This window comes from Loxodonta africana, chromosome 24, assembly GCF_030014295.1.
Source record: "Loxodonta africana isolate mLoxAfr1 chromosome 24, mLoxAfr1.hap2, whole genome shotgun sequence".
Classification (NCBI taxonomy): Eukaryota; Metazoa; Chordata; class Mammalia; order Proboscidea; family Elephantidae; genus Loxodonta; species Loxodonta africana.
Window position 1 is genome coordinate 57,512,025 of NC_087365.1, and position 238,830 is coordinate 57,750,854.

Below are 238,830 nucleotides of genomic sequence, written 5' to 3' on the forward strand. Positions count from 1 at the left end.
TAGTGCTCATACAAGGCCCAGCTCCATGCCGACCCTATTGTGTATAATTAAAAAAAAAAAATCCCGTGTTTTGTTTTTATTTATCATTATTGCTAATTATACATGCAAACCCTTGTCACTTGAAAACCAAAAAACATCGAGTCGATTCTGACTCGTAGCAACCCTATAGGACAGAGTAGAACCACCACATATGGTTTTCAGGGAGTGGTTGGTGGATTTGAACTGCTTACTTTTTGGTTAGCAGCCATAGCTCTTAACCACTGTGCCATCAGGGCTCCTATGTCACTTAGGGAAGCATATAAATTGTATTTAAATCATTGCTGCGGAGCCGATTTCCCACACTTATATATGTTGTTGTTGTTAGGTGCCATCAAGTCGGTTCCAACTAAGAGTGACCCTATGTGCAGTAGAACGAAACACTGCCTGGTCCTGTGCCATCCTCACAATTGTTGCTATGTTTCAGCCTGTTGTTGCAGCCACTGTGTCAATCCATCTCATTGAAGGTCTTCCTTTTTTTCCCAGACCCTCTACTTTACCAAGCATGATATCCTTCTCCAGGGACTGGTCCCTTCTTGATAACATATCCAAAGTACATGACATGAAGTCTCTCCATTCTGGCTTCTAAGGAGCATTCTGGCTGTACTTCTTCCAAGACAGATTTGTTTATTCTCCTAGCAGTCCATGGTGTGTTCAATATTCTTTGCCAACACCATAATTCAAAGGCATCAATTCTTCTTCGGTCTTCCTTAGTCATTGTCCAGCTTTCACGTGCACAAGAGGCAATTTAAAATACCACGGCTTGGGCCAGATGCACCTTAGTACTCAAAGTGACATCTTTGCCTTTTAACCCTTTACAGAGGTCTTTTGCAGCAGATTTGCCCAATGCAATACATCCTTTCATTTCCTGACTGCTGTTTCCATGGCTGTTGATTGTGAATCCAAGTGAAATGAAATCCTTGATGACTTCAATCTTTTCTCCATTCATCGTGATGTTGCTTATTGGTCCAGTTGTGAGGATTTTTGTTTTCTTTATGCTGAGGTATAATCCATACTGAAAGCAGTTGTCTTTAGTCTTCAAAATAAGGGCTTGAAGCCTTCTTTGCTTTCAGCAACAAGGTTGTGTCATCTGCATATTGCAGGTTGATAATGAGTCTTCCTCCAATCCTGATGACCCGTACTTTTTCATATAGTCCAGCTTCTCAGATTATTTGCTTAGCACACAGAGTGAGTATGGTTAAAGGATACAACTCTGATGCACACCTTTCAGTATGGATTACACCTCAACATAAAGAAAACAAAAATCCTCACAACTGGACCAATAAGCAACATCATGATAAATGGAGAAAAGATTGAAGTTGTCAAGGATTTCATTTGTCTTGAATCCACAATCAACACTCATGTACACATACATACATATTTTAAACCAAGTGGTATCCCCTTGTTCTGTTCAAACAACTGCCTCTTGATCTATGTACAGGTCCCCCATGACCACAATTAAGTGTTCTGGAATTCCCATTCTTCGCAATGTTATCCATAATTTTTTATGATCCACACAGTCGAATGCCTTTGCATAGTCAATAAAACACAGGCCAACATCTCTCTGGTATTCTCTGCTTTCAGCCAGGATCCATCTGACATCAGCAATGATATCCCTGGCTCCTCTTGTGAATTCAGCTTGAATTTCTGTCAGTTCCCTGTTGATATACAGCTGCAATCGATTTCAAATGATCTTCAGCAAAATTTTACTTGTGTGTGATATTAATGATATTGTTCAATAATTTCTGCATTCTGTTGGGTATCCTGTCATTGGAATGGGCAGGAATATGGATCTCTTCCAGTCGGCTGGGCAGGTAGCTGTCTTCCAAATTTCTTGACATAGACGAGTGAGCACTTCCAGTGCTGTATCTCTTTGTTGAAACATCTCAATTGGTAATCCGTCAATTCTCGCGGCCTTGTTTTTCTCCAATGCCGTCAGTGTAGCTTGGACTTCTCCCTTCAGTACCATCAGTTCTTGATCATATGCTGCAACCTGCCCTCTGTCCGCTGCCCAAAGGAGGGAGATGACCCCAGGGAAGGTGGTGGAAAACTGACATACAGGCCCCCACCCCTCCCCAGCTCCCTGAAGCCCCAGGCACCCACGTCATCCAAATATGAGATGCGTCATAATTTCACGGGCTCAGCTGTAATTTCCTGTGATTTCTGGTGACAGGAGCTAACCCCACAGGGCTCCCCACCCAGGCGTGGTGGTTTATCATCTCTGCAGATGGAATTACAGCTTTATTGTGTATAATTGCCCATATATAATCCCATGTTTTGTTTTTTTATTTATCATTATTGCTAGTTATACGTGCAAATCCTTGTCACTTAGGGGAACATATAAATTATATCTAAATCATTTCTGCAGAGCTGATTTCCAAAGAAAAGTGTTGACAGGCCCATCCAGCTCAGGGGAGATTTTATATATATATATATACACATACACAAAAACATAGACACACACACATATATACATATATACACACACACATACACCCACGTACATACACGTATATGCACACATACATACATATACACACACATATTTTTATATATCTTTTTTTCCCACCATGACAAAGGACCCACTAACTGACTCCCCCCAGGCCCACCAGCAGGCTGTAGCACGTGTCGTCTCCACCTCTGGGGCTGTTGTTGGTGGGCGCCCTAGGACCCAAAGGGAATTGGTAACCTGCTGAATGAGTTGAATGAGTCAGAAGTATATAAAAACAAAGCACGTAAGAAAAAATGGTAGTTATTAATCCCGGTGAAAATAAAAAATTGGCAGGAATGAAAAAACGTCCTAGTTGACTACAGGACTCAGCTGTGGGTGCCATTTATGGAGTCAGAGTACTGGCCCCACCGATCGCTGGTCAGTGGGGAGGGGGAGGGCAGCGAGAACAAGAGCTAAATCCTTGTTTCCTAGTAGAGAGTTAACGGGTAATGCCTAAATGGACCAGATCAAGACGGAGCAAAGCAAATAGCTAGAAGAGGTGAACTGTCCACATAAAAGCGGTTGGAATTGCAAATGTCTTTTTATGTATATTTTATCACAATTTTAAAAAGAAAAGAAAAAGGAGCAAAGTGAGCATTTGGTTTCAACACAGAGAGGAAAACCCCCCAAATAATCAGGTGAAAGTAATGGAAGACATTGCCCTGGCGGGAGGAGGGCTGGTGGGGCCCTGGCGATGCAGTGGTTAAGCGCTTGGCTGCTAAAAAAAAGGATGGCAGTTCGAATCCACCAGCTGCTCCTTGGAAACCCTATGGGGCAGTTCTAGTCTGTCCTGCAGGGTCACTATGGGTCGGAATCAACTCAACGGCAACAGTTTTGTTTGTTTTTTGGGAGGGATGGTGGCCTCTTTTTCTTACAACCTTTGTGGGAATATCTGACCCTAAATGTATTAGTTACTTTGATAACAGTATAAATGAAAGAATAAGACTCAGGCCCATTAGTTTCTGAGCAGCCACCTCATTTGAGCAGTGTGAGCCCGCAATCATTGGTGGAGTAACTTCGTGGGTATTCACATGGACCTACCCTGAAAGCCAATGCTGGATGTGGGCCCCAGTGGAGTGGAGGGGAGGGGCACGGTCTGCTCGGTTCACCCCTCTCTGCTCCAGACTCCCCTTCTGGGCTGGTGCCAGGGAGGGTAGCGGGAGCAGCCCTTTCTCATGGTGGTCAGCTCCACGTCTGTTGTCTGATTCTCAGCTGGTAGCATCTTGCCCCATCCCCCTTGAACGCGTGCGTCTGTGCCCTACACTGAGGGGTCCTTGGTAGGGCTGATGTCCCCAAGTTTGTTTCCCTCCCAGAGCCCTGCTCGAGGGTGTGCAGGGTGAGGGGGCCATCTCCCATCCTCTCAGGAACATGGAAGGGAAGCTAGCTGCACCAGGCCCTTCTCCACCTCTTTCTCTCTTCCTCCCTCTTTCTTCTCTCTCTCCTCTCTTTCTTCCTCTCCTTCTCTCCCCTCTCCTTCTCTCTCTCTCTCTCTCTCTCTCTCTGTCTTAGGCGTCTAGTGCTACTGTAACAGAAACACCACAAGTGGATGGCTTTAACAAAGAAAATTTTATTCTCTCACTGTTTAGGAGTCTAGAAGTCTGAATTCAGGGTACGAGCTTCAAGAAAAGGCTTTCTCTCTCTGTTGGCTCTGGGGGAAGGTCCTTGTCATCAATCTTCCCCTGGTCTAGGAGCTTCTGCACACAGGAATCCTGGATCCAAAGGACATGCTCTGCTACCAGGCTGTTTTCTTGGTGGTATGAGGTCCCCTGTCTCTCTCCTCACTTATTTGGCAAAAAAGATTAGTTTAAGACACAACCTAGTCCTGTAGATTGAGTCCTGCCTCATTAACATAACTGTCTCTAATCCTGCCTTATTAACATCATAAAGGTTAGGATTTGCAACACGTAGGAAAATCGGGTCAGATGACAAAATGGAGGACAGTCACATAATGTTGGGAATCATGGCCTAGCCAAGTTGAAACACATTTTGGGGGACACGATTCAATCCGTAACTCTCTCTGTGTCTCTCTCCTGCTGGCCTTGAGAAAGCAAGTTGTGATGAAAATTCTACAGCCATGAGAAAAAAATTCTCCCAACAACCTGAGGGAGCTTGGGAGGGAATCCTTCCCTAGCCAAGCCTCCAGATGAGAACACAGCACAGCTGACACATTAATTTCCACTCTGTGAGATCTCCAGCAGAGAGTCCAGCGTAGCTGCACCCAGTGTCTCATCTACGAGGCCCCAGGGCCCAGCGAACATCCAACTGGGGAAGGAAGAGCCCAGCCCCCTTTTTTGCAGACACCCACAAACTCCCTTCATTCTCCTGAGCTGCCCCCTTTCTTTCCCTTTGAGAAAGAGAATTTACCAAGATGGAAATGCCTCTTCATAAACTGTTCACTCCCAAAGGAGATGCTCAAGGAATTCTCCATGTTTAAGTATAAGGCAAAAAAAAAAAATTCCCCAAAATTATTTGTCAGAGACGAGGGACTTGCCTGCTATTGGGACTCTACAAAGTTTCTCATATCATGGATGCATTTGCAAATATTTTATTTTTCACAGGAAAGCTGTATTCTACAGCCACAAGACGTATTATCTTAAAAAGGTGGGGGGGTGCGTTTCTCAGTAAATGCTTCTTTGGGAAGTTTACCTGTTATTAACGGCGAAGGAGGAAGAAGCCCATCATTGATTTAGTCATTATCTGGGGGACAAAGGTGCTCCTGGGAGCCGTTATCAGCGAGTGTGGGAAGCAGATGTCTAAGATGGTCCCGTGATACCCCCCACCGCCTTTGTGTAATTCTTTCCTGTTGAGTGTGGGCAGGACCTTTAACTTTTTTCTAACCAACAATACATGGCAAAAGTGATAGACTATCACTCTCGTGGTTATGTTAGGTTATATAGCACAGGTGAATGGATTTTGTGGGTATAATTAAGTCCCTAATCAGTTTCGTAAACGGAGATTATTATCCTTCTTGGGCCTAATCCAATCTGCTGAGCCCTTTAAAAGAAGATTCAGAGGCGAGAAACTCAAAGCAACATTCTCACCTCCCCACCCTCCCCCCTCCCCCTCCCCCGCCCGGGCTGGAAGAAGCAAGATGTCATAAAAATTCTACAACCACAAGAAATTCTACCAACAACCCAAGGGAGCTTGGGAGCAGATCCTTCCTTAGCTGAACCTTCAGATGAGAACACAACACAGCTGACACTTTAATCCATCCACCCTGTGAGACCCCGAGTGCAGAATCCAGCTGGACTGGGCCCAGTTTCTCGCCTACAGACAACTGTGAAGTAATAAATGGGTGTTAGATTTAGTCACCAAGTTTGTGGTAATTTGTTATGCAGCAAGAGAAAATTAACGTTGTTGGTGTTGGTTTCCATCCAACGAAACGGTACCTGGTCCCACACCATCCTTGAGATCATAGAAAATGAATACAATGAGCCTATTAAGATCACTTTAAAATGCAATCGAGTAAGAGGTTGCACTATAAGATCTTAACACCTACAGGACAAATGTTGAAAACTGTCCTAATATTATGCAAACGTGCCTTACAATATACAATGTTGAGTGACAGCCTCATAAAGGGGATTTGAAAAGCCCTGTGTCTCGTGTATCTCAGGTGGGAGGGCAGATGCCAAGCTCTGGAAAACGTTACTCACACTCTTGAAGGCCCCGGTAATGACAAAGACCCTGGAGAAAATCTACAGGAAGAAATGACAAAATTGCTTCATGGTTTTGAGAGGGAAAATGCCACATTTTCAAATTAATACCTCATGTCATATATTATGGGAGCCCTGGTGGCACAGGGGTTAGAAGCTTGGCTGCTAACCCAAAGGTCGGCAGTTCAAATTCACCAGCTACTCCTTGGAAACTCTGTGGTGCAGTTCTACTCTGTCCTACAGGGTTGCTATGAGTCGGAAATGACTGCATGGCAACAGGTTTCGTTCTCTTCGGTTTGATCATATATTGTGTGACTTTAAATACATATGTGTAACTAAATAAACACAAGAAGGCATTTGCTATTTCATCTCCTTGTCTGGGAATATGCTTTATTTTTAGATCCTATTAGAAAAGTGGGGAGGCTCTCCTTATGTTTGTTGTTGTTAGTTGCCATCAAGTCAGCTCCAGCTCACGGGCACCTTACGTACAGCAGAACAAAACATTGCTCAAAATGTTGGACCGTCTTCACAATCATTGATATGTTTGAGCCCATTATTGCAGCTATCATGTCAATCCACCTCACTGAGGGTTTCTCCTCATTTTTGCTGATCTTCTACTTTGTCAAGCATTATGTCCGTTTCTTCTACTTTGTCAGACATGATGTCCTTTTCTACGATTGGTCTTTCCTGACGACCTGTCCAAGGAAAGTGAGTCAACGTCTCTCCATCCTCTCTTCTAAGGAGCATTCCAGTTGTATTTCCTCGAAAAATGATATCTTTGTTCTCCTGGAAGCCCACGGAATATTCAGTATTCTTTGCCAACATCACAGTTCAAATGTTTCAATTTTGCTTCCATCTTATTTTTTCATTACTTATCTTTCACATGCATATGAGGTGATTGGAAAGACCATGGCTTGGGTCAGGCACACCTTAGTCATCAAAGTGATGTCTTTGCTGGAGTCCCCATATATTTAGGCATATGTGGTATTTGTTGTAAACGAATTCATGAGCATCTGTTTCCCAGATGTGGATTGAGTCAGAGCTTGGAAGTAGAGCAGCCAAGACACAAAACAATGACGTTCCATCCGAAGACCATCCTTTCACGACTACACTAGACAAATGTGGAGAGAAGAGAGTTTCTAGGCCCTCAGGAACTGGCAGGTGACCAGGACATGCAGAGGTAGCCCTGGGCATTGTGGAGGGCTGAGGAGTTGGCCAAGACCACTCCAGGTGGCCACAGGCAGCAAGGCCAAGGCCCCCCTCAACCTCCCACAAACTTCCCTCTTAAGGGGCTGGCACTCAGTGGCCGCCCGAAACTCTCTCACCTCCCAGAGATAGCAACTCAGCTTTCAGCACAATTTCAATTGTGTTAATGGAAAAAAAAAAATGTCCTTGAATAAGGTTTTAATGGCCATACACCTCTCATTTCCCAGGTTACGTGCACATAGATCTTGCCCATCTACTGTCCCCAGTGGTATTTGGGGTAATGTGTCCCAGGAACCTAACTCTCTGAACATAATAGCAGAGAAAGCCCATTTGGGGGCCACATTTTGAGTTAACAATACCTACTCATTTAGTATATGGACAGCTAAGAGCTAAAACGCAGCAGCAAGGAAATGCTGTCAAATGCTCTTCTTTTTTTTTTTTTTTAAGTTTCATATATCACAAGAGTTGTGAGAGTTTTCAAAGTTAGATAAAACAGACACATCATGAAAAATGAATAGAAAAAGAATGAAATGAATAGAAAAATATATTCTTTCTGATCAACATCCTTTCCTTCAGGAAAACCCCTTCCCCCACTCCAGTGGTCCCTGAGTATCTGGCAATTAGGTGTCAAATCATGATACTCTGCCCCCAACACTGTGTGCAGGGGTGGGCCATGAGCCAGGCTGGCCAGTTAGAATACTCTGTCCTTCTGGGTCACAGGGATTGGTTCCAAGATGGACATGTGACCCACCCAGGCCAATCAGGGACTTCCCTGAGGCTTAATGCTCCCAGAGAGTGTGTCTCCTTCTCTCTGGGGTCTTGAGCTATGAAGACTGCATAAGCTGGAGCTTCCTGCCACCATTGTTCCCATCTGCAGGAAATGAGAATGGGGCGAACATGTATGAAAACGTAGAGATTGATGGAGATGTGTGAGGGAGAGAAACACTGATGATACCATTTGAGTTCTGGGAGGCCCTAAACCCAGAGTACTCCTGAACTTTTCCATTTCATGAGCCAATAAAATGCTCTTTAGACTTAAGCCAATTTGGGTTGAATTTCTGTCAGTTTCACCCAAAAATGTCCAGACCGATTCAGAGAATTTCTGTCATTCATTCAAACAAGACAGACACAGTTCCTGACCCTCAGAGCTTTCGGTCAAGCAGAGGACACAATAGACAAATAATTCACCAGCTCGTTAGCCAATGACACTCTGTGGTAAATGCCACAGAGGCAAAACCAGAGTCTTCAGGGGGTGACAAAGGAGGGCCCAGCCCTGATGGGGGGCTCAGGGCATCTTCTCAAGAAAGTGACCTGTGATATTGAAAAATAGCTCCTAAACCTGCTGGTTTTGTTCGGGGGATTTTCTTCATGGAGGTCTAAAGTCATCATGATGCTACTCTGGGGAAAGAAGAAAGAAGGAAGGAAAAAGGAAGGGAGAGAGGGATGGAGGGAGGGAGGAAAGGAGAGAGGAAGAGGAAGGAAGGGAGAAAGTAGGGAGTGAGGGAGGAAGAAGGAAGGAAGATGTCTTAGTTACCTAGTGCTGCTATAACAGAAATACGAGTGGATAGCTTTAACAAACAGAAATTTATTCTTTCACAGTTTAGGAGGCTAAAAGTCTGAATTCAGGGCACCAGCTACAGGGGAAAGCTTTCTCTCTCTGTCAGCTCTGGGAGAAGGTCCTTGTCATCAATCTTCCTTTGGTCTAGGAGCTTCTCAGTGCAGGGAACCTGGATCCAAAGGATGTGCTCTGCTCCTGGTTCTTCTTGCTTGGTGGTACTGAGGTCCCCCTCCTCTGTTCACTTCTCTCTTTTAAATCTGAAAAGAAGCTGACTCAAGATACAACCTAATCCTGTAGATTGAGTCCTGCCTCATTAACATAACTGCCTCTAATCCTGGCTCAATAACATCATAGAGATTAGGATTTACAGCACATAGGAGAATTCCATCAGATCACAAAATGGAGGACAACCACACAATACTGGAAATCATGGCCTAGCCAAACTGACACACACTTTTGGGGGGACACAATTCAACCCATAACAGAAAGGAAGGAGGGAAGGAGGAAGGAGGGAAAGGAGAGAGGAGACTGATTTTAATTACACTTGCTGATCGTGATCGGCTGGCCCCAACCTGGGGTAACAGAACGAAGGCCTCTTTTTCCATGAACTCGACCTCACAGGCCTCTTCCTCCTGTGTCCTGGACCCCTCCCCTTGTCTGGAGAACAAGCTGTCTCACCACCCACACTTAGTGCGACTACTCAGCTCACATCTGCCTTCTCATTAAACTGTGAGCTCGCTGGAAGCATCAACTATTGTCTCAAGAGGGCGGCACCCCCATACGTGTGGGAAGAAGTGTGATCAGATGGAATCTGCCAGGACCCCGTCCCTTCCCAAGGTCTCCCAGCAACCACCCTGGACCAACATGGGGTTAAAGGACACCGAAGCCCAGGGCCTGGCACTCAGCCTCCCCAGAGCAGCACAGGATGGACAGGGTTAGCCGTGGTGATGAACAACAAGAAAAAAATATCAGGTCTGACCAGAAAGAGAACAAGAGATCGGTAAGGCAAAACCAGAAAAAGCACACTCCCTAAAAACTCAGCCAGCCTCGGGGCCCCACAGCCCTGCGGTGGATCCCTAACAGGTCCCAGGTCCCGGGATGGCTGGGCCTGAGCCCACCACGGCCACCTGGCCATGTGACCATGTGAGGGCTGTGCCAGGTGGCAGTGCCCAGGGACACCAGCAGAGGGCAGTGACAGCCAACAGACCAACCAGCTCATGAGCTCCTGTGGGACAACCAGGCCCTCCCAGAAAGACCTGGGGGAAGGGACAGCAGCTTTTCTGGGGTCCCAGGTGAGCAGGGACAGGGCAAGTCTCAGTGACACGAGAACTATCAGTGTGGCCCCATTTGTACCCACACAGGTGGGTGAGAAACAGCTCCAGTCCCCTCAGTAACGGTATCCCTATCTTCAGAAGAAAATGGACCTGAAGTACGGAGCCCTGGACATTGCAAACAGTTAAAGTGCTCTGCCGCTGACTGAAAGGCTGGAGATTTGTGTCCCTCCTCGGGGAGCCTCAGAAGAAAGGCCTGGCTATCTACTTCAGAAAAACCAGCCACTGAAAACCCTCTGAAGTACATTTCTACTCTGACACACATGGGGTCTTCATGAGTCGGGGTCTACTGGATGGCAGGTAACCGGTTTTTTAGAGAGTATAGGTTGGGAGAGGGACCCCCAGAACACAAGAGGGCACCCAGGAAAGGGCAGCGTTCGAGGCCTGCTGGGGTACAGAGCAGCCCAGAGCCATGGGAGAGCCGGAGGGTCCAGGAGCATGGGGCAGGCAAGGGGTGCAGCAAGGAGAATGGGCGGGCGGCCCTCCTCACGCTGAACGTGGTGTGAGTTCAGCCTGGGATGGGGGAGAGGAGGTGCATGGAGCTGGACGTGAGAGTCCTCCTGTGAGTTCCACTCACCTGGACGTTTGAACACCTGAGACCAGAGACTTAAGATCAGCCAAGACACCAGCGGGGCGGGGCCGGGCGGACCAAGGACTCGGCTGGCACAGGTGGGCAGCGGGAATTCACAGCACCGGCGCTTCCCACCGCACGGCCATATGCCTCCTCTGGGTTGTAAGCCAGACAAGCCAGCCTACAGTCCGCTCCTGGCCCGAGCCCTTGAACACCCCCAGGGGCCTACCCACGAGAAGTAGTGCCTATGGCAATTTTAGATTGCTGAATGGTCTCTCACAGCCAGCGATGGAAACTGCAATAGTCAGCAGACACTGCTGGTTGGCGCCCTTCTCAAGTGGCGCCCAGGACACGCACCCTGCCTGCCATGTCTTAGTTACTCCTCTGAATTGGTCCCCACCCCAGCTTCTGGACTGGCAGGAGCGGAGCTGAAACCCTGCCTCAGTGGTGAGTCTGGGATGGAACCTTGTCATGGCCAAAGAAGGCTGCTGGTCGGACCCCTCTCTGCTCCAAACAAGCCACCTGTGTGCCTGCTTCCTGGAGCACCACCCAGTCCCTCCTCCACCTGGACAGGATCTGCCCAGCCCTTACAGGTGAACTCAAGGACCCCTTCCTTTGAGGAGCCTTTCTGGGCTTCTCCTTCCCCTATGGCTGAACTGCTTCCTAGTAAGACTCAGAAATTCCAGTTCTCATTGCCTTTTCTGTTTTCTCCATCTTCACTGTTGGAGTTCCCCTGGGCTGCGGTTCAAACCACCAACCTTTTAGTTAGCAACCAAACGCTTAACCATTGCACCACCAGGGCTCCTTTCTGTAAAGATAATAGCCGTGAAAGCCCTATGGAGCAGTTCTACCCTGTAATACATCATTGGGACAGATAACCCAATGAGCAAGGTACACACAGACTGACTTGTGTTTACTTACTAACCTGAAGTGAACAATTTCATCTGATCTTGAAAGCCATGTGAAATTGCTCACTACAGATTAGTAAGGAAACACAAGTAAAGCCTTGCTTACTGGTTAATCCGCCCGTACATGGGGTTGCCAGGAGTCGGAACTGACTTGAGAACAATGGGTTAGGGGTCAGCTGCTTACAGCCGGGCCTGGCTGGGAGGCCCCCTCCTCATGTCTCTCTCCCCGTCTCCCTGGACTGCCAGAAAGGCCAGGGCATGGTCCTCTCCCAGCAACGGCAGAAACACAAGGACAGTGAGTGGAGACGGGCAAGCCTCTTACGGGCTGGGCTCAGAGCCTCTTCTGCCAGGACAAGCCACATGGCTGAGTCCACAGTCAAGGGGCTGGGGCGTGTACAGCCTCCTTTAGTGGGAGAAGCCGCAAAGCTTTGCATTGGAACATTTTCATCACCCCAAAAAGAAACTCCATACCAATTAGCAGTCATTGCCCATTCCCCACCCCAACAATCACACTGGACTCCTTTCTGTCTCTGCGGATTTGCCTTTTCTGGTCATTACATATAAATGGATTCATAGAATATGTGGTCTCTCTGAGTGGCTTCTTTCACTAGCACAAGGCTTCTGAGGCCCTGCCTTTTAGATGCCCCACGTGAAAACACAGTGTTAAACTAGATAAGACCTGCCCCTCTTTCAAGAAGCACTTCCCTGTCAGAGTTAGCCGGTGCCGCTGTAACACGAATACCACAAGTGAGTGGCTTTAAAGAACTCAAATGTTTATTTTTCCACAGTCTGGAGGCTGAAAGTCGGAATCAGGGTCCCGGCCACCTGGAATCCTTCCTTGTTGGCAGCCCCAGGTGTTCCTTGGATCCTTGGCGTACCTCAGCTTGTAGACATTCCCACACAGCGTCAGTCTTCCCCCACATGTGTCTTTGTGTCTGTTCTGATCTTTTATCGCTTTTTCTTTGTTTAATTGTGGTTTACGTGAAAGTTCACAGATCAGTTTAGTTTCTCATTAGATGATACACAGATTGTTTTGTGACATCGGTTGCCAGCTCCACGGTAAGATGCGTCAACACTTTCCCCTTCTCCACTCCGGGTTCCCTGATTCCATTTGTCCAGTTCTGGTTTTTTCTACAACTCAGAGGTGATTAGGTTTAGGGTCCACCCTACACTGATATGGTCTCATTAACACAACAAAAGAAAACCCTATTTCCAAACTCCACAGGTTCAGGGGCCAGGGCCCCAACACATACTTTATGGGGAGACACAATTCAATCCATAGCACCATCTGTGAAGGCAACAGAAGTGGTACGATCACTACGCCACGTGACTGACTGACTACAGCCGAGATAACAAGCAGTCGGAGGCACTCCAGGAGTAAACCCAGGGCAAACAAGGGGCGCAGCTCAGGAAATGTGAGGGAGAGGATGAGAGGAGGAGGAAGGGGGCAACCAGACAAGGGAGACGGGAAGAGCACCCCAGGCAGAGGGAACAGCATGTGTGAAAGGTCTAATGCAGGAAGGAAATCAACTAGAAGCTGGGAGCCTGCATCCAGAGGAGAAGGACAGGGCCAGAGTGAGCTCAGCAAAGAGATCAGTGGGGTCCGGAGGGCCATTGAAACTTTTATCCAGGGATTGGCATGATCACTTTTTCTTTTTTTTTTTTTTGAAAGACCACGGTGGCTGCTGGGTGGAGAGCGGGCAGCAGAGGGGAGACACTTAGGGTGCCCTGCAGAGTTGGCGAGAGACCACGGGGCAGGAGAAATGGGAAGATTTAGGACAGGCCTTGGAGGCATTTGGATGCAGAAGGCCCGACAGAGTGGAAGCTGTCCTGAATGGCGTCAGTGCTATTCTGAGATGGGACGGGCTGCAGGTGGGGGCCCAGGGCCTGGGCAGCCTCTGATCAGTATTCTGAACAATTTGGGGCCAGAGCCGCTGGTGACTTTGAGGCCCCTACCTTATTACTTAATGCCACTCGGCAACGCCATGGGCAGCCCACTCATCAGCCCCCGACTGCCTCCACCAGATAATTTAGAATGCACCTGGCCACTCCACCATGCGGCTACGCCGGCACTATTTCACGTCCTTCGCAAACTGGCGCCATGGTGAAATGATGCTCCGCTCACGGTCAACGCATTAAACTTAAATGTTTTCTATACTGGCGCTCCTCGTGCCCGCTTTAATTCCCAACTGATTTATCTACCCAATTTATTACCGAGGCTCAATTCAATCAATACTGGCTGGGATTCAGCCACAGAGGCGTCTGATTTATGCAAGCAGACACTTCTGGGGTGACTGGAGATGCAGCTCTCGCACCACCGTGCACCCCACACCACCCCTCGAAATTGATGGGCCTGCCCCGATGCAGGGGGAGCTAGCCTCAGTATCCAAATTGCCATGCAGAGACCTTCCGGGGCCCCTGGATGCCAAAGGCACCCACTGCGTCCCCAAAGGGGGCTGCAGCCCTTGCCCCCCGCCTGCCCTGGGCCAGCCCTGACCTCGGGGTTCTCAGGGAAAGAAGAGTTTGACAGAGTACGAAGGTTCTACGTCCATCTGGGCAGCGCTGGGCTCCGGGAAGGGGAAGGTGCATGTGCCCTGTGCGAATCATGCCTTTCTGTGCTGAGGTCACAGTCTAAATTAGAGCCTTATCTTTCACTCTCGACATATAAAAACAGGATGTTGGGGTTTCTTGTTCCCAAGGATTTAGCTAAGCTTTTGCTTAAGAAAATAATAATAATAATAGAAAAAGATGCCAGAGAGATTTTTCTTTCCTTCCAGGAGGAGGGTCATGGGGCCTACAAGTGGACATAGGAGGTGGAGGCCTTCCCTCTTGAACTTGCTCTGGCAAACGTTCAATGGAATCATATCCTCTGGCTCTAAATCTAAACTTCCTGGAGGAGGCTCTGCTCAATCTATAGCCTTTCTCAAAATAAATCACAGCAGCTCTTGGCAGCCGTCATCATTAAAATATTAAATGGCTTGGTGGCTCCAGGTTTTTCACATCCCCCTCCCTCTAGTCAGGAAAAAAAACTTTTAAACTTTTCAAAAGCCTAAACCATTCTTCTAGTACTGAATGCTTTCAGGGACCAGGTAAGTCAGGACAACGGGTGGCAGAGGCAATAGGGAGTCGTGTTATTGTTGTCGTCAGGTGCTGTTGAGTCGGTTCTGACTCATAGTGACCCTGTGTACGACAGAATGAAACGCTGCCCGGTCCCGCGCCATCTTCACAATCGTTGTGCGTGAGCCCACTGTTGCAGCCACTGTGTCAATCCATCTCCTTGAGGGTCTTCCTCTTTTTCACTGACCCTCTACTTTACCAAGCATGATTCCTTCTCCAGGGACTGGTCTCTCCTGATATATGTCCAAAGTACATGAGATGAAGTCTTGTCATTTTTGCTTCTAAGGAGCATTCTGGTTGTACTTCTTCCAAGACACATTTGCTCATTATTTTGGCAGTCCATGGTATATTCTTTGCCAACATCATAATTCAAAAGCATCAATTCTTCTTCAGTCTTCCTTATTCAGTGCCCAGCTTTCGCATGCATATAAGGTGGTTGAAAACATCATGGTTTGGGTCAGGCGCATCTTAGTCCTCAAAGTGACATCCTTGCTTTTCAATACTTTAAAGTGGTCTTTTGCAGCAGATTTGCCCAACGTAATACATTGTTTGATTTCTTGATGCTGCTTCCATGGGTATTGATTGTGGATCCAAGTAAAATGAAATCCTTGACAACTTCAACCTTTTTATCATGATGTGGCTTATTAGCCCAATTGTAAAAATTTTTTTTCTCTTTATGTTGAGGGGGTAATCCACACTGAAGGTTGTGCTCTTTGATCTTCATCAGTAAGTGCTTCAAGTCTTCTTCACTTTCAGCAAGCAAGTTTGTGTCATCTGCATATTGCAGGTTGTTAATGAGTCTTCCTCCAATTCTGATGCCCCATTATTCTTTATATAGTCTAGCTCCTCAGATTATTTGCTCAGCATAGAGATTAAATAGGTATGGTGAAAGGATACAACCCTGACGCACACCTTTCCTGACTTTAAGCTACTCAGTATCCCCTTGTTCTGTGCAAACAACTGCCTCTTGATCTACGTACAGGTTCCTCATAAGCAAAATTAAGTGTTGCAGAATTTCTGTTCTTCACATTTTATCCATAATTTGTTATGATCCACACAGTCGGATGCCTTTGCATAGTCAATAAAGCACAGGTAAACATCTTTCTGGTATTCTCTGCTTTCAGCCAGGACCCATCTGACATCAGCAGTGATATCCCTGGTTCCACGTCCTCATTTGAATCTGGCTTGAATTTCTGGCAGTTCCCTGTTGATGCACTGCTACAACCACTTTCGAATGATTTCAGCAAAATTTTGCTTGCTTGTGATATTTTGTGATATTAATGATATTGTTCAGTAATTTCTGCATTCGATTTGATCACCTTTCTTTGGAATAGACATAATATTTGATCTCTTCCAGTTGGTTGGCCAGGTAGATGTCTTCCAAATTTCTTGGCATAGATGATCGAGCACTTCCAGCATTGCATACATTTGTTGAAACATCTCAATTGGTATTCTGTCCACTCCTGGAGCCTTGTTTTTCACTAGTATCTTCAGTGCAGCTTGAACTTCTTCCTTGAGTACCATCAGCTCCTGATAATATGCTACCTTCTGAAATGATTGAACATCAACCAATCCTTTTTGATACAGTGACTCTCCGTATTCGTTCCATCTTCTTTTGATGCTTCCTGCATTGCTCAGTATATTGCCCATGGAATTCTTCAATATCACAACTTGAAGCTTTAATTTTTTCTTCAGTTCTTTCAGCTTGAGAAATGCCAAGCATATTCTTCCCTTTCAGTTTTCTAACTCCAGGTCTTTGCACATGTCATTATAAGAATTTACTTTGTCTTCTCGAGCCACCCTTTGGAATCTTCTGTTCAGTTCTTTTACTTCATCATTTCTTCCATTCATTTTAGCTACTCGACATTCAAGAGCAAGTTTCAGAGTCTCTTCTGACATCCATTTTGGTCTTTTCTTTCTTTCCTGTCTTTTTAATGACCTCTTGCTTTCTTCATGTATGATGTCCTTGATGTCATTCCACAACTGGTCTGATCTTTGGTCAGTAGTGTGGAGTGGTGTAGACTGGGGCAAATTTCAGAAGGGGGCAGCTGCTACTCTATCCCAGACAATCATTGCCTGGGAAGGGGGCTCCAGATACTCAGGCTCTTAGCCTTACCAAGGATGCCTATGACCCCTAAATGGGCACATACATCTTGGTGCCATCAGATCATGTGAGGACCAAGTATACCAGGACCACAGGTGTCTGGACATGTGATCAATGACTAAAATCCCACCCCCAGAGGGGCAGAGTCCCCAAGACTGACCAAAGCCCAGAGGGAGGAGGCTCCAAGTCAAAATTAAATTTGTACCAAAAGGCTGTGATAGTTTTCCTCCTTCTTTTTCCACCTGACCTTTCTCCTAATATGGAGGCCAAGCATTTGGTGCCATTGCCTCAGAGAAGGAATGATGCTCCCAGAAGTAGAGCAAACTAAGAGTTAGTTCTTGGCCTTTGAATTTCATAAGGCTGGAGGAGGGGCAAGAACTCCAGTCACAGAAAGAGCTGGGAACAAGTCTGCTCAAGAACAAAGCTCTCAGGAGAAGGAGACCCAGGATTCAGAGAAGGAACTGGACTTCAGGTCTAACTGCCTCCATGAACTACTGCCTCCTCTGCCATGAGACCAGAAGAACGGGATGGGTGCCTGGCTACCATTACTGAATGTACTGATCAAGGACCCAATAGATCGATCCTGATCAAAAGGAGGAAAATGCAGAACAGAAGGTCAAATTCTTATTGAAACCACAGTTGCTAGATCCACTGAGACTGGGGGAACCCCAAGTCTATTGTCCTGAAATAGCGTTTAAACCTTGAACCAAAGCAATCCCATAAAGTCATCTTTAAATCAAACAACAGTTTAGCTTAACTAATAAAGAATATCTGCACCCTTCCAAGAGTTCTTTACATGATCAAACTGACAACAGTAACTTTAAGGGACACAGAGGGTAAAAGTTAGTGGGGGTAAAGCAATACTGGCAGAGGTAGTGAGAACACATGCAATGTGAAGAATGTAGCCAGTGGCATTGATCTGTACATACAGAAATTGTTGAGTGGGAAAAAAGAGAGAGTACAGCTTCTTCCCAACACACCTGGGTACACTTTTTCCATGTGAGCTGGCGGCCAAGGAGAGACTAGAGGGGAAGTGGAAGTGAGAACGAAGTGGATGCAAAAAAAGACCAGACTTACTGGTCTGACAGAGACTGGCGGAACCCCAAGACTATGGCCCCCAGACACCCTGCTAGCTCAGAACTGAAGCCACTCCCAAAGTCCACCTTTCAGCCAAAGATTAGACAGGCCTACAAAACAAACAATAACATAAGGGAGGAACGTGCTTCCTAGCTCAATCAAATATACAAGAACAAATGGGCAACACCTGCCCAAAAGCAAAGAGGAGAAGGCAGGAAGCAACAGAAACTGGATGAATGGACGTGGGGAACCCAGGGTGGAAAGGGGGAGAGTGCTGACACATCGCGGGAATTGTAACCAATGTCACAAAACAATTTGTGTATAAATTTTTGAATGAGAAACTAATTTGCCCTGTAAACTTTCACCTAAAATACAATTAGAAAATGTAAACAAATAATTAAAAAAATTAAAAGTCAACCAAAATCCTTAGAAAAAAAAAAAAAGGAAGGAAGGAATGGGTAGACTTTGTCACAGTGAAGGTAGGCTCTGAGGGTAAGACTTATCTGGGCCTCATTTCCCAGGAAGAGCCTGTGGAAGGGGACCCCGAGAGGACAGGGCTGTAGCATGTCCAGGAATGCTGGGGTCCAGCAGGATGAAGGCATGCTGGGGCCCAGCTGGGGTCAGCTGTGGGTGGCTCGGGAGTAGCAACGGTAGCCTTGCAGTTTCCTGGGCCCACAAATGGCCTCCAGGGGTATGGGAGTGGCCCAGTCAGCCTGTGTCCTGAGAATAGATGTAAAGTGGCTGAGAGAATGCCACCAGGCAGGATCTTTCAGATGTCATGTGGGATGATTTAGTAACCATCTACATGGACCAAAGCTGGAGGTCAGACAGAGGCTACCTCCTTCCCCAGACACCCTTTGCTGTTGTTCCATCGAGTCAATTCTGACTCAGTGACCTTATAGGGCAGAGTAGAACTGTCCCATAGGGCTTGCTAGGCTGTAATCCTTATGGAAGTAGGCTGCCACATCTTTCTCCCACGGAGCCCCTGGGTGGGTTAGAACCACTGATCTTTCTGCTAGCAGCTGAGTGCTTAACCATTTCACCACCATGGCTCCTCATAGAAGAGACTGGTGAACACAAATCTATCAAGGGCAACCCCCTCACCCCCGCCATCTGTGGGTCCTTCCAGAAGGCTCTTCCCCTCCGACAGCCTTCCCTGGAGCATCACCAGGCTCCCCTCTGCTGGACCCTTCCCATCAACACAGAACCCAGCTCTCCTGCCTGCCATCTTTAAACTGACTGTCTCCCTTGGCTCCATGTTCCCATCCAACCAAACTTCTTGGAGAAGCTGTCCACGCCGGAATTTCCACTGCTTCAGGTTTGTCATTTGCTGTCAATCCCCACCACCCACTGAAACTGCCCCCACCCAAGAGTCCTGCCTGCCAGTGCAACGAGCCCCAGCCCAGCGCACAGAGGCTGGGTGACTGGGTGGAGGGAGGACAAGGAGGACCTAGGAGGTCGGCAGGAGGTCAGCAGAAGGTCAGTGGGAGGTCAGCGGGAGGTCAGCAGGAGGTCAGCAGAAGGTCAGTGGGAGGTCAGCGGGAGGTCAGCAGGAACAGCTGGGCAGGTGGAGAGGGTGGCATCCCCGCCCCACTCCACTGCCTCTCCAAGCCTAAGCCACCCTGAGCTGCGGTGGGGATGGGTACTAAATGAGAGGATGGGTGCAGTTTTATTTGGGCCTGGCCGTGGGTGGTACGGAAACCCTGGTGGTGTAGTGGTTAAGTGCTATGGCTGCTAACCAAGAGATCAGCAGTTCAAATCCACCAGGCACTGCTTGGAAACTCTATGGGGCACTTCTACTCTGTCCTATAGGGTCGCTATGAGTCAGAAGTGACTCAATGGCAGTGGGTTTTTTTTGTTTGTTTGTTTGGTGGGTGGTACTGAGGAGCCCTGGTGGTACAGTGGTTAAGCACTCAGCTGCTAACCAAAAGGTCAGCAGCTTGAGTCCACCAGCCACTTCTCAGGAGAAAGATGGGGCAGTCTCTTTCCATAAAGATTACAGCCTTGGAAACCCTACGGGGCAGTTCTAGCCTGTCCTATAGGGTCGCTATGTGTCATGATCGAATCGATAGCAACAGGTTTGGTTGGTGGATGGCATAAATGGTTTGGGCTCAGTTACTAACCTAAAGGTTGCAGAGCCATAAAGATGACCTCCAAAAAAGCCCTGGGGGACAGTTCTACTACACTGGAGCATACAGGGTCACCATGAGCCGGAATCTACTTAGGCGATAGGTTTTGTTTTTTGTTTTTGACTTTTTACCATCTAAAAAAGACGACTGTTTATTGGTACTGAAAATGGTGAGAAGTCTGTTGTTTATCCAGGGAAGGGGCGCCCACCTGCCAGGCGGGTGGCGTAGTGGTCAGTGGGGAGAAATAAACCAAACCATTTTCTGGCAGTGCCTGGGTGAGTAGCCGGCCCCAGAAGGGTTTCTAGCCTGGCGTTGTGCCATCAGTCAATTGACTCTTAGTGACACTATAGGACAGAGTAGAACTGCCCAAAGGAGCAGCCACTGGATTTGAACTGCCGACCTTTTGTTAAGCAGCAGAGCTCTTAACTACTACACCACCAGGGCTCCAGACAGAGTAGAACTGCCCCACAGGGTTCCCAAGGCTGTAATCTTTATGGAAGCAGACTGCCACATCTTTCTCCCATGGAACGGCTGGTGGGTTTGAACTGCTGACCTTTGAGTTAGCAGCCCAGCGCTTAACCACTGTGCCACCAGGGCTCCTTTCTGCCTGGGAGTGCGCAATAAATGTATGTATCGAATGGGCTGGTGGGTAGTGTGTTAGACGCCTCATGGCATTTCTATGGCATTTGTCTGTCTGTCGAAAATCCAGTCCCCCCATTTTTTGGTAGGGTGTGGATTTACTTCTTGTCAGAGGAAGCAACACTGGCTCTCTGAGCCTGTCTCTGCCCGTGGAATGGGGATAAACGTACCTTACAGTGTTGCTGAAAGAATCAAACGAGATGTTTTACCTTGTTGTTGTTAGGTGCCAGCGAGTCAGCTCCCACTCACTGTGACCCCCGTGTGTGACAGAATGAAACGTTGCCCGGTCCTGGGCCATTGCTGCAGCCACTGTGTATTCTGAGTGCCTTCCAACCTAGGGGCTCATCTTCTAGCATGATATTGGACAGTATTCTGTAGTCATCCATAGGGTTTTCACCGGTTGATTTTAGATCACCAGGCCTTTCTTCCTAGTCTGTCTTAGTCTGGAAGCTCTGCTGAAACCAGTCTACCATGGGTGACCCTCCTGGTATTCGAGATAGTGGCAGCCTGGCTTCCAGCATCACAGTACCACACAAGCCACTGCAGCATGACCACTGACAGACGGGTGGTGGGGAGGTGCTTTACGGCACTGGCAACACCATACCCGATCCATTTTCTTTTTCATTATTTAAATGTGATTTTTAAACAGTGTGTGGGATGAAGCAGGTGTGAAATATACTCTGAAGGATGGAGACAAATCATGACCTTCTTTGGAAGCATAATTTGGTAAAAATCGTCGATCCAATGAGTGCTGCTCGTTTTAAATCACAGCCTTCCCTAAATGCAGCGTTTCCATCTTTGCTCTCAAAGGGCAAGGGGTGGCAATAATGTTGAGGATGGTGAGTTTCAAAACATCTAAGCATAATTCCTTCTTGCTTTTCATGTACATCCCTCTTGGAGGAGACGTTAATTAAAATGTTTGCTTGAGCTGGAAGGAGTGTTGTTGAATTTTCCCTCCCTTTTTAGGGTTAGAAAAAAGAGTATATCTCTAAGGCTGGCTAGCTCTCGTTCCTGACCCCAAGACCATAACTCATGAGCCCCTGGAAGAAGAATCTTTGAATAGGAGGACCGTGTCCCTACCTAAATTCGCAAACTCTTTATTTCACATGAAAACACTAGGCTCATAATGTTGTCATTGTTCTCAAATCAGTTCCAGCTCATAGCGACCTGATGTACAACAGAACGAAACACTGCCTGGTCCTGCGCCATACTCACAATCGTTGTTACGTTTGAGCCCGCTGTTGTAGCCACTGTGTCAACCCACCTCGTTGAGGGTCTTCCTCTTTTTCGATGACCCTCTACTTTACCAAGCATGAAGTCCTTCTCCAGGGACTGGTCCCTCCTGATAATATGTCCAAAGTATTTGAGATGGAGTCTCGCCATCCTCACACATAAAGTTACATATTTTCCAAAAAATATTCTATATTCTACAAAGATTGGAAACCCTGATGAGGTGGTGGTTAAGAGCTATGCCTGCTAACCAAAGAATCGGGAGTTCGAATCCACCAGGTGCTCCTTGAAAACTCTATGGGGCGGCTATACTCTGTCCCATAGCGTCGCTATGAGTAGGAATGGGCTCCCCGGTACAAGTTTTTTTGATACAAAGATGAAAACTGCATAACAGAGTGAAGGGTGGAAAATCCTTGGGATTTGTCAGTCTAAAAGGAGAGGAGAAAGTAAATTAAAATAACAGGATGTACAATTTGGATTTGGGGCGTCCCCAAGCGGTGATCTAAGGACGTTTCCGGCTCCAGGAGCTGATCTGTAGTCTCGCTGCGCCACCTGGTGGCCGCCGCGTTCGCCCACCTGCGGACGCAGTGACACATAGCGCCCCCTGGCGGGAGCAACCGGACCGCGAAGAAGGGCGTCGGCTGAGCCCGGGGGGCCTGGGGTCGCCAATATGCGTCCGACGCTGAGCGCGGAAGAAAATGCCCAGGATACTCCCGGATCTGTCCTGAAGGTCGCGGGGTTTTGGTACGATTGCCCAGGAGGAGGCGTCCTTGGGGTTTGACTACCTGTTTGTCTGCCCTTCTCTTTGCACCGCCTGGGGGTGCCCACCCACGTGCTTGTCCTGCCCGGCTCTGGCTGGGGACACCCGGGGTCCCCTCATTTAATCCTCAAGCAGTGCCGTGAAATGTGAGCAGCGCCAGTATCTTCTGCATCTTACAAGGGGGAACAAGGGGACTTAGAAGTAACCAAGGTCACTGAGTTGCCCCCAAGGCAGAGGGGCTCTGGGATCTGACAAGCTCAGTGCTGTCCCGCAATTGTTAAAACCACGGCTTCAGGTCCGGACATCCTCACTTTGCCTCCTACATGCTGTGTGACCCTGGGCAAATGGCTGAGTTTCTCTGAGCCTCAGTTTCCTCCACAAGAAATGGCTATGGGTTACAGCTGGCTGGCTCCCTGTGGCTCAGCACCAGCATTCCTGGGCATCTATTAGGAATTCAGATCTGGGGCTCTTTCCCAAACGCACCGAACCCAGAAACTCTGGGAGGTGGGGCCCAGCAATCTGTGTTGAACAAGCCCCTCTGTGAAACCTCTGACTTCTGGCATCTTTTGGGAGGCTAAATGAGCTAAATATTAAAACATCTAAGATGCCAGGCACTTAAGAAAATTCAATAAACAAGAGCTGTAATTTTCTCCTAAGCAGCCGCTAGGTGGCGCAAACGGTTAAGTGCTTGGCTACTAGCTGAAGGTTGGAGGTTTGTTTACCTAGAGGTGATTCAGAAGAAAGGCCTGGCAGCCTGCTTCCAATAGGTCGCAGCCATGAAACTCCCACAAAGCATATTGCTACTCTGACACACGTGGGGTTGCCGTGAGTTTGAATTGACTCTACTAGCAACTGGTTTTCCTGGGATTTTTTTTCCCCTTTTGTATATAAACCAAAAAACCCAAACACATTGCTATCAAGTTGATTCTGACTCATAGTGATCCTATAGGACAGAGTAGAACTGCCCCCATAGGGTTTCCAAGGAGCAGCTGGTCGATTCGAATTGCCAACTTTTGGTTAGCAGCCAGATGCTTAACCACTGCACCACCAGGCCTCCAGCATGTATATGTATAATTTTCCTTAGACTTCAGAGAGCTTGGGCTGTGTTTCCTTCTCCTTTCCATTTCTTTTTTATATTAATTTGTTTTTTAATTACAAAAGCAAGATACGCTGGTTTTGACAACTCAGGCGTGTATAAAGTTAGCCCACCCCCCTGGAGTAAGCAGGCTGAGTCTGAGTGTACCTGTGACGTCATTCTTTATGCTTATATAAGCTGATGTACACATGTATTGGTTGGATTTTGTCTTCTTTTGTATTATATAAGATTTTGTTATCTTTTTTTTTTTTTTTATCCTGGACATCTTGCTGATTTTCACTTAAATAGCACATCGAAGACCACCCTCCCGGTCACCGCGAGGCATTTTCTGTTAGCCACGCAGTGAGCCACCATTATTCCCACCAGTGGGCATTTGGGGTGTTTCTGGCATTTGGCACCATAAACAGCTGTCACAAACATCTGCAAGCATGTCTCATTAGGAACCAGGGTTTTGTCTCCATGGGATGGGTTTATCAGAGTGGGGTGGCTGGTTGGCTCCTGGGCATCTTGAATACGTATTGTCAGATCTGCCTCCTGCAGGCTCCCCTGTGCAGGCTAAGAGACCCCAGCCCCAGACACACACACACACAGACACACGTCATGGTGCCAGCTGTTCTCAGCACTTATCATTTTTTTCAGTTACGAATTGATAAGGCACACCCAGCTGATGGCTCAGGGGGACGTTTTACTGATCTGTTGGTTCTGTTCCTTTGACACCTGGGGTGGCCCAGCCCCTTGCTATGGGCCAGGTTTCTGAACCTTGGGGAAGTTGAGGGTGGGGGGGTCCACAGACCCTTTCAGGATGTGTTGAGAACTATGAATCTGCCCCCTAGAAATGCACTCCCATGCCCTGTACCTTTTACAGACAATTTCAGGGGCTCACAGACACCCGGGGGGTGAGCTCAGCTCTGGCGTCTTCAGTGTGGCGCAGACTGCAGCATCCCTGACATTTCTGAGGAACACAAACAGTGGCGTTTGTCTAAATGTTAATGGCTTTCTGTGCCCTCTGCTGGCAGCTTCCGTGGGCAATGCGGCGCTGCGGAGGCAGAACCCAGCAACTGGAATTTTCCTCTGCGCAGAGCTTTTTTTCTCTCTCTGCCGCAGAGCTGGCCTGGACTTTCAGGTTCAGAACAAGTTGCTAGGGGAGTCTTTCCTTAACACCCAAATCAGCAAGTTCAAGGGAAATTATTTCTCTCCTACTTTGGGGAATTATTAGTTCTGGATGGAGACTGATTCTATGAGGCTTGCTAAAAACGTAGGAGGCTGTTTGGAATCTGAGAGTGTATTGATTCCCAGTGAGTCAACATTTTCAGCAAGTTAAGTGGTGGTAACAATAATAATAATAATAGTTACTGTTTCTCAAGCGTTTGTTTCTGTGCTGGGCATTTCAGCCCTCCAGCCATGTCACAGGGCAAGTTTTAGTACCCCAGTGTTCCAAATGAGGAAACTGAGGCTCTGGGACATGAAATCTCCTGGCCCAGTGCCACGCCCCAACAGCTGAGTAGAATTCTCTGAACCTGGTGGGCCTCTCCCCCCTGCACAGCGGGGTCATGCTGATGAGGCTGCACATCTTTGCAGCACAGTTCACATTTGTCCCTTCATTTCCCATCCTGACCGGGAGACGGACGGGAGCCAGGTGATAGACAAGAAAACTGAGGCTCCTGGGAGTTGACAAGTTTGTCCCAGGGCCACAGGACCAGTAAAGGGTAGAGAAGGGAATAGAATCCTAGCCCACAAATACACTGAAAACAAGACAATGTTATGAAACCCTAACAAATACTCCTGCCTATACAAGCCTGCTCTGAGTATTTGTAAAAGGGAGATTGGTGAGTGTAGGGACTTGTTTAAATCAAACAACCCCAGGCTGAGACTTTCTTCTTTAGTTAAAATGACTGAAAGAGGTTTCAAAAGCAAATAACTTTTGGTGTCACTTAATACAGTGTCAGCAGCCACCTAAAATTCCCTGAGGTGCAAGTCGCCCTTGAGAACCCACGGCTTGCATTACTACTTTTTTCTCTCTACAGCATTGACTCCCAGAAAGAATCTGAGGTAACTTACAATAAAGCACACACACAGGACAGCTGAAGTTTTAAAGAGAGATTATAACTCTTTCAGGGGACTAGACAAGGTGAAGGGGGACATGAGTTGGCTACTTATGATAGGTAGGCACTAACTTTGGCTCTGAGCTTCCTGGCAGCCAAGGCAAAATGGAAACACGGTTGCCAACAGGGCCATCATCATCTGCTTAAAGTGGGCATGTATGTCCATGTCTCCAGAGAGGCCAACTGTTTCCAAGGCCTGATTCTCAAGCTGATATAAGGTTCCCTGAGTAACTTAACAAGCAACATCCCTGAAGGTGATGAGGACATCATGAGAAACCATCCTTTGTGTGGCCTCCAAAAATTCCCAGGACATGCAACAGCATTTTCATGGGGGCACTGAGCCCAAAGAGCTAGGTCATCATTGTTTCCTGATGATCAGAACCCAGGTGTCTCAGTTACCTAGTGTTGCTATCACAGAAATAGCACAAGTAGACAGCTTTAACGAAAAGAAATTTATTCTCATAGTCTAGGAGGCTAAAAGTCCAAATTCAGGGTGCCAGCTCCAGGGGAAAGCTTTCTCTCCATGTCAGCTCTGGGGAAGGTCCTTGTCATCAATTTTCCCCTGGTCTAGGAGCTTCTCAAAGCAGGAACCCTGGGTTCAAAGGACGCGCTGTTTCCATCTCTGCTTGGTTGGTGGTACCAAAAAAAACCCAAACCTGTTGCCATGAAGTCGATTCTGACTCATAGCAACCCCATAGGACAGAGTAGAACTGCACCATAGGGTTTCCAAGGAGCTGCTGGGGGATTCCAGCAGCTGACCCCTTGGTTAGCTGTCATAGCTCTTAACCAGTATGCCACCAGGGCTCCTTCTTGGTGGTAGGCAGTCCCTGTACTCTCTGTTCGATTCTCTCTTTTATATCTCAAAAGAGATTGACTAAAGATACAACTTAATCCTGTAGATTGAGTCCTGCCTCATCAACATAACTGCCTCTAATCTTGCCTCATTAACATCATAGAGGTTAGGATTTACAACACACAGGAAAATCACATCAGATGACAAAATGGTAGACAACCACACAACACTGGGAATCATGGCCTCGCCAAGTGATACACATTTTTAGGGGACACAATTCAACCCATGATACCTGGGAAGGCACCAGAAGTTTCTCATGTCTTCCATAGCTCTCAAACATCAAAAATTTCACCCACTATTTCAGCAAGAGTTCCCAGCCAAGCTCTCAGACGATAGTAGCTAGCATACATTGAGTGCCTCCTGCCTCCTAGGTCCTCGCAACCACCGTAGGGACCAGATACCATGATTGGCCTCCATCCTTTATACAAGAGACTTGGCTTAGAGCAGCAGGTAAGTCATTCAAGGCCACAGGGCAGAGCCACAAGGTTGAGTCTGAGGTCTACATTGACCCTAAACCTTGAACCAGTGGGCAGAGAGCTGTTGTGGTGGTTGAGAGACCAGCCTCACATGAGGATCCCAGATAAGGGGAGGAGAGCTGGGTATTGAGACAGAACCCCCACGGTGCCATATTCTCTACCTGGCTTTCTCTCCTGCAGTGTTGTACTGCAAAATCGTTCTCTTTGCTGAGCTCCCCCACCCCAGCTTTGCATTCGAATCCTGCTTTTGCTTGGAGGTTATATGCAAACCCATTGCGCCTGCGCAGTATGACTAAGAATGTTGCTGACATAACTTGTATGAACTACCTACCTACTTGTCAACCCCTTTAAAAGTAACCTGCCTGTCCGCACTTGGTGAGCAGTCCTGGCAGCAATAAGCACAGGCTGTACAGTGAAATAAACGTGCCTTTCTTGTTCTCCCATCTCGGTCTCTCGTTCATTGGCCAATACGAGTCATGCGGATTAAGAATCTGGGGTTTCCACCTGGTAACACTGTTACAGCCCAGTAGGAAGCCTATCTCTTCCACACAAAGGTGATGCCAGAGATGGCTCACCATTGCCCAGGGCCCTGGGTTTACAAGGTCATCAGAGTCCTACAAAATTGCATGAGACAGACCTTCCCCTCCATAATTTTGTTTTTTTCCTGGCTCCAACGTACAAAAAAGAAAAACCTTCAAAATCAAAACGTTTAATGAAGTAAAAAATGTTACATGGTGCAACCAGTTGCAAGTCAACCCTTCCATGCTTCTGGACATGTTTTACCTGGCGTGTGATACAACTTCGTTTTAATACAACAGAACGGGTGTTAGGAGAGGGTTGTCTAAAATCAAGTCTCCAGGACCTCCAAGAGTATTCAAATCACCCAGCCACAGAGCAAGCCAAACGGCCCACAGAGAGTTCCGAACCTGCCCGGATGTCTGGCCAAGCACTGAATTGAATTGGGGCATGTGAAGTAGAGTGCTTGCCCCCAAAATTTTGGGGACATGTGTCAGGCAGTTGGCTTGCCTAACCACAAAGACAGCATAGCAAAGCTCCTGGCGAGCACACGACGTAGAGCAGCCCCACTTGTTCAGTTAAGAGAGCCCCTAGTGCCCCTCCCAGCACGCCCCATTAGCTAAATGAATTGACCTGGTGGACAGGGTAATTTAATAGCTGCCTATCGACTTTGGAGACTGTCTGCCAAAAACAAGATCCCAGTTTTGACGTAGTTGATGCTGAGCTATTTTTTCCCCCGACTATTATTTGTCAAACAGATTGCTGAGCTAGGTATGGCCACATCTACGGAGTGTAAAACCACATAATCAACATAGATCTTACTTGCTATGACAGCAGGAAATTCGGCCAATTAATTTTAAAAAGTGGAATCCAGTTATTGGGACACAAAGCGGAGAGAAGACAGCCAGGAGGCAGTGCCGTCCTCCATCACCCTAAACATGGAACGGCGCTGTTTAAGAGGCCACGGCTGCACATTCTGGTTCTGGCTGTTGTCTTAGGATCTAAATGGCCTCTGGGAGGTTTGGAGGGTGGACCATACGTATCACCTAGGAACAGCCATGGAATGTTCCAGTGAGTCTTCCGTTGTCTCCACCACTTTTCCCAGGAGTCCCTGGGTGGCACAAACAGTGAATCGTTGGTTCAAACCCACCCAGAGGTGCCTCGGAAGTAAGGCCTGGTGATCTGTTTCTGAACGGTCACAGCATTGAGAGCTCTATGGACCACCATTCAGCCCTGTACACGTGGGGTCACCATGAGTTGGAATTGACTCGATGGCAACTAACAGCAACCACCACGTTTCCCAGTGAAACAGATTTGAGTGTGACCAGAACCGGCAACCCCATAAGCATTCCACACATCTTCTCACTCCGGTTCACACCACTTTCTTCAAAAATTCAAGTCAATGTTCAAAAACCAGGAGTGGTCATGTAAAAAGCCAGATTTCTGGTTCTGGAAAGATCTAGCAGACTCTTCAGACAAGGGCATGTCCTTCAGTTCACCCTAGTCCTCACCGGTCCCTCTTGTCGCCCACAGCCAGCTCACTTTGGCACCCACATGGCAGGCAGGGCTCCTCAGGCACACCCACAAAGCCAAGAGCTATTGTAATGTGTACCCATTGCTGTTGAGTCGATCCAACTTGTAGTGACCCTGTAGGACAGGGTAGAACTGCCCCATAGGGTTTCCTAGGCTGTAAATCTTTGCAGAAGCAGACTGCCAGGCCTTTCTCCCAAGGAACAGGTGGTGAGTTCAAACTGCCAACCTTTCAGTTCGCAGCCGAGCACTTAACCACTGTGCCACCAGGGCTCCTTAAACAAATAACCAGACCTGTTGCTGTCGAGTCCATTCCGACTCGTAGTGACCCTATTGAACAGGGTAGAGCTGCCCCATAACGTTTCCCAGGCTGTAAATCCTTACAGAAGCAGTCTGCTACATCTTTCTGCCTCGGAATGGCTGATGGGTTCCAACTGCCGATTCTTCAGTAATAGGTGACCCGTTTGGAGAACCAAGCTCCCCTCTGCTCCTCATCGCTCCCACCACCAGCTTCCCTTCTGCCCCCCAACTCAAGAAGCAGACCCCTCAGACTTGGCTCCAGGAAACTTCTGGAACATTATTAGCTGTGGAAGCATCTCGTCCCCTGGGTCTGACGAACAGAAACGCAAGCCCCCAGTGCACAGGACCTTCTGACATCCACTGGCACTAGTTTTGTGCAGTAACAATGGTGCCATTATCATTACTGTTATTACTCCTATTATACAGATGCATTAGACGACCTCCAGAAGGGAAAGGAGGTAATTGGTTCCCATCACCCCAAACAGCGCTCCTGGATACAACACAGAAATAGCTTAGCATTAAGGGCCAGCATCAGAGCCGGTGAGGGCCGTAATGGATTACCAAATGACCACAAACTGGCCCACTGCATCAACACCCTCCTGGGGTCATTTGCAAACAGGACAGATCATTTCGTGCTTGATTCAGATGAATTGCCATGTTTTCCTGCTGTGCCGACGACCAAGGGCCACTGTGGAATTGAACTCGGCAAAGTTGCCCGAGTCCAGGCTGATGAGCAGACGTGCCCGGTGGGGGCTACATGCCCGATGGGGACTCGGTGCCCAATAGGGACTATGTTTGGGGCTTCTTGGAGCCCGGTGGGGACTTGGCTCGCTGGGACGGTTTCTTTGCGGCCTTGTCCGCGGAGCCCTTGGCTCCTGATTTGGCCACCCAGTGGATGAGGAACATCCGCCGCTCACTCTGCTTGCGGTTCAGACGGCGGGCGATGGAGATGGGGGTCTCCCCCCTGGCATCTTTGTCGTTGATGGAGGCGCCGTGCTCCAGGAGGAGGCTGATACAGTCCACCCGGCCCATGGCTGCGGCCACGTGCAGGGGGGTCCGGCCCACGGGTGATTTGCTCAAACAGTTGGCGCCTGTAAGACAAAAAAGCAGGCTGAGGGAGGGGTCCATCCTGGCCGTGGAATACACTTCAAGAACAGAAACCCAAGGAGGCCGAGGATGTGAAGGGAGTTCTTGGAAGAATTGAAACCTCACCCCTACCTGGAGGTCTCAGCACTTAGGGGACCCTGAGCCACCGTTCAGGGTGACCATATGATTTGGGGACAATTCAAGGTGATGGCTGAACAACGTGACGAATGTACTTAATGCCAGTGAACTGCGTGAGTGAAGACGGCTGAAATGTCAAACATCTCGTGACATACATATTGACCACAAAAAAAAATTTACATAAAAGCAATTATCCCCTGCCTGATTGTGCAGTGGTTAAGCACTCGGCTGCTAACTGAAAGGTCAGTGGTTCGAACCCACCAGCCTCTCCAAGGGAGGAAGATGTGGCAGTCTGCTTCCGTAAAGATTAACGCCTTGGAGGCCCTGTGGGGCAGTTCTGCCCTGTCCTGTAGGGTCGCTGTGGGTTGGAGTTGACTTGACCGCAACAGCACCACTTGTCTGAGCTGAGAATAATGGGGGGAGGCTTCCTTACCGTCAACCCACTGCCCATATTGAGCTCCTGCTCAAATCCCCTCCCTGGCTTCCCACTGTCCTTCGGGTAGCAGCCCAGGTTCTTACTGCTCTGTCTTACCCTACGGCCCCTCACAAGTCCAGCCTCACCCCTGAAGCCCCTCCACCTCATTCTGCGATCATGCCAGCCTTCTCTCTTTACTCCGTCAACAAATCCCAGCCCAGGCCCGTCACACTCACTGTTCCCTTTGCTGGCAACACACTCTCTCTCTCTCTCGCCCATTATTTTCCAGACTATTACCCTTCTTTAAATTTCATTCACTTCCTCAAGCAAACTGTCCTTAACCCTGCCCCCACGAGACCTCTGTCTGTGCTCAGTCGACTTCTTCCGAGCGCCCTGTACATGGTGGACTGTGGAAATGTTTGTCATAATTTGCTGGCTGCCCCTTATGGGCTCCAGTGGGGAAAGAACACACTTGTTTTGGTCTCGGCTACTTTCACCCCCAGCATGTAGAGCAATGCCTAGAAAAGACAGGCGCTTGGCAAATGACAGACGACGGGCAGCTGACTCATGGTCGGATCCCACTTCGATTGAATTCCTCACCGCCTGCTGCAGGTGGACAGGCTAATGACAGGTGGCCGATACAGACTTGTTGAATTGAATCAAATTCTGGGTAACAAATACCATGACACAGAAAACAAGGCAATTCAATTAAATCCAGCTGACATTTCGGGAGACAGTTTTTATGAGCTATGGCTGGTGGGTGAGGCAAAAGTTTTAAATAGGCCCTCGTAACACCAGCGTCGGCCATGGCGCCTCCGCTCAGCAGGCTATCTTCTGAGGACAGAAAACTTTGCAGGGCCAGCTGGAATTTTTTAACGGGTGCTTTCAAATACATCTCAGCTCCATCAGTGTAAAAAATGGCTTTTTATGAGCTTAAAGAACTGCTGGGCTGTGGAAAGCCCGTATTTCGTCTACCAACGAGGGGAGCACAGGATGGCATGGGAGGAAGAAAGGGAAAGGATACAGCTGGGGCAACTTTAACCAATGCAGAGGTCAGTGCGCCCAGCACATGGCCCCATCTCTCTCTGCCCAAGAGTCTTCCCACCATGCTTGGTAGAAGCAAAGGCTGAGTAGACAGAGGCTGAGTCAAGGGCACACACAGGTGCGAAAGAAGCAGGTCTAATCGGGAGGCAGGTTGATATGGGAGACCCTTGGGTAAGGCCCCCTGAGCCCCAAACCAGTGGCCAAATATCATGTAACACGTTCTTCCTTTTTCCCGAGAAGCAGGTGGGTGGGCGGTCTGCAACTATTGACTGATATTCTTATATAGTCTATGCCTCAGTCGGTGGGCGTCTCTCACCAAAAATTATACCACACCAAGGGAAGATGAAGTGTGCTCCCGCAGAGTTTCTCATGCCAGTCCCCTTAATTTAGAGACAATGCTGTCAAAAACTCTGTTTCTTCAGAGAAAGAAACTTGCCCTGTGGTGGAAGAGATGTTAACAGAGAGTTTGGACTAGATATCTCCAGAGGAAAATAATTGAATGTTTAGAGAAAGGAGACCGGCCAGCCTGCCAACCACCAACAGAGCAATGCCAGCTTGGGGTAAACACCTGTTGGACCATTGCAGGATCTCAACTCTAGGTGGGCCTGGAAATAATGCAGGCAACAAGGGAACATCCTTGGCAGTGTGTTGGGTCAGGAAGACCCAAGACACCATTTTGGCTGCCCCCTGTATCTTAATTGTCCTGAAACTTTCATCTCTCTGCAACGGAAAGAATCTTGTTGCAACAGGGCCATTAAAGGAAACACAGCCTCTACTTGGCACATCCTAAGAAATGTGCCCAAGCCAGAGTTCTCAATGGAGACCGTGACTGGTGATTGATAAGAAGTGGGGCCAGAAGACCAGCACTGAAGTGACCAGGCAGATAAACCACACCCTTCTCTCTACCCCAACAGACCCCAACCTTTGCACGTGCTAAGCTTTCTACGGAAATTACCATGTTCTAGAAGGTATTGTACGGCATCGAAGTGACCTCTGTGTGATGTAATATACAATGCCACGAAGGCTCTCTGAGATGTCCATTTCTTCCACTGCTTGCCTTTGAAATGTTCCGAATTTGTAGTTCGGTACAAAGAATCTTCGGTAATACCTAGACATGATAGCTGGGCAAGACATGGATTACCATACCCTGAATTCAAGTTTCTCTTGAGAAGTAGAGAAATATTTGCTAGATGGATGGCTGGACCTTCAGGAGAAGGTTCATTCAAATACCAGATTAAGACCCATGATGGAAACAGATAGGTGCAAACCCTAACTGAAAGGTTGGAAAACACCCAGGGAAGGGTTGGGGAAGACGTTGTCTAATGCTCTCCACATGTTCAGGAAATACTAATTTACCACCCGTCAGGCTTGGGAGGCAGGAAATTCTTCCTGTCAATGTTTTGAAGACAGAAAATAGCTTTTCTGGGTGTCCAGAGGAAGGTGATTCTGGCCATTAAGGAAGACACTAGCCTACGTGAAATGGCCTCCCCAGAGGGGAACAAAATTCTTTGGAGACTTGGTGGATTCTGACCTTCCGATCTATTTTTGTACCCATTGTCTCTGTTTAATTTTTGGAACACTCTGAACTCCACTCGCAGATGAATAATGGCCCCGTAAGATAATCATCTTTGGGCAAGGGAGGAAGACTATGGGTTCTATCAAGGAGGAACTCTGTGCCAGATGTTGGGGTCAGGTGTGCGGGCAGCGGAAGGAGCAGAATGTAGGAGGAGATAAGACAAGGGAGATGGCAGTTCTGACCCATGTCCGGGATGGACTCAACCACTGGTAGGAGAAGACTGGGGAGGGTGAAAAGGAGAGAAAGTGGGGAAAGAATGGAAAGAGTATGCAAACAGCTGACATGGGATCCTCCCTCCCTTCCAGACCCTCTTGCACACCAACAGCAACAGAGAGGTTGCTGCCATCCCAGCTCTCCTCCCCCATCACTCACCCAGCCACCCTTCCCAGACCTAACCCAACACCCCTCCTGCACTCTGCCTTCCCTGACCACTTTCCCAGCTGGAAGTAGACTCTGTCTCCTCTTCTCTACAACCTCATAGCTTTGCGTCTGAACCTTTTATAGAAAAATGTTTTACGCCACCTCTTATGGAAGTGAGTCATCCTCACGGTTGGGTAAATACTCAATGTTTTCTTTGCCACCACCCCCCACTCATCCCCTGAGCCCAGCTGAGAAGTGAGCAGGAGGCCTGGCAGTGCCTGCTGCCCGTTTACCTGGGATTCCCATCTCTTCACCGTCCTAGCCCTGCACATGAAGCCCAGCTTGGGGCCGTGCATTTCTGAGTTATCCGCATTTGCAGTTCTTCACTAAATGTTAAATTGAGCTTTCAACTTTACAAAACATACGCATGAATAGAAAATGCACTGCTGGGTTCCTTTGGGGTGGGTTATGAATCATAAATAAACCAACACGGTGAAACCACAAACAGACCGGTTGAATGGATTTGATCATTAGAACGCGAGTCCCTGTTATCTTTTTTCCCTACTCTGAAACTTTTATTTGCTCAGATAGTCACACGAAAGACTATGTGGGTCTCCTCCCCTCCCCAGCTTAAGTTGCTTCATAAAATATAATACCCTTTTAAAGAAGCATGAAAATACCTTACTGGGGTCCCCTTCCACAGACGCCAGAACCAGTTCTGTCCATCCATCATAATGCCAGATACATAATGAAATAATCCCGCCAGGAACAACATCATGGAACTTTAATGTAGCGTCATCCATCAAAACTCCTACGGGGATAATTTTTTTCTTAAAAAAAAAAAAAAGGGTATTAAAGATAAACCATTACACTGTTTAAGTTAAGAGGTTATCTGACCTTGGAAACCACAAAGATAATTTTAGAACCATGAACACCAATCTCATTTGATGTTTCCGCATGAGCCGGTGTGTTGTTGTTAATGCCTTTTACAATATTAATTTGGCTCAGCTCAAATAGAAGCCAAACAACAACAAAACAATGGCAATGATTTATAAAATTCTGTAATTATAACTTGTTCTGCTGAGAAAAAAATACATGAGTCGGGAAAGTCCTTTTATAAGGCAAACTCTACAAATAGAACTACTTAAACTTGAAGTAACTATATATTACAGATACAACACAATGTTGTTATACAAGTTATATACGTTGAACTAAAGTACTCACTATGCGCAATGTCGTCATTAGCTGGCTAAAAGGGTAACAATGACAAAAATTTGTTGGCTCTTCCGAATCCTAGCTACCATGTGGTTTCTCAACCTCCACACTGCTGACATTTGGAAATTGATAGTTTTTCGTGGCGGAGGGGGAGTCCTGCACACTGTAGGATGTTTAACAGCATCTCTGGTCTGTACCTACTAGATGCCAATAGCATCCCTTTCCCAGTCATGACGAACAAGAATGTCTGCAGACATTGACAAAATCATCCCAGCTGAGAATTTATGGCAATGTCAGAAGCTAATGTTGACCTTCACCATCATTGGAACTTGGGGTGTTCGAGCTCCTTTTGTCTACGACATAACCTTACTGGAAAAGGATAACGGATCTACTCAGACTTCATAAACTCCTACTCTGTGGGGAAGACCATCAGAATTAGTAGGAGGAAATTACAGAACATTTCAAGAAAGTATAACTGTATTTAGTTGACCTTTTTAAATACACACGCGTACACATTGTCTTACATGGCCACCTATAATCTTGCTTAAGAATAATGGTATAATTTGCTTTTTTCATAAGCAACGCCACAAGGATAAAGGTTCAGCTATGCCCAGGTTTAATGATCACATATTCCAAGTGAATGGAATTTATAAATCTCTTGGTTTCATGATTGAATTATTGCTCTCTGCTAAGTATTTTAGTACTTGTGCTAAGTACTTTAGCACTTATGCTAAGTACTTTAGCACTTGTGCTAAGCACTTTAGTACTTGTTCTAGGTACTTCAGTGCCTGCTACTAAGTACTTTACCTATGTTCTTAAGAAGTAGGTTTGTATCTCCATTTGCTGATGAGCAGCCTGAGGCTCCCGTGGCTAGGAAGTGGCTCTCACAGCTAGTAAGCTGGGATTGCACCCAGACCTGCCTCCCTGCAGCACCCCTCTTTTTTCATGTTCATCTCTTGGTTGGCACCACTGGGTTACCAGAGCTCATGAGGGTGGATGTAGACAGGGAACACTGACTCATAAACTCCTATCTGTGGTTCCAACATGAAGGATAATCAGTAATTAGTCTAAGTCAGACAATTTCACAGCCTAACCACTTTGAAAACATTGAGTAAAGCTATGTTTCCCCAAGAAACACAAGAGTTATTTCTTACAGAAATCAGAGCACATTCTCTTTGCACAGGCAGGCAGCAACTGCCTTCGGCTTAGACAAATACTAATTATCACCAGCTAAATAAATTATTAGTGTTAGCGAGAGACGTGTAAGGTTGACCCTCGTCTACGAATCTGCTAACCCCCTCTAGATTTGTCTGTCTCAAGGTTCTCACACACATTATCTCATCCGGTCCTCCCAGCAACCTTAGAGTGGGTAGTAGAGGCACTAGCTGATTATTTAGAGCAGTAGCCTAAATTTCTTCTAACAACATAGTAGTAGCACCTTCTCTCATTTGCCATCAACAGTAAGGATTGCAACAGCAGAGAGGGGTCCACCGTCTCACAGTTGCTGAGTGCTTGTTGAGTGGTAGGACTGTGACATCAGTGTTAAGTTGCCCCAGCTCCTAACTCCCTCTTAGTATTCCTGAATTTATTGCTCAGCACAGCTCATCCATGTAAATAAATTAGCAGAAGGGGTGCCAGACATCTGCAGTTCAGGATGCATAATTATCAAATTATTTGTTTTAGAACTCCTACTAAGTCTTTAAATAATTCACTTCATTTTTAACAGTTAAATACAGACTAGGCTCAGTATACAGTACATTTCTTTCCAAATGAAGCCTCAAAAATGCCCCGGTGCATCTTTCAAATACTCGTATAGGAAAAAAAGCATATCATTAAAAATACTTAGCCTATATCAAAGAGAGCAAGGGAAGGTATCTTGGCCTTCAATAGACATGTTTGTGTTTCTCAAGTCATCCCTATCTGCAGGGGGACTAGGACTGAGCATCCGCTCATGGAAAGGGCTCTGCTGTACAGATTAGGAAACTGAGCCCTGGAAGGCAATCTGGGCAAGGGCCGGGTGTGGAGACAGGCAGCTCTCAGATCTCGGTCTGTCTCCATTTCTTCCCGGCCCCTGCAGTACCACTGCAGTCTCTCTGCAATGTCAGCTGTTCACATTCTCTGTGCAGCAGCCCAGAGATTTTTTTTTTTTTTTTAATCTTCATTTTCTTGAAGTATTTTGTGTTGATTTCTACCGGGTAGGGAGATGATGGAGCCCAGGGGCTTTGCTCCTATTCTCATATCCTAAATATTGTAAGGAATGGGGACACGGACAGCCATAGTCCTCAGGCTAGGGAAGGAGACTGATGCAGAGACGGGCTCTAGGGTCCTTGACCTCCACTGGGCAGCTACCATGTGGGGTTTGTCTGCACAGGAAGCTTTGGGGTCCTGACTTAGCCATGGGGAGCCTTGGGTGCTGGGTTCTGATTCCGGATGGGCTAGCTCTCAGCTCCTGCTATGAACTAGAACACAGCTGGGGACCTGGATTTTGAGACTGACTGACTGACTTGAGGTTCAGACAGGAGACTTGGGGTCCTGATGAGGGCAGAGTTTGCTCTGGATTGGGGGTTCTGATGAAGGCAAGGTTTGCTTTGGGTTCGGGGGTACTGGTGTGGGGAGGGTTGGTTCTGGAATTTGGAGTCCTTTTGCGAGAAGGGCTTGTTTGGGGATTTGGGGTTCTGATATAGACATAGTGTGGTAACTGGGGGGCAAGAATAGGGCAAGTCTGCCTCGGGATTTGGGGTTCCTGATGGTGACAGGATTTTCTATGAGATTGGGGTCCTGATATAGGTAGGCTTTGCTCTGGAATTTGGAGTCCTGATATGAATAAGGTTGACTAAGGGATTTGAGTTTCAAATATGAGCGGTTTGCTTTGAGTTTGGGGGGGGGGGGTCCTCGTGTAGGCAAGGCTTATTTTGACCCTTGGCTTCTTCACATGAACAAAATTACCTTTAACTTTGGGGAGCTTATGTAGACAGGGTTTGTGCAGGGGTAAGGGATTCAGACATGGGTAGGTTCAGCTTGCGTTTTGGAGTCCTGATGTGGGCAGGATTTGTCTTATCTTTTGGAGTCCTTATGAAGGCACTTCTTTGGGGTTGGGCTTCTGGGGTAGTCATGGTGAGCTTGGGGAACTGGCTTTTAGATCTGGGCAGAGTTGGCTTTGAGTTTGGGGGTCCAGATGTGGGCGAGGTTCATTTGGTCCCGGTGCCCAAATAGTTTGGAGATTGGGGGCTCAGAACTGGGCACCACTGCCCTGGAATTTAGGATCATGGTGTGGGTAGAGTCGACTTCTACCCTGCAGCCAGGGGTAGCTTGGAGATTTGAGGTTCCAGTGTGGGCAGGTTTTGCTTAGAGATCTGGGGTCCTGAGGTGGGCTCTGATGGCCCTGTGTACACAGAGTTGCTGGCGGATCTGGGGTTCTAACATTCACATGGTTAGTCTGAGGACTGGGGAAGGATTTAAGCACTGGCGTCCCTATAAATTTGCTGAAGAATTCGGGGTTCAGAGGGATGCATGGTCAGTTTGGAGATTTGAGGTCCAGTCTGGGGCAGCTATGTTGTACGTTTTGGGGTCCTGAGGTGGGCGGGGTTTCAGACTTTGGCGTCCTTGTGTGGACAAAGGTGTAGGGGGACTTGGGGTTCAGAGGGACTCATGGTCAGCTTAGAGATTTGGGGTTCAGTCTGAGGGCAGGTATATTGTGGGTTTTGGGGTCCTGAGGTAGGCAAAGTTTATTTTAGGCTTTGGCGGCCTTGTGTGGACAAAGGTGCTGGAGAATTTGGGGTTCAGGGGGAGTCATGGTCAGCTTAGAAATGTGGGGTTCAGTCTGGGGCAGGTATGTTGTAGGTTTGGGGATCCTGAGATGGGCAGAATTTGTTTCAGGCCTTGGTGTCCTTGTATGGGAATGGCTGGCTGGAGGAGTTGGGGTTGTGATGTTCAATGTTCATCTTGGGGATATGAGATTTGTTTTGAGTTTGCGGTCCTGGCAGACAAGTTTGCCCTGGGTTTTGGGGCCCTGCTAAGAATAGGCTTTCTTTCCGGCTTTGCAGTCTGATGCAGACATGATTGGCTTTAGGACTTGGGGTCCTAATGAAGACATGGAGAGCATAAGATCTGAGGTTCAGGGGTCCTGCTGTGGTGGCCATCTTTGGGATTTGGGTCCTGTCCCAGGCAGCATTTGCTCAGTCAGGGGGGGCAGCTCTGATGGAGACAGTCTACCTTGTGACTGGGGTCCTGGTACTTGCAGGATTTCTTTCGTGGATTAGGATCCTGCTATGGACAGGGTTTGCCCTGAGATGTGGGGTCTAATGTGAACCGGGTTTGTGAGGGACTGGGACGATCCTACATGGCCAAGGGATCTGGGGATTTGAGAGGGAAGGAACACTAATTTTGAGATCAGAGTCCTAACTAAAGGGGTTTGGGAGTCCTCAAGTTGGCAGCTTCCCCTTGGGGCTTCCGGTTCGGATCTGGGCTGGGTGGCCCCTGGGTGGGAGGAGGGCTGTGGCAGGGGCAGGGTCCGGGCAGGGGCCACCTTGGTCCAGGTACTGGAGCCGCTGGAGGTTGAAGGGGACGCCGACCATGAGGTCCAGCTCCTCCTTGAGCTCCCGCACGGTCATGTCGCTGCGGCAGTTGGTCACACGGAACACCTCCCCGGTCTCCTCCAGCCGCACCCGCATGGAGAAGGCGTCGGGGGCCCGGTTGGGCGACGGGCTCGCGGCCCGCGGGTTGCGGGCGAGCTGTGCCTTCCAGCCGCGCGCCCGGGCCAGAGGCTGCGTGGGGCTAGGCGGCGGGCCGGCGAAGCCCGCTCCTGGCTTCCCGCGCCCTGCCGCCGGTGGTGCCCCGCTGCAGCCCGCGTCCTCCGCCGTCCGCCGCATGGCCCCCGCAGGGCCCGCAGAGCGTCAACCCGGGCCCTGTGCGGTGGCCCCGCGTCATCGCCACCCTGCCCGCGCGCCCCCGCCCAGCCGGCCTCCGACCCCGGCCCAGCCCGGCCGCCCCCACCGGGAGACACGGCGAGGCTCACGAGCCGTGTGGGCAGACGGACAGACGGCTCTCAAGGCCCAGCAGCCCCTTAACGCCCAGCGCCCGGGCGCCAACGCGTCCCCCGGGCGGCCCTGCAATGAACAGGACCGTGGACACTGGAGCCGGCGCCTGAATAACGGCAGAGGGCACGGACACGTCATAAAACAATCGGGAGATTTATTGAGAAACACAGAGGCAGTCGCCGAGGGGCCGCGCTCCGACGACCCGGGCCCGCCCGGCTCCAGCCTGGCGCCCCTGCGCAGGCCGAGCGCGCGTCCCCAACTCCTCGAACGGACGGACAATTGTTGCCGCTGTTAGGAAAACGTTACCTTTTTTCCCTGTTTAAAATACAATTTTTGCATAATTCGGAGCAAAACACCCAGAGGAACTATGCGCGAATAATGCTCTAAATCACCATCGCGTGCATTCTACCGAGAGTTGTGAAGTGCAGTCTTTAAAAAAAAAAAAAAAATTTTTTTTTTAGTCAGGCTTCAAAGTCCTATTTCCGGCAGGAATGAAGACACCACCATTTCAGAAATACGCCTCCTCACTCCAGCAAATCTGGGCAGCAGGCGGACGGTGAACGCCCGACACCGGGGCCACCCCGAGGCAGGGAGCGACACCGTCACGTCCGAGCCGAGAGCTGTATGGAAATCCATCACGTTTGAAAATGCTCTCGAACGTTTGCAGTGAGAAAGGGGGAAACGTCCACTGGGGAGAGGCTGCGGCTGTCCTGTTCATCGTTCAGGTGCTGTTCCAGCAGCTCTGTGGGTGGGAACCGCATCTGGGCTTTGCTATTCTTTCACCCAGAGGAGGACAAGAGTTGAAGTTAACAGGAAGCTTACACGGACGGTCGGACAACAAGCACACAAAAGCTCTACCTACCAGTGATGAGAAAGGAACGACACACAAAAGATAAAACCGTGGCGGGGGCTGGGGCGGAAAGATCTTCGAAAAATCTCAGTTGTTAACAAAAAACAGTAAAATGTAAGCCTTAAAAAAAGACTTTTTTTGTAAAGAAATGTGATTTAAAAAAAAAAAAACCTTTACATTGGCGCAGCGTTCATATGAAATTATAGAAAACCGCTAACGCATACACTGGAATTTGGGGTATTTTTACCATAAAAAAAAAAAAACTATTTTTACCATATAGTCCTGTTTTTGCCTACAAGCTCTAGGAGCCCGTTGTGATTCAGTGTACAGATTCCACACACGGCAACACAAACTGAAGCTAATTTTTTTTTCCTTATTGTAAAATTAAATTCTGCACGGAATACAAGATTCCAGTTGAATAATTCTGTTTGCTGCTAGCTCGACAGCTTTTAACAACTCGACAATCTCAATTTCTAGGCAATGAACAAAAGTAAAATGGCTTGTTACCAAAGCAAAACAGTATCTCCATCTCTTCACTTTTGGCAACTACTGAAATGAGATGGATGAATTTTCTTTTCTTTTCTTTTTTTAAATAGACAGCCTCCAGTTTATTAACTCCCTCTTTGTGAAGCTGCCCAAATGCTCCTGGGCTACAATTTGAAATTCTCACCCAGGGACCTTATTTTCTTTGGCACAGTATAGATTCCTTCCTTTCTTTTAAAAGAAAGAATGAGCTCAATGGAATTTGGGGGAGGGGAGATAACATCCTGTTTTCCGGGAAGTTCAATATATAGCTTCAGAAATATTATAAAAACAAAAAATAAGAAATAAAAGACAAGGGGACAAAAAACTAAGAGAAGAATGCAAATAGCTTCCATGCCCTTTGCAGCTAGCTCGTGAACCCCAAATGGCTTGTTCTTTTTCCTCCCTTGTCCCCACCTCTGAGAACATGGAAACAGAAATAAGCCAAGTAATCTGAGCACACATGTACGCAAAAATCAACCACATGTTTACAGAATCTTGAAGTAGTAATTAGTGACAAACCTGTTTAAATTCTAGAGCATCTTTCTCTTTGTCTAAAATTTAAAAGCAGAAAATAAGTTCCGTGCACTTAAGTCAATTTGAAGAGTATGATAATTTAACACCCCAGACCACTGGTGTTTGTGGAACAAGTAAGGGACTGATGGAGCTGCGGCTTCCTGTTTGTGTGAAGATTCTGAAGCAGGAGATGCAAAGTCAGTGCCCATGCATTTCCATTCATCAGTTTCCCTCTCAGACATACAATGTATCCATATGAAAGGGAAAAGCCTTTTGGCGGAAGCCTCTATCAAGAGCCCCTACATATGCTGTAGAAGAAGAGAGAAGAGGGAACGTGCTTGAAGTCCCAAGTACAGTTTATAATCAAAGCACAGTATCAGAAGGACTGCCATAAATCGCTCTGTAGTAGATTTAAAAAAAAATATTGCATTTTTCAAAATAAACAAATTGGGCTATAATTTCCAGCAACTCCAAGTAGAGCATAAATTTAAATGATGTATTTGTTCTGTTCACTGATACTGATAGGGGGCTAATATTACATTAATATATTTCTTCCTGTGCAGCGTTATTTACATATGTATGGTATTTCAGTTAAAGATAAAAGATAACACCATAAACCATATTTTATAGGGAAGCCGAATATGGATGTCTGTGAAAGGCTTTAAAGCTTATAATAAACTACTTTATTGAGGGGGAAGGCTTTAAATAAAACTTTATGTCATGGAGAAAGGCCGTTCGCTAGCAGACCATCTGATAACTTATGGCTCCCCACACACACCGAGCCACCTGGTGCTGTAACCTTTTCCCAGGCCATTCCAGATGAGACTTTCAGAGAGAGGGAGCCCAGAATAGGCCCAGGATCCCTGGGTCAGCCCCTGAGGCTGCAGACGGAGGAAAAAGGGTCATGTGAGTGCTTGTCAGGAAAGTTTAAGAAATCCGTTCTCTCTCAGCAGGTATGATACAATCATTAGTTCCCTTCAAGTTACGCTAAGCCGAACGTGTCCAGCACAAATGACCAGACTGCAGTTGACCAGAGTAGCTAATCCTGTTTTTCTAGCACAGTGGTGTCTATGATATTCCGCCGCTTTGGCTCGAGGGTGGCAAAAAAGGAAACGTCTTGGTCCCGATCTGACTGCAGAGCTAAGACGGTCTCTTCCACGACTTTAAGATGAGGGTTACCTACATTTCTAAAATATGCTGAAGAGAAAACACGAGCTTGAGTCACATGTGCCATGAACTGTGTTCTAAAACGTACTCTGTTTTTTTTTTCTTAAAACCACATCTCAGGGCAAGAAGTCACTATTCACGGAATAAGTGTGTGCCTAAGCCCCCTAAGATGATAAAACTACTTTAACCAAAGAGTATATCTTAAATTTTAGAGGTGGGCTCTCAAGAACAAGTATGCGTATCTTATAAAATTAGAGTAACTAAAAAAATTTTAAACCATTTTTTCTTCCCTTTTTTTTTTTATCATACAACAGGGCTGGCAACATGTGGACTCGAGGAGGAGTGGGCTGCTGGCAGGGTAGAGGGGGTGGGATGGCAGGAAATGTATTTCTAGGGCAGGTGGAAGGTGTTTTCCCAGGTACGTGGTGTAGAAATGAACTAGTCAAGGGAAACCGATCTCACACTAAGTCCTGTTCAGGTTTAAAATAACTGACTAGGTTGGGCTGTAAATGTTTTTTTGACTACAAAATAATACCATTAAAAAAGCTAATAGTAGTTAAGGCCAGAGTCTGCAACCTTTCCTAATCTCTCTTCCTGTCTGGTCACTTGGAATTTATAAAAGTTTCCCTCATTTCCAGAAGACTATGTCATATTTTGCCTTTCCACAAAGGATTATGAATGTCAACAGAGCTACGTCCATTTCTACAAGTCACTGTGCCTAAAACGTAACACAGTAATTGACGTTCATGTATCTTAGGTCTGCCATCACCCAGTCTGCCACAATACCCTTCGAAAGGGGAAAATCTAGCTGCTGCCTAACAAACGGGTAAAGTTTAAAACGTGTAAACTCAGGAACGGAGCCCACGTACCCTTTTCCAATAGTGTCTGCTTTAGGGCTTTGGCTAGCAAAACCCGTACGTTGGGCACAGGATCCGATGCTAGGCTCAGGAGGCTGGGGAGTAAGTGTTCAACAAATTGGTCCACAGGGACACACTCCTCACTCACCGCCGCCTGGGAGGAAAACCAGAGTCGACATTTTCAGTAGGGACTGGCACGGCCGTTCTAAATATCTTGCTGGGTGTCCTGGAGGCGATTCCGACTCATAGTGATCCCATGTGACAGAAGAGAGCTGCCCCACAGGCTTTTCTTTGTGGGAGCAGATCTCCAGGCCTTTCTGCCGCACAGCCACTCAGTAGTTCAACCGCCAACCTTTTGGTTAGCAGCCGAGCACTTAACCATTGCACCACCAGGCCTCCTTCTAAGAAATGTACATCTGTGTAATTCCAAAAAAGTAATTTCAGAATCTGTAGGTCTGGGGTATGTGTGCATGTATGTGTATGTACGTGTGTGAATTTAAAAATCTCAACAACTGAATTTGATTGGGGAATCATTACAGTTCCTTTCCAAGCACTGGGTGGGTTACACGTGGTTAACTCTCCATGGGGAAAGCAGAATCTTTGCAGCCAGACCGGTCTAGGTTCAAAGCCTACCTTGGTCACTTACAGCTAGGTTGCTTTGGGGAAGTGGTTTAGCCTTCCGAGCCTCGGTTTCCTCATCTGCACAATGGGGATTTTTTGAGGATGGCAGGTCATTTACCCAAAGCACCTGCCAGGAAGGGAAGAGCCCCGACCTCTGCTCCGAGGGTGGGGCTGTGCCTGTCAAGTGCCAGCCAGTCCTGGAGCCTAGTCCAGTGCCCTGAGGAGCCCTGGTGGCACACTGGTTAGGCACTCAGCTGCTAACCTAAAGGTCAGAGGCTCACACCCACCAGCCACTCCTTAGGAGAAAGACCTGGCAGTCTGCTTCCATAAAGACGACAGCCTTGAAAACCCTATGGGGCAGCTGTACTCTGCCTGTAGAGTCGCTATGAGTTGGAATCGACTCGACGGCAAGAAGGTAAGGGGCGACCCAGAGCCCAGTCCTTAGTAAGGAGCTGCTGAGTCCTGCCCCGCGACAGCCCCCAGCACCCGCACAAGGCTTCTCAGCTCACCGAGTTTTCATCCATCATCTCATTTAACTCTCACCCCCAAACTCAGAACAGAGCGAGCCCAGTCTTATGGGTGGGAAAATTCGAGTCCAGTGTGTTAGCGACCCAGAAGCCTCCTGACCAAGGGCAGCGGCAGACTGCAGCTGTGTGGCTTCTCCGTCCTGTGGGCCCTTCCGCTGAACGGTGACCTGCAGGCTGCAGCGGCGGATACCGTGGCAGGCACTGGGTGGGAACTCAGTCAGGTGTGTTTTCCCGTTAAAGCCGGGAGATGGCACTGCCAGGCAGGTGTGCACACTGTCACCCCACTGAGCGTCTGGACAATGAAACGCAGGCCAGGGGTTGAGGTGCTCCGGCCACTCATTGCGCAGAAGCAGTGGAGTCAGGTTTCAAGCCAGAGGTTTGACTGCAGCAGGCATCTGCCTTCTTCCCCGCCAGGTGAGGGCCCCTCCCTAGAGCTGCATTTAAATGACAATTAACAGGGCCCTTTAGGAAGTACCCCTGGTGGATACCACTTCCTTTTGTTTGTGTTAGCCTAGGTTTTCTAAATCTTTAATAATTAGTGAAAGCAAAAAAACAAAAAAAACTTTTACTTGCTTGAACAAAATTAGTTGGTGTCTTTTCCTTCTGCGTGTCTTACTGTGGGTTCTCTAAATTTCAGGTTTAGGAAAAACAAACATCATTTCATTTAGGCCTTCTCCACGCAGTGACCTGGGGCGCTGACTCTTTCCTTACTGAAGGGTGTGGCGTCAGGTCTGGGGTTGGCGAGTCAAATGATCCCTGTGGTGCCTCTCGAGCCCAACAGGGGGCGGTGGTGAGTCCTTTGTAGGGGTGGTTAGGTGGGAGAGGAAGAAGGCTTTGGGGCCTGGGGCGAGGTACGTCCGCCTCCACAGCACCGTACAACCGGCAAAGCTGGGAAATGGCTCCACAAAGACTCATTTAGTGTTCCCTCTACTTTCATACATGCTTGAGAATGTGAGCGGGATCAAAAGTTAAAACTTCAAAAGTAACACTTTAGCAGAAAAAAAGAATAATGGCTTTACACCTCCTGTGTGAGCTAGAGCACTTTACTCAGCCTCTCTGGGCTTCAAATGCTTCCTGTGACAAAAGCTGGTCCAAAGGTGAATGGCTGTGCCATGCTCGACACATGGTGGCTCTTAGTGTCGAGGGTGCCATGTGCGATGAGATCCCAGGCACTAAGGAGGCATTCAAGAAGTGGCAGCCACCGCTGCTGCCTTCATCCGCAGACGGAGTGGAGGCTGCTGGGCAGGCTACACCAACTCCTCATTCCCTTTAGCACAACAATTACTACTGGCTAGAAACCCGCCATTCCACACGTTTACAGACGTTAAGTCATCGCTGCCTGAAGTTATTGCTCTGTCCTTCACGCCCACCCCCTCCCTCCAAGGCAGCTGACTAAAGTGAGGGGCAGTGGGAGACACAGCCCTGGACTGGTCATCCCCTGACCAGACAGAAGGTGCTAGAAGACCAGGGCCTTGTCCACTCTCAGACTCTACCATCCAGAGCCCGTCTGCACACAGTAGGCGCTCAATCGCTGCTATGGAATGGATGACTGTGCCAGCTGGGTAACCTTGGGCAAGTCCCTTCAGCTCACTGGGTGGGTCACACTCTCCAGTAAGATAAGGAGGGTGGGCCCACTGATTCCCAGTTTCCGGCTAGTGCCCAAGGGCTGGGATTCTCTCTCTGGTGAACGTGACATCAGCACATGGCAGATGTACACCCAGGGGCCATGCTAACCTGACAGATGAAAGCGAAAGCTTGCCTTCCAACCCACTTAGGGCAGTGCCGGAACCTTACGATGAGTTCATTGATGAAATTTAACCCCAAGGCACTTTGGCTGTGGGAGTAGAATTTGTGCAGAATCGCCACGGCCTGTGAAAAGATCAGAAGAGCAGATGTGAAACACTGCCCTCTACTTGCATTACAAATACCACTCCACGTGGAAACCAGACATTGTCATGCACCCTTCCTCCTTTAAAATGGATTTATAAGGATGAGGGACACGCATTTCTGTCATGGTAATCATTAGAACACAGAGAAAAAAGATGCTTTGTATATGGCTACACACACAGGCACACACTTGCACGCACAGACCCCTTCATAAAAGTGAAATTTACAAAGGAATTGACACTGGAAAAATACATGACTAATATTAAGGTTCCAAATTTTAGAGCACGTCCCCTTGCAGAATAATCATCAACTTCCAGAACATGTCATTTTTATACAAGTTTAATAACATCAGAGTCCCTTGGCAAATCAATGTTTTCAAAAGGGATGTTTTTCTCTGTATTCAGTTGGGGTAAGCTCACATAAAACAGAATTGGGTTCTCTGTGCTGGAGTCTTTGCTCACTAAATACTTCTCTACAAAAACATGCTCAACAGCAAACCCAACCCATATTAAAAAAAAAAAAAAAAAGCCAGTATTTCAAGGGTTTCCCATTCAAAGTGATTGATCTATAATTTCCATCAATGAAGCATACAACTTAACAAAAAGCTGTTTTTCAAACTGATACAGCTACAATAAAGTTCTTCGTTTCGAAATTTAAAAGCTGGTTTCATAGGTAAAGCTGCCGAATTAAGCCCAGAAAAAATAAAGGAATGAAAATGGAAGATACATAAGCATTTCTATTTCCAAAAACCACAAAGAGAAAAAAGCCTTGATGCCTTACTAGTCTGAAGGAGATCCACCGAACTTCAGAAACTTTATCTGCACACAGCTTTAAAGCAATATGCGTTAGGTAATCATAAACATCCTGGGGGTTATAGAGTTCCAAAATCAGTATCAGCTGTCTGAAATGGAAATCAGAAATCATTCTTTTGGCAAAAACAACAACAAAAAACACCTTATTTATTTCTCATTATTCTCATTTCGTCTTACAGATAAAAACCACCAGGCTGGGGGTGGCTGGCACTGGGGCCCGGTGAGGCTGGCAATGGAAAAATACAAGAGCAGAAAGCTCCGTGGAAAGTACATGCCAGGAAGTATGGGAGAAAAGAAATCTTAACTCTCCCTCACCAAAAAATAAAAAGGAAATGAATTAAACTTCAAAAAACAGAGGCTGAGAAATTTATGTAGATGGACTTAATATTTCAATGTTAGGTTATCATCTTGAAAGCACATAAAACTGTTTAGAATCAGATAACATAAAAATAGCCAGGAGGCCGAGGCTCCCAAAGATTGGCTGATCAGGGAAAACTCAGATGAGATTTCTTTCACACCCTCTTGGAGTTCCTGAAACTGCAAATTAAATTTTTTGCTTCGGCTTGTCTGCTCAGAGCCCTGCACTAGGGTCTTCTGAAACCTGGCAAGTTCACCCAGAGACCTGCAGCCTTCCAAAAATACAAAGAAAAATTCATAAGCTAGCTGGGCGAGGCCACCTACCTCCGCAGCTTTTGCTGTTTGCTAAATGGGGCTGGGGGAGAAGGGGAGAAAAATAAATGGCATTATTTCCACACAGGCAACTAAAGGAAATGAAAAAGCTATCGGGAGGAAGTAAGAACCAGAAGCCAGGAGTGCCGGTGAATACTCTCATATCAAAAAGCACTGTTCTCAGAAAAATGATACCAATATTGTGGGCATGGGGACACGGAATTCATATCAGCAGCTTTGGTTTCAATAACCAGGCAGAGATGGGAGATAGGGCGCCCTCCGAGATAATGCCGGGATGGGCACCCTTCCTGGCCTCGCCAAGCACCAGGCGACTCGCCCGCGGTCCCGCAAGTGGCCACCAGAGGTCGCAAAGCTTTCATGGAACTCTCGGGCCTGTTTTTCTCTGTTCTTCTAGAACACTGAGCTGGGAACAGGGCACAATGACTGAAAACCTCAATCTCTCAGATTAAGCATAATGATTAAAGATCACTGCAAAGAAAAGATCTTTTAGTTTGCCCCTGGCATCGGCCAAATCACATCCTGAATAGCTGCAAAAGCCTGACGAATTTCTGCGGGGGAGATGACCATCTGAGAGAGAACAAAGATGTACGCGAAAAGGAGACAGAAATGAACCCCCACACGGTGAGAACCAAAACCCAAACCATCACCGCCGCACACACGGCCACGCAGCCTCCCAGAAAGCACCCTGTACACATCAGGGAGGAGAATTATTAGTTCAGTGATGTTTTTCATTCTTTTAGAAGCGGTGAAACCTTTGTCATTTCCTTTTTGCTGGCACAACAGGAGTTAAATAACTCCTTTACAGACACAATGATGTACAGATACGAGCCACCTTTGGGGACATTTTTATTTCATAATTGTCTGAGCTGGGTTAGATCTTTTCATACCACTGACGACAGCGTGATTTTCTTTAGGAGCTGAAGTGCGTAGACCACACTGTACCCTTCAGAGAGGACTGCACTCAGAATGTTCAAGAAAGCTCTGGCAAAAAACTGCTCTGATTAATAGGAAAATATTGAAGAGCAGGTGATTCATCTTGTATTTGGTTCAAATAAATTGCCTTCCAGAGCAGCAGAACACTCTGATTCAAAAGTGTCTCGAGCCCTGTCTTCGTCTGGAAATCAGTGTCTCCCCGGAGACCATGGTATTTGTTACATGAGTGTGGAATTCAGTTTATCCCTAAATAAAGGCATAGTCTCTTTTACCAAAAGAACACCATTACTCCTAGTTTAGAAATCAATTATTAGGTAGGAAAATTATTATTCGGTCTCATTTGCCTTCTCCTCTCCCCAAACAGGCTTTACTTACTCTGCTAGTTCATATCGAAACCTCCAATTCCTGTTGTTATCAGTCACTACAAATTCTTGAAGCTGATAAAGATATTCTCTCCTCTTGTCTGCATGAAGCAACTGTTTGAAAAACAGGTGTATGTAAATGAGCACGTGTACTCCCTCAAGACCCCGCAACTGCCCACTGTCACTGCATTTCTGATGAGACACTGGTCACTGGCAGGAACTCTGCATTTCCTAGGACCTCGTCGTCTGTCACCGGCGGCGTGGCTGTGAATCAACACAGCGTTAAATGAATACTTCCGCCCTTTTCCCCTGGCTAGCACAAGCATGTGCGTTTGAATTCCTAAATACCCCTAGGACCCTTTCTTTCATAATTTCCTGCCTAAATCAAACAAGCATGTGTATGCTCAGAAATCCTGCTGTGTCACGGGCAGAGGCTGCTTCCCAGATCGTCGGCGTGGCTATCACCCTCTGCACTGGGGACAAAGCCTGGACCAGTGCAGCCACACACCCGAGTCCTTCAAGGGCAGCTCTGGCTAGTGTGGATGCAACTCATTAGTTTCTCTAGGTCATTTTTAAACTCTTATTTTCAAACTCATTATTCCTTTAGAAGGAGGGGGGAAAAAAAAGGCAGCAAGAAGAGAACCAGCAGTGTCTTGCAGAAAAAGCCCTTCATGAGGAACTGAGATTGATTTGGCTGGGGCTTGTCCCCGGGTGCCCTCTGGGCACATCACGTCATTACCCCAGCCTCGGTTTCTCCTTTTTCACAGAGCACGCGAGGTTATGTAACTGGCATCTTCCCTAGAACTGAAACTCTCAAAGACAGGAAGATTAGGAGGAAAGACATAAAAATACTCAGCCTTCACTGGGGGAAGGGTAAGAGTTTAAGATTTGGGATGGTATGTTTTCATGAAGAAACCGAGACGCTGTATTTTTTTTTTTTTCATTCACACCTTACATATCCAGGGTTTTAAGAATGTGGGAAGACAAGAGGTTTCTGTTTTGCTTTTCACCCTCTTCCTACCTTTAGGAAATCGTACAGGTGTTTAAGGACCCCGATGCGCACTTCATCCAGGTCCTTTAAGAATCCATTGAAGATGGGCACCAAGTCGGCTGCCGTTAACTGGTCCCCGAGAATCACAGCCAGCTCATGAATGGAGAAGGCCAGGGTCCGACGCACCTTCCACTGTCAGCATGCGGCAGACAGACAGACAATCACAGAGACCAAGCTGAGGTCTGTGTTTATTGAGATCTTAAATGGCATTTCTAGAGCCCAACTAATACTGGCAGGTGTTGGCCACGTGAGGCTTGATTTCATCCGAGACCAGTCAATACCCAGTTTGTACCCACATAAAGCAGGGGGCAGTGACCCTGTGCCAGCTGCCCTTTCCTTCCCAGCGGGGGACCCACCCTACTTCTGGGTGCACCGCTGTGCAAGCCACTTTACCTGCACGTCAGAAGCCAGCGTTTCGTAGGTGTCTTTCAGGCAATGCCAGTTCTGCCGGCCCAGGGCAAGTGCCACCCCTGGGAGGCTGTAGGCACAATGCTTGGCTATGTCGGTGTCCACGGTCTGGGCACGAGCTGGGTCAGTCATGGACACATACTGGTCAAGGAGGGGCTGAGGGATGATGTCCTGGGCGATGGGAGAGACAGGAAAACCACCGTGCTGGTGGGAGAGAAGGCCAAAGAACAGGGGAGCACGAAGGTTCAAGGGGAAAACAACCAAGCAGAAACGTGTCGGCTACAAGGCCTTCCTAAAGCCACTTTCCCCTAAAGTGGTGAGCTGCTTACGGCCGTGGGGTCAGGGATGCAGGTGGGGTATAAACTTGGGATGAAGTTGAAGCAGTGCCCGCCACTCGCCTTTTTAGAATCAGTGTTTGGTATCTTTTAGGAAAGTCTAAAGAGCAATGTTTAGTCACACTAGTGCACACGGCTCTTGAGGATGGAGATAGTCTTCACTTTTCTTGTAACTGTCCCCAGAAGGCCCAAGACCCTAAACTGAGTCATCACTGCTTTTTCCCAATGATGGGACGCCTCCTTCATAAAACATCATCCCACTGATGTTTACCTCCATGAGGGCAATGGGATACAGCAATTACAAAGCATCCAAGAGGATGTACGTGGTTCAAGAAACCAATCCACAAGACAGAGCAAGGTCCGATGTTAACAAAAGAAGCTGTCAAAAACTTTTTGGAGAAGAAAAGGGTAAATAACTTGGGTGAACAGATGCTAAACATTCATGTATAGACACCAATTTTTTTCTCCTATTTGGTTTACTAGAATATCATTCTAGATTGTTCAGAAGACTTTAAACACATATTTTAGAACTTTTTTTTTTTCAAGTTGAGAGGTAATATTAGCAGCAGAGATTATAAACTAAGAGATGTAATTAATGATGGAAGGAAAGTACTTTGGTTCCAATGGCCATTCTTAAATGTAACTTTCAAGAGATGCAATGTTTTGAGCTGCTTTTCTTTCAACAAACATACATGATATTTTCACAAACCTGTAGTTTAGATTTATTCTCTTCATGTGGGGTTGGGTTGTGCCTCCGCTCAGCCTGCAGAGGGTCGCTGGTCCCATCGTGATCTTTGTCTGGACCCTGCAGAGTTAATCTGGCATGTTACCAACTTACTCCAAAAGTGGACGCTGCCCAGCTGCTCCCCCTTCAATGAGCCCTCTTTCAGTGCCAGCAGCAACTTCTGGCATTGACAACCTAGACCAGAGCTTCCCTGGAAGAAGTCAATGGTATCTTCCCAGATGCTAAAAAACCCATTTGCACAGCTATATATGATGCTGTATAACCAGTCATTGTAAAATGCCAAGGAAAACAGACATTGTATGTTTTAATTTCAAGACTGCTTAAGGCCCTTACAAAACCACAAAGGCACAATTGCTGAGTATCGTCCACTTCAGTCGGCATGTACTGTTTTGTAGTATACTGTTTTCTGAGGGTTAACTACTGCCCTCAAGTAACAGCCACATGTGTAAGGCACAGACAACCAACTCCAGAAGGAAGGATGGGGCTTGCAGAAATGGCGAGGCAAGCAGCTCCAGCCCTTCCCGGGAACCAGAGTTGGCAGCGGCGCTGGGCCAGGGAGAGGGGACGCAGGGGGAGAAGCCCATTTAATGTGAGGGAGAAGATGTGACTGGTGAAAAAGTATTCATTTGAAAAACTGTGGTCGACTTTCACATATACAAACACTACTAATACTTGCTGATAAACCTTTCTTTGCATTAGGTTAACAATTAAAATGAGCGGGAACATTCAATGGTAACATATTGGTCTCTGATCGTTGATTAACATTAACTGGCAAGGACCTGACCTTCTCCTTCAGCCATGACCTGGATTTCCTACTTGCACTTGAAATGTCATACTGTCTACCAGCTTAACAGGTTCCGACAAATCAGCTCAGTACATGACCCAGGAAAGTCGATTAATATACCGATAGACGCCTCGTCTGCCCGGAGGCATGCCACCAGACCCTTCCGTTACCAAGGATTTCAGTGAAACGTGCTGTTTAACAGAGCACGTGATAGAATGCCAAGATGTTGGTCTGAGGACCTCAGACCTCAATTCCTCCAACTTAACAGTAATTCACATATGCTAATAAACTGTGCCGCTGGAATCCGTTGTTATCCATTTTAGGAATTAATTTTATTTCCAAGTCTTCAGTGCAACTGTTAGGTATAATGCTCATTCCAGGAGCTAAACTAAGGCATAAGTAAGCCACTACAGGAACCCCTGGTGGCATAGCAATTAAGTGCTACAGCTGCTAACCAAAAGGTCGGCAGTTCGAATCCACCAGGCGCTCCCTGCAAACTCTATGGGGCAGTTCTCCTCCGTCCTACAGGGTCGCTATGAGTCAGAATAGACTCGACGGCAACCGGTATTTGGTTTTTAAGCCACAAGTCAAGGCAACCCCAAAAGGTATTGAGTTCATCTCCCCAGTAAATCCCCACCGTGGCGGCACTACCCTGACGCTGCGTCTCCTGTCTCTGACTGAATCCCGACTCCAGGCAGTGACTCACCCTGCCCACAGGGGCATGTTCTCTACCCAGCCTGCCATGCTGACCCCATAAGCACATGAGGCCAGCGATGAGGGGTGGGGGGAAGACTGGGAAGGGGCCTGAGACAGGGTGTGAAGTGTTTCTGGCCAAGGTTTTCCTTGTTCTTCAAAGGGACAAATGGGAAGAAATGGTCCCTCTCCTTCCACTGGGTATTTTCATGCCCACAGGAAACAGTCAGGACAAAATCAATATACCAGAGGTGGCCTGGGCTGGCCGGGGCGGGAGGGGGGTGATGGTGTCAACATGGAGCTGACCAGCCCTAGGCCTGCCAACCTCTTCCTTCTTCCTGTCTTCCACGTGAGGGGACACTTTCCTCAGTGTTTAAGCCTCTGTAAGTTTTTTTTGCTTCCTGTCCCTTCTTTCACAACTGGGAGCATCCTGACTGACACCACCAGAGCCCTGGCGGCAAACAGGCCAGCTCAGGAGCCCAGACTTCCTGCACCATGACACCAAGGCTCAACTGAACATGTCCTTTTATGACACGGAACTCAAAAGAGCGGCTCCATGGAACCTACTCTTCAGTTTCATGTCCGTTTATGATAAAGAGGCCCACATATTTAGCACATCCCTCACTGAGGTAAATGCACCCACACCTTTCTACCTCATATGTGGGACACTCCCATTCCAGCTCACGAGGACAACTTGAGTATTCTTGCCATTTTTTTCCAAAATAAAGAAGCAAAACAGGACATCGCTGCATTTTTTACTAGTCAATCTTAAAGAACTCTTAAATATTTTACTTTTGGGCTTTTTAAATATTTGTGTTGCTTTGCTTTATTGGAGCAAGCCTAGGGGGCAAGGAAGGTGATGAGTCAGTCCAATCACTATAATAAATTAAAGTTTGTACACGGATAAACAGCTGAGGTTCTGGCCCTGGAGACCCATGAGTTGGTAGGCATTAACCCTCACAGCACGTGGTGAGGTGAGGAACCAAGGAACTGAGAGCTTTCAGATCACGGCTGCCACTCGAACTTTAACTTCCTCTTCTTAACCCAAGGAGCCTTGGTGACGTGGCGGTTAAGCACTGGGGTGCTAACCAAAAGGTTGGCAGTTCAAACCCACCAGCCACCCTGCAGGAGAAAGATGTGGCAAATTTAATTTTATTCTTAAGGTCATGTTTTAGATAAAGATGACAGCCTTGGAAACCCTATGGGGCAGTTCTACTCTGTCACATGGAGTCACTAGGAGTTAGAATCAACTCGATAGCAGTGGGTTTTTTTGTTTTGTTTTGTTTCGTTTTCTTCTTAACCCTGACCCTCTCCCATCCCCGCCTCCACCGCCCCGTCATGAAAGGCCTCAGAGTGGCCAAGCAGACGCTTGGTAGGAATCAGGAAGGCACAGAAGCATCCAACCATGAAGGCACGAGAAAGCTTCTGGAGAAACTCCAAGTAAGAAAACAAGGCTCCCTCCTCACCCACTGCCAGGGCCTCAGTCACATAGGGCCCAGGTCTCACAGGGCCCAGGTTTCACAAGGCTCAGGTCTCACAGGGCCCAGGGCTCACAGGGCTGAGGTCTCACAGGGCCCTGATCTCACAGGGCCCAGCTCCACGCTGCAGAGGGAGAGATGGCGAGCTGGTTGGTAGTCATTGCTGGGTTTCAAACCCTTGTCTCTGAGAAGAAACGTGTGGTATCACCACTGGAGCAGCCATGTGTTAAAGAGCTCCATGAAATGAGGTGATCCATTGCAAAGCCTCTGTCAGCCTTAACTTCTACGAACTACATGCATTCACTCTCCACTATTAAGAGACGTAAACGTCTGCCAGCAGTGAAACAGAGCATTTATATGGTCAATCCGCCCAAAGAGCCCATTCTCGCCATCTTTGGAGAAGAGGGAAGGCACTTTTTGGTCTCCCCACTCTTCTTTCTGTGGAAGAGACTCAGGGTTATCAATCACCTGATTGATTGGTTGTCTAGTTATCCAAAACATGACCTTAAGAATAAAATTAAATTTGCCATTTATCATCTCTGCCAGGATATGTTAATAAAAGCAAGTGCAGCTTTGTGATTTCTGTCACATCCTCGGTGGCTGAGGCACCAGGCAGACACTCACTGTGCTTTGTAATATCCTGGCCGCGGCAAGCGTGTCCGGGGAGGAGGAGGCAGACAGCGCGATCTGATTTCCAGAGGCAGAGGGGGGGTCTGCTGCGGGCACTTCATTTAGATCTCCTGTCGGTTGGCTCTCTGACGCATTCTCGGAGTCAAGCTGGGCGGCTCTCAGAGCGGCTGATAAGACCTGAACTTGAGCTGGAGGGAGGGAAGTTTCCAGAATTTTAATAACTTTATTTGGTTTGGGGACTCACTTCAGAGACGTCTTTCTTCAAAATAGCGCAGTGTGCATGAAGCCACATGATGCAGGTGAGCCACACAGACACACACTCCGCACGTCTGCACCCGGCCTAGAAAAGGCAGAGATCGTGCTCTGGAGCCTCTGAACAAGCCCTCGGCAAGGTGGGGTACTTCCGGCTATTAGCGTTAACTGTCTCAGCCAGACACCTCGCACAGAGCATCAAACCTCAACTCTAGAAGCCTCAATTAGGAAAACCACGCTCCTTCTGTCACCTTTCACAGAAAGACGTGATGTTCCTGAACCACCAGGTCATCTGGGCAGTTCATGACTGGAGGAGGGGCGCTCTGCTCCCCCATTTATAAAGCAGGATGGCTACCTTCTCCACCAGCCACACACACGCACGTGTACGCGCACATGCCTGTGAACACACACACACGCACACTCCTGTAGTGTAAATCCACTTCTGCACAGATAGTAAAGGTCTCGCTCACCAAGCCCCGAGGACTATTCTTTCTTCCCATGCACAGTATCCTGACTGATGATCCTCCTAAAGAGTCAAGGTCACATATTTCACACCCCTTTCTGTAAAAATAAACCGGATGTTTCCACGCCTCCCACCTCCCATGCACGCTCGCACACACGTGCGCACGTACACACACATACACCATGCTCCCTGCATCCTGCTTTCTACCAGTTACATGCAGTAGGCCCCACGACTCATGATGACGTTCACAGCTTCTAGCTGGCCCCCCACTGGCAGCACACCCTCCCCATGGCCCAAGCGATGGTTTCAGCCACAACCGGCTCGCAAATACCCTCCAAGTCATTTATTTCTGAATCTTCTGGGTCACAGATCTCTCTGAGCTCTGATGAAAGCTGCAGACCCTTTCTTAAAAAAAAAAAATTATGTGTGCGCATACACACCAGATCTGACTGGCAATTACCTCAGGGAACAGACAGAACCTCTGAAGCTCACCGCCCCCCTCCTTCTCTAGCCAGCGGGTTACCAGTCACCCCCTAAACCATGTCAAATGTCACCCCCTCTGTGAGGTCCTCCCCAGACATCCATCCCCTCTGCTCCCAGGGACCACCAGCTTGCTGTCCTGAGCCTCCAGGGCGTGTCACAGCCACACTGTCACAGCCCTACCCACCCCTCTGGGTAGTTGTACACCCCTGGGTCAGTGCTGGGTTTGGGTCAGTGGTCTCAGCCCCCAGCACTGAGCCTGCGATGGCCTTGGGGGTCCGTGCATTTTAGAGACGTGTTTTCCAAAATCAGATCTTTGTCTGTAGCTCTTATAAGTGGCATGTTACGTGAGCTCGCCCCTTCAGCAAACATGTACCTAATATCCTTTATAAATTTAAGGACAAAGACTAATCAGAGGGTGAACTGGATTTCCACATCTCCTTCCCAAAAGCCTGACAAGACTCTGCCCAGCAACAGCGGCGCGTGTTGTTTTCCCCATCTCTCAGGCTCAAGGAAGAATACAAATATAGCACCACTCAGGGAACAAGAAGAGCCGTGACAGTGGATATGGATTGCAAGGTCTGTCCCCAGATGAGACACTCGGTGGGGGCACTAGTCAGAAAATGAAAAACACCCCAAAGGAGAAGTTGTAATTTTCCTTCTGTACCAAGACCAAAGCCTTAAAGTTTGCCTGAGGGCTGAGTTAACAGGGTCCAGAACAAGCTGCATCCTTGGCTGCTGGGAACTACAAAGGGCCTGATAACATGCGGAGCAACGAATGGTGCGCCAAGAGCTAGTGACACATCCACTGCAGCAGAGACGCCAGGGACTCCCCACTTCTGCCCACGGGCACGATGGCAGACAGGAGACAAGCTCCTCGTGCAGGTCCCTGCACAGAGACCTCTCTGTCCCAGGTGTGGTAAGACTGAACAGGTGTCTCCTCTTGAGACAACAAAAAAAATAAAAATAAATAGCTACATGGCTCACACGTAAGTGTTAACCCACATGCACACCTGGGCAAGTGAGAGTGGCGGCAGGCTGTACACAGCACAGACCAACCCACCTCTCTTTAGTCACAAAGGCGACGTTTACCTTGGATGTCTGGGTCGTTCATCATGTCCTCCTGCAAGCTATCAAGGACTTTCTGAATCTCACTACTGGGCACACAGCTGCTAGGCACCGTCTTGGAGCCACAGCAGATGTCTTCCTGCTGCCCAGCCTTGCCCAGAAGCAGCTCCAAGTCCTTGCTTATGTCAGGGAGAGGGGTCTGCCAGTACAGCAAGTTGCTGAATACATCCTCGGGACTGCCTGGGCAGGCTGAAGAACCTGGTCCAGGGTGGCTGTTGGCAGGGCGATCGCTCAAATCAGGGAGCTTGGAGAAGGCACTGGGCCCGGGGGAAAGCCTGGGCAACCTGTCTACAGCCACGGCACAGCCTTCCGTTGGGTCTTCTGTTGGGCCGTTAGGGGAGCGACTGACATGCGGGGAATGGCTGGTTTCCAAGAACGTCCCTTCCAGCGGCACATCTGGCTCTCTCTGCACAGGCTTCCTTGAACTAGGTGGAATCGGTGGAGGCAAACCTTGAGCACTGCGTAACAGACTGGGAAAAACATAGGACCCACATCCTCGCACCTCCGGGCCTCCTCCCCCACCCAGCCACCCGACCCGCCTTGCGTCTCCTAGTGCCAGCGGGCAGCGAGAGGAGCTTCCCGTCAGCCCCCTTCACTCCCCGGGGGTGTTCTGTGCCCTGAAAGCCCCACATGGAGGCTCGGCCAACCCCTCTACTATGCAGTTACTCAAGGGGAGCAGGAGCCCCATCTTCTGAAGACACACCCCCAGGTGCGAGATCCACTGCTGACCAACACATCCACCAGTGGGCAGGCATTAGGAAATAAAGGTGCAAACTGCCTACGAGTGGGCTACTTGTTAGCTACTGGGAAAGCCTCCGAGAAGGGAATGCTGCATGTGGGCCTGACACCGAGCGGGAACTCGGTACCTTCTCATGGGGGAAGGATCAGGAAGGATGGACTCGTCTTAAAAAGGATTTGTATCACCTGAGATGTCAAACTGTCCACTGCTACTCTCCTGACTAAGAGCAACAATGGAGAGATGCCCATAAAGTGCCTGGGGCTGGGATAAAAACTCCCACGTCAGTCACCACACTAGAAACACGGAGCAGAACCTACTAATGGTAGGTTAGGGCACAGAATATCCTACATCACAAAAGTGTGTTTGGGAGACCTGCCGACTTTCTTGTTGTAAATTATCCAAAGAACTTCATTAATTGAAAAGTGAGAGAAAATTCTCTTTACAGGTTATTTAATCACTGCTCTCAATGAATATTTTATCTAAATTTAGGAGACACAGTAGCTTCATTATTTATAACCCAGTAGTCACGTCTCAAAATCATTATTGCAATTACTTTTTGCTTCTTTACATAATTAAAGCGTTAATATCCCATCTTGCCCAGAAGGTCACTGTTACTAAACCTCGGGAGGAGATAACTGCTAGTGTTTGAGGTGGACGCTGGAGATGAAGCAGGGGTCCAGGTGCCCATGCTGGCGGGACCTTACCAGGCTGAGGAGGTGTCAGCACAGCTGCCTGGAGGAGGAGAACTTGAGCCTCGGGCCTGGGCTGGGGGTCGGATGCTCAGGATCCCATCTTCTCGGATATACAGGCCAGCCCGGGAGGGGTTTGCAAAGGTGGAAATGAAGGGGCCCAGGGACTGGAAGGCAGCCTGGCGCACCTGAAACCGGAGGGAGCAGCAGGCTGAGTATAGCATCGGCCCAGATGAGACGTCTAAGCATAACTCCTGCTTCCTAAGTCGTTTCCCGGACTTAAACAGAAAACGAGGGAGCGCCAGGCCCCACTCTATGTTTCTGATTCTTCCAGAATGTTAGTCCGCATCAGGTAACACCAGGCTTGGTAAAGTGTTTGAACAGATCTTATTAATCATGCCGAGGCAAATTCCTGACCATAACAGAAAAGGCAACAATCCACAACTGTGGTTCTTTCCTCCTGAGTTCCACTGGCCATGACCTCCATGCTCTAAGAGTGTGAAGGTCCACGGTGCTGTCTTAATATCCCCCAAAGCTTTTCAGATTCTTAGGAGCCCTAATTCTATACCAAGATCCCTGGTGGTGCAGTGGTTAAAGCGCTTGGCTCCTAACCAACAAGTTGGTAGTTCAAACTCACCAGCCACTCTGCAGGAGAAGGATGTGGCAGTCTGCTTCTGTAAAGACTACAGCCTTGGAAACTCTATGGGACAGTTCTGCTCTGTGCTACAGGGTTGCTATGAGTCAGAATGGACTTGACAGCAATGGGTTTAGTCCTACACCTAATGATGCCAATCTGTTACCGCATGCGCCAAGTCCATGGGCACACATGTGGACACCCACGTGAGGCCTGTGACCTTGCTATGGACTCACAGGTGCAATACACAGTCAAGTGCTGACTTACCCATCGACAGGGGTCACTGATGAGCCTGATAAAGAGCGGCGAGAGCCTGGCCCTCCGGACCTCAGGTGACGTGGTATAGGACACAGCCATGAAGCACTCCGCACAAGCTTTTCGCATCCCCCAAACATTATCTGAGCAGAGCTCAAAAAACTTTGGGATCTACCAAAGCAAATAAAATAGTGCTACTCAAGACCAGAGCCACAATAGGTGGATCCAGATAGAACAGGAGAAAAATGCAGAGCAGAACTCAAATTCTTTAAAAAATTCAGACGTACTGGACAGGCTGAGACTGAAGGACTCCCCAAGACTATTGCCCTGAGATACTCTTTAAGAAGCAAAACTACCCCGTGAGGTCGCCTTTTAGCTAAATAACAGACTGGCTCATAAAATAAATAATATTACCTGTGGTACTGTGTTCCTTTAAAATATCATCTATGTGAAACCAAATCATCAAAAATTAAAGCAAAAATGAGAAGGTAAGAGGACAGAGAAACTAGATTAAGGGAAACAGAACAACCAGAATGGAAATAATGAGAATGTTCAAGCATTTCAAAAAATGCAACCAATGTCACTGAACAATTTGTGTAGAAATTGTTGAATGGGAACCTAAACTACTATGTAAACCCTCACCAAAAACACAACAAAGTATTATTTAAAAAAAAAAATAGTGCTACTCAAAACTGGGTGGGGCCCGTCTCAATGCTGGAGTTAAGGCATATCCATGAATTAATAACAAAGAAGGGGGAAAATATAATGGTATAAAGGGAATCATTTGAAGCAAATGGAAATCAAGGTAAGTAAAAGAGATAAACATTCCTTTAAGATAATTTAGTAAACAGCTTGGTTAAATTTAATAGAATAATAGAGAAAACCCCCCAAAAAAGTCTGAATGATGGATCACTGTTACATGAAGTATAGAGAAAAACTTTAAAATTGAGTGGGTATCCCCACTAGCTCTCCCATTCAGGGTATCACTGTCTTTAGAGTACCTTACAACTCTGTAGTGATAGAAGGCAAGCTGTTACAAACTGAGAGTACTGCAAATAATCCCTGTCCACAGAAATGCAAACTGTGCTCGCGGGTACAGTTGATTATCACCCTCGATACTGACCAGTTTTGAATCCGTGTGTAAACCCACTTCAGCACCCTTGGTCTGACCATAAACGTGTGGTACAATCACTTCTCCATTAACGTAGCTGTGATATCTTAACTGGTTCTCTCATTAATAAACGAGTGAGGTCAAGTCTTTGGCAGGAGTTCATTTTCTGTCTGCATGCCAGTCATGATTATGTTCTCTTCTAAAATCTATCCTTGAATAGGATCTTTGTTTTTAACATCCTAACATAAAATAAGTAGACTAAAATGCTTCACACGTGGAAATATTACGTGATCATGAACATGTTCATCCATAGAAAGATTACCATGTGGGCCATTGCTGTTCCTCAGTAACTAGAAGGACATTCAGAGCACCAGCCCATTAAAAATTATTCTTGGGTTAGAAGTAGACTGACATGGTTTATAATAAAACGAGCTTCTAAACATAACCTTAAAAATCAACTTGAAGATTCCACTTTCTGAGGTTAACTTCCGATCAATAGGTAGTGTATCCTCTCAAATAAAAGTTACAAACATTTATGCAGCTCTCTAGGACTGGGCTAGACACTGGGGACAGAGATGAAAACAATGGGTCCTGTCCTGAGGAAGACCTCAAGTGAGGGTCCTGCCAGGTAGGGGTCCATTGAGGGAGAGGGCAGTAATGAGCAAGGTTACTTGAGGGGGCTGAAAAGTTACCTGATGTGGCTAGAGAAGTGGTTCGTCCAAATCATGAGGGACCTTATAAGAAACAGAGATGTCCGGGCCCTACCCTGACCTGCTGAATTAGAATCTGTAGCAATGGGGCCCCAGCCCTACCCATAATTCAGCTGTACAGCCAGAGGTGAGACTGGACCAGGCCGGGTTCAGAACTTAGGATGGTGAGGCGGGAAAGGGAGCTGAGAAAATGCACTAAGGGTCTGTATTTTAACCTACAGACTGAGGAAAAATCCCAAACGTTTTTGAGCCCTGGAGTGAGGTGGTAGAGCAGTGTTCCAGAAAGAGCAGTCAAAAGGGGCTTGACCATGAAAAGAGAATCGGGGAGAGTGACCAGCGAGGGGGCAACAGCAAAAGTCCACAGGGAAGACCTTCCACTCCACAGACCAGCTGCCTAATGAAAAATGTTAACTTCAGGAGTCACAGAATTTCAATCAGAGAAACGCAAAATTGAGCTAGCATTTCAAAGCAACAGAATTGTAAAGGTAAGACTTTACAACTGACTTTGAAACTCCGCTAAGACGCGAGTCAGCAATTACAACTTGCAAAACTTCACATACCAAAAACTTCTCAGTGGCTTCTTGTCCAACGGCACAACAAATATCACCAAAATTTGTAGCACACACCTTAAAAAGGCAAAAGGCATACCCATTAGTCTTAGTTGTCTTTTTGTCTTAACAAATTATGAAAATGAGTAAGCCGCGTGACAGTCGTCACACCACTAACCAGCAGCCAGACCGCTAACGAGCACTTGCTGTGCCCGCCACCCACACGGCACCACGCCAGGTGCTGCTAGTGCATCCAGAACAGGAGATTTACAAGAGGGTAACCAGATTCGAGATCTTTCTTGTTCCAAATTGATCTTGATACATAATACATTCAGTTAGCAATAGGGCAAAAGAGACCTTAATGTTCTCCGGGCTGTAAATGAGATCAATCGTCTTGCCTATGAGTCATGATGAGACATCAGGGGGAGTCGGACAGTCAAGCCACAAAGAGCAAGCTGGAAGATGAGGCCGCTAAGGGAGGGAAGGCCATGGCCTTCGAAAGGAAGAGCTCAACTCCGAGTGGCCAGTGACCAAAAGGGATGCAGGATTGGGACTGCAAAGATAAGAGAGGCCCCTGGGGCAAATCACCCCACTAATGACTCTCAAGGTCAGTTGCCGAGGTGGCTAACAACAAGCCAGCAGCGGTCCCATGACTCATCCGCCTGTGCCTAAAAGCAACAGGTTGACTCAGGCAGACTCCTCCCCGCAGGTCTCTGCATTCCCCAGCAGTGAAAACTGACAACATACTTCAGATGTTTTCCTGACGTGGTTCACCCAGGCCACATTTTTCCCTCCAGACTGTTTCTACTGAAACAGAAACTTTAGAGGAATCAATTTTTATGTTTTTGTTCCTGTTTTTTTAACTTAAGAATTTTGAAGCTAAATGATCCAACCTTCCGGACTTGAAAGAGCTTCCTGTCACCACACAGCTCACAGAATCGAGGCAGCAGCAGGCGTACAACTGTGCTCTTGCTCAGCATTGGAGCCATTTTGCAGATTATCTAAAATAAAAAGACAGTGAGAATCATGTGAGGGCATATGAGTCTCAGGTAACACTAACAAGGAATATTCAAAAAGCAGACATTCAACATGCTGGCAAAACATGCAGTAAGTACAAATACAGAACACCTTCTTCTGAGCTTTTTGTTAAGTTATATAATCAATGCAAGGCCAGATATTTCTCAACTTTTACTCAGATAAGAGTTTTCTTGATGCTCAAGAGTCACTGCTTGCCAGGTGCCCACCGTGAGCCCGGTACAACTAGCATGTGTCAGCTGATTTTACCTTCCCACAAATCTTATGACATGGGTATTATTTATCCTCATTTTCCAGATGAGGCATCTCAGGCTCAAAGAGGTTGAGTGATGTGACCAAAAACAAATAGTGCTGAGGTGGGACATGCAGTAAGAGCAGAGAAGGGTGTACTGCCCTTAAACAAATACCAATTATACATGGTAGCAAAGTCTAAACAATGATTTGTGGGCACTAGAGAGAATCTGGAGCCCTGGTGACACAGTGGTTAAGAGCTGGAATGCTAACCAAAAGGTCAGCAGTTCGAATCCACCAGCTGCTCCCTGGAAATCCTATGGGCAGGTCTACTCTGTCCTGTAGGGTCACTATGAGTTGGAATCAACTTGACGGCATCAGGTGGCAATGGGGGAGAGGATTTAAAGCAGGCAGAAACTAAAGGAGGGAGTTTCTCCTTCAAAGAAGGGTAAAGTTTGCATTTATGCTGCTTTTTGCCTGAGGTCACTTCCATTCTGCATGGCTGTCAGTGTAACTAGACCTCAACAAGAGCTACAGTTTAATTGCCTTGAGAAGTCAGAGGAGAGAGTTTAGGCCACAAGAGCAGCTGGAGAGTGAGGGTGGAAGAAAGAAAAGCAATAGCTTGAAGGCAGAAAGAACTGTGTAGTTTCCACTGCTCTCCACTGCAGGGAAACAGAAGCTGAAGTTTGAACCTGGCCAAGTTAACCGCTTGCCAGATCAAAACCAACACTCTTCAGGAGAAACTAACAGAATCCAGAGTTTCTACAACGCTCATCAGCAAGGTCCAACAGACAATTAAAAATCCACAGACATGAGAAGAAACAGAAAAATGTGACCTATACTCAAGAAAAATACAATCAGTAGAAACAAACCACAGAAGACCCAGGTGTTATAATCAGCACACTTCAAAAGGACTTTAAAGCAGCAATTATAAATATGTGCAAGGACTAAAAGTACAATAGGGCCATAATGAATTAACAGATTGGGAATCTCAACAAAGAAATGGGAACTATAAAAAAGAAAAAAGATTTCCGGCAATAGCAGAATAGCTTGGTCACACTAACCCATCTGCAGATAACAATTAAAGAACCTTGACAAAACATAAAAAACAACCAATCGAAGGCACTGGAGAGCAATCAAAAGGCAGAAACTTAAAAGATGAACCGCAATGGAGGACACCTGGAAGTAAGACCCAAAATCTGTGCCCAAAATCTGCTTAAATCTTCAGCTGACTGCCAAACTACACATGCATGGATGATATCCCAGACGACTCTGCAAAAAAGTAGCAGCTAGAAGATAAACAGAAGGGACTTCAGAAGCTGCTCACCACAAGGGAGACAGTCTGGAGTTGCAGACCATTCAAGTCCAAAAATCACTTTAGAGAAATATAACGAAATCCAGAGTCTCTGCAATGTATCACTTATAATGTCCAGTGTCCAATCAAAAATCACTACACATGTATTAACAGGAAAAAATGAAAATAAAGAAGAAAGCAGTCAATAGAAAACAATGTCAAGATGATCCAGATGTTGCAACTACTAAACAAGGACTTTAAAGAAGCTAACATAAGTATGTTCAAGGATAAAAAGGAAAGTATATGCATAAAGAAGAACAGGTAGGGACTCTTATCAGATAAATAGAAACTAAAAAAAGATCAAAATGGAAATTCTAGAGCTGAAAAGTACGATAACTGAAATAAAAATTTACTGGGTAGGACAGAAGATTGAAGATGACAAAAAGGGTCACTGAACTTAAAAATTATCAAATCTGAATATCAGAGAGAAAAATAATTGACGAAAAATGAACAAGGCCACAAAGACCTGTGGGATAATACCAAGTGGCCCAACAGTTGTGTAACTGAAGTCCCAGATGGAAAGAAGAGAGAGAGAACGGCACAGAAAAAAGAATGTTGGAAGGAACAAAAGCCAAAAACCTCTCAAATTAGGTGACGGTATCAACACATAAATCCAAGAAGCTCTGTGATCTCACGGCAGGATAAACACTCACTCTGCTGAAAACCAAAGATAAAGGGAAAAGTTTTGAAAGCAGCCAGAGAAAAAAGGAGATTTATATACAGGAATACGATATGAATGACAGCTGACTTCTCATGAGAAACAAAGGAGGCCAGAAGACAAAGGGATGGCATCTTTAAAGTGCTGAAATAAATAAAATCTGTTAAAACTATTACTCAAAACTGAAGGCAAAATAAAGATATTTTCAGATAAACAAAAACAGAGACTGTATCACTAAAAGACCTAGTAGAAAATACCAATGGAAGTCCTTCAGGCTGAAGGAAAATGATATCAGATAGTAACTCAGATCTAAATGAAGGAATGAAAGATAACCAAAAATGGTAAAAATATGGGTATAAAAGGCTATATTTTTTGTCTTCTCTTTATTTCTTCAAAATTTACATAACTGTTTAAGACAAAAATTATAATACTGTCAGGTCCATAATATAATATATAAAGACAATGTAATATATAAAGACAATGGCACAAAGGGGATATATGGGCCTATACTGTTGCCAGGTACCTATATTTTATATAAAGTAGTACAATACTGACTCTAAATAAAGCCTGTTAAGTTAAAGATGCCTTGTGTAATCCCTAGAGTAAACACCAAAAGAAAAAAAATAGGTATAGCTGAAAATTGAAAATCTTCAATAGAGAAATTAAAATGCAATGCTAAAAAATACTCAACTAGCCCAAAAGAAGGCAGGAAAAAAGGAACAGGGGAACAAAAACAGATGAGACAAATGGAAAACAAACAACAAAATGGCAGAAATAAATCCAAGCTTATCAATAATTACATTAAATGTAAATGGACTAAGCCTTCAATTAAAAGGCAGAAACTGTCAGTCTGGATATAAAAGCAAGACCCAAATATATGCTGACATAAGTAGAAACCTTTTAAATGTAAAGAAATACAGGTTGAAAATAAAAGATGCAAACAAATATACTAAACAAACAGTAAACATAAGAACAATGGAGTGGCTATATTAATATTAAAGCAGACTTTAAGATATTTATGATTATGAGAGATAATGAAAGATATTTAATGATAAAAGGGTCAATATATCATGTTCTTGTTGTTGTTATGTGCCATCAAGTCGGTTCTGACTCAGTGACCCTACATACAACAGAACGAGACACTGCCCAGTCCTGCGCTATCGTCACAATCCCTGTTACGCTTGAGCTCATTGCTGCAGCCACTGTGTCAGTCCATCTCATTGAGGGTCATCTTCTTTTTTGTTGACCCTCTACTTTACCAAGCATGATGTCCTTCTCCAGGAAATGGTCCCTCCTGATAACATGCTCAAAGTAAGTGAGACGAAGTCTCACCATCCTTGCTTCTAAGGAGCATTCTGGCTGTACTTCTTCCAAGACAGATTTCTTTGTTCTTCTGGCAGTCCATGGTATATTCAATATTCTTCAATAACACCATAATTCAAAGGCATCAATTCTCCTTCAGTCTTCTTTATTCATTGTCTAGCTTTCACATGCATGTGAGGCAACTGAAAATACCATGGCTTGGGTTAGGTGCACCTTAGTCCTCAAAGTGACATCTTTGCTTTTCGACACTTTAAAGACATCTTTTGCAGCAGATGTGCCCAAGGCAATGCATCATTTGATTTCTCGACTGCTGCTTCCATGAGCATTGACTGTGGATCCAAGTAAAACAAAATCCTTGACAACTTCAATGTTTTCTCCATTTATCATGATGTTGCTTATTGGCCCAGTTGTGAGGATTTTTGTTATCTTTATATTGAGATGCAGTCCATACTGAAGGCTGCAGTCTTTGATCTTCATCAGTAAGTGCTTCAAGTCCTCTTCACTTTCTGCAAGGAAGGTTTGCTGACCCATGGAATTAGAGTTGAGCATCTTCAGGATGAGGCTTATTGTTTGAGTGGGGTACCTCGCGGGTACTTGCTGGAAGAGCTAAAAGAGCTTTGTAACACTTGCCTATGCAGGGCAGAGCTGATGGCCAGAGAGAGGCGTGCCTGTGAGCACGGCTGAGAAGGGGATCTCCTGACGGAAGAACTGCATCCTGAGTGTTCCCAGACCTGACCGGTAACCTGTTACTTCCCTAATAAGCCCATAATCCTGAGTGCTGTCTGTGAGCTCTGTGTGGTCACTGCAGTGAATTATCGAACTCAGCAGAGCAGTAGGAGTGCCATGCCTTTTCACAGTTTGTGGAGTAACACACCCAGTACCTGGGTTCCTCCATCAAATCAGGAACCATTAATAAAACTGACAAGCCCCTAGCAAGACTGATCAAGAAAGAAAAAGACAGAGAAAACACAAATTACCAATATCAGAAATGAGAAGAGCTAACACTACAGATCCTATAAACATTAAAAGGATGATACGGGACTGCTCCCTGGAAACCCTGGTGGCGTAGTGGTTAAGTGCTACGGCTGTTAACCAAAGGGTTGGCAGTTCAAGTCCACTGGGCGCTCCTTGGAAACTATACGGAGCAGTTCTACTCTGTCCTACAGGGTCGCTATGAGTCGGAGTCGACTCAATGACACTGGGTTTAAGGGAATATTACAACTTAATTTCAATAAATGGGACGACTCAGATGAAATTAATAAGTGCCCTAAAAAACACAACTTTATCAAAATGACAGACAAAACAACAAATCTGAATAGGCCTATATCTGAATTAAATCTATTAACAAAAACCATCTCACAAAGAAAATTCTAAGACCAGAGGTTTCACTGGTAAATTCTAACAAATATTTAAGGGAAAAAGAACAGCAATCTTAAAATCTTTCAGAAAATAGAACAGGAGGGAATATTTGCCAACTCATTTCTTGAGGCCAGTATAGCCCTGATTCCAAAACCTGACAAAGACATAATAGAAAAGAAAATTGCCTACAACAGAGCTCTTGAATATAGATGTAAAAATCCTCAATAAAATGTCAGCAAATAATGGAGACAGGAGCTCTCTTCTGCACAGCAGAGTGCCAGCCAGGAATCATCAGGGAATGCTAAATTAGCAGGAGAAAGTCTGCTGAAGAGAAGCCTGTTCACATAGTCTCAGAGTAACTCCCCCTATCATGTCCAAGGGGGAGAAACAGTAACCGCACATTGGGGAGCCAAGCCAGCAAGTGAGCATCCCCAAGGCTGGGACAAACTGAAGTCTCATGATTCCTGACAAGATGCACTGAGTACACAGTGCACTTCTGGGGTGTTCCTGCCAGAAATACAGAGCCTGCACCTAATCATGAAGAAACATTGGACAAGCTCAAACTGGGAGACATGCTCAAAAGGACCGGACAAACAGACCAGTCTGGGCTCTTCAAAAACCTTAATGGTATGACTCAAAGAAAGATTCAGGAACTATTCGAGATAAAAGGAGACTGAAGAGACATGAGGACCAAGTACAGTGCCCGCTCCCAGACCGAATCTGGACTGGGTGAAAAAACAGTTGTCAAGAACATTAATGGTTCAGAACCTATTATACAGCCACATGAGTCAAAACAGCCTGGTATTGGTACAACAACAGGCACATAGACCAGTGGAAGAGAATTGAGAACTCAGATATAAATCCAACCACATATGAGCACCTGATATTTGACAAAGGCCCAGTGTCAGTTAATTGGGGAAAAGATAGTCTTTTTAACAAATGGTGCTGGCATAATTGGATATCCATTTGCAAAAAAATGAAACAGGACCCATACCTCACACCAAGCACAAAAACTAACTCCAAGTGGATCAAAGACCTAAACTATCTTTAGACTAAAACGATAAAGATCATGGAAGAAAAAATAGGGACAACCCTAGGAGCCCTAATTTTCAGTTATGACATCTCCGACCAGCGCCTGATCTCTAAAATCTACATGATTCTGTCAAAACTCAACCACAAAAAGACAAACAACCCAATCAAGAAGTGGGCAAAGGAAATGAACACACACTTCACTAAAGAAGATATTCAGGCAGCTAACAGACACATGAGAAAATGATCTCGATCATTAGCCATTAGAGAAATGCAAATTAAAACTACGATGAGATTCCGTCTCACTCCAACAAGGCTGGCATTAATCCAAAAAACACAAAATAATAAATGCTGGAGAGGCTGAGGAGGGATTGGAACTCTTATACACTGCTGGTGGGAATGTCAAATGGTACAACCACTTTGGAAATCTATCTGGCGTTATCTTAAACAGTTAGAAATAGAACTACCATACAACCCAGAAATCCCACTCCTCGGAATATACCCTAGAGAAATAAGAGCCTTCACACAAACAGATATATGCACACCCATGTTTATTGCAGCTCTGTTTACAATAGCAAAAAGCTGGAAGCAACCAAGGTGTCCATCAACGGATGAATGGGTAAATAAATTGTGGTATATTCACACAATGGAATACTACGCATCGATAAAGAACAGTGACGAATCTGTGAAACATTTCATAACATGGAGGAACCTGGAAGGCATTATGCTGAGCGAAATCAGTCAGAGGCAAAAGGACAAATATTGTATAAGACCACTATTATAAGATCTTGAGAAGTATAAACTGAGAAGAACACACACTTTTGTGGTTACGAGGAGTGGGGGGAGGGAGGGAGGGAGAGGGTTTTTTACTGATTAATTAGTAGGTAAGAACTGCTTTAGGTGAAGGGAAGGACAACACTCAATACATGGAAGGTCAGCCCAACTGGACTGGACCAAAAGCAAATAAGTTTCTGGGATAAAATGAATGCTTCAAAGGTCAGCGGAGCAAGGACGGGGGTTTGGGAACCATGCTCTAAGGGGACTTCTAAGTCAATTGGAAAAATAATTCTGTTATGAAAACATTCTGCATCCCACTTTGAAATGTGGCGTCTGGGGTCTTAAATGCTAGCAAGCGGCCATCTAGGATGGATCAATTGGTCTCAACCCACCTGGAGCAAAGGAGAATGAAGAACACCAAGGTCACACGACAACTAAGAGCCCAAGAGACAGAAAGGGCCACATGAACCAGAGACCTACATTATCCTGAGACCAGAAGAACTAGTTGGTGCCCAGCCACAACCGATGACTGCCCTGACAGGGAGCACAACAGAGAACCCCTGAGGGAGCAGGAGATCAATGGGATGCAGACCCCAAATTCTCATTAAGGGACCATACTTAATGGTCTGACTGTGACTAGAGGAATCCCGGCGGGCATGGTCCCCAAGCCTTCTGTTGGCACAGGACAGGAACCATCCCCAAAGACAACTCATCAGACATGAAAAGGACTGGACAGTGGGTAGGAGAGAGATGCTGAAGAAGAGTGAGCTAATTGTATCAGGTGGACACTTGAGACTGTGTTGGCATCTCCTGTCTGGAGGGGGGATGGGAGGATGGAGAGAGTTGGAGGCTGGCAAAATTGTCACGAAAGGAGAGACTGGAAGGGCTGGCTCATTAGGGGGAGAGCAAGTGGGAGTAAGGAGTAAGATGTATATAAACTTATATGTGACAGACTGACTTGATTTGTAAACGTTCACTTGAAGCTCAATAAAAGTAAAACAAAAAAAAAAAAAGAACATTATTGGGACAACTGACAACATTCCAATATGGACCATGGATGAGACACTAGTACTGCATCAGTATTCAACTTCCTGATTTCGACCACTGTGTTATGGTTGTGTAGGAGAGGATTTCCTTTAGGAAATACACACAAAGTATTTAGGGATAAAGAATCATAATGTCTCCAACTTACACTCAATGGTTCAGGAAAAAATGTGCATGTGTGTTTGTGTGTGTGTGTAGATAGAAAGAATCCCATACAACAAATGGAGCAAAATCTAAACTACCGGAGAAGTTGGGTAAAGGGTTTACAAGAGTTCATTTTACTGTTCTCACAACCTATCTGTGAGTTTGAAATTAAAACAAAATGAAAAGTTACCCATAAAAACTTATAAAGAACTATTCTACTCCCTCCCCTCCCCACCCCCTCAAAAAAAGAAAAAGGAGGGAAAGAGATAGGGAAGGAGGAGAGAGGGAGCGAAGGAGGGGTGGAAGACACGGGCAGTTCTTGCTGTTGCTCAATCTGTGGCCCTCCCACCAGGCAGCACTGCCTTTTCACAGCAGAAAAGGACCTGGGTCAACACTCCATCCCTACACTGCTGGGAACTGCACATAAGCAGAAAAGAAGGGAAAGAAAGCCAGTGGTGGGGGAACCATCCCGCAGCACAGACATGGAAAGGCTGTCTTCAAGACTGATGGGACCCCTATTTCTCTGCAGAGGTGTATGAAGTGACAGCCTCAATAAACAGGGACAATGGGAAGCATCCGTAGCCAGTGTAACAGGCAACTAAGAAGTTCCCAGTGTCTCCACCCACCCCCTCCACCTGCCACACCCATGTGACCGTATTATTGCACAGTGGAAATCAAATCCAGAATCGTTAGAAGTCCACACACCAAATGGCACGGAACAACATCGTCGTGGCCCTGGGAACCACCTGGATGAAACGACGATCTTCACTGAGTCGCTCTGGGCCAACTATTCCTCACAGTACATAACCACAACGTTCTTCTTAAATAAATGTACAATTAAAAATCAACTTAAAAATAGGAATGATGACAAAAAATGAGGAAGCCTTAATGTGAAAGCATGTTGGGAGAAACAGGCTTCTGGCAATGAGTTATAACCTCAGAATGTTAATAGCCTCCTTGCAAGCAAGGGGAGTTACAACTGGTCTCTGGTGGCTTGTTTATCCTGTCTGGGTATAATTACAAGATACAGCTCTCCCAGTTCCCACCCATTCATTCATTCAACAACTAACATTTACTTAGGGCTGACTCGGGGCCTGGCGCTGTGCTGGGAGCCAATAATGTGAAGGTGACATGGCATTCACCATCTTGAGGGAGAAGTAAAAAAACAGAGCTTCGCAACTCAACTGCTAAGTGAAAGAAGACAGGCATGAACCAAGTCACTAACTCCACAAAGGACGTGAATACACCTACCCACTCACATATGGAGCCAGCAGGCCTTCGAATCAGTTCGTTCTTGGTTCAAGTCCCTGCTGAGAATTTGCCTTTCTAACAAGTTCCCAGGCTATGCTAATGCTGCTGGTTAGGGACCAATTCTGAGAGCCACTAGTAAAGCAGGAGTTCTCAAAATCTACTATACATAAGAATCACCTGGGGATCTTGTGAAACTGTAGATTCTGATTCAGTACATCTGAAAATGCAAATTCTCAGCAGCTGTTAGGAACCATGTCCCCTGCCCCAAAATGTATGCTGGGCTGCACAACTCAGTGTAAAATGTTCGGGGCCCATTGGGTGATTTTCCCACCACAGAGCCGCTAGAGATGCTAGCTAGCATCAGAACCAACAGATGGTAACTTCTCCTGAGAGTGAAAAGTTGAGTGAACAGGCATACATTTTGCTCATGTGGGCATGCAGTTTCTTCTGGACTGAGAAGCAATACCATCAAAGTGGCACGGATCGGGTGTGTGAGCTTATGAACACAGAGATGCAGCAAAGTTCACACCACAGGGCTGCAGAGAGAGCCAGACACAAAGAGGTTCAGAGACCAGCCCAACTGGCTTTGTTTCTCAGCAACTACACTTCAAGTGCTTACTGATGAAGATCAAAGACTACAGCCTTCAGTATGGATAACATCTCAACAACAACAACAAAAAAAAATTCCTCACAACTGGTCCTATAAGCAACATCACAATAAATGGAGAAAAGACTGAAGTTGTCAAGGATTTCATTTTACCTGCATCCACAATCAATACCCACGGAAGCAGCAGTCAAGATATCAAAGGACATATTGCACTGGGCAAATCTGCTGCAAAAGACATCTTTAAAGTGTTCAAAAGCAAAAATGTCACTTTGAGGACTAAGGTGCACCTGACCCCAAGCCATCATATTTTCAATCGCCTCATATGCATGCAAAAGCTGGATGATGAATAAGGAAGACCAAAAAGAGTTGATGCCTTTGAATTATGGTGCTGGCGAAGAATACTGAACATACTACGGACTACCAGAAGAAGAAAGAAATCTGTCTTGGTAGAACTACAGCCAGGATGCTCCTTGGAAGCGAGGATGGTGAGACTTCACCTTACCTACTTTGGACGTGTTATCAGCAGGGACTAGTCCCTGAAGAAGGACACCACACTTGGTAAAGTAGGGGGTCAGAGAAAAAGAGGAAGACCCTCAACGAGACGGGCTGACACAGTAGCTACAACAAAGGGCTCAAACATAGCAAGGACTGTTAGGATGGCACAGGAGCAGGCAGTGTTTGCTTTTGCTGTATACAGGGTCGCTATGAGTGAGAAGTGACTCAACGGCACCTAACAACAATACTTCAAGCCTACCGCTCCCTGGACCATCTGCTAATGTGGGTGCCTGTAACATCTGGGGTATCACTCACAGACCAGCTACATCAGATCTCTACCCTCCAGGGGGAGTTCTAGCCAGTACACGTACGGCCTTCTCATCCTCAAGTAAGGAAACCCACTCTCCACCTACAGTCCCAGCTCCATCTGTACAAAATAGCTCCAAGGTACCAAAGGAATATCCCCTCCAAGGCCCCTTGGCCTATAGGCGCCAGGGAGGGAGGAAGGCAGAACAGATTCTGAGTCAGATCAGAGTACGCATGGGCCAGATGAGACACCCCAAATACTTCTCCCATCACAGCCCGACGGGGAAAGAAGCAGAGCACCTTCAAGGACACCCCAGAGAAGACAGATGTGTGCAGGGCCTGGGGAGGGTCTCAAGACCGCTCTTGTTCTTCGCAGTCACATTTAAAAGCTTACACATTCAAGTAATGATACCAGCAACTCACTTTCAATGAAAAAAAATGCAATTTATGTGAACTAATTTGTTCTGCAAGCGATTTGTGAAGATAGCTTTTTGAAGGCTTGTTATACTTTCCAAATAATTCTACCAAAAAAAAAAGAAGAAGAAGAATAGTGCTGACAAGAATGGAGGGTTTGGAAACAAAATCAAATAAAAAAAATCAAGGAAAAATGTCGTTGGCCTTATTTTTCACGATGTTATCAGTCTTTAGGGATAAGATATTTGGTTGTCAGTCGTAACCAACTTCCAAACAAAAAAGAGGATCTAGCTGGCAAAGTTCACTGATCAGCTGCCAAAAACCCCAACTAAATGATATCATCCAGGTTCATTTTGCAAAATAAATTTAATTTCTTGTAGGGAAACTTGAAATTTATAAAAGAACCCTGGAGAATTTGAATTTTAATAATCAATTATTCTTCGACCTGATTCATCTTATAAGCGTATAGAATATGCAAAAAAATTAAATTAGTTTAAAAAGCCAGACCTTTAACGCGCAGTTGAGGAAAACTTTTACATAAATGAAGAGTAATTGCCAAATGTTCTGATGCCCTAATACAATTTCTTAGCCCCACGGTGAATAATGTTTCTGCACTTTGAAATAGAAAAACATGCCCTTCTCTGACGCTGGTCTTTTCCAACCAAGAAAACGACTCCCTTCCATATCTTTTACTGTATTCACAATTAAGGCTTTTGGTTTTTAAACCCTTTAGGTACAGAGTTTTCCTAATATGTCGGAATCATCCTGGAACTCTCTTTACTGCTATAACGCAAATAGGAGGGAAGGGCTGGATGGTGTCATTTACACTCGGGTCAACGGAGGAGACGCGGCTAAAGAAAGCCAGGTGCCCCTGATGACGGAGCACCTTGCCTTGAGCCACAAAGACAAAGGCCAGAGAACTAACTGGGGATACCTGGAACGTGGTAGAGGAAAGCCAGCACTGGCTCGGCGAGGATTCTAGAAGTAAGTACAAAGTCTGTGATTGTACAATTCATTTCCCATTGGACATGGAATCTTACTAACCCAAGGACCCCACAATACTAATCATTCAGTGCAGAAGAAACGGTATTTATATGACTCCTTGAACTGTGTATCCTTGATATGAGCGCAAATACTTTAGCATGGCACTTCCCAAAGTGCTGCAAACATTTTTGCCATATCTGCATTCTTCAAAACTCTTCTTTGTGTTTGCTTATATACTTAAGTCTTGTCTGAATCTATAAAATAGATCAACATACATGTCTATTAAAAAAAAATTTTTTTAATTGTCTGCCACCTAGAAGCATCTCACATGGCCACCTGGCCCCTTACTCTGGGAAACGAGGCCCCCAGCCCACCAGGCTGCAGCACACAGCTCAGGACCCTGCCCGCAGATGTCTAAGCCAGCTGCCTCCGCTACACCCGCGTGGCTGTTTTCCCACGCTCTGCCTCCTAAAACCACTGCTGATAGAAGAATGAGCATTTCCAAAGCACAGCCAGAGTTGAACCGTGAGCTCTCTCTGCCCAAGGCCCATCACCAGCTACCTCATTTAGGGAGACAGCACTGACCAAAATCTAAGGCAGGAGGAAAGCCATTTGCAGCAAAGTCTCACAAAGGTGTTGAGAGCCAGCCCCTGACAGACTCACGTTCACCGCTTCCGCCTTGTACTCGTCATTACTGTCTGCGGCAGAGAGATGAAGCAGGAGCGGACACACTTTGTTCTCAATGTCATGCTGGAAAATTAGATCCTGTTCCAGAAGAATCAGCAGCACTTCCTGACTGGACTTTCTAACCTAGAAGAGAAAATGAGCAGAGCTACTCTCAGGGTCCAGACCAGACTCCCAGGCAGACACTGCCCAGTTGGCCCTGCCGACCTCCCCTTGTGACCCACGCTGGTCTTCTTGTCCATCCCACGTACTTCCTTCCTGAGGCCTCTAATGAGGCCGCTCCTTGGCCCAAGACACCTCTTTCCCTTTGCCTCACTGACTACTACCCATTCTTCCACTCTCAGGAGAAGTGTCCCTTCCTTCCCTGGATCCCCCAGCCCTCAGGTCAGTCCCCCATTCTAAAGCCTAACAGCACCCTGGACATTCCCTTCATGGCCCTTACCCCAGACTTCTACACATGAATGTGTCTGCAGGTACATATATGTGAAATGTACATGACCACATCTTTGTGTGTGTATGTATGTGTAGGGGCATGTTCTGTGTGACCACTTAGTCACTGCAGCTCTCCACTGCAGAGTGAACCCCCAGGACCTGGCAGCACCGAGCACAAAATTATGCCTCCAATTGTTGTTTGTGGAATGAATGGATGGCTTACTGCGTTTCCCCTCCACAGGCACAGGGACTGGGAAACACCTCGCCATTCCCATCCCACCTGGGATCCATGACGCACCACACCTGAATGTGTGCTATCTCGGGTGTGACAGAAGGCCACAGGACAGGGCCCCAAAGAAAAGCCACCAGAAGCTGAAGAAACATTCTGGGGAAGATGAAAGTGCATAAAATTCCAACACGTAGAGCAAGTAATGAAATACGTAAGTCACCTAGCGCGATGGCAAGGCAAGAAATACCAGTGGGACCCAGCAGTGTGTGGATGGAGCCACAGATGATTAGGTAGCAGCAGGTTCTACAAGACAGCAGGGGTCACATCGCCGGCCTGTGAGACTGATGTCGGGGAGGCCAACTTATTACAGCTCCTGACCAGGTGACAGGAGGAAAATGGCACTTTAGAAAGATCATCTGGCAGCAGTGCTCAGAGTAAATTGGAGGCGACGGAAGACTGACGTGGAAAGGTCAGCGAGGCAGCTCTCCCAGCAATCCAGGTGGGAGGAATGAGGCCTGGCCTGGCTGACGGCGCAGAGAGGAGGTGGCGCCCAGAAATATTACCCCGGCACAGCTGACAGGACTTGCAGCCGGCGGGAAGCAGCAAAAGCCCGTGCTGACACAAAGGTGTCGGGCACTGACAGACCACTCGGCACAGGCGGGGGCTGAGCACACGTGAAGACACAGGCAAGAGACAAACCGCCAGCCACGGTCACTGTGCCACGCCATCCCAGGTGGTGCCGAGGGTGCCGAGGGTGCCGAGGGCAGCTAGATGGATGGGATGTGCTGGGTGGGGAGGGGTCTACAGACAGAGCTTGCCAAGGGTGGTCGGCTGAATCATGGTCCCCCAAAAAAGGTATGTTCTCGTCAAGCCCCTGGAACCTACGAATGCTCCCTTACTTGGAAGAAGGGCCTTTCCAGATGTAACTAGGGATCTTGCAATGAGACCATCCTGGATTATCCAGGTGGGTGCTACATCCAATGACAAGTGCCCTTACAGAAGACAGAAGAGGAGGCGGCCACTGAAGAAGCCGAGGAAGCCATGGATCACTAGAAGCTGGAAGAGGCAAGGAGGGAGCAAGTTCCTGCCTGCCTTGATTTCAGCCTTCTGGCCTCCAGAACTGACAGAGAATGTATATTTCTGGCAATCCTAGGAAACGGATACATCAAGCAAGGAAAAGAGAGGCAGGTCTCCCAGACTCAGAGAACAGCATGTTCAAAGGTAGAGATGAGCCCAGGGCCAGACACCCTTGAGAAGCATGGGATATTCTGGAGGTCAGGGGCAAGGCAGACAGGAGGCTGAGGGGACAGACACCCTACAGAAGCATAGGATGTTCTGGAGGTCAGAGGCAAGGCAGACAGGAGGCTGAGGGGACAGACACCCTGGAGAAGTATGGGACATTCCAGAGGGCAGAGGCAAGGCAGACAGGAGGCTGAGGGGACAGACACCCTGGAGAAGCATGGGACGCGCCAGGGGGCAGAGGCAAGGCAGATAGGATGCTGAGGGGGCAGCTGAGGCCAGATTAGGAAAGGTTTTCAATGTACACTAAGAACTCCGGTGACTATTCCAGGTGCAATGGGACGTCACCGTGGGTTTAAAGCAAAGGAGTGACAAGGCCAGACTTGGTGTCAGTTTGGAAACATAAAGTGGTCCCAAAAGCCAGGAGAGCAAGATAGGGGCTCCTGGATGGAGATGCTGCAGGCTGTGACCCAGGCATGACGTCAGGGGCTGTGGACAGAAAGGAGAAGGGATCTGAGAGAAACCACGAGGAGCACTAAATCAAAGACAACGCTGGTGTCTCTGCCTCAGACCCCCAACCACCGACCTGGAGGAGATGGAAGGACAAGCCAGACAGAGGGTAAAGAGACAGGGTTACACGGGCTCTTGACTTCTGAGCCCACGGGCTGTGAAACAGGCTCAACGACTGCAGCGCTCCACATGCTTGGTGAGAGGGTGGTCTGGCGGCCACTTGCAGGCAGATTCTCCTGGGGCCATGGAAGCAGGTGAGACCATCCAGGGAACAACAATGGCACCCTGAAGCATATCACACTTGGGGCAGGCATCTACCAGGTGCTAGGCCCCTCGCCAGGTGGTAGAGATAAATGAGACCCAGTTCCTACCATCAGGGGCTCAGAGTCTAGAATAGGAGGCTAAAGACGATGACTGCAGAATCGCAGGCAAGAAGTGAGGTGGTCACGAGTTCTGGCATGGAATCTTAGGCTGTGCCCCACCTGGCGTCTGCAACGTACTAGCCCAGCCACCTTGAGCAAGTGACTTAGCTTCTGAGAGCCTTGGTTTTCTCATCTTTATTTACGTTCTTTATTATTAAAATTTTGCTGTTGGAAATATACACAGTAGAACATACACCCATTCAACAATTTCTACATGTGCAATTCAGTGACACGGGTTATATTCTTCAAGTCATGCAACCAATCTCACCCTCCTTTTCCCAACTGTTCCTCCCCCATTAACATGAACTCACTGCCCCCTAGGCTTCCCATCTAACCTTTCAGGTTACTGTTGTCGATTTGCTCCCATATAGACAATTTTTTAAGAGACCAATGAGTCAAAACTGACTTGACAGCAACAGATTCCTTTTTTTTTTTTTTTCCTGGTTTTTTAAAGAGAGCACAATGCTCGAGGCAGACATTCTTTACTAATTAAGCTAATTAAAACTTCAGGGGATATTTTGGGTTCAAAGTTTAAAAATTATCTCAGAGTAATAGTTTCGGGGATTCTTCCAGCCTCCACGGATCCATGAGAATTTGAAATTCTATTCCACATCCCCGCCCCTGGATCAGGGTTGTTTTTCTCATCTCTGAACTTACAGAACCTAACTCAAAGGGTAGTTATGGAGACAAAATGACCCAACATACAAACAGGGCTTAGGACAGGTGTGAGCCCCGACACTGTCAGCAGCCAGGGGGGAAAGTTGAAGAGGACCCCAGTCCAGACCCGCCTGACAATGAGCCCATGAAGGGTAGATAATGTGTTCCTGTCACCTTTACATCCCCTTATCCGGGGCAGAACAAAATGAAGTGCCTGGTGGGCAACCAATAAAAGTGTCTTCAAAAACCCAAAAACAGCAGGGAGAAACGGTATAAATGGATCAAGCAAAGAAGAAAAGGAGAGGAGGTGGCCAAACAGATAAACTGTGGAGCAAGAGCTGGCCAGATCAATGCGGACAGAGCTAAACCACGGATGAGGGAGGGTGAGCACAGCCTGGACAGGACAGCGTAATGCCCTCTATGTAAGGCCACGAGGGCCCCAAATGAGACCCTAGGTCACTCAGGGCACTCACACTAGTGCAATGTGAAAACCTGGCTGGAAAGGAGACCAGCCAAACTCAGGATGGCGGCTCCCTGTGGAAGAAGAGAGAAGAATGGGATGGAGGAGGGGTACAAATGCAATTAAACCCATATCTATAACCCCCAAACACAAAACAAAAAAGGTTGAAGCAAAACTGCAAAATGCTGGAGACGGACCCAAGATGGCAGAACAGACAGATGCTTCCAGCGAGCCCTCTTTACAACAAAGACCCGAAAAAACAAGTGGAATGAGTATATTTGTGACAAGCTGGGAGCCCTGAGCATCAAAGGCAAGCGTAGACAATAAACTGAGGGGCAGGGGGAGGAAGAGACCATTCAGAAGTGGAGAGGAATTACCGGACCCGAATCACGGGGAGCCCTCAGGCATCATTCCGTGAGCTGTGGCAGCGGCTGCAGGCTGGTACTAGTGTTCAGCTGCTATCCCCTCAGGGAGAAGCAGCCAGCCACACAGCCTACTCACACCTCTAGAACCTGAGAAGAACGGCGCTCTCAGCAAAAGCTAAGTACTTGTGTATCTTTTGCAGCACCCTCTCCCCGCCCCTAAGCCGGCTTCAGCGGCTGAATCCCTGGGCCTGAGATAGACCCTGGTGAACACCTAGAGCCATCACCCCGGCCTTGGGGAAGGAAAAAATTTGCAACCGAGGGGAAAAGGTAATTTGTTAGCTCCATTAACCAGGGGAGCTCAGGACAGAAGCGGCTCCTGTCCAGGCATAAACCGTCCATGGACCTTCAGTACTTTTCACTTCTGCACGGACCTGTGTGGGCCTACTTCGGGAGAATAGGCCCTCGTTGGCAGACTCCAACCATTTCAGCTGTGCGATGGACAGATCGGTATTTGACATTTGACACTGGTTTGCCTATTAAACAAGGTCCTCGCCTACCCACATCAGGGACCCAAGGACTGGTAGCTCCACTCAGGTGACACAGCCACCTGCGACAGGGGTCCAAAGATAACTGGTACCTCCCAGTCCTTACAACCAAAAACTCTGGGTGCCCATGGTCCCTCTGCAGAACCAACCCACCAGCACACTCTAGGGAACAGAGACGTGTTTTCCTCAAAGACACTTGGGGGTCAGTTCTCAGCCCCCTGCCTTGTTCAGAGTGCAGCCCCTGCTACAATCAGATACCGGCATATACGCCAATCACCCCTGCCCCTCTAAGACTGTAGGACAGAGCCTGTACCACACACTTGATGATCAGGTACCTGGAAACCTGAGCTGAATTCATACAAGAAAACTGAATGGACTCCTTGACTGATATACCTGATAACAGCTCTAGCCAGCTGGGGACAGGACACCAGAGCTCCAAAGGCAAAAATAATCAACCTAGCTCACTCAAGCAGCCCACTGGGGTATACCAAAACAAAACAAAGCAAGGAGCTACGACACAGTAAGCAAGCATAAACTAATGTAATAACTTATAGATGGCTCGGTGACAACAGTCAGCATCAAGTCACATAAAGAAAAAGACCATGATCACCTCAGCAGGCTCTCAAAACAAAGAATCCAGGGATCTTCTAGATGAAAGTGCATTCCTGGAATTACCAGATGCAGTATACAAAAGTTTAATATACAGAACCTTCAAGACTTCAAGAAGGAAATGAGGCATTATGCAGAACGAGCCACAGAACACACAGATAAAGCAATTGAAGAAATTAGAAAGATTATTAAGGGACATAATGAAAAGTTTAATAAGCTGGAAAAATCCACAGAGAACAATCAGAAATTCAGAAGATTAACAATAACATTACAAATTTAGACAACTCATAAGAAAGTCAGAGGAGCAGAATTGAGCAAGTAGAAGCTAGAATTTCTCAACTCAAAGATAAATCACTTGGCACTAATATAATTGAAGAAAAATTAGATAAAAGAATTCAAAAAAATGAAGAAGTCTTCAGAATCATGTGGGACTCTATCAAAAGAAATAACCTGCGAGTGATTGGAGTACCAGAACAGGGAGGGATAACAGAAAATACAGAGAAAATTGTTGAAGATTTGTTGGCAGCTAACTTCCCTGGTATTGTGAAAGATGAGAAGGTATCTATCCAAGATGCTCATCGAACTCCACATAAAGTAGATGTTAAAAGAAAGTCACCAAGACATAATCAAACTTTCCAAAACCAAAGATAAAGAGAGAATTATAAGAGCAGCGAGGGATAAACAAAAAGTCACCTCCAAAGGGCAGCCAATAAGAATAAGCTCAGACTACTCGACAGAAACCATGCAGGCAAAAGGCAATGGAATGACATATTTAAAAAACTGAAGGAAAAAAATTGCCCGCCAAGAATCATATACTCAGCAAAACTGTCTCTTAAATATGAAGGTGAATTAAGACATTCCCAGAAAAACAGAAGTTTAGGGACTTCATAAAAACCAAACCAAAACTACAAGAAATACTAAAGGGAGTTCTTTGGTTAGAAAATCAATAATATCAGGTATCAACCCAAGACTAGAACACTGGGCAGAGCAACCAGGAGTCAACCCAGACAGAGAAATCCAAAAAAACAAAGCAGGATTATATATACAAAAAGCCAAAAACAGGGTAACAGCGACGATATTATATAAAAGAAGACAACATTAAAATAATAAAGAGGAACTATGAAATGTAATCATACACCTTCCATATGGAGAGGAAGATATGGCGATACGAAGAAATAAAAGTTTTAAATTTAGAAAAACAGGGGTAAATAATAAGGTAACCACAAAGCAGACAAACTATCCTACTCATCAAAATAAAATACAAGGGAAAAATACAGGCTCAGCAGAAACAAAATCAACAAAAACAAATATGAGGAAAGGACAATATATAAAGAAAATCTACTCAGCACATAAAATCAAGTGGGAAAAAGAAACTGTCAACAGACAAAAAAAGACATCAAGATAAAAAAAAAATTTTTTTTTTTTAAAAAATCAAGATGATAGCACTAAATTCATACCTATCCATAATTACCCTGAATGTCAACGGACTAAATGCACCAATAAAGAAACAGAGAGTGGCAGAATGGATGAAAAAACAAGATCCGTCTCTATGCTGCCTACAAGGGACACACCTTAGACGTAGAGACAAAAACAAACTAAAACTCAAAGGATGGAAAAAAAATATATCAAGTAAACAACAATCAAAAAAGAGCGGGAGTGGCAATATTAATTTCTGACGAAATACACTTTACAGTCAAATCCATCAGAAAGGATAAGGAAGGACACTATATAATGATTAAAGGGACAATACACCAAGAAGATGGTGTATTGTACCTTTAATTTGGGTTACACCAAAAAGATATAACCATATTAAATATTTATGCACCCAATGACAGGGCTGCAAGATACATAAAACAAACTCTATCAGCATTGAAAAGTAAGATAGACAGCTCCACAATAATAGTAGGAGAGTTCAACACACCACTTTCGGTGAAGGACAGGACATCAAGAAAGAAGCTCAATAAAGACACGGAGGATCCAAATGCCACAATCAACCAACTTGACCTCGTAGACCTACACAGAATGCTCCGCCCCACAGCAACCAAGTATACTTTCATGTCTAGTGAACATGGAACATTCTCTAGAATAGACCACGTATTAGGTCACAAAGCAAGCCTTAGCAGAATCCAAAACACTGAAATATTACAAAGCATCTTCTCTGACCATAAGGCCATAAAAGTGGAAATCAGTAACAGGAAAAGCAGGGAAAAGAAATCAAACACTTGGAAACCGAAAAATACCTTGCTCAAAAAAGACTGGATTATAGAAGACATTAAGGATGGAATAAAGACATTCAGAGAATCCAATGAGAATGAAAACACTTCCTATCAGAACCTTTGGGACACAGGAAAAGTGGTGCTCAGAGGCCAATTTATATGAATAAATGCACACATCCAAAAAGAAGAAAGGGCCAAAATTAAAGAATTATCCCTACAAACTTGAACAGACAGAAGGAGAGCAACAGAAGAAACCCACAGGCACTAGAAGAAAACAAATAATAAAGATTAGAGCTGAACTAAATGAAACAGAAAACAGAAAAACAATTGAAAGAATTAACAAGACCAAAAGCTGGTTTTTTTAAAAAAATCAACAAAATTGATAAACCACTGGCCAAAATGACAAAAGAAAAACAGGAGAGGAAGCAAATAACCCAAATAAGAAATGAGAGGGGCGATATTACAACAGACCCAACTGAAATTTAAAGAATCATATCAGATTACTACGAAAAACTATACTCAAATTTGAAAACATAGAAGAAATGGAAGAATTCTGAGAAACACACTACCTACCTAAACTAACAGAAACAGAGGTAGAACTAAATAGACCCATAACAAAAGAAGAGATTGAAAAGGTAATCAAAAAACTCTCAACAAAAAAAAGCCCTGGTCCAGACTGCTTCACTGCAGAGTTCTACCAATCATTCGGAGAAGAGTTAACACCACTGCTACTAAAGGTATTTCAGAGCATAGAAAAGGACAGAATACTACCAAACTCATTCTATGAAGCTACCATATCCCTGATACCAAAAACAGGTAAAGACACCACGAGAAAAGAAAATTATAGACCTATATCCCTCATGAATGTAGATGCAAAAATCCTCAACAAAATTCTAGCCAATAGAATTCAACAACATATCAAAAAAATAATTCACCATAACCAAGTGGGGGATGGTTCAACATTAGAAAAACAATTAATGTAATCCACCACATAAATAAAACATAAGACGAGAATCACATGATTTTATCAATTGATGCAGAAAAGGCATTTGACAAAGTTTAACACTCATTCATGATAAAAACTCTCAGCAAAATAGGAATAGAAGGAAAATTCCCCAGTATAATAAAGGGCATTTACACCAAGCCAACAGCCAACATCACCCTAAATGGAGAGAGCCTGAAAACATTCCCAATGAGATCGGGAACCAGACAAGGATGCCCTTTATAACCACTCTTATTCAACATTGTGTTGGAAGTCCTAGCCAGAGCAATTAGGCTAGGTAAAGAAATAAAGGGCATCCAGATTGGCAAGAAAAAGTCAAAGTATCTCTATTTGCAGATGACATGATCTTATACACAGAAAACCCTAAGGAATCCTCCAGAAAGCTACTGAAACTAACAGAAGAGTCCAGCAGAGTATCAGGATACAAGATAAACATACAAAAATCAGTTGGATTCCTCTACACCAACAAAAAGAACATCAAAGAGGAAATCACCAAATCAATGCCATTTACAGTAGCCCCCAAGAAAATAAAATACTTTGGAATAAATCTTAACAGATATGTAAAAGACTCATACAAAGAAAACTACAGTACACTTCTGCAAGAAGCCAAAAGAGACTTACATAAGTGGAAGAACATCCCTTGCTCGTGGATAGGAAGACTTAACATTATAAAAATGTCTATTCTACCAAAAGCGATCTATACAGTTAACGCAATTCCGATCCAAATCCCAACAACATTCTTTAATGAGATGGAGAAACAAATCACCAACTTCATGTGGAAGGGAAAGAGGCCCCGGATAAATAAGGCATTACTGAAAAAGAAGAACGTCACCTGATTTTAGGACTTATTATACTGCCACAGTAGTCAAAACAGCCTGGTGCTGGTACAACAACAGATACAGGGACCAATTGAACAGAATTGAGAATCCAGACACATGAGCAGTTGATATTTGACAAAGGCCCCAAAACAGTTAAATGGGGAAAAGACAGTCTTTTTAACAAATGGTGCTGGCATAACTGGATATCCATCCGCAAAAAAAAATGAGACAAGACCCATACCTAACTCCATGCACAAAAACTAACTCAAAATGGATCAAAGACCTAAATATAAAATCTAAAACGATTAAAGATCATGGAAGAAAAATAGGGACAACGTTAGGAGCCCTAACACATGGCATAAACAGTATATAAAACATTCTAAAGAATGTAGAAGGAAAACTAGATCCTAAAAATCAAACACCTATGCTCATCCAAAGACTTCACCAAAAGAGTAAAAAGATTACCTACAGGCTGGGAAAAAGTTTTTAGCTATGACATTTCTGATCAGCGCCTGATCTCTAAAATCTACATGATACTGCAAAAACTCAACTGCAAAAAGACAAATAACCCTATCAAATAATGGGCCAATAATATGAATAGACACTTCACTAAAGAAGACATTCAGGTAGCTAACAAGTATATGAGGAAATGTTCACGATCGTTAGCCATTAGAGAAATGCAGATCAAAACTACAATGAGATTTCATCTCATGCCAACAAGGCTGGCATTAATCCAAAAAACAAAATAACAAATGTTGGAGAGGCTGTGGAGAGACTGGAACACTTATATGCTGCTGGTGGGAATGTCAAATGGTACAACCACTTTGGAAATCGATTTGGCGCTTCCTTCAAAAGCTAGAAATAGAACTACCATACGATCCAGCAATCCCACTCCTTGGAATATATCCTAGAGAAATAAGAGCCTTTACACGAACAGATATACGCACTCCCATGTTTATTGTAGCACTGCTTACAATAGCAAAAAGATGGATGCAACCAAGGTGCCCATCAACGGATGAATGGATAAATTATGGTATATTCACACAATGGAATACTATGCATCGATAAGAAACAGTGAGGAATCTGTGAAACATTTCATAACGTGGAGGAACCTGGAAGGCATTTTGCTGAGTGAAATTAGTCAGTTGCAAAAAGACAAATATTGTATAAGACCACTATTGTAAGAACATGAGAAATAGTTTAAACTGAGAAGAAAACATTCTTTTGTGGTTACGAGAGTGGGGAGGGAGGGAGGGTGGGAGAGGGGTATTGGCTAATTAGATAGTAGATAAGAACTACTTTAGGTGAAGGGAAAGACAGCACACAATACAGGGGAGGTCAGCACAATTGGACTAAACCAAAAGCAAAGAAGTTTCCTGAATAAACTGAATGCTTCGAAGGCCAGCGTAGCAGGTGCAGAGGCCTGGGGACCATGGTTTCAGTGGACATCTAAGTCAATCGGCATAATAAAATCTATTAAGAAAACATTCTGCATCCCACTTTGAAGAGTGGAGTCTGGGGTCTTAAATGCTAGCAAGCAGCCATCTAAGATGCATCAATTGGTCTCAACCCACCTGGAGCAAAGGAGAATGAAGAACCCCAAGGACACAAGGTAATTACGAGCCCAAGAGATAGAAAGGGCCACATGAACCAGAGACTACATCATCCTGAGACCAGAAGAACTAGATGGCGCCTGGCTACAACTGATGACTGCCCTGACAGGGACCACAGCAGAGAACCCCTGAGGGAGCAGGAGAGCAGTGGGACGCAGACCCCAAATTCTCGTAAGACCAGACTTAATGGTCTGACTGAGACTAGGAGGACCCTGGTGGTCATGGCCCCCAGACTTTCTGTTGGCCCAGGACAGGAACCATTCCGGAAGCAAACTCTTCAGACATGGATTGGACTGGACAAGGGGTTGGAGAGGGATGCTGGTAAGGAGTGAGCTTCTTGGATCAGGTGGACACTTCAGACTATGTTGGCATCTCCTGCCCGGAGGGGAGATGAGAGGGTGGAGGGGGTTAGAAGCTGCTGAAATGGACACGAAAAGAGAGTGGAGGGAGACAGCGGGCTGTCTCATTAGGGGGAGAGTAATTGGGAGTGTGTAGCAAGGTGCATATGGGTTTTTGTGTGAGAGACTGACTTGATTTGTAAACTTTCACTTAAAGCACAATAAAAATTATTAAAAAAAAAACAACTGCAAAATGCCAACATTTGCTGAATATGAGCAGTAGATACTGGGTGTTTATCAGACAAGCCTCTGTGTCATTAAAATGTTTCATACTATTTTAAAAATTAAAGCTATTAAAAAGAGAGAGAAAAGCACTGGATTTCACACTAAGCAGACAGACCTTGGGGACAGCCCTCCCAGCCAGCTTCCTGGAGCGCCGGCCACAGGTCAGTGAGAGGAGGGTGGGCCAGGGTGGTGAGTCCATGGTCACGGTCCAGACCAGGCAAGGAGGATAAGGGAGCTGTAGGCATGATGAAGCCAGAGACAGAAAGGCCAAGGAGAGGCTGAGAAACCAGCAGGTAAGGAGATGGGACCAAAGGCAGACATGGAGATGTCTGACTTGAAAAGGGGTGAGAAGGCGGCGGAAACATGGTCGGGTACAAAATGAAGAGCCTGGACGCAACAGCTGGTTCCATCCCATAAATCTGAACCCACAATCTATCAGCAGCCAGGCCCTGCGCTAGGTCATGGAGAGAAGTAAGACCCAGCTGGTATCGTCAGGGGCTCACAGTTTAGAATCAGGGAGAAACTATCACTTACAATATAGGTAGAGCCTTGCCAATCCCCAAATATGCAACGGATAGCCTTCCTGAGGCTGAGGAGACGCCCTGGGCTCTGCTCCAGCCCAGCACTTGGCCATACAGCCCTGCCCCGCAGTTTCCTCACCTCTAAAACAAGAATGAATGCATCAGTGTTCCCACACCTCACAATGGGCTCAAGAAGAGCTTGTGTGCCAATCCAGCTACCCCTGGAGCACGGTGTCTTCCTCACAGTCAGCACGTGGAAGCTGCTAGGAGCATTGGCAGTCATAGTAGTAATACTGGTGTCACCTCCAAACACATGAACGGCATACATCACGTGAGTTCGCAGGGTGTCCACTGACCATGAAAAGCTCCTGACGCTGGACTAGAGAAGACACAATGCACGACACTCTGTGTACTTTTGCTGAATCGAGGGACCTACTCCTCGGTACACCAGGACACTCTTGGGGGCCACACTGTGGACCTGGATGGGTGAGCACCAGAGAGAGGGAGGAGGGGGCCTTTGGAGAGAGCAGGAAGGCCTGGATGAGCAGCAGGGAAGAATTTGGGGTGGGGTGGGGGTGGGCAGCCTCACAGAGGAGCAGGGCTGGACCTGAGGGTACTCAGGACTCTGGGAAGTCAGAGGAAGGTGTGACTCCGTCAGGTTTCTGTGTTTCGAGACGACAGGAATGGAGAGGAGGGACACACTCGGGAGACTGGGATTCATCACGGAGACGCGGGAAGCTTGGCTGGGTCTAAGCAGACAGAGGTGAGAGACGGAAGGATTTCGATGGCTCCCAATGTGTGGCTCTGGGGAACTGCATGGACCAGACGGTGGTTCTGCTCACTGAGGTGGGGAGGAAGACTGAAGGTTCCTATTTTCTCTGTGAAGTAAAAGGCCAGGTCACCTACTCGGAGCGAGGCAGGTATGGGAGGAGGCTCAATAATGGTGGCAAAAGTCTCAGAGAGCTGCCAAGGGTGACGTGAAAAGCAGCTGATGAGGGACAAGGGAAAGGGTTGCCGTGCAGCCTGCAAGTCCAGTCGCAATGGGAATTCATAAATCTGCAAGGGCACCAATCAATGCAGGGCACACCTCCCCGACAGGGATCAGTAGCGGGTGGTGGAGGAGTCATGGGTAGGGTGGGAGCAGGGCCCTGGGGTGGGAGCACTGACAGGACAGAAAATGGAGGCTGGTGGAGGGATGGCCTGGACAGGCTCGGGGAGGCGGCAGTGAGGAGGAACAGGAGGTAAAGGTCGGGGAAGCCACCTTTGGGGTCTCAGGGGTAGGGCCAGTAAGGTTGATCCAGACTCACGGCAGTTGGGTGGGGCATAGGGGACGAGAACAGCCATGGCAGGGGTGGGTGGGTGGGCAGTGCTGAGGTACAGAAACAGCTCAGCTGACAGTGGGGAGCCTGCTCTTGACCATGGACACAACTCCTCAGCAAACGCAGACTGAGGTCCAGACAGCAGTCCCTGCCTCCACCCTTCAGAAGCAGAGTATACAGCCATAACAGATGACAAAGGCCAAGAAAATGCCAGGTCCCTGGACCCAGGGTAATCTTATTTTCAAGGATTTCTCCAAAGGAGAAGGAGAGTCGATGGAAGAAGAGTGCCAAGTGAGCCATCCCGGCCTCGCTGCCCCTGCAGGACCACAGACCAGAGGAAATGTGAGCATCAGCACAGCTAACGGTGCTGGGAGAATGTCTAAGACCTACACGAGCTGTCCGAGGTAAACATCCATCCTGCTCACCTCTCTCTCCCCAGTGCCGAGCACCATGCTTGGCGCAGGCCAGGCACTCAGAAACTATTGGGACAAATGAACGATGAGAGAGCTGCACTGGAGTGTGATGGGGCCCATGTGGGAAAACGTACTTGTCCGGAGAGAAAGATGCAAAAATCATCACAGCACTGATGTCCGGAGAGTGGGACGAGGGCAATTTCTTTTCCTTATTTGAAAACTCCTTTAACCCCATCACTGCTTAACCTTTAAAAGTGACTGCTTGCTCTTTTAAAAATGTTTGGCAAAAGGGAGAACTGCAACCCAACATTTCCGAATTCCTTCAAAATAACAATAATGAAAACACAACAGATCATAAAGCTTACTGATGCATTTGCCCTTTGTGGAAACCCATCCCCTAAATACACTGACTGGTACTTGGGGTGAGCTTTGTCATCAAATGGCCAGGCTGACCACAACTGGCAGAGAAAGGCTGCCAGGTGACAAGGTGACTTGTTGCTGTGGTTTTAAAGTGGCACAGGACAAGAAATAGCCCAATGTCCATCAGTAAACCACTCCGTGTCCCAGCGGGGCCCCACGTTATCCAGAAGAATGAGAAAGATCCCCACACATGGCTGCGACTGGTCTCCAGGCCACAACAGGCAGCAAGAAGAGCAAGGCACAGCACCAGGGTGAAGCACGTGGTCTCCTAATGACAAGGGGCACAGCCACACCGAGAGAACGCAAGGGCATACACGTATTTGCTTAGAGTTGTTTGTTTCTGCCTTTTTTTTTTTTAAAAGATGAAAATAAACCAAACCATAACAAAAATGGTTATCTACAGGGGGAGGAGAGGACAGACTGGTGAGGGTGGGCAGGGATGGAAGGCAGACTTCCCTGAACATACTGTTTGTACTTTTGACTTTGGAATCATTTACTATTATTACATGATAATTATTACATAATAAATCAAAATGTAAAAACCAAAGCAATTCCCAAAATAAAAAATACACAGAAACAAATGAACCTGTGTTCATGAGTTGTTGTTAGCTGCCGTCGAGTCGGTTCCGACTCATAGCGACCCTATGCACAACAGAACGAAACAATGCCCGGTCATGCACCATCCTCACAATCGTTGTTATGCTTGAGCCCATTGTTGGAGCCACTGTGTCAATCCGCCTCATTGAGGGTCTTCCTCTTTTCCACTGACCCTGTACTTTGACAAGCATGATGTCCATCTCCAGAGACTGATCCCTCCTGACAACATGTCCAAAGTATGTAAGACACAGTCTCACCATCCTTGCTTCTAAGGCGCATTCAGGTTGTACTTCTTCCAAGACAGATTTATTCATTCTTCTGGCAGTCCATGGTATATTCAATATTCTTCGCCAACACCACAATTCAAAGGCATCAATTCTTCTTCGATCTTCCTTATTCATTGTCCAGCTTTCACGTGCATATGATGCGATTGAAAATACCATGGCTTGGGTCAGGAGCACCTTAGTCTTCAAGGTGACATCTTTGTTCTTCAACACTTTAAAGAGGTCCTTTGCAGCAGATTTACCCAATGCAATGCGTCTTTTGATTTCTCGACTGTTGCTTCCATGGCTGTTGATTGTGGATCCAAGTAAAATGAAATCCTTGACAACTTCGATCCTTTCTCCGTTTATCATGTTTCTCATTGGTCCAGTTGTGAGGATTTTGTTTTATGTTGAGGTGCAATCCATACCGAAGTCTCTGGTCTTTGATCTTCTTTAGTAAGTGCTTCAAGTCCTCTTCACTTTCAGCAAGCAAGGCTGTGTCATCTGCATAACACAGGTTGTTAATGAGTCTTCCTCCAATCCTGATGCCCCATTCTTCTTCATATAGTCCAGCTTCTCGGATTATCTGCTCCGCATACAGATTGAATAGGTATGGTGGAAGAATACAACCCTGACGCACACCTTTCCTGACTTTAAACCAATCAGTATCTCCTTGTTCTGTCCGAACGACCACCTCTTGATCTATGTAAAGGTTCCTCACGAGCACAATTAAGTGTTCTGGAATTCCCATTCTTCCCAACGTTATCCATAATTTGTTATGATCCACACAGTCGAATGCCTTTGCCTAGTCAATAAAACACAGGTAAACATCCTTCTGGTATTCTCTGCTTTCAGCCAGGATCCATCTGACATCAGCAATGATATTCCTGGTTCCATGTCCTCTTCTGAAACTGGCCTGAATTTCTGGCAGTTCCCTGTCGATATACTGCTACAGCCGTTTTTGAATGATCTTCAGCAAAATTTTACTTGCATATGATATTAATAACATTGTTCTATAACTTCCACATTCGGTTGGATCACCTTTCTTGGGAATAGGCATAAATATGGATCTTTTCCAGTCAGTTGGCCAGGAAGCTTTCCTCCATATTTCCTGGCATAGGCGAGTGAGCGTCTCCAGCGCTGCATCTGTTTCTTGAAACATCTCAATTGATATTCCATCAATTCCTGGAGCCTTGTTTTTTGCCATTGCCTTCAGAGCAGCTTGGACTTCTTCCTTCAGTACCATCGGTTCCTGATCATATGCCACCTCTTGAAATGGTTGAATATCGACTAATTCTTTTTGGTATAATGACTCTGTGTATTCCTTCCATCTTCTTTTGATGCTTCTTGAGTCGTTTAATATTTTCCCCATGGAATCCTTCACTATTGCAACTCGAGGCTTGAATTTTTTCTTCAGTTCTTTCAGCTTGAGAAACACCGAGCATGTTCTTCCCTTTTGGTTTTCCATCTCCAGCTCTTTGCACATGTTATTATAATACTTTACTTTGTCTTCTCGAGAAGCCCTTTGAAATCTTCTGTTCAGTTCTTTTACTTCATCAGTTCTTCCTTTTGCTTTAGCTGCTCAACGCTCAAGAGCGAGTTTCAGAGTCTCCTCTGACATCCATCTTGGTCTTTTCTTTCTTTCCTGTCTTTTCAGTGACCTCTTGCTTTCTTCATGGATGATGTCCTTGATGTCCTTCCACAACTCATCTGGTCTTCTGTCACTAGTATTCAATGCATCAAATCTATTCTTGAGATGGTCTCTAAATTCAGGTGGGATATACTCAAGGTCATATTTTAGATCTCGTGGACTTGCTTTGATTTTCTTCAGTTTCAGCTTGAACTTGCATACGAACAATTGATGGTCTGTCCCACAGTCAGCCCCTCGCCTTGTTCTGACTGATGATGTTGAGCTTTTCCATCGTCTCTTTCCACAGATATAGTCAATTTGATTTCTGTGTGCTCCATCTGGCAAGGTCCATGTGTATAGTCGCCGTTTATGTTGGTGAAAGAAGGTATTTGCAATGAGAAGCCGTTGGTCTTGCAAAATTCTATCATTCGATCTCCAGCATTGTTTCTATCACCAAGGCCATGTTTTCCAACTACCAATCCTTCTTGTTTCCAACTTTCACATTATAATCACCAGTAATTATCAATGTATCTTGATTGCATGTTTGATCAATTTCAGACTGCAGCAGCTGATAGAAATCTTCTATTTCTTCATCTTCGGCCCTAGTGGTTGGTGCGTATATTTGAATAATAGTCGTATTAAGCTGGTCCTCCTTGTAGGAGTATGGATATTATCCTATTACTGACAGCGCTGTACTTCAGGATAGATCTTGAAATGTTCTCTTTGACGATGAATGCAACACCATTCCTCTTTAAGCTGTCATTTCCAGCATAGTAGACTATATGATTGTCTGATTCCAAATGGCCAATAACAGTTCATTTCAGTTCACTAGCGCCTAGGATATCGATGTTTATGCGTTCCATTTCATTTTTGATGATTTCTAATTTTCCTAGATTCATACTTCGTACATTCCAGGTTCTGATTATTAATGGATGTTTGCAGCTGTTTCTTCTCATTTTGAGTTGTGCCACATCAGCAAATCAAGGTCATGAAAGCTTTACTCTGTCCACGTCATGAAGGTCAACTCTACTTTCAGTCATCTTCTGAGTGCCTTCCAATCTGGGGAGCTCATCTTCCAGCACTATATCGGACAATGTTCCGCTGCTATTCATAAGGTTTTCACTGGCTAACACTTTTCAGAAGTAGACTGCTGGGTCCTTCTTCCCAGTCTGTCTTAGTTTGGGAGCTCAGCTGAAACCTGTCCTCCATGGGTGACCCCGCTGGTATCTGAATACCGGTGGCATAGCTTCCGGCATCATGGCAATACACAAGCCCCCATAGTACGACAAACTGACAGACACGTGGGGGGTGTTCATGAGAGCAACTTTAAAACACAGTAACATGAAGGTGCCTGTGCCTCTCCAGTGGGGTATGTCCTAAAGGCAAAAAGAGCTGCAGAGAAATCCTCATAGGCTAATCCTGTCACACTGATAGTGATAATGCAATTAAAATGTTGTCAGTGATCCGATCACATTGTTAGGAACAATGCAATAATAATACTGGTATTTTTATTTTGAAAAGAACAGATGAATGGATGGGTAGATGGATGTATAGTGGGGTGGGTGGGTGTGTAGGTGGTTGGTTGGATGTGTGGATGGGTAGGTGGTTAGATGGGTGGGTGGGTAGATGGGCGGATAGGTAGGTGGTTGGATGTGTGGATGGTTGGTTGGGTAGGTGGATGAGTGGATGGGTGGGTGGTTGGGTGGGTGGATGGATGGATGGGTGGATGATTGGGTGGGTGGACGGACGGATGGATGGATGGATGTGGATGGGAGGGTGGGTGGGTGGGTGGATGGATGGATATATACACACACATTAATGTAATTAAGCAAATTCTATGTCATAAAAAAAGGATACAGATATAAAATGAAAGAAGTAAAAGCCCTACATTCCCAAATTGGAATTGGAAATTTCAATATAAACTCACAAGGAATTTTTCCTTTTCAAACAAATAAGCTGCTCTGTCACTAGAGCACTGAACCCCGTTGTGATAAGCACCCCACCATCTCTGCTCTGGTCTCTTATGGTCATTTCTCTCAAGACAGAGCCAGGCTCCTCAGAGAAATTGCTGATTCCAGGTGGAGGTGAGCTGTCAAAGTCTACCAGGTTATGCTGAAAAGACTCTGGAGCCCACTTTTGAAGGGCTCCCACTGGCCAAAGCTGGGACAATCTAATCACCAAACAGAATAATGGCTACAATGAGCTGAACATAGAAAAAGTAGGTTAAAATTCAGGAATTAACAATAACACTCAAAACAAACAAGTTTTTAAAAACTTGATTGGTAAACTTTATAGATTATTAGGGTTCCAACTAATGATTCTGTACGCTTGTAAATAAAGGAAAAAAATTAAGTATTTATTCTATTTTTCTCATGCAAACAGGATTTTGGAGTTACCAAACAGTCAGCGGAAGAGAAGGAGTTCTTTATAGAAGAATTTCAGCTATTTACTTTGGAAAGAATGATGGAGTTCAATTATCACAATTTTACAGCCTCTAATGAAACACTGGATAGGCATTGATCATCGATGGCTGCCCGTATCTTTAGGTGAATGGTTGACAGGACTTTATAACAAAAGGGTCAGGCAGAGAGCACCTGAATCCAGCAGTCAAACTCAACCTCAGGAAGAGAAAGCCACCCCAAGCTTTGGTGCTTCCTGACTGGGCACAACAGGAAAACACAGTGCCACCTCCTACCCAAACTAAAAACCCGTTGCTGTTGAGTCAATTCCGACTCGTAGCGACCCTACAGGGCAGAATAGAACTGCCCTGCAAAATTTCCAAGGAGCGGCTGGTGGATTCAAACTGAGGACCTTTTGGTTAGCAGCCAAACGCTTAACCACTGCGCCACCAGGGCCCCACCACCTTCTACATAGTCTTGCTAAAACAGATTATTGGAATCTGATTAAGCCTCAAGATTTAACTACCAAAACAAAAAAAAAAAACAAACCCAGTGCCGGTGAGTCGATTCCGACTCATAGCGACCCTATAGGACAGAGTAGAACTGCCCCATAGAGTTTCCAAGGAACACCTGGCGGATCTGAACTGCCGAACCTTTGGTTAGCAGCCATAGCACTTAACCACTACATCACCAAGGTTTCTGATTTAACTACCAGTGTGTAGGAAATAGGAGCCTTGGTGGCACAGTGGTTAATTGCACGGCTGCTAACTGAAAGGTTGGTGGTGTGAATCCACCAGCTGCTCCGTGGGAGAAAGATATGGTAGTCTGCTTCCATAGAGATTACAGCCTAGAAAACCCTATGGGGCAGTTCTACCCTGTCACGTGAGATCACTATGTGTCAGAATCGACTTGATGGCAGTAAGTTTTGGTATAGGAAATACTGGGGGATAGAGCAACATCTTAAACAACACCATGGGGACCCAATCAGCCAGATTCAAAATGGTGGAAATTCTACAGGATGAATGACCTGGCTGGCTTCTTCAACAAATAAATAGTAAGGGGGAGGAAGAGAAAAAGGAACTGTCCTAAATGAAAAGAGATTTAAGAGACATCAACCAAATGCAATGTGTAGTCCTCATTTGGATTCTGATTAGAACAACCCATCTACAAACAACATATTTCTGAGAAAAGTGAGAAAATTTGAACAGTGACTAGGTATTAAAAAAAAAGGATGATACTAAGAGCTACTGATAATGTTAGCAGGTATGATAATGGTACTGTCATTATGCTTTTTAAAAAGAGTCTATTTCTTAGAGAGCAATACTAAAGTTTTTATCGTTGAACCGATACGCTGTCTGGGGATTGCTTCCATCTGGCCTGAGTTTATCCGGATACCATGAATGAAAGGAGCCAAACACGAATGATGGTTTAGACTGGGTGAGGGGCACGTGGGTGTCCACGTCAACATTCTCTCTACTTCTACGTGTGCTTGAAAATTTCCATAACAAATGTTTAAAAAATGAAATATGATCAGAATGAGCACTGTCTTCATACATGTGAGAGGAAGTAGGCACGGACCCTACAAGATGAGAGGAAACGGGTACGGGCATTTTGCTCTTGAATCACGTAACTCAAAGAAGATCTTTTCTGAATTAGGCACTAACAGCTGAAACAAAACTAGAGCGGATTTGCTAAAGAGATCTGAAGGCCACAAGTTTTCAAACCTGATTGTTTGGGTCTGTGAGGTACCTCACTACGACAGGTATGAGATAATCGGACAGCACCACGGGAAAATTTGATGTATTTTCTTGTAAAAACATGGCAACAGGAGGAATCTGTTCCATCAGCTCAGTCCGCACTGTAGGTTCTGCAGCAGTAAAAAACAGAAAAAGAAATACATTACGAATAAGCCAAGCATCTTATAGAGTATATACCGATAGTTTCTAGCTTTTCTTACTAAAATACTTCATCAAGAAAATTAGACAAATGCAGTTTAAAAATCATTTCCCATTCAGAGTATTTATGCTACAGGCAGGCTTAAAAAGCTAATAAGCTATACAGCAGTTTAAAAACATAAAAAGCAGAGAGAATGACAACTCCATTATAACAAGCCATATATAAATCGAGGCGGGAGAAGAAGTCTGCACTCTGGGCCAGCCTCCAAAAGCTATTAGAGCTAATGGCCTATATGCCAGACCTATGGGTTGTGCTTATTTAAATTCCAGCCAGAATGTATACATTATAAATAATTCTTTCATAAACGCACTCCCCCACAATCCACGCATCCCAATTATTTCTGAGGCAAAGCATTAAACAAAAGAGTGGCTCTAGCTCCAAAACACCACATTAAATTTAACACAAATATATAATTGCTGCAGCACTGTAAAACGGTACCTCGCTTACAAAGAGAATCCATTTAAAGACTCAAAACGTCCGTGTAGGCCTTTTTAAAAGCTTTGTGTCACATTCAAAAGAATATTTTAAACTAATACAGGCGAAATGGAGAAGGAAGACTTGTTTTTCTATTTTCAGCTAAAACGATCGAATTCTAAAGCAGGCCTAAGATTCCTGAAACTTCCTGACGCTGCTCATCGTTCATTATGGATGCAGGGAAGAGGGATGTCAGAGCAGCTGTCGGTACTGGCAACTCCACCACTCACTCATCTTTACTGTGCATGTTTATTGGGGGAGGGGACCCCAGTGTCTGCTATACAGCAATGTGCTTCTCTTCCAGAACAGCCATCATGGAGAGGTAGAAAGAGAAAGAAAAATCAGGATTAACTGACGAAGATCATAAATAAGGAAAATTAATGACCAGGATTGTTCTAATCCAAAAAGTTTCTTTTAATTTGGTATTTTTCATTTGATATTTCTTACCAAGCAGCTAAGGACATCATGCTTGGTAAGGTACAGGGTCAGTGAAAAAGAGGAAGACCCTCGATGCGATGGCTTGACAATGGTGGCTCCAACAATGGGCTCAAGCACAGTTACAATTGTGAGGATGGTGCAAGACTGGGCAGCATTTCATTCTGTTGTATGTAGGGTCGCTGTAAGCTGGAACCAGCTCAACAGCACCTAACAACAACAACAGTAACCAGCAGTCTGACAAAACTTATGAAATAAGAAAGGTCTAACTGCCGGGCAAATGGCATTCATGGCCATTAGTCATTCTACTTTTCTAAAACAGCGCGTAATTTGAGTCACATTCAAGTAAGAGGCCCACTCTTCATGACAAGCCCATTCATTGTTAGACAGTGCTTAAAACTTATCGATTAACACGCAGGTTTTTAAAAATAAGCTACCATCGGTTGTATGTAACTTCTTGGAAATGCACAAGTGAAAAATTAAATTATACAATCATACAAACCTGCATCTTCTGATAATCTGACCACAATCTCCATTACTGTTACAAAGTCTTCTTCATTGCTACTGAAGTCCCGGAAGATATCAAGTAGTCCTCTGGCAATAATCTGACTGTGGAAATGAGAAATGACCCACACAGTTACCTGGGCAGCACTGACTAACAGGCATTGTGATAAGAGCAGATAATATAACCACCGAGCCAAAGAGAGTCAACAACCTCTGACAATCAAGAGAGACAATCAAGGAACGTCCAAAAATGGTCATTCCAAAGTGGGTCAAAACCCTACAGGAATGGGAAGCTGTGTCCTCCAATCTGACCGTTGTTAGAGGTCAAAACAGTTCGCTTGCCAACGAAACCTTTTTCTCCTTTTCTGACTGATTCTTCGGGCCTAAAAAGGCCCCACAGCAGAGGGGGTGGACACTGGGGTTAAGTAACCAGTAAGTACAGAAGGAGAAGGCCCAAAGAGGCATCCAGTGGCCGCCTCTAAGACTGAATGGGGAACTAGGAACTGTAAGAGTCGTTAGCGGCTGTTTTAAAGTTCAGGCATTTCCTCACACTTCCCATTTTTATTTTCCCAACATCCTGTACTGATGAAAAAACCTGTAAGACAGGAACGCCTGTAATGCTTGCTTTAAGGGAAAGGAGGAGCTGGGAGACCACATCCCACTACATAGGCAGGCTTGGTGGCAAGGGGATAGTGGGAGTCACCAAGAGGAAAGAGAAGCCCCACTGGGCTCCGGGGCCTGCGGCAAAGAACAGGAGGACACCAGCGAGCCAGCCTGGGGATGAGGAGCAGGCCTGGACTCATCAGAGCAAGGCTGGGTCAGTTGCCCCCCGAGACGACAAGCAACAGCAGAACTGAATACTCTTTGGGCATTCCAGACAGGGAAGAAAACATGGTTGTCACTGCAGGACCAAGTGACCATATCCCACTTGCCAAGCGTGATCTTAACCACTGCAGACATATTAAGGAGAGACTTCTACCCTTAAAGTTAGTGATCAGTGGAGGAGGTGCCCAGAAGATGTGGAACTTTCTGCGAGAACAGACCCACAGGCTCACAAGGCCAACGTGAACTGCGACTGGACCACCGAAGGACAGGAAACCAAAAATAAGGCAAAATAAAGACCTTTTCAGACACGCAAACATTTAAAGAACTCATTACCATCAGAGCTTCTCTTAGTCTGGGTTCTCTCCAAGGTGACACACAATCTTAACCATCACAGACCTGCATTACAGGAAATGATAAAAGAAGTCCTTCGGGCAGAAATAAAATGACAGTAGACAGAACCTGGATCTACGTAAAGGAATGAAGAGCACTGGAAATGGCAGCTACATGGGTAAATACACAAGATTTTATCTTCTTATTGAAACCTCTCTGAAAAATAATTGCACAAAAATAGTTTAAACAAAAATAGTTACAATGTATGATGCATTTATAACATATGTATAAGTAAAATGCATTAACAAAAATAGCATACAGACCAGAAGAGGGGACATGGGGGTATATTATCATAAGACTCTCGTACTGTACGTGAAGTGGTAAAGTAGCACTTGAAGGTAGACTGTGATAAATTAAATAAGTATACTACACACTCTAAGGCAACCACTAAAATAAAAGAACAATGGGCTATAGCTAATAAGCTAATTAAGAAGAGAAATTCATTTAAAAAAAATTCAGTTAATCCAAGAGAAGGCAGATATAGAGTAAAAAGGGAATAAAAGAGATGTGACAAATAGAAAACAAACAGCAAGATGGTAGACTTATATGTAACCATTTGAATAATCACATTAAATGTAAATGGTCTAAACATTCCAATTAAAAGACAGAGACTGTCAGAAAGGATAAAAAAGCAAGACCCAAGTATATACTGTTTACATGAAACACATTTTAAACATAAAGATGCAAATAGGTTAAAAATAAAAGAATAGAAAAATACATACTACGCTAACAGTAGTCAAAAGAAAGCAGGAGTGGTTATATTAATGTCAAACAAATTAAATTTTAGAGCAAAGAATTATCACCAAGAATAAGTAAAGTCAATGATAAAGGGGTAAACTCATCAAGGAGGCATAATAATTCTAAATATTTATGTATCTAGCAATACAGCTTCAAAAATTACAAAACAAAAATCAACAGAACTGCAAGGAGAAATAGACAAAAGTCAGTGTAAGAGTCCAAGCCAGGGCTTCAAACTGATTCTTCCTGGTTCAGTCATGGCCAAAGGAGTGAAACTGGAACAGAACCAAATTTTTTAAATTCTGGTTGATGCAATTTTTTTGAATTTGGTGAACTGGAATGGGAAAAATTACAAGTTGAAGCCCTGCTAAAAACCTAATCTTCCTCTTACTAAACACACTGCATAGCAACCAAATCTCTTGCCCGTCAGATTTTGAAGAGTCAAAAACAGCGGTGACCCGCTCAAAGATGGCAGCTGACTGCACCACTTTGAGTGTGTGTTGCTCTCCACAGTCCTGCCAATAATCCAATCTCACACGTCAGGCTCCTGAAAGTGCTCACTACGCCTCTTCTGAGTCTCCCATTCCAGGGCTTCAACCCATAATTTTTCCCATTCCAGTTATCGTTCCAATTCACCCAAATTGTAAAAATTCGAGTCTGTTCCAGTTTCACTCTTTTGCATATCCCCACTAGAAGGTGTGGCATCTGGGGATCCATGTGGCTACTGTTTTAGAAACCGTTTGGAGTTTTGAACAGACAGCCCTGTCTTGCACCATGATGAGTTAAAGAATCTCTAGGCTATGTGGTGAAGCAATATAGTCCCATTCTGTTGGGAAATGGAAAATTGTTGGAAATTTCCACAGCTGTAAGGAAAACCACTCTGCCAGCATGTCTAAGTACGAGATCTTGTCATTGCGTTGTTCTTGTCTCACACATAGTGCTAGAAACTAGAGGTCCACCCAAATCAGTGTGTTGGTTGTGCCACGCTCTCTCTCTGTCACTTCTGAGAGAAGATCCTTCCTTGTTTTCTCCAGCTTCTGGAAGCCCAGGCATTTCCTGATGTCCCTTGGCTTGTAGATGTATCTTCATCTTCATTTTGTTAATGGTGTTGTTTGATGGCAACCAGAGGGGGGACCACCTATACCTTGCAGGCTTGAGGAACTAAAGACATTAATCCTGGCTGCCTTTTCAACCTGGTACTGTAGAATACATGGAATTTGGTATCAGAAAAACTTTGTTCAAAACTACACCCTACCTCTTAAAAGCTTTCAGGCGTCCATCCAAGATACAATAATTGGTCTCTATTTAGCTAGAGCAGCCGAGGAAGAAGGAAACCCAGGAATCAGACAAGAAACTAGACTAAGGTCTAACTCCCTCTATGAACTACTGTCTCCTTAGCTATGAGAACAGAAAAAATGGATGGTGCCTGGCTATCATTTCTGAATGTTTCCATCAAGGAATTCTGATCAAAAGAACAAAAAAAAAAAATGGGCAAGAGAATTTGAAATTCTTACAGAATCCAGACTTAATGAGGCTGAAGAAATCTCCACATCTATAGCTCTGATAAATCTTCAAACCATGAACTGAAATTATCCCCTGAAGTCATCTTTAAACCACAGAACTATTTAGCTAAGCTAGTAGAGAATGTTTGCCATGAGAATTGCAAACTCTTAAAGAATCTTCTATATGAAATCAAATTATGAACAGTAACTCTAAAGCATAGATGAGATGTTTAGGGGGTAGTGAATCTAAGTAAATGGTGGTGAAACAATATGGGTAGAGATAGCAACGATGGTGACACAACGTGAAGAATGTAACCAATGTTACTAAATTGTACATGTAAAATTTGAAAAAAAGAAAATGACAAAGACAAGCCATAAACTGGAGAAAATATCTGACTTGCATTCAGAATATATAAAGAACGTTTATAACACAATAATGAGACAAACAGCCCGATTTAAAAAAAAGGGGCCAAAAGATTTTAACAGAAACATGACCAAAAAAGATACACAAATGGCCAATAAACACAAGAAAAAAATGCTCCTTAGTCCAGGTCTTTGTTGTTGTTAGTTGTTAGGTGCCAAGGACTCAGTTCTGACTCACAGCAACCCTATGTACCTCAGAATGAAACACTGCCTGGTCCTGCTCCATCCTCACAATCACTGTTATGCTAAGATCATTGTTGCAGCCACTGTGTCAATCCATCTCATTGAGTGTCTTCCTCTTTTTCGATGACCCTCTACTTTAGTTGTGTGGTTTATGTCCTTCTCCAGGGCCTGGTCCCTCCTAATAACATGTCCAAGGTATGTGAAATGAAGTCTTGCAATCCTCAATTCCAAGGAGCATTTCGGCTGTACTTCTTCCAAGACAGATTTGTTTGTTCTTCTGGCAGTCCATAGCATATTCAATATTCTTCACCAACACCACAATTCAAAGGCATAAATTCTTCTTCAATCTTCCTTATTCATTGTCCAGCTTTCACATGCATGTAATGCAATCAAAAATACTGTGGCTTGGGTCAGGCACACCTTAGTCCTCAAAGTGACATCTCTGCTTTTGAACACTTTAAACAGGTCTTTTGCAGCAGATTTGCCCAATGCAATATGTTGTGTGATTTCCTGACTGCTGCTTCCATGGGTGTTGACTATAGGTCTAAGTAAAATGAAATCCTTGACAACTTCAACATTTTCTCCATTTAACATGATGTGGCTTATTGGCCCACTTGTGAGGATTTTTGTTTTATTTTGAGGTGTAATCCATACTGAAGTCTGTAGTCCTTGGTCTTCATCAGTAAGTGCTTCAAGTCCTCTTAGCTTTCAACAAGCAAGGTTGTGTCATCTGCATATTGCAGGTTATTAATGTGTCTTCCTCCAATTCTAATGCTGCATTATTCCCACAGTCCAGCTTCTCAGATTATTTCCTCAGCATACAGATTGAACAAGTATGGTGAAAGGAAGCAACACTGACGCACACCGTTCCTGGCTTTAAACCACACAGTATCACCTTGTACTGCTGCAACCACTTCTGAATGATTTTCAGCAAAATTTTACTTGATGTTGTCCAATAATTTCCACAATTCTTTGGAATGGGCACAAATATGGATCTCTTTCAGTCTGCCGGCCAGGCAGCTGTCCTCCAAATCTCTTGGCATAGATGAGTGAGCGCTTCCAGTGCTGCATCCATTTGTTGAAATATCTCAATTGGTATTCCATCAATTCCTGAAGCCTTGTTTTTCACCAATGCCTTCAGTGCAGCTTGAACTTCTTACTTCAGTACCATCAGCTCTTGATCATACACTATCTCCTGAAATGGTTGAAAGTCGACCAGTTCTTTCTCGTACAGTGACTCTGTGTGTTCCTTCCAACTGTTTTTGATGTTTCCTGTGTCATTCAATATTTTGCCATGTTACGTTGTTGTTAAAAAAAAAAAAAAATGTTGTTGTTAGGTGCTATCAAATCAGCTCCGACTGATGGTGACCCTATAATTAAGACAGGGTAGAACTGCCTCAAAGGGTTTCCAAGGAGTGGCTGGTGGATTTGAACTGCTGAACTTCTGGTAGGCAGCTAAGCTCTTAACCACTACACTACCAAAGCTCCATTTTGCCCATAGAATCCTTTAATTTTGCAATTTGAGGCTTGAATTTTTTTTTCTTCAGTTCTTTCAGTTTCAGAAATGCTGAGCTTGTCTTCCCTTTTGGCTTTCTAACTCCAGGTCTTTGCATATTTCATTAAAGTACTTCACTCTATCTTCTCGAGCCGCCCTTTGAAATCTTCTGTTCAGCTGTTTTACGTCGTCATTTCTTCCTTTCTCTTTAGCTACTCTATGCTCAAGGGCAAGTTTCAGATTCTCTTCTGAAATCCATTTTGGTCTTTTCTTTCTTTCTGTCTTTTTAACGACCTCTTGCTTTCTTCAAGTATGACGTCCTTGATGTCACTCCACAACTCATCTGGTCTTCGGTTATTAGTGTTCAATGCATCATATTTATTCTTGAGATGGTCTCTAAATTCAGGCGGGATATACTCAAGGTCGTATTTTGACTCTCATGAATTTCCTCTAATTTTCTTCAGCTTCAACTTGAGCTTGCATAAGAGCAACTGATGGTCTGTTTATGCAGTCAGCCCCTGGCCTTGTTCTGACTGATAGTTTCTCCACAGATGTAGTCAGTTTGATTCCTGAGTAATCCATCTGGTGAGGTCCACGTGTATTGTCACCATTTATGTTGGTGAAAAAAGGTATTTGCAATGAAGAAGTAAGACATCGGTCTGGCAAAATTCTGTCATGCAATCTCGGATATCATTTTTATTACCAAGGCTATATTTTCCAACTACTGATCTCTTTCTTCTTTCCAACTTTCTCACTCCAATTGCCAATAATTATCAATTTATCTTGATTGCCGGTTTGATCAATTTCAGTCTGCAGAAGTTGGTAAAAATCTTCAATTTCTTCATCTTTGACCTTAGTGGTTGGTACATAAATTTCAATAGTCGTATTAACTGGTCTTCCTTGTAGGTATATGGATATCATCCTATCATTGACAGCACTGTACTTCAGGATAGATCTTGAAAATTTTCTTTTGATGATGAATGCGATGCCATTCTGCTTCAATTTGTCATTCCTGGAATAGCAGACTATATGGTTGTCTGATTCATAATGGCCAACAGCAGTCCATTTCAGCTCACTAACACCTAGGATATCAATCTTTATACGTTCCATTTCATTTTTGACAACCTTCAATTTTCCTAGATTCCACTTACATTCCATGTTCCGATATTAATGGGTGTTTGCAGCTGCTTCTTGAGTGTGTTCCAACCTGAGAGGATCATCTTTCAGCACTATATCAGACAATGTTCTGCTGCTATTCACAAAGTATTCCCTGGCCAATTTTTTTTACATGTAGACTGTTGGGTCCTTCTTCCTAGTCTGCCTTAGTCTGGAAGCTCCATTGAAATCTGTCTACCACAGGTAACCCTGCTGGTATTTGAAATACTGGTGGCATAGCTTCCAGCAACACACAAGCCAACACAGTATGATAAATGGATAGATGAGTGGTGGTCCAGGTCTTTAAAACCAAACCAAACCCACTGCCATTCAGTCGATTCCTACTCATGGCGACCCTATAGGATACAGTAGAACTGCCACATAGGGTTTCCAAGGAGTAGATGGTAGATTCGAACTGTCGACCTTTTGGTCAGAAGCTGAGTTCTTAATCACTGTGCCCCCAGGGCTTTAGGAAAATACAAATCACAATGAATCTGACAGATACTACCTTAACCAAGTGATCAAGGTTAACACCACCAGTAGTAAGTCATGTTGATATCATGAACCCTGGATATGATGTGATAAGAAGGGTATGCTACCTCTGGGGCATTCTTCCCAAAAACCCAAAGCCTCAGTCTAAACATGAGAACACGTGAGACAAACTAGAACTGACAGAGATTCTACAAAAAGCTGATCATCATTCACCGAAAGTGTCAAGGTCTTAAGAGATAAAGTGAGACCCAGAAACTGTCACAGGCTGGAGGAGATTAAAGAGACGCGACTGCGAAAGGCAACTTGGCATCCAATGCGGATCCTAAAACAGAAAAAGAACATCGGTAGAAAAATTGGTAAAATCCGAGTAAAGTACTGGCAAAGATAGGAAGACATGGAGCAACAAGAACCCACATACATCAATGGCGGTTATGTAAAATAGCACAGGTGATTTGGACAACAGTTTGGCAGTTTCTTAAAAAGCTAAATATACACTTATCATTAACCCAGCAATTCCACTCTTTGGTATGTACCCAAAAGAAATGAAAACATAGCTCCACACAAAGACTTGTATGTAAAAGTTCACAGAAGCATTATTCATGATAGCCACAAAACAGAAAAACCCCAATGTTCATCAACTGATGAATGGAGAAGCAAAATGTGAACTATCCATGTGATGGAATACCACACAGCAATACAAAGAAACAAACTACTAAGAATAATGGTGATGAATCTCAGATACATTTCACTAAGTAAAAGAAGCCAAATGCAAAAGAATACATATGTATGAAACTCTAGGAGCAAAACCTTAACATCAGAAAACAAGTGGTTGCCTGGAACTAGGGCACGGTGCAGGATTGACAGCAAAGTGGCAAACAAGGGAACCCGCTGGGGTGATGGAAACGCTCAAAACTTGGTTGTGGTGGTGGCTGCATGACTGTATACTTTGACCAAAACTCATTCAACTTTTTGTACATTTAAGATGGGTAAATTTTATTTTTTTCTAACATATACCTCAATTAAGCTGTTAAAAAAAAGAAACAAAAAGGACACTGACAAGGAAAAGTCAATGTGATCACCAGTGGCCTACAGTGGCTCGGAGGACTCTGTGCAACAAGAGGAACAGGAGCTCCCGGAGGTTTCTTTGCCCAAGAGGAAAGGAGCCCCTGCTTGTCTCTCTCTGTTCCTCCTAGCAACCGGCAGTCCAGAAACAATGCACTCCATTTCTGGCCATACATCAGGAGAATTAGCTGAAGTCAAAAACCCACCCTGATTTGCAGGAAAAAAAAAAAACACTAGAAACGAGGATTTCAAAGAGGCAGTCCTCCGGCCTAGAACACTATAGGAAGAAACCCATCAGCTTAAGCCTGTACAGAGGGAGACTTATACCACCCTTGGGATGAAAGATCCAGATCTGGCAGCCAGGAGGTTTGAGAAAGTCACTCACTGTGGACTAAGTCACTGATTACATTTCACTGGACCACATTCATGTCAGCCTCCCGGGGGAAATCAGGCAACCAAGGTCTCCAATCTGTTTCTAGGGCCGTAGAACGGACAGACAAATCTGCATCCAGCCTCAAGTGGTCACAGGGGACCTGCCCTCTTAAGGAAAGAGAGGAAAGGGATAAGAGAGGTCCCCTGAAGCAGGAACAAATTCACACAATGAATACAGAACAGGAGCAAGCTACAAATTAGTGCAATATCACTTTGGAGAACCTGGCTGCTTCGTATCTGAACAACCTGAAAAGACCACAGGGGATAAGACAAGTAGAGTTCAGAAGCATCACTCAACACTCCTCCCTGTCAGCTATGCTGATGGGATGAAGGAAGAGAGACATCCTCTAGAGACAGTGACAGTGCCTTCCTTAAAGAGTGTCCTGTGGGCCAGTAAGATTACGCACTGAAAGTCCCCAGCACAGAACTTGGCACATGTTAACTCCTCTACCAGGTCAGTCATTAGCGTCCTAATATAAGCAAAGAACTGAAAACAACCCAAGTGTTTATCAATACAAGAAAACTGAGATAAATTATCATATAGCTATACACTGGAATGCTATACAGCCATTGTTTAAAGGTACCTCTAGGTATGTACTGAGTTATAAAGATGCCCACGATATCCTAGGTGACAAAACAAAGTGAAGAACTTTATGGACAGTAGGAGGGCATTTCTTAACAGAGATTATATTTATGTACACATGTGCAACACATGTGTACATATACACATTCATATACACATACACTCATTTAGGAAAAAGCCTAAAAGGTATTCACCACAGCTTTTACAGCTATTACTTAAGATTACAATGGAGGAGAGAGGGGAGCTCTTACTACTTACACTCCCAAAACTGCTATATGCTTTGTGATTTATTTTTTCAATATGAAGAAAAAAGGCTGGTTCCATTTCATACGGCAATGTAACCAACGTTTCCTGAAAATGTAACCATGGAAGTAACCCTTCATGTCTTTGTTCCTTCTTTCCCTCACCTGCTCATTCAGCTACAATAACCTGTTGAGGCCACCTAGCTGTAGACCTAGTACAAGAAGCTCAGCCCAGGCCGTGCCCTGAAAGAGCTTCCAATTCAGGCCCAGAGGGAAGCGAGAAAATCAGTGCTGACTGACAGCAATGAGATCCTCAAGAGAGTGCCTACAGGGGACTATAGGAACAGAGAAGAAAAACATAAAAGAACTAGCCAGAAAAAGAAAAACATAAAAGAGCTAGCCAAAGGGGTGAGTGTGAGAGGAAGAGCAGGGCCAGGTATACAGTCGTGGAAGCCTGAGAACATCAGGCCTATGTGTTGGAACCATCAGACAAGGACTTTAAAATATGTGTGATTAACATGCTAAAGGTCTAGGGGAAAAGTGAGACATGCTTGAATAGTTAAGGAATTTCAGCAGAGAAATGTAAGTGAAGTCCAAGGAGACGAAACAAAGAATAAGGAAGAAGAAATATTTGAAAAGATAATGGCTGAGAATTTTTCAAAATTACAAAATTTCACACACACACACACACCCCTAAGCATATCATAAACAATCTGCTAAGAACCAAAGATTGAAAAGAAAATCTCTAAAGCAGCCAGAGAAAATGACACACTACATACAGAGGAACAAGAACAAGAATTATAGCTGACTTTTTTTTTTCTAATCAGAAACTAGTCAAGCCAGAAGATAATGCAACAACATCTTTAAAGTTCTAAAATTAAAAATAAAATTAACATCCCACAATTCTATACCCAGCAAAAATATCTCTGAAAAATGAAGGTGAAATAGACTTTTTCAGACAAACAAAAGCTGAGAGGATTCATGGGCAGTAGTCTTGTACCAACAAGAACTGTTAAAGGAAATTCTTCAGGCAAAAAAGGAAAATCAAACCCGTTGCCCTCGAGTTGATTTTGACTCATAGCAACCCTATGGGACAGAGAAAGAATTGACCCAGAAGGTTTCCAAGGTTGTAAATCTTTACAAAAGCAGACTGTCACATTTTTCTCCCACAGAGCAGCTGGTGGGTTCGAACCACCAACCTTTGGGTTAGCAGCCAAATGCTTAACCGAAGCACCACCAGAGTGCCTTCAGGCAAAAGGAGTATGGTATGAGGTGAAAATGTGCATTTACAAATAGAAATAAAAAGCACCAAAAATGGTAAAAATGATGATAAATACAAAAGACATTTTTCCTACTTTTAATTGTTTTAAAAGATAGTTGACTATCCAGAGGAAATAAAGTGACAATGTATCATGGGGTTTGTAGGAAAATGCAGCACATCTGCTGCAGGAAAGACAGGGAGTGGGGGGCGGGGAGGTGGGTGAGGAAACGGAGCACATCGTTGCCAGGTTCTTACGCTGCATCTTATACTATGCGTGATGTGGTATAATTTTGTTGGAAGATTTGTTGTGATAAGTTAAAGAAGTATACTATAAACCCTAGAACAACCCAAAAAAAATTAAATTGAAAAGAAAAAAGATTTAACTCTAAGTCAATGTAGTAAAGATGGAATTATAAAAAATACTTTTCAATTTTTAAAAAACATTTATTTAATTTCTTTTTAAAGGCAGGGGTTGGAAGAAGGGAACAAGAACGTTAGGGACAAATAGAAAACAAATAGCAAGATGGTAGATTTAAACCCAACAATATAAATCAAAGAAAATCTAAATAAATGGAAGGATTGGAAAACTAAAAGCTGTACAGATGTCAATTCTTTCCAAATTGATTTATAGACAGAATGCAATCCCAGTGAAGATCTCAGCAGGTTTTTGCTAGAAACTTGATGAACTGGTGGCTAAAACGTATTTGGAAACACAAAGGGCCAAGAATAGCCAAAACGATTCTGAAGAAGAACTAAGTGGGTGGACTTATTCTACCTGATATCAAGACTTCTGATTATAAAGTTACAGTCATTAAGACAATGTGTTGTGGTACTGCTGCAATGACAAACAGACCAAAGGAATAGATTAGAAAGATTAGAAAGTCCAGAAACAGACCACACATACATGGACCCCTGATTTAAGACAAAGGCAGCACTGCAGAGCAGTGGATAAAACACAGTATTTTTAACACATGGTGCTGGGTCAACTGGACACCACATGGAAGGAAACATTACACACAAACAACAAATGACATCCCAGGTACATTGCAGATCCAAAGGTGAGGGGGAAATAATAAAACTTCTAGAACATAACATAAGAGAATATCTTGGTGGCCTTGGAAGAGGCACACTTTTCATATACAGGACATGTAAAGCGCTAACCACAAAAGAAAAACACTGACAGAGAACTACGTTTCAATTAAGAACCGTTCATCAAAGACACCATTCACAGTGCCTCCATCTTCCTATCTGTAAAATGGGGATAATAATTCAACTTACCCATTAACACTGTTGTGAGCTTTCTATGAGCCAACAGATGTAAAGGGCTTAGGCCTATGCTTGGCATAGATTATGAGATGGAATCGACTCGATGGCACACAACAAGAAGTGACTGGAAGGTAAGGACAGTCCATGAGTTTCGTCCAGTCTTTACAGGAATAGCTGCAGTCAGATATAGATGTGAGCGAAGGATGCAGTTAGAGAGGCTCAGGGGACTTACAGAATGAGAGATGGCAAGTGTCTGTGAGTGCAAGGAAATGAAAGGGTGTGTGGACTGGGAGAGAAGGAGGATACAGAAGGCAGAAGGCACGCCTGATGGAGGTGAGATATCAGGTGGGAATGGCAGGCCAGCCACAGGGGCTGGTCAAGAAGAGAGGTACTTGTTCCTCAGAGACAGGGGGGAAGAATGCTATCAGATTCAGGTGCATTCAGGTAGACTATAAAATGAAAGAGCTGCTTTGATTTCTGCTTTCTTCATGAAGAACAAGTCAAGATCATCTGCTGGAAGGAAGACCCACAATGCGAGCCTGGGGTGGAATCCTGCCAGCACCATAAAGAGTGACATGACAAGAGGGCAGGAGAGGTTGCCGCAAAGGTCTCTGTAGCACTGCAGCAAAAAAACACAACGAGCAAACCAGGCTTTCAACTGATGCTTCTCAGCGCGTGTCAGTCAAGCCATGGGTTTCACTTTCCCGAGTACGGTATGTGTGAAAGAAACCCAGTTAGCAATTCTCATTATTTAAACATCATTAAGTTTGATCACCACTTCCTTCCTGGCTTACCAGGTGGTCAGTAAAACAGTAACAAAAAAAACAATGGAAAAACCTAATAAAATGGGGCCACTCAAACAGAATCCCAGAATCCTGGAGACGGTCAGTATCCAACTTCACACCTGAGTCCCCCTGAAGCCATCACAGAGACGTGGCCATTCAGAGTTGTGTAAGAGACCCAGCAGAGGGCCGTGCCCACGCACGTGGCTCACACACTTACCGGTTGAAGATGTTGTCACTAAAAGCATACTTTTCCAGGCGAGTGAGTGGAGGCAGGTTGTCCTGGCCTGGCACGTCCAAGAAGGCAGTCACCCTCATGCTATCACAGTCTGGACCATAGTCTTCAAATCCATCTGAAGGGAAGGAGAAAAGAAAAATCAAACACACACATAAGCGTGCATCAGTTGTGAAAAGTCACCCTTGGGGAGATGTGACCTGGCTGCATGCTTTCTACCTTTGCAGCTCCTTCCAACAGAAGCCTTCTGAGAACTGCAACCTTGAGAAGGCATCTAAATGCATTGATGAGCCAAGAGAGGGGTGGTAAGGGCCAGGGTCTTCAAGAAAAAATGGACACTCTTCTTTTAATGCTGTCTGTCTGTCACATGATAGGTCACCTCTAATCAATCTCCCTGGCAACCACTCCTCCCTCCAGACTCAGAGGCAAGTGAACAAGAGGCTCGCCCCTAAGCAATAACTACCGTAAAGCTCCATTCAAACAGGTGTCAGTAGCTAATGGGAAAAAAAGAAGTTTGGCTCCATTAGCGAGAAGCTGCCAGTCCACCCCATATCATCTACTCCGTGCCACCAATTCCCATCCACTCACACCTCCAGTCCAGCAACTGCCAACCAGACACATCCACATGGATGTCTAACAGGTCCCTCTGACCCCAGAAGACAGGGAGACCAGGGATAATTTGGGTAATAACTGATAAGTTTAAATCGAAAAAAAAAAAAAAACAAAAAAAACCTCATTGCCGTCGAGTCAATTCCAACTCATAGTGACCCCATAGAACAGAGTAGAACTGCCCCACAGGGCTTCCAAGGAGCAGACAGGGCTTCCAAGGAGCAGCTGGTGGGTTTGAACTGCCCATCTTTTGGCTAGCAGCCATAGCTTGCTGTAGCTCTTAACCACTGTGCCACCAGGGCTCCAATTTTAAATTAGGCGATGACAAATATGTGCCTGTTGTTGTTGTTACATGCTGTTGAGTCAATTCCGACTCATAGCGACCCCATGTGACAGAGCAGAACTCCCCCCATAGGCTTCCTGGGCTGTAATCTTTACAAGAGATTGCCAGGCCACTGGGTAAATTCAAACCGCCAACCTTTCGGCTGGCAGCTGAGCGCCTATCGTACCACCAGGGCTCCTTAATGTGTGTCTAGGTGCTTACTTTTCTTTGAAAACCCAACCACAGTTTTTTTTCTCAACTAATTTTTTTTAGGCTAATAATGAAAGCTTATTAAAAATTTACCCTGTATCATTTTTTTTTAATAGCCACTCAGAGAATTTTAATAAAGAATTGTCCATTTGTAGGAAAAATACATGTGGTACAATCAAATCCACCGTTTCTCTGCGTGACCCCTGCTTGGGAGAAGGGGTCACACTCAGCACAGCTGAGCCCCGCAGCCACAGGCACTTGTGGGAGCGACTCTCCATGCACCTCAGGCCCGGGGAAGCCTGCCGCCTGCACCCCACAGATGTTTACAGAGGACCTGCCCATTCAGCCCGGAGCATAGCAGGCACAAAAACATGAAGGCTTAAAGCAGTGGTCTGGAAACTTCCAGAACTGAAAATACTCAGAGGTAGATACGCTCGAAACTTTTCACACAGGACGTCAGAAGACCCTCCGAGGCCCACCTCCTGCCCTTCCTGAGTTCAGAACTGCAACTTTAAAGTGACAGAAAATACCCAGACACGCTTCAAGAAACTATTTATCAGAGAGCTGAACAACTTAGCAATTAGTGCCACCAAGGAATAGTTGTTATTCATGAACATTAATGATTAAAAATAACAAAAACTATACTAACTATATATAAGGGAAAAAAAAAGCTGTATGCCTTAAAATACTGGATAACAACTAACCCTTACTGGTTACTTCCTCTAAGCTAGGAACTGTGCAAAGAGCTTTCTGTACAGTGGTAGTTCATCTTTACAACAGCCATGTGATCCCGGGTTTCTGTTAAGGAAAAGGAAGCTAAGGGAGGTTGAGAAACTTGTCTAAGGCCACACAGTAGAGAGTAGCAGAGTCAGAATTTGACTCAGATTGCAGATGCTGCGTTACGCTACGCTGCCGGAGAGAAAACCTCAATTTTAATTTTAGCTTTTAATTTTTAAACAACCCTCCACCTCCCTCCCTGGGCTTCAGGCGCACTAACTCCCCTTAGTCCTCCCATTGCACCGACATCCTTCATCTCCGTGTTTCTGCACGTGGTGCTCCCATCGCCCAGGACACCCTCACCTCTTGCACCCCTGCCATCCCCATTGAGGGCTGGGATCCGAGAGGGGCTCCCTGCCTCTCCGGAGAAGTCCAGTCTCCTGCTGCAGCCTCTCCTGGAGCCGTGGGCTCGTCCTGCCTAACTCGCACCATGACGGTGCTGGTCTGGGGTTTTGTGATTGTTCGATGTCTGTCTCCAGCCACCCTGCAAGCTCCATGAAGCACCCAGCGTAACACCTGATAAGTTGGAGGTGCTCAACAAAGAGTAGTGAAATGAAGGAATGACACCACCCAAAGAAACTTAAACGAATGAAAAAGATGACTGAAAAACTGAACTGACCGCTCATCCTCTGGCCACCACCCTTTATATACCTACCCCACATGCTCTCGGGTTAGGAAAGATTTCTTAGAGTGCACACAAAAAGCATGTGCCATAAGAGAAAATACTTATGAGCCAAACTTCATCAAAATTCAGAACTTTCACCTTCAAAAGACACTGTAAGATGACCAATCTACAGACTGGGAAGAAAAGATTTTCAAAACACCTATCTAATAAAGGATCTGTATCCAGAACACATAAAGAATTCTCAGAACTCAATAAAAGAAGTCGACTTAAACATCAGGCTAAAGATTTTTATTATTATTATTGTACTTTAGATGAAAGTTTACAGAACAAGTTAGCTTCTGATTAAGCAATCAGTACACACATTGTTTTGTGACATCGGTTACCAACCCTAAGACGTGTCAGCATTGTCCCTTCTCGACCTTGGGTTCCCTATTACCAGCTTTGCTGTCCCCTCCTGCCTTCTAGTCCTTGCCCCTGAGCAGGTGTGCCCCTTTTGTCTCATTTTGTTTTATGGGCCTACCTAATCTTTGGCTGAAGAGTGAACCTCAGGAGTAACTTCAGTACTGATTTAAAATGGTATCCAGAGGCCATACCCTCAGGGTTTCTCCAGTATCTGTCAGGCCAGTAAGTCTGGTCTTTTTTTGTGAGTTAGAATTTTATTCTACATTTTTCTCCAGCTCTGTCCAGGACTCTATATTGTAATCCCTGTCGAAGCAGTCACTGGTAGTAGCCAAGCACCATCTAGTTGTGCTAGACTTAGTGTGCTGGATGCTGTGGTGGTTGTGGTTCATTGGTCCTTCAGACTAATCTTTTCCTTATGTCTCTGGTTTTCTTCATTCTCTCTTGCTCCCAACAGGGTGAGACCAGTGTTTAAGGATGGCCACTTACAAGCTTTTAAAAGCCCAGATGCTACTCACCAAAGTAGAATGTAGGGCATTTTCATTATAAACTACGTTATTAGGCAAAAGGTTTTAATAGCTATTTCAGCAAAGAAGATAAACAAACGACAGTTAAACACAGGAAAAGATGTTCGATATCATTAATAATTAGAGAAATATCAGTTAAAACCAAAATAACAATACATATCCACTAGAATGATTATAATTAAAAAGGAAAATAAGCATTGGCAAGGATGTGAAGAAAATGGAACCCTCATACATTGCTGGTGGGAATGCAAAATGGTACAACCATTAAAACAGTTTGGCAATTTCTTAAGAAGTTAAACATATACTTACCACATGACCCAGCAATCCCACTCCTAGGTATTTACCCAAGAGAAATGAAAACGTATGTTTACACAAAGATTTGTACTTGTATGTTCACAGCAACTTTCTTCATAACAGCCAAAAGCTGGAAATTACAAAGATAACCATCAACTGACAAACAGATAAACAAATTGTTTATCCTATACCACGGAGTACTTATCAACAACAACAAAGAATGAACTAATTCAAAGAAGAAACTAATCTAGAGGACAAATAGTCTACACGAACCATGACCTCACCTATCATGAGATCAGAAGAACCAGATGGTGCCCAGCAACCACTACCAACTGTTCTAATCAAGAGCTACAATAGATGGACCCTGATAGAATGGAAGAAAAATGTGAAACGGAACCCCAAATTCCTAAAAAACAAAAACAGACCTTCTGGAGTGGTTGAGACTGGAGGATTCCCCAAGATTATTGTCCTAAGATAGTCTTCAGGCTTTGAACCAAAACTAACCACTGAGGCCACCTTGTAGCTAAATATTTTGTGAGACTGGCTCACAAGTAGAAATGAATTAATTGAGACAATGTAATTAAAAATTCAGGAGCTGATTTAAATAGCAGTTTAGACACAGCTAAACACAGCTCAAGAAAGAGTTAGTGAGCTGGAAGACTGACCTGAGAAATCACTCACAACGCTGCGCAGAGTAACAGAGATGGAAAACACAAGATAGCAATTAAGACATAGGAAGAACAGAATGCTAAGGTTTAATATGAATCCAATAAGAATTCCAGAAAGGATTAATGAAAATGTGAAAGAGGCAATATTTAAAGAGATAATGGCTAACTATTTTCTAAAACTGAAAAAAAGGTGAATATCCAATTTGAAGAAGTACAAATCTAGAATGAATAGTTAAAAACAAGTATACATCTAAATGCATAAAAGGGAAAGAACTTTTTTCTTAAATGAAGAAAAATTAAAGATTCAATCCCAAATCTCCCACTTAAAAGATGTCAGAAGCGTAACTATGTAATCAATTAGGAGTGTCATGCCTTGAATCAGAATACCTGATTCTGAAATCAAGCTCTGCCTCTTACTAGCTGTGTACTCTTCAGTAAATTATATTACCCCATGGCTGTTTCCTGGACTTAAAATAGGTACAACAGTGCCTACCTGAGATAGTTGTTGTAGTGTAGATTAAATGACATATATAGAGACAGATAAAAAGACAGAGATATAGCATTTAACACACATAGGCACTCTGGTATTATTCTGTCACTGACCACATTATATTACTGATATTATTTATGCTTCTCTCTCCAGGGTTCAGGGCAACCACTATCACTAGTGGTTCAGAGAGGTACAATTTTAACTCTGAATAGACACTTCCTACATCCTCTGTAAATGCCAGGCCACATCATATAACACCTGGAACATAGGTGGCATTTAATAAAGATTGGCTTCTGTAGAAATCAGTCTCCTATGACTTTGATTAAAAAACCCAGTGCCGTTGAGTCGAAGCAGGACTCAATTCAGGAGGGCCTACTAGCCCCTGAGAAAGCCGAGAAAATCTAGTCTCCACAAAAACAAGCCTTCAATATAGCACCTAGCCTGGAAAAACCCAGTAAAAAACTTTGATTAGCAGGACTCAATTCAGGCCTGAGAAAGCCGAGAAAATCTAGTCTCCACAAAAACAAGCCTTCGATATAGCACCTAACCTGAAGCCACCTGGAGCTGTCCTCAAAATGTGAGTTACCAAGCAACCAAAGTCATTAAATAATTCACTTCTGCCTGCAAAAATATGACATCTTAGGTTCAAAAATGAGAGAAACTATAACATCATGTAACTGTTGAAATAAAATTTTCAGTTACAGTTATCAAAATTATTCAATTACCCTAACCACACATATAAATTTTAGTGATACATAATACATGCATAGGGAGGGGCAGAGAGGAGAGATGTGTAAAATCCATCCGAAAGATTAAGAAATCCAAATTTAAAGAGATGTCTGTTTTGTTGTGTTTCAGGAATGGAATTACAATTTTAGTCCTGTACAGAAAAAGAACTAAGTTGTCTAGTTAATACCTTCCTGGGAGAGTTTTGCATTAAAAGACTTGATGGTGGCCCATCAAAGCCGAAGAGAAGTGGCTCCATGATGTCACCACTTGGTCCTGCGCCCCAGCGGATCATGTCGCAAACAAACGCACAGCCTGGTCACCAACGCCACCTGGCCTCCCGCTCTCGGCGGCACAGCCTGGTCGCCAACGCCACCTGGCCTCCCGCTCTCGGCGGCACAGCCTGGTCGCCAACGCCACCTGGCCTCCCGCTCTCGGCGGCACAGCCTGGTCGCCAACGCCACCTGGCCTCCCGCTCTCGGCGGCACAGCCTGGTCGCCAACGCCACCTGGCCTCCCGCTCTCGGCGGCACAGCCTGGTCGCCAACGCCACCTGGCCTCCCGCTCTCGGCGGCAGCCTGGTCGCCAACGCCACCTGGCCTCCCGCTCTCGGCGGCACAGCCTGGTCGCCAACGCCACCTGGCCTCCAACTCTCGGCGGCACAGCCTGGTCGCCAACGCCACCTGGCCTCCAACTCTCGGCAGCTTAGGGCGCCACACCCCACGTGTGACACATGGACCAAAACCTACAAATCCACTGCCATCGAGTCAATTTCAACTCACAGCGACCCTACAGGACAGAACAGAGCTGCCCCACAGGGTTCCCAAGGCCGTAATCTTTACAGAAGCACCCTGCCACATCTTCCTTCCGAGGAACGGCTGGTGGGTTCCAACCGCTGACCTTTCTCTTAGCGGCTAAGCACTTTATTTTTTTTTAACAGCCACGCACTTTGACTAGTGTACCACCAGGGCTCTTGACACATGGACAGGCATGTTAAATATCACTAAACCACACAGTAAGAAAGGTATCCCCTTCCTCGTTCTCTAACTGAATCAACGCTTCCTTTCGGGGCTGGGTATCTTGAACATTTCCCCAACACTGGTTGTCTTCCTGGTTAGCACAGAGCAGGTCTTAAGCTCAGAACCTTCTTTAGGTAACTGTTTGTATCCAGAATTTAATGGCGCTAATTTTATTTTTGTTTTATGATATTTTGGTTAAATGTCACTTAGAGCAACAAGTTTTCCAAAATGTATTTAAATAAGTTATTTGATATAAAGAAAAATATGGGTGGCATATTGCTGAAGTAAAAATAGGAAAAGTAGTACACAACTGTCTGATTTCTGAAAAATACTGGATAAGCTCATTCCAAGGAAAACATTCCTACTAATAAGGTCACATTCAGATGCAAACAGTGCCTTCACTCCAAGTACCGGAAATCAGTTTGGTTTTTTTATACAGGTAAACATTTTCCCTCGTGTGGATCAACATTCTAGCCCCATTCAAAGTTAGGAAATCCTAAATCCAATTAATGAGATTATCAATGAGATTATTACTGTGGACTTGTAAATGCTCTATTTGATTTTTGGACTTACTCTTTAAGAGTGTGAGGTTCCCTGAAACGTACAAGCAAGCGAGGCTTGGACCTCCTTCCCTCTGCGGGAATGAAAATCACCGCCATTACTGTCCATGTCACTTGTTCAGTCATTCTGACCAGGTATGGTGATTGATAACCTCTTTCTATGACGTTTTAATGTTTGTTCTTTATTAAGCTTTCAAAGACAAACTGAATCAATCAACAGCTGATGAACTATGTAATAACAGAGCAGGGTTTCTCAAGCTCGGCACTATTGACATTCCGGGCCGAATAGTTCTTTGTTGTGAGGGCTGTGCATTGTGAGATGTTTACCAGCCTCCCAGCCTCTACCCACTAGATGCCCAGACCACTCTCTCTGCAAGCTGTGATAATCAAAAACATCTCTAGACATTACCAGATGTCCCCTGGGGGCCCAAATCGCCTGGTTGAGAGTCACTGTAAAAAGAGAAACGTACTTGGTGTGGTTGCCTGAGCAGCCCCTGTGGAGTGGGTGGTCCCATATGGGCTGGCCCACCCTGAGCCCTCTGACCGCATCTCCAACTACTCCTTCCTCCTTCACCATCTCTGGCCACAAACACTCCCCTCTAGACCCCAAACGCTCGGTCACTTGTCTGGCTAAGAGCCTTTGCACTGGAGGTTCCCTGGCCTGAAACTGTCCTACCCGAGACGTCCTCTCCGATGACTTCCCTCTCCTTTGTGAGCCTTGGCTCAACCCTCACCTTCTCAAGGAGCACTTCCCTGACCACCTTCTTTTGAAACTGCAAGCCCCCACCTGGACCCCCCCCTCACTGTGAGTTACTCTTTTATTTTCCCAGAGATGTATTACCTCTAATACACAGATTGTTTACTTTATGTTTACTATTTATCCTCTGCCTCCACTCCATCATGCCTCCCTGCCAGGGCAATAATCTTAGTCGGATTGGCTAACTGACTTGTCTGGCACATATTAAAAACAAAAACCAGTTGCTACAGAATCAAATTCAATTCATGGCAGGTGGCCCCATGGGTGTCGGAGTAGAATTGTGCTCTATAGGGTTTTCAACAGCTCATTTTTCAGATGTAGATTACCAGGCTTTTCTTCCAAGGCAACTTTGTGTGGACTAGAACCTCCAGACATTTGGTTAGCAGTCCAGCATGCTAACTGTGTGTACCACCTAGGGACTCCTGGCACACAGTAAGCACTCAAAAGAAGTTGCTGAATGAATGAATGAATCGTAAAGATCTGCTGAGCTAGCTTATGCTGTTCCCTGACAGTGGGAATGGCATATAAAATGACTAGTGCCCTCAAAGTCACACTCTTGAACATTTGTCCACAATTTACATTTCTGGCCACTACTAAGAGGTCATGCTGTCTGGAGAGAGTGCACAAGATGGGGGTTGTTATGGATTGAATTATGTCTCCCAAAATAGGTGGGGTAATCCCTTACCCCTATACCTGTGGTTATAATCCCATTTGCAGATGAGTTTTCCTTATTATGTTATTGAGGCAGTATTAGTATAGGATGTGTCTTGACTCAATCTACTTTGAGATATTAGAGAGATTAAACAAGCAATCAATCAAGCCGAGATGAGGGAAGAGAGAAGCTACACTACACAGAGATCACCAAGGAACCAGGAAATAGAAGCTGAAGAGATAAGGACCTTCTCCCAGAGCCAACAGAGGCAGAAAGCCTTCCCTTGGAGCCGGCTCCCTGAATTCGGACTTCTAGCCTCCTAAACTGCAAGGAAATACATTTTTATTTGGTAAAGACACCCACTTGTGGTATTTCTGTTATTGCAGCACTAGTTGACTAAGACGGTGGGCTACATGATGACATCATAAGCAGTCGTCTCTGCACCCCAACAAGCCCAAGCCACCTGGAAACATCAGCAATCTTAAGAATTCAAATTAGAAATGAAGCACGACGTAGCATATAGTTCCCTGTTCAAACTTTTTCACTGTATTTTCCCACATTTGGGGGGAAAAAAGTTACCTACTCCATTCATGAAAGCGTAATATAATGCAAAAAAGCAAAGCTTTCTTAAGAAAGTGGCTTCTAATATCTTGGTGCCTGCTTGGCCCAATTCAGAATAGAAAATAAACCAGTATTGACTGTGATTTGACTTCTTCTGTTAGTTATGCTATGAGAAAACTTTTGAGCGGAAGCTACTTTCTAAGTTCCCGCCAAACATTATGTTTTCCAGCATGTTTACACAGGACATTGCTAACGACTTCCAGAAAGGGTTAATGATCCAAAGCTAGCAAAGAATGCCAGGGGAAGAGCTTGTAAGAGCTGCTGATTTGATCCTTAGGGGCTGGTGGCGGCCCCCACCATACCTTATGCTCAGCACCCCATCCCCTGCTGTATACACATGTGCCCACCGTGTTTCCTGGGCTGTGGGACCAAAGTCCCCACAGCTCTGTTACATCAGTCAGTGCCTACGGTGGCTACCTGCCCTCCAGGCAAACAGTTGAAGTTTAAAAACCCAGTTAATGAGCTAAGAGGTATACAGCTCCCCTCTCCCAGCCAACCAAAACACAGAGTGGCCGGTCCTGAAACAGCAGCCTTGAGCTCACACAGCCAGAGATCGGCTCCTCTTCAGTGAGATCCTGATCAGTCTGCAAGGAGTAACGGAATCGTCTATCCTTTGACTCTGAAAGAGCTCTTCCCTGATTAAAGGCCCCTCAGAAAGTCACATTTCTAGAAGGTACAACTCCGGGTAAAAAACGATTTACCCTCCTTTATGCTAAATAATGAGGGAGCCCTGGTGGCATAGTGATTAAAGCACTAGGCTGCTAACCAAAACGTCAGTGGTTCGAACCCACCAGCCCCTCTGTGGGAGAAAGATGTGGCAGTCTGCTTCCACATAGATTTATAGCCTTGGAAACCCTATGGGGCAGTTCTACCCTGTCCTATAGGGTTGCTATGAGTCAGAATAGTCTCAACGGAAATAGGTTTTTTTGGTATGTTAACTGATATTGAATATTAAACATTCCATGGACTGATAGAAGAATGAATAAATCAATCTTTGAAGAAATATGACCGGAATGTTCCTTAGAAGCGAGGATGGCTAGATTTTGTCTAGCTTACTTGGGACACATCATTAGGAAAGGCCAATTACTACAAAAGGACATCATGTGTGGTAAAGTAAGAGGGTCAGCAAAAACGAGGGAAACCCTCCGTGAGATGGACTGACATTAGAGCCACAACAACGGGCTCAAACATATCCAAGATCATAGAGATGGTACAGGACCGGGCAAGGTGTCATTCATTATACATAAAGGCACCACGTGTCAGAGCCGACTTAACAGCAACTAACAACAACAACATACTAGCTAGTTACTCCAGGGTTATCTACCAAAAATAATGAACAGCATGAGTATCTTCACTGTGTAAACCAGGCCAAGGCAATAAATAAATTGGGTGAGGACACTCTAGTGCAAACACACTATGGGCCCTGATTACTTGGCTATGATTTGATGCTTTTCACAACATCAAGCTGTCTTAAAACAGGTTAAGCATGAATTCATGTTCTCAATATAATGTCAGGCAAATGTGCTTTACAGGCTCAAAATACAGTAGATACAGAAAATTGGCATCGATTATGGGTAGTAGTTACACAACTTGACTAATGTAACTGATATTACTAAGTTGTACACCAGAAAAAAGGATGAAATGGCAAACGTGTTATATGTAATTTTACAACAGCAGCAGCTAGGAAAAAAAAATGGAGGATGCAGTAGCTGAAATTACAAACACACATTGCATGGGAGTAGTTCTCTTGGTTCTAAGGTGTAGGGTTGTGGCTTCACGGGGCTGTCCAGTCGATCAGGCTAGCACTGTTTTTCGTTTCTGTTCTACCCCCCAGCTTGGTGAGTAGTGCCTGGGGTCTTAATAGCTTGCAAGCAACCATCCAAGATATGACAACTGGTCTCTGCTCGCCTGGAGCAGCAGAGGAAGAAGGAAACCCAGGAATCAGAGGAGTTGGACTACAGGTCTAATAAACCCAAAAAACCAAAGCCACTGCCGTCAAGTCGCTTCTCACTCATAGTGACCTCATAGAATGGAGTAGAACTCCCCCGTAAGGTTTTCAAGGCTTCTTTACAGAAGCGGGCTGCCGCATCTTTCTCCCACAGAGCAGCTAGTGGGTTTGAACTGGTGACATTTCAGTTAGCAGCCAAGCGCTTTAACCACTGTGCAACCAGGTCTAACACCCTCCATGAACTACTGGCTCCTTTGCCATGAGACCAGAAGAAATGGATGGTGTCCAACTACCATTACAGAATGTTTTGATCAGAGACTCAATAGGTGAGTCCTGATCAGAAGTGGGGAAAATTTGGAACAGAATTTCAAATTTCTTATAGAATCCAGACTTAGTGAACCCACTGGCGTTGGAGAAACCTCTGAATCTCTTGCCTTGAGAAAATTTTTCAACCTTGAACTGAAACTATCCCCTGAAGTCATCTTTGAACAACACAACACTTTGGCTGAATTAGTAAAGGATGTTCACCATGAGCATGTGCTCTCTTAAAGAATTATCTTTATCAGATCAAGTTGACAACTGTAACTTTAAAGCATAGTTGAGTAGTTTATGGGGCAGTGAGTCTAACTCAGTGGTGGTGAAAGATATGGGGAGAAACAGAGGGAATGGAGACACAACATGAAGAAGGTAACCAATGTCAGTCTGTCGCCACTTCCAGTCGGTGCTGAGGACCACTGAGTGTTATGAAGCAGGAGTCTTGAGTGGAGGCTGTACTCACAGCCAACAACCTACTGGGGGACTCTGATAGCAACAAGGCAGACCCCTATGGAGATATGACTAGAGCATAACACCCCCTCCCCCACCTGGTAACTGTTGATTGCCAGGCTGCTGCAAACTGCTACAGAGACCCCTGCAGCGGAGTCTGCTCCCATACTCAGCAATCTGCCTGCCTCCCTATGCACCCCATAGCTCAGGCCTCTGAAACCAACAGGATAGACCTCCCTGGGAATCAGTTTGGGTCTGTCTGCTCCCCCTTACAGTCGGCACTGAGGACTGTTGACTGAGGCTGCTACGTGCTAAGAAACAGGCATCTTGAGTGGAGGCTACACTCACAGCCAACAAACTGAAGGGCAGGCTCTGACAGCAACAAGGCAGAGCTCCCTGGAGGTCCGTTCAGAGTGTGGATGACCCCTTCCCCAACCGGTAACTGCTAGCTGCTGGATTGATATAAACTGCTAGAGAAGGTTCTGTACAGTGGAGTCAGGAGGTAGGCCACCTATGTGGAAATTGCCCCCCGCCCCAACTACCACAGGGCCACTGTGACTCTGAAACCAACAAGATAAATCTCTCAGTGGTCCTTCTGGGGAGTGCCAGCCCCTCCTCCTCCTGAAATGGAAGAAAGTCTACCTGTGTTTCCCCTGAATGACAGCTCAGGTATAAGCAACCCCCACAGAGCAAGGAAAGAAACCATAGGCAAAAACTGAGGAAAACACCCAGCCCCAAAGTATGGGTATGGTTTTATAACTAAAAACATGATTGCAGAAACAGGGAAAGGGAAAGGAAGGGAGTTATAACCAGAGAGAGGGAACCGTACCCCTGGTGGACAGATTCATTAGTACATGATGTCTCACCTGAGTGGTAGTGAACAGACTGACCACAGCGTGCCCTCTGGCATGTTTGGGAGAGACTTAAATTTGAAAAACAAGATCTGTAACTTCCAAATGCCAATTAAACCAAGGAGGGAGAAATAGCTATCACACAGAGGGAGAGGAAATGGTAAGCAAAGGCTGAAGAATCTGCCCACCTGAGAGTTTCTTGCAGAAAGTAGTGCAGGCAAAATCACTAAACACTGGGGAAAGCTGAGAAAGTTAACATCCTCAAAAATTCTAACGCCCCAACAAAAAATCACAAGATGTACAAAAAACAGAGCAACAATGGTCCATCCAAATGAACATGACAAAGGGAGTGAAAGCAAATCTAGGGATTACCAAATAATGAAAAAAAAAGGGGGGGGGGTAAATTTTAAAAGACTGAAATCATACAAAGTATTTTCTCTGACCACAATGGTGCATAGCTAGAAATCAAGTAACAGGAAAAAAAAAAAAAACCTGGAAGATACACAAACATATGGAAATAAAATAACACACTATTAAAATACCAATAGGGTCAAGGAAGAAATCAAAAGAGAAAACACAAATTTCTTACAGTCAAATGAAAACAAAAGCACACACAACAAAACTTAGAGAATGCCATGAAGGCAGTGCTCAGAGGGAAACTTACAGCAACAAATGCCTACATAAAAAAAAGAAGAAAGATCTCAAATTAATAGCCTAACTCAACAACTCCAGGAACTCAGAAGAGTAAACTAGGTCTAAACCTACCAGAAGAAAGGAAATCACAAAGTTCAGAGGATAAAGAAATAAAATCAAAAACAGAAAAACAATAGAGAGAATCAGTAAAACCAGAAGTTGGTTCTCTGAAAAGATCAATAGAACTGACAAACCTGTAGCTAGACTGACAAAGAAAAAAGATGCAAATAATGAAAATTAAAAAATGAAAGAGGAGACATTACAACTGACTCAACAGAAATAAAATTATGAAGAATATTATGAACAACTGTATGCCAACAAAGTGGATAACCTAGATGAAACGGACAAATTTTTAGAAGCACACTACCTACCTAAACTGACTCAAGAAGAAATAGAAAGTCTCAATAGACCCATAACAAGTGAAGATATCAAATCAGTGATCAAAAACCTCCCAACAAAAAAAGCCCTGGACCAGATGGCTTCACTGGGGAATTCCACCAAACATTTAGAGAAGAATTAACACCAATGCTATTTAAGCTCTTCCAAAAGATAGCAAAGGAAGGAATACTATCTAATTCATTCTACGAAGCAAACATAACCCAGATAACAAAACTAGAAAAAGACACTACAAGAAAAGAAAATTAAAGGGCAATATCTCTTATGAATATAGATACAAAAATCCTCAACAAAATACTAGCAAACAGAATCCAAAAGCATATTAAAAGAGTCATTACACCATGACTAAGTGGACTTTATTCCAGGAATGTATGGTTGGTTCAACTTTAGAAAATCAAACAACGTTAATACACCGCATCAAAAGAAAAAAGGAAAAGAACCACGCGGTCATCTCTATGGATACAGAAAACCCATTTGATAAAATACTGCACCACTTCTTAATGAAAACCCTAAAAAATACCGGAATACAAGGGAAATTCCTCAGTATGATTCAGGGTATAGAAGAAAATCCAACAGCCAACACTATACTTAACAGGAAAAGACTGGGAGCTTTCCACTTGAAATCAGGAACAAGGTTGTGCACTCTCACCACTTCTATTCAATATTGTATTAGCAGTCCTAGCCAGAGCAATAAGACAAGAAAAAGAAATAAAAGGTATCCAGATAGGACAAAAAGTAAAATCATGATATGAATCTATACACAGAAAATCCCAGAGTCCACAAGAAAACTTCTAGAGCTAATATAGGAATTTAGCAAAGTTGCAGGGTACAAGGTCAACAAACAAAAATCAGTTGGGTTTCTATACACCAGCAATGAGAAATCTGAAGGAGAAATTAGGGAAACAATTCCATTTACAATAGTAAATAAAAAAATGAAATACCTAGGGATAAATCTAACCAGGGACTTCAAGGACTTACACAATGAAAACTATAACACACAGAAAGAGAATTTTAAAAACTTAAATAAATGGAAAGATGTTCCATGTTTATGGACTGAAGGACTTCATATTGTTATGATGTCAATACTACCAAAAGTAATCTACAGATTCAACACAATCCCTATCAAAACTCCAACAGTCTTCTTCACCGAAATAGAAAAACCAATCTTCAACCTCATATGGAATGGCAAGAGGACCCCGAATAATTAAAGCAATGTTGAATGAAAAGAACAAATTAGGAGGACTCACACTTTTTATTATGCTGTTTTTTTTAGGTGTCGTCAAGTAGGTTCCAAATCACAGCGACCCTATGTACAACAAGAGGAAACACCATCTGGTCCTGCCTCATCTTCACAATTGTTTTTATGCTTGAGCCCACTGTTGCAGCCATTGTGTCAATCCATCTCATTGTGGGTCTTCCTCTTTTTCGCTGACCGTCCACTTTACCAAGCATGATGTCCTTCTCCAGGGAATGGTCCCTCCTGATAACATGTCCCAAGTATGTAAGACAAAGTATTGCCATCCTTGCTTCTAAGGAGCATTCTAGTTGTACTTCTTCCAAGACAGATTTGTTACTTCTTCTGGCAGTCCGTGGTATATTCAATATTCTTCAGCAACACCATAATTCAAAGGCATTGATTCTTCTCCGGTATTTATTCATCATCAAGCTTTCGCATACATGCAAGGCAACTGAAAACACCATGGCTTGAGTCAGGCACACCTTAGTCGTCAAAGCGATATCTTTGCTTTTGAACACTTTAATGAGCTCTTCTGCAGCAGATTTGCCCAATGCAATGCATCCTTTGATTTCTTGACTGCTGATTCCATAGGTCTTGATTATGGGTCCAAGTAAAATGAAATCCTTGATAGCTTCAATCTTTTCTCCATCCATCATGATGTTGTTTACCAGTGCAGTTGTATGAATTTTTTCCTTTATATTAAGGTATAATCTATACTGAAGGCTATAGCCTTGGATCTTCCTCAGTAAGTACTTCAAGTCCTTTTCACTTTTAGCAGCGAAGGTTGTGTCATCTGCATAGCTCAGGTTGTTAATCAATTTTCTTCCAATCTTGATGCTGTGTTCTTCTTCATATAGTCCAGCTTCTCTGATTATTTGCTCAGCATACAGACTGAATAAGTATGGTGAAAGGATACAACCCTGATGCACACCTTGCCTGATTTTAAACCATGCAATATCCCCTAGTTCTGTGTGAATGACTGCCTCTTGATCTATGCACAGGGTCCACATGAGCACAATTAAGTGTCCTGGAATTCCCATTCTTCACAATGTTATCCATAATTTGTTATGATCCACATAGTCGAACACCTTTGCATAGTCAAAAAAACACAGGTAAACATCGTTCTGGTCTTCTCTGCTTTCAGTCAAGATCCATCCGACATCAGCAATGATATCTCTTGATCCACGTCCTCTTCTGAATCCAGTTTGAATTTCTGGCAGTTACCTGTCATTGTACTACTGCAACCGCTTTTGAATGATGTCCAGCAAAATTTTACTTGTGTGTGATAATAATGATATTATTCAATAATTTCCACATTCTGTTGGATCACCTTTCTTTGGAATGGACACAAATATGGATTTCTGTCAGTTGGTTCGCCAGGTAGCTATCTTTTAAATTTCTTGGCATAAACGAGTGAGCACTTCCAGAGCAGCATCCATTTGCTGAAACATCTCAACTAGTATTCTATCAATTTCCTGCAGTCTTGTTTTTCGCCAATGCCTTCAGTGCAGCTGGGACTTCTTCCTTCAGTACCATAGATTCTTGATCATATGCTACCTCCTAAAATTGTTGACAGTCAACCAATTCTTTTTGGCACAGTGACTCTGTAAATTCCCTCTATCTTCTTTTGACGCTTCCTAAGTTGTTTAAGGAAACCCTGGTGGTGCAGCAGTTAAGTGCTACAGCTGCTAACCAAAGGGTCAGCAGTTCACACCCGCCAGGCACTCCTTGGAAACTCTATGGGGCAGTTCTACTCTGTCCTATAGGGTCGCTATGAGACGGAATCGACTCGACGGCACTGGGTTTGGTTTTTGGTTTTCGTTTGTTTAATATTTTCTGTAGAATTCTTTAATATTGCAGCTTGAGACTTAAATTTTCAGTTCTTTCAGCTTAAGAAATGCTGGGCGCGTTCTTCCCTCTTGGTTTTCTAACTCTAGGTCTTTGCACATTTCCTTATAATACTTCTGTTCAGCTCTTTTACTCCATTTCTTTATCAGAAAAGATGAAAACATACTATACAGCTACAGTAATCAAAACATCTGGTACTGATATAGCAATAGACACACAGACCAATAGAACAGAATAGAGAGTCCAGAAATAAACCCACATATCTACGGTTAACTGACTTTTGAGAAAGGTGCTAAGTCCATTTGATGGGGAAAGAAGAGTCTCTTCAATAAATGTTACTGGGAAAATGGGATTTCTACATGCAGAAAAATGAAACAGGATCCATGCCTCACACCACACACAAAAACAAATTGAAAATGGATTAAGGACCCAAACCTGCAAGCTCAAATCATAAAATTCTTAGAAGAATAAGCAGGGGCAATGATGTCAGGCCTAGCTTTCAACAATGGATGATCTAAATGATAACAAAAGCACAAAGAGCAAAAGACAAAATAAATAAATGGGACCTCATAAAAATTAAAAGACTTTACCAAAAAAAGTGAAAAGACAAGCTACTGGCTGGGATAATACCTTCGGAAACCATGTATCTGACAAGAATCTAATAACCCAAATATATATAAAACTTTGACAACTTAGCAATGAAAAGACAAGTAACCCAATCATAAAATGGGCAAAGGACTTGAACGGACATTTCACCAAAGGGGACATTCAAATGGCCACCAAATGCATTAAAATACACTCAGCATCATTAGCCATAACAGAGACGCAAATCATAATCCACAAAGAGATGCCATTTCACTCCCACTAGGCTAGCACAGGACCAGGCAGTGTTTCGTTCTGTTGTGCACAGGGTCGCTATGAGTCAGAACCTACTCAACAGCACCTAACAACAACAAGATGGCTAAGATTAAAAACACACACACACAATAACAAACATTGGCAAGGATGTGGGGCAATTAGAACCCTTATCCATTACTGGTAAGAATACAAAATGGTACAGTCATTGTGGAAAACAGTGTTTCAATTCCTCAAAAAACTAGTTAGAACTACCATGTGGCCCAGCAATTCCACTCCTAGGTATATACCCAAAAGTCTTGAAAGCAGAAACTCAAAAATGGACTTGTACACTAATATTCACTGCAGCACTATTCACAATAGCCAAAAGGTGGAAACAACCTAAATGCCCATCAGTGAACGAATGGATAAACAAAATGTGGTACGTACATACAATGGAATACTACTCAGCCAGCAGGAGAAATGAAGCCTTGATACATGCTACAGTATGGATGGAGTTTGAAGGTATTATGCTGAGCAAAATAAGCCAACCACAAAAGGACAAATATTGCATGACCTCCCTTATATAAAACGACAAACTCAAAACCCATTGGCATTGACTCATAGCAACCCTAGAGGTCAGAGCAGAGCTATCCCATAAGGTTTCCAAGGCTGTAAATCCTTATAGAAGCAGACTGCCACATCCTTCTCCCGAGGAGTGGCTGGTGGGTTCAAACCACTGACCTTTCAGTTAGCTGCTGAGCACCACCAGGCCTCAATAAAAAGATAAGAAAAGGCAAATGTATAGAGAACAAATTTATTAGTGATTACCAGGGGCGGGAGGGAGTGGGAAAAGGTGGTTTCACAGCGATGGAAAAATTGCATTGGTTAAGGGTAGCATTGCACAGCCGATTATTGTAATTGCTGTCAATAAGTCCCACATCTGTAAAATGGTGAATTGGCAAAAGTTGTATGATAGATGTATTTACAACAACAACAAAAGAGTAGCTGTTGTGGCTGCTTTTGTAAAGCCAAACAACTCATGGGATTTGCTTCCTTGGTTTGGAGGTTCAGGGTCACGGTTTCATGCGACATCCCAGTTAATTGGCCTAATAATGTATTTGGCGTATCTCTTCTAATTCCTACGAACTTTGTTGTATAGTGCCTGGGGTCTTAAAAGCTCACAAGAGGCCATCCAAGGCACAAGAATTGGTCTCTACTCACCTGGAGCAACAGAGGAAGAAAAAGAGTCAGGAACAGGAGGAAGATATGGAATGTGTGGCTAACTGGCTCCATGAACAACTGCCTCCTTTGCCATGATACCAAATGAAATGGATGGTGCCCAGCTACCATTACTGAACATTTTGATCAAAGATTCCATAGAAGAATCCTGATCAAAAGGGGGAAAATGTAGACCATAATTTCAAATTCTCATGGACTCTAGACTTTCTGGAGACAGGGAGGGTGGATGAACCCCTGGCCACAGAGGGTAGATGAACCCTTGAAACTATTGCCCTGAGATAAGCTTTAAACCTTAAACCAAAAATATTCCCTGAAGTCAACTTAAAACTGAACAACTAGTTTAGGTTAACTAGCAACAAAGGTCTGCCTTGAGCATTACATTGTTTTAAGAACTATCTACATGGGATCAAACTGACAACAGCAACTCAAAAGATTAGATAGGAGTCTTAGGGGGCAGTGAGTTTACATCAATAAGGGAGGAACAAGTCAGTAAAGGAGGGTGATAATGGTTGCACAACTCAAAGAATGTAATCTATGTCACAGGTTGTACATGTAGAAACTGTTGTACTGATGTATATTTTACTTGTTTATTTTCAACAGCAAAATAAATAAAATTTAGAAAAGAAGAAAAAAGAATGCAATGTCATTGTTCTGTACATGTAGAAATGGTTGCATGGGTATGGGGTCTGCTATGAATATTATCACCAAAAATAAACATTTTTAAAAATACAGTAGATATAATCTAATAAAAAAGAAAAGGAAAGAAGCTTTACTGGTTATTGTGCATCAAGAAAAGATTCAAAAGATCCAGTAACATAACAAAAACAGAAAGCATGCTAACAGCAAACCCACCTTGAACAAACTCTCTTCACTCCATGGTTAACTTTAGGTAAAACCCCAAAACAAAACAAACTCTTGCCTTCGAGTCGATTTCAACTCACGACGACCCAGTAGGACAGAGTAGAACTGCCCATAGGCTTTCCAATCTTGTAAATCTCTATGGAAGCCGACTGCCACATCTTTCTCCCTCGGAGAGAATGGTGGATTCAAACCACCAAACTTTCGGTTAGCTGCCAGGCTCTTAACTGGACCACCAGGGCTTCTTTAGATAGTGACCCTTGAAAAAAAAAATCCCTTGCCAACAAGTTGATTCTCACTCATAGTGACCGTATAGGATAGAGTAGAACTGCCCCATAGGGTTCCCAAGGCCGTAATCTTTACGGAATCAGACTGCCACATCTTTCTCCTGCAGAGCAGCTGGTGGGTTTGAACAGCCCAACTTTCGGTTGGCAGCCAAGCTCTTAACCACTGCATAACCAGGGCTCCTTTACATAAGCACAGTGAACCATAATTCAATATTAAACAAAATATTTGACACTCATAGATGAGGAAGACATGGCCTCTGGACTTCAAAAGTTCCCAAAGGAATGTGATAGTCATATACTTAACAACCCGCAATGCCACTGTGGCCAAAGCCACAGGGACCAGGTACAAACAAGCTAGAAGAAAACAACGTTCTGTTTGAAAAAGGATGGATGATACCAGAGAAGGCTTCCCTCAAAAAGAAGTGATGCTTAAGTTGGGCCTTGAAGATCAAGTAGGAGTTCACTACCTAGAGGAGAGAGAAGATCTGGGAAAGGCAAAAAGGACATCCCAGATGAAAGAAGGAGCAGATGAAGACACACTGGGTGCCCGCTGCCTCTGACTGGTTCACACAGCCACCAGGTCCTGACCGAGTGGCCACACTGTAATTGGTTTTAAGTGGAAAGGTGAGAAAAAATAAACAAGATAAAACATACACAATGAAATACCTTTATGGGACCAGACATGACAGAGCCGGAGACAGAGGCAGCATGGTAGGGCACGTCTGCCCCAGCAAGCACTTTCATTAAGAACCGTTCTCTAGGCGTTCCCAATATTTACGATTCTCCATTCACCATGTCATCTTGTCACCATAACTCTACGTGAGATACACGACCCTGGGCCAGACCAATTATCCATACAATCCAATATCCCGTCTCTGACACAGCACTAGGGGACACCGGATGGGAGAATATGATAGATGTGGCCCACTATGTCCATCTCAAATCTCAGAAGACTGGTGATAGGGACCAAGAGGGAGTTGAGCCTCATTTGCAAAATCTGTACTTTAAAAACAAACAAAACAAAAAAACAGCAGAATGTATTCAAGTAGAACATAGGTAGTTGGTAATTTTTTACATTTTCTCATTACCCAGTCTTTGGTGAGTAACAGCTAAGTCTTTGGAAGGCCTTAAATGATTCTGAGGGAATTAGAGTCAGCTATAATATGGTGGCACAGTGGTTAAGAGCTCGGCTGCTAACCAAAAGGTCGGCAGTTCAAATCCACTAGCCATTCCTTGGAAACCCTACTCTGCTATAGGGTCGCTACAAGTCGAAGTCTACTTGACAGCAACAGGTTTGGTTTGGTGGTTTATTCTCATAATAAGGACCCTCGATAGTGCATTCCTTAAGCGCTGAGCTGCGAATCGAAAGGTGGGCAGTTCTAACCCACCAGCTGCTCCAAGGCAGAAGGCTGTGACGGCCTGCTTCCATAAAGATTACAGCCTTGGAAACCCTATGGGGCAGTTCTACTCTGTCCTGTAGGGTCACCAGGAGTCGGTTTTTGTTTTGTTTTGTGTGGTTTAGTTTTTTCTCACTAAGGGACTTACAATTACCAATGCATACTCCTAAATTGGCACTATTTCTAACAGACTAGAGAAACCTGACCCATGTAAAAGATAAAGAACACCCGATTCTTCACCAGCTTTTGGGGGGAAGTGGGTATCCACACACGGCAGATTCTTGTTGATTTAACTAAATTTTAACAGCAAGTTGCACAGGCAAACTCTCTGTATAAATGTCATCCTCTAACAAGACCCACACTGATTTACTAGGTCTCATATACGCAGATCAGTCCAATGCATAATGTTTTGTATTGCAAATCTTTGTGGGCTACTGATGGTTATTACTGGCACTACGCCAATGGGCTGGCTGAAAAGATCAACTTAATTCATGAGCAGCTGTCCTTTCTACACCATGCATACATGGAAATTGCTCTTTGATTTGTGGCTTTAATCACTGCTTCCAAAACCTGTCATTATTTATGACTCTGCCTTTTACACTGATGGTCGACAAGAAACATTTGCTGGGTTACCTGACAGGAAAACACGGTGCAGCTCACAGCAGTGTGGGGTATGCTCCATTTTGATATTACACAACTCAAGTTTTTTTGCCAATTCACTGGCGGGCGGGGGGGGGGTGGGTAGGCTTGGAAAAGGTGGGGTGAGGGTGGTACAAACTGACATAGTATTAAAGAGTGGAACAATATTACTTAAAAATGCAATGACTTCTGTCAGTCTTAGGGAAGATTTAAAAAGAAAAAAAAATGTTGCAAAAGAAAAGCAATCTTTGGGTTGAGTGTATGTGCACCTAGGTCTGTATCTTCCCCGTGTTCAAAATATTTCAATCAAGCAATGCTGAGTAAAATAAAGTCATTTCTCTACTGGCCACCTTGGTCAAACTGCCAGGAAGGTCGCCTTCCTCCTTCTAGAAAGGAGCAAACTCCTCCCTATCTCTACAATCCAACCCCACCAGTCATCATTTCTGTTCTCTTCAGGTTCCTTCACCGGAGCCCACAGTTATGGTCACCCTTTTGTCCTGATTTTAATCAATTCTTCATCATTTAAGCTGTCTCAAATCCTTCTTTGAAATCGAAGTATAACATACGTACCAAAAAGCACACAGAAAATAGTGTGCCACGTGATGAATTTTAGCTAAATGAACACACCAGCACCCAGATCAACAAATTGAATTAACCATCGTTGAGCATCTCCAAAACCCCTTCATGTTCCCTTCCACTTACTATGCGCTCCCCACCCCTGCCACACACACACAAGGGTAACCACTTTCCTGTAGTCTCACCACCTGGACTTTGTACTTTATAAAAACAGAATCACACAGTATATACCTTTTTCGTCTAGTTTCTCTGGCTTGTTGTTATGTTTGTGAGATTCACCCTTATCGTTGAGTAGAGTTGTAGATCACTCATTCTTATAGTTGCATAGTTTTCCATTGTGCAAACACACCACAATTATCCATTGTTCTCAAGATGGACATCTGGGTAGGTTCTAGTTTTTGACTGTTAAGAGTAGTGCTACATATATTCTTGTTTCTGTTGGGCATATAACCAGGAGTGGAATTGCTCGGTCAAATTCTTTTTTTTTTTTTTTTTTTAAGGTTTTCGTAGTAGTATACATAATATAAATTTGTTCTGGGCTCTTCCATCCAAGAAGAGAAGCAACCGACTGCAACTCCTCTGGTTCCTTCTTCCCACTAGGCTCTGAGCCCCAAAGGGCAGTGACCATTCCCCCAAGTTCCCAATGTCCAGCCAGCGCCTGGAATACAGTGGTGCTCACTGAAATACTGAACTTCATGCTACACTTCCTCACTCCCAGTGTTGTCCCATCAGGCTTCTGCTCTTCAGAATTTCTCACTGAAGTCACTGAAGACCTCCTCCCCACCAAATCCCACGGCCTGTCTTCTGTCCTCCTCTTAGCTGACTCCGCTGTGGCAACTGACATAGACGGTCACCCTACACAAAACCTTGGCTTCAAGGGCTTCTGGTTTCTTAGCTCCAGGCAGTTTGCTCTTCTGCGGCCAACTACTAGAAGCTGCCAGCACCCAGGGATCCCACTGCTTAACTTCTCCATCACCCACCTTCTGATGCTCTCATTTACTCCCAGGGCTCCAGCTGCCATGGACCATTGCTGTTGTTTCCCTCAAGTTGATTCCAACTCATGGTGACCTTTTGTGTGCAGGGTAGAACTGCCAAACCTATCTTCCTAAGTGATTCTGGATGGGTTCCAACTGCTAACCTTTCAGCTAGCAGTTGAGCACTAACTGTTCCCGTCACCCAGGGGCTCCTGTCATGGACCACTAATGGCTCTCAAATCTAACCTCTGGTCCTGACTGTACTCCAGAACCCAACAAGGGGGTTTGTCAATGGCCTCCTGGATGGTGCCACCAGAGTCTCCTACAAGCACCTTAAAAGTCACTGTCTCAATGGAAAACTTTAACTCCACCACTCTACCCCATGCCCCAGAAATGTACCATGCTTCCTGTACTTTATCTATCATGTGTTATTCACTATGATAGACCTTAGTGATCCAAAGGTAGACAGAACCCAGCCTAGTGGACAAGTAACAGCCAACTGACTGTACACTATGTTAAATGCTGCCATGGGGGTGAGTGCAGGGTGTGCAGGAAACACAAAGGGCCACCCAACCCAGCCTCGGTGGAAGGGAGAGGAGTCATCAAAAGAAAGTTTCCCCCAGGACATGTCTCGTCTCTGAGTTGACTATCCCCTGACCATCGGAAATACCTACCAATTTCATCCCCTGCTCTCACACCCACTCCCCTTGCCTGGACCTCTGAACAAGTTGGTCTTCCCAGCTCTGACTTGTTTCTCCACCATCCAGCCCTTCTTTAAAACATAACTCAGCTCTAGTCACTCCCCTGGTTGTCTATCACTCACTGCACTCCAGACACAGGCCTGCTTTCTAGATGAGCTCACTCTTACCTCAGAGCCTCAGCCCTTGCTGTCGGCTCTGCCGTGGATGATTCCTCAGGCTCTTCACGGGACCACCTCCATCTTGTTCCTCAAATCAACTCAATGTCAACCCTTGGAGCATCAGAGAGGCCTTCTCTGGCCACCCAATGCCAAGCAGGACCCCCGCCCACCCACTCGACACTGTTCTGGCACTTGGCACAACGGTTAGGAGCTACAGCGAGCTACGGCTGCTAACCAAAAGGTCGGCAGTTCATCAGCCACTCCTTGGAAGCCCCATGGGGCAGTTCTACTCTGTTCTGTAGGGTTGTTATGAGTCGGAATCGACTCAGTGACAACAGGTTTGGGATTTTTTTGTTTTGGTCCTGTAACAAATCCTTCACAGCACCCACAACCTGAAATCACCTTGTTTATTTATGTTTCCTTGTTTAAGTCTGTCTCTGTCACTGGACTGAAAGCTCCATGAGAGCAGATACTGGGTTTGTTTTCTTCACCTCTACGTTTATAATGCTCACTATAGCACCTGAGACATAATGAATATTAGTCCTTAACAAATGAATGATGCATCCTCCAAAGTGGAGCGGCTGAGAGCGTAAATTCTGCAGTCAGACTGCTGGATTTAAATTCCACCTCTGCCACGTGCTAGCTGGGCAAGTTACTTAGCCTTTCTGGGCCCTTTGTGAGCCTCACTAGCTGTTAGATGGGGTTAAATATGCTTGCCTTGTAGGATTTTTATACTTGAGCCAAATACTAGGAGTACTCAGAACAGAGCTTGGCATATTATCGTCATTGTTAGTTGCTGTCGATTCTGACTTACAGTGACCCCATGAATGAGTCCTCAATTCATGGTAGCTTGTATGCTACACAGAGCCCTGGTGACGCAGTGGTTAAAGTGCTCAGATGCCAACCGAAAGGTCAGCGGTTACAACCCACCAGCCACTGCACGAGAGAAAGACGTGTAGCCTGCTTCTGTAAACATCTCGGCCTTGGAACTCCTGTAGGGCGTTCTCCTCTGCCCTATAGGAGCACTATGAGTTGGAATTGATGTGGCGGCAACGGCTTTGGTTTTTTGATTTTGTACCACTGCCTGGATTGCTTTCCCAAGCCTGAGCAAAACATACAGGGACACCCTGCTGTTTCCCAGATTAAGCCCAAGCCCCTGGCTGAGTGAAGCAGTCTTCACTGAAGGGCTCCAACTCTCTCACCCCATATACCCCTTCTCTCCCATACACCCCTCGTTTCCAACTCTCTGCCTTCTCACCAGGCCCGCACACACCAGGCTCTCTCAGCTCTGCCTTCTCACACGCAGGGCAGAGGGCCCTCAGCCCAGCCCTAGACAGGAGCCTGCTCGTCCTATACGTGGCAGACTGAGTACCCCAGCTCTTTGTTCATGCTGCAGCTGGAGCCCTTGACAAACCATCTTTCTTATTCATCCCGATATCCCTAGCACCTGGCGTGGGGCTGGCCTCTTGGAGGAGCTGGAGAAATATCTGTTACGTGGACAAAGGATTTTCCAATCATGGAAACCAACCACTTGCCCTCATTTCTGATTTTTTTCCCAGCAGGCTTGAGACAAAAGCCCAAACCCTTTCTCTTTCATTCACTGGGTTTTGCTGCAAAATTTCTGTTTTGAAGATCTTAATTTGAGATGAAGAAAGAAAGCCATTTCAAGCTTTTTTAAAAAAAAAAAAAAAAGATAATTTCTGGGAATTTCTGATGTTCATCTGTTTGCCTCACAGGAAATGGAAAATACGAAGCAACAACAGTAAAATGCATTACGCGCATCAGAGGGAAACAAGTCGATTCGGCTCCACCACGCTGACTCTTTTGTTCCTTGCCACCCTCATCCCGCTGGGAGGAAATCGGTACATGTTTTGATCCCCAACACACAGACAGGGAAAATGAGATGTGAAGGCTGAGCAGCTTGCCAAGGGCTAGTCAACAAAACAGGGGTTGTCCTAGTAAAAAGCCAGGATGTTCTACCTACGGCCAGTATGAAATGTACTATGTCTGGCTGGCTCACCTAACCAACAGAATTAGAGATGCTAATCAAGTGAAATCAAGTTTGATTTCGAAAAGGGTGGGTAAACTACAATCCACCCAGCCAAATCCGGCCTACTGCCTATTTTTGTAAACAAAGCTTTACTGAAACACAGCCACACCCATTCAATTACCTACTGTCTAAGGCTGCTTTCATACCATGTTATGGATTGAACTGCGCACCCCCGCCCCAAAAGGCATGTCAAGTTGGCTAGGCCATGATTCCCAGCACTGTGTGACTGTCTACCATTTTGTCATCTGATGTGATTTACCTACGCGTTATAAATCCTACCTCTACGATGTTAATGAGGTGAGATTATCGGCAGTTATGTTAATGAAGCAGGACTCAATCTACAAGATTAGGTTGTGTTTTAAATCAACCTCTTGAGATATAAAAGCAAGAAGCCAGCAGAGAGACATGGGACCTCATACTACCAAGAAACAAGAGCCAGGAGAATAGCACATCCTTTAGACCAAGGGTCCCTGTGCTGAGAAGCTCCTCGACTAGGGAAGACTGATGACAAGGACCTTCCCCCAGAGCCGACAGAGAGACAAAGTCTTCCCCTGGAGCTGAAACCCTGAATTCAGACTTCTAGGCTGCAAGAGAAGAAATTTCTCTTTGTTAAAGCCATGCAGTGGTGGTATTTCTGTTATAGCAGGAGTAGATAACTAAGACATACCACAACAGCAGAGTTGAGTAGTTTCAACAGAGACCTTCCAGCCCTAAAATAAAACTGGCTGCCTTGGATTCAGAAAACAGTTTAACATCTGGGGAATCCCTGGGTGATGCAAACAGTTAACACGCTCACCTGCTAACCAAAAGGTTGGAGGTTCAAGTCCACCCAGAAGCATCATAGAAAAAAGGCCTGGCAATCTACTTCTGAAGAATCAGTCATCGAAAACCCTGTGGAGCACAGCTCTACTCTGATACACATGGGGTCACCATGAGTCGTAATCAACTTAATGGCAACTGGTTGACTTCTGGGCTCTGTGGTATTTTGCAAGTATTAGAATACTTAACTAGATCCTGTTCAAACTATTTCACTTCGTAGGAATGTTTATATTTAAAAAACTGACCATCTTTGATTGAAGTTTATAATTCAGAGAAAAAAGTTTAATGGTTTGGTTTAGGGCTCAAATTAATGAAGTTTCTCTGCTTTCGGGGCACACGGCTCGGTAGTGGTCCTTGAGCAGAACATTTTTAAAAACCTGGCAATAAGTAGGTAGGTGAGATGGGCTGTTTTATGCTCTGGAGGATTGATTTCTTTCATTCAAGCTTGAACAGACACTGCTCTTTCTGGCATCAAGATTCCAAGAATCTACCTATGTTCCACCAGCTAAGCTAATCCTATTTCCTACAAACATCCAGATATCATTTGGTGGCACCTAGCTTTTCTCACTGGAGCCCTGGTGGCACAGTGGTTAAGCACTTGGATGCTAACTGAGAGACCAGCAGTACAAACTCACCAACTGCTCTGTGGGAGAAAGTCATGGCAGTCTGCTTCCATAAAGATTACCATCCTGGAAACCCTATGGGGCGGTTTTACTCTGTCATACAGGGCCACTATGAGTCAGAATTGACAGCAATGAGTTTGGTTTTGGAGTTTACCTTTTCTTATCAATAAAAGTATACCCTCTTCAAAGTTCTTCCATAGGTGCCTCTTAAAAAAAAACATACGAAAAGAAGTACACTGTTCCCCAATATTAACATACTCTTTGAGTCAGTCTCTTAAAAATAAACACATTTTACAACATCTTTGCAGCAGACTTTAGGACTGAAACCCAGCCTCCAGCTGTTCCTGCAGGTACTTGATCATACATGAAACATTTAACTCATTAAAATAAATAAATAAATAACTTTTCATTATAGAATTTTTCAAATACACACAAAAATAGAGAAAAAGAGGATAATAAACCTGTACGTCCCCAACAACCAGCTTCAACGATTTTCAACGTTCTACCATTCTTTTGCCATCAATCCATCTCTGCCAGCTTCTTCGTCGATCGTTCGGTGCAGTATTTGAAAGCAGGCCTCACCCATCAAATCATTTCACCCATAAATGCTTCTTGGCATTGCTAACAGATAAGCGCCTTTTCCTTGGAACAAAACCATGACAGCATTATCACATACAACAAAATTAATTCTAAATAGTACCTAATACCCAGGCCAAGTTCAGTTTTCCCCAGTTGTCTCAAAAACATCTTTTTATAGCTGCTTTACCTAAGGATTCAAATATCAACACACATTGTATTTTGTTGATAGATGTCTTATTCTCTATAAAGATACATCATTTTTTTCACCTATCACTAGCACACATTTACATCCTAATTAACCAAGTAAACCTTGTGGCTGTTGCTGTTAGGTGCCGTCGAGTCGATTTCAATTCATAGCGACCCTATGTACAACTGAAGAAATCCTACCAGGTCCTGTGCCATCCTCACAATCATTGGTATGTTTCAACCCGTTTTTGCAGGCACTGTGTCAGTCCATCTCATTGAGGGTATTCCTCTTTTTAACTAACCCTCTACTTTACCAGGCATGATGTCCTTTTTCAGTGGCTGGTCCCTCCTGATAACATGTCCAAAGTACATGAGATGAAGCTTGCCATCCTCGCTTCTAAGGAGCATTCTGGCTGTACTTCTAAGACAGACTTGTTTGTTCTCCTGGCAGTCCATGGTATATTCAATATTCTTCACCAATACCATAACTCAATTTTCTTACCAACAGTAATATCTCTAGGGTCTCCATACGCTCTAAACTAACCCAGTCAGAGGTCTTTAAGCCCCTAGGAACAGACCCATACAGCTCCACCTTCCATGTGTGATCCAATACCAAGACCTATATGCCAAGCCATCCCAGACACTTTCTGCTCTCAGAGAAGGAATTTAGATTGTTTCAGCAAGCCAATTCTCTAAAATTAAATCTTTTCTATGCTGCGATGGCTCAAAGACTCTGAATGATTTAAAAAACAAGACACCCATTCATTATGGCTGCTTTCTGAAGTCAGCGAAATCTAATCAAGAATCACAAAGTCCATCAGACAAGCCTCGTAATCCGTTCCTGTGAACAGTGATACATTAACTGGACACCTAGGTCAGGCGGGACCTTGGGGCACAAGACACCCGGTTTGCATCCCTGCAGGAAGGGACTTACAGTCTAAATGCAGATATCACCCTGCCATTTAGACAAAAACGCCCAAGAAGAATAGAGATACAGTATCGCCCACACTGACATCCAGGCCCCTACCACTGGGCTAGGAATATTTGTGTGGTCGATCTGTGTGGGGTAATAAAAAGAACAAGAGACAGAAGGACCAGAGTTTGAGGGCTAATGCTATCATTTACGAGCTGTGCCACACTGGAGAAGTTACTTTACCTCTCTGAATCTCAGTTTTATCATTTGTGAAATACGAATACAATGAACTGGAAAATCTCATATGAAAGCCTAGCAAACTGGATGAACTCCTGAAACTATTGCCCTGAGATAATCTTTAAACTTTAAACCAAAAATATCCCCTGAAGTCTTCTTAAAACCAAACAATAGTTTAGCTTAACTAGTAAAGGACTGACTGTTCTTGACAGTGGCTACAACAGTGAGTCCAAGCATAACAATAATTGTGAAGATACTGCAGGACCAGGCGGTGTTTTGTTCTGTTTGTACACAGGGTCGCTATGAGTTGGAATCAACTCAATGGCACCTAACAACAACAACAGTAAAGAATGTCTGCCTTAAGCGTTACGCTCTGTTTTAAGATCTATATGGGATCCAACTGACAATAGCAACTAGAAAGATTAGGTAGTAAACTTAGGGGTAAGTGAGTTAATGCTAATTGGGGAGGAACAACTCAGAAAAGGAAAGTGAGAATGGTTGGACAACCCGCAGAATATAATCCATCTCACTGAGTTGTACATGCAGAAGCTGTTGAACTGCTGTATGTTTTGCTGTGCATATTCTCAACACCAACACAAAAAGCCTAGCAATGATGATGGTGATGTTGATAAAGTCACGGGATATAATACTGTGCCAGGCGTTGGGCTAGATATTATCTCACGCAATCCTCACACCAGCCATGAGACAGCTCCTGTGATCGCACCCTTTCCAGCTAAAGGAATTAAACAGAGTGAGTCCAGTCATCTGCCTCAAGTGGACACAGCAAAGAGCACAAGAGAACAGGAAGTCAGTGACGAGACTTCAGGGTTCTCTTGTCAATCGTGCGTGATAAGGCCTCCCAAATGCCATACCATAAGGATGAAGGGCAGGACCCAAGAAAGGCCCGTGATCTGTTTCCGAAAGGTCACAGCCTTCAAAACCCTATGGAATGGATAGGAAGACTTAACATTATAAAAATCTGTATTGTACCAAAAGCCATCTATACATTTAATGCAATTCCAATCCAAGTCCCAACGACATTTTTTAATGAGATGGAGAAACAAATCACCAACTTCATATGGAAGGGAGAGAGGCCCTGGATAAATAAGGCATTATGAAAAAGAAGAACAAAGTGGGAGGCCTTACATTACCTGATTTTGGAACCTATCATACCGCCGCAGTAGTCAAAACAGCCTGGTGCTGGTACAGTAACAGATACATAGACCAATGGAACACAATTGAGAATCCAGACATAAATCCATCCACATATGAGCAGTTGATATTTGACAAAGGCCCCAAACAGTTAAAAGGGGAAAAGACAGTCTTTTTAACAAATGGTGCTGGCATAACTGGATATCCATCTGCAAAAAAATGCAACAAGACCCATACCTCACTCCATGCACAAAAACATAATACAAAAAACAGTATACAAAACATTATTAAGAATGCAGAATAAAAACTAGGTAACTGGGAGCTCCTAAAAATCAAACACCTATGCTCATCCAAAGACTTCACCAAAAGAGTAAAAAGATTACCAACAGGCTGGGAAAAAGGTTTTAGCTATGACATTTCTGATCAGCACCTGATCTCTAAAATCTACATGATACTGTAAAAACTAACTACAAAAAGACAAATAACTCTGTTAAATAAGGGGCCAATAATATGAATAGACACTTCACTAAAGAAGACATTCAGGTAGCTAACAGATATATGAAGAAATATTCACGATCGTCAGCCATTACAGAAATGCAGATCAAAACTACAATGAGATTTCATCTCATGCCAACGAGGCTGGCATTAATCCGAAAAACACAAAATAATAAATGTTGGAGAGGCTGTGGAGAGATTGGAACACTTATACGCTGCTGGTGGGAATGTCAAATGGTACAACCACTTTGGAAATCGATTTGGCGCTTTTTTTTTTTTTTTTTCAAAAGCTAGAAATAGGACTACCATACGATCCAGCAATCCCACTCCTTGGAATATATCCTAGAGAAATAACAGCCTTTACACAAACAGATATATGCACACCCATGTTTATTGCAGCACTGTTTACAACAGCAAAAAGCTGGAAGCAACCAAGGTGCCCATCAACAGATGAATGGATAAATAAATTTTGGTATATTCACACAATGGAATACTATGCATGGATAAAGAACAGTGAGGAATCTGTGAAACATTTCATAGCTTGGAGGAACCTGGAAGGCATTATGCTGAGTGAAATTAGTTGCAAAAAGACAAATATTGTATAAGACCACTATTATAAGAACTTGAGAAATAGTTTAAACTGAGAAGAAAACATTCTTTTGTGGTTACAAGAAGAGGGAGGGTGAGAGGGTGGGAGAGGGGTATTCACTAATTAGTTGGTAGATAAGAACTACTTTAGGTGAAGGGAAAGACAACACACAATACAGAAGAGGTCAGCACAACTGGACTAAACCAAAAGCAAAGAAGTTTCCTGAATAAAGTGAATGCTTCAAAGGCCAGTGTAGCAGGGGCAGGGGTTTGGGGACCATGATTTCAGGGGACATCTAAGGGAATTGGCATAATAAAATCTATTAGGAAAACATTCTGCATCCCACTTTGAAGAGTGGAGTCTGGGGTCTTAAATGCTAGCAAGCAGCCATCTAAGATGCATCAATTGGTCTCAACCCACCTGGATCAAAGGAGAATGAAGAACACCAAGGACACAAGGTAATTACGAGCCCAAGAGACAGAAAGGGCCACATGAACCTGAGACCTACATCATCCTGAGACCCGAAGAACTAGATGGTGCCCAGCTACAACTGATGACTGCCCTGACAGGAACCACGAGGGGGCAGGAGAGCAGTGGGATGCAGACCCCAAATTCTCATAAGACCAGACTTAATGGTCTGACTGAGACTAGAAGGACCCCGGTGGTCATGGCCCCCAGACCTTGTGTTGGCCCAGGACAGGAACCATTCCCGAAGCAAACTCTTCAGACATGGATTGGACTGGACAATGGGGTAGAGAGGGATGCTGGTGAGGAGTGAGTTTCTTGGATCAGGTGGACACTTGAGACTATGTTGGCATCTCCTGCCTGGAGGGGAGATGAGAGGGTAGGGGGGTTAGAAGCTGGCGAAATGGACACGAAAAGAGAGAGTGGAGGGAGAGAGCGGGCTGTCTCATTACGGGGAGAGTAACTGGGAGTATGTAGCAAGGTGTATATAAGTTTTTATGTGAGAGACTGACTTATTTGTAAAATTTTCACTTAAAGCACAATAAAAATTATTTAAAAAAAAAAAAAAAAACCTATGGAACAGTTCTACTCTGCAACACGTGGGGTCGCCAGGAGTTGGAATGGACTGCAGGCTACTGGTTTGGTTTTTTTTGGAAGGGTGGAACCCAGGGCAGCAGCTTAAGTACTGGGGAAGTGTGGACGGACTCCTATTATGGCTAGACCAACTATAATGTAGTTATAAGGTACAGGCCTTCCTCCCTCCCCCGCAGCCCCTATCTCTACCTATAAGGGGAAGTCCCAGGAGGATTCCAAGGCTGTCCTACCCAAGGCATGGGTATGGTTAGAACCATAATGGTGGTTTCCTTCCTTCTGGCAGCAAGTCTTCAGCCATCTACTAAGGAGTATTTAAAGCCTTCCTTATTACATGTCTCAAATACAGAATATTTGTTCACATTTTCCTACATAATCTTTTACTTCATTTTTAACATACATACAATTGGACCAGGAAAGAGGTCCAATTATCCTATGGTCACCATGCTATGAGAAGCCTGACCTAGCCAAGTGGAAAAGGCACATGGGGTAGAGTCAAGACAATGAGTGATGCCGTTTGGACCTTCCAGCCTTCCCACCATCCTACCTGGGACTCCATGAGGCAGAAGCACCACCTAATCAATCCACAGAATTTTAAGAATAAAATGCTGTGGTTTTAAGCCACTAAGTTTTGGGGTGATTTGCTGAATAACTGAAACAGCCAGAAATCGGCTTTTCCTGCAAGGCCAAATATCAAATATGAAACCACGTTGAAGGCAGCTCAACATTGTTTATCAACAGGAATGCTACATTCCTTCTTTTTCAAGGGTGGCCACTGGCTGAAACATTCAGCTCTGTAAACCGGGGGCCTATGTTGTACCTGGCTCAACAAAACCAAGCCAAGTCGATTCCGACTCAGAGACCCTATAGGACAGAGTAGGACTGCCCCAAAGGGTTTCCAAGGCTGTAATCTTTACAGAAGCTGACAGGCTCCTCTTCCTCCCACGGAGAGGCTGGTGGGTTAGAACCACTGACTTTTTGGCTAGCAGCTGATCCCTTAACCACTGGGTCACCAGGGCTCCTTCAGTGTTCAATAAAAGTTAATAATGATCATTCAAACCCACTGCCGTCGAGTTGATTCCAACTCATGGCAACCCTATAGCACAGAGTAGAGCCGTCCCATAGGGTTTCCAAGGAGCAGCTGGTAGAGTCAAACTACCAACCTTTTGGTTAGCAGTCAAGTTCTTAACCACTGCGCCACCAGGGCTCCATAATGATCATATTAATAACAATCGTGCCAGCCAATATTTACCGACTGTTTATTTTGTACTAGGCTTTGTGCTATAAACCCTTTACTCACTTAACCTTCACTGAAGCCTTTTGAGGTAAGCCAGTATTATGTCCGTTTTACAGACGAGGCTCAGAGTAGTGTACTGACTTGTCCAGGAACACACAGCCAGTAAATAGCAGCACTAGACTTCAACCCGGGCCATCTGACCCCAGATCCCATGCTCTTAATTATCGGCTTGTCTTGCCTCATCAGTCCGCATGTGAGGGTTTAGTAAAGCAGCCCCCTTTAAAAGAGATAGCGTGTGTAAAGGTTTTAACACTGTGCCTGGCAGATGATGGGCTTTCAGTAAGCACCAACTATTATGTGAAACCTGCAGTTGGGGAGAAGGAAGAAGAAAGGAAGCAGACACCTGGTACATAGGAAGCCCTCGGTAATTTTCTATTCACAGGTCTGCCCCCCATCGCCCACCCTGGCTCCCCCAGCCTGGGAGCTCCTTGAGGGCAGACTGTCTTCCTGGTTCCTCTTTGTGCGTCAAGCACCCAGCACATGGCCTGACCCACAAGTAGGCGATGAAGAAATGTCTATCGAGTGGACAGGAAATGCAAATGGAACTTTCATTTCCAGGATGACATCAGCCCCTAAAGTGACTGAAGAAATCGGAGGGCAGGAGGGGCCACAGGAAAAGAAATCTACCCACGAAACATGTGGCCATTGAGCTCCTTGGGATCAGAGATGAAGCTGGGCTTGTGGCCAGGACACTTGAGAAGTCTCCAACTCTGTGGCCGGCCACATGGAGCTGGACTTCCCAAACTCCTGGCACTCTGAGAAGCCCCAGGGAAAAGGCGAAGCCCTGGGGCGGAAGTCGGTACACCCAGGCGCTGTGCCTTGCCTCTCCCCAATCAACTGGGACCAGAGACTGGCCCCAACCCGCCCCTCCAGGGGCAGCTGGAGGGAGGAGAGGAGGAAGAGAAAGAGACAGGGAGTCAAAAGTCTCCCAACTACAATCAAAAGTCCTTCCCCCCAAGGGAGAGGGCTCCCCATCCTCAGCTCGGCCCCCCATCCTCAGCTTGCCCCCCCCAGGGGTGAGGGACCACCACATGGGAAGGAAGGCAGGTGGGGGTCCCACTGTTCGGATTCAACATGGAGGGCCCACTCCGTAGCCACCCCTCACGGTCCGTGCACCCGGAATTCTGTGAGAGGGACCCAGGGAGGGGCGGAGGCGCCCCAACTGTTACTTACAATCGTCTAAGTCATCCTGCAAGTCCACAAAGTACAAGGGGATCTCTGAAAACCAAGACACACACAAGTAGTTACAAGGGGGCTGCAGCAGGCGGGTCGGGCGGGCAGGGGGCTCCCCAGGCCTCGCGCGGTAGTCTCGGGAGGGGGAGGGGTAGCTGTCCCGGCGCCCCGGGAGCCCTACCCCACTCACCCGCCATCTTGAGATAAACCTGGAGGCGGGGCCGGGGCCCCGGGGGGGCTGGGCCTGAGGCTGAGGGGGCGGGGAAAGGGCGGGGTCTCTTGCTCCGGCCCCGCCCCTCTTCAGGCCCCGCCCCTCCGGTCCGCGCCTCCCGGAGAGCTTTTCCGCGCGGGCCAGACCCCTCCCTCGCCGGGAAGGTGGCTGCCGAGGTGGGCGGGGAGGTCATGTGACCCGACCGGCGTCCCAAGATGGCGACGGCGGCGGCGCTTCGGAAGCCGTGGCACGGTCCCGGTTGCTGAGGCGGACCCGGCGCGGCTGGCGGCGGGCGAGCCGGGCAAAGGGCCGACGAACAGGCAGCCGTCGTTGCCTCTGCACGCCCGGCGGCCGGGGCTGGGTCCTGCGGCGACGGCGCCGGGCACGCTGGTGCTGGGCCCGGCCTCTCCCTCCTCAACTTAGGGCGGCGGCGGGCCCGCGGCTCTGGCTCCCGGGCCATGGCGCTGAGGGAGCTCAAAGTGTGTCTGCTGGGGGTGAGTGGTGGCGCGCCGGGCCGGGGGGGCCGCGGGGGCGGCAAGCCGGTGGGGCTGGGGACCCAGGTAGCTCCCGGTGTACCCACATCCCTTGTGCCCCCAGCCTGTGTCGGGGGCACTTTCTACCTGTCCCGCAGATCCCTCTCTCTCGTTCTCTGGCCGTCCTGCCCACCTTGCTGCATCCCCTAGTTGGCAGGAGGGACCCTTCCCGTTCCTTTCGTGGAGCCCAGGGAGGGGTTCCAGAGTCCCTGAACCCTGACCCTTTCAGCCCCCAAAGTGTAAGGAGTTCTCCTGACCTTTTCATTGCACCTAGATTAAAAGTAGCTCTTACATAGTTTCTCAGACCACTTTTCCAAGGTACTAGTTGGGAGTTAGCCAAGTCTTCCAGAGTAAAAGCAGTAACAGGTCTTTAGGTTTTACAAGCCATATTAGCCTCCTGTTTGTTGTTTTTTAACCTGTGGGATGCCCCTGACGCTTCTTGCAGAGTTACTCTGTGAAGGTGTGGTTTTGCGCGGCGGGGGGGGGGGGGGAGGGGCGGGCAGGTGGGTGCTAAAGGGGCGTGGCTCAAGTCTAAGAAACTTAACCATCGTGTTGAAAACCCCTAAGACTAGTTGAAGTTTTAGCTTCCTGTATTGTCAGGACAACTGCCATTTCAAAGCATTCTTTTTGAGGTTAATGCTCTATTTCCCAAATTGCCGCCTTAAAGATTGAGAATGATTTCAACTAGTTCTCCCCCCCCCCCCCCCCGCCATAGGGTGCGGCCAGAATTTATCTGGGATTACTCAGAACTATTTCTGGAGTTCATAATTTGCTTATACATGTCAAAAAAGCAAGTGGGTTTGTCACTTTTCACACTAAGCAGAAACTCTGGGTCTTTTCAAAAAGTCTTAATGTCTTTTTAAAACTTCAGAAATCCCACAGCAAGCCTGGTGATCTGCTTCTGAAAGGTCACCGCCTCGAAAACCCTATGGAGCAGTTCTACTCTGCACACATGGAGTCGCCATGAGTCCAGATCAATTTGACTGCAACTAACAACAACAATAATTACAGAACTTTTATGAAAGTCTCCTTTATATCCCTTAACTTCTAAAATTTGCATACTTGAGGTGATTTTTCTAAAGTCCTCCGCTTAAGCCACAGATAGTTTTCAGTATCTGCAGACAGATAAACGTTCTCTTATTGGACCATCTCATTCCCTTTCAGGATACAGGTGTAGGTAAATCGAGTATTGTGTGGCGGTTTGTGGAAGACAGTTTTGATCCGAACATCAACCCAACTATAGGGTAAGAAATTAAGTTTATTTAATACACATCAAAAGGTCCATTGACTATGGGATAGAAAATGATACTGGTGAGGAGTGAGCTTCTTGGCTCAAGTAGACACATGAAACTATGTGGGCAGCTCCCGTCTGGAGGGGAGATGAGAGGGCAGAGGGGGTCAGAAGCTGGCGGAATGGACACGAAAAGGGAGAGTGGAGGGAAGGAGTGTGCTATCTCGTTAGGGGGAGAGCAACTAGAAGTGTATAGAAGGTGTATATAAGTTTTTGTGTGAGAGACTGACTTGATTTATAAACTTTCACTTAAAGCACAGTGGAAACCCTGGTGGCATAGTGGTTAAGTGCTGTGGCTGCTAACCAAAGGGTGGGCGGTTTAAATCCACCAGGCACTCTTTGGAAACTCTATGGGGCGGTTCTACTCTGTCCTATAGGGTCGCTATGAGTCGAAATTGACTCGACAGCACTGGGTTTGGTTTTTGGTTTTGGTTTAAAGCACAATAAAAATTAAATAAGATTTTCTTGTTAAAAAAAAGGTACAATGAGAAGCCTTCCAAATAAAAAGGTCATGCAGGTGTAAACTAAAAAAACTAAACCCGTTGCCATCAAGTTGGTTCAGATTCATAGCGACCGTATAGGACAGGGTATGACTGCCCCATAGGGTTTCCAAGGAGCACCTGGTGGATTCAAACTGCCAACCTTTTGGTTTGCAGCTGTAGCACTTAACCATTATACCGCCAGGGTGTCCCATACAGGTGTAGGCATTGCCATTTGAAGCTCAGTGAGTTCTGAGATGCTGATTCCTTTCTTCTCAGGAAGCGTTTGGAAGAATGCTGTAAGCATTGCTGTGTTTTAGGAAACATACTTTTGAGTAGTAAGAAGTGAAAGATGTTAAAATGAAAATGTGAATTAGAGTTTTACTTATTACTTATATAATGTTATCCTTCAGTCTATAAATATCAGCAGCAATTATACCTTAAAATGAGATAGAAGAAAACAAGTCCTGATACTATTCTTTCAGGTCTGTCAACTAAAAGGTTCTTAGGTGGTTTTAGGCCTTCCCGAAAAGTAGAGTGGGGTCCGAATCTTTTTCACACATGCCAGCAGTGGTCGTAATAATGAGTTAATAAATTAATGTTGAAATGTGAGATTTTTTTTTTTCAGGCCTCTGGCTTTTTGGATAAGTGAAATTGACTGTCTTATAGACTTTTGACCCTGAGAAAACTTTTTAAGGTATTTAAATATTGCAGTGCCAAATACCTCACAGTGGTTAAGAGCTCAGCAGTTCAAATCCACCAGCCACTCCTTGGAAATCCTATGGGGCAGTTCTACTCTGTCCTGTAGGGTCACCATGAGTCAGAATTGACTCCATGGCAACAGGTTTGGTTTGGTTTTATATGCAAAGTTGTATCTTATAGTTTTTAATTCTATGTTATGCTTGTAAAACTAAGCTGCTGTAATTCTTTATTGTTAAATGCCCGATCACATGTTTTCCTCCATTTAAAGAATCCTGTATTATCCATCATTTGGGTAAAATGTGCCTTTACGCTCTATGTGGATCACCTGTGTAAGAGAGAAATAGCAGATAAGTTGTGTTTTACAGCGTGTGTGGGAAACTGCCATAGAATTGTCCCTTGAGAAATTACAAGCTCCTGTTTTCTGTTTATGTGCTGGATATTTTTGGTACCTGCTTTATTAAATTCTGTGGGTCTCCTGCGTGGACATGGGGATGAAATCCACCACTGGCTATTTCTGAAATTAAAATGGCTTTTGATACCCTTCAGGAAAGAACTGGCTATGTCCACATGTTTAGGCATGACCTCATTCTCCTTGGGGCCTGCCTGTTGCTACCTGCATGGGAAAGTAAAACAGTAGGAAGGGACAGTAGGTCATGCTGGTGACTCAGTGAGTGACACACTTCACACTGAGTCAGAACTGGAAGCACAGAACCCACAAAACACCCGGGCACCACCTCGGTAAGAAATGTTCTCTCACATGTTCCTCTCAGAGAGAAGAAGATGAAGAGTCTGGTGCTGTCCTTCCTGGAGAGGCCTGTGACCCTGTCCTGAGCTGCCACTGCCCCTTGTTTGCCCGTAGCTCCTAACCTGACAGACATCCTTGGTTCTGAGCCTCCTTGGTCCTACTCTCTTCACCACATGGTCTTGCTTCACATTTCACAGGGAAGAATACAAGGTTTTCCTTTCATTTCCTTCTTTCTACTTTTCTTTGAAGGAACCCTTATAGCACAATGGTTAAGCACTTGGCTGTTAACCAAATGGTCAGTGGTTCACACTCACGCAGCGGCTCTGTGGGACAAAAGACTTGGCGATCTGCTCCAATAAAGATTACAACCTAGGAAACCCTATGGGGCAGTTCTGCTCTGTCCTGTAGGGTCTTACGAATCGGAATCAACTCAATAGTACACGACAACAACCTTTTCTTGTCTTTCCTCAGCAACGGAAATGACCCATTTCCCACCCCAGGCACAGTCTTGAGCTCTGGAGCCCATGCCCCCCACACTTCATCAGTTATTCCTTTGCTTACCCCAGCCCTACGTTCCTATCATAACCCATAACCGTGCTCATGATCTACCCCACGCCACAGCAACATACCATTCCCCAACCCTGTCCCGCAAACTGTAGAACTCTCGAAAGAGAAGTTCCTACTTCCTCAACTTCTGCTCACTCCTCAATCCACTGTCATCTCTATTCTACCCACACCATTCCACTAAAACCACCTTCACTGGGTTCCGATTTCCATCTGATTGCCAACCTCAGTGGCATTTTTTAGCTTCATTCATTGAGTGCCTACTATAAGCCCAGTGCTAGACTGTTAGTGATTTAGATGAGCAGTCATGATAATATGGCCTTTTGGCCCACCACCTGTTTTTGTAAATAAAGTTTTATTGGAACGTACCTGTTCATTTACATCTCGTCAAGGGCTGTTTCGGGCTACCATGGCAGAGCTAAGTAGTTGCGACTGGGGCTGTATGGCTCACAAACCCAAAAATATTTACCATCTGTTGAGTGCCTACTATAAGCCCAGTGCTAGACTGTTAGTGATTTAGATGAGCAGTCATGATAATATGGCCTTTTGGCCCACCACCTGTTTTTGTAAATAAAGTTTTATTGGAACGTACCTGTTCATTTACATCTCGTCAAGGGCTGTTTCGGGCTACCATGGCAGAGCTGAGTAGTTGCGACTGGGGCTGTATGGCTCACAAACCCAAAAATATTTACCATCTGGCCTTTTTCAGAAAAAGTTCGGCAACCCCTGAGTTAGCCAAACACTGTTCTGCCTCACCTGCCTTACCAACCCCTGAATTAGCCAAACGCTGTTCCTGCCTTACCAACAAGGAAGAGAGACATATTCTATAACTAATGTACAGGAAATTATTTAATTGAATGTATTATGTGCTACAAAGGAGAGATGTTAAGAGTGCGTTACAGGGGCCCGACCTAAGCTTAGGGGACGCAAAGAAGGTTGGAAGCGCTGACGTTTAAGTATTTGAAGGATGAGTGGATTTAGAAGTTTAATAAAAGTTTATTAGTTTAGTTTTTAAAAAAGTTTAATTGTTTAATGAGAAACTATTTTGTTCTGTAAGCCTTCATCTAAAGCACAATAAGACAATTTAAAAAAAAGTTTAAGAAAAAAGAACATTGGAAAACAGTGTGGCAGTTCCTCAAAAAACTGGAAATAGAACTACCATGTGATCCGGCAATTCTACTTTTAGGCATATACCCAAAAGACTTGAAAGCAGAGACTCAGAGACTTGTACACCAGAGTTCATTGCAGCAGTATTCACAATAGCCAAAAGGTAGAAAGAAATGCCCATCCACAGATGAATACAAAGTGTGCATGCGTATAATGGAATACTACGCAGCCAGTAGGGGAAGTGAAGTCTTGATACATGTGCAGTATGGAGGGAGCTGGAAGACAGTAGCCTAAGTGAAATAAGTCAGTCACAAAAGGACAAATACTGCATGACCTCACTTATATAAAAAGACGAGAAGAGGGAAATGTATAGAGACCAAAGTTTATTAATGGTTACCAGGAACTGGAGGGAGGGGAGAAGGGGAAATTAACAGTGACGGAAATAATTGCATTAAGAGTAAGTTTGCCCAGGTAATTATTGTAATTGCTGTCAATAATTTGTACATCTGTAAAAAATCAAATTGGCAAAAGTGTAATAGATATATTTACAACAATCACCAAAAAAAAAACGAGTAGCTGCTGAGGCTACTCATGTGCAGTCATGTGTTGCTTAATGTCTACAATACAGTCTGTGAAATAGGACATTATGTGATTCGCATGTTGTGTGAATACCATGTTATATATAGGCAGCCCCCAAGTTACGAACGTCTGACTTGACTTATAACCCGTAGTTGCAAACCAACCCCTTTAAAGCCTATTATATTAAAATTCAAGATACGTATAATGGTTTGTAATAAATAACAAATGGGTGCTACTTTGCAACACACGTCAAAATGTTATTGTTATGTTATACTAAAGATGTTTTAGGGTATCTGAAAGTGTTTGATTTTTTTATGCATAAAAAGGTACACTGTGTACTAAGATGGACAAGGATGTAGTCAGACATTGCCCAAATGGACATTAATATAGCACATGACTCTGCAGCCCAAAACCTCATGGGATTTGGTTTCTTGGTTTGGAGGTTTAGGGTCATGGTTTACATTGGACAGCCAAGTAAATTGGCCTAGAATAGAAGCATATGTTTAGTGCTTCTGTTTTACTTCCTAGTTCGTTGTGTAGTGCCTGGGGTCTTAAAAGCTTAAAAGTGGCCATTCAAGACACAACAATTGATCTTTATTCACCTGGAGCAACAGAGGAAGAAGGAGAGTCAGTTGCCTCCTTTGCCATGAGACCAGAAGAACTAGATGGTGCCCAGCTAGTGTTATTGAACATTTTGATCGAAGATTCGATGGAAGAATCCTGATCAAAAGGGGAAGAAATGCAAAACAATTTCAAATTCTCATGGACTCCAGGCATCCTAGAGCCATGAAGTTTGGATGAACCCTTGAAACTGTTGCCCTGAGATAATCTTTAAACCTTAAACCAAACTATGTCCTGAAGTCTTCTCAAAACTAAACAATAGTTTAACGTAACTAATAAAGCTTGCCTTGAGCATTGTGCTCTTTTAAGATCTGTCAGTATGGAATCACCCTCACGTGTCTATCGGTTTGTCACACTGTGGGGGTTTGTGTGTGGCTGTGATGCTGGAAGCTATGCCACTGGTATTCAGATACCAGCAGGGTCACGCATAGCAGACAGGTTTCAGCTGAGCTTCCAGACTAACACAGACTAGGAAGAAGGAGCTGGCAGTCTACTCCTGAAAAGAGTTAGCCAGTGAAAACCTCTGGAATAACAACAAAACATTATCTGATACAGTGCTGGAAGATGTGCTCCCCGCAGCTTGGAAGGCATTCAAAATACAACTGTGGAAAGAGCTGCCTCTTCAAAGTAGAGTTGACTTTAATGACGTGGATAATGTCAAGCTTTCGAAACCTTCATCTGCTGATGTGGCACGACTCAAGATGAGAAGAAACACCTACAAACATCCATTAATACTTGGAACATGGAATGTACAAAGTCTGACTCTACAAAAATTGGAACTCATCAAAAATGAAACGGAACACATAAACTTTGATATCCTAGACAATAGTGAGCTAAAATGGACTGATATTGGCCATTTTGAATCAGACAAACATGTGGTCTGCTATGCTGGGAATGGGGAATGACAACTTGAAGAGGAATGGCATTCCATTCATCATCAACAGGAACATTTCAAGAACTATCCTAAAGTATCCTAAAGTGCTGTCAGTGATAGGATAATATCCATATGCCTACAAGGAAGACCAGGTAATATGACTATTATTCGAATTAACTTACCAACCAGTAAGGCCAAAGATGAAGAAATTGAAGTTTTTACCTACTTCTGCAGACTGAAATTGTTTGAAAATGCAATCAGGATGCATTGATAATTACTGATGATTGGAATGTGAAAGTTGGAAACAAAGAAGAAGGATCATTAGTTGGAAAATATGACCTTGGTGATAGAAACGATACCAGAGATCACATGATAGAATTTTGCAAGACTGAGGACTTCTTCATCGCAGATACCTTTTTTCACCAACATAAACGGCAACTATACGCATGGACCTCGCCAGATGGAATACACAGGAATCAAATTAACTACATCTGTGGAAAGAGACAATGGAAAAGCTCAATATAAGTCAGAACGAGGCCAGGGACCAGCTGCAGAACAGATCATCAATTGCTCATATGCAAGTTCAAGTTGAAACTGAAGAAAATTAGAACAAGTCCACAAGAGCCAAAATACAACCTTGAGTATATCCCACTTGAATTTAGAGACTGTCTCAGAAACAGATTTGATGTGCTGAACGTTAATAACCGAAGACCAGACGAGTTGGGGAATGACGTCAAGGACGTCGTACATGAAGAAAGCAAGAGGTCATTAAAAAGACAGGAGAGAAAGAAAAGACCTGAATGGATGTCAGAAGAGACTCTGAAACTTGAACGTTGAGTAGCTAAAGCAAGAAGAAGAAATGATGAAGTAAAAGAACTGAACAGAAGATTTCAAAGATTTACTTTGTCGAAAAGACAAAGATTATAATGACTTGTGCAAAGAGCTGAAGAAAGAAAACCAGAAGGAAGGAACATGCTCAGCATTTCTCAAGCTGAAAGAACTGAAGAAAAAATTCAAGCCTCGAGTTACAATAGTGAAGGATTCTATGGGGAAAATATTAAACGATGCAGGAAGCATCAAAAGAAGATGGAAGGAATACACAGAGTCATTATACCAAAAAGAACTGGTCAACATTCAACCGTTTCAAGAGGTAGCATATGATCAGAAACTGATGGTACTGAAGGAAGAAGTTCAAGCTGCACTGAAGGCATTGGCAAAAAACTAGGCTCCAGGAATCGATGGGAGACCAACTGAGATGTTTCAACAAATGGATGCACCACTGGAAGTGCTCACTTGTCTATGCCAAGAAATTTGGAAGACAACTACCTGGCCAACCGACTGGAAGAGATCCATATTTATGCCTATTCCCAAGAAAGGTGATCCAACTGAATGTGGAAATTATCAAACAATATCATATGCAAGTAAAATTTTGCTGAAGATCATTCAAAAGTGGCTGCAGCAGTATCTTGACAGGGAACTGCCAGAAATTCAAGCTGGGTTCAGAAGAGGATGTGGAACCAGGGATATCATTGCTGTTGTCAGATGGATCCTGGCTAAAAACAGAGAATACCAGAAAATATTTACCTGTGTTTTATTGACTGTGCAAAGGAATTTGACTGTGTGGATCATAACAAATTATGGATAACACTGCGAAGAATGGGAATTCCGGAACACTTAATTTTGCTCATGAGGAACCTGTACATAGATCAAGAGTCAGTTGTTCAGGCAGAACAAGGGGATACTGATTGGTTTAAAATCAGGAAAGGTGTGTCAAGGTTGTATCCTTTCACCATACCTGTTTAAACCAAAAAAACCAAACCCACTGCCGTCGAGTCAATTGCGACTCATGGCAACCCTATGCTGAACAAATAATACAAGAAACCTGACTATATGAAGAAGAACGTGTCGTCAGGATTGGAGGAAGACTCATTAACAACATGCATTATGCAGACGACACAACCTTGCTTGCTGAAGGTGAAGAGGACTTGAAGCACTTACTGATGAAGATCAAAGACCACAGCCTTCAGTATGGATCGTACCTCAACATAAAGAAAACAAAAATCTTCACAACTGGACCAATAAGCAACAACATGATACATGGAGAAAGAATTGAATTTGTCAAGGATTTCATGTTACTTGGATCCACAGTCTACACCCATGGAAACAGCAGTCAAGAAATCAAAAGACGCATCGGGCAAATCTGCTGCTAGAAACCTCTTTAAAGTGTTGAAAAGCAAAGATGTCACCTTGAAATCTAAGGTGCACCTGACCCAAGCTATAGTATTTTTAATCATCGAATGCATGCAAAAGCTGGACAATGAATAAGGAAGACAGAATAAGAATTGATGCCTTTGAATTGTGGTGTTGGTGAAGTATGTTGACTCTACCAGGGACTGCCAAAAGAACGAACAAATCTGTCTTGGAAGAAGTACAACCAGAATACTCCTTAGAAGCAAGGATGGCGAGACTGCATCTTAACATATTTTGGACATGTTGTCAGGAGAGATCGGTCCCTGGAGAAGGACGTCATGCTTGGTGAAGCACAGGGTCAACGAAAAAGAGCAAGACCCTCAGTGAGATGGATTGACACAGTAGCTACAACAATGGGCTCAAGCATAACAGCGACCGTGGGCATGGCGCGGGCCCGGGCAGTGTTTCATTCTGTTGTACGTAGGGTCGCTGTCAGTCAGAACTGAATCAACGGCAGCTAACAGCAATGACAATGGGATCAAATTGATGACAACTTGAATAATTAGATAGGAAACTTAGGGGGCAGTGAATTTACATTAATGGGGGAGGACAACTCAGCAAAAGAGGGTGAGAATGGTTGCACAACTCAAAGAATGCAGTCAATGTCAGTGAATTGTACATGTAGAAACTGTTGAGCAGGTGTATGTTTTGGTGTGTATGTTCTCAAGAACAACAACAAAATCTTAAAAAAAAAAAAAAGAATGTTGAAAGAAGGAAGTGAACTTGTTGGTGATGGTGAGAGACAGTGAGTAAGAGAGAGGTGATCCAGGCCAGGGGGTCAGCAGAGACTGTGAGAGTAGCAAGCAAGAGGCAGTGTGGCTGGAGGATGGAGAGCCAGAGGGCAAGTGGTGAGCAGGTGGCTGGTGAGGCAGCAGGGACCAGCTGAGAATCTGCCGTCACTTCTGCAGGACACACCCACAGCTTCAGCCTCATCCCTGGTTCCCTTCCTATGTCCGTGACCACTCTGTCTGTTCCCTCCTGGCCATGCCTCCTCCCACTTATTTTGTAAATGCCATCTTCTCACCTTTGTTTCATACATTGGTGCTCTAATCCCCTCCCGCAGCTCCACCTCCCGGGATAAGGCAGGCTCAAAGCCTACTTCTGCAGCCTTTCTCCTTAGATCCATTGCCAACTTAGGATTTGGACCTAGCCCCCTGCAGCTATCTGTCCCTCCCTGCTCCCATATGCATGCTCTCCTCCAATGGCCCAACTGTGTCCTGTAGAAGGAAAGAGCTGGGACCCAGAAAAGTTGGACTGTTTGGACTAGAATCACTGCCTGCGTGTGGATGCGTCCTACACCATGAGTGCCAGATTCTCTCCTAAGCACTCAGCACGGAGTCTCCACTCACCACAGGGTCTGTACCCATTTGTGCCACAGACGCCTAGGGACTCACATGTCTGTAACTGAACAAGACTTTCCCTCAGAGGTTTGTATCCCTGATCCTCTTTCTGTATACCCTGTTGTAGAAAAAAGGCCCCACCTTCCCTCAGGTACCAAGCTAGAAACCTGGGCAGCCTCTCCCCCTGCCAGCAGTGAGTCAGGAGCTACTGCTCAGGCCACCACCTAAACATCCTTCCATCCCTCTTGCCCTGTCTGACTTCTTGGCCTCAGTTACTCTTGTGGTGAGAACAAGGATGCTGGAGCCAGACTGGCCACAGTTCTGCTACTTGTTCTCCATTTAACCCTGGGCAGTTTAACCTCTGAGTCTGTGTCCACATCTCCAGTATCCTGTCAGGATAATGATAGGGTCAACTTCCTGTCATTAGGAGAACTCCAGGAGATAATCCATTTAAAATGCATAGCACAGGGCTTCTTGGCCTTTGAGCTAAGATCAAGTGTAAAACACTTAGCACGGTTCCTGGACCACTGGGGCTCAGTAAATGGTCGCCATTGTGCTTTTTAAAATATTTAGGTCTTTAAATAAAATTTTCTTTTTAAATTTTTATCAAAGTAATTTGTAGGTGTGGTTTTTATAACACCAAAGAGTGTCACAGGGATTTTAAGTATAGCAGTTCCCTGGTCCACTTGGGCTCTTTATCCCTGTAGGCAACCACTATTGCAGTGGCATTTAGCTTTTTTTTTTTTCTGATCTTTCCTCCAGATCTTTTCATGTCTACAAATACCGCTAATTCTTGATTTTCTCCTCATCACTCCACCATTTTACTATATGATTCCATTTCTGTGAAATCCTATGTTGTCAGGTACCAGCAACTCATAACAGCCGCATGTGACAGAGTAGAACTGCCCCATAATGTCTTCACAGGATGGAGCCTCTGTGTGGGTTCGAACCACCGACCTTTCGGTTAGCAGCCGAGCACTTAACCATTGTGCCTCCACAGCTCTACCACCCTTCCATTTTAGACATTGACTTCTATCTTGGAAGATGGAGATTTAGCTACCCTTCCCCTCCCACCTCCATCTGCACATCTGCCCTTCCTCCATCTTCCCAGCAGAGTTACACTGTTGAGAATCACTACAGCATGGTTTTCAGAAGGCAGCTCTTCAGCCAGACTGCCTGTGTTCACACTCAGCCCGGTGACTTAGTTGCCGTGTGGCCTTGAGCAAGTTATTTATTTGCTCATTTGGGAATATTACAAGCTAAGCCAGTTGGCATGCCATCGCATTGCTTCTAGCTCATAGGATTGTTGTGAAAATTGTGTTAAAACAGGTAAATTACTCAGAATGGAGCTTGATATATGGTATGTTATTTCTTAGCAGTTATTTTTTAATAAACTTCTAAAATTATAGTTTGCTAGTTTTTTTAAACATTATGTAAACAGAATTAGAGAGTACATATTGTTTTAAGTCCGCTTCTTTGATTCCAACACTGTGAAATTCATCTATGTTGCTTCATCATTTATTCCTTTTCATCACTATAGACTTTTTCATTCCCAGCACTGTATAGTAACTGTCCTTTTGGGCGAAATTGCCACCATTTACTCATCCATATACTGCAGGACGTTTTGGTTGGTTCCAATTTGGAGTTATTGTAAATAATTTTGCTATGAACATTCGCGTACTTGTCTTTCGTGCCTGTATGTATGAATTTCTTTTGGAGATGTATGTAGGTGACGATGTAATTGCTGGGTCAGAGGGAGTGTGTATCCTCAACTCTAATAGTTAGCTTCCAGATATTGCACCAACTTACACGCCCACCAGCAGCTTGTGGTAGTTTCAGTTGCTTCATATTCTCCACGACATTTAGATTTTCAGTCCTTAATTTTAGCCTTTTGGAGGGTATGTGGTAGTAGCTCATTCTGGTTTTAATTTTCATTTCCCTGATGACGGCAGTTATTGAACACTTTTTTCTTGTGTTTATTGGCCATTTGGATATCTACTTTTGTAAAGTACCTGTTTAGGAATCTTCCTCTTTTTCTTATTGATTTGTGTGCAGTCTTTGTACATTCTGAATACTAGTTATTTGTTGGTTCTGTGTATTGCGGATGGTTGGGTGGCCTTTTCATTCGCTAAAGGTGTCTTTTAGTGAACAGAAGTTCTTACATTTAATGTAGTCCATTTGAGCTCTGGTGACACAGTGGTTAAGAGCTTAGCTGCTAACCAAAAGGTCAGCAGTTCAAATCCACCAGCCACTCCTTGGAACCCCTGTAGGGCAGTTCTACTCTGTCCTGTCGGGCTGCCATGAGTTGGAATTGACTCGACGGCACCAGTTTTGCGTGTTTTATTTGTTTCCTTTGTGGTTAGTGTTTTTTAGTCCTGTTTTAAGAAACTGACTTACCAAGGTCATGAAGATATTCTCCTGTTACAGAAACTTTGTCATGGTTTTCAGATTTGGATGTAAAATTCACCTGGAATTGATGTCTGAGTAAGTTGTAAGAGATTAAACTTCTCTCTTAAATTTTTCTTATTCCATCAGGATATCCAATAGTCCTGGTGCCAGTTTTTTCCAAGGCCATGGCTGTTGTAAGTTGAGCATCCATATTTATAAGACTCTGTTTATGGATACTCTGTTCTATTACATTGTATTTTTAGTCAACTTTTTTAAGCTGTAGTTTACATGCAATAAAATGCACCCGTTTTAAGTTAGCATTTTGATGAATTTTCACAAATTTGTACATCTATAAAACCACCACCATGATCAAGATATAGAACATTTCCATCACTGCAGCTGCGTTTGCCCTTTCCAGGCAACCAGATAAGCTTTCTGTCACTATCAATTACGCTTGTATTTTCTAGACTTTCATATAAATGGAACTACTGTTAACATATGTACTTTTTTGTGTATGGGTAATGCTTTTTGAGATTTATCTGTGTTATTACATATGTTAGCAATTCATTTCTTTTTATTACTGAGTAGTATTCCATTATGTGAGATATACCACAATTTGTTCATTCATTATTTGATGAACATTTGGGTTGTTTACAATTTTTTCTGTTATGAGTGAAGCTGCCATGGACATTCATATGCATGTCTTTGTGTGGACATATTGTTTACTTTTGAGTACGTAGAAGTAGAATTGCTGGGTCATGTAGTAACATGTTTAATTTTATAAGAAACTGTCAAACTATTTTCCAAAGTGACTGTATGCCAGTTTTCATTTCCTTCAGCAATATATGAAAGTTGCAATTGCCTGACATCCTTGCCAACACTTTGTATTATTAGTGTTTTTAATTTTAGCCATTCCACTGAATGTGTACTGGCATCTCACTAGGTTTTATTGGCATTTCCCTAATGACTAATGATGGAAACCCTGGTGGCTTAGTGGTTAAGAGCTACAGCTGCTAACCAAAAGGCCGGCAGCTCAAATCCAACAGGCGCTCCTTGGAAACTCTATGGGGCAGTTCTACTCTGTCCTATAGGGTCGCTGTTTGAGTCGGAATCAACTCGACCGCAGTGGGGTATACATAGATATAAAGTTGATTTTTACATATTGACCTTTGTATCCTGTGATTTTGCTAAATACAGTTAGTTCAGGTAGCCTTTGTAGATTCCTTGGACTTTTCCTTTGTACACAATCATGTCATCTGTAAATAGACAATTCACTTCTTTCTTTCCAATCTGTATGCTTCTTATTTCCTTTACTTGCCTTATTATACTAGCTAGGACCTTCAATATGTGTTAAGAAATGATGAGAGCAGACTGATCCTGACCTTAGGGGGAAAGTATTTAGTTTTTACCATTGAATGTGGTGGGTAGCTCTAGATTTTTCATGGGTACCCTTTACCCTCTATCAGGTTGAGGATGTTCCCTTCTATCCCTAAATTGATGAGATTTTTTTCATTAATTCATGGATTACAAATCAAGAATTGTACAATTCTGATGAATTTTGTTAAGCATTTTTTATACATCTTATGAGTTATTCATATGCTTTTATCTTTTTTAGTCTGTTAAAATGGTAAATTGCGATTGGTATTAAAATATTAAACCAATCTTGCTTTCCTAGGATGATCTTCACTTGGTCACTGTATTATTTTTCTTACACATTGCTGGATTTGATTTACTGAAATTGTCTTAAGAACTTTTGCTCCATGTTCATGAGGCATGTTAGTTTGTAGTTTTCTATATCATCTTTGTCTAGTTTTGGTGTCAAGATAATGCTGACCTCATAAAGAGAATTGGGAAGTGTTTTGTGTTCTGTTTTTTTATGAAGAGTTTAGGTAGAGTAGGTATTATTTCTTCCTTAAATATTAGATAAATTTTATAGATGAAGCCATCTGAGTGGGGAGTTTGTTTCCTTGTGGGAGAATTTTTAGCTGCAGCTTCAGTTTCTTTAATAGGACCATTCAGGTATCTATTTTTTCTTCGTGAAGAAGCTTTGGTAGTTTGTTTTTGGAGGAAGTTATCCATTGTATCTATATTTTTAAATTTTTATTAGCATAAAATTATTCATAATATTTTTTTGTTATCCTTTTAGTGTGTGTAGGATCTGTAGTGGTAGCCCCTCTTCCATTCTTGATGTTAGTAATTTGTGTCGTCTCTTTCTCCTGCTGTCTGGACATAAGTTTTTGTTTCATTGCTCTTTTCAAGAAGCAGTCTTTGTTTTCATTGATATTTGTCTATTTTCTATTTCACTGATTTCTATTTTACCTTTATTATTTCCCCTACTTTTGCTTATTTTGACGTAATTTATTCTAGCTTCTTAAGGTGGAAGCTTAGATCACTAATTTAAGGCCTATCTTTTTTTTTTAAATATGTACGTATATAAGCATGTAGAACTTTAAATTTCCCTGTAAGTACTGGTTTAAATGAATTCCACAGATTTTGATATGTTGTGTTTTCATTTTCGTTCTGTTCTAAGTGTTTCTAATTTCCCTTGTGGCTTCTGTTTTGATCTGTTGGCTGTTTAGAAGTATGTTTTCTAATTTTCAATTATTTGGAGTTTTCCAGAGATTTTTTTATTATTGAATTCTGGTTTAACCCATGGTCAGAGAACATAGTATTATTTCAAACCTTTTACATTTGACATTTGCTTTAAAAAAAATTGTCTGTCTTTGTAAATGTCCTGTGTGCACTTGAAAAGAACATGTGTTCTGACACATTTGTGAAGAGTATGATATAAATGTTAAATAAGTCAACTTGGTTGATAGCATTGTCGTGTCTTCTATATCTTTACTGGTTTTTTTTCTCTTATTTGCAGTGAGAGGGATGTTTGAAATCCAACCCTAATTGAGGATTTGTCTTTTTTTTTCTTTTTAGTTGCAGCAGTTTTTAATTCATCAATTTTGAAGCTTTATTATTAGGTGTGTATGTGCATGTAGCATTTTTGTCTTTTTTTAACATCTTGACCCCTTTGCCATCATGAAATTTGTCTTTTCTCTGGTAACAGTCCTGGTTCTGAATTCTACTTTGTCTGATATTAATATAGGCTCTCTCAGCTTTCTGTTGGTTAGTGTCTGCATATCTTTTTCCATCGATTTGTTTAATCTATTTGTATCTATAGATTTTAAAATGGGTTTCTTGTAGACAGCTTTTCAATGTAATCTGCCTTTAAATTGGAGTGCCTAGACCTGTGCTGTCCAATACAGTTGCTGCTAGCCACAGGAAGCTGTTTAAGTTATAATTTAAAATTCATTTCCTCAGCCCACTAGCTACATTTCAGTCCTTATTGCAGAAAGTTCTGAATATAGCACTGGTTTAGGTCATTTTTATTTATTATAATTATATAAAAAAAGAAAATATGTAGTTTGGTTTAAATCTACCATCTTTTTTTTTTTTTTTTAATTTGTCCCATGTAAATGATTCCATTTTATCTCCACTACTAGCTTGTTAAGGGCCCTCATGATACAGTGTTTAAAGCACTCAGCTGCTAACTGAAAGGTCAGCGGTTCGAGCCTAACAGCCACTTTGCGAGAGAAAGATATGGCAGTCTGCTTCGGTAAAGATTCACAACCTTGGAAACCCCATGGGGCAGTTCTACTCTGTCCTACAGGGCCTCTATGAGTCGGAATCAACTTGATGGCAGTGGGTTTTCCTTGGGTATTGGCTTGTTAGGTCTACTTTTTTCTATTATTTTATTCTGTTATTTTAGTGGGTACCCCCAGGTGTTATGGATTGCATTGTGTCCCCCTCAAAATATGTGTTGTAAATCTTAATCCATATACTTGTGGTTATAATCCCATCTGAGAATGGGTTTTCTTTGTTATGTTAATGACAGTATTAGTGTAGGGTGTGTCTTGAGTGAGTCTCTTTTGAGGTATAAGAGATTAAACAAATGATCAAGAAAGCAAGAGATGGGGGAAAAGAGATGCCAAGGCACATGAAGGTCACCCAGGAGCACAAGCTTAAAGAGACAGGGATGTTCCTCCAGAGCCCACAGAGAGAGAAAGCCTTTTCCTGGAGCCTGCAAACTGAATTTGGGCTTCTAGCATCCTAAATGGTAAGAGAATAAATTTCTGTTCTTTAAAGCCACCCACTTATGGTATTTCTGTTACAGCAGCACTAGATAACTAAGATACTAGGGTTTACATAGTCTTTAATTGACTAGTCTACCTTTAAATAGTATACTGTTTCATATAGAATATAGGAAGCTTCCAAGAGTACACATCCATTTCCCTTCTCCTGTCCTTAATGCTATCGTCAGTTGTTTTACCTCTATGAAATATGTTACAAAATCCTTAATATTACTTTTTTTTTTTTTTTTACACAGTCATTGGTCTTTAAAGAGACTATTAGCCTTTTTTCTCTAGCCTATATCGGAAACCGTGGTGGCATAGTAGTTAAGTGCTACAGCTGCTAGCCAAACGGTCGGCAGTTCAAATCCACCAGGTGCTCCTTGGAAGCTCTATGGGGCAGTTCTGCCCTGTCCTATAGGGTTGCTGTGAGTTGCAATCAACTCGACAGTGCTGGGTTTTTTGTTTCATGACCGTATCACAGTTTCTTCATTTCTTTATCTTTGGAATAAGTCCTCATTGTACAGTGGTGTGAGTTTTCAGTATTCTTCAAGAGTGTCATGGCTGTTCTTGGCCTGTCGAATTTGTATATAAACGTTAAAAATCATCTTACCCATTTTCACACACCAACGCACTCATCCCCACTGTTTGGTTTTTATTGAGGTGAATGTCCCATAACATAAAATTAACTGTTTCAACCTGAACAACTCAGAGGCATTTAGTACACAGACTGTTACACAACTGCTCCCTCTAATTCCAAAACTTTGTTATCACCCCAAAATAACACCCAGCACCCATTAAGCAGGAGCCTTGGTGGCGCAATGGCTAAAATGCTCGACTGCTAACCAGAAGATAGTTTGAACCCACCCAACAGCTCCGAGAAAAAACCTGGCCATCTGCTCCCGTGAAGATTACAAAAACCAAACCTCTTGGCCCCTGAGTCAGTTCCAACTCATAGCGACCCTGTAGGAAAGAATAAACAGAATAAAACCCTGTAGGGTTTCCAAAGCTGTTATCGTTATGGAAGTAGACTGCCATATCTTTCTCCCACGAAGTGACTGGTGGGTTCTAATCACCGACCTTTGGTTGGCAGCTGAGCACCTAACTAGGGCTCATCCCGTAAAGATTACAGCCTGCAAAACCCCATGGGGCAGCTCTGCTGTGTCACATGGGATTGCTATGAGTTGAAAATCAATTGAACAGCACCAAGCAGCAATACCCATTGAGCAATTATCTTGCCTTCTCCCTCCTCCAGCCCCTGGCACCCATCAACCCACTTACTATCTCTCTTGATTTACTTATTCTGAATATTCCATACAAATGGAACCATACAATACGGACCTCTCTTGTCTGGCTTCTTTCCCTACAGTAACGTTTTTGAGGTTTGTCTAAGCAGTAGCATATATCAGTACTTGATTTTTTTCTATAGCCCCAGTGTGTTTTTGATTTGGATTGCATTGGCTTTACAGATTGGTTTGGAGAGGAATGGCCTCTTTATAACATTGAACCTTCCAATCTGCGAACATAGATTATCCTTGCGCTTCCTAGGCTTCATTTCTGTGTTTGTGTTTTACTTCTCTGTGTAGTGGTCTTGCACATCTTTCTTTAGATTTATTCCAAGAAACTTGATGTTTTTAATGCTTTTTTTTTTTTGCTGTTAATTTGATAAATGGTACTGTTTAGACCTTTTTGTTTTCTTTTTGTTTGTTGCTGGTATACAGGGCTGCGTTTTGTTTGTTTGTGTTTTAGTTGTGCTTGTGTCCAGTGACCTGGCCGAGTTAACTCACTAATCCATGCAGCTCATGTATGTGGATCCTCTTGGGTTTTATAGATACACTTTTATACCGTCTGGGAATGACTGTTTTTTTTTTTTTAATCTGCCTTTCCTGTTGTTGTTAGCTGCCGGCGAGCCGATTCCGACTCCTGGTAACCCCATGCGTGCAGAGAACTGCACCTTTCAGAAGCAGCTTGCCAGGCCTGTCTGCCAGGAAGCCTCTGCATGAGTTCCAGCAGCCAGCCTTGCCACTAGTGATTGAGCACTGAACCCTTGGCACCACCCAGGCTCTCCTGTGTCTTTATTCACAATCCTTAAATTTTTTTACTTTTGTTTTATTGGGTGAGTAAGATCTCCAGTACAATGCCAAATAGAAACAATGATAGTGGGAGTTCTTATCTTATTCTAACTTCAGCAAGAAAGCTTTCACTATATTATCATTAAATAATGTTTGCAGTGTTTTGTACACACCATTATCACATTATAGGAATGCCCTTCTTTTTGTCATTTGCTGAAAGGGGTTTTGTTTTGTTTTGTTTTCCCATTAGTAAGTGTTGAATTTGGTAAAAAGAATTTTCTACATCTATTGGGATGATCACGTAATTATTCTTTCTTATACTCTCAGTGTGGGTAATTGCACTGTTGCATTTTCATAGAATAAATCCACTTAATTGTGAGGTGATATTCTTTTGACATATCACTGGGGTTAGTTTTGCTATTACATTTAGGATTTTTGTGTACGTTTGTAAGTGAGAATGTCATATAATCCTCCTTTCAGTGTTCATGTCAAGTTTGGTATGAAACTTATGCTTACCTCATAGAATGAGTTGACTCTTCTGTGGAAGAGTTTGTGTAAAATTGTGCAGATTTCTTCTTAAATGCTTAGTAAACTTCACTAGTGATGCCATCTGGGCTCCAGGTTGTCCTTGTTAGTGGTATTGAATTCAGTTTCTTCCATAGTTATAAATTATTCATCTTAAGATTTTTCTATTTCTATCAGTTTTGCTAGTGTTTTGGTTGTGTGTGTGTGTGTGTGTGTGTATGTGTGCTTTTTTTCCCAAGGGACTTTTACTCTTTCATACACATTTTCAAATTTATTGGCCTAAATATGTTAAGATTCTATACTGCTGTCCTTTTTCATTTCTAATTTTAATTATATTATTTTTGTCTTTGATCAATTCTATGGTATATTTATCCATTGCATTAATTTCTTCTCTTCTCTTTATTAATTCTGTTCTTCCTTACTTGGGTTCAGTGTGCTGTTCTTTTTCTAGCTTCTTGAGATAGTTGTATCATTGATTTTCACTCTTTTCAGTTCTTTTTATATTTTATAACCTTCAGCATGGCTCTTGCTGGATCCAACAAGTTTTTATATAGTGCTGTTTCATTATTATTCAGTTCAAAATATTTATTTCTATTATGATTGTTGTTGTTAGGTGCCATCAAGTTGGTTCCAACTCATAGTGACCCTGTGTACAGCAGAACAAACACTGCCCTGTCCTGCACCACCCTCACAGTTGTTATGCTTGAGCCCATTGTTGCAGCCACTGTGTGAGTCCATCTCATTGAGGGTCTTCCTCTTTTTCACTGACCCTCTTACTTTACCAAGGATGATATCCTTCTCCAGAGACTGGTCCTTCCTGATAATATGTCCAGAGTATGTGAGACAAAGTCTCACCATCCTTGCTTCTGAGGAACATCTGCCTATACTTCTTCCAAGACAGATTTCTTTGTTCTTCTGGCAGTCCATGGTGTATTCAGTATTCTTCGCCAGCATCGTAATTCAGAGGCATCAGTTCTTCTTCGGTCCTCCTTATTCGTTGTCCAGCATTCACATGCATAGGAGGTGATTGAAAAAGATGCATCTTAATTCTCAAAGTGACAACTTTGCTTTTGAACACTTTGAAGAGGTCTTTTGCAGCAGATTCGCTCAATGCAATATGTCCTTTGATTTTTTGACTACTGCTTCTATGGGCATTGATTGTGGATCCAAGTAAAATGAAATCCTTGACAACTTCAATCCTTTCTCCATTTATCATGATGTTGCTTATTGGTCCAGTTGTGAGGATTTTTCTTTTCTTTACATTGAGGTACAATCCATACTGAAGGCCGTGGTCCTTGGTCTTCATCAGTAAGTGCTTAAGTCCTCTTCACTTTCAGCAAAGTTGTGTCATCGGCATATCGCAGGTTGTTGATGAGTCCTCCTCCGATCCTGATGCCGCATTCTTCTTCATATAGTCCAGCTTCTCGGATTATTTGCTCAGCGTACAGATTGAATAAGTATGGTGAAAGGATACAACCCTGATGCACACCTTTCCCGCTTTAAACCACGTGCTATCCCCCCTCTTCTGTTTGAATGACTGCCTCTTGGTCTATGTACAAGTTCCTCATGAACACAGTTAAGTCTTCTGGAATTCCCATTCTTCAAAGTCTTATCCATAATTTGTTATGATCCCCACAATTGAATGCTTTTGCATATTCTATTATGATTAATAGATGCGATTTCTATTATGATTAATCATTAATCCAAGCATCACTCAGATGTGTGTTTCTAAGTTTCCGAACAGATGGGAAATTTTTTTTTGTGTGTGTGTGCTTTAAGTGAGCGTTTACAAATCAAGTCAGTCTCTCATACAAAAATTTATATATACCTTGCTATATATTTCTGGTTTCTCTACTCCTAATGAGACAGCACGCTCCTTCTTTCCACCCTTTATTTTCCTGTCCATTCAGCCAACTTCTGACCACCTCTGCCTTCTCATCTCCCCTCCAGACAGGAGCTCCCCACATAGTCTCATGTGTCTGCTTGATCCAGGAAGCTCACTCTTCACCAATATCATTTCCTATCCCATGGTCCAGGGAATGGTACCTGTCTTGGGCTAACAGAAGGTGTGGGGACCATGACCTCTGGAGTCCTTCTAGTCTCAGTCAGACCATTAAGTCTGGTCTTTTTACTAGAATTTGGGATCTGCATCCCACTGCTCTCCTGCCCCGTCAGGGGTTCCCTGTTGTGTTCCCTGTCAGGGCAGTCATCGATTGTAGCCAGGCACCATCTAGTCATATGAGAAATTTTATAGTTATCTTTTTGTTAATGATTTCTGACATAATTATATCGAGATGGAAGAACATATATTACATGATTTAAATCCTTTGAAATCTGACACGAACTTATTATATGGCCAAGGTTATGGTCAATTTCGGTCAGTGTTTCAGGTGTATTTGAAAAGATTGTATACTCTGCAACTGTTAGGTGTCGTGTTCTACGAATAGTGTTAGGTTAAATTTATTAATTTTGTTGTTCAATTTTTCTGTTATCCGTGCTGATTTTTTGGCCTACCTAAATCCATCAGTTACTAAGTGAAAGTAGGTTAAAATCTCCAACTATGATTATGTATTTGTCTATTTCTCTTTTTAATTCTGTTGATTTTGCTTTAATATTCTGCAGCTACACTAGGAACTGACAAATTTAGAGTGTTATATCTTGCTGATAAATCTTATAACACTTTGAAATGTATTCTTTATCTCTGGGAACACTTTTGCCTTGAAGTCTAATTTGTCTTATTATCAGCGTAATAGCACGATTTCCTTTGGTAGTATTTGCACAGCGTGTCTTTTCCCATTCTCTTGTTCTTAACCTTTCTGTATCTTTTTATTGAAGCTGGGTCTGTTGTAAGCAGCTTATGATTTGGTTTTGATAAAGCATATTTTGTATAACCACCACCCTGCTCAAGATCCAGACGTTTCCATCACCTCAGAAAATTCCCTGATGCCCCGCTTCTGTGAATCCCTACTCTCCATAAGCAATGACTGTTGTGATTTCAGTTACTATAGATGAATTTGCCTATTCTTGAGTTTTACGTAAATGGAATAATACAGTATATACTTTTGTGTATACTTCACAACAAAGCATTGTTTTGGAGGTTCAGCCATGTTGCTGCATGTATCATAGTTGTTTTTTATGTTGTTTTTTTGGCTGAGTAATATTTTCTTAAATGATTATACCACAATTTGTTTATCTATTTTCCTGGTTATAGATGTCCGGGTTGTTGCCAGTATATGAATAAAGACGGTATGAAATTCTTTTTACAACTCATTTTGTGGACATATGTTTTTTATTTCCTTTGAGTAAATAACCAGAAGTAGAATTGCCAGTTCAGAAGTCGCCAAACACTTTGTCCAAAGTGGTTGTGTCATTTGCCCTCCCTCTGGCAATGTGTACGGTCCCAGTTGCTCTACAGTCCTCCCCACATGCATTACTCGGCCTGTATAACTGGTCAGTCTGTGGATGTAGTAAGTAGTGTCTTGTTTTTTTTAATTTGCATTTCCCAGATGACTAATAATGTTGAGCATCTTTGCATGTTCTTATTTGTCGTTTATCTTTCATTAAGTCAGTATTCAAGTTGGCCATTTTTAATCTTTTTTTGTTCTTATTTCTTACTGATCTATAGGAAGTCTTTGCATATTCCAGCTGTAAGTCCTTTTTCAGATATATGTATTGTGACTTTTCTCCTAGTCTGTGACTTCCCTTTTCATTTTCTTAATGATATCTTTTGATGAGGGGGAGTTTTAAATTTCATGAAATCCATTCTGTCAATTTTGCTTCATTTGTTTCATGCTCTCTTTGTCCTCTCTAAAAAAAAATCTCTGCTTGCCCTAAAGTGTCAAAGATGTCCTCTGTGTTTTCTTCTAAGATCTTCACAGTATTAGTTTTACATTTGTTTTTTTGATCCATCTCAAATTAGTTTTTCTCTGTAGTGTGAGATTCATTATTTTCCCAAGTGTTGATCCAGTTGTCCTAGCATCATTTGTTCAAAGACTTTCCTTTGCCCGTTGAATAGCCTTGGCGCCTTTGTCAAAAATTCTGTGGATCTTAATTCTGCTTATGTAGGAGAATGTCCTTGCTTTTAGGAAATGCACATGAGCATTCAGGGATGATGAGACATTTTGGCAGCTTACTATAAAATGGTTCGGGAGAAATAGATTTTGTATTTGCAACTTTTCTCAGGTGTTTGAGGAAAAATAAATCCTTTGTATTGTACTTGGAATGTTTTTGTAAATTGGTAATTGTTTGTTAAAAAAAGATAACTATCTCATTATAAAACATTCTTTTTCCCTAATTTCTTTAAAAGACAACTGATTTTAATACAAAAAAAAAAAAATACAACACTGACAACAACAACCATAATTGTTGATTCCCTCTTCATTCTGCACAACTCTATAGTCCACACCCAATTGCCTTACTTTCCCCGTGTGGACACTCTACTTTTTCAACCTTTGTCAGCCTATCTTGGTCCACCAAGGCTTCCCATGCTAACCTTCCAAACCATGAACACCCACCACACTGTGAATACCTAATGGTGGATTTGGACTTTAATAATTATTCAGGGCAGGAAGAAAAGAGGAGGAGCAGAAATAATTCCATTTTATTTTACACACGTATTACCATTTCCACTGCTTTTCATTCCTTGCTGTGGAATTGAGTTTTCATCTGCTGTCATTTCCCTTCAGCCTGAAGACCTGCTTTTAGCATTTCCTGTATTCGGATCTGTTGTTGCTGTTGTTGCTGGGTGCTGTGGAGTCAGTTCCAGCTCACCGCAACCCCATGTACAACAGAACCTGGTCCTGCGCATCTTCACAATTGTTACTAAGTTTGAGCCCATCATTGCAGCCGCTGTGTCAGTCCATCTCGTTAAGGGTCATCCTCTTCACTGACCCTCTGCCTTACCAAGAATGATGTCCTTCTCCAGGGACCGGTCACTTCTGATAACATGTCCAAAGTACCTGAGATGAAAGTGTGACTATCTTGCCATTCGAGGAGCGCTGTGGCTGTACTTCTTCCAAGACAGAATTACTTGTTCTTCGTTCTTCAGTAGCCCACAGTATATTCAATATTCTTTGCCAACACCGTAATTCAAAGACATCAATTCTTCTTTGGTGTTCCTTGTTCATAGCCCAGCTTTCACATACATATAAGGCAACTGAAAATATCATAGCTTCAGGCGGGTGCACCTTAGTCCTCAAAGTGACACCTTTGTTTTTTACATTTCAAAGAGATCTTTTGCAGCAAATTTCCCAATGCAATATGTCATTTGACTTCTTGACTGCTGCTTCTGTGGGCATTGATTGTGGATCCAGGTAAAATGAATTGCTTGACAACTTCAGTATTTTCTTTGTTTATCATGATTTTGCTTCTTGGACCACTTGTGACGATTTTTGTGTGTGTGTGTTTTTTATGTTCGATCTTTTCATGTTTTTATGTTCGATCTTCATCATTAAGTGCTTCAAGTCCTCTTCACTTTCAGCAAGAAAGGTTATGTCATCTGCATAGTTGTTAATAAGTCTTCTTGCGATACTTTTGCCCCATTCTTTTTTCATATAGTCCAGCTTCTCTGATTACTTGGTCAGCACACAGATCAAGTAAGTATAGTAAAAATATACAACCCTGACGCACACTTTTCCTGACTTTAAACCATGCAGTTTCCCTTTATTCTGTTTGAATGACTACCTCTCTGTGTATGTGTAGGTTCCACAAGAGCACAAGTAAGTGTTCTGGAATTCCCATTCTTCACAATGTTATCCATAATTTGTTATGATCCACACAGTCAAATGCCTTTTCTAGTCATTAAAACACAGGTAAACATCTTTCTGGTATTCTCTGCTTTCTGACATCAACAGTGATGTCCCTTGTTCCACATCTTCTGCTGAATCTGGCTTGAATTTCTGGTAGTCCCCTGTCAGCATACTATAGCAACTGATTTTTGAGTGATCTTCAGCAAAATTTTAGTTGTGTCTGATATTAATGGTACTGTTCAATAGTTTCTGCATTCAGTTGGATCATCTTGCTTTGGAAGGGGCACAAATATGGATCTCTTCTAGTTGGTTGGCCAGGTAGCTGTCTTCCAAACTTCTTGGCATAGATGAGCGAGCAACTCCAGTGCTGCATCCATTTGTTGAAACACCTCAACTGGTGTTCCATCAATTCTTGGAGCCTTGTTTTTCGCCAGTGCCTTCAGTGCAGCTTGGGCCTGTTGCTTCAGTACCATCGGTTCCTGATCGTATGCTACCTCCTGAAATGGTTGAACGTTGACCCATTCTTTTTGGTATAGTGACTCTGTATTCCTTCCTTCTTCTTTTGATGCTTCCTTGGTCATTTAATATTTTCCCCGTAGAATCCTTCACTTCTGCAACTCAAGGCTTGAATTTTCTCTTCAGTTCTTTCAGCTTGAGAAATGCTGAGCTCATTCTTCCCTTTTGGTTTTCTAACTCCAGGTCTTTGCACGTTTCATTATAATACTTTGTCTTCTTGAGCTGCCCTTTGAAATCTTCTGTTCAGCTCTTTTACTTCATCATTTCTTCCATTTGCTTTAACTACTCTATGTTGAGGGGCAAATTGCAGAGTTTCTTCTGACATCCATTTTGGTCTTTTCTTTTTCCTATCTTTTTAATGACCTTTCTTCATGTATCATGTCATCTGACAACTCGTCTGGTCTTCAGTCATTAGTGTTCAGTTAGTCAAATCTATTCTTAAGATGGCCTCCAAATTCATGAGGGATATACCAAAAGTTGTATTTTGGTTCTCTGGACATAGAGCCCTGGTGGGACAGTGGTTAAGAGCTTGGCTGCATCAAAAGGTCAGCACTTCAAATCTACCAGTTGCTCCTTGGAAACCCTATGGGGCAGTTCTATTTTGTCTTATAAGGTTGCTATGAGTTGGAATCGACTTGATGGCAAGGGTCTTGGACTTGTTTTAATTTTCTTCAGCTTCAGCTTGAACTCACGTATGAGCAATTAATGATCTCTTCCGCAGTCAGCCCCTGTCCTTGTTCTGACTAATATTGAGATTTTCCATCATCTCTTTCCACAGATGTATTTGATTTGATTCATGTGTGAGGCTCACATGTGTAATCACCATTTATGTTGTTGAAAAAAAGATATTTGCAGTGAATAAGTCTTTGGTCTTATAAAATTCTGTCATGCATTCTCTGGTGTGGTTTTTGTCATCAAGGCTGTATTTTCCAACTATTGATCCTTCTTCTTCGTTCCCAACTTTTGCATTCCAATCACCAGTAATTAGGAATGCATCTTGAGTGCATGTTTGATCCATTTCAGACTGCAGAGGTTGGTAAAAATCTTTGATTTCCTCATCTTTGGCATTAGTGACTGGTGTATAAATTTGAATAATAGTCCTGTTTAACTAGCTCTTCCTTGTATGCATGTGGATATCATCCCATCACTGTACTTCAGGGTAGATCTTGACGATGAATGAGACACCATTGCTCTTTAATTTATCATTCCTGGCATAGTAGACTATATGATTGTCTGATTCAAAATGGCCAGTACCATTCCTTTTCAGCTCAGTAGTGCCTAGGACATCGATCTTTATGTGTTCCATTTCATTCTTGATGGCTTCCAATTTTCCTAGATTCATGCTTCTTATATCCCGGTTTCTGATTATTAATGGATGTTTACAGCTGTTTCTTATCATTTCGAGTGGTGCCACATTGGCAGATGAACTTCCCGAAAGCTTGACTCCATCCACATCATTAAGGACGACTCTACTTTGAGGAGGCAGCTCTTCCCCAGTCCTCATTTGAGTGCCTTCCAACCTGATGGGCTCATCTTCAAGCAGTATATCAGACAGTGTTCCTCTGCTATTTATAAGGTTTTCACTGGCCAGTTTTTTAGAAGCAGACCGCTAGGTCCTCTTTCCTAATCTTTCTTAGTCTGGAAGCTCCACTGAAACCTGTCCACCATGGGTGACCTTGCTGGTATTTGAAATACCGGTGGCATAGCCCCTAGTGTCACAGCAACATGCAAGCCACCACAGTACAACACACTGACAGTTGCATGGGGTATTCATACCTACTAGTGACCAGTTTCCTCAGTTTTGTTTACCTGAATATGTCTTTATTTTATCCTCACTTTTGAAGGATATTTTTGCTCAGTGTAGATTTGGGGGGCAGGGGGTTCTTTTGTTTGTTTTTTTTCTTACAGCACTTTAAATAACGTTATATGTTGTTTTTGGCCTCCATTGTTTCTGTTGAGTAGCCTGTCATCATCCTTATCGTTGTCCCCTGTATCTTTTTATTTGCCGGCTGCTTTTAAGATCCTCTCCTTATCTTTCAATTTTAGCAATTTGTTATGCTAGTTGTGTAATATACTCCAGGTTCATTGAACTTTTGAATCTGAAATTTGATCATTTTTAACAAAATTTGGGGCATTTTCGGTCATTATTTCTTTAAATATTTTTTCTGCCTCATTCTCTTATTATACTTACAGGTTTCCAATTACGCATATATAAGACCACTAGCTATTATCCTGAGTCACTGAGTCTCTATTTTGTTTTGTTTGGCTTTCATCTTTCTCTCTCTGTTCTTAGAATCTCATAATTGCTATTGATCTGTCTTTTAGTCCAACTGACCCTTCCTTCTGCTGTCTCTAGTCTTCTCTTAAGCACATCTAGTAAATTTTTTTTCACTTTAAGCACTGTTCTTAATTCTAGAATTTCCATTTGATTTTTTTTTTATATTTTATATTTCTCTGTGTAGATTCCCTGTCTTTTCACTCAATATGACTGTTTTCTTCATTAAGTCCTGATTATAATACCAGTTACCATCCAGTATATTCCCATTCATGGCTACCTCATGTGTGTCAGTGTAGAACTATGCTTCATAGGGTTTTCAGTGGCTGGTTTCTTGGAAATAGATCACCAGGCCTTTCTTCTGAGATGCCTCTGGGTGGACTCAAACCTACATCTGCTCAGTTAGCAGCCAAACATGTTAATCATTTGTACCACCCAGGGACTCCATATTTATAATAACTGCTTTTAAATCCTAGGCTGCGAATTCCAACATCTAGGTTATCTTGGAATTTGTTGCCATTTACTGTTTTTTCTTTTGACTTTGGGTTCCATTTGTTTGTATATCTAGTCATTTTTTAATTTTATATTGGATTGTACAGATGATATGTTTTAGAGATTTTAAGTTCTCTTCTGCTGAAGAGTACTGAGTTTTGTTGTAACAAAGTTAAATTACAGGCTTATCACCTTGAAGTAGTGGGAGCTTGGTGTTAACACGTTGTTAGAATAGATGTGCTGGAGTGTTGCCTTGAGCCTTATGGTAAATCCTTAGTCTTGGGACATTGTCTTAGTCTTGGGATGAGGTAGGTATGACTACCTGGGTATTCACCCAAAACATTCACTGACCACTGTAACTTGTCAGGATTCAAACTCCCAATTCTTTCTCGCCTGTAATTAGTGGCAACTAAAGTCTCTGCTCAACTTTTTTCAGTGTTTCTGCTCTTACTGTCTATTGGACTCCATCAAGTCCCCCCCCCCCCCCCCGCCAGCGTGTGCAGTTTTGGAGCCAACTGTGAATTTGAGAGGAGTTGTGTACATATTTGTAGCTACCTTCCTTTCAGGACATCCTCCTCTATTTCCAGCCACACTGGTGGCCCTGAATCTCATCCTCTGATACTTTCAGCCAGTAGGACTGGTTTTCGGTTTGACTTCTAGCCATCCAGCACTGTAGACTGGTGATACCCTCAGGAAAAAACCTTATAAATGCACTTCTTCCTGTTTGAGATTTTCTTCTTTCAAAGATTGAATCTCCAACACTTTTACCTTCTTTTGGTCACTCTCCATTGCCCTCCCCACACTTGTCTGTCAGTTTGTTGTGCTGTAGGGGCTTGTGTGTTGCTGTGATGCTGGAAGCTGTGCCACAATATTCAAATACCAGCAGGGTCACCCATGGTGGACAGGTTTCAGCTGAACGTCTAGGCTAAGAAACTGGTGGTCTAATTCTGAAAAGAATTAGTCATTAAAAACCTTACCAATGGCAGTGGAACATTGTCTGATACAGTGCTGGAAGATGAGCCCCTCAGGCTGGAAGGCACTCCAAATACGACTAGGAGAGAGCTGTCCCCTTAGAGTCAACCTTTATGACATGGATGGAGTCAAGTTTTTGAGGCCTTCATTTGCAGGTGTGGCACCACTCAAAATGAGAAGAAACAGCTGCAAACGTCTGTCAATAATTGGGACCTGGAATGTACAAAGTATGAATCTAGAAAAATTGGAAGTCATCAAAACTGCAATGGAACACATAAACATTGATATCGTAGGCATTAGTAAGATGAAATGGACTGGTTTTGGTCATCCGGAATCAGGAAATCACACGGTCTACTGTGCCGGGAATGACAACTTGAAGAGGAATGGCATTGTATTCATCGTCAAAAAGAACATTTCAAGATCTGTCCTAAAGTACATTGCTGTCAGTGATAGGATAATATCCATCCACATACAAGGAAGACTAGTTAATGTGACCATTATTGAAATTTATGCACCAACCACTAAGGCCAAAGATGAAGAAACTGAAGGTTTTTACCAACTTCTGCAGTCTGAAATTGATCAAGCATGTAATCAGGATGCACTTATAATTAACGTCGATTGGAATGTGAAAGTTGGAAACAAAGAAGGATCAGTAGTTGGAAAATATGGCCTTGGTGATAGAAACGATGCCAGAGATCGCATGATAGAATTTTGCAAGGCCAACGACTTCTTCACTGCAAATACCTTTATTCAGCAACATAAACGGCAACTATATATGTGGACCTTGCCACATGGAATACACAAGAATCAAATCAACTACATCTGTGGAAAGAGACGATGGAAAACCTCGATATCATCAGTCAGAACAAGGCTAGGGGCTGACTGCAGATCAGACCATCAACTACTCATATGCAATTCAAGTTGAAACTGAAGAAAATTAGAACAAGTCCACAAGAGCCAAAGTACGACCTGAGCGAAAGTACCACCTGAATTTAGAGACCATCTCAAGAATAGATTTGAAAAGTTCAGCACTAATGACCAAAGACCAGACGAGTTGTGGAATGACATCAAGGACATCATATGTGGAGAAAGCAAGAGTTTATTAAAAAGACAAGAGAGAAAGAAAAGACCAAAATGGATGTCAGAAGAGACTCTGAAACTTGCTCTTGAATGTCAAGTAACTAAAGCAAAAGGAAAAAATGATGAAGTAAGAGAGCTGAACAGAAGATTTCAAAGGGCGGCTTGAGAAGACAAAGTATTATGATGACATGTGCAAAGAGCTAGAGCTAGAGCACCAAAAGGGAAGAACACACTCAGCATTTCTCAAGCTGAAAGAACCAAAGAAAAAATTCAAGCTTTGAGTTGCAATACTGAAGGATTCTACAGGGAAAATATTAAACAACACAGGAAACATCAAAAGAAGATGGAAGAGGGCCACATGAACCAGAGACCTACATTATCCTGAGACCAGAAAAACTAGTTGGTGCCCGGCCACAATCGATGTCTGCCCTGCTAGGGAGCACAACAGACAACTCCTGAGGGAGCAGGAGGCCAATGGGATACAGACCCCAAATTCTCATAAAAAGACCATACCTAATGATAGGAATGCGACTAGAGGAATCCCAGAGACAGTGCTCCCCAGAACTTCTGATGGCACAGGACAGGAACCATCCCCGAAGACAACTCATCAGGCATGAAAAGGACTGGTCAGCGGGGGGGAGAGAGATGCTGATGAAGAGTGAGCCAATTAAATTAGGTGGACACTGGAGAGTGTGTTGGCAACTCTTGACTGGAGGGGGGATGGGAAGATAGAGAGAGAGGGAAGATGGCAAAATTGGCACAAAACGAGAGACTGAAAGGGCTGGCTCAATAGGGGGAGAGCAAGTGGGAGAAGGGAGTATGATGTATGTAAACCTACATGTGACAGACTGATTGGAATGGTAAATGTTCACTTGAAGCTTAATAAAAATTAATTAAAAAAAAAAAAGAAGGTGGAAGAAATGCACAGAGTCACTATAACAAAAAGAATTGGTGGACATTCAACCATTTGAGGAGGTAACATGATCAAGAACCGATGGTACTGAAGAAAGAAGTCCAAGCTGCACTGAAGGCATTGGCAAAAAAAAAAAAAAAGGCTCCAGGAATTGACGGAATACCAATTGAGATGTTTTAACAAACAGATGCAGTGCTGGAAGTACACGTTGATCGAGGCCAAGAAATTTGAAAGATAGCTGTCTGGCCAACCAATTGGAAGAGACCCATATTTATGTGTATTCCCAAGAAAGATGATCCAACTGAACATGGAAGTTATTGAACAATATCGTTAATACCACACACAAGCAAAATTTTGCTGAAGATCATTCAAAAGCGGCTGCAGCAGTATATCGACAGGAAACTGCCAGAAATTCAAGCCAGATTTAGAAGAGTATGTGGAACCAGGGATATCATTGCTGATGTCAGATGGATCTTGCCTGAAATACCAGAAAGATGTTTACCTGTGTTTTATTGACTATGTTAAGGCATTCAGCTGTGTGGATCATACATAACAAATTATGGATAACATTGCAGAGAATGGGAATTCTGTAACACTTAATTGTACTCATGAGGAACCTGTACAAAGATCAAGAGGCAGTCATTTGAACAGAACAAGGGGATACTGTCTGTTTTAAAGTCAGGAAAGTTATGCATCAGGGTTGTATCCTTTCACCATACCTCTTCAGTCTGTACCTTGAGCAGATAAGCCAAGAGCCTGGACTATATGAAGAAGCACGGGGCATCAGGATTGGAGGAGGACTCATTAACAACCTGCTGTATGCAGACAACACAACGTAGTTTGGTGAAAATGAAGAAGACTTGAAGCACTTACTGATGAAGATCAAAGACCACAGTCTTCAGTATGGATTACACCTCAACATAAAGAAGAAGAAGAAAAAAAAAACTCTCAGAACTAGACCAATAAGGAACATTGTGATGAACGGAGAAAAGATTGAAGTTGTCAAGGATTTCATTTTACTTGGATCCACAATCAACACCCGTGGAAGCAGCAGTCAAGAAATCAAAAGATGCATTGCGTTGGGCAAATCTTCTGCAAAAGACCTCTTTAAAGTATTCAAAAGCAAAGATGTCACTTTGAGGACTAAGGTGCGCCTGACTCAAGCCATGATATTTTCAGTCTCCTCCTATGCATGTGAAAGCTGGAAAATGGATAAAGAAGACCAAAGAACTGATGCCTTTAAATTATGGTCTTGGCAAAGAATATTGAATATACCGTAGACTGCTAGAAGAACAAACCATCTGTCTTGGAAGAAGAACAGGCAGGAGTGCTCCCTGGAAGCAAGGATGGCAAGACTTTGTCTCACGTACTTTGGACATGCCATCAGGAGGAACCAGTCCCTGGAGAAGGACATCATGCTTGGTAGAGGGTCAGTGAAAGAGAACACCTTCCATGAGATCAATTGATACAGTGGCTGTAAGAGTGGACTCAAACATAGCAACAGATGTGAGGATGGCACAGAACTGAGCATTGTTTCATTCTGCTGTACATAAGGTCACTATGAGTCGGAACTGACTCAACAGCACCTAACAACAACAGCAGACATTATAGGAACCTTGGTGGCACAGTGGTTAAGCGCTCGACAGCTGACCTAAACGTTGGTGGTTCAAACCCACCAGCCATCTCTGCAGGAGAAAGATGTGGCAGTCCGCTTCTGTAAAGATCACAGCCTTGGAAATCCTATGGGACAATTCTACTCTGCCATATAGAGTTGCTATGAGTCGGAATCAACTCCACCGCAAGGGGTTCTTTAAAAATTGTGCTCCTTCATTAATGTTAAAATGGACTGAGTTGTTCATCCTCAAATGGGTATGATATCATTGTGGGAGTGACAGCATCCCCTGTGCCCTCCAAAGAAAAGGGTTTGTGGTCAAGAAAGGTACTGGGATGAGCCGTCAGAGTGCACCTACACTCCAAGAGAACTAACAAGTGCACTGCAGTTAAAGGAAAATGTTACGACACCTTGTGGGCGAGTATTTTCATTGGGGACACGTACTCTGCCCAAAGATCGTGACTGCTTGGTGCACGTTGAAGTCGTATTTTTAGAATGTCATGAAAAATGGAGTAGTATATGAAAGGCATTCTAGCTTTAGGAAATAATGCTGGTAGGGATTTTAGATTAAAGAGGTAATAAGATCTGCCTAGGCAGAGGGAAGAGAGATGGTTTAGTAGTGAAAAATAAGGTTATCAGACAAGTAAACAGCAGGCTGGAAAATAAAAATGTATCATTTGGATGGCAGGAAGCCATTGCCTGTTTTTCAGAAAGCAAGATATTGAAGTTATCAGACCTTCCACGTCATTTTAACTCGAACATTAAAGGAGTGATCCTAGAGTTGGAGTGACAAGGGAAGGGAAAAAATTGTAGTAGTCCCGCTCAAAGATTAGGTCCCATTTATGAATTTATGTCAGGGGTTGAGGTTCAAGTGTAGATTAAATGTAAAATGAAGAACCAGACAGCTCTACTGCAAAATTGGATGCAAGCAAGAAAGAACAAAGAATAGTTATGGATCAGTTTCTGTTATGTGGAAGGTAGACATAATGTACTATGATTGAGAACTTGGAGTGAGGGACAGTGGAGGGTGGGTAATAAAAATGAGTCCTGCCTTCACCAAGTTAAATTTGAAATGGTGATGAGGTATCTAGCTTGTCTAAAGTCAGCCAAATGCAGAATGTGCTATCCTCAGCAGATAAGACCCTGAAGCTACGGGAAGGGATTGCTGGTAGTGAAGGCGGCCTTCTGCCCCAGGACTAGCCCAGACCTCAGAAGAGGCCGGATGCCATCAGGGAAGGACAATGGGCAGTACCCCTGCTGAGTCAAACCCTGGAGTCCAGGCATTTTCTGCAGAGAAGAACTGGATCCCAAATGCTGAGGGAGGAGGAAGTGGTTCTCACAAGTGTGATAGGCTGAGAGTTCAAAGTCTCTCAAAAATCACCGAAGACAATTGCTACTATAAAGAGACATTTTGAGGCTCAGGAGAATATGAGAGGAAGGGAGTAGTGGTCATCTCACCATGGCCATCCAAGATGGGACTGGATTCAACATGTAAGTGGGTGGCAAAAAGAGACCCTCAAAGAGGAAAGTACTGCAAGACTTCTTAGAAGAATTCTGAGTGATGGATAAACACAGTGACCTTCAGTTGTAACTTATGGAATTTTCCTGTTGCTTGTTGGCAAGGGTGGGGTTTAGAGCTGGTAGCTGAGCAGGAGGGGACAGGAAGGACATTCCCTGGGCATAGTCAGCCCTGCTAGTTGAACCACATCTCTCATACCCTAGAGGCCACACACCTGGCTACCATTAAAGAACTCTGGACCTGCACTCCCATAGTTGTTCTTTTCATGCTTCGGGAAGTGTTTATCCAAGACGCCCTAGAACTACTGGAATAACAGAAAGCGAAATAACTTGGAGTCACCATGGTGGATGTTTTGTAAGAGTCGTAGGCTACAAGGAGGCGAGAAATGAGGAAGCCACCCTATTACAGAGGAGGAATACAGCAAGGTCTCTTCCCTCATGGAGCTTGTATTTCTCAAAGTTGAGTTAGACATTGAACCAGTGAGCCATAAATAAGCTAGTCAGGAATTGTGGGACGGACTTTGAAGACAGAAGCGGGGCGATGTGTCGGAATGAAGCTGGGTGGACAGCACAGACTTCTGCGATTGTTGACATTTGAGCTGAGACTTGAAAAATGAGGAGCATCTGGCCAGGGGAGAGCCAGTGGAAAGCATCCAAGAAAAAGGACCAGCAGGTATAGGGACAACTGGAAGGATGTGAGACTGGGGGAGGAGATCAGTTTGTCTACTACAGTGGCCCATGCAGTATGCACTGAGGTCATCAACCAGGGCAGCAGTGTCGAATGAACCAAAGATAAGACATCTCTGGCTTAGCCAGAGTCAGGTGGAATCACGGCCAGTGTGACTGGAAATCTGTTTATTCTGCAGTTGGGAGGATTGGCATGGGGAGCACGTTGAGGGACCTAGGGCTTTTATAACCTTTGTTTTCTCTGAGAAGACTGAAACAAGCTGTTGCCCCCAAAAGGAGGGTAGCGGGAGGTGGTAGGGAGCTGGAAAGGAGTGGTGGGAGTGTGGCGTCATCGCTGTGTAGAATGGGAGAATGTCTAAGAGCCCGTCCCAGCCGAGGGTGGACAGCGTCTTCACTCCACATGCTTGGTAACTTCCTCCAGCAGGTAGCCACTCCACCATTGGATAGGGAAAGCAGGTCAAATGGTGGCTTGGGTCTTTTCTAGGTGGCAGAGACAGATGGGCAGACAATACTCTTAACGAACTGCTTATGGGGGCAGTGATATTGGTGACGAAAGGAGAAGAAGCCAACAGACATAGGCATGGACCCCCAAAGAAAGCTTAGGGCACAAGAAGACCTCATTGTAGGGAGAAAGGAGGTGTGGTGAGAATGATGAGGTGGGAAAGCAGAAGGATGGGTGGAGGGTCAGAGACAGGAATCCAGGTTTAATCCTTAAGGAAACTGTCATTGCGTTGCAGCTGCCATTTTGTTTTCATTTCTCCTGCCTGAGTAATGGATCTTCGTTTTCCTTAAAGGGGAAATGGTCGACAGGTAGGCTGAACTGGAGTGAGTTCTAACCCTCTAACAAAAATTTCCTAATTGTTGCATATACCTTCCTCTGCTTTTTGTCTACTTGAAGCAGATTTTTTTCTTATCCTGTGTGTAGCCGAAATGGATGTGTTGGATGCACTGGCTGTGTTAATAGGCTTCCGTTGGATGCCTGTTGTCACTCTTAAGTGTAACACCACAGCCATAATTGATGGAGAGTTTAGTTGCAGGCTTTTAGGACTAATTGCAAAGTCTAAGCTAAAACATTTCCTGGAGCTGCCTTTAAATAATAATAATAATACCTTGTATAGGTATAGTGCTTTACAATTTGCAAAGCACTTTCACATACATCTTCCCATTTAGTCCTCACAATAAGCAATGTTTTTTGAATGCTTAGGTCTTTCCTAAGTGAGAAGCTTTGTTGCCCATCCTGATTTAATCCTAGTGGTGAGTTGCCAGAAGTTCTTGATAGAATAACCACTTATCGAGCACCTTCTGTGCACATAGCACTTTACTGAGGGCACCGAGGGGGAAGTTTCTAGTAAATAAATACCCAGTCAATATTGCTTTCCAGTGAGTGTCATCTTGCCTCCTAACTCATCTTCCCCTCCTCGTTGCAGCTTCCATTTTGGAGGCTGCTCGCTAAGCCGTTAGTTTATATCGGTACTGCCAGGAATTCATTGTCTCAGAGTTTAAGTTTTCAAAACTTAAGACTCTGATACTTACCTAAGCTCAGTGATTCTTCAAAAAGTCGTTCTGTTGATTTTAACTTACACTTTCTTAAAGACTATGTTATCTGTACTTGAATTTCAACGAAAGCGAGTGTTCAGCATATCTGAAAATGCCTAGCCATTGAGTTCCATGTCCTCATGGGTGTGATGGGGCGTGATTCCAAGAGCACAGGTTGGCCTGGCCCCAGAGGGCTCATTACCCAGTAGGAAAGACCGTGTAGTTACTCCCAGGCTCTACAAGCCAGCCTGGGATGCACTGAGGAGACTCGGAGTCAGAAGACTTCCCAGGAGACTGCTCTGCGGGCAAGGTGGGGAGTGGAAGGTACTCCCGTAGCTGGGTCAGCCCCTAGGCAGGATACTTGAACCTGCACCAGCCCCTGGAGCTCCAAGTATGCATAATGGGCCATCAGAGCTCCTCAGAGAATAGGCCAGATTGGGGGATCTCACTGGAACACCTCCAAAAAGTATGGAACCCGAAAAAGCATAGGAACCCTGCCTTCCAAGTACCCTGGGCCCGTCCGGGTGACCAGCGTGGCCTGTGTACCATCACTCCTCTCCCCTCCCCCATCCCGGGACTTGGCAAGGACCTGGGTCTGCTGTGGGCCCCCGCTGCAAGGCCTTTTCCGTTCCTAAAGACCAGAGGTGGGTGCTGCCAGTGAATCAGTTCACCTTGGTGCAGCCGTGGCTGCCTCTCCACCGTCTCCCTTCTCTTTGTTTAGAATCTTAATTTTGTGAACTTCAGCCTGACAGCCTGACACCAGCTCCTACTCAGCTGTTTATGTACATGTGACTGGGGAGTGCAGGGAGGACAAGCACAAATGGCTTAATGATTTTCACCAGTGCACACACAGCCTGGACACAAAGCTTGTTTGGAAACTTTCCCCATTTTGACATCTTCTTAAATAACAGCTTCTGTATTTTACAAAAAGGAGCCCTGGTGGCTACTAACCATAAGGTTGGTAATTTGAACATGCCAGCCACTCCCCAGGAGAAAGATGTAGCAGTCTGCTCCTGTAAAGGTGACAGCCTTGGAAACCCTGTGGGGCAGTTCTACTCTGTACCATAGGGTCACTGTGAATTGGCATCTACTCAGCAGCAACGGGTTGTTTTTGTTTGTTTTAATTTCACAAGGGAGGGCAACACCTGGATTACCAGAATACCTCTTGGTTCTTTTGACGCCGAGCTCAGGCAGTCGGAAGCCAAAGACTTCTCCCTTTTTTGCATTGGGCGGATGTGCTGCTGCTTCAGTGACGTGGAACGTGCAGCCAACGCCCGAATATCCCACCAGTACTCCAGAGAGGAGCACAGTTAGGATGTGGTGTGGAGCTGGGAGTGTCAGCATTACATCTAAGGGATGTTTCTAGCTGGGGCTGGACGTGTGCTTTCAGTCCTTGTGTTCTGATCATTTAGGTCTCTCTTTATAGGGCATCTTTTATGACCAAGACTGTCCAGTACCAAAATGAGCTACATAAATTCCTAATCTGGGATACGGCTGGACAAGAACGAGTAAGTCACTCTTTAATTTACTACGTGTTTTTCTGAGGCCCCAATTAAGGCTCCAACTGAGCTGTCGGCATCCCTTGCGTCTTCTCGTTCCTTATTCCTGTTATATGTGCCAGAGACACATCTATTTCCATTTGCGTAGGCCAGCCTTTTTCTTTTCAATTAGAGCCTCAAAGTCCACTGATGGAGAAAGTGATCATGGGCATTGAGGATGTTTTTATACGTTTTAGCATCTTAAAGTAAGTGCTGGCTAATGGGCCCCATCCAGCCCTGCTCAGAGCGTGGTGTGTGATGGGGTCTGTTCTTCAGCTACAACATCAAAGAAGTCGTGGTAGAAAGGGAGAGTGAAGCACATCTCATCTATAGCTGCCTTTTAAAAGCTAAAGAAGGAGCTTAACAGCATATAAAGTTTGAGGTTTAAGTGAAATGGATGAGCTAACATGGTGCCTTGCAATAGGTACTTAATAAATGCCCAATGATAAAATTGTCCAAGATGGTTATCTGCTTGAGGAAGGGCCCGAACCATAAATGAGGCTTGGGCCGCAGCAGCACAGTGCGGAATGGGATTCAGTGATGCCCCCAGATAGGAAGGGCCCCAGGGGCAGGAAAGGGAACAGCCCTGTGCTGCTGCCTCCCTTCCCTCTGGACACTGAGTCCGACCCCCAGGGGCACTTGGCAGCCACCTCATCATTTAACTGCCTTTTAGTTTTGTTCTCAAGCAGCACTATCAGAACAGAACAGCTGATAGATGCCCAGGGCTATCTTCAGCTCTTAAAAGTAAACCAGCAGTAATCAGGAAAATTGTCATCACGGTCTTATCTAAGACAGCCTAGATGCTGCACGCGGCATAAAGTCTGACAAGAATCATTGCAGAAAAATGAAGGGAAACAAAACCAGCCATTACGGCACTGTTGCCCTAGATGCAGACACCACACGTTTGTACAGATTAAACGTCTCCGGCTTGCTGTGTTTGGTGTCCCCCATTTTGTGAACACCAGATGCCATGCCCCAAGCCCCATTGCTCATCTGAGATGCATCCGGTTACCTTCACCTGCTGCCCTCTCCTCGGGTTGGGCTGTGCCTGTGAGATGGAGCATTTGGGACGGCTAGACTCAGTGGTCATCACTCTTTGTCCTTCAGAAGGGTTGCTTCCCACAGAGTCATCCTGAATGTTACCTGTAGCTGCAGACCTGAGGTCTGCCCTGTTAGCCAAGAACTTGTGTGGCTCTTAAAAAAAAAAAAAAAACCAAACCCTGTGCCGTGGAGTCGATTCCGACTGATAGAGACCCTATAGAACAGAGTAGAACTGCCCCATAGAGTTTCCAAGGAGCACCTGGTAGATTTGAACTGCTGACCCTTTGGTTAGCAGCCGCAGCACTTAACCACACCACCACCAGTGTGGCTCTTAGGCCAGTAATATATGGGCCTTTCCACTAAATGCCAAGTTTCAGTTACCCCCTCACACATCGCAGATGCTAGCTACCACAACACCTGCATCGTAAAGAATCATGCTGTAAGACAGAGCCCATTACACTTTAAAGCAGAACCATTCGCTGGGATACACGGTGATGTATAACACCTTTTTTCAAGAACATGAAAAGAGAATAATGACACCAGGGTTTGTGCCTCTCCCATACTGCGAGGAGAATAGCAGGAGCCTGTTAAGTTTTGTAATTAACTGGTTGGCCGGCCTCGTGTTTTCCCACTTCTGATTGATTCTGCACCAGGACTCGTAGCTCTAAGGTGCACTTAGCACAGGGCTTGCAGGGGAGATGCCTAACCTGGCAGGGAGTGGAGACAGGTGGGCAGCCTGGGCCAAAGGAGAGCTGCCCGGGGAGCAGGGTGTGGGGGCGCTGAGATGGGAGCACCAGCTGAGGAGCACTCACTGCACCCTCTTGTTGCCAGGCAAGAGCACACATCCAGGGCTGCCAGACTGCAACGTTTAAGAAAAGCTCAAGGCCTGGATCTCAGTAAATGCTCCTCATTTTAAATCTGACAGCCAATCACAAAGTGTTTGAAATGCCAGGAGAGCCATACCAGATGCAGCTATGAGCTGGTCCTGGCTCAAGGACCACCAGTATGTCTTGGGTGCAGCATTCAAGGCTCTGAGTGTGCCTGCCTCAGCGCTGTGTGTACCGCCTGCCTGTTTGCCCTCCCGTGCTCACCTGCCTGTCGTTCCCCAAGCAGGCAGTACATTTTCTCACCCTCATCCCCTTGTATGTAGTGTCCCCTTGGCCTTGATTGCCTCCCTACGATCCTTTCTTTGGCCTAGAAAACTCATATGTAGCCTTCAGAGCCCACCTCTGTTTGACTTCAAGGGGGCTTTCCTAGCCATCCCTGCTGTTCTCAGATAGGGGACCACACTGCCACCCCTGGATCCGGAGGTCAGCTTTGACAGCTCCCTCACTCTGAGCCCTCCTCCTTTCTAAATATGTCTCGGGTACGTTCCTTTCTCTCTGTGTCCACTACCAGCAGCCTTTTCTCTGCGTCCACTACCAGCACCTTGCTCCTAGCTGCCCATAACTCACTCCTGTAGCCTTTTAACTATTTTTCTTGCCTTCCCTTCCCCTGGCCTTGGAATGTCCCCTCTCCTCACAGGACTCAGAGGAATCCTTGGGGAGCATACACTAGACAAGGTCATTTTCCTGCCAGTACCCTTCCACGATGAAGGAAGGAAGTCCAAGCTGCTCTGAAGGCATTGGTGAAAAGCAAGGCTCCAGGAATTGACAGCATCTCAATTGAGATGTTTCAACAAACAGATGTAGTGCTGGAGGTGGTCACTCGTCTGTGCCAAGAAATATGGAAGACGGCTTCCTGGCCAACTGACTGGAAAAGATCCATATTTATGCCTATTCCCAAGAAAGGTGATCCAACCACATGTGGAAATTATCGAACAATATTATTAATATCACATGCAAGCAAAATTTGGTGAAGATCATTCAAAAACGGCTGCAGCAGTATATCGACAGGGAACTGCCAGAAATTCAGGCCGGTTTCAGAAGAGGACATGGAACCAGGGATATCATTGCTGATGTCAGATGGATCCTGGCTGAAAGCAGAGAATACCAGAAGGATGTTTACCTGTGTTTTATTGACTATACAAAGGCATTCGACTGTGTGGATCATAACAAATTATGGATAACGTTGGGAAGAATGGGAATTCCAGAACACTTAATTGTGCTCATGAGGAACTTTTACATAGATCAAGAGGTGGTCGTTCAGACAGAACAAGGAGATACTGATTGGTTTAAAGTCGGGAAAGGTGTGTGCCAGGGTTGTATCCTTTCACCATACCTATTCAATCTGTATGCTGAGCAAATAATCCGAGAAGCTGGACTATATGAAGAAGAACGGGGCATCAGGATTGGAGGAAGACTCATTAACAACCTGTGTTATGCAGATGACACAACCTTGCTTGCTCAGTGAAGAGGACCTGAAGCACTTACTAATGAAGATCAAAGGCCACAGCCTTCAGTATGGATCGCACCTCAACATAAAGAAAACAAAAATCCTCACAACTGGACCAATGAGCAACATCATGATAAATGGAGAAAGGATTGAAGTTGTCAAGGATTTCATTTTACTTGGATCCACAACCAAGAGCCATGGAAGTAGCAGTCAAGAAATCAAACGATGCACCACATTGGGCAAATTTGCTGCAAAGGACCTCTTTAAAGTGTTGAAAAGCAAAGATGTCACCTTGAAGACTAAGGTGCACCTGACCCAAGCCATGGTATTTTCAGTAGCACCAGATGCATGTGAAAGCTAGACAGTGAATAAGGAAGACTGAAGAAGAATTGACGCCTTTGAATTGTGGTGTTGGCAAAGAATATTGAATATACCATGGACTGCCAAAAGAACGAACAAATCTGTCCTGGAAGAAGCACAACCAGAATGCTCCTTGGAAGCAAGGATGGCGAGACTGCATCTTACATACTTTGAACATGTTGTCAGGAGGGATCAGTCCCTGGAGAAGGACATCATGCTTGGCAAAGTACAGGGTCAACAGAAAAGAGGAAGACCCTCAATGAGGTGGATTGACATAGTGGCTGCAACAATGAGCTCAAGCATAACAACGATTATGAGGATGGCGCAGGACCAAGCAGTGTTTTATTCTGTTGTGCGTGGGGTCACTATGAGTCGGAACCGACTTGACCGGGACCTAACGGCAACAACCCTTCCACAACTTCCCCCGCCCCTCTCATCACAGCCCAGCCCTGAGCAGTGGCCTCAAAAGCCTCTCCCCTCAGTGCCCTCCCATGCCATCCACCCTCTGACCCAGAGAGTCTAGCCCCTCCGGCCCCACCTAGCTCCTCAGACATCAGGTCCTCTCCAGTCAGCCCTTCTCATATGCGGCGTTTCCTCTCTCTGGAAAACTCTTCCCTCCACTTGCACCTGGCCAGCTGGCTCCCTGATGACCTGATAGCCTCAGAGTTTGCTCTGGCCCACCATGTCTAAGCAGACCCCCCGGTTCATTCTCCATCACTGCCCCGTATTCATTTCTCTCTGGACAGTTATCGCCAGTTACATTAGGTATCTGTCTTCTTCCCTGTGTATCAGTGGTCACGCCCACCAGATGGTAAACTTGGAGAGTGAGACCACATCTGTATTGTTCACAGCTGTATTACCAGAGTCTAGCACAGTGCTTGACATAGACCTGATACTCACATACTGGTTGGATGAATCAATGAGTGGGGTAGACCTTTGTACCCTGAGCAGACTTTGATCGTCCTCATCCACGGGATTGTCTCCTGTTTCCTTACTTGTCTGTCTTTGTTAGACTGTGAGCTCCTTGGGGGGCAGGTTCTGTCTCCCTCACGTCTCTGCTCTCAGCCACTGGCATACAGTAGTGATGCCAGTAGATTTGTCAACTTCTTTGGCAGAGATAAAGACAGATCCTCTACCTACTCATGCCATGTGAGTATTGCATGCCTCAAATTACAATTTTCTGGTATTTGGTATTTATCATTTCAGTTCTCTGTAAGCAAGAGACTTACTATGGAGCCAGAAGTCATCACAAAATGAGATCCCTTTTTGATGATCCTTTTTTTTTTTCAGCATCCTCCCCTTTTAACCCTAGCATCTGTTGCTGCATATAGTTTCAACAGGTGGGTTGTCTTCCTGATGGTCTAGTTAAAATTGATTGCAAAGTGAAGTCATTAAGTCGTTAAAAGTGATTTTGGAGAACTTCTCAAATGTCATGCAAAAGCCTTTGATGGCAAGGATCTTATTATCATCAGAATGATGGCATAAGTGCTTCAGAAAAGGATGATTTGCGTATGAAAGGATGAAGAGAGACCGAAGGAAAATTGATGGAGTCCTCAAATATTTGTGTAAAAATGACCCTTTTTATGATGCGGCCGTGCAAGTCAAACACGAGATGGAAGATATCACATTGTGCTGGCATACAGCTCCATCAGAAGGATCACAGCCAAAGTACCAGCCAGCTTTGATTCAGTCTCCATCCCAATAACTAGCTCCTGGTTGCAATTATAAACCTTTTTTTGTTGTTGTTTTTTTTTCCCAAATACCAGATAAAATGAAACTTGTTTTCATGATTTTACATTTATTTTCTCAAGACAGACCCTTTGTCAGACTGTTCGGTCCCTATTATTTGCTATCCCAAATGAATTCATTTTACGCAACCTTTTTCCACCGCCAGTTATCCGTCACTAAGCACTGAGCCAGTTACAGGACCGTGCGTAATTAAGTGCTGTAAATACACCATAAATGTAGCAGAAAGCATTTCAGGTACTCCCCACATGTACATGGAGATCTAAAAGAAGGCTTTATAAGCATCTGGTGCTCGCAGATGTCTGTCCCTGAGTGGTAATGTGCTTTCTCCTGATGACCATCTCCACAGAGGCCACAGCACCAGGATGGCACAGATGCATTTACTGTCACAGTAGTCATGTAAGGAATTGTGCTCGTTTCTAAAATCAGAAGTGTAGTAGCTTAGTATCATCTAAAGCTGAGGTTGGCAAACTGTGGCCCACAGGCCAAATCCAGCCCACTGCCTGTTCTGGTAAATAAAGTTTTATCGGACCACAGCCACACTTACTTGTTGACATATTGTCTATGGCTGCTTTCACGCTACAATAGCAGTTGAGTACAATAGCAGTTAATAGAGATAAGTAGTTGAAACTAAGAACATATGACCCATAAAGCCTAAAGTATTTTCTGTTGTTGTTAGGTTCCATTGAATTGGTTCCTACTCATAGCAACCCTGTGTACAGCAGAATGAAGCACTGCTTGGTCCTGTGACATCCTTAGTATCATTGCTGTGTTTGAGCCCATTGTAGCAGCCAGTGTGTTAATCCATCTCATTGAGGGTTTTCCTCTTTTTCACTGACCCTCTGCTTTACCAAGCATGATGTCCTTCTCCAGGGAATGGTCCCTCCTGATAACATGTCTAAAGTAAGGGAGACGAAGTCTCGCCATCTTTGCTTCTAAGGAGCATTCTGGCTGTACTTCTTCCGAGACAGATTTGTTCACAATGTTATAGTACTTACTCCCTGGCCTTTTACAAAGGAGCCATGGTGGAACAACGGTTAAACACTTAGCTGCTAACCGAAAGGTTGGCAGTTCGGACCTACTAGCTTTCATAAAGATTACAGCATTAGAAACCCTGTGGGGGCAACTCTGCTCTGTCCTGTAGGGTCACTATGAGTCAGAATCAACTCAACAGCAATGGGTTTGGTTTTTTGGGCATTTTACAGAAAAGGTTTGCAACCCTTGATTGAGAGCTAGATTTGGAGCCTGATACGTGCTGACATCCTTGGAGTCTCTTCATATGCTGCCACCTCCTTTCTTTTTACCGCAAAGACATGGAAAGAGTTCCATTGCCACTAACCCACCCATATGTAACAACTATATATAAACTGGTTATAATATTAAAACACTTTTTGAAGGTACTGCTGAACAACCAGATGTAGTCAGGGACTAAAAAAGGAATTAAACTGGGCGAGATCCACGTTTATACAGCTTTTCCTCAATGGGCACACCCTAGTATATGTGGCTCAGGCTACTAGAACTGAAGAAGAAAACCTGTCTTTCTAGCTGGAGGTATTTGAGGGCAGAGTTGGGGCTGCTAGAGCATCTGGAAAAAGAAGAGGCAAATCCAAGAAAGGAGGGAGCCAGAGGACCCCCAAAATCTGTACATCCCCCTCAAGCTTTTGGCTGACTCCTGAGTTGCACATGCACGGATGAGGTGTTAAGGAACCCAGCACAAAGCAACAGCTGGACAGAGATTTCAGCTGCTGCTCCCGACAGAAGGGATGGAGTGTGGAGCTTGAATCCTGCCATGTTCCTGGAGATTGGGTCACTTTGAGCATTCTGTTAAAACCTCAAAAGGGCCATGCCTTAGGAATAGAGACCATGTCCTAGGACTAAGGGCAAACCCAAATAAACCTACCCTAAAAATGTGTAAAACGGGTCTTCAGGGTGATGAGCCAGTAATTTAACACTCTTCAGAGAAGGTAACAGAAAAGAGTCCACAGCGTATCATCCACAATGGCCAGTTTACAGTCAAAATTACTACACATATAAAAAAAAGAGGAAAGTGTGACCCGGTGGATAGAGACAAACCCCAAGGTGACCCAGATATTGGAATTGGCAGGCTCAAAAGAATTTAAAGCAAAAAATTTAAATATGTTCAGAAATTTAAAGGAAAAGCAGTCTTAACAGATGGAGAATCCTGCAGAGAAACAGAAACTAAGAGAATCAAACGGAAATGCGGAGACCGCGGACCGCAGTGTCCGAGAGGAACGTTCTCCAGACACCTGACGGAGCAGGTTAGCCGGCCAGAAGGACACAGGGAAGAAGAGTGGGAGCGTGGACAGAGCCCCACTCGGTACGGTAAGGACAAATTCAGAGAGTCTGACACGTATAATTGGAGACCCAGAAGTCATGAAGAGAAAAGAACAGAAAGCAAGATATTTCAAAAATGAATGGCTGATGTTTACCCAAACTTGGTGAAACATCAGCTCACAAACCCAAGCAAAATAAACACAAAGAAAACCTCATCTAGGCACATCATAGTCAGACTTGTAAAAACCAAAGATAAAGAGAAAATACTAAATAGCAGCCAGAGATACAAAACATTGTATACAGGGAAACAACAGTATGGATGAAGGTTAACTTAACACAGAAACAATGGAGGCCAGATAGCAGTGGAGCAACATCTTTAAAGTGCTCAAAGCAAAAAAAAAAAAAAGTCAGAATTATCCTTCAAACGTGAAGTCAGTAACCTTTTTAGAAAACCAAAAGCTAAGAGAATTCAGCAGCAGCAGCAGTCCCCGCATTACAAGAAAGGCAATGAAAAATTTCCAGGTAGAAGGCAAATGAACAAAAAACCAAACCAAACCCATTGCTTTTGAGTCAATTCCAACTCATAGTGACCCTATAGGGTGGAGTAGACCTGCCCCATAGGGTTTCCAAGTTTGAACTGCCAACTTTTTGGCTAGCAGCCCAGCTCTTAACCAATGCATCACCAGGGCTCCAAAGGAAAATGACACCAGATGGTAACTCAGATCCATAGGAATAATAACCACTGTAAAGAGTAAATATGAAAAACTGTATTTTTTCCTTCTCATTTTAAAGACAACTGGCTAATACAAAGGTTGTATGTAGCACTGGGTTATAGAGTTTTTAGGGACGCTATGAGTCGGCATCAACTCAATGGCAGTGGGTTTGATTTTGGATTTTGTGTAGTGTATGTAGGTTTAAAATACGTGACAACAGTGTACGAAGGATGGAATTTGATTCTTGCAAAGTTCTTATGTTTTACATGAAGAAGTAGGGCAGCCTAAACTCTGAGACTAATAAAAATGTGTATTGTAGATACAAGGGCCGCCACTTGAAAAGTAATATTGGAAGCTATGGCTCAAAAGCCAATAGAGGAAATACTCAGTTAACACAGGAGAGGAAATGAAGAACAGAGGAGTTAAAAAAAAAAAAATGGAATGGCTAAGCCAAACGGTATATACCAGGAACTACCCTAGGTATCAAAGAAATGAACATTCCACTTCAAAGACAGAGATGGTCAGACTGGATCAAAAAGCAAGACCCAACTATATGCTGGTTTTAAGAGGATCACCTTAAATGTAAAAACAGAGGTCGAAAAGCAGAGAACAGAAAAAGGTATTCTAGGCAGATGGTATGCAAAAGACAGCTGTTGTGGTTGTTAACTTAGTCTTGAAGACAAGGACTGTCATCGGAGATAACGAGGTGCATAATCCAAGCAGTAGGAGGATGGAAGTGTATATGAATATAAGTCATTGTAGTGGTGTCGTACACCTTGTGAGCGAAGTGTTTTACATCCTGGTGGAATGGCAGTAACGTTACGTGGATGTGTAACTCCATCAAGTTGTAGACTTAAGACCTTTGCATTTCTCTCTGTGAATTTCACCTTACAACTCTGAATGCTTAAAACAAAACAAAAAAAAAGTCCAAGACCTTGTAAAGGGCATTCCCAGTGTAAGTGCATCAAAAACGAAATCTAGTACCATAACCTTTGTGCTGTCCATACACTCCTGTCTCGTTTTCTCTTACCCTACGGAAGTTGATAATCCAGGACTCTAAGTCTATTTCTCCTAATGATGGTAGCTTCCTTTTCTGGAGTGCTCTCTCTTGCTTACAGTCTTTATTTTTGTTTTGTTTTCTTCTCTCTAAAACCTAACATCACGTTATTGGAAGTTGGCAGGCTTTCACCTCAGAAGCAGGGATTTTTCTCACAAAGTCTAATAAGATGTGTGAATCCGGCATTTGGTTTGACATGACCCCGTGCTTACACGGTTTTTATCCATTTATTCACCGAATGTAGATCGAATACCTCAGTGCGTCAGGTATGGAGCTAGGCCCTGCAGTAAACTGGTAGGTGAGCTAAATGCTGTCTTCCCTCATGGCGCTTAAACTCATTTCCCTGTCTTTTGTAAAGCTGAGATTAACATGAAGGTCTAAAAGCCAAAAGGTTAACCTCACTGGATAAGAAGTATACTGGCTGTACTGTGGAGCAAATGGTCACCTGTGTGACAATTCCTACCTGACTTTGGGGGTAGGCCACAGGAGCTAAGATCAGGACAGGAGTACAGGGTGTCCCATATGCACAGGAGTTGCTTTCAAAGTGGGTGTGTAAGACGAAGATCAAGTGTAGATAAAGTCCTTGCCTTTAAATGTTGGCTTCACATTTGGCGGGTGAGGGGCTCACACCACGATAGGTACCCGCCCAGGAACTGAGGCTGAGCGAGCAGAAAGCTTCTGTTTTCCATCTCATACTGTTGTCCAGAGCAATGGCCGGCTAAACCACCCTTGCTACTGAAATTGTTCTTTCTCTCCTTTTCCTTCTCGTCCCTCCCTTTTGTGTGTGTTGGGGCAGGAGTGAGGGGCATAGGTGATTGATTGGGAAAGCTGCGTGAACAGAGTTAAATTCATATAAATGGAATGAGCTATGTACCCAGCATTTGGGGAAATGCTGCACTCGAGGAGATATCAAAAAAGCAAGTTGCAAACTCATCCAAGTAGTGAATGTAAATGTGTATTCATTTCTGTAGTACAATCAGCATTTAGATTACAAGGTTATCTTTACGACACCCAAATGCATCCACTTCTCTGGAGAACGATTGGAGGCATTATTTTTATCTCAGTGATAGTTTGGGGAGCCAAAGTTTAAAGGACTATTGAACAAATGAATTTGGGAATTATAACACTGAGTTCAATTAAAAAGCCTTTTTAGCTGAAACAGTTGTTTATAGCACCATATTTAATTCCTATAAAACTGTATTCTAAACTCCTTCTGAGAGACATTTCAGTGTTACATTAAAAGTTTTGCCTTTAGTAATTACTGGTTCATTTGCTTTAAAGCATCGTGTCATCTTCTTTGGATTAAGAGAAACATTACCTTTTTGTTCAGGGATAATGGGCTTCAAAGTCTAATGACAAACATATTTAACCAGTTTTCCTAATTTTGTTGTTTATTTTTCCCCCTTCTCCACAGTTCCGTGCCTTAGCACCCATGTATTACCGAGGGTCAGCGGCAGCTATAATTGTCTATGACATCACAAAGGAAGTAAGACCATCCAGAGTTTTCTTTCACCTGTTTTACAAACCCTCCTCTGGTTGCTTATGTCTGCAGTTGCTTTCCTCCGTTGTCTTACAGGAAACATTTTCAACCTTAAAGAACTGGGTGAAAGAGCTGCGGCAGCATGGCCCACCTGACATCGTAGTGGCCATTGCCGGAAATAAGTGCGATCTTATCGATGTCAGGCAGGTATCAGAGCAGGAGGTAACAGCGCCAATGAGGTGTTCCTTCTCTCCCTGGGAAATATCCAGTATAAGCATCTCCCTTTTATTGATCTCTGACGTTGAAAAATTCCTTTTTGTTTTACGGTTTGAGCTCTGAAGTTTCAAACCAAAATGGAGACTTCGGGCACTTGGGGCTTATTACACGCTGTCCATGGAGAGGCGTGTGATTTGTTCAGATGCTGGTCTCCGAATACTTGACACTATCGAGAGAGTGTCGCCCCAGCCTCCCATGGCTTAGGATGCTTAAGTGAGGAAAGGCCGTTATTCAGCCATTTCCCTGGATCACCTACATGGTTCCCAAAGCAAGGGTTTTACTTTTGGAGGAATCTCACAACAGGGATGGACCTGGAGGACATTATGCTGAGTGCAATAAATCAACCACAAGAGGACAAATATTGTACGAAACCACTATTAAAAAAGTCAAGGAAAAGTTTTCACACTGACAGGAACATTCTTTGATAGTTACCAGAGATTGGGTGGGGGTGGGAGAATCCTAACTAAATAGTAGATATCTGCTAACTTGGGTGAAGGGAGAGGGAATACTTTTGGAGGGAAAGAAACCCCCTTTTTTTTTTTGATCGTCCTTTGGCCACCTAGCTGGCCGTGCTGAGCTTTGCAGGTTAATTGTGGCAGTGGCGTCGTAAATCTGGTTAATTACTAGGTAGGTGGGGACAACCTTGAGGTCTTGGCAGGTGAAGTTTCTGATTTGCAATTGTTGTCTTCCAGAGAAGTCATGGAGAGAGATGCCAAGGACTACGCCGACTCCATCCACGCAGTCTTTGTAGAGACCAGCGCAAAAAATGCGATAAACATAAATGAACTCTTTATAGAAATTAGTGAGTATCTCTGTGCCTGGCAGGTTTCCTCTGTGCAGAGCCACCGTCTTGCTGCTTAGAATCCTCGCCTTGCTTAGAGGAGGCTAGTCTGATACTGTCCTCAGTAGAATAAGACATGAGAACGGAAGAGGAACAGCCACTTGCTGTCATGCTATAATTGCTGGTGAGCTGCTGACTGGCAGTATGGCCCTTCTGTGAAGACTGGTTACTGACTAAATAATGTACAAGGCCTTTGGTCACAGAAGCTGCCATCTCTCCCTCTTCCTGCCTTTAAATATGCTTCAATTAGTTGTCCAGAGTCATTGAAAATGAGCAGAATAAATAAAGAGAAATAGCATGCAGATGTAATTCCATAGTAAGGAGAACCTCAGATCTCAGCACGACGCCAGAGGAAAGGTCAGAGCTCCTTTCCCACCCCCCTCCCCACTTTCTGTGGTAGTACTGTGATGCTGGTGGGAGGAAGCTGCCTTTGGGATCCTCTACAGAGTGTATCTGTGTTAAGTCATTTCATTCAAATTCATCAAGATGCTTATTGAGATCAGTTCCAGGGTCAGGGGAGACAGCCGTGAACCAGATAGACGTAGCCCGGCTCTCTGAAGCACACACTGCACTGAGGCAGACAGGAAGCTTGGCAGTACAGAAGGTCATTTCAGATAGTGCTGAGGGCAATGAAGAAAGCCACAGAGGACGAGATGAAGAGTGTCTGCAGGCTGATGCGGGGGTGGGGGGGGCCCTCTGCGGAGCTGAGATCTGATGGAGCAGGACATGCAGGGATTTAGGGTTTAAGTTACCAGACTTTGGGCTCTCCCTGTGGGGAGCGAGCTGCCAGCAGGACTCGGTGGGCTTGCTCATTGGGATGCACCATTTGGTCGAGAGTGGAGATTATTGCAGCTGGAAGGGCTATTGGCCACCACATCGACAAAGGGGCACAAGCTCAGTGTCCACCAGGGCCAGGCAGGGGGCCATGAGTGGAACTGGCCAGGGCAAGTGCTGGGACTCAGAATCGGCGGACTGCACAGGGGACCCTGACACCTGCAGGTGCACGCCCAGCTCCAGCCAGTCAGGGCCCCACTGGAGTGTGTACCCCTGGTGGTCAGATTGCTGGGGGATGGTGCTTGGTTGGTTTTGTTTTATTTTCATGTTTTTAGTTCATTTACTCAGGGAATCCAGAAATCTGGATATTTATGTAACATGCCCCTGTTGTTTACATGTAGCCACTAACTCAGACATTCTCAGAGTCGTGCAGGAGTACAGAACCCATTCACCAGCCAGATAGGGCCAGTGGACTGCGGGTTTGCGAACTCGAGTCCGACCCCTTCATTTCAGTATTAAAAAGTCGTGCTATTTACTGCCTTGCTAGTTGATAAAATAGTTAACCAGATGGATTCTTGAAAGGCCACATATGAAAGCCTGTTGGGAAGTGATTATAGTTCAAGTGACAGTACCCCCAAGTGTGTGATGTCCTGAGTGTGTTAAAGTTCTCCACATTAACAAAACGTTCTTTGCAACAGCAGTATTAAAAACAGGAAGGTGGCGAACATACCAACAGTGAAACTCCTCATGTGAAGACTAGGATGTATGTATTCACTTCAACTGAAAAATAAAAAATGTCTATCAGCAAAGGTTAGAGCAGTGTAGAGAGATGTTAAGGGTTTATTGTTCACTGGATGTTATAAAGGTGCATCAGCACAGTGTCTGGCACGCTCACTTTTTATTACTGTAATATCCTTGCATAAAAGTGCACATATCAAAATACAAAGCTTGATGAATTTTCACAAACTGAATACATGCCTATAATCGCACCCTCAGGAGCCTCCCTTGTGCCCCTTACCCCCCAGGGGTCACCAGCATCGCAGTGGCTCAGTCTTCAGATTGGTTTTGCACTTTTTTTTAGAGGCATACTGTATTTACCCTTTGTTTCTGGCTGCTTTCGTCTCTACTTTACATTTGTGAGGTTCATATCATTGCATGTAGCTGCAGGCGATTGATTCTTACCGCTGTAGAGTGTGTGTGTGTGTGTAAGACAGACACACACCCACACACACAACCCCCAATGGGCAGGGGGACACAGTAGCCACAAAGTATTAATCCATTCTGCCGTGGATAAGTCTTTGGGTGGTTGTTTCTAGTTTGGAGCTGCTATAAATAGTACTGCCCTGAATATTCTGGTTCGTGTCCTTTGGTGAACATATGAACACATTTTTGTCAGGTATAGTTATACCCAGGAGTATTGCCTCACAGTTTTCCAAGTGGTTCCACCAGCTCCCACTCACCCCAGTGGTGTGTGAGAATGCTGGCTGCGCCCACCTGGTGGGTAGGTGGCACTAGATCTGGAGATCTGTATTTCCAGGACCGTTCCTCAGCTTGAGTGCCTTTCCATGCATTTATTTTCATTTATGTGGTACCTGGATATGCTTCTTGGCGAAGCGCCTGTTAACATCTTTTGCCTGCTTTCCTAATGGGTTATGTGCCTTTTCTTCAGTGTTCTCTAGTTCTTTCTATTGTTTAGATGTGAGTTCCTTGTGGATCGGAAATACCTTCTACTCTGTGACTTGACTTTTAGTTTTTATGATGAACTAAAGGTTTTCATCTTAATATAGTCCAGTTTATCCCTGTTTCCCTTTGCAGTTGGCACTTTTTGTTCCTGTTTGAGAAATCATGGCCTGCTCCCGAGTCATGAGATGTTCTCCTCTTCTTCCTTCTAGAAGTTTTAGTAGTTCCCAGCTTTTTTAAGTCAAATTCCAACAATGCCTCTATAATGCCAGCTGTATTTTCAGTATCCAGTATTGAGAAATTTGAAATAAGAAAGCTTCAGTAAAGCTTTTAAATATATTTGTAATTATCCACAGCAGGATCTCTCAGCATTGGGAAAACAGCTGTTTGACCTACTAGGGAGCACGTTTCTAGTCTCTGTAGAAACCAGGCTTTGCACGACCCATGAGGGTTTGCAGACTGCTCGGATGGTGTGGGTAGGGGTCAGAGGCCAAGGGCCTAAGAGTCAGCAAAGATGCTGTCCTAGCCTCAGTCATTTCCAGGATGCCTGTGTCGTATCATTTAATGTTTATAAAATATCTCCATGCCAGGTACTGTGCTCTTAGGTACTGAAAACACAGAGATGGAGAGCTAGGATCTCCCCTCCAAGAGCATATGTCAATGCGCGGGAGACAGTCTGGTAAACGAGTGTGTAGTGAGGGATCTGATGCCCTGGCTGATTTCAGTGTCAGAGACCTTGGAGAGAGTCAGGAAGTAGAGGGGTCTGAGAGCCTTTGAGGATAAGCAGTTCTCGAGTCATCAGCCAGGTAGGTGGACAGGTGATTTTAAGGTTCCTCTCGAAATTGACATTATGCTTCACAGAGCAATGAAGTGAAACCTGTTCATTCTCGTACATTGTCATTTGAAGAATAAAGTGGCACAGCCTCTTCAGAGAGCCATTTGGCAGCATCTGTCAAAATTTAAATGGCCCGTCCTTCTTGCATTTGTGCTAGACAGCCTCTGGGAGTACAATATATGAGTCAGATAAACACCCAGGTGTAGAATAGCGTGACCAGCTACCCCACTCTGCCCATTTATCCCATACACGTACACTCGCAGGTTCACAAAGATAGATGTCCAAGGCTATCATTTGCATCATTGTTAATAACATCAAAGTATTGGAGTCAAACTAAATACCCATCAATAAGGGAAGTGTCGAATAGGTTATGGTGAACTCTACAGTGTAGTGCTATAGAACTATTAAAAAGGATGTGGCAGCTTTCCACATACTTACAGGGAATCAACCCCAAAGAAGTGTTACGTGAAAACATCAAGGCAAAGAGCAGTACATAGAGTTGGCTCCCATTGGGGTTTTAAGAAGGGGGGGTGGGGATACGTGTGCACACGTGTGTGTTTCTGCATACCTACCTCTACCACACTGCTCAGGAAATGGACCCCAGTGGTTGCCTGTGGCAGAAACAGGTGTGTACTGCTTGAATTTGGTTTTTTGTGTTTTTATTGTTGAGAATACACATAGCAGGACATACACCAGTTCAATGGTTTCTTCATGTACAATTCAGTGACATTGATTACATTCATCAAGTTGTGCAACCATTTCTCACCCGTTGTTCCTCCTGCGTTAACATAAGCTCACTGTCCCCTAAGCTTCCTATGTAGCCTTTCAAGTTGCAGTTGTCAGTTTGATCCATATAGATAAATCTTAAAAGAGCACAATGCTCAAGGCAGACATTCTTTACAAATTAAGCTAAACTACTGTTCAGTTTAAAGGAGACTTCAGCAGGTGTTTGTGGTTGAAGGTTGAAGGTTTAAAGATAATCTCAGGGCAGTAGTTTCAAGGGTTCATCCAGCCTCCCTGACTCCAGAAAGTCTGGATTCCATGAGAATTTGGAACTCTGTTCTGCATTTTCTCCCTTTGGATCAAAAATTCTTCCATGGTGTCTTTGATCTTAACATTCAGTAGTGGTAGCTGGGCACCATCCAGTTCTTCTGGTCTCATGGCAGAGAAGGCAGTCGAATTTGTTTTTAACATGTGTATGTGTTACTTATTCAAAACAAAATGTTTCTAACATGCAATTTTTTAATTGAAATGTTTTTATTAAATGCAATGTAATCCTGGAACAGAAACAAGGCATTGATGGAAAAACTGGTGACATCAAATAAAGCCTGGAGCTTAGGTAATAGCAATGTGCCATGGTTAAATTCTTCATTTTGACAGCCATCCCATGGAAATACAAGATGTTAACCTTAGGGGAAACTGGGTAAGGGGTACACAGGAACTCTCTATATTATCTTTGCAACTTGCCAGTAAATCTAAAAATTATTCCAAAATAAAATTTTTATTTATTTTTTTAAACGAAACACATCAAATTGTATGTACAAAATTGTTGTGACTGAGAATGAACAGATTCAGAAAGTTAAAATTCACTCCCTTCCCCCCTCTCGCCTTGGTTTAGGTCGAAGAATTCCATCCACTGACGCCAACCCGCCATCTGGCAGTAAGGGCTTCAAACTCCGAAGGCAGCCTTCAGAGGCGAAGCGAAGCTGCTGCTGACCGAGCCTCAGCCACTCAGACTTGATGAGGAAGTAGGTGGTCCTTAGCAGGAGGGTTGGGGTCCCTGCCACAGGTTTTCACCTGGCCAGTCTTGGGTCTTCTTCGTGCAAAAAGGATTCACAGAAATGGACCAGTTCTGTTCTCTTGGTGACTGCAGCAATGATATTTCAGTCTGTGGACTTCTGTAAAGAACCTCTGGTGTGCAAAAGGACAATATCGTTGGTATTTGACCTTGCTGGAAAGGAGCGTATCATCGTATGGACGATAGGATTAAATTGTTGAGTAGTTTTGTAATCAAGATTTTATGTTCCATTTGTAAAGGGAAAATTAGCACTTTCGTGGTTTTTCGGGGGGTAAAAAAGACCTTGTGGAGATGATAATTTCCTTGGATTCTCATTGCCACTGTTTTAGGGAGTTGTACTATTTAAAATGTGGTAGGCTGTCTGTTGAAAGTGGAGAAATGGCAGTTACTATTTGAAGCTAAAATGGGTCATTTATAGGACGGATGGAAAAGATTTCACCCCTCCCCGACCATCTCTAACGCACTTTTCGTTGACAGTATTGGCCGGCAATGCAGACGGTAATTAACAACCACAGCCAGATAGGCAGCTCACCCTAGGTTTGCACTCGACCTTGTCACGTACGAGTCACCAAACTTTATTGGCACTTTCTTAACTAAGCGCTCATGGTGACGGTGGCAGAGAACCTGTCTGGAAGAAATAGAATTTCCTATGTTCTAAACTGACTGGCAATAGTTAAAAAAAAAGGGGAGGAGGGTGGAGAAAGCAGTGTAAATGCTGTCCATTTTTTATTTAATCCAAACATTTTGGTGGGGAAAAGCATTTTCTGTTGCTGAGCATATATAAAGTTGTAGTCTATATTTATGAGACCAGTGCTTAAAGTGTTATAAATTGTGTAAATACTTTAATGAATTCTGAGTTTCACCCGGCGCTTCATGTGGTCTTGCACCCCGTCTTGACGTGCCCGCCTGTTGCCCAGCCTGCCCTGTGTGCCCTGCAGGTCCACGTGTGCAGCGGCATCGAGCCTTCGGTGCCAGTCTTTAGAGGTTCCTCTGCACCCCCAGCTCCCACCTGGAGGTCGTGATAAAGACGTGCGCCCCCTGACGAGCCTGACCGGTCCTCACTAGCCCCAGGGCAAAAGGGGAAGCTCCCCCCCGAGCCAGCTCCCCGGCCTTGGTCCTAAGTTTCTTTTCTCTCTCACAGTGACCTCAGTCCGACTGTTTTAAGGGGTCTTTCCTCGTTACCAACTGAGCTTATCTTTCAGTTTACTCTATTTTCTCCTGCCCCTTAGTGGTTAACACTCTTTTCCCTCAGGGAGCCTAATGAGGTTTTTAAGATAATCTAAAAATAAAGCACTGAAGTGAAGTTGGTGAAAATTTGTTCCTGGTCTAATCTGGCACCCTTCCAACCTGAGTATTGTAAGGGAAGGAAATTTACAAGATTAAATAGGAAATGAAACAGCTTGAATTTCAAACTAAATAGTGTTTTCAGAGCTATCCTTAAACTGAACAGTCAAAACTTTTACAAATAAGTGTTCTTTCTCTGCGCCCCCCTCCCCCACCTGATGGGGATAGATTTTAATGGGAAAGTTATAACTCAAATAAAATACATTCCCGTTTGTTTCCCTGTTGTGTATCTCAAGCACTTGAAATTTCTTTCTTACTGAAATCAAACAGAAAGGATGTGGTCAGTGAGAGTTCTAATGTCGCTGTTTAACATACATGTGGACCCCCAACCCCTACCCCTGCTCCCCCCCACCCCACCCCCCACCCCCAGCACCTTGTTTCTGTCCTAACATCGGTGAGCAAGCTTGAGGGGAAAAGATAGGCTTCGAAGGACTGGGCTCTTTGCACCTGAGGTGGTTTGACTTTCTCTCATTATATAGAGATGCATGGGGCACTGCCATCACCATGGTGTGTCCCTAGCATTCCCACCATAGGGCCTCCCTTGCCACGACAACAAGACACAAACAGAGGTCGATGCAGAGAGGATGCCAGCATGGGCCTTTCTGTCTTATTTCACCAAGAGTCAGCGCTGGCCTGTGACCTTCACATTTTTTCCATCAAACACATGGGTGATGCTGGCTTCTTGGTGTCTTGGTTGTCCACGGAAGGGCAAGGTGCTTCCGAGCCACATCTCCACAGGAAGGCATCTGATTCTCTCTCATCTTACTGTGGCATCCATGCTACGTCTTGCCCAATGTGGGCAGATCTCTTAAGCCAATTGCAACTGGTTCTTCTTCACAATCCCTCACGCCCCCTCCACAGGCTGACAGTGATCCTGTTTTGTCATGGCCATGGGTTTTTCCAACAGAATGGATGCCCGACAGCTTCGCCACACCCTCATTCCTCAGGCATTCTGGGGCCTCTCTCTCCTCCCCTCCTTTTCATCACCACATTAGATGGATACGGCCTGGCTTCTTGGGGTGATCTTTGCAGCACTTAAAAGTACTGCCATCTCCGTTCCATAACCCCATACTCATCGGAAACAGGGCCGAAAATGTCTTCATTTATTTTGTTTGTTTCTAAAATACAAAGATGAATGTTCAAGTCAGAAGCAGTGTTTTGTTTTGAAAACACTTTGGATTATTAACTTGACTAAGCCATAATCTCGTACACATTTCATATTTTCTTTATTGTTATTTTTTTGTTGTAAGAGAAAGCTAGATTTCAAAGGAATAAATTTTCAAGAAATCTATTTTCAAAAATCATCTTTTGGTTCCCTCATGACGCAGGGCCATTTTTAATAAAACTTTCGGGACTGTGAAGAGAAGAGTCATGAACTGGCCACAAGTATGTATGGATTCCTTTCCGAGAAATTGAAATGAGCTCTTTTTAGGTGTCTAATCCCAGAAACCGTCGGTCTCCAGAACTCTCCTTTCACCCAAGTGTTTTCTGATGATGCGTTAACTAATTAACTATAATTTGGTGATTTAAAGAACATAAAGTGAGAGTCTGATGAAGTGCCCTTCATTTTACACGCTCTTTAAGAAGTGATTGGGGAGAAGTACCTACTGCCAGCCCTTCTGGATCCAAGTGGAACCGCTGTCACCTGCTCGTCCCTCACAGCAGGACACACGCCTCACATCGTGGCTGGAAGGTTCAGTTCCTTTTAAAGTAATCTGCTTTCTTGTTACCCGTTGATGATTTTGTGTGAAGTGACTTCCCACTGTGCGCACACTTTTCTGGAAGCCACCCGTGACCATGGACCCACGCTTGGGTATCAGAGGCTTGATTGATTGATCTTCACACGGGCTGGTTGTCAGTTCTTCTTATTTTTAGACACATAAAGGGAAGGAAAACCACATTTAATTTCCGAAATTCTCCTAAATCTCGCTGTTTATGTCTTTTCTGTTCTCATGGAGGAAAATAGGTATAAGAGAGTCTGTTAAACTCCGAGAGTGCTGATGGAAATGTCCTGGGGTAATGATTCCGTGGCTGTTACGGAGATGTTAGAGCAGGATATCTGTGTCTTTCTGCATTCTGTTCGAATGGGCTCTTCCATCAGCAGGTTTAATTCATATTTTTCTGTATTAACAGGTACATCAGCCTCAGAGCTGGGAAAGGCATTTGTTCATTGCTGTTCTATATTCTGAGCATGAGCTGCAAAAGAAGTAATCTATAAATTCTTCACAGCATTTTCCCCCTCACTTCTTCAGAACACATGAGAATTGACTTGGGGGCTCTTAGCATGACATGGGGGCGCACAGTGTGGTGTAGAGATAACAGATGCGCCTCCTCAACTTCCAGATGCCTTTGCTGGAGCCTGTGTGAGTGATACACCGAGCCTTTCCTTCTGGAGAAGAGTGATTGCAAGTCCCTCACCACTCATCTATCCAGCGCACCCACTTGAGAGCATTTGGGAGCGGGGGAATTGGCAGCCCACAAGCCCAGGCTGGTCCTCTTCTCCAAACCCACTGGGTGGGCCGTAGGTACCTGGCTCCATGAGGAAATGCTTAGCTCTATAAGGGAAGGTAAGGAGCCCTGGTGGCACAACAGTTAAGCACTCCAGCACTAACTAAAAGGTCAGTGGTTCAAACCCACCAGGGGCGCCACGGGAGAAGAACCTGTTGATCTCCCGTAAGGAGTACAGCCTAGGAAACCCTAAGGGGTAGTTCTAATCTGTCATACGGGGTCACAATGAGTGGAATCTACTCAAGGGCACTCTCTAGCAACATAAGGAAGGTTAAGTGACAGAGTATGTGAACCTGTGAAATGCATCGTTATTTAAATTTACTTCAAAGGGACTAGCAGCATGACTGTTTACTGTTTGAGTTCAAGAGACACTCTACCTCTTAACACTTAACCCAAAACAAACAACCCTTTAAAGGAAGAAATGGAATGTCCCTTCCAGGGGCAAGCTGTTACCTGCCTTCAGTTAGCTGGGTTCATCAAAAAATAAATGATTCAAGGGAATGTTTAGCAGATTTTCTAAACTCCATAGCTTAGGTACTATGATAAAAAATAGTTTCAGGCAACACATTTATCCAGGAGATAAACATTATACTGTGTAGTTTAGGAGTTGGGGGTGGGGAATTTATTTTCGGACTTAAAGATACAACCTCTGCCCATTTCTCTCGACGGCAGAGTTGCTGGTCTTCCCTTCCAGTAATAGAAATCCAGGCAATTTGAAGATCCGATTTACAAGAAACATTCATCGAATTCTGGGGCATTTGTCCTGTTTTATGTGGAAATTGAAAGTCTAAAAGATACCAAAAGGGCATTCCATCTTTCAGGAGCCTCCATTTTTTTAATGTAAGAGACTGAAAAGTGAGAAGCCTATTGTGATGAAGATTCATTAGATGATGAGGAAAGTGAATAAATAGAACCAAGACTGCGTATTTCTATTTGTTCTCCGGGATTCTCTTAGCTTACAGGAAAACTCTTTACTCTCCAAGTCTAGAAGGACTTCAGGTAGTACAGGTCAAGTTTAATTTGATGGTTTGTACCCTCGGAAATAACTAATAATCTGTGTGCTTTCCTTTTGGAGTATAATCGATTAGAGATGTGCTAGAGTATTTCTGGCTTCAAAACAAAAGGATTCGGAACTTTAATAAAAAGAAAAATCTGAAACCTTCCATCTCCTCCTTTTATGATACATTTTAGGTAGCAGGAAGGTTAGGCTATGCCGTCAACAGATGCTGAAATTAAAACCATGAGCCTGACAAATAGAACAAAAAACTTTTTCATTTGTTTGTTTTTAGATCTGTATGGTACCCAGTGCCTTATCAAAATACTTCATAACTGGAACAAACAGAATTCTGGGTAGCTTTCCACAAACAGGAATCCAAGTGCCGAGTTCTATCAGCCAATTAATGGGCAGTCCTAGGAGACTAATGATTTATTTGAAGGGGGCTCTTAATTGACAGCTTTAGACTGTGACCCGGACGTGCTCCTTAATCATGCAACAAACAAAACAGGCCAGTTTCAGTGATGCCACTTGTTGGTCCAGGGCCTTATCCTTGTAAATCAAATTGCTTTGTGCAGGACCTTAGGGAAAATCACCTTTCAAATAGCACTTTATGCACAGGGCCAATTATCTTTACTGAGAGCTGGAACTTTCAAGAAATTCTCATGGCATCTTCTGCCATGTTATGTAAAAGCTGGGCAGGCCTCGTATCCCAAGGGGAGTCCCGAGCCCACCAGCCACCCAGCTGGAGTGAGGCATCCCACTGACAGGAGGGCCCTGCGGGCAGCCCCACACCCCACTCCCACGTCAGAGCCTTGTCAGCCCTCCCTGCCCACAGCCGCGTCCGCCTTTCCTTTAGGCTTTAATCCTAGTATCATTTGTCCATTGTTAATTTGTAAGGAAATGTATACTTGAACAATCAGTTGTACCCCCTAGAAAATTTCAAAAGCAGCTCTTGCATTTGCTTACCCTGGCTTATTTTGCATAGGAGATTATTACGTAACCTACAGACCGTCGTCCCACAGATAGACGGAAGGTTTCAGATTTTTCTCTTGACCCGTCAGCTCAAGGAGGGGCAGACAGCGACTGTTTCCAACCACTTGTGTCATGTAGACAGAGCTGCGTTACCCTAGAAAATTCTTTTGCGCTCTTACTCGGCTCAATCTTCCCATCATTTCACTTTGTGAGTCACGCACATAATTGTCCGTCACTCCTCTGACATTCTTGGGAATTTATGTCTTGCCGCCTCTGTGAGTGAAGCCGACTTCTTGGCTTATTGCTCCTTGCTGAACATTCACGTGGACTCTCCCTTAAAGATGCGTGCCCCCAGCCCTTGACCTTCCTTCCCATGCCGTCTTACCCGAGCCCGAGCTGTAGGGTTTGCCCACTGCACCCAGCTTGAGAGTCAGGACGCACAAGCATAGTCAGAAACCGGAAAGACGACCTTTAGGTGAGGCATTCCCATAGTTTCAGAGGGGGAACGGGAACCATGAGGTTACCATGGTAACATGCCTGACTTACAGAGCAGTTTTTGACTGTTGGCTAAAGTGTTAGAACATCACTTAGTTTGTAATAGAGCATTTGTTACAGTGGGTAAAAATCCAAATCAAAAATCTTGGAGAGAAACCTCTACGGAGATGAGCCTAGATGTTAAAAAAGCTAAGTTGTCGTACCAGCAATTCTTATTTCTATGCCTTTTCAAGACCTGATGCAAGGAGTAAGACATTTGTGCCTTTTGATAATAGCTTCTATTATGAAAAAATAAAATTAAGTTGCTTACAGTTTTGGCTGCTTCGTAGCACTATAAACAGCCCAAATTTATACCCGTGGCTTCACTGCATGATACATCGCCTGATTACCTGTGATGAAATATTGTAATGATGGTTTGCCAAGCTTATATGGATGTTTGAAGATGTTATTTTTGCAGTCTTAACCTTGGGCTGGACCTAAGTCTCTGTAAATCATATGATACCTGTATTGTTCGTAGATGCTGACAGAAGAAAACTAGACCTTTTGATTCTTGTAAGATTTTTCTTTTTATACTTATGCTGATTATATAGATAGTTTGCAAATGAAGGTTGATTTGGCATACTTTAAACTCTATTATTTTAGCCTAAATATTCTATAATAAACTTTTATAGAGTATAACATGCTAAATCACTACAAAATTTGTGGTGCTGTAAGAAAGGGTGTAAACATTTTATTAATAAAATGCTATGTTTACAAATACATGCCTTGGCCTCTCAAATGGTTTCCCTTGTGATATCCTTCATCACATGTTTTCCTCAGCCCAATATTTCAAAGTCACTTCAAAATGAGTTTTGACAACTGAAGTACCAGAGCTTTGATAGCTATAGATTCTGGCGAGTGACATGGTGTTTATATCAGTTGAACCAGCCTCCCCAGCTTACTGCACCTTTATCTTACACAGCTCCCCCTCCCTTGTCTTAGTCACGTAGTTCTGCTATAACAGAAATACCGCAAGTAGATGGCTTTGACAAACAGAAGTTTATTCTCTCACGGTATAGTAGGCTAAAAAAAAAAAAAAAAAAAGTCCAAATTTAGGGCGTCAGCTCCGAAGGAAGGCTTGCTTTCTCTATCGGCTGTGGAGGAAGGACCTTATCATCAATCTTGCCTGGACTTGGAGCTTCTCAGCGTGGGGACCCCAGGTCCAAAGGACATGCTCTGTTCTCAGCATTGCTTTCTTGGTGATATGAGGTCCCCATATCTTTCTGCTCACTTCTCTCTTTTATATCTCAAAAGAGATTGGCTTAAGACACAACCTAATATTGTAGATTGAGTCCTGCCTCATTAACATAACTGCTTCTGATCTTACCTCATTAACATCCTAAAGGTACGATTTACAACACATAGAAAAATCACTTCAGATGACAAAACGCTGGACAACCACACAATACTGGGAATCATGGCCTAGCCAAGTTGAAGCAATTCAGTCCATGACATCCCTCTTCGTAGCATTCAATATTTAAGATGGGGAACGGTGCCACCAATGACCATCTCGAGACTGCTGCTTCCCCCCTAAGAAAGGAGCAGCAAGGTGTCGTGGTTCATGGAAGAAAAACTTCCCATTATTTTGGGAATTTCGGCAAAGATGCCAGTATTTCTATCAGAGGGTTGACCTTATCTCTGGAATCCCATAATGCCATTTGTGGCATACAGAAGTCAGAAGTGGCAGCTGCCATTCATGTGCACAAAAGCACGGTCAGCAAACGTGATACTCCAAATGACACAGTTCGCTGGAACAGCCAGCCTGTCTGAGAGAACATGACATTGGCTGAGCCCTAAACAGGAACTGCAGCCATGTGTCAGGTGGGTCCATGGGGAGCCATGGAGAAGCCTATGGCAGTAACAAGCAGAGACTAGTGGGGAAGGAAGAAGGGAAAGCGGAAAGATGGGAGAGCATGATAGAAGGTGCCACAAATCTGCTCTTTAAATTCTTCACAAACTGGGAGGGAGGAAAGTACCTGTTTTCTTCGTGTAGTCAATTAACACTGGGGTATGGGAGGTGGTAAGTGGCCAAAGGTCCTGAGGGCAGAGGACTGCCAAAGAGGGCTAGGACCAGAGGAAGGTGTGAGGTCCTGTGATTGCTTCAAGAAAACTTCTCCTTCATGCAGGAGGGTAACTACATGATGAGTCCTGAAATCCCAGAAGAGTCAAGTCTCCAGATCTTCCTAGTCATGTGAGAAGTCAGTCCAGCTTTTCAAAAGAGTCCAATCAGAGGGAAGATCACCCCAGGCAGAGGGAAGAGCAGTGCAAACACCTTGAGGTGCAAATGTGCTAGCTCGGTGCTAGGATAAGTGAGCTCCCGCTGAGCACAGGTGCCAGTAAAATCCCAATGAGAGGTCCCAATGACAGCAAGGTCTGAGTGACAGGGAGAGCCCAGTGTGAGTGCCCCATGAGAAGGGTATCTCAACAAGATCCCCATAAGAGGGACATTCCAGTAAAAGGGAGGACCTAGTGAGGTCCCCATGAAAGGGCGCTCCAAATGAGAGGGAGAGCCCAATGAGAGTCTACCACACTTAAGGACTTTGGCTTCTACTGACTGGAACCCAATGTTTTGAAAGGATCACCCCACCTACTGCGTTGAGGATAGGCATAGAAGCCATACAGGAAGAGATTGGCATATTTGGCTACCTGAAAATTTAATAGATAAGACCAAATCCAACTAAGACCATAAAAGAAGTTGAAAGATGAGCCCAGAACTGAGGGGAAATGTTTGCTACACACAGAGCAGAGCAGATTACTATCCATAGTCTATGAAGGATGACTACAAAGCAAAAGAACAACCCTCAGAAAGGAAAATAAAAGGACCCATTACATGAAAGGGCAATTCACAGAAAAGAAAATACCATTTAAAAAATGAATTTATGTATATATCATCCTAAAAAAGAAAATACAGATAACTAAATCAACAAATAAAAGAGGCTGAATTACACTAATAGAAACTAACCTAAAAAACTAAATCTTGCTGTCGAGTTGATTCCAACTCAGCAACCCTGTAGAATGGCGTAGAGCTGCCGCACAGGGTTTCTAAGGAGCAGCTGGTGGATTTGAACTGCTTACCTTTTGGTTAGCAGCCAAGCTCTTTATCACCGCACCACCAGGGCTCCATGCTCTGTAAAGATTACAGCCAAGAAAACCCTATAGATCCTTAAAAAATTGAACTACCATATGACCCAGCAATTCCACTTCTAGGTGTAGACCCAAAAGAAAGCAGAGACTCAAACAGATACTAATACGTGAATGTTCATTGCAGCACTATTCACAATAGCCAAAAGGTGGAAACAACCTAAATGTCCGTCAGTGGATGAATGGATAAATAAAGTGTGGTACAAAACATACAATGGAATACTACTCAGCCAAGAAAAGAAATGAAGCCTTGATACATGCTACAATAAGGATGAAGCTTGAAGACATTATGCTGAGTGAAATAAGTCAATCAGAAAAGGGCAAATATTGTATGACCCCACTTATATAAAAAGACAAGAACAGGCAAGTGTATACAGACCCAAGTTTATTAGTGGTTACCAGACGTGGGAGGGAGGGGAAAAGGGATGATTATTGATTATCCAAAAGAAGATTTGCTGCTGAGGCTGCTTGGGTACAACCAAATACCTCATGGATTTGGCTCCTTGGTTTGGAAGTTTTAGGGTCATAGTGTCATGGGACATCCCAGTTAATTGGCCTACTAATGTGATTAGTGTTTCTGTTCTACCTCCTAGTTCAATGTGTGTCTGGGATCTTAAAAGTTTGCAAGTGACCATCCAATGCATGACAATTGGTCTTTATTCACCTGGAACAACAGAGGAAGAAGGAGAGTCAGGAGTAGGAGGAGGAAATGGAACATGTAGCTAATTGCCTCCAAGAACAACTGCCCCCTTTGCCGGGAGACCAGAAGACCTGGATGGTGCCTGGTTACCATTACTGAACATTTTGATCGAAGATTCCGTAGAAGAGTCTTGATCAAAAAGGAGAAAGTGCAGCACAGAATTTAAAATTCTCATGGAATCCAGACTTTCTGGAGTCACAGAAGCTAGATGAGCCCCTGAAACTATTGTCCTGAGATAATCTTTAAAACTTAAAACCAAAATATACCCTAAAGTCTTCTTAAAACCAAACAATAGCTTAACAAGTAACGAAGGTCTGCCTTACACAGAAAACTGCAAAGAATCCACAAGAAAACCACTAGAACTAATAGAAGATTTCAGCAAAGTATCAGGATACAAAATAAACATACAAAAATCAGTTGGATTTCTCTACACCAACAAAGAGAACTTTGAAAAGGAAATCATCAAATCACTACCACTTATAATAACCCCCAGGAAGATAAAGTACTTAGGAATAAATCTATCCAGAGATTTAAAAGACCTGTACAAAGAAAACTACAAGACACTACTGCAAGAAACCAAAACAGACCTACACAAGTGGAAAACATACCATGCTCATGGATAGGAAGACTCAACATTGTGAAAATGTCTATTCTAACCAAAGCAAGCTACAGATACAATGCAATCCCGATCCAAATCCCAATGGCATTTTTAATGCGATAGAGAAAAAAATCACCAACTTAATATGAAAAGGGAAAAGGCCCCAGATAAGTAAAGCATTACTGAAGAAGAACAAAGTGGGAGGCCTCACACCACCTGATTTTAGAACCTATTATACCACCATGGTAGTCAAAACAAGGTGGTACTGGTACAACAACAGATACATAGTCCACTGGAACAGAATTGAGATCCCAGATGTATAATCATCCACCTATGAGCAGCTGATATTTGACAAAGGCCCAAAGTCCATTAAATAGGAAAAAGACAGTCTCTTTAGTAAATGGTGCTGACATAACTGAATATCCATCTGCAAAAAAATGAAACCGGACCCATACCTCACTCCATGTATAAAAACTAACTCAAAATGGATCAAAGACCTAAATATAAAATCTAACATGGTAAAGATCATGGAAGAAAAAATAGGGACAAAGCTAGGAGCTCTAATACATGGCATAAATAGTATATAAACCATAACTAACAGTGCACAAACACCAGAAGAGAAACTAGGTAACTGGGAGCTCCTAAAAATCAAACACGCTCATCAAAAGATTTTACCAAAAGAATTAAAAGAGAACCTACATACTGGGGGAAAAACATTTGGCTACGACATATCCAATAGGGTTCTAATCTCTAAAATCTGCAAGATACTGCAACACCTCAACAACAAAAAGACAACCGAATTTAAAAAGGAGCAAAGGATATGAACAGACACTTCACCAAAGACGACATTCAGGTGGCTAACAGACATATAAAGACATGCTCGTGATCATTAGCCATTAGAGAAACGCAAATCAAAACTACAATGAGATACCATCTTACCCCAACATTACAGGTAGTAATTTTTTTTTTTAAATCCAGAAAATAACAAATGTTGGAGAGGTTACGGGGAGATTGGAACTCTTATGCACTGCTGGTGGGAAGGTAAAATGGTACAACCCCTATGGAAAACAATATGGCGCTTCCTTAAAAAGTTAGAAATACTATACAATCTAGCAATACCACTCCTAAGAATATATCCTAGAGAAATAAGAGCCGCCACATGAAAAGACATATACATGCCCATGTTCGTTGCAGGATTATTCACAATAGCAAAAAGAGGGAAACAACCTAGGTGCCCCTCAACAGATGAATGAATAAACAAATTGTGGTACATACACGTAACGGAATACTATGCAATGATAAAGAACAATGATGAATCTATGAAACTTCTTACAGTATAGATGAGTGAAATTAGTCACAAAAGGACAAATATTGTATGAGACCACTGTTATAAGAACTCAGGGTAAGGTTTAAACACAGAAAAAAAGCATTCTTTGATGGTTACGAGGGTTGGGAGGGAAGGGGAGGTGCAATCACTAACTAGGTAGTAGACAAGGATCAACTTCAGTGAAAGAAGAACGACACACAATGCAGGGGAAGTCAGCACAACTGGACTAAAGCAAAAGCTAAGAAGTTTCCTGGACATATCCAAACACTTTGAGGAACAGAGTAGCTAGGGCTGGGTCCTGGGGACCATAGTTTTGGGGGACATCTAGGTCATAACAAAGTTTATGAAGAAAATGTTCTGCATCCCACTTTCATGAGTGGCATCTGAGGTCTTAAAAACTTCCCAGTGTCCATCTAAGATGCATCAATTGGTCCCATCCTACTTGAAGCAAAGAAGAATGAAGAAAACCAAAGACACAAGTTAAATGTTAGCCCAAGATACTAAAGGACCACATAAACCGGAGGCTCTACCAGCCTGCAAACAGAAGAACTAGATGATGCCTGGCTACCACCAATGACCGCCCTGACGGGGAACACAACAGACAGTCCCAGACGGAGTGGGAGAAGAGTGCAGAGCAGAGCTCAAATTCCGTAGAAAGACCAGACTTAATGGTCTGACAGAGACTGGAGGAAACCCTGGATGCTCTGTTAACCCAGAACTGAAACCATTCCTGAAGCCCACTCTTTAGACAGATTAAACAGGACTATAAAACAAAAAATAATACACTTGAGGAGTGTGCTTCTTATTTCAATTAAATGTAGGAGACCAAATGGGCGGCTTCTGTCTGGAGACAGAATGAGAAGGCAGGAAGGGACAGGAACTGGTTCAATGGACACAGGAAACCCAGAGTAGAAAGGCGGAGTGTGCTATCACAGTGTGGGGATTGCAACTAATGACACAAAACAATATGTGTATAAATTTTGCATAAGAAATTAACTTGAGCTGTAAACTTTCACCTAAAACACAATTAAAAAAAAAAAAAGAAAAAGAATGCCTTGAGCATTGTGGTCTTTTAAGAACTATCTATATGGGATCAAACTGACAACAGCATCTCCGGAAGTTAGATAGGATGCACAGGGGGCGGTGAGTTTGTGTTAACAGTGGAAGAACAACGTGGAGAAGGAGGGTGAGAATGGCTGCACAACTAGAAGACTGTAATCGGTGTCACTGAGTTGTATGTGTAGAAATGGTTGACTTCACGTGTGTTCTGCTGTGTATGTTCTCAGCAACAACAAAATAAAATAAGAAAGCCCTATGGAGTAGTCCTACTCTGTAGCCTATTGGGTCACCATGAGTCGAAATCGCCGTGAGAGCAATGGGTTTAGTTTTTGTTTTGTTTTTTATTTGACATATCTTTTTAACCTGCCCTAAATCCTCTTAGAAGAAAGAGGAGGTATAAATAACGATATGTTAAAGAGGATAATATTACTCCATGGCCTGTCAAAATAGTATTATTGAGAAAGCCAGTCTCATTCCAGATGCCAAGAGGAAGAACAGAACTCTGTGCCAAAAAGGAAGAAATAAATTAGCGCACGCTCAAAACTAACAGGGACATTCTACGTGCATACACGGAACAACTTTGTTTTTCTACAAGCAACTGGCTGCTTGCCTTCGAGCATATAAGAACTAAATTATAGATCCATGCTTTGAAACCACCTCAAAGTTTATGGCAGATTTTTCCCCCATTAGCATTTAACAGCCAGATTTCCATTGAGATGGTAAATTAGAAAATAATATGTAGCACCTTTTAAAGTTTTAGTTGTTTGGCTTGTAATAATACTGGCCTACAGCATGGTTCTCCGTTTAACATGTCAGTATTGGTCGGGAAGCCAAACATCTAAGACTTCTAGGACCCACCAAGAGCATTAGGTTTGTTGTTGTTGTGAGTTGCCCTCCAGTCGATTCTGACTCATGGCGACCCCATGGGTATAGAGTAGAACTCTTTCATAGGGTTTTCAAGATTGCCAGGTCTATCTCCCGAAGCGCCTCTGGATGGGCTCAAATCACCCGCCTTCTGGCATTTGGTTATCACTTCTTTTTTCCCTTTTAGAGGGATCACTAGCAGAGCTTGTCAGAGGAAAAAAAAATTTTTTTTACAGCTGACTACTGGTCAAAATGAATCAGTTTGTTAATGATGATTTTAACCATTTAGGTGTTTTATTTTCAGCATTTTCCAGGATACCACATAAGAATCCAGAGACCACCTTTGAGGGAATTCTCATGAAGACTATGTAACCTGAGATGGAGGTATGAAGGGGGCTAGAGACAAAAGAACCAGGGGACCCAATTTCCCTGTATTAACACAGCGTAGAGTGGACATGCAGGCCTGTGCTAACTAAAACCTCCGACAACTGGAATGGGAAAGCTACGAGGACTCACTCCATTAGGAAAAGGGCGTTTTTTAAGAAGAAAATTGTGAGGTCGTGAATGTAAGCTTGAGGTTGACATGCAGTATTAGGGCCCAGAACCTGCGCAGGGTGGTATACTATCACCAACATTAGAATCTCAGTAATCTGCTCCGAGGATGGGTCAGGTCATGTCTTCTTTGCATATAAATGAGAACACATCCATAGTCCAAGGGGAGAAAAAGCAGACACTGACTGCAGCTTGTACAATTCCCCAACTGGGTGGATTGTTCTTGAGCCAGTTTGTTTTTCAGACTCAGGGCATCGAATTATAAAAATGTCTCACCAAGAATGTTTTGCTTGAGTTTATTTTTCTATTTCAAAGATGATAATTCCATGTTAGGAAAGGAAGTAGGATCCCTGTGGGTTTCCTTTCTCTGTTCTTAAATTGTTGTTGTTGGGTGCCATCAAGTCCATTCTGACTGATGGTGACCCCATGTGATGGAGTAGAACTGGCCCATATGTTTTCCTAGGCTGTAATCTTTACAGGAGCAGATTGTAAGGCCTTTTCTTCCGCAGAGCCACTGAGAGGACTTGAACCTTCAATCTTTTGGTTAGCAGCTGAGTGCTTAACTGTTGCGCTGCCAGGGCTCTTTGTACTTAAATTAAAAAAAACAAACCAAACCCAATTCCAACTCTCAGCGACCCTATAGAACAGAGCAGAACTGCCCCATAGGGTTTCCAAGGCGACTCGCTGGGTTTAATCTTTACAGAAGCAGACTGCCACATCTTTCTCCCACGGAGCGGCTGGTGGGTTCAAACCACTGACCTTTCAGTTGGCAGCTGAGCACTTAACCACTATACTCCCAGGGCTCCTTATTCTTAAATTTCTTCTCCCCAAAAGAAATCTCCTTCAGAATGTAATAGGAGACATGGGTGTAGGTGTCCAAGTGGCAGTTTTTATAAACGACATGTTTACGACCTTGTGGGAATGGAGAGGATGGCAAGTTTCTTATAGAAACCATGTGAAGGTGATTATTGTGTATATCAATGTCCCTGGGTGGCACGAATTATTTGTGCTTATCCACTATCCAAAAGGTTGGTGGTTCAAACACACCCAGTGGCGCCGAGGAAGAAAGGACTACTGAACCGCTTCTGTAAAAGATTACAGAAAACAGTTGTACTCTGTAATACATGCGGTCGCCAGGAGTGGGAATCAATTCGACGGCAATGGGTATTGTGTATATCAAACTCTCCCCCAAAAGATATGACTGCCTGCTCTTTGGCGTGGGCTGGGTTCAGCGCTGTGCTGATTTAAGTGATCGAGAAATCTTGAACATTTCAAGAAGTGGGATGAAATGCTGTTTACCTGGGATTACCTCTGAAATGAACGAAATGTCACTTTTTAAAAAAAAAAAAACATTTTGTTGTGTTTTTGGTGAAAGTTTACACAGTAAACTGGGTTCCCATTTAACAATTTCTACACAAATTGTTCAGTGACATTGGTTATACTTTTCACAGTGTGTCAATGTTCTCATTACTTCTGGTTGCTCTGTTTCCAGCAATCTAGTTTTGCTGCCCCCTTACCTTCTCACATTTGTTTTGGAGCAACTGTTGACCATTTGGTCTCATATAGATGACTTTTTAAAGGGGCGCAGCACTTAAGGGTGATATTATTTATTTTATGAACTAATCAGTGATTTAGCTAAAAGGTGGTCTCGGGGTAGCTTCAGCTTAAGGGTAACGGAGTATCTCAGAGCAATAGTCTCGGGGAGTCCTCTAGTCTCAAATGGTTCATTAAGTATGGACTTTTTGAAAAGAATTTGAGTTCTTTTCCACATTTTTCTCCCATTCTAACAGGATCCATCTATTGTGGCCTTGATCAGAACAGTCAGTAGTGGTAGCCGGGCACCATCTAGCTCTTCTGGTCTCAGGGTATCAGGACTCGTTTTTAAGGAGAGCTCCAAGGCAGCCTGAACACATTGCTTTGTATTCAGATGAGTTAGCGAATGCGGTTACACTTCGGCTGCCTCCTTTGTGAGCTCATGTGTGATTTTATTTGCTAAATGGTAATGACAGATTTTATGTGGCTACCCCTAGCAGCAACAACAACGGTGACTAGCTAATGATTGCAAACAGTCAAGCTGTATAAATCCATATTATTCATCACACCTATAACAAACATTTATAGTCCACTATTGGTTCCTAGCATACGGCTACCTGTTACAAAACCACACACATTGAGAGCTTCCTTTTTCTCTCCCTGTGGCTCGTTTGGGACTTCTTTATTGTTTCTATAAAAACCAATTGCCATCTAGTCGATTCAGACTCATGGTGACCCCATGTGTGTTAGAACAGAGCTGTGCTACATAGGATTTTCAATGGCCATCACCTTTCAGAAACAGATGGCCAGGCCTTTCTTCTGAGGTGCTTTGGATGAGTTTGAACCACCAACTTTTTGGTTAGCAGCCCAGTGCTTAGCCCTTTGCACCACCCAGGGACTCCTATTTCTACATTACAGCCTTAAAAAAATACACAAAGCTTGTCTTTATGTTTTTATAACAGTGTTGTTAAAAAAAAAAAAAAAAAAAGAGCAAAACAACCCCTGAGGGAGCAGGAGATCAGTGGGATGCAGACCCCAAATTCGCATAAAGAGACCATACTTAATGGTCTGACTGAGACTAGAGGAATCCCAGCGGTCATGGTCCCCAAACCTTCTGTTGGCCCAGGACAGGAACCATTCCCGAAGACAACTCATCAGACATGGAAGGGACTGGACAGTGGGTTGGAGAGAGATGCTGATGAAGAGTGAGCTACTTGTATCAGGTGGACACTTGAGACTGTGTTGGCATCTCCTGTCTGGAGGGGAGATAGGAGGGTAGAGAGGGTTAGAAACTGACAAAATTGTCACGAAAGGAGAGACTGGAAGGGCTGACTCATTAGGGGGAGAGTAAGTGGGAGTATGCAGTAAGGTATATATAAGCTTATATGTGACAGTCTGACTTGATTTGTAAACATTCATTTAAACCTCAATAAAAATTATTAGGAAAAAAAAAGTAAAACACTCATATATGGTTAAGCACTCAGCTGCTAATTGAAAGGTTGGTGGTTCAAACCCAACCAGCAGCTCTGCAGGAGAAAGACCCAGTGATCTGCTCCTGTAAAGATCACAGCCTAGGAAACCCAATGGGGCAGTTCTACTCTGTCACATGGGGCTGCTCTGGTGAGAATCGAGTCAACAGCAATGGGGTTAGGGCACTCCAGGCATCGTCACAGCACAAATCAATTCCACTGTGGGAGGAAATTGATCTTCTGAGGGGGGCGGGTGATGATCTTTGTGAGACCTTCTCCATAGCAGGAAATAACAGAAGGTATTCACTACATTTTCCATTTGCTATTCTTCTTCTCGTTAACTACCATCAAGTCAGCCTTCAACGCATGGCGAACCCATGCACAATGGAACAAAATGCTGCCCGGCCCTGTGCCATCCCCACGATCAGTTGAGGATGGGACCATTATGATCCATAGGGCTTTCATTGGCTAATTTATAGAAGAGATGACCAGGCCTTTCATCCTAGTCCATCTTAGCCTGGAAGCTTCGCTGAAGACTGCTCAGCATCATAGCAACACGCAACCCTCCACCAACAGACAGGTGGTAGCTGCCCATGAGGTGCATTAGCTGGGAATTGCCAATGCAGGGCCAACTTGACCACCACTAACAACAAGAGAGATCACCTCCCAGTAGCCAAGGGCAAAGGCCAGGTCTCTCTGGTGAGATAATGAGACTCCATGAGTTAATATTTTATTGAGGGCTCACCAAGCGCCAGGCCCTCAGAGGTAAGAACTTTACTTGCACTCGTCCACCGAATACCTACCAAAACCCAAGAAGCGAAGATGTTTATTATGCCTATCTTACAGATGAGGAGACTAGGGCATAGACAGTGAGAAAGACAAAAACAGCCCCTGACACTCAAGAGCTGGCCTGGTGCTATCTGCAGGGCTGTGGTGTTCTCTCTCCTGTTGAACAGAAGCAATGTCACAGGACAGCCACATCAGACCAGGCCACTCTGTGAGTGGGATAAATCAAGATACAAACAAGACCACTCCACAGTCATGTCATGAGCCCAGACAAAAACCAGAACACTGTCCAAACCCCCAAAATGAGCAAACATCACCTCTCCTGGCTAATCAGACTGATGGCTGCTGCTCTACTGATGACAGCTTTAGCCTTGCTCTGTTGATCCTTGCTGTTGAGTCAATTCTGTCCAGTCTGCTCTGACTCACTGTGACCCCATGCACCATGAGATTGGACCACTGTGCTCCATAGGGTTTTCTCTGTCTGATATTCAGAAGTAAATCTCCAGACCTTTCTTCTGGAAGCTCTGCTGAAACCTGTCCACCATGGGTGACCCTACTGGTATTTGAAATACTGGTGGCATAGCTTCTAGCAGCATAGCAACACGCAAGCCACCAGCACAGTAGGTCAGACTGATGGGGCTGAGGATTGGAGCCTCCCTCTAGTCTTCCTACATACCCAATTATCCTGACAGCATCTGATCCAGAGCAAAGCCCCTTGTCCTTAACCCTCCCCCATATCATATCACTTACCACAGCCCAAATCATATCCGAAATGCTTTCTAAAACCCTCTAACTGACACCCCCCACAAGTATGCGTTTTCCCCCACTGCAATGATGATAAGCCCAAGGTGTCCAACAAGAAGTGTCTTCCCAGTGGTCTCTGGCTGGAGGGCACAGACTACAGCGTAAGGAGCTTGCCCAGGCCACACACCCGGTGCATTGCTGAGTCACCAAGGGCAGGTGGTGACTCAGGCAGGCAGCCCCCCTACCCGCCCCCGCCACCCTAGACAAGGTAATAGCTAAAGCCTGTGTTCCTTTTCCCCAGCGTCAAAAGACAGAGCCCACGGCCACAATTTGGATTTCATGAGAACACTGCATTTACTTTACATATTTTACTGCTCCTTGTATTTTTCCCCCAGCTCAAAAGGCAAAGTCGAGACAGTCACTTGAGAATCCATGGCCTGAAGCTTTCCCGGAAGTAGGGGCAGAAAAATGTTTTAAATCAAGAAACCAAACTCCTTGGAAATGCCAGTGAACAGCCTCCCCTGCCCCACTGCCCCCTGCTCCCTGCATGCCTCGCTGGCCCCACCCCCGCACTGCCCCCTGCTCCCTGCCCCCCTCGCTGGCCCCCTACCTTGCCCCACTGCCCCTTGCTCCCTGCCTCCCTCGCTGGCCCCCACCCTGCCTCACTGCCCTTCCCTCCCTCACTGGCCCCCACCCTGCCCCACTGCCCCCTCCTCTCTCCTTCCCTCCCATCTCCCCAGCCCCTCCCCCGCAAGGTTCGGCTGCAGGGGAGTCATCTTTTCTTCAGACCCTGTGACCAGTGGAGACCACATAATTTCTAGGAGGACCTTGGGGGTGGCTGACCCATCAGAGAGACAGTGGGGGGAATCTTAGCTGCGTTCACAAAACAAAGGAGTTTTCCACGCATCAATGAAAACAGCAAAGTTTTCTAACCGTGCTTTTACTTACAGTTTGCATAATCTTTTTTTATGAATTATTTTTATTTGTTCGAGGTGGCGTGGGGAGGGGCAGACAGAGATGATGGGGGGTGGGGCTGGTCCCTGGAAAGGCCACTCGAGACTCTGTCTTCCTTTGCTTTGTACCCAGGCTGGACCAGAGGGACTGGGGGCTGCTGTCTTTTGTATCTCAGTCCCCAGTGCTTGGCCAATGTGTTCCTCCATGAATGTCTGCTCCATGAGTTAAGTTTGCATGATGGAAGGTCACCAGGACTTGGGGAGAAGAGCAGTTGTGCAGTTCCTCCCCTCCAATGCACTGGAAATGATCTGCGGGGACCCTATAAACTCTCCCCACAATTAAGACCATGCTCACTCTTTGGCTCATCAAACATTTATCACGTAGTTCCTCTGCCTCACTCTGCCGAGAAAGAACAATGAGGTAAATATGCCGTCCTTACCCTAAGGAGCTCGGAATCTAATTATCTTCCACAGATCCTTAGGGGATCTGCTTAATAAATCAATACGAATGATTTGTAATTAGAATATCAATTATTTGTATGCAAATGTGGCCTTCTGGATCCTTGGGGACAAGTCCTAAGGATGGAAAGATTCTCTTCCCCCACCTCACCCCCTCAATTCTTCATTACTTTATTTCGTTCACTCATGGAACATTTACTGGGCACTTTTCAGGTGCCGAGATGGGGACCAGGAATCCAGCCCCTGGTAGCTCACCAGGAGGAGAGATGAGAAAGCCCAGAGGAAGTCTAACCAAAAGACAGAAGTGAAGATCCAAGGGTGTCTGGGTTGGTGGGGGAAAAGGAAAAAGCATCACTCTTCTCCCAAACCAAAAACCCAAACCCATTGCCATCGAGTCAATTCTGACTCATAGGGACCACAGCCCCCCCAAAACCTCCCAACATCCACTTAGGTCACTGAGACCCTTGTAGAGGAGGTGGGCCCCTATTGTCTTGCCCCAGACTGGGGAGTCCTTCTGTCTGGGCAAGAGTTGGACCACATGCCTGCACCCCTTTTTGCAGAGGTGTGGGGTTCGTTAGACACTGTGACCTCACTACCTGGCAGTTCTGAGCTACCAGCTCTGGGTGGAAGTTAGTTCTGAAACAACGTCACTCACTCCCTGTTGGCCCTTACTCTTCACATACCTCACAGGAAAATGCCATTCAGTTCTTCTTTCATTCCTTTCCTCACTCATCTAGCCACTATTTATTAAGCCCTTGTTGTGCTTCAGGAAACCCTGATGGCGTAGAGGTTAAGAGCTATGGCTGCTAACCAAAAGATCAGCAGTTCGAATCCACCAGGCACTCCTTGAAAACCTTATGGGGCAGTTCTACTCTACCCTTTAGGGTTGCTATGAGTTGGAAACGACTTGACAGCAACGGGTTTGGTGTTGTGTTTCAAGCCCTGGGGAGGTGTGTGTTAGATCAAGCAGCAAGATCTCTGTGGACAAGAGCTTCAGTTTTCTCAGTCTTGGGTTTCATGGGACAGAAGATGAAGGTCGGGGCCACTCACGCTGGGGAGTCTAGCAGATCTTTCAATATACAGTGAACCAGTAATACTGCCCCATCCCCAAAGGAAAATTGTTGGGTTTAGGCACTTGGTAGAAACCCTGGTAGCATAGTGGTTAAGTGCTATGGCTGCTAACCAAGAGATCGGCAGTTCGAATCCGCCAGGCGCTCCTTGGAAACTCTACGGGGCAGTTCTATTCTGTCCTATAGGGTCGCTCGCTATGAGTCGGAATCGACTTGACGGCAGTGGGTTTGGTTTGAGGCACTTGGTGAGGGGGAGTAGGGAAGAGGCCATTTCCCCTGAGAATCATGAATGTGGGGGTACATTCTTACAGGTTTCCAGCCCAAATTCCTACTACCTGGGTAATCTTAAACTTAAATTGTAAGTTACCCTTGCTAGTGTCCAAACCCCCCTTACCTGGGAGAAGCAAAGGTGGAAGAGCCACCTTCAGCCATGTGTGACAGATCCCACAACGCGGCAACAATTGTTTTCTATTCCCCATGCTTTTCTAGAACCTTGCCACCCATCACAAGGTAGAGCATCTGTCTCTTCCCTTTGGACCTGGACAGGCTTCTGTGATGGCCTGAAATAATAGAATGCAGCAGAAATGATGCTGCACAACTCCCGGGACTAGGATAGAAAATGATAGTAGTAGCGTCAGAACCTGTCTGGCTTCAGGGGCATAATGCAAATCAAGATGACCCCAAGGCTGATCCCTACGAGGTGGGTCAGACATACCTCCACTCTCCAACTCTTTTACCAATTCTGACACCAGCTGTCCCTCCCATGGCACTCTCTACTTCTCTGCTGGGTTGGATAATCCGTTGCAATGGCTACAGAACTCACAGACCATACTAACTCAGGATCAGGATCAGCAGGCTACACCTCAGGATCACCATCAGGATCAGGAAGCATGCAGCCAAAGTCTGGAAGGCACCTCTGAAGTAGAAAGCATATCCTCCCTTCGTCAGTGCAGAACAGCTCTTTCAGCTCCTGTAGGCTGTGTAAGCAAGCAGGCCATTCTCTCTGCTGGGCACACCCCCTCTCAGCCATACAGGCCTCCTCTCAGCCCCCTCAGAACAGACTGGCTCCTCTTGCCCCCTGACCACAGGGCTCCTCTTGGCTTCCTGAGGACACACCTCTCTGCCTTCTGTCTCCCAGCCATTGGCCTGTCTAGCTAACTGACCCAGCCTATAGCCACTATAGCAGCTAACTGACCCAGCCTATAGCCACTATAGCAGCTAACTGACCCAGCCTATAGCCACTATAGCAGCTAACTGACCCAGCCTATAGCCACTATAGCATCTTTGTTCAGCTCTCTTACCTGCATTCCTAGCAGCAGGTTTCTGCTATCACCACTGATTCTGCTGCAGGGCCACTCCCAGGCCTCTCTTCATCTTCAGTGTTACATCCCTTGACCCATGTTACAGCTCTTTTAGGAGGTTTCCTGTTTCGTCTCTCTCTCTCTCTCCTTTGCCTCTCTTCCTGCCTCTCTTACTTTTTTCTCTTTCCCCTACCTTCTCTCTGCCAACCTCTGTGGGACTGGCTGCATACATAAGCAAACTCCTGGTCAATTTCGAGCTATGGCCCTCCCACCAGGCCACAAACTGACCTATCCCCTCTCAGTAGGCCACCAGCACTTCATTTGCATAGTCTATTGAATATCCCTGCAAGGTGCATACCAATCACAGGGCAGGCTGCAACTCAGGGCCAGACAAAAAAGTATCAAACCTCAAATTGTTTTCAGCTTACTCAAGAAATGTCAATCAGCCTGGACAAAAGCAACAAGCCCCCTGGGGTAGAAAACTAGGGCAAAGGCAACTCCTCAGGGCTTAGGGTAAAAATCTCTCAAGCTGTTTCCAAAGAACCAAGGCAAAAGGCCATGTAAAAGGAACTCATTTCACCATGCACGCACATGCTCTTTCTCTCCAGACATGGGCTTGGAACCCAGATCTGCCACATAGGAAGTCCAGCTACCCAAAGAGTCCATACAGGAGAGAGCCCAGGAACAAACACATAACCTGAGAGAGAAGTGACCATGAACCCCAGATGTTGCAGCCCCCAGCTGACTGATATTCCAAGGCCAGGGGCCAATTGTGGACACGAGAGCCTTCCAGTGACTCCAGTCCCAACCCCCTTTGACTGTAACCACCTGAGAGACCCTGAGTGAGAACCACCCAGCTGAGGCCAGTCAACACCCAAACGTATGAGAGATAATAATGAAAAATGATTGTTTATGTCTGAAGCTACTAAGTTTTAGGATGATCATTGTTGTTGTTAGGTGGCGTTGAGTCAGTTCTGACTCATAGTGACCCTATGTACAACAGAACAAAACACTGCCTGGTCCTGCACCAGCCTCACAACCATTGTTATGCTTGGGCCCATTGTTGCAGCCACTGTGTCAATCCATCTCGTTGAAGGTCATCCTTTTTTTTGCTGACCCTCTACCTTATCAAGCATGATATCCTTCTCTAGGGACTGACCCCCCTCCCCGCCTCCGATAATATGTCCAAAGTATGTGAGACATAGTTTCACTGTCTTTGCTTCTAAGGAACACTTTGGTTGTACTTCTTCCAAGGCAGAGTAGTTTGTTCTTTTGGGAGCCCATACTATATTCAATATTCTTTGCCAACACAGCAATTGAAAGGAGTCGGTTCGTCTTCAGTCTTCCTTATACACTGTCCAACTTTCACATGCATATGAGGCGACTGAAAACATCATGGCTTGGGTCAGGTGCACCTTAGTCTTCAAGGTGACCTATTTGCTTTTTAACACTTTAAAGAGGTCTTTTGCAGATTTGCCCAATGCAATGTGCCATCTAATTTCTTGATTGCTGCTTCCATGGATCCAAGTAAAATGAAATCTTTGGCAACTTCAATATTTTCTCTGTATATCATGATATTGCTTATTGGCCTAGTTGTGAGGATTTTTGTCTTCTTTATGTTGAGGTATAATTCATACTGAAGGCTGTGGTCTTTGATCTCCATCAGTAAGTGCTTCAAGTCCTCTTCACTTTCAGCAAGCAAGGTCCTGTCGTCTGCATAACACAGGTTGTTAATGAGTTTTCCACCAATCCTGATGCTGTGTTCTTCTTTATATAGTCCAGCTTCTTGGATTATTTGCCCAGCATACAGATTGAATAAGTATGGCAAAAGGATACAACCCTGATGCACAACTTTCCTTACTTTAAACCATACAGTATCCCCTTTTTCTGTTCGAACAACTGCCTCCTAGTCTACGTACAGGTTCCTCATGAGCACAATTAAGTGCCCTGGAATTCCCATGCTTCGCAATGTTATCCATAATTTGTTACGACCCGCACAGTCGAATGCCTTTGCTTAGTCAATAAAACATGGATAAACATCTTTCTGGTATTCTCTGCTTTCAGCCAGGATCCATCTGACAACAGCAATGACTGGTTACATGGTAACAGATAACTAGAACACCTGTGCCTCAAAGAATCCCCACAGAGAAGGTCAAAGATCATAAAACACAAGGAAACAAGACACCCTGAGCAAGAGCTAGCAGAGACCACAGTATCAACACTGCCCACACTTCAGATACTATAAAACAAGCATATCTAATACATTTAAAGGAATAAAAGAGGGCATGGCAGTTATGGAGCTGTTGTCTCTCAGCTGCAAACCAACCTTTCTACATGCTGCTCTGTACTACCAGGGCTGAGACTCTGTACAGCTCATCTCTCCTCAGGCAGCAGGTTTCCCATCAGGTTCCTTTGGTAGAGGCACTTAAAGAAGACCAGAAAGCAGGAGCGGAGAAGGGACTAGCTCCTTCCTGCCTGCTTCTTGTTCCTGTCAGTCACCTCAGCAAATGCTTCACCAACAACAGCAGCAGTTGTTCTGGTCTCCACCTTTTTTTCCAGCAACCCCAGAAGCACCCTCATTGCATCCCCTCAGAAGCCCTCTACACTGGCCAGTCAGTGCCCCCTCCCCAGGGGACTGTAACTCAGCCCCATGAGGCCCCTCCTCTGAGAGGTCTACTAGCCCCCTCACCATCCCTGTGTTCCCCTACACTGAGAATGGGAGATGCTTTCCGCAGTTACTACTTTTGTGATACCTCAATGTCCCCCTCTTTTTGCTTTTACAGTTCTCTATTAACTGCTTAACCATTTCACTGTATTAAATTTTCTCTGTTCGGACAAGTAATCTACACAAACCATGGCCTCATCTGCCCTGAGACCAGAGGAACTAGATGGTGCCCGGCTACCACTATCAACCATTCTAATCAGGGCCACAGTAAATGGACACTAATAGAATGAGGGAAAAATGTGGACAGGAACCTCAAATTCCTTAAAAAAAAAAACCCAAAAAACCAAAAACAGACCTACTAAATTGTTTAGGACTAAAGGATTCCCTGAGATTATTGCCCTGAGATACTTTTCAAGCCCTGAACTGAAACTAATCCCTGAGGTCCTTGTAGCTAAATAGCAAACTGTCTAAAAAAATAACTAATATCACCTGTAAGTACTGTGCTCCTTTAAAAAATCACCTATATGAGACCAAACAGTCAACAATTAATGTTAAAACAAAGATGAGAAAGTAAGAGGGCCAGGAAACTAGATTAATGGAAACAGAACAACCAGAGCAGAGATAATTAGAATGTTCACACATTGTGAAGAATGTAACCAGTGTCACGGAACAACTTGTGTAGAAATTGTTGAATGGGAATTAAGGTTGAATGGTAATTTAACTGCTGCATAAACCATCAGTGAAAACACAATAAAATATTGTTATTATTATTATCATGCTTTAAGTGAAAGTTTACAAATCAAGCCAGTCTCTCATACGAAAATGTATATACACCTTGCTATGTGCTCCTTTTGCAATTGACTAATTTCACTCAGCATAATGCCTTCCAGATTCCTCCATGTTATGAGATGTTTCACGGATTCATCATTGTTCTTTATCATTGTGTAGTATTCCATTGTGTCAGTGTACCATAATTTATTTATCCATTCATCTGTCAATGGGGACCTTGGTTGCTTCCAACTTTTTGCTGTTGTAAACAGTGCAGCAATGAACATGGGTGTGCATATATCTGTTCGTGTGAAGGCTCTTATTTCTCTCAGATATATTCCAAGGAGTGGGATTGCTGGATTATATGGTAGTTCTATTTCTAGCTTTTTAAGCAAGTGCCATATCAATTTCCAAAGTGGTTGTACCATTTTACATTCCCACCAGCAGTGTATAAGTGTTCCGGTCTCTCTACAACCTCTCCAACATTTATTATTTTGTGTTTTTTGGATTAACACCAGCCTTGTTGGAGTGAGATGGTATTTCATTGTAGTTTTGAATTACGTTTCTCTAATGGCTAATGACTGTGAGCATTTCCTGATGTATCTGTTAGCCGCCCGAATGTCTTCTTTGGTGAAGTGCCTGTTCATATCCTTTGCCCATTTTTTAATTGGGTTATTTGTCTTTTGTTACTGAATTTTTGCAGTATCATGTAGATTTTAGAGATCAGATGCTGATCAGATTTGTCGTAACCCCAAATTTTTTCCCAGTCTATAGGTAATCTTTTTACTCTTTTGCTGAAGTCTTTGGATAAGCATAAGTGTTTGATTTTTAGGAGCTACCAGCTATCTAGTTTCTCTCCTGGTGCTTGTGCATTGTTAGTAATGTTAATAAAACATTTTTAAAAAATTATCTCTGTTAAAAAATGTGGAACAGAACATCAAATTCCTATGGAAACTAGACTTACTGGATCCATTGAGACTGGGAGAACCCCCAAAGATTTTGTCCTGAAATAATCTTTAATCCTTGAACTAAAACTATCCCATGAAGTCATCTGCAAGCAAGGCAACAGTTTAGCTCAATTGATAAAGAATGTTGGCCTGGAATATTTCACTCTTTTAATTATCTATCTGTGATCGAATTGACAACAGTAACTATAAAGCACACACGAGAAATTTAAGGGGCACAGAGAGTAAAAGTTAATGGTGGTGAAACAATATGGGTAGAGAGAATGAGAACAGTGCCACGATGTGAAGAATGTAACCACCGGCATTGATTACATTTACTGTACATGTAGAAATTGTTGAACTGATATATGTTTTTTGTGTATATTTTCACCAAATAAAACAAAATATTAACTCTGTTAAAATAATTGGTATAATTTCTGCTTTCCTGAGTGGACCCTGATTGATAGAATACTTGGTACCAAGCGTGGTTCAAAGAAACTGATCCTTAAGAAGGGACTCTGGGTATATATAATTTACCACAGACACACACACACACACAAACAAAAAAAATAAACAGAGAGATAAATAGATAGGATTCTGGGATTGATTTGGTCACACCCTCCCACCTGAATACAGTGCCAACCAAAAAAAAAAACCAAACCTGTTGCCGTCGAGTTGATTCTGACTCATAGCAACCTTATAGGACAGAGTAGAACTGCCTTATAAAGTTTCCAAGGAGCGCCTGGTGAATTCGAACTGCCGACCTTTTGGTTAGCAGTCATAGCTCTTAACTACCGCACCACTAGCATTTCTGCAGTGCCAGTGGGATATGGAAAAGAAGCAGTGGTGACTGGGTGGACGTGGACCAGTTCCTCAGAGCCGATTGTGCCCTTCTCCTTGCCTCTGTGTTCAGTGACACCCCCTTGGTAGCTTATAATCAGTCATGGTGGACCTAGCTACACTGCAGAAATCCTAAAAAAAAAAAAGAAAAAGAAAAAGCCTACAAATCAGGGTTCTTTTTCTCCAGAGAGCCAGTTTATCATATACCACTGAATACAAGTACTCTACGACTTAGAGTGGTAGCAGTACTAATTACATGATCACTTGAAGAGCCTCGGAGAGCCGAGCACCTGCTGCCCTTAGGGTATTGATGACGGCCACAAGGACCGTGGGGTGGGATAGCTGCTCCTGAGTTCACTGGAGCAATCACGGAAAGAGAAGTCCAAGTTCAGGTCTTCACACTGTCAGCTTAAGTCACAGTCAGAGAACCAGAGAGCTTCTATGGAGGCCTTAAAATTATCTCTCATTTCTTGTAGCTGTAGGTATTCAACCTTGCCGAAAATCACACCCAAAGTTAACTGGGTAGCGTATTATTTTTCTAGAACTGACATAACAAAGTATCACAAACAGGGTGGCTTGAAACAAAACAAAACCAAAAGTTATTCTCTCATAGCTCTGGAGGCTAAACCAAATCCATTGCCACTGAGTTGATTATGACTCATAGCGACCCTAGAGGACAGAGTGGAATTGCCCCATAGAGTTTCCAAGGAGCGACTGGTGGATTTGAACTGCCGATCTTTTGGTTGGCAGCCTGAGCTCTTAACCACTGCACCACTGGGGCTCCTTTTGGAGGCTAGAAGTCCAAAATTAAAGTGTCAGCAGGACTGTGTTCTCTCTGAAAGCTCTAGGGAGGTATCTTTCCTTACCTCTTCTATATTCCGGTGGTCTCAGCATTCCTTGGCCTACATGTGCATCACTGCAATCTGTGCCTTTGTCTTCATGTGGTCTTCTCTCCTGTGCATGTGTGTATCTCTTCTTCTCTTTTTATAAAGACATCAGTCATATTGCATTAGGGCCCCGTCTACTCCAGTAGACCTCGTGTTAACTAATTACATCTGCAAAGACGTTATTTCCAAATAAGGTCACATTCACAGGTACCTAGAGTTAAGACTTGAACATACCTTTTGGGAGGACTCAATTTAAACCGTAACAGGTGGGTTACAGAACTGCAACATAAATAGAATTCATAGATTCACCAGAACCTAAACCAGTACATTTCATTGTCTACTTTGTCTGGTTGAGAGAAAGATAAATCAGTATTAACTCATGGGCAGTGGCCAATAGTTTGGCTGGATGGCCAGGAACAGAGAGAACAGAACTGGATGATAGGTGGGAAGGAGGTCTGGGGAGGAAGTACATGGATACCTCTGAGAATGGACACTGTTGGAAGATGTTTGTGTCCCACGTGAATGCCCACCCCAGGGCACCCACTGCTATGGAGATGCTCCAACAATCCACCCTTGGATGTCAGTCGTTCTTTTTTTCCCACCTGTGCCACTGCTGTCTGGATGGCTTGTTTACAAAGTGATGGTGGTGGCAGGTGTGGAAACTGCATGGGATCAAGAACATGGACTTCTCCCCCCAGCTGACCTGGCTGCTGCTAACAGCAGAAACCAACACTGAAACTCTGACACGGCATGATTCCCCGGTGGGCGAGGTTTCTAGAACCAATGTTTAAAAACCTATAAAAGTGACCAGATAGATATGTGAAAGAACAAGATAGAATTTACAAATTTAGAAAAATATAATAATTGAAATGAAAAACTTCTGGAATAGGTTTCTCAGCAGAGAGAATTAGTGACTGAGAGAGATCTGAAGAAATTTCCAGAATGTGAGACATAAAGATGAGAGGTTAAAAAGTATAAATATGGCAGAGACATTGAGAGACGTGGAAGATGGTATGAGAAAATCTAAGTCTTTTACGGACATCTTCTTTTTTTTTTTTTAACCTGGATTACAGTGAATTACTTAATATGGCCCTTCTAGCCATAGATTTTGTGACTCCCATACTGTGATTGAGTGGGGCCATGCAAATAAGGTGTATGGAACCCTAATGAGGTGTGGTGGTTGGTGTTGTATGTTGGCTTGGCTACACCATGATTCCCAGTATTGTGTGGCTGTCCTCCATTTTGTGATCTGATGTAATTATCCTACTTATCCTCCATTTTATGTGTTGTAAATCCTAACGGCTATAGGTTAATGAGGTAGGATTTGTGTGGGATGTATTCTGAGTCACAGCCTTGCAGTAAGTCCCACCCTTATTCAAGTCACACCCTTCCCTGAAGTGTGGCCTGCATCTAATGTATATGTGTGAGTGCTCTGGCAGGGCTCACTCTCTCTCTCTGCATCTGGATCCTATTTCTGGCTCACCATTGTCTGACCTCTGGTTCTTGGAACTTGACCCAGTGGACTGCTGTCTGACCTGCCGATTCTAGAATTTACCAGCTTACTCAGCCCCGTGGGCCAGCAGTCTATCATCTGACCTGATTTGCCAGCTTCCACAGTGTCTTAGTTATCTAGTGCTGCTATAACAGAAATACCACAAGTGGATGGCTTCAATAAACAGAAACTTATTCTCTCGCTGTTTAGGAGGCTAGAAGTCTGAATTCAGGATGCTAGCTCCAGGGGTAGGCTTTCTCTGTCTCTGTTGGTTCTGGGGGAAGGTCCCTATAGTCTATCTTCCCCTGGTCTAGGAGTTTCTCAGCATAGGGACCTTGGGTCCTAAGGATGCACTCTCCTTCTGGTACTTCTTCCTTGGTAGTATGAGGTCCCTCTCCTCTCTGCTCACGTCTCTCTTTTATACTCAAAAGTGATTGACTCAAGGTACAATATAATCCTGTGGATTGAGACCTGCCTCATTAACATAACTTCTTCTAATCCTGCCTCATTAAGATCATAGAAGTTAGAAATTACAACACATAGGATAATCACATCAGATCACAAAATGGTGGACAACCACACAATACTAGGAATCACAGCCTAGCCAAGGTGACACACATTTTTGGAGGACACAATTCAATCCATAACACTCAGCCTTGTGTGCCAGCAGCCTGCTGATTTGGGTTGCTCGGCCCCTATGGCCACATGAGTCAGGAGAAACCTACACTTGACCCACCAATTTGGGACTTACCAGCCTCCATGACTATGTGAGTCATTTCCTTGATACGGTGCGTGAGTTCTGCGAGATGTCGCAGTGAATTATGAGACCCAAAGACGGGATGGAAAGTACTGACATGGGGAGGAGTAGTTGACGTTAGAGGTGATGAAGTGGTACAACAATTTGGAAAAATCAGACATTTGGGACATCTTTAACTTCCGCCTCATAGGAACCAGCTTTGTGCTGATCCTTATAAATCATTTATTGCCACAAGCTACAGTAAGAAATGCCTTTTACTTGTGACTCACTACAAAGACGTGTGTATAGTTATGTTAATAAATACAAATGATACAAAATTATCACAAAATAATACAACACAGTCCAATATATTCTGTTTTTTTTTTTTTTTTCCTTTCCCAATGCAGGTAACAACCTAAAAAGGTAATGACATAACCAAATGTTGGGAAACAAGCTACGGTTTGAAAAACACTGGTCTAATAAGCCACTTCCGAGAAGCTGGACTATATGAAGAAAAATGGGGCATCAGGATTGGAGGAAGAATCATAAATGACACAAACTTGCTTGCTGAAAGTGAAGAGGACTTGAAGCACTTACTGATGAAGATCAAAGACCACAGCCTTCAGTATGGATTATACCTCACAATAATAAAACAAAAATTCTCACAACTGGACCAGTAGGCAACATCATGATAAAGGGAGAAAAGATTGAAGTTGTCAAGGATTTCATTTTAACTGATCCACAATCAGCACCCATGGGAACAGCAGTCAAGAAATCAAGGGATGCATTGCCTTGGGCAAATCTGCTGTGAAAGCCTTCTTTAAAGTGTTGAAAAGCAAAGATGTCACCTTGAAGACTAAGGTGCACCTGACCCAAGCTGTGGTGTTTTCAGTTGCATCATATGCATGTGAAAGCGGGACAATGAATAAGGAAGACTGAAGAAGAACTGACACCTTTGAATTGTGGTGTTGGAGAAGAATATTGAATATACCATGGACTGCCAAAAAAATGAAATCTGTCTTGGAGGAAGTACAACCAGGATGTTCCTTAGAAGCAAAGATGGTGAGACTGAGTCTTACATACTTTGGACATGTTGTCAGGAGGGATTGGTCCCTGGAGAAAGACATCATGCTTGGTAATGTACAGGGTCAGCGGAAAAGAGGAAGAACCTCAATGAGATGGATTGACACAGTGGCTGCAAGACTGGGCTCAAGCATAACGACAGTTGTAAGAATGACGCAGGACCCGGCGATGTTTCGTTCTGTTGTGCGTAGGGTTGCTATGAGTGGGAACCGTCTTGACAGTCCCTAACAACAACAACAAAAACAAGCCACTAATAAGAGTTCCAGAAGAAGAGAGTGAGATAATGGGGCTCAGGTAATATTTAAAAGAAATATTGTCTAAGAATTTTCCAGAACTGATGGAAGACACCAGTCAACAAATTCAGGAACCCTAAAGAATGCTCCTTAGAGGCAAGGATGGTGAGACTGCGTCTTACATACTTTGGGCATGTTATCAGGAGGGATCAGTCCCTGGAGAAGGACATCATGCTTGCCAGAGTACAGGGTCAGCAGAAAAGAGGAAGACCCTCAATGAGATGGATTGACACAGTGGCTGCAACAATGAGCTCAAACATAACAATGATTGTAAGGATGGCTCAGGACCGGGCAGTGTTTCGTTCTGTTGTACATAGGGTCGCTATGAGTCGGAACTGACTCAACAGCACCTAGCAACAACAGAACAACAAAGAATTCAAGGCAAGATAAATAAAAAGATACATCCTGGTGAAACTTCGGAACACTACAACAAAGGGGAGAAAATTTAGATAATCTTCAAAAGAGTGATGATAAGATTGGCATCTAACTCCTCAGTAGTAACAATGGAAGCTGGAAAACAGTGGATGGTATCTTCAAAGTGTTGAGAACAATTGTCAATCTGGCAAGCCAGCCAAAACATCTTCCAAGAGCAAGGGCAAAATAAAGACGAATAAACAAATCCTAATGGGAACAAAGTTTAAAGGATATACTTCAGCTACAAGGGAAGTGAACCCAGTTGTAAGTTCTGAGATGCTAGAAGAAAAGATGGGCAAACAAACTGGTAACTGTGGAACCACAATTAATCTAAACTAGCCCTGACTGTATGCAGTAATTTAACAATGGTTATAAAGGAAAAGATTAAACTGAAAATACAGCAAAAGCATATCAGGTAGGGGAGGAGTGATGAAAGTGTCCCAAGGTCATTATATTTTAAGGTATTTATTAAAATTAGACTTTCATAAATAGGTAAGTGGCCATGGTGGCACAGTGGTTAAGAGCTACAGCTGCCAACCAAAAGGTCAGCAGTTTAAATCCACCAGCCACTCCTTGGAAACCATTTGG

At 44.2% G+C, this 238,830-nt stretch overlaps 3 protein-coding genes across 24 annotated transcripts; 1 reads left to right on the top strand and 2 right to left on the bottom strand.

The window, feature by feature from the left end:
• Nucleotides 1–30,472: 30,472 nt before the first annotated feature.
• Nucleotides 30,473–40,385, bottom strand: ANKRD60 (ankyrin repeat domain 60). Its single transcript, XM_064276438.1, has 4 exons — nt 40,043–40,385; nt 34,983–35,113; nt 33,322–33,487; nt 30,473–30,774 (listed from the first exon to the last, which is right to left on the bottom strand). The coding sequence occupies exons 1-4, from the start codon at nt 40,383–40,385 to the stop codon at nt 30,473–30,475; spliced, it is 942 nt and encodes a 313-aa protein (XP_064132508.1).
• Nucleotides 40,386–40,690: 305 nt separating this feature from the next.
• LOC100654355 (serine/threonine-protein phosphatase 4 regulatory subunit 1-like) lies at nt 40,691–148,922 on the bottom strand. 20 transcript variants are annotated; one of them, XM_064276266.1, is made up of 21 exons: nt 148,692–148,750; nt 144,081–144,290; nt 141,476–141,656; nt 112,849–112,981; nt 99,796–99,902; nt 98,153–98,295; nt 77,105–77,251; nt 64,324–64,431; nt 63,443–63,508; nt 61,074–61,232; nt 60,188–60,360; nt 58,709–59,214; nt 56,416–56,609; nt 52,801–52,896; nt 51,742–51,960; nt 51,319–51,480; nt 50,311–50,411; nt 48,281–48,401; nt 47,348–47,482; nt 44,478–44,619; nt 40,691–43,638 (listed from the first exon to the last, which is right to left on the bottom strand). In XM_064276266.1, the coding sequence occupies exons 4-21, from the start codon at nt 112,944–112,946 to the stop codon at nt 43,481–43,483; spliced, it is 2,835 nt and encodes a 944-aa protein (XP_064132336.1). In that variant the 5' UTR covers nt 112,947–112,981; nt 141,476–141,656; nt 144,081–144,290; nt 148,692–148,750; the 3' UTR covers nt 40,691–43,480. The 20 variants fall into 20 exon arrangements, 15 of the variants coding, with proteins under 15 accessions (XP_064132336.1, XP_064132334.1, XP_064132333.1 ...); XM_064276264.1 differs by lacking the exons at nt 141,476–141,656; nt 144,081–144,290 and adding an exon at nt 148,882–148,922 and having other exon boundaries at nt 58,709–59,169; nt 148,692–148,736; XM_064276263.1 differs by lacking the exons at nt 141,476–141,656; nt 144,081–144,290 and adding an exon at nt 148,882–148,922 and having other exon boundaries at nt 51,742–51,927; nt 148,692–148,736.
• A 320-nt stretch (nt 148,923–149,242) lies between these two features.
• RAB22A (RAB22A, member RAS oncogene family) lies at nt 149,243–213,237 on the top strand. Of its 3 annotated transcripts, none has more exons than XM_023538769.2 (8): nt 149,243–149,396; nt 150,600–150,679; nt 187,868–187,949; nt 198,940–199,011; nt 199,102–199,208; nt 199,974–200,083; nt 205,030–205,159; nt 208,687–213,237. In XM_023538769.2, the coding sequence occupies exons 1-7, from the start codon at nt 149,361–149,363 to the stop codon at nt 205,125–205,127; spliced, it is 585 nt and encodes a 194-aa protein (XP_023394537.1). In that variant the 5' UTR covers nt 149,243–149,360; the 3' UTR covers nt 205,128–205,159; nt 208,687–213,237. The 3 variants fall into 3 exon arrangements, with proteins under 3 accessions (XP_023394537.1, XP_010597762.1, XP_003419963.1); XM_010599460.3 differs by having other exon boundaries at nt 208,897–213,237; XM_003419915.4 differs by having other exon boundaries at nt 149,247–149,396; nt 205,030–213,237.
• The last annotated feature ends 25,593 nt before the right edge of the window (nt 213,238–238,830 follow it).

Bases quoted from the DNA above. Each gene is read 5' to 3' on its own strand.
- ANKRD60 (XM_064276438.1), bottom strand. From the start codon at position 40,385: ATGCGGCGGACGGCGGAGGACGCGGGCTGCAGCGGGGCACCACCGGCG. The intron at 35,114-40,042 runs GTGGCCCCTGCC...TTATCCCCGTAG, and splicing joins GCTCCAGTACCTGGACCAAG to GAGTTTTGATGGATGACGCT. The intron at 30,775-33,321 runs GTAATTTCCGTA...TTTGTCTTACAG, and splicing joins ACAATACCTTCTAGAACATG to GCGCCAACTGTTTGAGCAAA.
- LOC100654355 (XM_064276262.1), bottom strand. The intron at 99,903-112,848 runs GTAAGTGTGTGA...TCATTTCCACAG, and splicing joins AGTGACAACATCTTCAACCG to TCAGATTATTGCCAGAGGAC. The intron at 52,897-56,415 runs GTGAGTGTCTGC...TTAACTCTGCAG, and splicing joins CCAGGATATTACAAAGCACA to GGTCCAGACAAAGATCACGA.
- RAB22A (XM_023538769.2), top strand. From the start codon at position 149,361: ATGGCGCTGAGGGAGCTCAAAGTGTGTCTGCTGGGG. The intron at 150,680-187,867 runs GTAAGAAATTAA...CTCTCTTTATAG, and splicing joins AACATCAACCCAACTATAGG to GGCATCTTTTATGACCAAGA. The intron at 200,084-205,029 runs GTGAGTATCTCT...GCCTTGGTTTAG, and splicing joins TGAACTCTTTATAGAAATTA to GTCGAAGAATTCCATCCACT.